The sequence below is a fragment of the Amblyraja radiata genome, chromosome 2 (assembly GCF_010909765.2).
Source record: "Amblyraja radiata isolate CabotCenter1 chromosome 2, sAmbRad1.1.pri, whole genome shotgun sequence".
Classification (NCBI taxonomy): domain Eukaryota; kingdom Metazoa; phylum Chordata; class Chondrichthyes; order Rajiformes; family Rajidae; genus Amblyraja; species Amblyraja radiata.
In genome coordinates this window covers 16,987,309-17,249,607 of record NC_045957.1, presented here as the reverse complement: position 1 = coordinate 17,249,607, position 262,299 = coordinate 16,987,309, and the positions used below count along the sequence as shown (strand labels likewise).

Here is a 262,299-nt window from a genome sequence, read left to right as displayed (position 1 = left end):
ATAACAGGAAACGATTTCATATTATAGCTGATGATAATATTAGTTTTGAATCATTGTAGTGGAAAGAGGTCATTCAGTCCATCGAATTTATGGTGGCACTCAGGACATTCGGAATTCATGTGATAGGAGCAGAATTAAGCCCATCAAGTCTACACCATTCAATCATGGTTGATCTATCCCTCTTAACCCCATTTTCCTGCCTTCTCCCCATAACGTCTGTCACCCCTACTAATCAAGAATTTCTTTAGCTCGCCGACCTTCCTTCAGGTGAAAGTACAGGATTTGTTTAGGGAGACGTGTGTTGGACATGCGGATGACATGGCCAGTCCATCGAAGTTGGTGCTGCATTATTGTGCTGGTCATGTTGGTTTCCTCCAAAATACTGATGTTGGTGTGTTTGTCCTCCCAGCTGATCTTTCGTAAGGATCTTTGATGGTATTGTTCCAGGGCTCTCAGGTGCCTGCTGTAGGTGGTCCATGACTTGGCTCTATACAACAGGATGGAGAGGACAACGGCTCTAGACCAGCAGTTTTGTTTGAGTCTTTAGGTCTTGGTCTTCAAAGACTCTTTTCCTGAGTCTGGCGTAGGCTCTCCTGCACAACTCAGGCGATGGTTGACCTCAGAGTCGATATCAGCTTATGAGGAAAAATATCGTGGCAACCATTACTAACAGAAACAAAACCTAATTGTTATTTGGTATAATTTATTGCATTCATTCCAATTCTGAACGGGACTGATAGATGACATGATATTGTGTTCACTGGTGATCTATAATTGCAAAATGTCTCCATTATTTGGAATTTCCCACATGAATACTTAATTAGCAGTATCAGGGTCTTGTAAAAAAAAACTCAAATATGGTGCTCTTAACTTTTCTGTTTCCGGGCAGTGGTAAAGAGTTGGAGATGTATGACGCATTAAAAATTTTAATACTTGGAAATTCAGATTTATGCATGTTTCAAGAACATTATTGAAAAAGGGGAACAAATGAATAGCATGGATAATTTAGATTGTTTTATTTGTTGCTTATTAGATTTGCTCAGAAGGTACCAAACTCAATTACAAACTCAAATATTTGAGCCTAAGACCAGAATTTTATTATAATGAATATTCACTGTCCAGGCCCAAAAAACTCAATGCTAACCTCAGATTTTTAGAACAGCAGAAAGTTCACGATGCTTAATGTTGACTAAATCTCAAACTAATGCACTTTGCCCATCCCCTTGACATGATCAAAAGAAACAATACTAACCATGATGACTTTAACATTATGCACAGTCTTTTATCCATGGTACGGGAATCAAGAACCAGAGGACACAGGTTTAAGGTGAGAGGGAACCTGAAGGATAGCTTTTTCATTCAAAGGGTGGTGGGTATATGAAATGAGCTGTCAGAGAAAGTAGTTGAGGCAAGTTGTTAGGCGCTTCCCCCTCCTGGTGAATGCTATGTACTTACCTTTCTCTGTTTCTATCCCAAGTACAGGCCTCGTGGCTGTGAGTCTGGAATCGAGGGGTTAAAGGCTCCTGTACCCGATTGGCCCAGCTGCGTCAGGTGACGGGTGACTCATCTGAAGTATAAATACCAGAGCTTCCCAGGATTCATCTCTTCGTCGTAGACTCTGACTGATGAGCAGACTGTTGGTGGGGGCCGAGGCAGCCTGACCACATGGCATAGAACTTTGTGTATTTTCACCATTCCTTGTTAACAGATATTGAATTGGGACGGATAAGGGCTGACCTTAGAGTTTTCGTGTATTTTGGTTTCAGGGTTGTATCTCTTTGGGCAGGTTTTGGAATCTCCGGTTCGACGGCCCATGGCGTGGCTGGCTGGAGCATTGTTAAATTGTTTGTCGGTTTATCCATATCCCTGACTGGGTTGTTTAAATCAGGTTTGAGTTTTGTGTTCCAATGAATAATTAAAACTGTTTTTGAACCTGAACCTGGTTTTTGACTTGTGTTACGTGGCTCTGAAGTACTTGCATTCGGGAGTCGTAACAAAATGGGGGCTCGTCCTAAGTTTTGAGGACCCTAGACGTTTTTACGGGGTTGTTTTTTGGTAGGCTTCTGGACTGAGGAAGTCTGTGTGTTGTGAAGGAATTTTTTCTTCCCTGTTTGTGGTAGCATTAGTGCCCAGGTTTTAGCTGGTGGTTTGGGGCTACCTTAAGAAATGGAATTTAAGGTGAAAGAATTTGTTGAGGCTCCTAGTTGGGAGTCGTTTGATAGATGTACGAAGGAGCATTTGATTTTGCTGGCTGAGAACTATGCCGTGACTATTGACAAGCATTCAAAGAAACACTCCATTAAATCGGAGTTGTGGGCTGCGTTGGTGGAGGCTGGGGTTTTGCCTGGTGGTGCAGACAGTCCCCCATCTTCTGTTCAGCCAGTTCAGAACATGGAGGCCGTCATTAAACTGAAGGAGATGGAGCTTGAGTCACAGATAATTGCCTCTTTGTTAAAAGAGAAAGAGCTCATGCATGTTCTTGAAATGAAACGGCTTGAGGAGGAAACCAAAAGGGCTGAATTTCAGCTGCGGGAAAAAGAAATAGATAATTCCCGGGTTTCTTCTAGGGAACGGGAGTTTGATATGAGCAAGAACATCCGCCTGGTTCCCCCATTTCGTGAGGAGGATGTGGACAAGTATTTCACAGTGTTTGAACGGGTGGCTTTGTCCTTGAAGTGGCCTAGGGACGTGTGGACCTTGCTATTGCAGTGTGTCCTTGTGGGTAAAGCACGGGAGGTGTACTCGTCTTTATCTGTTGAAAGCAGTCTGGACTATGAGTGTGTGAAGTCTACAGTATTAAGGGCTTATGAATTAGTTCCAGAGGCGTACCGGCAGAAGTTCCGGCGCTTTAGGAAGTTTGATAGTCAGACTTATGTGGAGTTTGCTAGGGAGAAGGAGGCACTTTTTGACAGGTGGTGCGCTTCTCAAGGAGTGAAGGATTTTGAGCTACTGCGGGCCTTGATGATTATGGAAGACTTTAAGAACTGTCTCCCTGAGAGGGTTACTACTTACCTTAATGAGCAGAAGGTGAATGAGGTGTCTAAGGCTGCAGTGTTGGCAGATGAGTATGTATTGACTCATAAATCTGATTTTGTTGGGCGATCCTATAGTTTTGGTGCACGGCCGGTTGATCGTGGTGGTGTCGCCGGTGGCAGTGTCAAAGCTGTTTCTGTGCCTGCAAGTGGCAGCACGTTGATACAGGGGGAGGTCCGAGCTGATAAGGTTGACGGAAATGTAAGGACTGATGAAGGTCCTGTGTGCTACTATTGTAGAAGGAGAGGGCACATGTTAAAGCCGTGTCCCGTTCTGAAGCAGAAAAATGCAAAGCCTGTGGCTTTGGTGGGAACACAGAAGGCACCTGTCGTACCTGAGGTGCCTGAGTCTGATGAGTGTAGGAATTATTCTGCGTTCATCATGAATGGTTTTGTTTCTCTAGAGGATGGGGGTGATAGAGTTCCAGTATCCATCTTGCGTGATACTGGTGCTACTCAGTCCTTTATATTGGATGGTGTACTGCCGTTTTCTGGGGAATCATCGGTTGGGTCAAGTGTCCCAGTGGTAGGATTCGGGATGGATGACATGGTAGTGCCTTTGCATACCGTGCGTCTCGAGTCCGAGTTGGTTTTAGGCCAGGTAACTGTTGGGTTACGGCCGTATTTTCCCGTTGGGGGAGTTTCTGTGATTTTGGGGAATGACTTGGCAGGAGGTAGAGTTTTAGTCACTCCTGACGGCTGTTCCGAGGGTGCAGAATCCTGATAGATTGGCTATGCAGCATCCAAAGGTCTTCGCAGCTTGTGCTGTCACGAGGGCTATGGCTAAGAGCCAGGCGAAGTTTGAGGATGTAGTGGACCTGAGTGAGGGCATTTTTGGGGATCAGGATGATAGATCCTGTGTTGTGAAGGGTGTTTCTCCATCTCAAGATGGGATAGTGTCTGGAAATGTGCCGGTGTCACTGTCACGTGACCGGCTGGTTGAGGAGCAAAAGAGTGATCCAGGTTTATCTGATCTGTGCGACTGCGCAGTGCCTGAGGGGGATATGGATTCCACAGCAAAGGGGTTTTTTCTAAGGGATGGCTTACTAATGCGAAAGTGGTCTCCCTTGGATATATCTGGGCATGATGATTGGAGCGTGGTTGATCAGATTGTGATGCCTCGTCGGTATAGGGACGAGATACTCTGTTTGGCTCATGATGGTCCTCTGGGTGGACATTTGGGGGTCAATAAGACGTATGACCGCATCTTACGGAATTTTTTTTGGCCAGGGTTGAAAAAGGACGTGAAACAGCACTGCAGGTGTTGTCACATTTGCCAGGTGGCAGGAAAGCCGAACCAATCGATTGTTCCTGCGCCTTTATATCCAATCCCTGTGGTCAGTGAGCCATTTGAGCGGATTCTAGTTGATTGTGTGGGCCCTCTACCTCGGACAAGGGTGGGCAACAAGATTTTATTAACAATTATGTGTGCGACTACCCGCTTTCCGGAGGTGGTCCCTTTGCGTAGAATTACTGCCCCTGCAATTGTGAAGTCTCTCACTAAGTTTTTTACGTTGTTCGGTTTGCCCAAGGTTGTGCAGAGTGACCAAGGTACCAACTTCATGTCGAAGGTTTTTGGTCAGGTAATGAAGTTGTTAGATATTAAGCATTGTTACTCCAGTGCGTATCATCCTGAGAGCCAGGGAGCTCTCGAGAGGTTTCACCAGACTTTGAAATCTATGTTGAGGACTTACTGCCTGGAGTTTGAAAAAGACTGGGATGAGGGGGTTCATCTAGTTATGTTTGCGGTGCGTGAGGTCGTGCAGGAGTCTTTAGGGTTCAGTCCTGCTGACCTGGTGTTCGCGCATACTGTACGTGGTCCGTTGAGGGTCCTGCAGGAGAAATGGTTGCAGGAGGATACAAAACGTAGTATTTTAGACCACGTCGGTACTTTTCGCTCTAGACTGAGGAGGGCATGCGAACTGGCAATGGGTAATCTTGCCTCTGCTCAGTCTAGGATGAAGGACTGGTTCGACAGGAAGGCTTCTAGTAGGAATTTTTCTCCAGGTGACAAGGTCCTGGTGTTGTTGCCTATTCCTGGTTCCAGTCTGCAGGCTCGGTATAGCGGTCCCTATCAGGTGGTTAAGAAGGTTGGTGAGAGGGATTACGTTATTGGTACCCCTGATCGGAGGCGTAAGACTCAGCTCTGTCATGTTAACATGATGAAACAGTACCATGAGCAGGAGCCTGTGGAGGTTGATGGGTCGGAGCTATGTCCTTCTAAGCCTGTTTTGGCTGCAGTGGTGCTGCCCCCTGACACGGGTGGTGATGTGGGGGAGGCACGGTTGTCTGTGGCAGTAACGCAGGGAAAGCTGAGTAACTCTGAGGCTTTGGAGACGCTTCCCTTGCGGTTGTCTCATTTGACTGGCATATCCGTGGCAAGGATGATGTATTGGTTGATGCATTGTCGCGCCAGTGATGTCTGTGTTACTGAATAGTTGCTGAAATTTGGTGGTGTTTTTTAGTTCATTTTCAGAAACTTATTCAGTATCTTTGGGTGGGGGTGTTAGGCGCTTCCCCCTCCTGGTGAATGCTATGTACTTACCTTTCTCTGTTTCTATCCCAAGTACAGGCCTCGTGGCTGTGAGTCTGGAATCGAGGGGTTAAAGGCTCCTGTACCCGATTGGCCCAGCTGCGTCAGGTGACGGGTGACTCATCTGAAGTATAAATACCAGAGCTTCCCAGGATTCATCTCTTCGTCGTAGACTCTGACTGATGAGCAGACTGTTGGTGGGGGCCGAGGCAGCCTGACCACATGGCATAGAACTTTGTGTATTTTCACCATTCCTTGTTAACAGATATTGAATTGGGACGGATAAGGGCTGACCTTAGAGTTTTCGTGTATTTTGGTTTCAGGGTTGTATCTCTTTGGGCAGGTTTTGGAATCTCCGGTTCGACGGCCCATGGCGTGGCTGGCTGGAGCATTGTTAAATTGTTTGTCGGTTTATCCATATCCCTGACTGGGTTGTTTAAATCAGGTTTGAGTTTTGTGTTCCAATGAATAATTAAAACTGTTTTTGAACCTGAACCTGGTTTTTGACTTGTGTTACGTGGCTCTGAAGTACTTGCATTCGGGAGTCGTAACACAGGTATAATAACAGTATTTAAAATACGCTTGGATAGATACAGGGATAGGAAAGGTTTAAAGGGATGTCGACCAAATGCGGACTAATGGGACTAACTTAGATGAGGCATCTTGGTCGAATAGGCCGAAGGGCCCGTTTCCACGCTCTATGATTCTATGACTCTACAACTTTGATCCTCCTGATTAAGAAAATCAATAGGGTCTATGTTGACATAATTTAAGACTGTGACCTGACTAAGGGAAACAATATTGCCAATGTTGACCTCATTAAGACACATCATTTTTTAAATCTGATAATTGTAGTTATAAAACATCACATGCAGATGATGTCAACCAGAAAAATTGAAAGGGTTGTTAGGAGTTACAGATAATTCACAGAATCCACTCCTCAGCCTTGCTCTAAGAACAAATGTTGTCCCAGAAATGGTGGCAAATGGTGCAGTGGTAGAGTTGTTGCCTTACAGCGCCAGAGACCCAAGTTCGATCCTGACTATGGGTGTTACCTGTATGGAGTTTGTATGTTCTCCCTGTGATTGCATGAGTTTTCTCCAGATGTCCTCTGGCTTTCTCCCACATTTCAAAGGTTTGTAGGTTAATTGGCTTCTGTAAAATGTCCCTAGTTTATAGGATGGAACTAGTGTACGGGTGATTGCTGGTCGGCGTGGTCTCAGTGGGCCGAAGGACCTGTTTCCATGCTGTATCACTAAACTAAACTAAATCTTCTTTCAGTGGCAGGCGACTTGTTTGTCTGCAAATCATTGTTATGTTTTTTTAGTTAGTAAGAATTACATGAAACTAATTTTATGAAGGCCATTTTTGGTTTATATTTATCTACAATCACATCTACTCGCGTTGTTTGTATTGTTTTGCCTCCAGGTACATGGAGTAAAACTCTCTCATGTCTTCATATACCATGGCTCAGGACATTGGTTATCGCATGCTTTTAATATAATCACAAAAACACGATTTGCTGTTTGGATAGCCTCCAGCTGCATATGCTTGATTCAGAATTTAGGCAAACAGTTATATTATTACCAGGTAAATTATGTTACAGGCACTAATGTACATCAAGTGATTTCAATACATATTAGCAAAACTCTTTAGTACATTTTTTAACTTTCTTGAGCAATAACAGTATTTGTAAAACTAAATAAAAACTAATGTATTCTTTTATTAGCCTTTGTTTTTAAATCTGCATCTGAAGCATATTTTACTGTATTGCATGTGTATGTGAGAATACAAGCAATACTGCCACAGTTACATCTGTGGTTAGTCAGCAGTTTCTAATGGACTACATTGCACTTGCTAATTCTTTCAACTCAGCGAAGTAAAAGAGACCCCAGATGTAATTAGGAGCTTCTGTTAATGTAAAGGTTCATTGTTGGCAGGAATGTTTATGAAGCTTCAAGCACCCAAATTGTACCATGTTAAATTGTTCACCTTGTGCAATGAGAGTCTGCTTCAGGCAAACTAAAACATCGATTAAAGAGAATATTATTCTAATTGCGTTCCTGGCCAAATCTTAAGAGTTTTAATTAAGCTTGTCGCCAGCATGTCCCTTACAATTTAAATTGACTGCAAGTCAGCATGCCATAAATTTGCAGTGCTTTTATGCAGATCCTGGGCGGCACGGTGGCACAGCAGTAGAGCTACTGCCTTACAGCGCCAGATACCCTAGTCATGTCAAGTTTATTCGTCACATACACATTTGAGATGTGCAGTGAAATGAAATGTGGCAATGCTCGCGGACTTTGTGCAAGAAACAAACAAACAAACTACAAACAGAATGGAACAGAATCACATATTCGTTTACATTTACATATTGTGGGAGGTAGGAAAAAGGAAAAAAAACAGTAGAATGGTACAGTAAAGTTAGTCCCTGGTGAGGTAGGAGTTTACAGTCCTAATGGCCTCTGGGAAGAAACTCCTTCTCAACCTCTCTGTTCTCACAGCATGGCAACTGAGGCGTTTGCTTGACCATAGCAGCTGGAACTGTCCGTTGCAGGGGTGGAAGGGGTCTTATTGGCTCTGGAGTTGCACCTTCTGATGTATAGTTCCTGCAGAGGGGCGAGTGAAGATCCCATAGTGCGTTCGGCAGAACGCACTGCTCTCCGCAGAGCCTTCTTGTCCTGGGCAGAGTAGTTCCCAAACCAAATCGTGATATTTCCAGACAAGATGCTTTCCACAGCCGCTGAGTAGAAGCACTGGAGGATCTTCAGAGACACTCTGAATTTCCTCAATTGCCTGAGGTGGTAAAGGCGCTGTCTTGCCTTACTCACGAGTGCTGCAGCGTGTGATGTCCATGTCATATCCTCAGAGATGTGGACGCCCAGGTATTTAAAACAGCCCACCCTATCCACAGTATCCCCATTTATCCTCAATGATGTGTACGTCCTCGGATGATGTGCCCTCCTAAAGTCCACGATCAGCTCCTTAGTTTTTTTGATGTTCAAGAGGAGGCTGTTGTCCTGACACCAGTGTGCCAGATCAGCCACCTCCTCCTGGTAGGCCCTCTCATCGTTGTCTGAGATCAGGCCCACCACCACAGTGTCATCAGCAAACTTGATTATCGAGTTGGAGCTGAACCTAGCCACACAGTCATGTGTGTACAGGGAGTACAATAGGGGGCTGAGGACGCAACCCTGGGGGGATCCTGTGCTCAGGGTGAGGGATTTCGATGTATTTCCCCCCATCTTGACTACCTGGGGCCTGGCGGTGAGAAAGTCCAGGACCCAGGCACACAGGGGGGTGTTGAGCCCCAATTCCAGTAGCTTCTCGGCCAGTCTGGTGGAATCTATCGTGTTGAAGGCTGAACTGAATTCTATGAACAGCATCCTCATGTAGCCCCCCTTCTGGCTGTCAAGATGAGAGAGAGAGGTGTGTAGAACCTGGGAGACCGCATCGTCCGTGGATCTGTTCGGACGGTATGCGAACTGTAACGGGTCCATGTTGCGAGGGAGGAATGCGCAGATGTGCTTCTTCACCAGCCTCTCAAAGCATTTCATGACTACCGAGGTGAGGGCCATCGGACGGTAGTCATTCAGACAGGCTGGGGAGGCATTTTTAGGTACCGGTTCAATGAAGGATCTTTTGAAGCAGGCAGGGACCACGGACTTGTCCAGGGAGAGGTTGAATATTGTCGTGAGCACCGGAGCCAGCTGCGTAGCACAGGACTTAAGTACTCGCCCCAAGATGCCATTGGGGCCTGCAACTTTCCTCGTGTTCACCCGTGTCAGAGCCCTCCTCACGTCATGCTCGGACAATGAGAATGTGTGCACATTCCTCCCTTCAGCTTCGATAGCCAGCCCGCTGACGGTATTGTCATTAGTCGGCATCCCTGGGGTGATGTTGCCCGTCTCGAAACGAGCGTAAAAGGAGTTCAGGTCATCAGCTAGGGAGGTGCCGGCACTTGCGGATGAGGGGGGGGGGGGGGGGGGGGGGGGGTGTGCTCCGGTAGTTGGTTACAGTTCGTAACCCCTGCCACAGGCATCTGGTGTCCTGCTGCTCCATTTGTGACTCCATCTCGTCCCTGTACCTCCTTTTTGTGTCCTTCACTGCCCTTCGCAGTCGGCAGGACTCTACCTTGTAGACATCCATGTTTCCGGATGCCAGGCCAGAGTTGTAGGCAGCGGTGCGAGCATTCAAGGCAACTCGAACGGACCTGTCTACCCAGGGTTTTTGATTCGGAAAGGTGCTTACCCTTACTATGGGGACGATGTTGTCGGTTATTGTTGCGAAGAAGTCCGTGACTGCTTCCGTGAACTCACTGACGTCACTGGAACTTGCTTGGAACATATTCCAGTCGACATCGCTCAGTGCATCTTGCAGCATGGCCTCTGTCTGGTCAGACCACCGTTTTACGTCCCTCGTCACTGCCGCTTCCCGAACTATCCTCTGTTTATACTCTGGCAGCAGGAAAATGGCAGCGTGGTCAGATTTTCCTAGGGGAGGGAGTGAAACGGCCTTTTAGCCCTTCCGGAACGGCATATAGCAGTGGTCCAATGTTCTTTCCCCCCTGGTGGCACACGTAATGTGTTGGTAGAAGTTTGGCATGACCTTCTTGAGATTTGATTTATTAAAATCTCCAGCCACCACCATAGCTGCATCCAGATACTTGTTTTGATGTTGACATAGCACATCGTGTAGGGCCGATAGTGCCACGTCGGTGTCCGCCTCAGGTGGAATGTAGACGGCTGTGACGATCACTGAGCCGAACTCCCGGGGAAGGTAGATTGGGTGGCATGAGATCGTCAGATGCTCCAGGTCCGGTGAACAGGAACGGGAAAGCATCTTGATATTTCCAGGGTTGCACCAGTTGTTATTGGTCATGAAGCAGACTCCTCCACCCCTGGATTTCCCAGATGCTTCTGTTCTGTCAGCACGATGGACAGTGAAGGACTCGGTTGGGCAGATTACCTGATCCGGAATCAGTGAGGTCAGCCATGTTTCTGTCAGGCAGACGATGTTGCAGTCCCTTATAGAAACAAAGAAACATAGAAAATAGGTGCAGGAGTAGGCCATTCGGCCCTTCGAGCCTGCACCGCCATTCGATATGATCATGGCTGATCATCCAACTCAGTATCCCGTACCTGCCTTCTCTCCATACCCCCTGATCCCTTTAGCCACAAGGGCCACATCCAACTCCCTCTTAAATATAGCCTCAACTACCTTCCGTGGTGGAGAATTCCAGAGATTCACCACTCTCTGTGTGAAAAACGTTTTCCTCATCTCGGTCCTAAAAGATTTCCCCCTTATCCTTAAACTGTGACCCCTTGTTCTGGTCTTCCCCAACATCAGGAACAATCTTCCTGCATCTAGCATGTCCAACCCCTTAAGAATTTTGTAAGTTTCTATAAGATCCCCCCTCAATCTTCTAAATTCTAGCGAATACAAACCGAGTCTATCCAGTCTTTCTTCATATGAAAGTCCTGACATCCCAGGAATCAGTCTGGTGAACCTTCTCTGTACTCCCTCTATGGCAAGAATGTCCTTCCTCAGATTAGGAGACCAAAACTGTACGCAATACTCCAGGTGTGGTCTCACCAAGACCCTGTACAACTGCAGTAGAACCTCCCTGCTCCTATACTCAAATCCTTTTGCTATGAATGCTAACATACCATTCGCCTTCTTCACTGCCTGCTGCACCTGCATGCCTACTTTTAATGACTGGTGTACCATGACACCCAGGTCTCGTTGCATCTCCCCCTTTCCTAATCGGCCACCATTCAGATAATAGTCTACTTTCCTGTTTTTGCCACCAAAGTGGATAACCTCACATTTATCCACATTAAACTGCATCTGCCATGCATTTGCCCACTCACCCAGCCTATCCAAGTCACCTTGCAGCCTCCTAGCATCCTCCACACAGCTAACACTGCCCCCCAGCTTCGTGTCATCCGCAAACTTGGAGATGTTGCTTTCAATTCCTTCGTCCAAATCATTAATATATATCGTAAATAGCTGGGGTCCCAGCACTGAGCCTTGCGGTACCCCACTAGTCACTGCCTGCCATTGTGAAAAGGACCTGTTTACTCCTACTCTTTGCTTCCTGTCTGCCAACCAGTTCTCTATCCACATTAATACTGAACCCCCAATACCGTGTGCTTTAAGTTTGTCCGCTGGAATCTGACCCTCGCCCTGAGGTCATCCAGCTTGTTTTCCAGGCACTGGACGTTCGCCAGAAGAATGCTGGGCAGAGGAGGATGAAAGGCTTGGGCTCTCAACCTATTCCAAATCCCCCTAGTGTGTGCAAGATAGTGTAAGTATGTGGGGATTGCTGGTCGGTGTGGACTTGATGGGCCGAAGAGCATGTTTCCGCACTGTATCTCTAAAACTAAAAAAACTCTACTACCAGAATAATTTTAGAAAATAAGTAGCTGGTTGTTGTCCACTTGTATCACATGCTGATGAAATCCCCACACAACTGTAGAATACTGTGATTTGGATTGCTTACGTAGGTTGCTGTTATTCAAAGTAATCAAGGTTTCTTATAAGATTACCAATAACGTGGTGTAAATATACAGGAGATAAAGAATTCTCTGATGTTGTAGAAAATAAATATCATCTTATATATTGTACACAAACTCTAATCATTAACCTTTGATTCTACATCTTTCCAACGTTCTCAGAACCAGTTTGATCAACACCTTGACTATATCCAACGGCAGAAAACCCGGGGGGGGCCAGAGGGGACGTGTCCCCTCCATGTTTTGAGAGGTGGGGGATAGTCCCCCTCACGTTACAAGCTTTGTAAGGTTTGTCAGGTTTAATTTTGTTCGTTTAAAGTTGTTCGTTTCGAGTCGAGACGTTCGATTCGAGTCGTTCGTTCTTCACTGCATTCCTCTGACAAAAAAAAACGATGTGCTAACTGTCTTTGTGACTGTTAACTGCTATCGATCCACTAAGGATCCATTCCTGTATCCTTAGTAATTATTATTGTGTCACATTGTTTTCGTGTCAGAGGAATGGAATGGAGTGTTAAATGCTTCGAAGCATCTGAGTTTTAATGACATTGTCTATTGTCCATCTCCCATTAATTTTATTTAAAGGAACGCAAAATACTTGAAGCCAGGTCCGTTCACGAAAACGATGTGTTAACTGTCTGCCATTATTGCATCGAAATCCATTCATTAATCCTCATAATATAATTGTGTGAACTGACCTTGCTTCAAGTATGATGCGTTCCTTTGAATAAAATTAACGGGAGATGCATTTAAAATGTCAGGCGCGGGCACAATTATCATTTGAACTTAGGAGGCTGATTTGTGAACATCGAAATGTCTGACGGTCCAATGCGGAGATGTTTGAAGAGAAGGCATCCAGACAATACTTCATTTCAAAAGGAGAGACAAAGAACACTGCATTCATTTTTCATGCGAGTACCACTTTATAAAGGTATATTTTAAGTGCTGATCAACTACCTATCTTTTCTCATTTCACTTTTTATATTTTGTATGAATATTATTGCATGGAAGAAACTGCAGAAAATCTACCATATTATGTGTGAGCAGCCCGTTTTTATTCAGCGATACCATCCATGAAAGAATGCTACTTAATCGTATAGTTTACCCGGGACTTGCGCTTATATCATTACATTGGCTTGCGACGTTCATCGGCTCTACAGTTTGCAATTAATGATAGGAAACAAACTTCATTCCAATGTACATTTTAGGGTCAAAGTTCCCTTCGGCGTTTTAAGTGCATTAGATAAACTTGTCATGAAAATAACAGAAATCATATTCACTAATTGAAACTTAACTTCTGGCAAATTTTCAATGATTTAACAATTTGAACTTTGTAATGTAACCAGCTTTTAAACACAAACTTTCCAGTTTTAACTTCTAACTGAAATATCGATGTTCTAAAGAAGTCGAGCTATAGCTGAATAAATTTAAAATTGGCGAGAGAGCGCAACTATTATGTTCAGGTTTTCCAATGTATTTTTATTCGCCTCTGTAATAATTTGGGGGAAATAAAAAAGTCGACATGACAATTTAAACACAGACACAATCGTAAACTAACAATTCACACTTGTAAATATTGATGTAAATGCGAGGACAGAACTTATGGGCGGAAAGTTCCAATGTTTTGTGTTTTGATTCTGTCAATGAACCTCGCAGTGTAATGTTATATAAGCAAAGATTCCCATCTGTTAGCCATCCAGCAACAGATGGGGAAAGAGCCATTGGTCAGGCTGGTAAAGTGAAGGCTCCTGCAGGGGTTCCTGCTGTTGCACTGGGGAATTAGTGGGGGAATCTGCTGCTGTTTGGATCTCCGTGAGAACCGGATCGAAATATGGTGGACGTACATTAATTCTGGTATTGGAGTATGATCGTACCGGTTCCGATGGAATCGGTGCCTTCACTAGGATCTTCTCCAGATAGTAAACTCCTGTCCCGGCAGAAAACGACGTGGGAAATGTGGTGGAAATAGCCGTGGAATCATAGTCACGCAGGACGCTAACAGGTCCTTCGGCCCATCTGTGGAATCCTCTGCCACAGAAGGTAGTTGAGGCCAGTTCATTGGCTATATTTAAGAGGGAGTTAGATGTGGCCCTTGTGGCTAAAGGGATCAGGGGGTATGGAGTGAAGGCAGGGATGGGATACTGAGTTGGATGATCAGCCATGATCATATCGAAGGGCCGAATGGCCTACTCCTGCACCTATTTTCTATGTTTATCTCGTCCATGCCGATATAGATGGCCATCCAAGCTGGTCCCATTCGCCCGCGTTTGACTCATATTTCTCCAAACCTCCCCTATCCTATTTACTGCCAGGGGTGGTGATGAAGGCAGAGACGATAATTGTGTTCAATAGGCTTTTAGATAAGTACAGGGCAGTGCGGGAAGATTTATGGGTCGTGTACAGGTAGATGCGATCAGTTTGACGGCATCAAGTTCGGCACAAACAATGTGGGTCGAAGGGCCGGTTCCGTTGCTATACTGTTCTCTATTCGATGTTCTATGTATCCATGTTGCTACTTTTTTTTTTTACGCCTTTTACCTCTACCTGGTTGAGAAAGAATACGGTGACATTAGCAATATTGGATCAAATCTTAGCCCAAAGTGTACATTAGGCTGCGAGGATTAATTTCAAAACCTCAAATTATTTCAAACAGTGTTTTATCCAAACAACATCAAGGAAAGCTCAGTATGAAGTGGTGCTGGAATTATATTATGGGAAATAGTCTTAGGAATTGTATTATCGATCCTAAATTCTCTATTTAAATTATAGGTCGTTTAGTTTGTTATGAAGTGGCGCCGGATTTAACACCTCAGTTTATTAAAATTGAATTATCTCACTGAACGAAAACATGCAATATGTTTCCAGGCAAATATCCAGTGGTTGAGAAATAAAGAGCAGTCATTTTAAACGGGCGGTTGTAGTCAATAATATGGTAACCGAATTATATTTATTCATTGCTAGAGAGGACGATGTAAACATAGTGAGATTAGTGAGCAGCCTCTAACATTAACTGCTCCTCGTACTGTTCTGTTGTCCAACGGAAGGAACTGCAGATGCTGGTTTACCTCGACGATAGACACCAAAAGCTGGAGTAACTCAGATGGTCAGACAGCATCTCTGGAGAGAAGGAATTGGTGACGTTTCGGATCGCGACTTTCCCGGTTGCTACCTGGACCTACTTGATCTCCCGGTTGCCAAACACTTCCCATTCCCACACTCACCTTTCTGTCCGAGGTCTCCTCCAGTCAGAGTGAGGCTAAATCAAATTGGAGGAACAGCATTTCATAGCATTTCATATTTCGCTTACAGCCCAGTGGTATGAATATTGATTTCTCTCACTTCAAGTAACCCCGGCATTCCCTCTCTGTCGAAGGCCCTCCTCTACCCAAGTCGCACAAGCTGCTCATTTTCCCCCAATGAACAGCGAACCAAGGTCTGTTTCCTTTATCATCGTAACTTTTTTGCATTCATTGTTCTTTATCTCTCTACAATACATCATCATCTATATCTTTCGTTTCCCTTACCAGTCTGTTGAAGAGTCTCGACGCGAAACATCACCCATTCCTTCTCTCCAGAGACGCTGTCTTTCCCGCTGAGTTACTCCAGCTTTTTGTGTCTATCGTTGCCCTTCTTCAGACTGTTCCGTTGTATTGACCGAAAACGAACGATGTGACATTACTGGCGACTTAATGAATGAAATGGAGACACGCGGAATTAAATGGACTGGGGCGGTGGGGTTTTATCGAAAAGTGACTACATGAAATCGCTGCAGTTTAAATCACCTTTGTTGTTTACTATCTTGAATGATTGAAATAATGTATGATTTCCATCATGAATCATGAATCATCATACAGAGGGAGGGAATCTCCACCTGTAGATTGAATTGAATTGAATTTCCTTTATTGTTATTCAAACAAGTTTGAACAAAATTTCGTGCATGACAGTTACATAGAAACATAGAAAATAGGTGCAGGAGGAGGCCATTCGGCCCTTCGAGCCAAAGGCAACAAAACACACAATTACAGAGACAAAATGCTTTCTGCAGATTATAAAGCAATTTGATTAACTAATTGACACACTCTATTTGTACATCTGGCAATTGGGGAAAATATGTTTAATACATCCAAGAATACAAAGTTTTAGGTTGCATATAATGCAGGTCATTTATATATTGCTTGATTTTAATAGCTCAGTTTCCATACTACAGCTACAGATTTAAAAAACACTGAACATCATGCTGGACAGTGGACAACATAATATAGGACAGGACAAGCTGCTAGAAAGTGTCCTGTCCTATATTACGTTGTCCAGCATGATGTCCAGTGTTTTTTTTAATCTGTGGTACAGATCTGCACTAATTGACGAATTCTAACGGTAACGGCCTCGAAGTATATTAATGATCTGGATGAGGGAATTGAAGGCAATATCTCCAAGTTTGCGGATGACACTAAGCTGGGGGGCAGTGTTAGCTGTGAGGAGGATGCTAGGAGACTGCAAGGTGACTTGGATAGGCTGGGTGAGTGGGCAAATGTTTGGCAGATGCAGTATAATGTGGATAAATGTGAGGTTATCCATTTTGGTGGCAAAAACAGGAAAGCAGACTATTATCTAAATGGTGGCCGACTAGGAAAAGGGGAGATGCAGCGAGACCTGGGTGTCATGGTACACCAGTCATTGAAAGTAGGCATGCAGGTGCAGCAGGCAGTGAAGAAAGTGAATGGTATGTTAGCTTTCATAGCAAAAGGATTTGAGTATAGGAGCAGGGAGGTTCTACTGCAGTTGTACAGGGTCTTGGTGAGACCACACCTGGAGTATTGCGTACAGTTTTGGTCTCCAAATCTGAGGAAGGACATTATTGCCATAGAGGGAGTGCAGAGAAGGTTCACCAGACTGATTCCTGGGATGTCAGGACTGTCTTATGAAGAAAGACTGGATAGACTTGGTTTATACTCTCTAGAATTTTGGAGATTGAGAAGGGATCTTATAGAAACTTATAAAATTCTTAAGGGGTTGGACAGGCTAGATGCAGGAAGATTGCTCCCGATGTTGGGGAAGTCCAGGACAAGGGGTCACAGCTTAAGGATAAGGGGGAAATCCTTTAAAACCGAGATGAGAAGAACTTTTTTCACACAGAGAGTGGTGAATCTCTGGAACTCTCTGCCACAGAGGGTAGTCGAGGCCAGTTCATTGGCTATATTTAAGAGGGAGTTAGATGTGGCCCTTGTGGCTAAGGGGATCAGAGGGTATGGAGAGAAGGCAGGTACGGGATACTGAGTTGGATGATCAGCCATGATCATATCGAATGGCCTACTCCTGCACCTAATTTCTATGTTTCTATGTTTCTAAGTAGAGGCATCCACGTCGCGGGGCTGGAAACGGGAAGAATCCCGAGCTAATTACCGTTCATAGGGCGCACGGCTGAAGCTTCTGATTCATCGCTTGTGTGTGTGAGTGTGAGCACACGCGCGCGCGGCCGCCAAGAAATTGTGTGCCCCCTGTCCCCTGGACAGGGGGCACACAATTTCCGTCTCTGACTATATCGGATGCCAGGATGAGCTTCATTAAAAACATAAGTAACTCTGCTTAATTCCAAGTCAAATCTTGTCATTTGTACAGGTATAATGATAAGTTTGTTTGCAGCAACATCACAGAGTATTATACATAAATTATACAAAAGAAAAAGAACAGCTGCAGGGAGGGTACATCTCGATCACTGACGCTAGGGAAGTGGTTGGGGGGGTGAGAGCGTCTCCTAGTGGTGAACGTAATGTACCATGACTCTCCGCTCCGGCTGATCAATGATGTATACCTCACCCGTGTGGAGTGAGCGGCTGGCCATCCTCCAGCAGCTACCACTGCTGCTGGCGATGTCCCGGCTGATGAGTCTGGGTCAGAGACTTCAACTGCATCATCAGTGCGGCTGGACGATCCGGCAGTGCCGCCAACAGACTGGACAGCACCTCCAAGCTCCTGGTGGAATCAAGGATGCAAAGCTGTGGGCTACCCTGCTAGTGGATCTCAGCCGTAATTCACCTGGTCGAGACCGGATGGTTTAGCCTGGTCGCGGATAGACTTTGCCTGCACATTGAACGCTGTCATGGTTAGACACACTGATGTCACACTGATGTTCTTCCCCGACTACTGCATCCTTCAGGCTTTCTGTCACCTACAGGAAGACCGGAAAGGCAGGCAGAGGGACGTGGAAGTGAAATGTGAAGCTGCTGACCCCAGAGAACATCGAGGAGCTAAAGAGGGACTATGCAGGTTGGAGAACTGTGAAGCTCTTCTTTGATGCAGAGGAACAACTCCAGGACTGCTTGGAGTCCATAGACTGGGCGATGTTCAAGGACTCGGCAAAGGACCTGAATGAATACGCCACAGTGGTTACAGACTTCATAAGGAAATGTGTGGAGGACTGCGTTCCAACAAAAACCTTCTGAGTGTTTCCTAACCAGAAGCCTTGGATGAACCGAGATCCACATTCTTCTGAAGACCAGATCCCGGGCATTCAGGTCTGGCGATGCAGAGGTCTATAAGATACGACCTTGGTAAGGCCATAAAAAAGGCCAAAAAGGACCAGATCTAAGCTGGAGGATGAGATGAATGTTCGGCAACTGTGGCAGGGCTTGAATGCCATCACCTCCTACAATGCGAAATCAGGAGGCAGCTCAAACGACAGCGAAGCATCACTCCCCGATTAGCTTAATGCATTCTACGGTACTGTTCGATAGAGAAAACACTAATGTGCTTGCCGAGCCCCCATTCGCCCTGACGGTATTACGGTCACAGAGGCCGACGTAAGAAGATCCTTCAGGGGGGGGTGAACCCTCGGAAAGCGCCTGGACCTGATGGTATACCCAGTCGAGTTCTCAAGACTTGTGCAGACTAACTGGCAGGAGTTTTTGCGGACATTTTCAACCTCTCACTTCGGAGGGCTGAGGTTCCAACCTGCTATAAGAAGGCATCAATAATAATGGTGCCCAAGAAGAGTAATGGGGCTTTCTCACGGGGCGACTTGACGCAAGAGGTAACCAGAGTTGAACATCGTGGGAACCTCGTACGATAACCGTACGGCATTCATGGACCACCGTGGCGATAACGGCAGGTACTCGTGTAACTTGTTGACTCGGGAGAAAATTCAAGCAAGCTTGAATTTCTCCAAGAGTGACTTGTACACTTGTGGTTGAACATTGAAACATTATATGGACGTAGTGGCCAGTGCGATATCCGTAATAACTCTTGCGTTTACCGTGGGAACTCCTGCGAACGGTGAACCCGGAATCTGGACAGAGGGGACAGAAGGTGAGTAAAAAAGGTGGTCTCAATATCGCCAATGGAACATGTGTCCATCGAGGACGTCCCTCATCCACATACAGGAAGTTGTAGTTATGATCAACCACTGCCAAGAGTACAATTGAGTGGAATTTCTTGTAATTGAAATAATTTGAGCCACCTCTGGGTGGACAACGAATTGCTACATGCTTGCCATCCAAAGCCCCACATGTGTGAGCAAAGTTCCAACTGTTTTCAAACCCCAGCGCCACTCTCTTCCACGCATCTGGTGTACTGGAGCATTCCATCACTTCAGCTGCATAAAATTTGATGATCGCCTCACAGGTTTCTCGGACAATACCACAGATGGTGTTGGTGGCGACAAGAAAGTTGTAAGATAGACTTTTATAAGAATCGCCTGAGGCCAAGTAGCGGAGGATGATTGCTATGCGCAATCCTGGTTCCAGTGCCTTTCTCATTACAGTGTCAGTCTTCTTCAGCAGAGGTCCTAAATTATTCTTCAGCTCATTAAAGAGCTCGGGTGAAATTCTGACAAAGTTTGTGAATGCACTTTCATCCTCTTCGCACAGCACATTAAGCAGTTTATCATATTGTCCAAATAGAGGTCTCCGTTGAAAGATGGGCTTCACCCAGTGAGACTTCCTCTTAATTCTCTTTTTAATTAATCTCACCCTTCTGCCTTCACGCAAGCGTCCTTGATTCACATAGAGGGCTGCTGCATACAGCGCGTCAATGAAAAACACCACCATCCTGTACTCGAAACTACTTAGTACAGGCATGTCTCCAAATGAGCCAATTCAACCAGGGAGGATATTTATAGTGTGTGAAAAAAAAAGTGACATCATTTGTGCCACGTGATGATTTAACAACACTTCACAGTTCACAATGTTCATTCAAGATTTAACGGGAAAGCTCGGGAGACGGACAAGTCACTTGCACAAATAACAGAAATGCCGAGTACCCGTGGGAACTCTTTATCTACCCCCCGTTATATCGTGTGATATCGTGCTAGACCACGACCACTTCACTCTGGTTACATCTTGCGTCAAGTCGCCCCGTGAGAAAGCCCCATAAGGTGACGTGCCTCAATGACTATCGATCAGTGGCACTAAGGTCTGTGGTGATGAAGTGCTTTGAGAAGTTGGTTATGGTGCACATCAACTCCTACCTCGACAAGAACTTCGACCCACTACAGTTCGCATACCGCCACAACAGGTCAACGGAGGATGCAATTTCATTGGCTCTCCACTCCGCATTGAACCACTTAGACAATAAAAACACTTACATCAGGCTGTTGTTTATAGATTAAATTTAATACCATCGGCATTTAATACCATCATCCCTTCCAAGCTGGCTACCAAGCTCACGGAATTGGGCCTCTGCGCATCCCTCTGCAATTGGATTGTCGACTTCCTCACCCACAGATTCAAGAGATTCAAGATTCAAGAGAGTTTATTGTCATGCGTCCCAGATAGGACAAAGAAATTCTTGCTTTGCTTCAGCACAACAGAATATAGTAGGCATAAATAAATACAGAACAGAACTGATCAGTGTGACCATATACCAATGAATATATATATACACACACATAAATAAACAGATAAAGTGCAATGGGCTATTAATGATCAGAGTTTTGTTTCGAGTTGAGCCTGATGGCTGTGGGGAAGTAGCTATGGATGTTGCAGATTTCAGGCTCCTGTACCTTCTACCTGAAGGCAGTGGGGAGATGAGTGAGTGGCCAGGATGGTGTGGGTCCTTGATGATGCTGGCAGTCTTTTTGAGGCAGTGACTGCGATAGATCACCTCGATGGTAGGGAGGTCAGAGCCGATGATGGACTGGGCAGTGCTTACAACTTTTTGCAGTCTTTTCCGCTCCTGGGCGCTCAAGTTGCCGAACCAAGCCACGATGCAACCGGTCAGCATGCTCTCTACGGTGCACCTGTAGAAGTTCGAGAGAGTCCTCCTCACCCACAGACAACAGTCTGTTCGAATTAGCAGAAACACTTCATCCGCCTCAACTTCTCCACTCTCCTTTCTCACTCTAACCTCTCCCCCACTGAACGTACAGCCCTCCACTCACTCTTCAACAACCCAGATTGGGTGATCATACCTGCCGACAAGGGAGGTGCTGTGGTAGTCTGGCGCGCTGATCTCTACAAGTCTGAGGCCACGCGCCAACTCTCAGACACCTCCTCTTACTTATCCATGGACCATGACCCCACAGACGAGCACCAGGCCACTATCTCTAACACTGTCACTGGCTTCATCACTCTGGCTCCCTGCCCTCCCAAGCTTCCAACCTCATCGTTCCCCAGCCCCGCACGGCCCAATTTTACCTTCTCCCCAAATTCCACAACCCTGACTGTTCTGGCAGACCCATTGTTTCTGCCTCTTCGTGCCCCACTGAACCTATTTCCACATACCTCGACTCCATCCTATCCCTCTTGGTTAAATCCCTCCTTACCTATGTTCAAGACACCTCACACAGTGTGTGGAATTCTCTGCCTCAGAGGGCGGGTTCTCTGGATGCTTTCAAGAGAGAGCTGGATAGGGCTCTTAAAGATAGCGGAGTCAGGGGATATGGTGAAAAGGCAGGAACGGGGTACTGATTGGGGATGATCAGCCATGATCACACTGAATGGCGGTGCTGGCTCGAAGGGCCGAATGGCCTACTCCTGCTCCTATTGTCTATTGTCTATTGTCACACGCTCTTCGTCCCCTCCATGACTTCTTTTTTCTAGGACCCCACTCCCTCAACTTCACCATGGATGTCCAGTCACTCTACACCTCCATCCCCCACCAGGAGGGTCTTAAAGCCCTCCGTTTCTTCCTCGATCACAGAACCAACCAATCCCAGTCTACTGATACTCTCCTCCGCCTAGCGGAGCTGGTCCTGACCCTTAACAACTTTTCGTTTGACTCCACCCATTTCCTCCAAATCCAAGGTGTAGCTAATAGGCACACGCATGGGCCCAAGCTATGCCTGCCTCTTTGTAGGGTACATCGAACAATCCTTGTTCGAGGTGTACCATGGCCCTATCCCCGAACTCTACCTCCACTACATCGACAACTGCATTGGTCCTACCTCCTGCACCCATACAGAACTCACTGACCATCCATTTCACCACTAACTTCCATCCGGCACTCAAATACACCTGGACCATTTCCGACATCTCCCTACCGTTTCTAGACCTCACAATGTCCATCGCAGGTGACAGACTACTGACCAAAATCTACTATAAACCCACTGAGTCCCATTGCTATCTGGACTACACTTCTTCCCACCCGGCTTCCTGTGAGGACTCCATCCCCTACTCCCAATTCCTCTGCCTAGGCCGCATCTGCACCCAGGATGAGGTGTTCCAAACCAGGGCATCGGAGATGTCCTCATTCTTTATGGTACGTGGGTTCCCCTCTTCTACTATAGATGAGGCTCTCACTAGGATCCAACATTTTCGCCACCTCCAACGGGATCCCACCACTGGCCACATCTCCCCATCTCCTCCCCTTTCGGCTTTCCGCAGAGACCGCTACCTCCGTAACTCCCTGGTCAATTCATCCCTTCCCATCCAAACCACCCTCTCTCCTGGCACGTTCCCTTGCAACCGCAGGAAATGCTACACTTGTCGGTTTTCCTCCCCCTTTGACTCCATCCAAGGACCCAAGCATTCTTTCCAGGTGCGACAGAGATTCACCTGCACCTCCTCCAACCTCATCTATTGCATCCACTGCTCTAGGTGTCAGCTGCATTACATTGGTGAGACCAAGCGTAGGCTTGGCGATCGCTTCGCCCAACATCTCCGCTCGGTTCGCAATAACCAACCTGATCTCCCGGTGGCTCAACACTTTAATTCCCCCTCCCTTTCCGAATCCGACCTTTCTATCCTGGGCCTCCATGGCCAGAGTGAGGCCCACCGTAAATTGGAGGAGCAGCACCTCATATTTTCCTTGGGTAGTTTACACCCCAGCGGTATGAACATTGACCTCCAATTTCAGATAGTCCCTGCTTTCTCCTTCTTTCCCCTCCCCTTCCCAGCTCTCCCACAGCCCACTATCTCTGCCTCTTCCTTTCTTCTTCCCGCCCCCCCCCCCCCCCCCCACCCCCACAGTCTGAAGAAAGGTCTCGACCTGAAATGTCACCTATTTCCTTCGCTCCATAGATGCTGCCTCACCTGCTGAGTTTCTCCAGCATTTTTGTCTATCATCCTCAGTGATAATCACTACGGGAGCACCTCAAGGCTGCGTGTTCAGCCCCCTGCTCTACTCACTCTATACTCATGTCTGTGTAGCCGGACATAGTGCAATCTCCATCATCAAGTTCGCCGACGACACCACTGTTGTTGGACGAATCCCCGATGGGGATGAGTCAGAGTATAGAAGTGAGATCGACCGACTGGAGAGGGTCAATAACTTCAAATTCCTTGGCGTGCATATTCCCAAAGATCTATCCTGGACACAGCACACCGATGCAATTATAAAGAAGGCACACAAGCGACTCTACTTCCTGAGAAGATTACGGAGATTTGGTATTTCGAAGAAGATTCTCCTAAACTTCTACAGGTGTACGATAGAGAGCATTCGGACTGGTTGCATCATGGCCTGGTTCGGCAACTAGAACGTCCAGGAGCGAAAAAGACTACAAAAAGTTGTGACCACTGCCCAGTCCATCACCGGCTTTGACCTCCCCACCATCGAAGGGATCTATTGTAGTCGCTGCCTCAAAAAGGCAGCCAAAATCATCAAAGACCTACATCATCCTGGCCACACACTCATTTCACTATTGCCATCAGGAAGAAGGCACAGGAGCCTGGAAACTCAAGCCCGTACAAAGCTTTTCAAAAAGGGGGATGGCATGACAGAATTACAAAAAACGTAATGTGAAATAATGTGCGCGCTGCGCACATCACGAGCGCGAAGCGTGAAGTCCCTCGATGCCAAGCTCAGGGGTTTTAGATGCTCTCTGATCCATTTGAGCCTTATTTTGGAGCATTTTTGAACCAAATTTGTGACCAATATTTCAGAAATTAACAGGAATCTGAGGTAGCTTTTTCACACAAAGGGTGCTGGGTGTATGTAACGAGCTGCCAGAGGAGGTAGTTAAGTCTGGGACTATCCTAATGTTTAAGTCATTTGAACACGTACATGGATAGGACAGATTTAGATGGATATGGGCCAAACGCGTGTGAGTGGGACTAGTTTAGATGGGACATGTCGGTCGGTGTGGTCAAGTTGGGCTGAAGGTCCTGTTTCCACACTGCATCATTCTATGACTAAAAAGTGAAGAAGAAAAATGCATGTTGATAAATAGAGCAGATTTGAAAGAGGAGTGAAATGTAAAGGCAGAGAGAGGTTTATTGGTGGAAAGGAACATCGGAAAGTAGGGGGGAGAGTGGGCTTGGGCATATGGGTGAAGGGAAAATAGTCACAAAGTGCTGGAGTAACTCAGTGGGTCAGGCAGCATCTGCGGAGAATATGAATAGGCGACATTTCACAGAGTGCTGGAGTAACTCAGCGAATCAGGCAGCATCTGTGGAGAACATGGATAGGTGACATGTCACAGAGTGCTGGAGTAACTCAGTGGGTCAGGCAGCATCTGCGGAGAATATGAATAGGCAACGTTTCACAGAGTGCTCCCAGCATGTCCCATCTGCACTAGTCCAACCTGCCCACGTTTGATCCATATCCCTCCGAACCTGTCCTATCCATGTACCTGTCTAACTGTTTCGTAAATGTTGCGATAGTCCCTGCCTCAATTACCTCCTCTGGCAGCTTGTTCCATACACCTACCACCCTTTGTGTGAAAAACATACCCCACAGATTCCTATTAAATCTTTTGCCCTTCACCTTAAACTTATGTCCTCTGCTCCTCGATTCACTTACTCTGGGCAAAAGACTCAACCATATTTATTTAAATCATGATTTTATACACCTCTATTAGATCATCCCATCCTCCTGTGCTCCATGAAATAGTCCCAGCCTACTCAACCTCTTCCTATAGCTCTGGCCCTCTAGTCTTGGCAACATCCTCGTAAATCTTCACTGTACCCTTTCCAGTTTGATGACATCTTTCTATAACATGGTGCCCAGAACTGAACACAATACTCTGAATGCGGCCTCACCAACTTCTTATGCAACTGCAACATGACCTCCCAACTTCTATACTCAGCCTGACCCGCTGAGTTACTCCAGCACTCTGTGAAACGTTACATAACAGGGCAAGATTAGCAAGTTTGCTGATGATACAGAAGTGAGTGGTTTTGCAGATAGTGAAGATGGTTGTGAAAGATTGCAGCAGGATCTGGATCAATTAGCCAGGTGGGCAGAGGAATGGTTGATGGTTGCATGGTTCCTTGAAGGTCGTGTCGCAGGTATATCAGGTGGTCAAAAAGTATTTTGGCACTTTGGCCCTCATCAGTCAGAGTATTGAGTATAGATGTTGGGAGGTCATGTTGCAGTTGTATAAGACGTTGGTGAGACCGCATTTAGAATATTGTGTTCAGTTCTGGGCACCATGTTATAGGAAAGATGTCAAACTGAAAAGAGTACAGAGATCCCCATCCTGGATCAGTCCAATCAGGGTTGTGTCATCCGCAAACTTGAGAAGCTTGACAGAGGTGTCTGTGGAGGTGCAGTCATTGGTGTGGCGAGAGTAGAGGAGAGGGGAGACTACGCATCTTGCGGTGCTCCAATGCTGAGCGTTTGCGGGTCCGAGATATGCTTTCCCGCCTCACATGCTGCTTCCTGTCAGAAAGCTGGTGATCCACCGACAGAGGGGTTCAGGCACAGTCAACTCAGAGAGTTTGGAGCGTAGTAGCTCTGGCACAATGGTGTTGAATGCAGACCTAAAATCAATAAAACAAAATCCTCGCATAAGTCCCCTGCGGTCTAGGTGCTGGAGGATGAAGTGCAGGCCCAGATTGACTGCGTCATCCACATGCAAAATGCAATGGTCCAGCAGAGGGATTGTGATATTTTTCAGCTTGGCCAGCACAGTAACCCTAAGATTTTTGCCTCTATCACAGTGAGGAGGTGCCTGGTGAACTCACTGTGGTGGATGTTAATTTGTGTTTATTGTGTGTTTTGTTCTTTGTTATTACATGTATGGCTGCAGGCAATGACATTTCGTTCAGACCAAAAGGTCTGAATGACAAATAAAGGATCTAAGTCTGTCTAAGTCTAAGCCTTTCAACGGTCTTCATGACTACAGAGGTCAGTGCAACAAGCCTGTAGTCATTCAGACCAGTAATACTTACCTCTTTGGGTACAGGGACAATAGTGGAGACTTTGAAGCAAGCAGGGACAGTACATCTTTGCAGGGACTGGTTAAAATTTAGTAATTGGGTGTGAAGTGGTGATTGGAGTGGGGTGGGTGTAGAAGGGCCCAGTCTTTGCAGACTGAGGTCAGGCTGTGAGTGGGTGTGAAGTGTTGGTTGGGGTGGGAAAGGGTCCACTCTTTTCATACTGGAGTCTTGCCTTAAGCAGGTGTGAAGTGGTGAATGGGAAGGAGAGGGTGCAGGGTCCATTCTTTGCAGACTGGGGTCTGGCTGTGTTTGTTGGGGAAGGGGTACCAGGATTACGTTTCTGATTTTCAAACCTGCAGTAAAACTCATTCAGGTTGTTCGTCAGCTGACGATTGTCCAAAGAGCGGGGGGCATTAGCTGAGAACTTGCTCCTCAACTTCTCAGAGTACCTTTCCTTGGCAGCTCTGATTCCTCTTCTCAGCTCTTTATTGATTAGGCTATCTTTTAGCTCTTTAACGATCAGGCTATCGGCTTGACGATATTTGTCCCCAACCCCCCTCCCCACCCCCCCGAAATGGAAATGTTACATCTGTATATAATGATCCCATTAAAATGTGTATTTATGTCACAAACTATGGAATTCATATTTTTCAGTATTGTTATCGAAAAGAAAGCAGTTCCAATTGTTTGATATTATTTGATATTGTTTAATATTATTCATATGGAGGAGAGAATATAATAGCTCTAAAACTTAACTTAATTTTGCAATCTCACTAAAGATAATCCCCCTTTCCCTATCCCCTCCCCATCTCTCTCTCTCCCCTCCCTTCCCCTCTCTCTCTCTCCCCCTCTCCCCTCTCACATCCCCCCCTTCTCACATCCCCCCCCTTCTTTCTTGCGGGAGGGTGGGGGCGAAGATGAAGGTGGAGCGGGCCCAGCGGGCGGGGGGGATGATGGTGGCGTGGGGGTGGCTGGGGGTCAGTGGGGGTGGCGTGGGCCGAGCAGGGGTGGCGTGGGCCCAGCAGGGGTGGCATGAACCCAGCAGGGGTGGCCTGGGCCCAGCGGGGGTGTTGTAGACCCAGTGGGGGTCAGCGGGGGTGGCGTGGGCCCAGCTGGGGTGGCGTGGGCCCAGCAGGGGTGGCGTGGGCCCAGCAGGGGTGGGGGGAATGAAGGTGGCGTGGGCCCAGTGGGAGTGGCGTGGGCCCAGCAGGGGTCAGTGGGGGTGGCGTGGGCCCAGCGGGGGTGGCGTGTGCCCAGAGGGGGTCAGCAAGGGTGGCGTGGACCCAGCGGGGGTGGCGTGGGCTCAGCGGGGGTCAGCGAGGGTGGCGTGGACCCAGCAGAGGTCAGCGGGGGTGGCGTGGGCCCAGCGGAGGTGGCATGGGCCCAGCGGACGTGGCGTGGGCCCAGCAGGGGTGGCGTGGGCCCAACGGGGGGTGGCATGAGCCCAGCGGGGGTGGCATGGGCCCAGCGGGGGTCAGCGGGGGTGTTGTAGGGGGAAGATGGCTTGGGCCCCGGCGGCAGGGGGGAGGCGAGGGGAGCGGGCTCCGCCGCAGCGGCGTCTGGTGTTGGGGTTACAGCCGTTGGCTTCAGATTCAGCCATTCCCGCCTGGCGACGGGAGAACAGAGAACTGGCCGTTTCCAAAGTGGAAACGTTGATTTTTTTTTTTTGGTGATTTTTTTCTTAGGGGGGAAAAAAGGGGGGTGCGGTCGCACTCAACGCACCCCCCCTTCGGACGGCTATGAAACTGTAACGTCCAGGTTCAGGAACAGATTCTTCTCTACAGCCATCAGGCTATTAAAGACAACAACGAATAAGTTCTGAGCTCTGAACTGCAAAAGTATATTATTATTGCACTATATGTGTTATTTATTGAACTTTTTTTTCCCTTCCCCCGTTATGTACTATGTTTACATATTCACATATTCTGTTGTGCTGCAGCAAGTAAGAATTTCATTGTCCCATCCGGGACAAATAACAATAAAACACTCTTGACTCTTGACTCCCCGACACATTGGTGGGAAGCAACAAAGGAGAACACAAGAGGTTCCTCTTCCTCTAAGGTGTTCAGAGAGCAAGACAGTCAGTGGTAATTGTCCCAACTGCAGCAGATTTTCAGCAACACCTCCTTCTGCAATCAAAGGGGGTGGATGTGAGCGATGAACTTTGAGAGGTGAGGGTGGCTAGCCCAGCTGTTTGCCTCAGTATCCTCCAAGATCATCCGATCCAGAGTCCGCAATGTGGAGCAGGATGAGACATACTCATGCTTCTTCCATAAGGTTCACAGGGGGAGTTCTGTGACCCAATAAGATGGCTTGACAACATCCTCGCAGAGAAACATATTGATGTTCTGCAGATCTTTCTATGCTGGTCAGTAAGACAGAAAGGCCACAAACAGCACAGTCTCCTAGAACTTCTTGCCCTCTTTCGTGGAGGTCTTGGTGGACAGCAAGCGGATGTGTCTGGACCAGCCACTGACCCTGGAGGAGCTGACCAGCACCATCCGTTCCTTTGACTCGAATAAAATTCCGGGAAGCGATAGCTTACTGGCGGTGTTATTACTCGTCTCTGTGGGATTGGGTGAGCCCAGAATTGCTGAAAGTGTACAGTGCTATGTTTCTAGCTGGCAGCATGTCAGACTCTATGAGGTAAGGTAGCATTATCCTAATCTACAAGCAGAAGGCGGAGATGAATGATGTTTGGAATTGGAGATCCATCTCGCTGCTAAATATGGATTCAAGATCCTGTTCAGGGTCATCGCCAACCAGGTCAAGTCTGCTCTAGGACAAGTGATCCACCTTGACCAAACCTGTGCTGTACCTGGCAGAAAATTATCCAGGCAGCCTGATGCTGCTTAGGGATACCATCACCCAAGTGCAGAACAGAGAGGTGGATGACTGCCTGATCAGCTTGGACAAGGGGAAGGCCTTCGACAGGATATTGCAAATGACTATAATGGACATGCTCTCCAAAATGAGATTTGGGGAGGGAATCAGTAACTGGATCCAACCCAACTGCTCTTCACTAATAACTGTTGTGCAGTCCCAATCAACGGGTAGGAATCGGATAGCTTCCCTATTAGGTCTGGACTCGGGCAGGGTTGCCCACTCTCCCCTGTCTTGTTTGTCTGTTGTATAGAATCATTTGCTGAATCCATCAGAAAGGATGAGAGCGTAAGAGGGGTGACATTGCCAAGCGGTGGGAGCACTCAGATCAAAACTGCCTGTACATGGATGATATTGGATTTTGAGTCGGCATCTGGAGCCAGGGTCAACCACAGGAAGAATGAGGCCTTGCTCTTTGGGAACTGGCCTGACTGATCTTCCATTCCCTTCACCATCATGTCTGACTTCTTGAAGGTGCTGTGGATCTATTTCGAGGAGGCCGAAGCGTGTGACAAGATCCGGCTGGAGTGAATCGCCAAGGTGAGGAAAAAATTGTTCGAAGCTCCAATGCCGCCGTAATCATCCAGAGGCATTGGAGCCTTCATGTGTGGCTGCACCAGGCTGTATGTGGAGCCAAAGCACGTGGGCACTAAATGTCACTACCTACTAAGGTTCTACCTGTTCCCGGTTTTGCAAAGGATGGGCCTGGTGCAGATGCTATGCTATGTGCCAGTTAGCTGACAGGGCTGCCAACTCTCACGCATTGAGCGTGAGTCACGCATTTCGCCAAATTCTCACGCTCTCACCCTGATCACAAATTTTTCACGCTCTGTCGTGAGAAATTCTGTAATCAACGAGAATTTCAAAACTCATATCGACTGAATGAGCCGCAGGTGTTGGAGAGCCGGGGCTGAGAGAGGGATGGAAGTAGTGGTGGGGGCAGATGCGGACGGGGTTCCGGGGCTGGTGAGTGTTTGCCAGGCTGGCGAGTGTTTGCCGGGCTGGCGAGTGTTGCCGGGCTGGCGAGTCGCTCGCTGCAGCTCCGGCCATGGAGCAGCCTCAGTGTAAGAGCCCCGAGCCATCTGAGGCGTCGGTATCATTGCGCCGCTGCCGTGAGAGTCTCTGTGCCGAATTCACCCTGGTGACCGGCATAGATCGGACTGCGGCTCGGTACATCCTGGAGGACAACCAGTGGTTGCTGGAGGTAGGTACCAAGCACTGGGTAGAAACGGTGGAAGATAGTGGCCTTCAAATGGGGGTAGTTGGAGAAAGCATCCTGCTTGCCTGCTAGATTTTCACTTACTGTAACTGCAGGAAAAATGTTCCCGATGTTGGGTGAGTTCAGAACCAGGAGTCACAGTTTAAGAATAAAGGGTAGGCCAGTTAGGACTGAGATGAGGACAAACACTTTCTTCACCCAGAGAGTTGTGAGTCTGTGGAATTCTCTGCCACAGAAGGCAGTGGAGGCCAATTCACTGGATGTTTTCAAGAGAGAGTTACATTTAGCTCTTGGTGCGAGCAAAATCAAGGGATATGGGGAAAAAACAGGAAAGAGGTACTGATTTTAGATGAACACCCATGATCATATTAAATGGCAGTGCTGGCTTGAAGGGCCAAATGGCCTATTCCTGCACCTATTTTCTATGTTTCTATGCTTGAGTATATGGCCATAAAACACGACCACTTGATTTTGAAGCATTCATGCATGGTGGAGGTATAATGTAGTCATAGAATGATAGTGTGAAAACAGGCCCTTCGGGGCAACTTGCCCACACCCGCCAACAAGTCCCAGCTGCACTATCTGCTTTTGGTCCATATCCCTCCAAACCTGTCCTATCCATATATCAGTCTAACTGTTTCTTAAATGTTGGGATAGTCCCTGCCTCAACTACCTCCTCTGGCAACTTGTTTCGTGCACCCACCACCCTTTGTGTGGAAAACGTTACCCCTTAAAAAGTTACCTCTTAAAAATACTTCAAACAAAAAAACATTGAAATAATACTTCTACAATGCACTAAAACATGATTTTACAAAGGATACAAAGGATTTTAATACATCAAATTTCAAAAAGTCCCTAACGTGGGAGGGAGGACCCCCCCCCTATCACATCCTCCCCCTCGCCGGGTACCCCCAAGGCCAGTGATCAGTGATTGCTCAGCCCCCCCACTCAAAAACACTACACGGCCCTGGTTCAGTCAGAGAGCACTGCCAGATGTGAGCGGGGAACTGAGGCCAGTTGTCCGTGATGTCTGGATCCGAATGCTCAGCTCTTCATGTTTCGGAGTTGGCTAATGTTATTGATTTGTAATTAGCCTGATTTGTAATTAGTTGACAAAACCTTAATTTATTAATCTGGAATATCCAGGGGGATGGGATAAGTATAATATTAAAATGACATGCAAGGTGTCAGGCTGTCTGTCACAACATACAGTCCCGACCACCCATTATTTCCTTCAGTTAAATATTGGGAAGGTAGCACTATTATCATTTGCCATTCAACTATTATGTTTGTTTACCCCACTGACTATTTCTAACCCCCCCCCCCAAATTCCTTTGACAGGTTAAATAGAAATGTCCCCATTCTCGTTGTTTTATTAATTGAACACGTAGATGAACATCCTCAAGGAGTGTAATCAGATGGAAACTGATTCAGATGCGATGTTTAAGAGCTTGTTCAAAGAAGAGGCATGTTTTAAAGGAGTGACAGAAATGCTTGCAGGGGAATGTGTGAGGAGGTTATTATTTGTCTTTAGTTTTAGCTTGAACCAGGAGATCTGAAGATTTAAAGTTTAATATAGTAATTGTGCTGATACTGATTCCAACCAACCACGCAATGAATACCATCCATTCAGGAGGTATAATTTTTCTCATGCTATTTAAACTTAACTTGGATTTCAATCACTTCAATGTAAAAGTAATTGGGAATGGGGAGCATTGGAACAAAAATTTGCCCTCGGTACATATTAACTCTAATATAATAATGTATGCATGTTGGTAGGTGCAATCAAAACAAAGATCTTTTCATCATAGTTGTGTTCTCCAGTCCTCAAACAACTTCACTGGCTTCCCATCTCCCACCGGATCACCTACAAAATCCTGATCCTCACCTACAAAGCCCTCCACCATCTGGCCCCCCATATCTCACTGACCTCCTCTCCCCCTACCAACCCTCACTGTCCCTCAGATCCACATCAGCCGGTCTCCTCTCCATCCACAAGTCCAACCTCCGCAGTTTTGGGGACAGAGCCTTCTCCAGGGCAGCTCCCAGGCTCTGGAACTCCCTCCCCCAACTGATCCGCAATTCCGTGTCCCTCACCATCTTCCAGTCCCACCTCAAGACCCATCTCTTCACCTCTGCCTATCCTTAGCCCCACGTCCCCCTCCCTTTTCATCTGTGCATTAATTGCCTCATATTGTGTTTTGAATTGTATTCTGTCTTTACTTTGTGTACTAGTCATGTCTCTACTATTTATTTCATTCCCCTTACATGTTTTTCCTCTACCTGCTAAATTTTTGTAAGGTGTCCTTGCGACTCTTGAAAGGCGCCCATAAATAAAATGTATTATTATTATTATTATTATGAATACCACAGAAAATATTATGTACTCTCAAGATCACATTTAATAGAATAATATTGCTTAAATGTATAGTTATTGGACTTTGCATTTCGGAAAAGTCCCAGCAGAGAGGAAGACAGCAAAATACTGAAAATATTGGGGGTGATAATGACTTCAGGACAGTTTGTTAGGGAAAATGAAGGAAATGGTAACAGAATACATACAGCTGAATGAGTATAATTTTATGGATGAGAAATTGTGTTCAACCAATTGATGACTTATTTGACAAAGTAACTAGCATGTTAGATAACAAGGAAGCCAATGGATATAGCAAATATTGTAATGCAAAATTTGGTCCGTGAAGTGCCCCATAAAAGATTACCACACTAGATAAGCACCTGTGGACTTGAACGTAATAGGAAGCCCAGGGGGTCAGATATGGGGCTTTATGTGTGGGCCAGATATATTGTCAGTGCAGAGGGGCTAGGAGCAAGGCCAAGTGTGCATCCAGAGTCAAGGTCTGGAATTGTACTAGGTGTGCAGTCAAAGCTGGGACAATGGGAGTGTTCAGCACTTGGAACCTAAGCAGGTAAGCAGCTATGATCATGGTAGACTAGGGGGGCAGGTGTAAGGCAGGATTGAAAGAAGGTATGCAACTGGAGTTAGGGTCAGGAGTAGTACCAGGTGTGCAGTGAAACCTAGGTTGGTCAACATGGGCCAAGTGTTTGATTATAATCTAATCCATACATGAATATACTAAGATCATTCATGTGATGCACCTGTTGATCAGAACCTGGCTCTACTGTGGAATATAATTAGGAATGTAATTTAGCCTAACCTTGTTCATAGCTAAACCAATTTAAAGCATAAATATTGCATTCGAGTGTAAGTTAAAATACTCGCTACAGATTGCACAATTTCAAACTGAAAAATGCTAAAGCTCCGTACCAATGGGAGGGGGTACACCCCCCTCCCACACCCTCCCCCTCCTCGGTCGCTATGCTTCCTCGGGCTTGGTCTCTCGCAATTTCTGACTCCCAACTCTCACCCAACGTTGGCTGCCCTGCAGTTAGCTGGACATTGGCGCACCATCTGGCCTTCATGGAAAGGTTCTTCCAGACGAACACATTTGACCACAAGTCCACCAGGCAGTGAACAGCATGGAATATCCTTTTGGCACTGCAGGAAAAGGACTCTATGGATCCTATGGTGTAGTTCCCTGAGTGGACTGCCCAGCTTGTCTTGTGAAATATATCATCACCAAAGCTCACCAACAAGCACCAAGACATCACTTGGTGGTGAGGGAAGAAGTCAGATCCTTCCTGCACCATTGGAATCTTACTACCAGTACACGCTGTCCTCGGGATGGCTGCGATGGAGAGGAGGCAGTTGCCCACCTCTTCACAGAATGTGGATTTGCGAAGAGTCTGGAGATTGATGCAAAGGTCCTTTTATCCTGAACATAGATAATACGTGCAGGAGTAAGTCTTTCGGCCCTTCGAGCCAGCACCGCCATTCAATGTAATAATGGCTGATCATCCAAAATCAGAACCACATTCCTGCTCTGTAACAGAGGACTCTCTGATTTACCAACTGTTCCCAGGGATATATTCGGAGATGGCCATCAAGTGGTGCTGGAAGGTTATCTACTCGGTGAAAGACGCTCTTTGGTCTGCGCGATACTTGTTGATCTTCGAGCAGAGCGAGATGTCCTTCAAGGAATGCCGCTGACTGGTCCATTCCAGACTACAGGTGTACATGCTAAGGGACGCACTGAAGCTTGTTACAGTCATGCCAGGGCTCTGTGGGGGAGGACCACTGTCTAGGATCCTTCCGCTGCTGCACATTGCTGGGCATGGTCTGTGGAGACGCCTCTCAAACGAGTGGAGGGATATTACCCCAGGAACCCACATAAAATGGCAAAGGTGCCTGGTATTCTGATAGTTCTGTGGACACCATCACCATACAAGGCAAATTAATATATGTATAGCCGCTGAGAATGCCGGAAGATTTTTTGCATAGTTCTTGTTTTGTGTATATTTTTTATTTTATAAGGTTTTATATTTTATAAAGTTTATTTTTTAGAAGAAAATGTGATTCTTCTATCAGCCGCAGGTTTAAACATCCGACCGGCCTCCCGTGTGAGACGCTGCCTCCATGGCAACGGCCGGCATTGGCTTTGTCACCGTGACCTTGGTGCATCGTTAACAACGGCCACAGCAGCAAAACCGCGGCATCAGGGGTAACAAAAACATTAATTAACCGGGGGGGAAAACAAAATCTTTACCGAGCGTCCCGTGTGTCAACGTGCGGCGGCTTGCCTTTGCAGCAAGTGTGGATTGGTAGGATCTTTGCAATGAATCCCGAGAACAAACGACGAAGCAGTCGGAAGGTTATTGGCGTTGCACCTCGGCAGACAGATCGCACAAGGCAGGCGGCGGAGGGGCCGAAGCGGCGGAACAGCCGTTGTCCGTGTGTGACGGTTGGCTGTGGGTGGCGTGGGGGTGACGGTTGACCAGGGGGTGACGGTGACGGTTGACACATGGCCGGTGTCCACGTGGCCGGTGTCCGCGCGCTGTACAAGCGGCTGCTGCGCCTCCACCGCCGGCTGCCCGGCGACCTGCGCGGCCTGGGCGACCGCTACGTCAAGGACGAGTTCAGAAAGAGCAAGACAGCCGAAGCGTCGGAAACGGCGCGTTTCATGGAGGAGTGGCAGGTACCCAGTTCTCTGACTAGTTTCACTGCCCTGATCAATTTTGCTGATTGTATGCCTGCCTGTAACAAGGGCATAGGTTCAAGGGTCTGACAAGTAGAACAACAAAAAAAGGCGCTGTAGTCTGTTTAGTTGCATCACAATTTTATTGACAAGAGAGGCCAAAAACAATAGAGAGGTTGCATGGCAGTCGAGGTCACGACCCGTGACCTGTACTGTTGCCACGCTACGCCAACTGGAGTACACGCGATGAACTGCAGGTAAGCGCTTACCATTGTTTCCAGCGTAGCGGGCCCGTTAAAAACTGCCGAACCCCTCCCCCCCCTCTCTCTCCCCCCCCCTCTCTCTCCCCCCCTCTCTCACCCCCCCTCTCTCACCCCCCTCTCTCTCCCCCCCTCTCTCACCCCCCCTCTCTCCCCCCCCCTCTCTCTTCCCCCCCTCTCTCTCCCCCCCCCTCTCTCACCCCCCTCTCTCCTCCCCCTCTCTCCTCCCCCTCCGCTGTTTCGTAGTTGCTTCCTGTACAGATCAACTGTGGTCCCCGTCGGGCTGGACAACATGAATTCACAAAGGATATGTGACCTTTAAGTCTCTTGATTCTTTCACCAGTTTCACTCCCACATTGCTGAAGTTTTGTCGGTTGATGGCCAAGGCGATGAGCGGCTGCTGCTTGTTGCGGGGTTGCTTGGCCTGCACCAACGCCATCTCGTTTGCTATTTATTTTTACGAAACATTTTCTATTCTATTTGTCAGATCCTGCCGACTATGCCAATTGTTACAAGGGAACAGGTTCAAGGATCTGACTAGTAGAACAGAAAAAGGCTCACTCGTCTGTTTAGTTGCAAATCAGTTTTATTAGTAAAAGAGGACAAAAACAATACTTGTCTCGTTTTACAGCAGCACACTTCTCTCTCTCTGTCTCCATCCGCGGCGCTGATCGCGACTCAGCCCATCGTTAAACCCCTCTCATACATAAACTTGAACTAACTTCTGGCTTACTGGCGCCTGCCTTTTATACAGGTAAGAAATCAGGTTTTGAAATAGCCGCCGGTAAATCCTGCCTATTGCGCTACGCCCAAATTCAAACTATAACCAATGGCAGGGGACTTCATTCTAACAAGCCCCCCCCCCTCCCTTGGGAACAAGACGCTATCAGCCGCAGACTTGGCGTGTAAAGGTAATACACTGCGCTGCCGGTTTTGCGTGCAAAGGTTTAAGCAGAGCGCTGTTAGCTTAACGCGTGGGAATTTAAACAAAGAGCTGTCGGCTGCAACGCTATGGGTCCTAAATATAGCGCTACCGACGAGCCGCTGCTGCTGGAGTCGTCCTGGTTGGGGAGCGAGTCTGCGGACGGGCTCCTGCCTGCCATGGGCAGGCTGGGCACTCGCTGGAGTTGCTGGTGCTGTCGGTGATGGTGGTGCTGGCGGCAGATAAGATCGAAGCACCTGCAACTAAGTTTGTCCAGAAGAGCCCATTTAATTACGTTTCTTGGTGCCTGACATGATCCCAACGTTTACATAAGAGATGCAGAAAGCCTTGCGCCATAGATTTTAATGAAAAAGAATAGCTGCTTGAGAAAATGGAAGAGACCCAAGTAGCAAATTTTAATGATTAATTTTCACAGATATTTCCTATGACTCATTAATTTTTAAAACGCTTTCTGAGATTGATTTTAATTGCATGAAAATTCACACTTGTTTAAACGAGTTAAAAAAGTAGTACGTTTAAAATACTTATGAATGTTTAAATAAATCTGAGAGTAGGCTCAGGCTGAACTACTAAGAGTTAAAAAAAATTAAAACATTCATAAGTATTTTAAACGTACTACTTTTTTAACTCGTTTAAACAAGTGTGAATTTTCATGCAATTAAAATCAATCTCAGAAAGCGTTTTAAAAATTAATGAGTCAGGAAATATCTGAAAATTAATCATTAAAATTTGCTACTTTGGTCTCTTCCATTTTCTCAAGCAGCTATTCTTTTTCATTAAAATCTATGGCGCAAGGCTTTCTGCATCTCTTATGTAAACGTTGGGATCATGTCAGGCACCAAGAAACATAATTAAATGGGCTCTTCTGGACAAACTTAGTTGCAGGTGCTTCGCTTATCTTTTGCATTTAAAATGCTAAACTACCATGATTGAGGATGTGCATGTTCTTCACACATGTTATTTAATTGTTCACCAAAATTCATGATTTGAAGTAATGGGACAGTAGAATGTTGATCTACCACTTATGGTGTGTCTTAGTTCTGCCCATTGTGTGTTGTTTTTGCTGCTGATGACTCATGATCTAATGGTGATGAATTTTAATTACTTCAAATCTTCTTTGGGAGTGCATGAAAACATCTATTGCACTATGCAGATATTGGCATTACCCAGACTTAGAATTATATTTAATTGAATGCTACTCACAATTTCCCTGTAATACGAGGAAGGTCTTGCTGCAATTTGCAGTTGTATTTTACAGTTTTTCCATAGGATGGCGCTATGACTTCATTTGAAGTCTGATAAGTCTCAAGAAGGCAATGATCTGTAGCTTAGCAATATGCATTCAGTGCCTTTGGAGACAGTGATATTCATATCATCATCTTCCACGATTTTGGAATTGTTCTTATTGATTAGAGGGGAGTAAATGTTACCTCACTACTCAAGAAAGGAGAGAGAGTGGGATAACGGGGAACCACCAATCTGTTTGTCTAATGTCAGTGGCAGGAAATGCTGAAACCGTTTATGAAGGATGTAAAAACAGAACACCGTGAAAAGAATAGTAGGATTGAGCAGTGAGCAGTAGAATACACAGATATTTTGTGAGAAAATTATGGCTGAGTAATCTATCAGAATTCTTTGAGAATGTGATTGATAAAATGGATAAGAATTAATAGGGGTTGCCGTGTGTGTGCAATTCCGAACGGCGTTTGATAAGGTACTATATAAAAAGATGGCTAATAAATTTAGAGCATGTAAAATTGGGGATATTGTAAAGAGATTGATTGGGAAATGATGATTGATCAGAAAGTAAAATCATATCCTCGTGTATTGGTAGTCTGAGTAGAGGATTATGAGAGTCATCAGTGCTTGAGTCTTGGCTGTATACATTATATATCAACAATTTGCCTGATGCAACCAAACATCATCTTTTTAAGTGTTCTGAAGATTGCAGAACTACATGGGACTGTGAGTAAGAAAGAAAGATGTAAAGAAGCTTCAAGTAGATATGGCTTCCTGACAGAGTAGCTAGAACATGGCACGTGATAAACAGTATTACATGGAAAATTGGGGCACTCTGGGACTGTACACTGTGGACAGCTTGGTTGTAATGATGTATAGTAATTTATTTGACTGGATATCACGTTTGGTGATTAGAAGTTGGATAACATTGATGTGCAAAAAAACAATCTGCTGGAGAAACTTGGCAAGTCATGCAGCATCTGTAAAGGGGAATGGACAGACGACGCTTTGGGTCAAGACCTTCCCTCTGATATGAAAGAGTGAGGGAGAAAATGTGGGGGGGGGGGAGGAGTTGGAGCAAGAGCTGGCACACGATTGGTGACTCCAAGGAGAGGGGGGTAAAATGGTGGATAGGGTCAGGTAGGGGAAAGGGGCGGGAATAACAACAGAGAATAAGATGTGATATGTGGAAGTAACCAGGGGCTGTCTCCACAGATGGTGTCTGATCCACTGAGATCTCCCAGCTGATTATTTATTGCTCAGGCTTTCAGCCTTCACAATCCTTTGTGTCTACAGAAGGACCCAGCTGTGCTTGTACACAAATCATTGATAGCTAGCATTCATATACAGCAAATTAATAGGAGTGTAAATAGCATGTTGGCATTTATAATGTGAAGGTTCGATTAGAGGAGATTTACTGTATTTGTGAATGGTTTGGAGGGACCATACCTGAAATATTTTGTACAATTGTATAAACTTGCCATTGAGGAAATCTAACAATGGACTGTTTCAAGAATGAAGGGTTTGCTGTATGAGTTCAAGTTCAAGTGAGTTTATTGTCATGTGTCCCTGTATGAAATTCTTGCTTTGCTTCAGCACACAGAACATAGTAGGCATTTACTACAAAACAGATAAGTGTGTCCATAAACCATGATATAAATATATACACACATGAATAAATAAACTGCCAAATAACAGAAAATGGTTATTAATAATCAGAGTTTTGTCCGAGCCAGGTTTAATAGCCTGATGGCTGTGGGGAAGTAGCTATTCCTGAACCTGGTTGTTGCAGTCTTCAGGCTCCTGTACCTTCTACCTGAAGGTAGCAGGGAGATGAGTGTGTGGCCAGGATGGTGTGGGTCTTTGATGATACTGCCAACCTTTTTGAGGCAGCGACTGCGATAAATCCCCTCGATGGAAGGAAGGTCAGAGCCGGCAGAGAAGGCAGATTGAGTAGACTGGAACTGTATTCTTTGTTAAGAAGGATGAGAGATCTCATGAAACCTCCGCACTTTTTTATAGTACTTGTCTGTGCAAGGAAGATGTTTCCTCGGACTGAGGAGGTTGTAGGACCAGAAGCACATTTTCAGAAAAGGTGAGAAAGGTGAGACATTTCTCCACTCGGAAAACTGTACCAATTAAATTCTTTGTCCTGGACACACATAGGGACCATTCTTTGGAAAGTGAACCAAAATGTCACACATGTGTCCAGATGGCATCACACAAAGCAATACATTAAAAAATTATTGTCAGAGATTAATCTTATTCATTGCTATTTTCCTACCTACAGAACTGTAATGCATGTCTGCTAAAGATATGAACATTCTAGCTTTTTAAAATTCAGAATTTGTAAGATAAAACTGAGTTATGAAAGAAATGCTTCTGTGAGGTCACACACGTGACCAGTCATGTTTGACCTCTGACCCTACACATTGTCAGTGTAACATAAACATTTCACTTGATATGAGTCACTTGAAAAAAAATATGAATCATATATACAGTACTAAACGTGATGCTTTCAGAATTAAATGTATTCCACACTTTTTCATATTTTTGTTCAAACACGTGACTTCATCTTCTTGCGTTTGAGGCAGCAGAGGTTTTGTAACGCCCTCCAGGCGCTTTAGCCAGTTCAATGTGCTGTTGTCGAGGGCCGTGAGGTCTACCCCTCCACCAGGTGGGCGGAGGACAGCGCAGTCGAAAATGACATGCTGCGCTGTTTGCTGGTTTGCTCCACACACGCAGGCTGCTGATGAACGCAGCCCCAGTGATGCATGGTGGCGTTGAACTGGCCGACCCCTGTACGGAGCTGGTTCAGGGCGCCCACTCATTGCGGGGCAGGTCCGAGCCGGGTGGGGCTGTGGTGTTCGGTGCAACAGTGAATTGCGGAGGTCGCAAAGTCTGTTCTCAGCTGGTTCTGCATGCTCCTAGTGTGTTGAAACCGGAGCCACAGAGGGTCGCTGCGTGACGGAAGAAGGGGCGACGAGATGACAGACGTTGAGGTCCCAGTTGCTGTGAGTCTTGGGCGAGGTGGTGCAGAGAATGTTTGGCGTCCGATGGGGCCTTGCACACCAGCCTATGAGTGAAGTACTCTCTGTGAAGCTTGGCAGGTGCGATACCTGCAAGCACCGGCAGAAGTTCCGTTGGAGTAGGGCGTAGGCAGCTGGTGATTAAGGGAGTGCAGCGTAAGCTTACAAGGTTAATTCCCGGGATGGCGGGACTGTCATATGCTGAGAGAATGGAGCAGTGGGCTTGTACACTCTGGAGTTTAGAAGGATGAGAGGAGATCTCATTGAAACATATAAGATTGTTAAGGGCTTGGACACACTAGAGGCAGGAAACATGTTCCCGATGTTGGGGGAGTCCAGAACCAGGGGCCACAGTTTAAGAATAAGGGGTAAGCCATTTAGAATGGAGATGAGGAAACATTTTTTCTCACAGAGAGTGGTGAGTCTGTGGAATTATCTGCCTCAGAGGGCAGTGGAGGCAGGTTCTCTGGATGCTTTCAAGAAAGAGCTAGATAGGGCTCTGGGATATGGGGAACAGGATATGGGGAACAGGCAGGAACCGAGTACTGATTGGGGATGATCAGCCATGATCACATTGAATGGCGGAGCTGGCTCGAAGGGCCAAATGGCCTACTCCTGCACCTAGTGTCTATTGATGATCCGCATGGGGTCATTGAGGACCTCCCCATGGTGAGCCCTGTCAACTGACCTCAGTCAGGCGAACGACAACAGAGACAGCAGCTGAAATAACACAAGTGACTAAGAATGGGCCATAGAAGCTTTGTCATTATGTTCATTCAAAATGGAGATTGACAGATTTCTGAACGTTAAAGAAATCATGGGTAATGGAATACTGCTGGAAAATTGCCTTGAAGTGGATGATCAGTTTTGAAGATTAGTCCTGATCATGATGAACAGTGGAGCAGCTTGAAGGGCCAAATAGCCTTCTCCAATTTACTTTACCACAAGTGCTCTCAATTCCTCTACTGCAAGAAGGATTATCTTTGTAAGGGAAGGCATGGAGGAGGGAATAACAAATGAGGGCTCACAAAATATGTTCCAAGGAAGGAATGACAGAGCTATCAAATTAAGTGACTCCTCAATGTTAAAGAGCACCTGGAAACTATAGAAGGTGCAGGGGTGAAAGTAAATAGGAAATTAGTATATGACATGAAAATAAATTGTAAAGTAAAATCAAGAAAAATGCAAATGTTTTATAAATACCGTAAATACTCATTAATCTGACACAATTATTACTGCATATATTCATGGCATTATCAAATTTTATGACAATATCAAGCAAAAAGAATTAAAAAAAATTGGAACTTGATTAGAGATTAAGGATATTGCTGTGGAACAACATGGAATTTGGTTTTAATAGAAAAGAGAGGAACAATTGGGACAAAGTAGTTGAAGATCAGAGTTTCAGGTTGGATGGGATAAACAGATCAAATTTAGCATCTTTTGAAATTTATAAATTGTCAGGCCTGGATGAATTGTATTCCACACTGTTAGACGAATTTGGGGAGGAAATGCACGTGGGTCTGATCCCACATCCTCAATCTTCTCTGACTTCAAGTATAGTGCCCAAAACCGGATAAGTACTAATGCTGCCCTATTATTTTAAAAAAAATTAGAGCAGACCAAGTAATTACAGTCTAGTTGCCCTAACCTCAATGGAAGGAAACCTACTTGAAAATTCTACAGATTAATAATTGTCTTTGTTTAGAAAGGCACAGATTAATCAAGGAAGGACAATTATAGATTTTTTTTAAAAGGTCATGGCACAACAACTCGATTTACTTTGAATTAACGAAGATATTTGATGTTCAGTGTAACCAACCTGGATTTTAGCAATTTATCAGATTATATAAAAATTGGTGAGTAATGATGAAGCAGGCCTAAAACTGCAGCAAGATATTTGCTCCAGTCAAATAACCATGTGGAAGTCACTTTGGGAAATATAAGCAGAAAATCTGGAAATATTCAGCAGGTCAGGCAGTATCTGTCAAAAGAGTAACATGTTACAGGCTGAAGATCGTTTGTCAGAATTGGATGGGAGAGAAAATAAATTAGTTCAAAGATGTAGAGAAAATAGGGGAAAGATGGGTAAGTCGCGTGAGGCTAGGGTTGCCATGGTTATACACTTGAAACCATCTGGTTGGTAGGTTAATATGGGAAGTTAGAGAAAGAAAACAGAAACAAAGGAACATGTAAAAGCTGCGATGAAGCAATCAACATTAATGGAGAGAGAAAAGCCTAACTGAATATTAAGGCAACCTACAACAGAATTAGCCCATTTTGATAGAAACAGCAGGAGCGTTTTGGCTAAAATAGTCTATTTTGATATTGAGTCCATAAAGGCTGCTAAGTGCCAAGGTGGAAGGTGAGGTGCTGTTTTCAGTCTAGCATTGGGCTTTGTCATAATGATGCATGGACTGATGTCAGAGTAGGAGTTTGATGAAGAATTAAAGTGGAAGTTCAGAGTTGCCTCTTTGGTTTGAACACAGGTGTTCTGCAAAGCAATGCCCAATTAGTGTTTGATTTCTCCAATGGAGATTACATCTTAACCAAACAAATACAGTACACTAAATTAAAAGAAATGGAAGGTAATTGCTGGATGGAGGTTATATCAAAGTTAATGAGTACTTCCTTAAGTGGCGTATTCTATCAATGGCAACATTATTATCAGCCGCTACTTAATTCATCCTCTCATTTCCAGAAATATTAATCAGGACTCATATTGACTATTCACATATTTCATCTCAATCTTTCAGACTGGCTTATGACAAAATGAATATATTGTTGGCTGTTAAAACAAGACACTGGCACCTCCATTGCCGAGGCACTGATCACTGACCGGCTGAAATCTCTGAAGATTTAAGATATTCCACTATTTTAAAAATACAAAATTTCCTGCAATATTGGACTTCTTGGTTATTTTCAAATAGATGTTTTAGTTTCAAAATAAGAAAGATCACTTGCCTCAAATAAAATGGGATGAAGGCAACTGTGTCCATTATTTACATAATTCTCTTAATATCTTGGGTGTATTGTATGAACATGAATCAGTTTCACATTACAGAGTAAATAAATGCAGCAATTAGTCTGCAGGTGGCAGAATTCAACACATACAACTTAGAAAATAACCAATTAAGTTTATTTTGATTGTCTTGGTTGAGGAGCGAATGGCAGGCCAGCAGATGTACATCCTGATGGATGGCCAGTCCAGTTGAGTTCTTCAGTACTGCACTGAAATGCTGGGCTAGTGTTTAGTTTGGTGATACTAATCCTGCACTGAACCAAACCTTTGGAGAACACAAATACGTTTTGTTTGCTTTCCACTTCGATTCAATTTTTACTCTATCTTGCTCAGATATTTCAAATATCTGTTACGGTAACATCATGGTGTGTGTAGATTTGGCATAATGAGAACCTAAGCATCTAAGATGGCAGAAACATTGTGTAGCATTATGCAGTATAACTTCAATGCCTATGTTAAAGGCAGGAGAGGGAAAAATAAATGAAGGACATTTATCCCTCTCTCCTGAAGGACATTTATCCCCTCTTCCCCTCCCCCCTCCCTTCCCCCTCTCCCCCTCTCTCCCTCCCTCCTCTCTCCCCCTTCCCCCCTCTCTCCCCTTCCCCCCTCTCTCCCCCTTCCCCCCTCTCTCCCCCTCCCCCCCTCTCTCCCCCTTCCCCCCTCTCTCCCCCTTCCCCCCTCTCTCCCCCTTCCCCCCTCTCTCCCCCTTTCCCTCTCCACCCCTCTGCCCTCCCTCCACTCTGCCCCACTCCCCCCTCCTCTCTCTCCCCCCCCCTCTCTCCCTCCCCCCCTCTGCCTCCCCTCCCCCTCTCCCCCCTCCACCTCCCTTCCCCCCCTCCCTCCCCCTCTGTGTGTGTGGGGGGTAGTTAGTGTGTGTGACACCGCAGGCCCCCCCCCCACCCCCCGCAACCGCGTGTTGAGGGGAAGGGACCCAATGGCTCCCCCTTGGTCTAGTTATTATTATAGGTTTAAATGTATATTGGTGAAACTAAGGCAGGTTGGATTAGTGTAGATGTGACATGTGGGTCGGCGTTGGCAAGTGGGCTGAAGGGCCTGTTTCCACGTTGTATGACTGACTCTAAGAGCCAACATTAAAGTGTTGGAGTAGGTGCTTGAAGGAGGTCGCGACTGAGCTTGGAGAATGAATGCTTGGAGAATGAATAAGGTGAAGAGATTAGTTCACCAAGGCTAATTAAAAGTTTTCCTACCTTTCTTGGCTCACAAGAAGTACGAAGAGAAATTATCAGTAATTGGCAGAATTTCAAATGTAAAGAAACTCTGGTATTTTCAATATTTATGAACTCTGTCGGGTTATGGAATATATATATATATATAAAAAGAATTAACAGTTTGCATTGTGCAAGTGTAATTCTGTGACAAGCCTCCGCCCCTGTGATTTGTTTTTGTTTTTGATTAATTATGGCTGTAAGTAGTACAAGTCCCCAAGTGACGACAGTGTCCTTTCTCTAACCTCCAGATCAATACGGAATTACAGATGAGCAGTGGGAACCCAGCCAGACTACCTACCACTACTTTTAAAATTAGAAAATACTTGAACTCTTTGAACTGCATATAATATTTTCTGTGCGTAGGATTTAGGTATTTGAGTTCAATTTTTTTAGACTTGATTCAATCTGTAGACTAAATCCTGTCAAGCTCATTTAGCACCACAATATATCTGCTGGAGCTCCATTTTCTATAAATTAAGAACTGAAAAATCTTGAAAAATTAAAATCGTGCTGGATGATGTATTGTTATGTTTCTAAATTGGATAGCTAAGTAACTAGCAGCTTGGTATGAAGGGTTGGTTGTAAATCAGTGATGTGTCATGCCTGAAACCATTCCCTGGATGTTTAATCCATTCTGATCGATTTGACATTGTAGTGACATTTGTTTCTTTTTTTTTTAGGTGGTTGTTAGCTGTAGTGTGAGATGTAGAATGAGTGAACTCCAGTATTTCCTCAGGTAGTCTGAAAGGGAGACATTTAAATTTGCATTTCATAAACTGTCTAAATCACCCCTAATGTCTCAAACGGGTCTTGCTGGCTGTGACCAGCAGCTCTGAACAGAACATCCAGTGATAAGCTGCCCAGGTTGAACTCCAAACTTGGTGCACATGCCAAAAGTCTGGAGCTTAATGACAGATTTGGGGTTGGGAATCTGTCCAAAACTGCAACAAAGCTGGCCAAGTTCATAGCTTCATAGTTCTAGAGCATGGAAAGGGGCATACAGCACAACCTCTCCATGTGTAGGAAAGAACTGCAGATGCTGGTTTAAATCGAAGGTAGACACAAAATGCTGGAGTAACTCAGCGGGACAAGCAGCATCTTTGGCGAGAAGGAATGGGTGACGTTTCAGGTCGAGAACCTTCTTCAGACAACTTTTTCATGCTGACCAAGATGCCTATCTATGTTTATCCCATTTGTCTGTTTTTGGTCCATATCCCTTCAAATCCTTTTTATCTACATACCTGTTCACAGTCATTCCATTTGTGTAAAGCATATTCTGAATTCGCATGCTTTTAACCTCTGTTGTAATCTATTCAGTCACTGACCATTTGGGTCTTCAGCGTGTGTCTGTTGGATTGCCACAAAACCCAATAATATATCAGAAAACTGAGTCATGAACAGTCTGAGGATTGTAGGTTTCAAAATACGTATAATTTCAGCCAGCTTTTCTCCAGTGCTGCAAATATCTGCAATCCATTAATCAAACACGATCAAAATAATCAGTTTCTGCACATTTTTCATCCAAGGAAATCATATTACAGCATAAATTAGGCACTGCTCCATTTGTCAATTCTCCACCTTTGGATGTTTTTACAAATATCTATCCATTTCCTTTCTAAAATCTATTATGAATTTTTGGGACATCATTTAAGTTTAACAACCATCTCTAATTATAACTGAAATTCTAGATCCTCACTTCCCTTTCTTGAAATGGAGTGCCTGCCTTGCGAATCTTGTTTGCTGATTTAATCATTTTGTGGTTTCATATAACATTCTTATTATGTCTAACATCCTCTCTTCTTCGACTGCATTCCATGTGAAATGGTGCCTCACTCAGATTGTATATGATTGTGTAATATTTAATACACATTGTGTTTGGACAATTCGACTGCAGACATCGCTATAGATATAGATATAGATATACACATTTCAACAGAGGCAGGACTCTCACTTAACTTTTTATCCCTGTTGCCAGCCGGGCAACCTAGGCAACTTTTTAGGTTGCCAAATGACAGTTTAGGTGGTCATTTAAGATGGCTTGCATGACGCATGCGATAATGTGCTCGGACGAAGTGCGTAGTTACCAGTCGGAATTATGCCCAATGAAACATTCACATAGTATTTCTGCTTCAAATAAAGTCACAAACATATTCACCAATCAAGACATGACATATACTACAATGACATGCAGCAAAATTATAATACAGTATCTCAACTCTTTTTACACATTGCAATGAATGCAATTTCTATTAGTTCTTTCCACTTCCAAACAAAAATGTGGTCGGATTATTCAGCCTTTGATCAACCTGTGTCAATAAATCCTGGACCATGGTAACATATATGCTTAACCATGCATACTACAGATTGATGCAAGCATTTTTTCTGTGAAGGACCGAAAATTATCATGACATGGCCAAAGCATGGGTCGTTATTGCTTTTGATACAGAAACATCTCGATTCCCACATAATTTATCCACAACAAAATATACAGGTTGCAAGGACATTTCTAAAGGAATTTTATGATAATAGCTGTTTAAACCGACTATAGCCATCTGACAGGTTAAACATAACACTAGCTGACGAGAGATGGCCAAAGGACATAACTGCAGCAAATGTTCTTTTGGTAATGTGTTCAAAGATGTCAAAACGCCACATTCAGATTAGATGTATGTGTTGTGAACAGCAATGAAGATACTCAGTTTGTACGCACTAGATTAAAAAAAAAAAATAATTGATAAACGCTGCTTCCATTATTCCAACTTCAGAATTAACATTAAAAATTTCAACTGAAATATCTCCTGATGAAATTTGTGATGTATATGACCGACTGTAGAAGTAAAACCTGGATAAATCCAACGTATAGTTGTGAAGGTACACAAAATTGCTGGGGAAACTCAGCGGGTGCAGCAGCATCTATGGAGCGAAGGAAATTGGCGACGTTTCGGGCCGAAACCCTTCTTCAGTGAATGTTGCTCATTAAATAACTAATGTAATGATGCTCCATATTAAGAGCATTGATTTGCTGTTAAAATGAATTCTATAATAACCTATCAACGGTAGCAGTGACAATCAAACACTGTGGTTTTAATGTTTCACGTGTTCACAATTTAATTAATCCATCTTTATGGATTAAAACAAATAATAACATTGGGAATGAAAACACATTTGATTGCATTAAGATATCAAACATAGTCAATGTTCACTCTGAAGACATTTCCAGCTCAATTGGGTCGGGGGGAGGGGGGTGAGTGAATCAGTGCGGGATGGATAGAAGGCGGGGGGGGGGGGTTGAGAAGGCTATTGGTGCCGAATGGATGGATTGAGGCAGGGGAATTAGTGTGTGTTGGTTGGAGTAGGTAAAATTGTGAGGGGAGAGCGCGGGGGATGTCAGTGTGGTTGAATGGGGAGATCAGTACGGGATGGACGGGGGGGATCTGTGCAGGATGGATGGGGAAGATCAGTACAGGATGGATGGGGGGGATCAGTACAGGATGAATGGGGCTAGACAAAAATGCTGGAGAAACTCAGTGGGTGAGGCAGCATCTGTGGAGCGAAGGAAATAGGCAATGTTTCGGGTCGAGACCCTTCTTTAGACTGATCACCCCATTCTTAAATGGGGGGGGGTCAGTACAGGATGAATGGGGGGGAGGGTCAGTACAGTGTGGATCGGAGGGTCTGTGCAGGATGAATGGGGGGTCCACTACAGGATGAATGGGAGGATCACTACAGGATGAATGGGGGGGCTCACTACAGGATGAATGGAGATCACTACAAGATGGATGGGGGATCAGTATCGGATGAATGGGGGGGATCGCTACAGGATGGATGGGGATCAGTACAGGATGCATGGGGGGGTCACTACAGGATGGATGGGGGTTCAGTAAAAGATGAATGGCGGGATCAGTACAGGATGAATGAGGGGATCAGTACAGGATGAATGAGGGGATCAGTACAGGATGAATGGGGGTATCAGTAAAAGATGAATGGGGAGTTCACTACAGGATAGATGGGGGGATCGGTGCAGAATAAATGGAGGGGGATCAGTATGGGATGAATGGGGGGGATCAGTACAGGATGGATGGGGGGTGGCAGGAGAATCAATGCGAGGTGGATAGGGAGATCAGTGCAGGATGAATAGATGGGGGGGATACATGGCGAGGGGAGCACAGCGGATGTAAGTGAGGACTGAATAGAGGCGGGAATGGGGATCAGTGCGGCATGGAGAGGAGGGGTCTCAGGATATGGGGGGGGTGGAGGGGGGTCGTACAAGAGAGAGAGAGAGAGAGGGGGGAGGTGGGGAGGAAGGAAGGTCAGCGTTCCTCGGCCCACCACCCTGTCCCTGCGGTCCCTGTCCACCGCCAAGTGCCGCCGCCAAAGGGGGAGGCATTTGGGATCTCAACATGTCTCCCCTCCTCCGCTAGCCAACAGGAAGGTGCGGGGCCGAGCGGTACAGGTGCTTCAGACGGCGGAAGGGAACCCTCCCCCTTCCTTCCTCCCTCCCTCCCGGCCTCGGCGTGCGGGAGGGTTTGTTTTGAAAGCAGTTATCGCTGTTGGCGGAGTGGCAAGCAGCTGCCGCGATCAGGGCGGGCAGGGTGCGGGAGGAGGACGAGGTGAAGCCACTGCCGCTGTGCGGGGCCCATCATTCGCTCCGACCCTCCGTCACCCCGCACCGAGTATCGTTGCCCCGTACGACAGCTGTTATCGCTGCCGACCCGAAACGTCACGTTCCATTTCTCCAGAGATGCTGCCTGACCTGCTGAGTCACTCCAGTTTTTTGTGTCTCACTTTGGTATAAACCAGTATCCACAGTGCCAAGCCGGGCAAAATGACTCGGCATTTAGGTTGCCCGCCGGCACTTTGGGTGTCCATTGGCACCCGGGCAACCACTAATTTTGAGCCCTGAGAGGTCAGCTTGTAGAAACTGGTCTTAATTTTAATTCTGTAATGTAAAGGGGCGACCGTGGCTGACAAAGAAAGTCAGGGACAGTATAAAAATAAATGAGAAGTACAACGTAGCAAAGATGAGCAGGAAGCAAGTGGATTGGGTAATGTTTAAAGAGCAACAGAAGATAACTAAAAAGGCAATACGGAGAGAAAAGATTTGGTACGAAGGTAAGCTAGCCAAGAATATAAAGGAGGATAGTAAAAGCTTCTTAGGTATGTTTTAAAGTCTGTATTTAATGTTTCTTTGTGTGTTTTATGTGGGGGGTGGTGTGGGGGAAACCGCTTCGGTCGCCTCCTCCACGGAGAGGCGAGTTTTTCCAGGTCGCCTCCCCCGTAGCCTAACATCAAGGATCGACGCGGCCTTTCCCGGAGACGCGCCCGGGGCTTCAGCGGCGGGCGCAGCGTGGACTCTCGGCGTGGAGCGGGTGAGCCCTCGCTGGAGGGGAGCGCTCCGTTTCGCTGACCCGGGGCAGCCGGCAGCCTGAAGTCGCAGCCTGAAGCCGCGGTCTGCAGAGCTCCAGCTGGTGCGGCGTCTACAGCCCGGGATCTCACGTTGGGGACCCGGGGGAAGAAGAAACCATCACTGCCGGCCCGCGGCCGACTTCAACCGCGGGTCCGGCATGGACTTACCATCACCCCTGGAGGGGAGCTTCGACCGCCGGCCCTGCAGTCTACGGTGCTTCTGGCTGCGGCGGGGACTTTAAATCTTGACCGCCGGCCTGCGGCCTACAACAACTTAAAGCCGCGGTCTCTGGTGAGGAAGAGCCGATCCTGGACTGACTCTGGACTTTGGTCCTGACCACGGGGGGGAAATGGAGGAGGACTGGCCAAATTTTGTGCCTTCCACCACAGTGATGAATGCTGTGGTGGATGTTTGTGTTACAGTTTTATTGTGGTTGTGTGTTCTTTATTATTGTATCGCTGCAGACAACCCAAATTTCCACCAGCCTGGCTGTGTGGCAATAAATTATATCTAATCTAGTAGAACAGGTACTTTGGATCCGTCTTAAGAGGGCACAAACAATCTTCCTGATATACTAGTGGCCAGAGGATCTGGGGTGACGGAGGAATTGAAGGAAATCCACATTAGGCAGGAAATAGTGTTGGGTAGACTGATGGGACTGAAGGCTGATAAATTCCCACGGCCTGATGGTCTGCATCCCAGGGTGCTTAAGGAAGCGGCTCTAGAAATCGTGGATGCATTGGTGATCATTTTCCAATGTTCTATAGATTCAGGGTCAGTTTCTGTGGATTAGAGGGTAGCTAATGTTATCCCACTTTTTAAGAAAGGTGGGAGATATAGAAAATAGAGAATTATAGACCAGTTAGCCTGACATCGGTGGTGGGGAAGATGCTGGACAATCATAAAAGATGAAATAGCGGCACAATAGCAGTAACAGGATCGATCCGAGTCAGCATGGATTTACGAAGGGGATATCATGCTTGACTAATCTTCCAGAATTGTTTGAGGATGTAACTAGGAAAATAGAAAAGGGAGAGCCAGTGGATGTAGTGTACCTGGACTTTCAGGAACCATTTGATAAGGTCCCACATAGGAGATTAGTGGGCAACATTAGGGCACATTGTATTGGGGGTAGAGTGCTGATACAGATGGAAAATTGGTTGGCAGACAGGAAGCAAAGAGTAGAGATTAACGGGTCCCTTTCAGAATGGCAGGCAGTGACTAGTGGGGTACCGCAAGGCTCGGTGCTGGGACCGCAGCTATTTACAATATACATCAATGATTTAGATGAAGGGATTCAAAGTAACATTAGCAAATTGCAGATGACACAAAGCTGGGTGCCAGTGTGAACTGTGAGGAGGATGCTGTGAGAATGCAGGGTGACTAGGACAGGTTGGGTGCGTGGGCAGATACATGGCAGATGCAGTTTAATGTGGATAAATGTGAGGTTATCCACTTTAGTAGCAAAAACAGGAAGGCAGATTATTATCTAAATGGTGTCAAGTTGGGAAAAGTGGAAGTACAACGGGATCTGGGGGTCCTTGTTCAACAGTCAATGAAAGTAAGCATGCAGGCAATGAAGAAAGCGAATGGCATGTTGGCATTTGTAACAAGACGAATCGAATATAGGAGCAAAGAGGTCCTTCTGCAGTTGTACAGAGCTCTAGTGATACCATACCTGTAGTATTGTGTGTAGTTTTTGTCTCCAAATTTGAGGAAGGACAATCTTGCTATTGAGGGAGTGCAGTGTAGGTTCACAAGGTTAATTCCCGGGATGGTGGGACTGTCATATGCTGAGAGAATGGAGTGGTTGGGCTTGTATACTCTGGAATTTAGAAGGATGAGAGGGCATCTTATTGAAACATATAAGATTATTAAGGGTTTGGACCCGCTAAAGGCAGGAAACATGTTCCCGATGTTGGGGGAGCCGAGAACCAGGGGCCACAGTTTAAGAATAAGGGATAAGCCATTTAAAACGGAGATGAGGAAACACGTTTTCACACAGAGAGATGTGAGTCTGTGGAATTCTCTGCCTCAGAGGGCGGTGGAAGCCGGTTCTCTGGATACTTTCAAGAGAAAGCTAGATAGGGCTCTTAAAGATAGTGGAGTCGGGGGATATGGGGAGAAGGCAGGAACGGGGTACAGGAATTGGGGATGATTAGCCATGATCACATTGAATGGCGCTGCTGGCTCGAAGGGCCGAATGGCCTACCCCTGTACCTATTGTCTATTGAGAAGGAGGGTATTATGTGGAATTGGAGAATTCTATGTTCTATGCCTTTAAGTGATTGGCTACCCAATCAGAATATAAGGTGTAGTTCTTCCACTTTACATTCCTAAACCGGGATGGTCACATGCAAACAGATGAACAACACACATTCCACTTGGATAGCCTACAACCCAACGATATGAACATTGAATTCTACAATTTCAGGTGACTGCTTCCATCTTGTCTATCCTTGTAACTGGAGCCAAAATATATGTGAATATTGAATATTTAACAGGATCTTAACCTGAACTGACTTCTACCAACTTAATTGACATATCTCTTGTAGTCTGGGAATCCGTGGCCCAGTTACAAAGCAAAAGTTGTTCCAGTATTGCTCTGAGCAACTAACACCTGGAAGCTAAGAGGGCGCCTTTCCCAAAGACTGCTCTTTCAGACGTGCTGAAGGCAAATGTGAACTGGAAGCCAGCCACATATTTCCCGTTTTAGCCTTCTACTCAAACCACAATGTTTTTGCTCATTAAGATTCAGCCCAGTGAGCGCAACCCAAAGCTAACTTCGCACAGAGCAGTTCTGGGAATTTCACACCCATAAATAGATGTGTTTGACCCGCTTAAGCAAAAATGTTAAAACAATTAAAAAACTGTTTATTTGACCTGTTGCTATGCTGTAAACTCTGATTCCATAAATCACTGAGTGGAGCCATAACAGCACATTGGGGCCCAAGACTATAGCTCCCTGAGATTGGCAGCACAAGTAGATAGCATGGAAAAGAAGGTGTATGATACGAAAGGACATAAAATGCTGGAGTAACTCAGTGGGTCAGGCAGCATCTCTGGAGAACACGGATAGGTGACGTTTTGGGTCGGGACCCTTCTTCAGACTGATTGTAAGGGCAGGGGACAAGAAAGCTGGGAGAGAGGAGAGACAGGACAAAGCATGGCAGGTAATAGGTGAACACCTATAATATTTGGACACCATGGCGAGCGTTTGGCATGCATGCCCTTATTGGACAATGCATTGTATAAGGGTTAGGAAGTGATGTCACATTTTTATAAACATTGGTTAGGCTGCATTTCATGTATTGTGCGGTTCTGGCTACCCTTTAACTGGAAGAATGTGGAGACTTTGGAGAAGGCTCAGAAGAGGTTTACCAGAATGCTGCATGGATTAGAGGGTATTAGATATAAGAAGAGCTTGGACACACTATGATTGATTTTTTTCTGAAGCGTCAGAGTTTGAGAGAAAACTTGAGGGGACCTAATAGAAATCTATAAAATAATGAGAGGCATAGATAGGATGGACAGTTAGAATCTTTTTCCCAGGGTGGAAATGTCAAAGAGGGCATAGCTTTCACGTGAGAGAGGGAAAATGTAAAACAGATATTTGGGGCAAGTTATTTTTCTACGCAGAGTGGGAAATGCCTGGAGCTCACTGACAGGGATAATGGCAGATATATGGTGGCATTAAAAAGGCTGTTATGATAGGCACATGGATGTGCAGGGAATGGAGGGATATGGATTACAGGCAGGCAAAGGAGATTAACATGACACCATGTTCAGCACCTACATCATGGGTCGAAAGGCTTGTTCCTGTCCCATACTGTTCTGTGAGCCAGCCTAATAATTTGGCTGGCTATAGCCAGGAAATTGATTTAAAAAAATGATAATTGGGTCCTACCATTCAATTTGGCAAGGCCCAAGGGAAATGCCACTTGTTTTTGATCTCATCTTCCTTATCTTGAGCATCAGGTCTCTTGTCTAAAAAATTGAGGAGGTTTAATTTTGGTAAATTCGTTAATACACTACAAAGTGTCTCATCATTGAATTAGTGCAAGTTCGTAGGGAGAAGAAAGATGAATTATAACCAATAAGCTAGTATATTTCTAATTTTCTGGTTATAAATTAAATTTTCTTAATGGATGCTTCTCAGAAGGGGAATGCTTTCTTTGTAATTGTGAGATTTTTGAAGCATGATATACTTGTGTAAATGTCAAAATAAGTCAATCCAGGGTGCCTTGTTAGTGATTCATGAGTCATTTAAATGTTCCAGAAAGAAGGAATGAATATGTAATTCTGCCAGAAATGTATTCTGTATCATACAGGCAAATAAATGGGATATAATACAATGTTCAAAGGGGGATTTTGTCACATTTACAATGAGTAAAATTCAGTAGGCTTTTGAAATAAAAAATACAAACTTTTTATATTAGAGCTAATTAGTTTTTTTTTAATATTTGAAATTTTTGTTCTATTCCCTGTAATGATTCTTCACCTGTGGGAATTTCTTAAAAGGCCTGAAATTTTACACACAGTTCACAGATTCAATTTACACACTATTACAGATTAAATTACATTCATCTGGTGCCATTGTCTGAATAGAATCTTCAAGAATAACTAAATAAAGAAAAAATATTTTCTTTCCATTTTGAATAAGGTTTACTGAAAAAAAATCTGCATTTACATTAAAAGTTATATTTTTGAATGACATTTTAATCAGGATAGAAATAAAGCTGAAAAAAACTCCCCTAATTCATTGCATTTGGACCTGTACTCGTTGCAGTCATTTCAGCTAGTTTTCAGCAACTACGTATGCAACTTTAAACTAAAACTTTCTGTACAGCCAATTAAAGAAACAATTTAAATTAGCTGTGCATGATATAGTTTATTAAAATAGATCAAATTAAAAAATACAGTTTAAGCTAAGAAGGAATATGAACCACATTTCAAATAAATATTTTCCCAATAGGTATCCCTCCTAAAGTATAATAAATTAAATAATTATTTTTTTTTTAATTAATGAGACACTGAGTATAGAAGTTTTGAATGCTACATTGCAGCAATACAAAACATTGGTCAGACAGCCACAAAAAAACGGAGTAACTCAGCGGGTCAGGCAGCATCTCTGGAGAAAAGGAGTGGGTGACATTTTGTGTCGAGACCCTTCTTCTGAGGGAGTCTGAAGAAGGGTCTCAACCCGAAACGTCACCTACCTCTTTTCTCCAGAGATGCCGCTTGATCTGCTGAGACACTCCAGCTCTTTGTGTCTATCTTTGGGGTACACCAGCATCTGTACTTCCTTCCTACACATTAGTCAGGCAGCGCTTGTAGTATTGTGTACAGTTCTGGTTGTCACACTACAGGATGGATGTGGTAGCATTATAAAAAGTGCAGAAGTGGTTCAACAGGATGTTGTCTAGAATTGGGGATTTTACTTATTGTGAGAAATTGGATAAGCTGGGTTTATTCCCATAGCAATGTAGGAAACTGAACGACGACCGTGTTGGGGTCATATAAAATTATGAGAGACACAAGGTCTTTATACTAGGCGGGAACAATCTAAAACTAGAGATAGGTTGAAGGTGATAGGGAAGGACTTCAAATCTGAGGGGCACATTTTTCTCAGGTTATGGTTATATGCTGATTATGTGTCAGAGCAAGTGGTAGAGGTAAATATAATTGCAGCATTTTAGGCTGAGACTTAGATAGGAAAGGAGTAGAGGGATGCAGGCCTAATGGGGAAAATGGGATTAGCGTTGATAACCATCATGGTCAGCATAGAGTCGTTAAATTATGCTGGGCCCGTTTCTGCTGTACATCTGTCGTCATGAATATTAATCTTGTTAGAGGCAATAGTCTTTGTTACGGTTGTAGTCTGGTTAACATCTTTAATCTTATCCTGTTTGCTAAAGCATCATTGATAATGAGGCAAATGAGCACTTTCCAGTTTAATGATCCCTAATCAGCACTCTGATTTTTCTTTGCTCAGGCATATGCAGATGTACTGCAGATACAGATTAAGGAGAGGGAGATAACGCAGAAGGTTCGATATGGAGCCAATCTCACAACAAATGAATTGCAAAGGTTTAATGAAGATCAAATTGGACAACTATATGAACTGATGCAAGAAGCCACAAAACCTGATTACCAGTTAATTACTGAAAATGACCCTCATCGGAAGAAGTAATTTAACAACTGCCACAACAAGAAAAACTGAAGAAACCAGAGAACTGAATCGTTAATTCTTGTTCTGTCATCAGAAACAATGATCTATAAAATTTAAAGCATTTTTAGTTTGAATGTTTAACTATGGTCCCATTTTATTCCAAAAGGTGAATAGAGAAACAGTTTCACTGGATTTAGGAACATTTATTTCAGAAAACTAAAAAATAAATCGGTATTATATAAACAATTCTTGTATAAAACAGGCAAAATCATGACACTTTTGTTGAAGAAATCTTTCCACAGACAATTTTTTGAGGCAATTGAAGCCGTCAATGCTCATGGTATTGAGTACAGGAGTTGGGATGTCGTGTTACATCTGTACAGAATGTTAATAAGGCCACATTTGGGATTCGTCAATCTACTGTAGGAAGAATGTCAATAAACTAGAAAGGGTGGGGAGAAAAGCTTTACAAGGAGGTTACCAGGTCTGGAAGGTTTGAGTTATAATGAGAGGCTGTATCATTTTTTCCCCCAGGTGTGTAGAAGCTGAGGGGTGACTTCATAAACATTTATAAAATCATGAGGGGCACAGATAAGGTGACTACCCATAGTTTTTTTTTCCCAAGGTAGGGGAATCTAAAAGGTCATGGGTTAGGGCTAGGGTTAGGGGGGAAAGATTTAAAAGGAAGCTGAGGGGCAACTTCACACAGAGGGAGAAACAAGCTACTAGTAGTGGCAAGTATATTACAACATTCAAAAGACACTTGGAGAGGTACATGGTTGAGAAAGATTTGGAGGGATATATGCAGGTGCATGCAAATGGGATTAGCTCATTTGGGCAACTTAATCGACATGGATGAGTTGGGCTGAAAGGCCTGCTTCATTATTGAATGACTAATTAGATCTTGTGTATTGGTGGAGCTGGCTAACAGGGCCGGGAGACATATCCCCCCCCCCCCCTCCCCCTTCCCTCTCATCCCCCTCATCTGTATCCATCTAGCACTTGCCAAGCTGCCCCCACCCCTACTCATCCAACTTTCTACTTGCCCCCCCCCATCCCCGCACCACAATCCGTCTGAAGAAGCGTCCGCACCTGATCTGCAGTTCCTTGCATCTAAATTGCTAGAGCCATGGGTTGACAAGTACATGGTTTCTCCTGGAATTTGCTCTAGGATTTTAATAGAAATCACTGGTGAGGTAGACAATGCATTGCTTTTAATTTTCCAGAATTCTGAGAGTTTTGGGGAAAAGAAATTAGCAATGTAATTCCTTTATTGAGTAATAAAAGGGGGAAATAAAGGAGTACAATCTACCCGGGGGAGGGGGGGGGGGGGGCATTGTGACATCACTGGAAGCTGGTGTTTTAAAAGGTGGTTTATAAAATCTTTAATCATGAATAACCCGGGGGAGGGGAGGAGGCGGGGGGTGTGAATAACCCAGGGGGTGGGGGGAGGGAGTGGGGGATGTGAATAACTGGGTAGGGGGCAGGGGGTGTGGCACTCAGCAGCTTGAGAGCCCATTGTGATTGGTGCACTGTAAGTGGCATTGTGACATCATCATTGGAAAGTCCTGGAAAAAGGCTGTGTGTGAGAACCGTTTTTTCCTTTTTTTAAAAACTTGAATCGTCAATAACGTGAAATTATAGGATGAAATCTTAAGTGAACCTGATTACTGTGTGGAGGGGGAAAATGTGAGAATATGTAAAAATTTAAGCGCTACCACGTTGCGTTTTGACGAAGGCAGAAAAACATATGCACATATAGAAATACACACACACACACATATACAAGATGAGACTTTTAATAGTATACTAGACCAAGTGCAGACCCGTTGCGACTGCTCCCCCAACAGGATATTCCACTACTCCCCCAACGCAATATTGCACCACTCATGCATAGCCCCCAACTGCTCCGGCGTGGTTCATTTCTCCTCATCCCTCAGCACTCCCTCCTCCTCTTCAGCCTCCCTCTTCAATCCCCAGAGAGGGAGGGGTGGTAGAGAGGGAGGGCTGGTAGAGAGGGAGTGGGGTAGAGAGAGAGGGAGGGGAGTAGAGAGGGAGGGTAGGGGGAGGAGGAGAGGGGTAGAGCGGGAGGTGGGTAGAGGGCAAGGGAGGGGGTAGAGTGTAGGGCAGGGAGCGTAAAGACGGAGAGGGAGGGAGGTAGAGAGGGTGGGAGTGAGGGTAGATAGAGAGGGGGTCGAGAGGGGAAGGGAGGGTAGAGAGGGAGGGGGCGAGAGAGCAAGTAAGTAAGTTTATTGGCCAAGTATTCACATACAAGGAATTTGCCTTGGTGCTCCGCCCAGGGGGTAGAGAGGGAGGGGGGTAGAGAGGGAGTGTAAACGTGGCAACTACCCTCCTTACCCCCTCCTCACCTCCCCAGGATCTTTCCCATCTCCCCTCCCCCAATCCCTCCTTCACCTATCTTTCCCTCTCCTTTCCCCTACCGCCGCCGCTGCTCCATCTCCGCGTGGCCTCACCGCCGCTGCGTCCCCATCGTCGTGAGGCCACAACGCTGCCTTCTCGGTGTCTCCTTCTCCGCCGTGGTCTCGATGCCTCCTTGATGGCAGCGTAAAACCCCAGCCGGGGCGTCAAGGGTGGAAGCCCGGGTCGGAAAAAGCGGAACGTTAATTTAAATACGGCCCTCTCCCTGATGTCACTAGAAGCTGATGCGCCCCCCTCCCCCTCCCACTTTGTGACATCTCTCGAAGCGGGTTGAAGGACGTTTGCCTGTTTTTAAAAGGTTATAACTTGTGAAATATACCATGAAATGTGAAGTGAAACTGTTTATTTTGTCGAAGGTGTTAATGTGATTAATAATCACATATGCACACATACATACAAGATGAGTTTTATAGGTATACTTGACCAATTTGAGTCTGCTCACCCAACACAATATTCCATCACTCACCTGTTCCCCCAATGCAACCCATTCCCCCATCGCAATATTCCACCACTATCTCTCTCCACTCCCCCCTCTCCTCTCCCCCCCCTCCCCCCCTCCGATCCTCGGTACAGTGAAATAATCCGGGGATCCGTGAATCACCCTGTGTGTGGGTCAGGGGCCGGGGGTCGGGGGGGATGAATCACCCCGTGTGGGGGTGGGGGTCGGAGGGTGAATCACCGTGGTGTGGGGGTCGGGGGGGGGGGGTGAATCACCCCGGTTTTGGGGTCCGGCGCCGGTGCAGTGCAGTCAGTGACTCTGGGTGGGCGGAAGGACCAGACTGTCCCCAACTCTGCTACAGCTGACGGGGACGTTGCCAGGTTTTGTGTCCCAGTGTGTCCGCTGCCCGGAGTCGTGGCCCCGCTCCACCTGGCCCCGTGTGTGGGCGCTGCCGACCCACAGTCCGTCACTGTGCGGCTGTACAGGGGGAGACGGAGCGGAGGGCGGCTGTGGCCAGACAGCGCTGACCCCGGAGAGTGGGGGCTGCCCCGAGGGATCCGCTCCTTCGGCAGCTTACACCGGGGGTCTGAGTGTCCCTTGGTGCTCGGTTTCATAAAGCTCAGTCACCCTCCAGCCCCGTCAGTCACGAAAAACATTTGTCTCTTCTCTCTCCGTGAGCAGCAGTGATGTTGGCTTTTTTTTCCAGGCAAGAATGTACGTGTTGCATGTGTGGTATTGCAGAAGGCTTGAGCGACTCCGTGCGTCACACCCTTTGACCTTATGACCTTCCGTGCATCCTCCCTACTTAAATGCGGCCCTCCCTCTGACATCACTCGAAGCTGTGCCCGCCCAACCCCCCTCCCCCCCCCCCCAAAACCCGGGCGGGGCATTGTGATGTCAACATTTAAAGACTGTTGTAATCGGAAATATAATTGGAAATGCGACGGGAATATGTTTATCGCCAGCACGGGAAAAATGTGAGTAGGATGTGTGAAAATGGGAAGGCTGTGGCTTAGCGTTTGGAAGATGATAGGAAAACCAGATTGCACAGAGACACATCGTGGGCACAAACAAGACGAAGACTGTTAGTTATATAGAGATAGATAGATAGATATTACAGCTGGGCACTTAGAATACTTTACAAATATTAGAGGACATACGACAGGTGCATCATATCATGACTGGTTCAAGCAAGCAGAGGGAAACTTTCCATAAGCAGATGATTCCAGAACCAACGGTGTAGACTTAAGACCTTGTGCAACTGACTAAAGGAGCATTGAGAGGGAAAACATTTCCTGAGACAGTACATGGTCTGGATCTGCAATTACCTACCTAAGTGCAGTGAAAACCAAGTCAATCGGGTTTTTCAAAAGGAAGTTAGATAGGACACAGAAGTGGTCGGGCAAGGAAAGGGATGTTGGTTGGTGGGCCGAGCTGGTCGAGGGAGACTGAGGAGGTTCTGCAGCAGCCTGGGGCTTATCTGGATCGAAGTACATCCAGCATGTCGACCGGACTTTGAACAATTTACAAATTATTTTGTAATACTTCTACAGCTTTTACCTTTCTCCTTTTTAATAATATCTTTTAGTCAGGATACTAAAACTGAACTATTTTTTTCCAGTTTTTGCCTCACCTTTTAAGTGAGACCATTCTTTTGTCTCCTTTCCATTTCTGTGGCATTTATGGAGTAATAATATATGAATTTATTAATATTGCCAATGTAATGGTATAACAAACTGAGAAGTCCTGATCAATGTTGAGCTGATATGTCCTTTGAAATATCTCAAAGATTAGGGGGCAGAGATACTCTTGCAGGTGTTATGTGTTTGCGATCGAAAAGTCCTTATGTACTGTACCTGTTAGCGGAAAGATTGTTAGAATGCAGCACAGCACTGGATGACAAAATATGTTATGCAAATTCACATAGCAAAGATTCCTAAAAAACCCCGCCTCTTCTGTTCTTCTGATTCCTTTAAAAAAACACGTCTTCTGTTCTTCTGATTCCTTTAAAAAAACGCCTCTTCTGTTTTTGCAACTATGTTACTTTTTTGCGAAGATAATCTGATACATATTAAGAAGGTGACAGAGACCTTTAAGGAAAACTAGTGAGAAAGAGTTTTCTAGCATTGACCATAGCTAGAAGAGTGACCATAATATGGCTGAGTTCTTCATTAGGATGGAGAATGACATTGTTAATTCAGAAACACGGGTCCTGAACTTAAAGAAAGGTGACTTTGAGGGTATGAGACGTGAATTGACCAAGATAGACTGGCAAATGATTCTTAAAGGGTTGACGGTGGATATGCAATGGAAGGCATTTAAAAACTGCATGGATGAACTACAACAATTGTTCATCCCAGTTTGGCAAAAGAAAAAAATCAGGGAAGGTAGTGCATCCGTGGATAACAAGGGAAATCAGGGATAGTATCAAAACAAAAGATGAAGCGTACAAATTAGCCAGAAAAAGCAGCCTACCAGAGGACTGGGAGAAATTCAGAGTCCAGCAGAGGAGGACAAAAGGCTTAATTAGGAAAGGGAAAATAGATTATGAAAGAAAACTGGCAGGGAACATAAAAACTGACTGCAAAAGTTTTTATAGATATGTGAAGAGGAAAAGATTAGTTAAAACAAATGTAGGTCCCTTGCAGTCAGAAACAGGCGAATTGATCATGGGAAACAAGGACATGGCAGACCAATTGAATAACTACTTTGGTTCTGTCTTCACTAAGGAAGACATAAATAATCTGCCGGAAATAGCAAGGGACCGGGGGTTAAATGAGATGGAGTAACTGAGTGAAATCCAGGTTAGCCGGGAAGTGATGTTAGGTAAATTGAATGGATTAAAGGCCGATAAATCCCCAGGGCCAGATAAGTTGCATCCCAGAGTACTTAAAGGAAGTAGACGCAGAAATAGTGGATGCATTAGTGATAATTTTTCAAAACTCTTTAGATTCTGGAGTAGTTCCTGAGGACTGGAGGGTAGCTAATGTAACCCCACTTTTTAAAAAGGGAGGGAGAGAGAAAACGGGGAATTACAGACCAGTTAGTCTAACATCGGTGGTGGGGAAAATTCTGGAGTCAGTTATTAAAGATGGGATAGCAGCACATTTGGAAAGTGGTGAATTCATTGGACAAAGTCAGCATGGATTTATGAAAGGTAAATCATGTCTGACGAATCTTATGGAATTTTTCGAGGATGTAACTAGTAGAGTGGATAAGGGAGAACCAGTGGATGTGTTATATCTGGACTTTCAGAAGGCTTTCGACAAGGTCCAACATAAGAGATTAGTATACAAACTTAAAGCACACGGTATTGGGGGTTCAGTATTGCTGTGGATAGAGAACTGGTCGGCAGACAGGAAGCAAAGAGTAGGAGTAAACGGGTCCTGTTCAGAATGGCAGGCAGTGACTAGTGGGGTACAGCAAGGCTCAGTGCTGGGACCTCAGCTATTTACAATATATATTAATGATCTGGATGAGGGAATTGAATGCAACATCTCCAAGTTTGCAGATGACACGAAGCTGGGGGGCAGTGTTAGCTGTGAGGAGGATGCTAGGAGGCTGCAAGGTGACTTGGATAGGTTGGGTGAGTGGGCAAATGCATGGCAGATGCAGTATAATGTGGATAAATGTGAGGTTATCCACTTTGGTGGCAAAAACAGGAAAGTAGACTATTATCTGAATGGTGGCCGATTAGGAAAAGGGGAGATGCAACGAAACCTGGCTGTCATGGTACACCAGTCATTGAAAGTAGGAATGCAGGTGCAGCAGGCAGTGCAGAAAGCGAATGGTATGTTAGCATTCAGAGGAAAAGGATTTGAGTATAAGAGCAGGGAGGTTCTACTGCAGTTGTACAGGGTCTTGGTGAGACCACACCTGGAGTATTGCGTACAGTTTTGGTCTCCTAATCTGAGGAAAGACATTCTTTCCATAGAGGGAGTACAGAGAAGGTTCACCAGACTGATTCCTGGGATGACAGGACTTTCATATGAAGAAAGACTGGATAGACTCGGCTTGTACACGCTAGAATTTAGAAGATTGAGGGGGGATCTTATAGAAACTTACAAAATTCTTAAAGGGGTTGGACAGGCTAGATGCAGGAAGATTATTCCCGATGTTGGGGAAGTCCAGAACTAGGGGTCACAGTTTAAGGATAAGAGGGAAGTCTTTTAGGACCGAGATGAGAAAATCATTTTTTACACAGAGAGTGGTGAATCTGTGGAATTCTCTGCCACAGAAGGTAGTTGAGGCCAGTTCATTGGCTATATCTAAGAGGGAGTTAGATGTGGCCCTTGTGGCTAAAGGGATCAGGGGGTATGGAGAGAAGGCAGGGATGGGATACTGAGTTGGATGATCAGCCATGATCATATCGAATGGCGGTGCAAGCTCGAAGGGCCGAATGGCCTACTCCTGCACCTATTTTCTACGTTTCTATGTTTCTAATACAACGTTTGAACCTGTCATCTCTGAAAGAATAAACAATCCAATTTTTTAATTTCCCTTTCTGGTTACGTTTTTTTGCCCTTTCTTTTACGTTTTTGTTCTCAAAATAATTAAAATTGTAATACTTTTTTTGGGTACAAAAAACAAACCAGCAACATTCATAATCATTATTTTTTCATCACAGATCAAGAATAGGGTTAAAGTGGCGAGGATGTCTTATGCCCCTGTCCCACTTAGGAAACCTGAACGGAAACCTCTGGAGACTTTGCGCCCCACCCAAGGTTTCCGTGCGGTTCCCGGAGGTTCCTGGAGGTTTTTGTCAGTCTCCCTACCTGCTTCCACCACCTGCAACCTCCGGCAACCACCTGCAACCTCCGGGAACCGCACAGAAACCTTGGGTGGGGCGCAAAGTCTCCTGAGGTTTCCATTCAGGTTTCCTAGGTAGGACAGAGGCATAACTGTAAATGGACATGGCCTTGGTAAGACAACATCTTGAGTTTGGAATCTAGTTGTGGTTTCATCTGAGGAAGAAAGCAATACCGCAAAAGTTTACCAGACTGAATCCTGGGATGGCAAGATTTACATATGTGGAGAGATTGGATCTATTGTGCCTATATTCACCTGAGTTTAGAAGAATGTTGAATCACGTAGAAACTTCTGGAATTCGAACAGGAGGAAAGACAGACCAGCAGCTGCAAGGAAGATATTCCTGCTGACTGAAGAGTCCAGAATGAGGGGTCACAACTTCAGGATATAGGTTGAACCAAGGTGAAACTTCTGCCACAAACGACCGCGGAGGCCAAATCATTAAAATATATTCAAGATGGGAATAAACATATTTCTTAATGCTAAAGGGTTCAAGAGATATGGGAGAAGGCTGAAACAGCAATGATCATGTTGAATGGTGGAACAGGCCAGGGATGTGCGGCCAGGGGAGGCAGAGCCTCACCTGTCATACTACCAATGAAAATAGCTGTTAAGAAAAGTAAATAAAAATAAAAATAAAATAAAATAAATATAAAGATTTTTCCACTGATCTGTTATAAATGTGACTTTTATATGAATCTAATCATTTTTTATAGTCAAAATCGCAAATATTTTGCAGCTCAGCTGCAAATATAGGGAGAAATGAGAGGTGAGGCAGCGACGAGCTAAGCCTCCCCTCTGATTGCGTAACCCCTTAGAAACTGCATGGAGAGCGAGCAATAAGCATATGCCTGTTACTATCTCTATGTATGTCACCAAAGTAATGTATGCAAACCCCTTCATTACATGAACTTACCTTCCATAGTCCACGTAACGTATTTCACATATAAAGATATTACATTTGTGCTCGCTGGTCTCATCACAAAACTGCTATGTAAAAGCTCCAGGGGAGGCAGCGATCACGTCTGCCTCACAAGGGGGCATGACTTGAGCCCAGTGTAGGAAGAACGAGCGTCAATTACCTAGGCTCATGTAATTGACGCTGCCTCACTCTCCTTCCACGTTAGCTAGCTTCAGCAGCGGCGGCGCACTTTCCAGCCGCGGGCGGCGCTGACTGGTAGGTTGATTCCAAAGATACTCTAGTATCTTTGGTTGATTCGTTGATTTGTAACGGCCGATTCGGAGGCTCTGGGCCGCTGAGAGCTCCCAATTGGGCCCCACGCTGGAGTAATCTACTCTCGGCACGGGACCCCGGCATCCACTCCCGCCGCCGGCCCTCTCCCTCCCTTCTCTCCTTCCCTTCCCTTCCCCCTTCTCTTCTTCCCTCCCTCCATTCTCTCCTTCCCTCCCTCCATGCTCTCTCTCTTTTCCCTTCACTCCTTCCCACCCTTCTTTCTCTCCTTCCCTCCCTCCCTTCTTTCTCTACTTCCTTCTTTCTCTACTTCCCTCCCTCCCTTCTCTCTTTTCCTCCCAGACACATACATCATGCACAGACAACTAACACACACACATCATGCACAGACAACTAACACACACACACAACTAAGTTAGGATGGGGTAGAAGCCAGTGCCTCCCCAGCCATTGACCTCACCGCACGTCACTAGAACAGGCCCAGTGCTGAAAGGCCTACTCCCACTTCTACTTTCTAAGTTACTATTTAACCATATAACCATATAACAATTACAGCACGGAAACAGGCCATCTCGACCCTTCTAGTCCGTGCCGAACACATAATCTCCCCTAGTCCCATATACCTGCGCTCAGACCATAACCCTCCATTCCTTTCCCATCCATATAACTATCCAATTTATTTTTAAATGATAAAAACGAACCTGCCTCCACCACCTTCACTGGAAGCTCATTCCACACAGCTACCACTCTCTGAGTAAAGAAGTTCCCCCTCATGTTACCCCTAAACTTCAGTCCCTTAATTCTCAAGTCATGTCCCCTTGTTTGAATCTTCCCTACTCTCAGTGGGAAAAGCTTTTCCACGTCAACTCTGTCTATCCCTCTCATCATTTTAAAAACCTCTATCAAGTCCCCCCTTAACCTTCTGCGCTCCAAAGAATAAAGCCCTAACTTGTTCAACCTTTCTCTGTAACTTAGTTGCTGAAACTCAGGCAACATTCTAGTAAATCTCCTCTGTACTCTCTCTTTATTGGGTAGAAATTGTCTTTAAACTTTAATACAAAACTCTAATTCCTAATTCTTTGACATGCAAATGCTTGTAGTATTCAGTTTTTAAACAAGCACCTTGTGGATAATTTTGGCTCCAGTCTTTTGGTGCAATGGACTAGATAATATTACTACTTAGCAGTCCATGCAGCAATTTTTCTGCCTTTGATCAGCTCCTTTAGCTAAATGTAAAGTAGCCAGTACTCTCCCTACATGCAAGTGTATATTTTCCAATCGAATTAATAATTTCCTCAGGCAGCAGCAATTTCAAACCCTATTCAAACAGTTGAAATACACAAAAAGGTTTTGAATGATTTATGTTTCTAAATCCATTTTAAATCGATCATTCCCTGATCTAAATTCCAACGTGTAAAACTGAAAACACCAACTGCGATTTAAGTAATTAATTAGGATTGTTCATATTATAGTGTGTTATTTGAAGCCTTTTCTGCAAGTTGCCTCAAGGAAAAGTGAGTGAATGTTGTGCAATCTGTATCAACATGGCCAATACCAAACGTTAGACCAGATCAAAGAATACTCTCAAATGATTTAATTCCCTGCAGGAATGAAGTCGAACAAAATCTGAACAGAGTTTCTTTCAGATGGTCGCAGACATTTCCAATTTGACCTATAAACACACACTATTTGTATCACAGTTTGTAAAGGAATAACATGATAAGAATTGATTTATTTTTTAATTTGCAAATAATTTTAGAATGTCATTGTTAGTGCATTTAAGCAAGACCAGTGGACAACCTGAAATGATCATGAAAGAAGATTTGATACAACATATTCAAATTCCATTTGGAATCTATTGTTACATTTGTGAAGAATGGATTGATATGCTTGTTATTTAACCATGCCGATTTTGTATGTGAGTAAGTGAACTAGATTTAATGTCTTCAACCCCACAGCATTCTGTAGTGCAAAGATTGTCTGTTCAGTTACTATGTTAAATAAAGCTGAATAGTTATATCAATAATCAGCATGGAGTTTGGGCTTTGCATTCATATGCAATGGCCGACAATGTCCCAACTTCACAAAAGAAATCCAAAAACCTATTTCTTCTTAATAAAGAGGGTTTGACAGTGTGGGCGTGTTCTGCCTTGGAAAATAATTAATCAGGGTGAATTAGACAACCAAAGTGATTACGTTTAAACACACTGCATTATTATCTCCAAGTAGTTACTTTAAATAGAAACATGCAGGATTACATAAGTGTTTCAGGAATTAGATCTAAATAATTTGAATTTAAAATAACACCTCTTCAAACTGACAAATATGATTGAAAGTGTAGAATGCACTTTGAACATAGTACAGTACAGGACAGGAATAGGCCAAATGTTATCTAATCCCTTCTGCCTGCTTGTGATCCCCTTTCCTCCATTTTCATGTGGCTATCCCAATGCCTCTTAAATGCCACTATCGTATCTGCTTCCACCACTGCCCGATAGCATTCCAGGCACTTGCCATTCTCTATTGAAAATAAACTGGCCCCACACATCTCCTTTAAACTTTCTCCTTCTGACTTTAAAACTGCTCTTACTTGATACTGTGATACTTAATATTTCCACCATAGGAAAATGATTCTGACAGTCTACCTTATCTATGCCTCTCATAATATTTGTAACTTCTTTTAGATCTCCCCTCAGTATCCAATTCTTCAGAAAAAAAGTTGAAATTTGTCCAACCTCTCCTAATAGATAATAACTTCCAATCATGGTGAACAAGTTTTACCCCCTCTCTAAAACCGTATCCTATTATGTAATGCAGGGGTCTGCAACCTTGTTCTGCATAGGGTTCCGCATGGGTTACGGGCCGCATTAGGCCCGGGGGCCGTAGGTTGCCGACCCCTGATGTAATGGGATGATTCTTGAACAACACTCTAATTTCTCACTACAATCAGCCGGGCCGTGAATAACTTTGGCTGGCTGCATTGTGACTTTTGGAAACTGTTAAAGGTCATATGTCAAGACATGGTTACGGCTGTTGCCTTTTGAAGTGATTTAGCATGGAATCTTGAAACCATCCTCTTATCAATTTCTGTGCATCCTGACTTAGCCATAGAAAGCAACTAAAATACATTGATGAGGAAAACAATAACCATAAGAGAATTCTTGCCAAACCTTATGAAATATAAAAAAGAAACAAAGAAAAAGTGATGTTGAAGGTCATGGGTTCAAAACCGAATGTAATCCACAGTTTGGATATTGCTCTGATTAAATTAATCTGTTTACAAAGTTAACACCCCTTAATGTGAATTTTATTGCGAAAAAAGGTGTTGCTTTTGTTGCCTTGTTTGATTTCTGCAATAATTTCTGAAAATATTAAAATTGCACTACCTATTCATCAGTGAATACTTTCTGTAAAACCCAAGTGATGTAGTGGCCAAGTGGCTTCACTAGAAGACCAATCTTTCATTGCCTATGTGATAGTGCCTTACACTGGTCGCTGTGGTCTATAAAAATCTCATAGTTTGACCTTGCTGTAAATTTCAGGACTTTTTGGAAGTGATGATATAATTAATACAGAAGTTGCAATGGTTTCTTGAACAGCATGAAGTGGCAGTGTTATTGCTCAGTCTTTTCAGTGCAAGCTGTAACATTTATTTATGTCCTTTACACAATGAACAAGTAAGATTCACATTACCATGTAATACTTTTTTCCACAAATGAGAAAGTTTACAAAAATGAGGAAATCAAATTTGTTTAAAAAAAAGTAATACTGTCATACAATTGAAGAAGTGTATCGCAGCCAGGATTTTAAAATAACTTTAGAAAAGCCTGTTTGAAATAATTCCTGTTGCAGATAGGGTCAATTTTGATTCTGCACTTCAATGTTCTTCCATGAAAACATGAGGCTGAAAATTTCAAATGCTAGGAGAGTGAGGAGAGCCCAATAAAGCTGGAACAAATTATTTTTTATAATGATTGTTAAAGACAGCAAACATCACAGGCAAGCCAACTGAATACAGACAGCAAAATTAGCAGAGATTATTAGCTCAGTAGTAAACTTCCAGTATTTTGTGACAAACTTTCTCAACCGTTGTGAATTTCAAGTCCTGGTTCATAATGAAATACAATTTTAGTTGTAGAATACTAGGTACGAGTGCATTATAATTTCTCCAGGGTTCTGTTTCGGATTTGGATCCTTGCCCTTATACCAGCCAAAATACAAGATGCTGTTTATCCCTTGCATGTTCACCTGGATAAATAAGATCAAAAACAAGTTAGTAATGATTTAATTGAGTGAATATACCTCACACTTCAACCTTCCCAACCAAATTTGCACCCGCTACTGTGATAGACACAAGATTTGTAGATCTTCTACTGTCCCTGGTATTTTGGTTGTGTTTTCAAACAATTCTGCAGAAAAGTTTTGAAGAATTTCCCCAACTATTTGAATACAAGAGGAACATAAGAGCACAGGAATTTACTTTTTTATGACTGAATGCTAAATATCAATTTTATTGACCTGACAATAGAGGTTTCCCATAACCTCAGACAGCAGTTCTTATTGCAACAGCGTGTCAATTCCCACTTAAGCTGTTTGCAGTCTATCGGTGAGACACTATTTATTGCTAAATTACCAACAGTTGTGTTTTGGGAATTTGTGCTAATCAAATTCATTTATCTTAGGTGCAGTTGTTAGAAAGGCAGACTTTCAACTAAGATTGAATGCTTTCATTTTTATTATTTTTATCCCTGAAGGTAGTTATTCATGCAGCTGCGGAGTACTATTTCTATGATTCTTTTTTCCATTTAAACATGCAACACAAAATGGAACATCGTAACTGCAAATATGAGCAGGTTTTGTCCATCACAAAAATATTTAACAGATCTTGCTGGAAACACCCAGCAAGTCAGGCAGCATCTGTGAAAAAACCCGTAATATTTCAGCTCAAAGATTCCTCATCAGTTCCGATATCTCAAAAAACGAAGCACAATTTGCCGATATCTTTAGGAAACTTATGTAAAATGGCCCTTCAGTTTTGTTGAATTACTAATGTACGCCAAGGTCTCTTTTGATTCCCCGCTCCCCCTCATATAGGAGGTAATTTAAGGTAGACAAACTACCAAAGAGATTGGATATCATCTGAAATAAAACTTAGTGAATAATGATATTTCAATATTTTTTCAATATTTCTCTGCGAATGTCATTAATAATTGTTGTTCAACTGATTTATTATCCATATCCTAACCAACTTTCTACATTAATTTAGAGAAATCAGTGTCAAGTTTTCCCAAAATTTGTATCCAGGTTCAGGAATAGCTACTTCCCCTCAGCCATCAGGTTATTAAACCTGGCTCGGACAAAACTCTGATTATTAGCAACCACTTTCTGTTATTTGCACTACCAGTTTATTTATTCATGTGTGTATATATTTATATCATGGTATATGGACACATTTATCTGTTTTGTAGTAAATGCCTACTATTTTCTGTGTGCTTACGCAAAGTAAGAATTTCATTGTCCTATACAGCGACACATGACAATAAACTCACTTAAACTTGAACTTATTACACCAAAGCAAAAGTGGTTTTAATGCAAAGTCATTGACCTGATACATTAACTTCATTCTTCAATATATGCTGCCTGATTTGCTCACCATTTGTTACAGTATCTGTTGTTTTAATTATCTTTAATAAACCATTGTTTGGGATGCTGAAACATGACTTCAAAACATGACAATAATTTAAATTTGTTTCCTCCAATCTGTATTTGGTTCTTATATAATGTTCTCCTCTACACTAGATTTGGATAATAGATTCATACAGCACGGAAACGGCCCCCTCACAATCTACCTAATATATTATGACTGTGATGCTTATCGACACTAATCTCATTTGCCTGCATTAAGCCCAAATCTTTCTACTCCTTTCCGATCAAAATATCATATTATTGTCTGCCTCTTTCACCTTATTTCAGATAACCATCCTCCTCTATTTAAAAGCACACCCCACAAGTAGCCTTTAAATTTCTCCCTCTCCCTTTAAACCTATACCCTCAAGTTCTATACCCCTATCCTGGGGGAAAGGTTCTGACCATTTATCTTATCAATGCCCCTCATCATTTAATAAAATTCTATAAAGTCACTTCTCAGCCCCACTACATTCCAGTGAAAATATACCCAGTTTATCAGATTCAGATTTCAGATTCAAACTTTATTGTCATTGTGCAGTGTACACGTATAGAGACAACGAAATGCAGTTAGCATCTCACCCAGAAGTGCGAACACAGAACACATCCAATCTCTCCTCATAATTACGGCCCTCCTTCCTATGTAACATCCTCGTTAATTTCTTCTGCACTCTCTCTATTGTAATCACATTGTTCCTCTAGTGTGGCAACTGGAACTGGACACAATACTCCAAGTGTAGTTGAACCAATGTTTGTACAGCTGCAACATGATGTTCCAACTGTTGTACTCAATGTCTTGGCTAGGAAGGCAAACATTCCCAATGTGCTATGTTACCACTATAAGCAAATTATGGACATGCACTCCAAGGTCTCTCTTTACATCCTAAGGTCCCTGCCATTTATCCCACATGCCAGAGCAAAAACAAAGTGCTGGAGGAACTCAGCAGGTCAGGCAGCATCTATGGAGGGAAATGCACTAACAATGTTTCAGGTTGGGATTCTTCTCCAGACTGATGCCCTGCTAAGAGCAGTTTCTTCACTTTGTTTTTGCACAAGATTCCAACATCTGCAGCCACTTGCTCCTCTATTCAACATGGCGGATCTGCCTCAATTTATTGATTAAGATTTCCATTATGACCTCCGAAGGTCAGCGTCAATGTAAATCCTTTTGCATATTTTTCTCCTACATGGTGCAATTCAAAACCTTCAGACAGTTGCCCTGGGAACTACCACATCTAACAGCATCTTGTACTCTATCCCAGAAACCATGCTCAGTACCACTAACCATGGAATTCTGATCGTAGTCCCCCCCCACGGGTCTGAAGAAGGGTTTCGGCCCGAAACGTAGCCTATTTCCTTCGCTCCATAGATGCTGCTGCACCCGCTGAGTTTCTCCAGCATTTTTGTGTACCCATTAGTAGCCTGCAGCCTTTAGCAAAGATCTTATAGCAGAGCAAGATGGTTACTCTCACGCAAACGTGTAGTACGCTCATGAGCGGATTCATGGGTGATTATAGGACTCATTTTAGCAACCAGTCCCCGCCATCTTGTTCTGCCATCTTGCTCCGCCATCTTGTTCCGCCATCTTGCTTCCGGCCAAAGATCGGATCTTTGTTTCCGCAGCGGGGAGAGGGAGAGGGAGTGTGCGGCCCGGGGAGAGGGAGAGGGAGTGTGCGGCCCGGGGAGAGGGAGAGGGAGTTTGCGGCCCGGGGAGAGGGAGTGTGCGGCCCGGGGAGAGGGAGTGAGCGGCCCGGGGCAGCGGGGAGAGGGAGTGAGCGGCCCGGGGAGAGGGAGTGAGCGGCCCGGGGAGAGGGAGTGTGCGACCCGGGGCAACGGGGAGAGGGGCATAGGAGGGGGGGAGACATTGTAGTGTGGGGGAAGGCGAGGGAGTGCCGGGGGGGGGGGGGGGGGGGGATAAGGCCTAGTGTGTGTGAAGTTGCGGGGAGGTTTACAATGTTTCTTATTTAATGTCCCTTGTCTAGTCTGAAATAAAGTTCATCATTGGATCAGAAGAAATATAATTGTGTGTGTTATATGATTATATACATTTATATTACATTCATGTATGTGTGTTTATAAACATTTTATTCTTTAACAAGAATTAACAGAATTATGAACTAACAGAATTATGAATCTAACCCTATATCACGCACAAAAACGTCCCCCGCAATGTCAATTACCCTGTGAGTCGGGTCGGGTCGGGTCGGTTCCGGTTACTACAAAATCAACTCAAACACTGCTTGTGAGCCATTTAAAAAGAAATGATTTAAAAAACATTAAAAAAGACAATTACCAGAGTCAAATTTTATTCTTGACAAGAAGTATGAACTGACAGAATTATGAATCTAACCCTATAATCACACACACAAACTGTTGCCCCGCAACATTGATTACACTGCGAGTCGGGTCGGGCCGGGTAGGCTCCGGTTACTAAAATGGGCGTGGAAAAATGCCCAGGATACCCTCCGTAGCGTACTACACGTCAGCCCATTGTAATTCGCAGGAGTAGCCCATCTTGCTCTGCTCTAAGATCTTTGGCCTTTAGTCTGAAAACTGACATTAGTACCTTCAAGCATACCACCCCTCCCACTTGTATTGCCATATATTTTTTTCATTCTCATTTATATTTTCCCTCTTTGCTTATAATTAGTTTGTTCTTGTCCAACAGAAGTGAATTTATGGTACTGGTAAAAAAGGTGCAGGTTGACGGTCCTAAGGCACAGGCTCACATATCAGCATTTATGGGGCAAGTATAAATTTTGGAACAAGGTTTCCCTCTTTAACCTGCAATACACACGAAGGCAGTATAAGATATTGAAAGGCTGCATTTTCCCATTGAAGTGCAAACTAGGTGGTGATGACAGAAAGGTCAACTAATTATTTAGGATGATACAATGCGATCTGAGCAACACAAATACTTTGATGGTGAACAACAGGAAGCTTTTGTTGCAGGATGTTGGTAAATGTGGCCCCTTTTTTCAGTACACCTTTCCCAGCATGACCTCAAAGTCTTCAACATCAAAAGCTGCAATGATCACACATTGGCTCATATTGGTAGGTAAGAGCATAAGCTGTTCAGAAAACCTGAGTAAATGACTAATCCTTTGTCTGCGCTGTCTGCAAAAGCTGTCAAGACCTCTCAATGTTGGTATTAGTGAGGGTTTATTATTGTCAGATTTACCGAGACACAATAAAAATCTTTTTGTGTTCAATTCAAAACTATACACGAGTTCAACAGGAAAAGCTAAATGAAACAGAGTGCAGCATATAGTTTTGCAGCTACAGAGAATGCTCAGATTTAAAAAAAACTCAAGAGCTGCAACATGGTAGATTGAGAAATTAGTAACATCCTTAGCATATGAGAGGTCTGATCAAGTCTGATAACAGCAGGGAAGAAGCTGGCCCAGAATGTGGTGGTACATGTTATCAAGCTTTTGTATCTCCTGCCCAACAGGCGAAGGAGGAAAGAATGATCGGGGGTAAGTGGTCCTGAATTATGTTGGCTGTTTTCCCAAAGCAGCGTGAGTGGAGATGTGAGATAATTAAAATACAAAAATTAAAATGTTAAATCAGTTCAAACCTATTCACAGCAAGTCCCTAAATTGGGCAAGGTTTCTTCCTGAGTGTCCATAAACGTAACTGTTCTTAAGCAGGAGAGGGAACAAAAACAGGGAGAGGATTACAAAAACAGCTGTGAGGGAAGAGCGAGCAGTGCCAGGAAGAGTGGCTGCCAGCCAGTCTCACCAACTCAGTGAGTGGCCGAGCGAGTGTGCTCAGCGCTCCCAGCTATGCTCATCTTGACCCAGCTCCTAATTTTCGCAGCCTCGGGAATGTTGTGGGGAGCAGTGGGATGAAAAAGCATGTGGCAATGTCCTATTCCCACCCGGCATTGGTGCCTGCATCCCTGTAGTAGCCGGTAAATCCATTCTGTCGCTCTCCCAAATGTTCAATCATAAGTCAGGCCTTCATTGCCCAAGGAGAACTTGTATAAATATTATTGTAACAAAAAATAATTTAAAGATGTATTTTCATGTCTTTCTCACAACTGTAAAAACCGAATTGAGATGAATGGGCTTGTGGTTCCTGTGGCAGATTCAATCAAGTTCTGGATCCGAGAGTACATTCCTAGCATATGTGCAGAGGAAATCCTGCAAGCTCTTGACCCCCTCCTACTTTGTAGAGAAGTTTTGAACTCAGCAGCACCGTTGCGGATAAAAGCCATAGTTCACCTAGAACTTTGACAAAAGATCCTCGCAAAACATAGACCACAAATTTGATTGTCATTGCATTGCTTTTGCAAGAGTCTGCTGTTGCCTCTCTTTTGAGTTCCTCAGGTTTGAGGATGATTTGCTTCCATTCCAGCAGCTGGGTCATCAAGCTGTGGCCATACCTCGGCTCGCACGCCATGGATCCTGGAAAACCACACGGAGAGGGAAGCCGCTGAGCCTGGCCACTGCTTATCGCCCATGACCGGAGAGGAGGGTGGAGGGAGTTGATAACGGCGGACACAAGCACAAAGGGCCAGTAAGAAGAACTGGGGTCTTGCCTTCCACGCCCTCGAGGATAGGCTGCGGGAGGTATCCCTGGAGGACAAAGACTGAATAGTGGCCGGGCGAGGAGATGGACGATGGTTCATTGCACAAACCTTTATGGCCAGCGGCAGCTTAAACTTTGAAAATGGCATCAAACCCTAGCAACTCTTGCATATGGTCTCAGTGGGCTATTTCTATACACTTAATCTGGGATTGTATTTATGTTTGGTAATAATTTACTGAACTGTATGCAAATAAAAATGTAACTGTACCTTTGTGCACATGATAATAAAGAAGAGAGTGGTGCGACGAAGGGTCTCAGGGTTTTTAGTGGTATCACAGGTGCTTCTTTTCTATTTTGATCAGCCACAGGCCAGCTCACAAGTCAGTGAAGATGATACATTTATTTCAGGAAATTTACAGAACATCTCTGAAGTGTTTCTCCACTGCTTTTCTGGTCATTCTTGCCAACATGCGACTCAGAGTTGCTTATTTAAGTGTTCAAGAAGGAACTGCAGATGCTGGAAGATCGAAGGTACACAAAAATGCTGGAGAAACTCAGTGGGTGCAGCAGCATCTATGGAGCGAAGGAAATAGGCGACGTTTCGGGCCAAAACCCTTCTTCAGGCTGATGGGGGGTGGGGGGGAGAAGGAAGGAAAAAGGGAGGAGGAGGAGCCCGAGGGCGGGGGGATGGGAGGAGACAGCTCGAGGGTTAAGGAAGGGGAGGAGACATCAAGGGCTAGCAAAATTGGGAGAATTCAATGTTCATGCCATCCGGACGCAAGCAACCCAGGCGGAATATGAGGTGCTGTTCCTCCAATTTCCGGTGTTGCTCACTCTGGCAATGGAGGAGACCCAGGACAGAGAGGTCAGATTGGGAATAGGAGGGGGAGTTGAAGTGCTGAGCCACCGGGAGTTCAGGTAGGTTATTGCGGACTGAGCGGAGGTGTTCGGCGAAACGATCGCCCAACCTCCGCTTAGTCTCCCCGATGTAAATCAGCTGACATCTAGAGCAGCGGATGCAGTAGATGAGGTTGGAGGAGATACAGGTGAACCTTTGTCGCACCTGGAACGACTGCTTATTTAAGTACTTGCTGTACCACAACAGAGATGACACTTCAAAGTACTTAATTGGTTGTTAAGCACTCTGCATTATCCTGAAGAGATTTAAAATGCATTACACACATGCAAGCCTTTCTTTTTGTTTCTTGTAACAAAAAAAAGGCACAATTCCCCTCATCTGTGAATTCTATAGTACTGAAAGCTGCTGGTTTGCTAGAGACTGTCCTCTCTTGTCTTCTATCCTGTCCTGCTTCATGTCCGCATCAAACTCTTCAATGCATTGAAACACAAATCCCCCGAGGGAAGTCCATTAACTGATTTAACGTAGCACCCTTTAAACTCTCATCAATTAAATCAGTTAATGGAGATCCCTCTGAGGATTTGTGTTTCAATGCATTGAAGAGATTGACGAGGATATGAAGAGCTTGATGAGTACCTGAAGAGATTGAGACAATGACTGCTGGTTGTCATGGAATCATATAGGGCCTTTGGCCCAACTCATCCAATCAACCAAGATGCCTTATCTAAATTAGTCCCCTTTCTCATGTGTAGGAAGGAACTACAAATGCTGGTTTAAACCAAAAATAGACACAAAAAGCTGGAGTAACTCAGCGGGTCAGACAGCATCTCTGGAGAAATGGAATAGGTCATGTTTCGGGTAATTTTCCCCAGAGATGCTGTCTGACCCACTGAGTTACTCCAGCTTTTTGTGTCTGTCTCCCATTTTCCCATTTTTGGCCTTATACTTATCTCTGCTTTTTAAGTACTATTATTGTACATGCCTCAACCACATCCTCTGACAGTTTGTTCCATGTACACACCTCCTTCTGTGTGAAAAAATTGACACTCAGGTTCCTATTAATTCTTTCCCCTCTCATCTTAAACCTATGTCCCCTAGTTCTTGACTCCCTAATCTTGTGGAAAAGACACTGTGCATTCACCCTATCTTTGAACCTCATGATTTTATACACTTCTATAAGCTCACTCCTCAGTCTCGTATGCTCCATGGAATAATGTCTTAGCCTGCCCAATCTCTCCCCATAAATCAGTCCCTCAAGTCCTGACAGCATCCTCATAAATCTCGGCTGCACTATATCCAACTTAATGGCATCTTTCCAATAGTAAGGTGACTAAAATTGAACACAGTACGCTAAGTGTGGCCTTGCCAATGTCATGTACAACTGTAACATAATGTCCCAAATTCTATACCCATTGCTCTGACCAATGAAGGACAGTGAGTCAAACGCCACTGTGTACTTGTACCACTAGGTTCCTTTGTTCTACAAACACCCCCCTACCATTCACTGCAAAAGTCCCACCCATGTTTGACTCCCCGAAATGTAACACCTCACACATATCTGATTTAAACTCCATTTGCTATTTCTCAGCCCACTTAACTAGCTGACTAAGATCCTGCTGTAATTCTTGATAACAGTATCACCTAGCTTAGTGTCATCTGCAAATTTACTAATCATGCCTTTGACATTCTCACTCCAAATTATTAATATGATGACAAACAAGATTTGGGCTCAGCACCCAGCATACCACTAGTCACGGGCCTCCAATCTGAAAAGCAGGAACGTGTACTGATTTTAGATGATCAGCCATGATCATATTGAATGGCAGCGCTGGATCGAAGGGTCGAATGGCCTACTCCTGCACCTATTTTTCTATGTTTCTAACATCAATCTCTGCTTCCTGCCATGAAGACAATTCTGTATCCAATCATCATTTTATTTCCGACACTTCCCTACCATTCCTTGACCTCACTATCTCCATTGTAGGTGATAGACTTCTGACCGACATCCACTATAAACCTACTGACTCCCATGGCTATCTGGACTACACTTCTTCCCACCCTGCTTCCTGTAAGGACTCCATCCCCTACTCCCAATTCCTCCGTCTACGCCGCATCTGGTCCCAGGATGAGGAGTTCCACACCAGGGCATCTGAAATGTCCTAATTCTTCAGGAAACGGGGGTTCCCCTCCTCCACCATAGATGAGGCTCGCACCAGGGTCTCTTCCATACCCCGCAACACTGCTCTCTCTCCCCATCCCCCCACTCGCAACAAGGGCAGAGTCCCCCTAGTCCTCACCTTTCACCCCACCAGCCGTCACATACAAGTAATCCTCCGTCAGTTTTGCCACCTCCAACGTGACCCCACCACTCGCCACATCTTCCCATCTCCCCCCATGTCTGCCTTCCGCAAAGACCGCTCCCTCTGTAACTCCCTTGTCAATTCTTCCCTTCCCTCCCGTACCACCCCCTCCCTGGGCACTTTCCCTTGCAATCACAAGAAATGCAACACTTGTCCCTTTACCTCCCCCCTCAACTCCATTCAAGGACCCAAGCAGTCGTTCCAGGTGCGACAGAGGTTTACCTGCATCTCCTCCAACCTCATCTATTGCATCCGCTGCTCTAGATGTCAGCAGATCCATATCGGTGAGACCAAGCGGAGGCTGGGCGATCGTTTCGCCGAACACCTCCGCTCGGTCCGCAATAACCAACCTGACCTCCCAGTGGCTCAGCACTTCAACTCCCCCTCCCACTCTGTATCCGACTTCTCTGTCTTGGGTCTCCTCCATGGCCAGAGCGAGCAACACCGGAAATTGTAGGAACAACACCTCATATTGGGGAGTCTGCATCCTGGGGGCATGAACATTGAATTCTCCCAATTTTGTTAGTCCTTGCTGTCTCCTCCCCTTCCTCAGCCCTCCTGTTGTCTCCTCCCATCCCTCAGCCTTCGGGCTCCTCCTCCTTTTTCCGTTCTTCTCCCCACCCCCCCACCCCCCATCAGTCTGAAGAAGGGTTTCGGCCCGAAACGTTGCCTATTTCCTTCGCTCCATAGATGCTGCCGCACCCGCTGAGTTTCTCCAGCTTTTTTGTGTACCTTCGATTTTCCAGCATCTGCAGTTCCTTCTTAAACACTCTGTATCCAATCAGCTGGCTCTCTCTGGATGCCATGCAGTCTAACCGTCCACAACAGCCTACCATGCAGAACCTTACGAAAGGCCTTGCTGAAGTCCATAGAGGCTGTGTCTACTGTCCTCATTGATCTTCTTGGTTACTTCTTCAAAAGACTCAATCAAATTTATGAGCCACGATCTCCCATGCACAAAGCTGTGCTGACTATGCCTCATCAACCATTGTTTTTCCAAATGCATGTAAATTTTATTTCTCAGAATCCTCTCCAGTAACTTACCTTCCATGGATGTCAGGCTTACTGATCTATGCATAAATGTCGTCACTCAAGAATTTATATTTTTCCATTCTGCTTTATCAGCTGTTATTTGTGGGAACTTCCCATGAAGTGCAGAGACTCAATGAAGTCCCAAGGAACACTAGGACAAGCCGCCTCTTTGATCTTCATGCGCACATGACGTCTGGGTTGTAGGCAGGTGTCTTTTGAGTTACGATTGCACTGAGGGCCTTCTTTCACCAGTTTGCTTGCCAGATACCAAGCACGTTGTTGTTATGGTTTAGGTTTGTTGATTTGGTTGGGCTCAAAAGGACACCATCCAATCTACAGAGTCGGTGTCAGCTCGGGTATAACAATCATCTCAGTTAGCATACAGAAAAACTACAAATACACTGATCAGGGCCCATTGCATGGTGCCATGGGCTAGTGCAATGTAATCTAATCATTTGACATGACCACAAAAGCTTGCACCATGAAAGTTGTCAAAATCTTTGTCATCTCAATTGCGGGTGGTTTTAGAATTTTCATGATATTCAGAACTAATAACAATAAAGTAAACAAAACAATAATTGTTTAACTTCTTACTTTTCATTGTTATAATTGCAAAATCTCTGCTCCAATGAATGAACATGGGAATCTTAGTCTGGAGCAGAATGGATGAGCTGATTCCCTTCAATTGTGAAGGAATCTCAGCAGGTTTGTGCTTCACTGCTGAATTGTCTGCCAACGCCAGCAGTGGAGGAAATTATCTGGTTCATCTGCAGAAATCTGTCAAATTTTCAACTTCTGCATCTAGATACCTGCACATCCAAGTACCAATTGCTTGCATTTCCAGTACTGCTGGATGTTGTCCTGGAGCTATCAGCACTTACCCTCAAGATTCAGTCCAATATATTTCAAGCATCACAGAACAGAAATAAATTAATTGTTACATCAAATAAATTACAATACATGGCTAGTATGTTTAAATCAATTCAAGGCTATTCTTAATCTATCACAATACAAAGATATTTTACATCGATTTTAATAACTGTGTTCCTGATTTAATTTTAACTCACAATAGCCATGATCATTTCAAATCTGAACAATACTAACAGTCTTCATAACTTGAGCATATGTAGCCAAATCCTTTTGTTCATTTCTCTATATTTCTATTCATTGTATCCTTAACTACTACCAAGAGTGATTTAAATTCCATCTTTTCCCTGTGGAAAGCTAACATGTGACACCATAAGCCAGCAACCATTACAGGATAGTTACTCTAATGCACGTAGTAGGAACTTAAATTGAAATCCCTGCATTACAAGAATGCTTTCAAGTACTTGACATCACTTTGACCCTCAATACATATCCAGCTATTTCTCCTTATTACAGAGTAGCTAATCAATTTATAAACATCTAACAAGATCCAATGCTGTGCCCTAACACCATACATAATGCACATATGCACTAACAGAATTGATTCCAGCAGGGATTTTAAAATACAATTTATCAATCAACCAATACAAGATACATTTTTTTTTCTAAATTGCACTGAGATTCTAATATTACAATGGCATATTTTACTAATAGCTTTTGATAAAAATAAAATTGATAATGCAATGCAAACCTAAAGAGCTGTTGAATAAAATCTTTATTAACTTTTAAACCGAGCAGGAAGATAACAGAATATTTATTCTATGCTTTTAGATACGTGTACTGCAGTTGGAACAAGATTTAACATAGTGCAAGTTCCTTCGTTCTCTTAAATGCAGACTTCATATTGTGTGAGGTGTACATAGATAGTTTGATTTTCAAAACTGTTACATTTCCATTCAAAGGACACTAAGATCCATACTTGATCTAGTACTTGGCAGATGGTCAAAGAACAGTGAAAAAAAAAGTTGTGAAGAACCACAGAAACATTGATTAAGATATTACATATTTATATAATATGAATGGGATTAGGGAACAAAATCATTCCTTTTCCCCCACTTAAAGGGCAATCTGATTTTAAAACAATGAAAAGATCCAGTTAAATCTCAAAGTTGATACAAAATTATAAGGTTAATGTGGAGGAAACATTTGTATCCTGCAATGCAGGGGTATTCAATGCATGGATAACACGATCTCTACAACATTAACCACTGTAGATCGTGTGTTTGTAAGGTATGCTTCACAAGCATTCACATAATATAGGAAAATATATTTCACCTGCATATTTCTAACTCACTAACTACAATCCAATTTTTTTTGCTGAGGCTGCTTCTACATCTCCCACAACCTCAACCAAAGAAATACAAAGGCAACAGGCACAAGGGATTTCTATCAACTGCAAGTCTCCGAATTGCACACCATCCTAATTTGGAAATATGTCACCCTCATTCATCGTTGCTGGTTCTAAATGCCTGAAACTCTACGCAACAGCACAGAGCAAGTTTCTCTCTTCATCAGAGGACTGTGGCAGTCTATGAAGGCAGGCCGCCATGCCTTCTCCAGGGTAATAATAGCTAGTCTTGCCAATATGCCAAGATCCAGAAAAATAAATACATAAATTAGTGAGAAGCCTCACTTCTGATGATGACTCCCATTGATGAAGTACTTGAAGATGGTTGAACCTAAAATTCTGGCCTGAGCAGTTCCCCCTTTGATGCCTTGAGGCTGGGCTGATTGACTTCCGACAAGCACAACCATCTTTCTCTCTGCAAGGTAGACTCTAAACATTGGAATATTTACTCCTTGATGCCCTTTGACGTTAGCTTTACCAGAGATCTTTGATGTTAGTGTTCATCAATCTAAGATGTTAACTCTCTGTCTCCAAAAATTCTGCATGATGTGCTGAATGTTTTCACTATGTACAACTATATATTGCAGAACTGCAAAGCTTTGATCACATCTGTTAGCTGTGCTCTTTATATTGGAGATGTTTCTGTTTATTATATTTATGGTGGTGAGGTGTAGCTTTACTAGGTTGAAACCTCACTTTCCATGCTACTCTCTGCATGTCCCTTTGCACTGCTCCTTGAGCAATTAATGGGACATGGGAGCAGAATGTATTGAACATGACCACAGATGTGAAATCGTTCTTCCCCGCAGCATTGCATCCAGGCCATCGAGGCCTGATTCCTACTTTTCTTTTCAGTTTCTGGCTGCTCCAACTGCTACACAATATGTCCAGTTGTTACTCTGGTTCTCAATGGATGGACTTCATTTTTTCTCTCTGCCTTAACCACCAATGTCTCCCAAGTCAAATAACAAAAATAAGGCTATATGCTCTGTCTATTGCCCAAGCATGCCCTCGGCAAGCTGATTCCAGTAGGGCTTCCATTTCTGTTCAGAAATTGTCTCTTCTTGATGAATTGTCAGCCGATTTTAGTTGACATAAGCACCGACATTAGCACTGACAGCTGGCCACAGGAACCAAGATAATACATTTTGTGCACATACTACATACTGCATCAAACGGGGGCACATTAAACACATCATGATTTCATCAGCTATTGACATACAGTGTATTGTACTCTCAGAATAACATTAGGAATATTTAGTGCTTTAAGCAAATTTATGAACTATAGCTTTCAGGAGCACATATTAATAATTTGGCCACTGAATCCAGAAACAATTTCCATCTAATAAAATTCACAAAATGCGTCTGTTATGAATTTGTTCACTCTATTGTCCCCTCTTTAATATGTTGCCTTTATCTCTACCAGATAGCACAACATTTGCTGAGTGCCTGTGAGTGTTGAACATAAAAATAGTTTTGTAATGTACTACAATCCAGTGGGAATGGACTAAAACACGCAAGACTCCAAGGAACACATCCTGAAACCATCACTTTGATTGAAATACAAATTGCAAACAATTACATGGCTTTGGGATACAACCATTAAAGTATAAATAAATGTCTGTCTCTCTCACAGCCACAAGAAGTCAGAGAAATGTGCTATTTTTTTGTTTTAGAAATAATGATGTGCTCCTACTAGGACCAAGGGAGTGAGGACGAAATGGGATCTATACTTTGCAGACATATATGTACTGAGGAAACTTGAGTCATAAAAGTAGACCATTTTAAATCTTGAGGGAACTATAACATAACATCTTTTAAGTTTGTATGTTTGGTGAAAACTTGTCAAATTTATATTTTATTGCAATTGTTCTACGATGTTGCTGGAAGGCAAATGAACAATAAGGGGATTTTTCTAACAAATCATTACATTGTTTCAGGACAGGAACAAGTGATAAATATTTCTAGAAATATTGGATAAAACATGTTTTTTATTACCAAAGTGAGTATAAAGAAATTGGATTATGTAGCCCCTTGCCTTTGTGCACCCTGATCCAACATCACAAAAATCAGTGTGTTCTTGTGACTCGCAGTTGACGATTTTTAATCTCGAGCTGGAGAGCTGAGTGCTGGCCATTACAGAAGCAGAAAGTCGTCAGTGGCTGTGTGCAGCAGATTTAAAATGACACTATGCTCTTACCTAGTCCTTTGAGGATTAGACAAAGGCATATATAAGATAGGATAATTTATACATCTTAATATATGAAATAGGAGCAGGGGTTGGTCATTGGGCCCTTAAGGCCTTGCCACCATCTAGTAAGACCATGGCTGTTCTGATTGTAACCCCAGTCACGCCCTCTTATCAAGAAACTATCTGCCTTCAATTAAAAATATTTGATGACTGATTCTATAAATTCTAAGGAAGAGAGTTTCTTGGAGAAAATTGGAGGAACAGCTCCTTATACTCCACTTGGGCAGTTTACAACCCAGCCATATGAACGTTAATTTAACCTGTATTCCTTCCCCCCAAATCCCCCCCCCCCCCCACTACCCTACCCTAGTCATCCTATTAGTTCCACTGTTCGTATCCTTGTATCCCTGTCACTAGCACATCTTCCCCAGCCAACAATGGGCCATTATGGACCCGCCCTACTTGAGGTCATCTGTTGCTGGCCCTGTTTTGTTCTGGCCATTTCTCGCCTCCAACTCTTCTCCCCCCCCCCTATCATTCAGACTTATGAAGGGATCTGACTCAAAACATAATTTATTCCTTTTCTCCAGAGATACTGCCTGACCCGCTGAGTTACTCCAGGATTTTGCATCTATCTTCGGTATAAACCAGCATTTGCAGTTCCTTCCTACACATCATTACTTATGGGACTGAACAAACATCATATTTATATTTCCCTCCACAGATGCTGCTTGACGATGTACCTTATAATTTGCTGAAGATTCCAGCATCTGGAGTCTCTCGTGTCTTCATCACTACTTTGTTCTTCTGCCAATTAGATAATGTGTTTCCCTTTCATTTTTCCCATCAAAATGGCTATTTTCACATTATATTCTATTTGCATATTCAATTAAGCTCTCTTTTTGAATCTTCCTTCTGTACCCTTCATAATTGATATCTCACAAACCAGAAAAAGACCCATCACTCTCTGCAGCCTGTTAACCAGCTAGTCTTCTATTCACACCAATATGATGTGCAATTTAATTTTATGTTCTGCAATAACCTTGCAAATCTATGTATAGCACATCCACTATTTCTCCTTTAGCTACAATCTTGTGGTTTACTGTCATCGTCTGTATTTGTGCTGAAGCAGTTACCGAAATTATCAGTAACAGTGTCATACATGCCTTTGGTCCAACATGTCCATGCTGACCAAGCTGGCATTCTAGGCTAGTTCCATTTGTCTACATTTGGCACATATACTTCACAACTCTTCCTAGCCATATATCTGTCCAAATGAAAGTCGCAATTGGATCCACTTTAAGTGAAAAAAATTGCACCCGAGGTCCTTTTAAATCTCTCCCTCACATCGTAAGCCCATGCCCTCTAGTTTTAGTGTAGAAACCAGGAACTGCCGATGTTGGTTAATACACAAAAGGATGCAAAGTGCTGAGTGCAGGTCAATCAGCATCTCCGGAGAACATGGACAACTGACGTTTTGGATCGAGACCCTTCTTCAGGTCTGCCTGACCTGTTGAGTTACTCCTGCACTTTGTGTCCCACTCGTTTTAGAATCTTCAAACATGGGAAAAAGACCGTGAGCATTCACTTTATCCATGCCCTTCACCATTTTGTGTACTCCAATAAGGTCACTCGTCAGCCTCTTATACTCCAAAAAAAAAGTATCAGCCTATCCAGCATCTCCTTAAAACTCAAGCCCGCAAGTTCCGGCAGCATCCTGATGAAAAATAATCCATCACAGCCCCTTTCTATGTATTCAAGAGAGAGGTAGATATAGCTGTTAGGGCTAACAAAATTAAGGGATATGGGGAGAAAGCAGGAACAGGATACTGATTTTGGATGATCAGCCATGATCATATTGAATGGCGGTGTTGGCTGGAAGGGGCGAATGGCCTACTCCTGCACCTATATGTTTCTCAATTTTTCTATGTTTCTCCTCGCCAATTTTGAATCCGATTGGCTAGCTCACCTTAGATTCCATTCGAACTAACCTTCCAAGTTCCCTTCACATTCCCGAGTTGCAGACAAGTCCTAACCCTGCATTATTTATAGTTGCTAGAGTGTAAAACAAGAAAATACAAATCCGGGGGCACAATCTGCAGTATACAGCAAAGGCCCTTCAGAAGAGTGCAGTCACTGGAGGTATTGCTTCAGTATTGATGATTTGTTTAATTCAGTATGGGCTAGCAACATGGCTCTCATTCTTCTCCAGTGTTTATGCTTTGGAGTAGAATCATGCTGGTTCAGAAATGGATGGTAATGCACACTGTTGCAAGATGAAAGGACCTACTGCTGCTCCTAAGGTGTTGAGCATTGACTGCGATAATCAGCCTATGGCCACATCTCCATTGGACATCAACAGAGTTAAGTCATTTGTATTTTTATTCACCGAGAAATCCTCATGCGGCTCCTTAAATGGAACATGGAGGTATCTGATAGTTATGCCAGCATGAAGCCTGCAGTCCCGGTGAGTTCACATTTGTGCACTGACTTCTCTCCTGAAAGGCAAACTTCATAAACTTGACAATGTAGAAATGTGTTCCAGATTGGGAGATGTTGTTAACATTGGTCGCACAGCCTAGATAGACATGGAGCTGTAAGAATTTATATCCATCACCACCACCAAAGTGGTTTGGGGCCTGCTCTTCTGCTGCATGTGTAGCTACAGGGGATGGCATACTTCCATTAGCATCATTTGGTGATTTTCCTTTTAACTGCTCTGACATGTGAGTTATCGACAAGCAATAAAAGTAAAACATATCCTGGAACATAAGTGGAGTGTGATTGAGTGGAGGAAAATTCATGATCTACACGGCTATTTTCTTAGAGGGAAAATGTGTAAAATGTCTTGAATTTATAGAATAAAAAACAAACTACTGGATGAATTCAGCAGGTCAAGGAGCTACTGTGGAGGGAATTGGACAGTATGTTTTGGGTTGAAGAAAAGTCCCGATCCAAAATGGTATCTGTCTATTTCCCTCCATAGATGCTGCCTGACCCACTGAGTTCTTCCAGCAGTTTGTTTTTTTATTCTAGATTCTAGCATCAGCAGTCTCTTGTGTCTCTGTCTTAATTCATAGTGATAATTCTGTCCTTATTAAGGTCGAAGTGAAGTAGTTTCCTTGTATGTATCGTAGAAGCCAGTATGTGGATCACGATATCGTCCATAATTTTATTATCGCGAGCCTATTACTATTTTTAATCCCCAAGTTAAATCTCAATGTGCTTTGCTCAATGATAGGCTGCATCCCAAAGTACTTAAGGAAGTAGCCCCAGAAATAGTGGATGCATTACTGATAATTTTTCAAAACTCTTTAGATTCTGGAGTAGTTCCTGAGGATTGGAGGGTAGCTAATGTAACCCCACTTTTTAAAAAGGGAGGGAGAGAGAAAACGGGGAATTACAGACCAATTAGTCTAACATCGGTAGTGGGGAAACTGCTAGAGTCAGTTATTAAACATGGGATAGCGGCACATTTGGAAAGTGGTGAAATCATTGGACAAAGTCAGCATGGATTTATGAAAGGTAAATCATGTCTGACGAATCTTATAGAATTTTTCGAGGATGTAACTAGTCGAGTGGATAAGGGAGAACCAGTGGATGTGTTATATTTGGACTTTCAGAAGGCTTTCGACAAGGTCCCACATAAGAGATTAGTATACAAACTTAAAGCACATGGTATTGGGGGTTCAGTATTGATGTGGATAGAGAACTGGCTGGCAGACAGGAAGCAAAGAGTAGGAGTAAACGGGTCCTTTTCACAATGGCAGGCAGTGACTAGTGGGGTACCGCAAGGCTCAGTGCTGGGACCCCAGCTATTTACAATATATATTAATGATTTGGACGAGGGAATTGAATGCAACATCTCCAAGTTTGCGGATGACACGAAGCTGGGGGGCAGTGTTAGCTGTGAGGAGGATGCTAGGAGGCTGCAAGGTGACTTGGGTAGGCTGGGTGAGTGGGCAAATGCATGGCAGATGCAGTATAATGTGGATAAATGTGAGGTTATCCACGTTGGTGGCAAAAACAGGAAAGTAGACTATTATCTGAATGGTGGCCGATTAGGAAAAGGGGAGATGCAACGAGACCTGGGTGTCATGGTACACGAGTCATTGAAAGTAAGCATGCAGGTGCAGCAGGCAGTGAAGAAAGCGAATGGTATGTTGGCATTAATAGCAAAAGATTTGAGTATAGGAGCAGGGAAATTCTACTGCAGTTGTACAGGGTCTTGGTGAGACCACACCTGGAGTATTGTGTACAGTTTCGGTCTCCTAATCTGAGGAAAGACAATCTTGCCATAGAGGGAGTACAGAGAAGGTTCACCAGACTGATTCCTGGGATGTCAGGACTTTCATATGAAGAAAGACTGGATAGACTCGGCTTGTGCTTGTTAGAATTTAGAAGATTGAGGGGGGATCTTATAGAAACTTACAAAATTCTTAAGGGGTAGGACAGGCTAGATGCAGGAAGATTGTTCCCGATGTTGGGGAAGTCCAGAACAAGGGGTCACAGTTTAAGGATAAGGGGGAAATCTTTTCGGACCGAGATGAGAAAAACATTTTTCACACAGAGAGTGGTGAATCTCTAGAATTATCTGCCACAGAAGGTAGTTGGGGCCAGTTCATTAGCTATATTTAAGAGGGAGTTAGATGTGGCCCTTGTGGCTAAAGGGATCAGGGGGTATGGAGAGAAGGCAGGTATGGGATACTGAGTTGGATGATCAGCCATGATCATATTGAATGGCGGTGCAGGCTCGAAGGGCTGAATGGCCTACTCCTGCACCTATTTTCTATGTTTCTATGAAGACAAATCATTTATTTTCTGCTTAAAATTCAGAATCTTTTCGCTTACAATATTGAATATGAGCTGGAAAATTGTAACTGGCACACAAGTTTCTTAATAACTGCAAAAAAGAATTCCATCCCATTATATAAACAGGAAATAAATAGGCAAAGGAACTTCAGGAATAACTTTCAATTGAAGAAGTGCTGCAACAATCACCTGTAACTAATTTTAATCCATGAAGGCATAATATGTATTTAATTCCAATATAACCATTTCTTTTGAATATTTGCAATTATGTTCATTTTTTCCAACCCAAATCTGTCCCACATAGAACATACTCTTGGACTGAAAAATGATCAGTTATTTTTTACCTGCTTGGTGACATCTCTTGTCCATGGTGCCACACCTTGTCCATCACACCAGCCATTTCTGCCATAGAGCCAAGTGCCATGTTCATTTGGGACCACACCCTCTGAAACCCTGTCAGCGCAACCCAAAGAAGTGCCTAGGTAGAATAAAATTAACGTTTAGTTTATGTTAATTGCGTGAAAAATATCCTTTATAAATGACATTTGTTACATGTGGTGTGTATTTCATCACGAGTGTCTGTAGGGGAGCTCTAATACATATTTTCAATGTCGGTCATAAGGAGTAGAATTAGGCCATTCGGTTCATCAAGTCTACTCCACCATTAAATCATGGCCTCCACAGCCGTCTGTGGCAAATAATTCAACAGATTCACCACCATGACTAAATAACTTTCTCCTCATCTCTTTCCGAACAGAACACCCTTTAATTCGGATCTATGACCTCTAATCCTATGACCTCTCCCACTAGTGAAGACATCCTCTCCACATATATATCCAAGCCTTTCACTATTCTGTTTGTTTCAATGAGGTCCCCCCTCATTCTTCAAAACTCTAGTGAGTATAGTTGCTGACAAACACTCATCATAGGTTAACTTACTCATTCATGGGAAGGAGGCAAACTATAATGTACAAATATGGAAGATTGAACTCAGATTATCTCACTTAGGTTTTTTTAATTCAAAACTAATCATGCCAACATCAATGACACATCCATGACAGAAAGTTTAATATGAACAAGACAGGTTGCATTTTTCATCAATGTAATTTTGCCTTTTAAAATACATTGAATTTTGAAATCAAATTAAGTCTCCACACAAGTCTCCGTAACAAAAGGCAAGAGAAAGTAAAAATACATTTGCATTTTCTCAAAATCTTTTTAGATCCCAGAACATCAATAAAAATTGTACCACTGTAAAACAGCCCTTTGTTGTTTAGTTGATGCACGACATCGACCTCAGAGATGAAGCTTAATTTTTTGGAACCAAAAGACGCAAACAGCTAAAAATTATTTAGCTTGCTCAACTGCTCCTTCAATTATTAAACAAAACCTTTCCAGAATCTTTTGAGATAAATATGTTTTACCAAGAGGATGTGTCGTCGCATATCATCCACGTTATCTCAACAGTACCTACCTTCCCAGAAACTCTGACAATTACAAAGAACAAGAGCAGCAATGTCATAGGAATGCTGGGATTTTCTCCAGATTACAACATTGTGACATGGATATAATCTGTCTCTCATTCATCATCATTAGTCAAAATCATAAAATCCTGATATTTCATTGTACAAGTATCTTAAGAAATAACACTGTTGCCAACTTTTGGAGTTACTAATGTGCCTTTTCCATATGAACGAACAAGAGATTTTGTGTGTTATTGCCAGCACATACCGTGCTGAGGCTTTTTAAGGCACTGGTCAGACTGCATTTGGAGTATTGTGAGTAATATTGTGCTACATATCCGAGGATGCTCTGGCGTTGGATAGGGTCCTGTGTGGGTTTATAAAAATAATCCCAGGGTTGATTGGGTTACTGTTTGATGAGTGTTTTACAGCTCTGGGCTTGTAGTTACTGTAGTTTAGAGGGATGAGGGGGGTCTGATTGAAACTTACCGAATAATGAAAGGACTGGATAGAGTGGATGTGGAGAGGATGTTTCCACGACTGGGAGAGTCTAGGACCAGAGAGCACAGCCTCAGAATTAAAGGACTTACCTTTGCAAAGGAAAACAGACACAAAATGCTGGAGTAACACAATGGGACAGGCAGCATCTCTAGAGGGAAGGAATGAGTGTTACTAAACACTTTAACTCCCCCTCTGATTCCAGACCTTTCTGACCTGGGCCTCCTCCACTGTCGTGTGAGGCCAAATGCAAATTGGAGGACAGCACCTCACATTTCACTTGGGCAGCTTACATCCCTGTGATATGAATATTGTTTTATCTAACTTCATGTAACCATTGCTTTCCCTCTCTCTCCGTCCCTCTCCCACCCTAGTTCTTCGACTAGTATCACTGCCATTAATTTTACTGTTTGTATGCCTCATTGTCACATTCCCTTGTACATTTCCTTGTACATCGTCTGCTTTGATCTGTCCATTTCACACCTTACATTCTCTTTGTACCCTTCCATACTCTAGTTTCCCTCTCCCTTGAATCTCAGTCTGAAGAAAGGACTCGACCCAAAACATCACCCATTCCTTCTCTCTAGAGATGCTGCCTGTCCCGCCGAGTTAATCCAGCATTTTGTGTCTATCTTCAGTGCCAACCAGTATCAGCAGTTCCTTATGATACCTTTAGAAAGGAGATAAGGAAGAATTTATTTAGCCAGAGGGTGGTGAATCTGTGTAATTCATTGTCAGTCTAAAGTGAAAGCCAAGTCTTTGGTTATTTTTAAAATGGAGATTGGCAAGATTAGTAAGGGTGTCAAAGGTTATGGGGAGGTGGCAGGAGAAGAGGTTTGAGAGGAAAAGATAGATCAACTATGTTTGAATGGTGGAATACATTCAATGGGCTGAAAGGCCTAATTCTGCTCCTATGGCATATGAACTTACTTCCTAGTGCCTGAAGGATGGAATTTTTAATTCAAAGCTTTGTCATGCTTTCCTTGAGTCATTATATGTACAATTTGCTCTACATAACAGAATATTATCGATAGACACAAGATGCTGGAGTAACTCAGTGGGTCAGGCAGTATCTCTGGAGAAAATGGATAGGTGACGTTTTGGGTCGGGACTCTTCCTCAGACTGATTGTAGAAGGCAGAGTGGGGGGAAAAAACGGAAGCAAAGAAAAAAGAATACTGTTGATGTTGATTATATTTGCATGTATTAAATTCTTACAATTCTTTACCTTTGTAGTTATGCAGTTGCAAGTCTTTGAATGTTTTAAATTGTGGAATGTAGAAACTATTGCTTTGTGAGGAAATAAAACAGCTGTTTAAAATGTCATAAGCAGTTATGAGACACATCTCTGTTATTAGTAACCCTAGTTCAAACAGTAAATTGAGGGACCTCCATACGTAAAGACTCGACAGTGGCTACAATAGCCAAGTGAACAAGTCTTAGTTTAACAACAAAAGGCTAGAACTTTTCAAATCAGATCTACTTCGTTTATTGCCATATAAAAAAGGGTACAATGAAATTCCTAGTTCACATGAAGATCATCCAGTAAACAATAAACATAATAAATACAATGACTAATGCAAAAAGAGCAGAAGTGTGCAAAGGTTTCAGTGCGACTGCATACAAGAATAATAGAATAACTGAAAGTCACCTATCCATGTTCTCCAGAGATGTTGCCTGACCCACTGAATTACTCCAGCACGTTGTGTCTTTTTGTGTAAACCATCATCTGCAGTTCCCCGTTTGTACGAGGTAAAGTTAATAATAATAGTACATGGCCGCATGTCTGGAAAGATCGTGTGAAAGAGATGATTGCTTCATGAGTCTGATAGCCATGAGAAAGAAGCTGTTCTTAAATGTGGATGTCGGGTTTTAAGCTCCTGCATCTTCTCCGATAAGGTAGAAGAGAAAAAAGGGAATGGCAGGGTGTCAAGATGAACTGGATGGAAAGATGTAACAAGCCTGCGATGGACTGGGTAGTATTCACTACCCTCTGCAGGTTCAGGTGAACAAGAGCAGAGCAGTTACATATGAAATGGATCCTGTCAAAATACGCTCTAGAATTTCATTGTCCTATACAGGGACACATGACAATAAACTAACTTGAACTTGAACTTGAACTTGAACTTGAATTCTGTAGAAATTCAAAGGAATCTATGTGGATATGCTGAATCTCCTCAGTCACCGAAGAAAGTAAATACACTTATGCGCTTTCTTAATCACCACAGGAGTGTGAAGGGACCAGGATAGATTGCTGGTGATATAGTTGCCAATAAATTGAAGCTGTTGACAATCTTTACAGCAGCACCATTGACGAGGACAGGGTTGTGTTCACTCCTCCTGCTTCCTTAGGCCAACAGATAATTCTTTCACCTGGTGATGCTGAGGCCACGGTTGTTGTCCTGACACCTTGACACAAAGTTCATGATCTCTTTCCGACACTCATTGTTGCTGTTGATCTAGCTGGTAACAGCAGTCCATTCATTTTGAGCGGTCCATATGATAAATGGAGAAACCTCAGGTTGTATGGCAGGTAGATAAAAAATGCTGGAGAAACTCAGCGGGTGAGGCAGCATCTATGGAGCGAAGGAATAGGTGACGTTTCGGGTCGAGACCCTTCTTCAGACTGAAGAAAGGTCTCGACCCGAAACGTGCATGAACGAACTACAAGTAATGTAAGTACTCAGTTAAAATGACATTAAAGTAAATACTGAATACTGAATTGTTCATCCCAGTTTGGCTAAAGAATAAATCAGGGAAGGTAGTGCATCCATGGATAACAAGGGAAATCAGGGATAGTATCAAAACAAAAGATGAAGCATACAAATTAGCCAGAAAAAGCAGCCTACCAGGGGACTGGGAGAAATTCAGAGTCCAGCAGAGGAGGACAAAGGGCTAAATTAGGAAAGGGAAAATAGATTATGAAAGAAAACTGGCAGGGAACATAAAAACTAACTGCAAAAGTTTTTATGGATATGTGAAGAGAAAAAGGTTAGTTAAAACAAATGTAGGTCCCTTGCAGTCAGAAACAGGCGAATTGATCATGGGGAACAAGGACATGGCAGACCAATTGAATAACTACTTTGGTTCTGTCTTCACTAAGGAAGACATAAATAACCTGCCGGAAATAGCAAGGGACCGGGGGTCAAATGAGATGGAGGATCTGAGTGAAATCCAGGTTAGCCGGGAAGTGGTGTTAGGTAAATTGAATGGATTAAAGGCCGATAAATCCCCAGGGCCAGATAAGTTGCATCCCAGAGTACTTAAAGAAGTAGCCCCAGAAATAGTGGATGCATTAGTGATAATTTTTCAAAACTCTTTAGATTCTGGAGTAGTTCCTGAGGATTAAAGGGTAGCTAATGTAACCCCACTTTTTAAAAAGGGAGGGAGAGAGAAAACGGGGAATTACAGACCAGTTAGTCTAACATCGGTAGTGGGGAAAATGCTGGAGTCAGTTAGTAAAGATGGGATAGATGGGATAGCAGCACATTTGGAAAGTGGTGAATTCATTGGACAAAGTCAGCATGGATTTATGAAAGGTAAATCATGTCTGACGAATCTTATAGAATTTTTCGAGGATGTAACTAGTAGAGTGGATAAGGGAGAACCAGTGGATGTGTTATATCTGGACTTTCAGAAGGCTTTTGACAAGGTCCCACATAAGAGATTAGTATGCAAACTTAAAGCACATGGTATTGGGGGTTCAGTATTGATGTGGATAGAGAACTGGCTGGCAGACAGGAAGCAAAGAGTAGGAGTAAACGGGTCCTTTTCAGAATGGCAGGCAGTGACTAGTGGGGTACCGCAAGGCTCAGTGCTGGGACCCCAGCTATTTACAATATATATTAATGATCTGGATGAGGGAATTGAATGCAACATCTCCAAGTTTGCGGATGACACGAAGCTGGGGGGCAGTGTTAGCTGTGAGGAGGATGCAAAAACAGGAAAGTAGGCTATTATCTGAATGGTGGCCGATTAGGAAAAGGGGAGATGTAACGAGACCTGGGTGTCATGGTACACCAGTCATTGAAAGTAGGCGTGCAGGTGGAGCAGGCAGTGAAGAAAGCGAATGGTATGTTAGCATTCATAGCAAAAGGATTTGAGTATAAGAGCAGGGAGGTTCTACTGCAGTTGTACAGGGTCTTGGTGAGACCACACCTGGAGTATTGCGTACAGTTTTGGTCTCCTAATCTGAGGAAAGACATTCTTGCCATAGAGGGAGTACAGAGAAGGTTCACCAGACTGATTCCTGGAATGGCAGGACTTTCATATGAAGAAAGACTGGATAGACTTGGCTTGTACTCGCTAGAATTTAGAAGATTGAGGGGGGATCTTATAGAAACTTACAAAATTCTTAAGGGGTTGGACAGGCTAGATGCAGGAAGATTATTCCCGATGTTGGGGAAGTCCAGAACAAGGGGTCACAGTTTAAGGATACGAGGGAAGTCTTTTAGGACCGAGATGAGAAAATCATTTTTTACACAGAGAGTGATGAATCTGTGGAATTCTCTGCCGCAGAAGGTAGTTGAGGCCAGTTCATTGGCCATATTTAAGACAACAACAACAACAACAATCAGTTTTATTCGTCACATTGCACATAAAGTGCAAGTGAAATGAATTTGTCAGCAGCGGTACAATAATAAAGAACACAAAATACACAATAAACATTTAACACAAACATCCACCACAGCATTCATCACTGTGGTGGAAGGCACAAAATTTGACCAGTCCTCCTCCATTTCCCCCCGTGGTCGGGACCAGAGTCCAGAGTCAGTCCAGGATCGGCTCTTCCCCACCGGAGACCGCGGCTTTAGGTTAGTGTAGGCCGCAGGCCGGCGGTCGAAGATTTAAAGTCCCTGCCGCAGCCAGAAGCACCGCAGACTGCAGGGCCGGCGGTCGAAGCTCCCCTCCAGGGGTGATGATAAGTCCATGCCGGGCCCACGGTAGAAGTTGGCCGCGGGCCGGCCGTGGAAGCTTCTTCTTCTCCCGAGTCCCCAACGAGGGATCCCGGGCTGTAGACGCTGCGCCAGCTGGAACTCTGCAGACCGCGGCTTCAGGCTGCCGGCTGCCGCGGGCCAGCGAAACGGAGCACTCCCCTCCAGCGAGCCCCAGCGAGGGCTCGCCCGCTCCACGCCGAGAGTCCACGCTGCGCCCGCCGCTGAAGCCCCGTGCGCGTCTCAGGGAAAGGCCGCCCGATCCTCGTTGTTAGGCCATGGGGGAGGCGACCTGGAAAAAGTCGCCTCTCCATGGAGGAGGCGACCGAGACGGTTTCCCCCTCACCCACCCCCCACACAAGACACACAAAGAAACACAAAAAACATACTTTAAAACATAATAAAAAAACTAAAAAAGTTGGAAAAAAACGGACACGCTGCTGACAGGGCGCCAGCTTGCAGCGCCCCCACCGACAAGAGGGAGTTAGATGTGGCCCTTGTGGCTAAAGGGATCAGGGGGTATGGAGAGAAGGCAGATATGGGATACTGAGTTGGATGACCAGCCATGAATCATACTCTCAAAAAGATTTTTTGCCATACAAAATATCCAATTATTTTTAGGATCCTTTTTATATCTTCCAAATAGGGATTTTTGTAACTGAAATGTTCCATATAAAAAATCACATTAATTGCAAATGTATCACCATAAGTGTTTATAATTCCCCATATAAAATAATAGATTCTGGAGCCTAATTAATGATTATGATATAGTGTAAAGTAATGTTATCAGAATCTCTAATATTTCATGAAGCCATTATAATACATGAACTGACTACTGATGTTTCCAAACAAAAAAGAACATGATTTGTGCAAACTCTTAAGTATATTGTGAAAATAAATGATTCCAAATTTCAGATACATTGACGAGTGCTTTGGTGCTGGTTCCAGCACACGTCCTGCATACATCAATTTTATCACCATCACCACTTTCATCCAAGCTGGTCTCAAATTCTTCTGAACCATATCTGACACTTCCATTCCTTCTCCCATCTGAGATGGATATCTGTATGTCTCCATCTCAGAAGACAAACTATCCACTAACATTTACAATAAACCCTCCCACAGCTACCTAGACTACTCCTCTTTCTAACCTGGGAAGGATTCCACCCATTTCTCCCAGTTTCTTTCTCCGCCACATCTGCTCTCAAGATGAGACCTTCCACTTGCTACCCACCCTTTCCTGACCCCTGGCACTATCCCCTGCAACCCCAGGGATGCAACACTTGTCTTGTGGCTTCCCCCTCGCCAACATTCATGGACCGAAACAGCTCTTCCAAGTGAGGCAATGATTCACATGCACATCCTTCAACCTCGTTTTTTGCAGTTGATGCAGAGTACCTGCGCTCTTTCCACATTGGCCATCTTGAACTCCCACTGGCATGCCATTTCAATTCCTCTTCCCACTCCCACAATGAATTGTCCACCCTCAGCCTTCTCCACTGCTAAGGTGAGACCCAATGCAAACTAAAAATAACACCTCATATTCCGCTTGGATAGTCAACAACCCAATGGCATGAACATAAAATTTTCCAACTTTAGGTAATGCTCCCCCTTGCTGCAATCCCATCCCTCTTCTCCCAATGCTCCTCCAGTCCTATTTTTGTCCCTTTTCCTACCCTTCTCCAACCCCTCATCTCCCATTTTTGTCCCCCTACTGCTTCTGCATCCATGGACTCCCCTCACCCCCATCAGCTTCTGGTTCCATCTGCCATTCACCTCTCCCCCAGTTATCACCCTCACTCAACCATGGCGTCACGTGGCAGATCTTGGCAGACTGGGGTGCCATGCCTGCCCGCTATGAGCAGGCCTGGCTCGCCCACCGCAGAGCTGAAAAACCCTCCTCCAAGAGGCAGGCTGCTGAGCCCCGCCCTGCTCTTCCCTTGGGCCGGAGAGGAGGTGATGAGAGTCAAGATGGTGGCAGCAGATGCATGGAACAAAGAGCCAGTAAGTGGACCGGCTGTGGGAGACAGAGCAGTGCATTTCAACGGTGGAGGCCCTGCAGCAGCCTGAGGCTCGGCTGGATAGGGCGCCGCTCCAAGAGATTGAGCATGCAGATCTGCAGTGGCACAGAGCAGTGGAGCACAACAACGGCTACGCTTGGCCAGACTGACCCGGCAACGCAGCCAGGACAATGGGCATTTATGCCCAGGTTAAGAACTCTACACTTATGACATCTTGGACTTGAAAATGTCGCCAAATCTAGCACCACTTGTATTCTGTCTCAGTGTACTATTCTTAGATGTGTACTGAATCTATGATGTGCTTATGTATAGTTATAATTTCACTGAACTGTATGCAAAAAATAATTTCTCCGTACTTGTCACCATGTGACAATAACGTACTATTGAATCAATGAACCTATCAGACTCTAGCACCTGGTATACTTTATATTCCTGCTTGTCACCTTGCAACAGCTATCTCTACCTTCACCAACCCCTCTCCTAGTACCGGAAGGAGATGGACAACAAGAAAGAGATAGACATCTTAGTAACGGTGTTAGGGGAGTAACCTTCCCCTCAATGTCTGCAAGATGAAGAAGCTGGTTTTGACTATAGCAAGCATGGTAGAGTATATGCCCCAATCAACATCAATGGTGCCAAAGTGGAAATGGTGGATAGCTACAGGTTTCCTGATGTTAATATTACCAACGATCTGTTGCGGACCAGCCACGTTGGCTATATTTAAGAGGGAGTTAGATGTGGCCCTTGTGGCTAAAGGGATCAGGGGGTATGGAGAGAAGGCAGGTACAGGATACTGAGTTGGATGATCAGCCATGATCATATTGAATGGCGGTGCAGGCTCGAAGGGCCGAATGGCCTACTCCTGCACCTATTTTCTATGTTTCTATGTTTCTATGTAAGAGCCAAGGCGCTACACCAGCGCATCTATTTCCTGAGGAGACTGAAGAAATTTGGCATGACTCGAATGACTCTTACAAACTTATTCAAAAGCACCAAAGAAAGCATACTGTTGTGTTCAAGAAGGAACTGCAGATGCTGGAAGATCGAAGGTACACAAAAATGCAGGAGAAACTCAGCGGGTGCAGCAGCATCTATGGAGTGAAGGAAATAGGCGACGTTTCGGGCCGAAACCCTTCTTCAGACTGAAAGAAAGCATACTGTCAGGTTGCATCACAGATTGATTTGGGAATAGCTCTGCCCCAGACTGCAAGAAATTGTAGAAAGTTGTAGATGTAGCCCAGTTCATCACAAAAAACAGCTTTCCCACCATTGACTTCATCTACACTTCACACTGCCTCAGAAAAACAGCCAACATAATCGAAGACTTGCCCCATCCCAGTCATTCCTGCTTCTTCCTGCTCCCATTTGGCTTGAAAGCTTGAAAGAATGTGATACATGGCTCAGGAACAATTTCTTTCCTATGTTGTCAGGCTTCTGAAGATTCATCCATAGCTGTTCGAAACACTGTTCAAAGCTGCTCCAAGTATTGTTCCAATCACCTTGACCGCATTGTGAACATTGACGTTGTCAATGGAACTGGTGTGCTACAATGCTGAGAACTATATTCTGAATTCTGTACCTTCCCCTTTGCGCAATCAATTGAATTCAAGTTTGATTTGATTGTATTTATGTATAGTATATCTGATCTGTCTGGCTAGCATGCAAAACAATTTTTTTAACTGTACCTCTGTATATGTTACAATAATAAACCTAAATTTAAATCTAACTCTAAGTTATGTGTGTTATGATTGTGTTTATAGTTTGTTTGGTTGTTTGGTTGTTTGTCTTTTTGCACAAAGTCCGCGAGCATTGTCACTTTCACTTCACTGCACATCTCGTATGTGTATGTGACAAATAAACTTGACTTGACTTGACTTAACTGGATCGCACTGCCTGACATCCTTCTCCACCAATCACCTCTAGCTCAGACCTCATCACTCCTCCTCACCTATTTATATTGACCATCACCGCTCTCAGTACTGATACAAGGTTTTGACCTGAAACGTTTCCATTCCTCCACCTCCCACACCCTTCACAGATGCTGCTCAGTCCACTCAGTTCCTCCAGCAGATTGTTTATTGCTTCAGATATTATTCTGGTTTCAAAGTCTAACTCTGCTGGCAGAACATCAATTTCTAGTCCTCACCCAATAGAAAGAGATTGATGCTGTATCCTTTCTTGTAATTTTCAAACATGATGCATTAACTACTTGCAAACCGTATAGTTTCAGACCATATGTTAAGAAAAATGAATATTGCAAACATTTCCAAGTTCCTTACCAGCTTTATCAAATATCCTTGAATTATTAAATATGCCATTAATTACAAAATGATGAGAAGTGACACAGAACTCTCCACAGCCATTCTCATCACTTCCATGGCCTGTAATCACAGCATAGAGTTCAACCTGAAACAAAATAAAATGTATGTCAGAAACACCCTCAAAATTAAATTATATACATTTCAGTGAAGTCTGATGATCTCATTATTGCACAGTGAGACTTATTAGTAATGTCTAATCATTTATTTCGTTAAAATGACAGGGTATGTTAATTTCTAAAATATGTTCCAGTGTAGATTGTAAAACTAAGGGTAAATATGTATTTCATTCCAGAATCCGAATGCATCAACATAATTTAATATGAAGACACAAGGAACTGCAGATGCTAAAACCTTGATCAAGATACAAAGTGCTGGAGGAACTCAGTGGCTAAGGCAGCATTTATGGAGGAGATGGATACGTGACATTTCATGTCAGGACACTTCTTCAGACTCATATTTAATATGATATTCTTAGTTTAGTATTTTCATTTGATAATTTTCGAGGGTAATTATCTGTTTGGAAAGAAACTGACAAATGAATCATTTGGCCATCTTATCAGAATTTGCAAATGACATTAAAAAGAAGGCTCAACATTGCATGGAATGCATTCTCCATCAAATTACTTCCCAGGTGTTACATTGAAAACTGTATAGCACACATGCAATTGTGCAGTAAGCCAGGCACCCCATTGTGACCGGGTGACACTAGTCAAGTAATTATTTTTGAAAGGAAGGTCTGGAATTCCTGTCGAGAATCTGAGAGTTGTTTATCACAATGTGCTTTTGCTTCACAATCAAGGGTAATTTGGGCCACAAATACGCCTGTTTTCATTGATGGATCTGTATGGAGCGAGCAGCTTCAAATTCCTGGACATTTAACATCTTGCATGACCTATTCTGAGCCCAGCACACAGATATAATCATGAAGACGGTGCAGCAGCGCCTCTACTTTTGTAGCAGCTTAAAGAGATTTGGCATTTCACCGAATATTCTTACGGACTTCCACAGATGCCCTGTAGAAAGTATCCTGACTGGTTGCATCATGGCCTGGTACTGCAATTACAATGTATAGGTACACAAGTGGCTGTAGAAATGGTGGACTCATCATCGTCCATCACAGGCACAGCCCTCGCCACCACTGAAACCATCTACATGAGACACTATCTCAAGAAGGCGGTATCTATTATCAAGAATCCCCAGCATTTGGGCCATGCCTTCTTCTCACTGCTACTATCGACCCAGCTCAGAAACAGCTACTTTCCTACAACTATCAGGTTCTTGAACCAATCTGCAGACCCTTAATCTTACCTCGACAATGGAACACTACGGAAAACCACTCGCACTACCATGGACGTTTTCTCTAATCGTGTTGTTGCACTAATGCCTTGAAATGTTTTATGTTAACTTATGTATAATTTGTGTAATTGATGATTTTATATGCTCATCTGAGTCTACATGCCTGTGATGCTGCTGCAAGCAAGATTTTCATTGCACATGTATACACACACCATACTTGTGCATAGTACAAAAAACTTGACTTTCCTGCTGTGAGTGTCTCAAGTCTGTACTCGTACCTCAGGCACAGATACTTGTCTCCCACTGGCAGAATAAAAGGAAGCACCTTTAGAAAGGAGATAAGGAGGAATTTATTTAACGGGAGGATGGCGAATATGTGAAATTCATTGCCACAGACGGTTGTGGAAGCCAAGTCATTGGGTATATTTGCATCGGAGATTGCCAGGCTCTTGATTAGTATGGGTGTCAAAGGTCACGAGAAGGTAGGAGAATGGGGTTGAGAGGGAAAGATAGATCAGCCACGATTGAATGGCAGAGTAGATTCGATGGGCCGAATGATCTAATTATGCTCCTATGACATGATACCTGGATGTTTATGTGTAATTTATGTTTTAGTGCATTGTCTTAGTCTGTGTGTCTGTGATACAGCTGCAAGGGAGATTTTCATTGTACATGTACCTCACGGTGCTTGTGCGTATGACAATAAATTGAGGGCCTGAAATAGCTTGTGTTGCCACAAGAAAAGGGAGAAAAATACCTATTGTGTGTAGGAGGAGAAAAAAACACTAAACTCTGATCTTTAAGGCCTGTTAGCTGGATGAACTTGCAATGTGGGTTAATAATAATCATCGCATTTTCAACAACACAATATTTTGATGCACTTTGCATTGCAGCAGTACTGATGTCATCTTTAAAGATGTCACCTGTAATTGAAGTAGCACATCGACTACCCAGATTTAAACCAAGATCACAAGGAGACCAAGCCTATCCACGACAGATCATAATCAAACTTCGGGATATCTCAACAGTGGAAGAGCTGATGAAAAAAATTAAACATGGAGAGAAGATGATGTACAGAAATGATTCTATCAAACTCCTACGGGACTACCCTTACGAGATTGTGCAAAAGAGAAGAATGTTCTCACAGACAAGAGAAGCTCTTTACGGTGTCAAGGAAGTCATATGCGGAGTGTATTATCCGGCCAGGATGCATATTACTTACAAGGGAGTTTCAAAAACATTTACTAATTCGGTAGCATCTCTTAAATATGCTCAAGAAATCGTGGCAGAACTCACAGCGTAGGAAAAGGGACGTTATGAACAAACTAACTTGCTTATTCCCTCAAAGAGAATATTAGAAGAAAAGAGAAATAACACCAATCTTGAAAAATTATTAAATGCAACAGCTTTTCCACGAGAAGTGTCTAGACATTATTATCTCCCCTTGGACATTGTGGAATTCAACTCAAGGACACTTTGTGTTCAAACGGGGAAAGACTGATAAACATGGGAGTGACGATCGGCTGAGCTGAATGGGGAAAACATTACAAGGACAAGTGTCGCTTTACGATCTTACATAGTTTCACAAAATATAGAGAATTAATAATAATTAATAACTAACAATACTAATATAGAAATAGTAATGGAAACTAACTTGAGGTATATAATGGTAAAAATTGTAAAAATGCGTTGCCTGCTATATAATGCTGACAACACTAATCTTATGTGTTTCGCAGCTTGAGTGGGGAGGGGAGGAGACTCAGGCACCTGGCATAATTCCAGGAGCCTGACTCTGGTTAACCCTTTCAGCGAACAGCTCACTATTAACAAAGCTAAAACCGATTATAAATAGTTAATAGATAAAGAGTGAGGAATATAGGTAATTGAATATATGATTAGATTTGATAAGTCGGAATGAAACATATATATATAGTGTAACTGGGTGAAATAGAACTAATTTGGAAATGGTATCGACCCCCTAGGTTTAGGGTAATAAAGGCAGCGGGGCTAACTTCATAACATCTACACCGGAAGCGGTATGTCGAATCCCACAGACGAGTGGGACACTCACTACAGTGTCGAATACTCAGACACTGTAAATTTACTTGTTCTATTTTTTTTTTTTATCACAATAGGTCACATCTATGTGGTTTTTTTTCAAGGAAAATCGCGGAAGGGAGCTACCAAAGAAGTCTATAATATAAACGCCCCCCAAATAACCAGAGTCCTGAGGTATGGACGCACCGCAATAAATAAGGTCATTAAAATTGGTAAAAATGTATGACGACAATCAAAAGAAAATGGGAGGAATCACACTATTTAGTTGGAATATAAGGGGTATTAATGAACCTATTAAAAGGGGTAAGATACTAGCTCAGTTGAAATCATACAACACGGACATTTCGTTTCTACAAGAAACGCATCTTAAACACCAAGATCAGACGAGACTGAGGGCGAACTGGATAGGCCAAACATTTCACTCTTCATTCACTTCCAAATCTAGAGACACTGCAATCATTATTCGTAAAGGAATACCATTTAAATCAAAGAATATTATATCAGATAAGGAAGGGAGATACCTTATAGTAACAGGAGACATCAATACTACGCCAATTACGCTGGTAAACATTTATGCGCCCAATTTTGATAATCCTCAATTTTTTAATAACATTTTGAATATAATTGCAGAATTTAATTATCAAAATGTTATAATTGGAGGAGACTTCAATTGTGTTTTAGACCCTTATCTAGATAAATCGATGCAAAAACAAAGAGGTAACATGAAATCTAAAACCAGTGAACTCTTACATACATATATAAAAAACACAAATATAGCAGACGTTTGGAGGATTGCAAACCCGACGGGAAGGGATTATTCGTTTTATTCAACGGTACACAAAACATACTCACGTATAGACTATTTTCTAGTGGATACAAAATTAATTCCGTATACTATGAACCCTAAATACCACATCAATGCGATCTCAGACCACTCTCCATTAACTTTTGTTTTAAAATTAGAAGGAATGTTTATGAATAAATCGTTCTGGAGGTTTAACTCGCAAATTTTAAAAGACCCACAAGGGAGTATATATCTAAAAAAACAGATGGATCTATTTTTTGAGATAAATGATACACCAGATATATCCCCCACGCTATTATGGGAATCCTTCAAAGCATTTATTAGAGGAGTCATTATTTCATTTCAAGCTTTTCAAAATAAAAAGAATAAGAATGAACAAAGACATTTAGAAGAACAAATAAAACAATTAGATACAGATAATGCTAAAGATCCAACTATAAACATAATAAAATTCTACTATTGAAATTCAAGCTAAACAAATTGTTGTCAGAGAAAGTTATAACACTATTTCAAATTACTAAACAAGAACATTTTGAATTCGGGGACAAACCCCACAAACTTCTAGCACGCCAATTGAAAAAACGGGAAAAAGAGAATGCAATACTAAAGATTAAATCAGATAGAGGGGAATTATTAACACTACCCAAGGATATCAATAAAAGATTTGCTCAATTTTACCAGAATCCATATACATCTAAAACGTCAATAGACAATAATAAAGTCTCAGAATTTCTGGATAATTGTAATCTCCCTCAATTAGAACTGAGGGAACAAGAGGAACTGGGAGCACAAATTACGTCTAAGGAGATAGAAGACACAATATACACACTTAAGAACGGAAAAACACCAGGACCAGAAGGATTCAGTAACAAATTCTATAAATCCTGTTATGACATAGTTACTCCACGCCTACAGAAAATGTATACATATGCTTTTAAAGAGCAAAGATTACCTGAAACATTAGCAGAATCAACGATCACATTAATACTTAAAAAAGATAAAAATATAGAAGAACCAGGATCATATAGAGCTATTGCTCTGTTAAATACGAATCAAAAAATAATAGCGAAAACACTAGCCAGAAGACTAAGCAGGTATGTTAGTAGATTAATAAATGAGGATCAAACAGGATTTATACCTAAGAGACACTCATTCAATAATTTGAGACGCTTGCTTAACATAATGCATTCACATAAATCTCATGACCAAGAGTTATCTATCATTTCACTGGACGCAGAAAAAGCGTTTGATCAAGTAGTATGGGATTATATGATTAAAGTATTGCAAAAATTCCAAATGGGAGAGAACTTCATCGCATGGATAAAATTATTATATAACAAACCCACGGCTAGAATACTAACTAATAATATACTATCCACGAAATTTGAATGATCAAGGGGTAATAGACAAGGATGTTCATTATCACCGCTGTTAGTTGCTTTGATAATTGAACCCCTTGCTGAATAAATAAGAACACACCCGGATATTTATGGTTATAATACAAAACACTCAAATAACATAATATCTTTATACGCCGATGATGTACTATTGTACATCACAAAACCACAAATTAGTATACCAAACATATTAAATTTAATTGAGGACTTTGGATCCTTCTCAGGATATAGAATAAACTGGAACAAAAGTGAAATTATGTCGATAAAACCAAAAGACTCAACACACCTCCGGAAATTCCCCTTTAAAATAGCCACAGAAAAATTCAAATATTTGGGAATTGAAATTACTAGAAACTACCATGATATGTTTAAAGCCAATTATAATCCCTTACTTAAGAAACTAAATAATTTGATTAAATTCTGGAAAACACTTCCGATGTCCCTAATAGGCAGAATAAACGCTATAAAAATGATCTTTCTACCACAAATCCTATACCTATTTCAATCAATACCTATATATCTCCCAAAAAAGTTTTTCAAAAAATTGGACTCAGACATTACAAATTTTACATGGGATTATAAATCCCATAGAATACAAAGAGCACACCTTAATAAACGAAAAGAGTTGGGTGGTCTAGCGCTCCCCAACTTTATGTATTATAATTGGGCAGTAAATATTAAAAATATGATTCACCTGCTGGACAATTCTGCCCAGCAGGTGGACTGGATTGTAATGGAAAGAGAGGACTGCTCTCTGTATAATATAGGAGCGACTCTCCTCTCACCATTACATCTGAATAACAAAAATTATAATAAAAATCCAATTATACATAGTACAATTAGAACATGGAAACAAATAAAACAGAACCTAAAATTAAGAAACCTATCTCTTTTAATACCAATAGTTAATAATCCATCGTTTAAACCATCAATTATAGACAAATCATTTATACAATGGGAAAGAATGGGAATCAAAACGCTCGGAGATCTGTATGAATTGGGAAAATTACTATCATTTCAACAACTACAACTGAAATATAATTTGAAAAATAATCAATATTTTAAATATCTTCAAATTCGTGATTATCTGAAAAAATACACAAAAGACTATCATAATATGCCTACAGACTTACTGGATGAAGCAATGAAGACAAAGGCGGAATCAGCGAATCTAATATCGTACTTATATAACATCATCTTAAACATAGAAATACCCACAACTGATGGAATTAGAAGAGACTGGGAACAAGAATTAGCTATAAAAATTTCAAAAGAGAGCTGGGATAATCACTTACTCCAGGTGCATAAATGTTCGATCAACGTACGACATACTCTCATCCAATTCAAAACATTACATAGACTATATTAATCAAAAACTAAAATAAATAAACTCTTCCTTAATGTCTCACCCATCTGTGATAAATGTCTGTGTCAAGAAGCTACCATAGCGCATTCTTTCGTTTTTTGTACAAAAATACAAAAATTCTGGAATGAAATATTTGACATCTTTACAAAATTAATTAAAATAAAACTGGTACCAAAACCAGAATGGATTATTTTTGGAATATCGGAAGGTAACCCTGAACTAAACGTGTTTCAGAAGAATTTACTCAATTACGGGCTAATAATGGGAAAAAAGCTCATACTTAAATTCTGGAAAAATGCGCCTACACCAACAATAAAAATGTGGATATCAAATATGTTTGAAACACTACATCTGGAAGAGATGAGATTCCTCTTAGCAGGCAAAGCAGACCATTTCCAAAAGACGTGGTCTACGTTTTTGGAACTATCATAAGCATAAGGTGCAATAGTAATTAAAAATAAATAAATAAATAAATAAATAAAAGGTGCCAGGATCTGGTAACGGGGTGTAAAAAAACAACAACAAAAAAAACAACAAAATAACAAAAACAGGCTTGGTTGGTAGTCCCCTTTCTGCGGAGTTTAATGTTATAATAGAGCGATTGTTTCTCCTTTCTTTTTCCTTCTTTGCTAGGATCTTCTTTCTTTCTTTAATTCATTCTCTAACTTCTTTTCTAAGGGGCTTTCTTTTCTCAACACTCTCTTGCACCTTCACGACTCTTGCGCACTTTCTTTACTTTCTTTACTTCTATCTTTTTCTTAAAGCTCAAAAAATGAAGCGGTACAAAAAATGTATTAAGACATATGTGTTGTGTAGTATTGTAATTTACCGTACTTCTAATAAAATTTTTATTAAAAATTTAAAAAAAAAAAAAAATCTTTAAAGAGGTCTACAGCAAGGATGGCGTACATTAACGCAGAGCATAGTCATATTGTTTAAAAATATCACCAGATTGTAAATGTTGCCATTTGAAGAAAAGTATTTCAGTAGTTTGTCGGAATTAAAGGATTAAATGAATAAGTTGTTGGTGGAGTTAGGATAAAGACAATATGGTACTTATTTTTCTCACTGCTTTGTTGTACATATATTTATTTGCAGCGAAGAAGAAAAATCAGCTGTAATCAAATTCAGATGCATGTCAGTAACAGAAAATATGAATAGATCTCTCAGTTTAAGTTTATTTTATAGTTATTATATTTTTAAATTTCTAAAGGCTACATTGTTAATACAAAAGCCTTTAATTATCTATCTATCTATCTATCTATCTATCTATCTATCTATCTATCTATCTATCTATCTATCTACCTCACGCCTTGTTTCTATCTATCTATCTATCTATCTATCTATCTATCTATCTATCTATCTATCTATCTATCTATCTCTAAAATTCACGTCTTGTATCTATCTATCTATCTATCTATCTATCTATCTATCTATCTATCTATCTATCTATCTATCTATCTATCTATCTATCTATCTATCTATCTATCTATCTATCTATCTATCTATCTATCTATCTATCTATCTATCTATCTATCTATCTATCTGATTTCATGTGATCTTGAAATTACACCGAAATGATACAGAATAGCGCTAAATTTGCACCATCTTACTCAACATTGTCCTGTGGTGGTCTGTGCCAAGTTTCGTTCAGATTGATGTTATATTTCATAAGTTATTCATAATTTTAAACTTTAGAATTTCAAGTTTAAGACAAATTTAGCAGCTCAACTCTTTGCTGGCCCAGCGTGCAACAAAGTTGCAATCGAGGAACACTCAGTCCTTCCAGCAAGATTTTAGCTGAACAGGAGGGGGAGGGAGGCAAATGCATTATTTTTTAAAGTTCTTGAAGCAAGAGAAGGGGGAGGTAGTGTTGGAGGATACGCCCCTGCAGTTGGGGGCTATAGGCGAGTGCTGGAATATGGGGGAATGGGTGAGTGGTGGAATATTGCATTGGGGAACAGGTTGCGTTGGGGGAATGAGGCCTCCCATGTGACAGGGACCCAACGGGTCCCAGTTGCTCTAGTATCTATATATAACTAAAAGTTTCATCTTGACCACCTCCTGTCTGTGCTGTATATTGATTTTAGAAAAAACACTACCATATATCGCTATAATTTTTGGCCATCTTGCTCACAATCCTCCTGAGGCAGCCCTGAGGATTTTTCCGATCGATGAAACATAAAAAAGTTATGAATGTTTAATAAATCTTGAGATCAGCTGATTGGTCCTCTTGCCTGTCAATCACCATGATGAAGGTAACGCCCCTTCCAGGGAGGCAGGACTATAAAACCCGGATGCCTGGACGTGAGTCAGTCACTCTGGAAGATAACTAGGAGAGGCCACATCTCTGATTCTGCTGTGAATCTACTGAACTGTGAGTCTACAGAACTGTGCTTCTACTCTTTATGTGCTTTATGTAGTTTATGTGGTTATGTGGTTATGTGTATATGTGCTTTATGTGGTTTACCCTTCATGTGCTTGCAATAAATGATTTGTTAGTCAGTAATGTCAGTTCATTGGCTATATTTAAGACGGAGTTAGATGTGGCCCTTGTGGCTAAAGGGATCAGGGGGTATGGAGAGAAGGCAGGTACAGGATACTGAGTTGGATGATCAGCCATGATCATATTGAATGGCGGTGCAGACTCGAAGGGCCGAATGGCCTACTCCTGCACCTAATTTCTAAAAAAAAAAAAATGTCTATGTAATGTGCTTGCAATTAATGATTTGTTAACCCTTAATATGCTAGCAATAAATGATTTGTTAGCCAGTAATGTGCTTGCAATGAATGATCATTTGTTAACCCTTAATGTGCTTGCAATAAATTATTTGTTAGCCAGCAATGTGCTTGCAATGAATGATGATTTGTTAACCTTTCATGTGATTTCAATAAATGATTTGTTAGCCCTTAATGAAATGAAATGAGTTGTTTGGCCTGCCCTGTGCTTGAAATGGAAATGGAAATGGAAATGAAATTAGTTATTTGGCCTGCCCTGTGCTTTTGTTTTGCCTTTGCTTTGCTTGTCCTCACCTGAAATGAAAGCAAATGGATTGTATTGTTGGCTGATCCCGCCTGCCCTGTGCTTGACTTGACTGGACTTGATTTGAAATGGATTGACTTGACAGGAAATGGATTGTTGGCCCTGCACTCACTGTGCTTAACTTGACTTGACCCACAACACTCATGCTAGCACTCCAGAACCCCCCCCCCCCCCCCCCACACACACACACACACACACACACACTGGCCACCAATAGTGGAATTGGTGGAGAGGTGGAATATTGCATTGGGGGACCAGCCCTCCCATGTGAACCTGGGACCCAACTGGTCCCACTTGGTCTAGTAAATTACTAAAACTCTCATCTTGTTTGTTTGTTTGTATCTATCTGTCTATCTGTCTGTGTGATCCCATGTGATCCTGGAACTACGCCAAAACGGTACACGATAACGTTAAAATATTTGCACCACCTTTCTCACCATTGTCCTGTGGTTGTTTATGTAGTGTGCCAAAATTTTTGTTTTAGTGTCTCTCGGTGTGTCTTGTGTGAGGGGTGGCGGGGGGGAAAAGAGGGAAACCCTACTTGAGTCACTTCCTCGATGGAGAGCCGATTTTTTCATGTCACCTCTCCACCTCCCTCGCGGGACTAACAGCTTGGATTGGAGCGGCCTTTCCCAGAGCTTCAGCAGCATGGATTTTTCCATCACGGAGCGGGGGCGAACCCTTCCCGGGGGTCACCAGAAAGGAATGCTCCGATCACTGACCTGGTGACTTTGGCATCGGGGGCTGTGGTCTGCGGAGCTTCTGGCCACGGGCGTGGAGTAGACTTGCCATCCGGAGTCTGGGATCCCCTACCGGGGATAGTCGGAGAAGAGCTCCGACCGCCAGCCTGCAGCCAATCTCCGGCAGGGAAGTGGCCGTTTTGGGCAATCCAAGCTGCGGAGTGTGTTCGACTGTTTCGACGTCGGAGTTTTGATCTTCCCGACGAGAGGACCTCGTTTACAAAACCCCACTTTGAGAAGGATTTCTTCAAAGTTACCAGCTATGATGTCACAATGCCCTACCGGCTACAATGTTACTATCCCAGAACACAGAGTCTTTCACAGCAAATGTCCTTCAGGGAAATAATCTGCCAGCCTAACCTAGCACAGCAAAGTTTAATGATTAGATTTGGATAACAAAAGGTGGCCTTGTTGGTGGCACCTGCATCACATTAAATCTTAGTGCAATTGCATTTTAAAAAAAGTTTAAAATGTGGGAGGGTGAAAAAATGAGCAGTTGGGGGCTTCGGGTGAGTGGTGGAATATTGCATTGGGGGAACGGGTTGCATGGGGGGAACGGGTGAGTGTTGGAATCTTACGTTGGGGAACGGGTTGCGTTGGGGGACCAAGCCTCCCGTGGGGGCTATGGTTGTGTCGCCGACCTGCACAGTTGTGGGCTATGGGTGAGAGGTGGAATATTACATTGGGGGAACAGGTTGCGTTTGGGGAATGAGTGAGTGGTGGAATCTTACGTTGGGGAGCGGGGTTGCGTTGGGGGACTAGGCCTCCCATGTGACAAGGACCCAACATGTCCCACTTGGTCTAGTATATATTACTAAAACTCTCATCTTGTTTGTTTGTTTGTCTGTGATGAGTGTGATCCTGAAATTACACCAAAACGGTACATGATAGTGCTACAATGTTTGGCGCACCTTACTCACCATTGTCCTGTGGTGCACTGTATGAAGTTTTGTTCAGATTAATGGTATTTTTACAAGTTATTGACATTTTAAACATTACAAAATTCACTTTTCAAAGGACTTTTCCACGCCCTGCCCATTACAATGTTAACTAATGACAGGACTACCCAGCGCAATGAGACATTTGCTACATTGTTGTAAGGAGAGGAAGGGAGTGGGGAACGGGAGGGTTAGAGGGCGAGGATTATTGTTTAACGTTATTTAAACATTGTGTTTAGTGGGGGAGTAGTATAGGGGGGAGTTGAGGAGTAGGGAGATAGAGGGAGAGGAGGGGGGTAGGGAGGGGAGAGGGATTATGGAGGGAGGGAGTGACTGAGGGTAGGGGAAAGAAGAGGTGGGGGAGGGAGTGGGGGAGGGGAGGAGGAGAGGGGAAGGAAGGGGAGGGTGTGCTGGGGGAAACGAGCTGTGCCTGTGCAGTGGGGGCTATGGGTGAGTGGTGGAATATTGCTTTGGGGGACTAGCCCTCCCATGTGACACTTGGTCTAGTTTCTTATCTATTAATATATAAAACTCTCGCCCAAAATTCCGAAACGGAACTCCGTCCGGCTGTCACATTTCTTCCATTGATTCCCTGCAACTCCGAAACTGGACGCAGAATCGCCGACATCTTTTCCATTTCGGTAGAGATTTCACTTTTCTTTCTAAGTATCCGCTCCTCATTACATTCCGTCGTGTTTAAGTACACGTTTTTAATCAAATCCTTCCCCCCCCCCCCCCAATATTTCAAAACTAAACTGGCTTCACACCCACAGAACCTTCACCAGCCCCAGCCCCTGCTGAACGTTCCATCGTGTGATGTCACAATGCCCAATCTTCACATATGTCCAATCGGAATGGATCCATTTACATATGCCTATGCAGGAGCCCAAGCCAATGGTGAACGTTCCATCGTGTGATGTCACAATGCCCAATGCTCAAAGACATCGTTGCCATAGAGAGGGAGTACAGAGAAGGTTCACCAGGCTGATTCCTGTTATGTCAGAACTTTCATATGAAGAAAGACTGGATAGACTCGCCTTGTAATCGCTAGATTTTAGAAGATTGAGGGGGTATCTTATAGAGACGTTTAAAATTCTTAAGGGGTTGGACAGGCTAGATGCAGGAAGATTGTTCCGGATGTTGGGGAAGACCAGAACAAGGGGTCAAAGTTTAAGGATAAGGGGGAACGCTGAATCGCCGACATCTTTTCCATTTTGGTAGAGATTTCTCTTTTCTTTCTAAGTATCCGTTCCTCATTACATTTCGACGTGTTTAAGTGTACGTTTTTAATCAAATCCTAACCCCCCCCCCCCCCCAATATTTCAAAACTAAACTGGCTTCACACCCACAGAACCTTCACCAGCACCAGCCCCTGCTGAACGTTCCATCGTGTGATGTCACAATGCCCAATCTTCACATACGTCCAATCGGAATGGATTCATTTACATATGCCTATGCAGGAGCCCCAGCCAATGGTGAACGTTCCATCGTGTGATGTCACAATGCCCAGTGCTCATAGACATCGTTGCCATAGTGACAGTACAGAGAGTCAGATGTGGGCCGAGGAGCCTTCAAGACAACATGAGATGTTCCCATATTGTGTGAAAATATTTACGTCATTCACCCCTGAACCTCGATAAGAACACCACCTGCACATCTTAATTAAATTAGAGAAAAACGGAAAAGAGGTCGGGCATTTACACTTTTAAGGCTCTGTGTGTGTCGAAGCTTCGTGTGTGTGATGCCGCACCGCTAACCCCCCCACCACCCCCCCCACGCGTTGCCGAGACGGACCCGACTTCGACGACTTCAAGATACGATATTTTAAGACGGCAGGGACCCGACTTCGACGACCAAATCTCCCCTGGGGGCTACAGGTAGGGAACGGTCTTTATGCACTTTTCCAACTCTGTGTGTGGGGGTGGTTAGTGTGTGTGAGGCGCCCGCCCCCCACCCCCCCCCCCAGTGGGGGCTACGGGTAGGGAACGGCTGCGTTGGGGGATCAGACCCAACGGGTTTGCCATTGGTCGTCGTGTTTAAGTGCACGTTTTTAATCAAATCCTAACCCACCCCCCCCCCCCCCAATATTTCACAACTAAACTGGCTTCTCACCCATAGAAGCAGCACCAGCCCCAGCCCCTGGTGAACGTTCCATCGTGTGATGTCACAATGCCCAATGTTCAAATACATCGTTGCCATAGAGGGAGTACAGAGAAGGTTCACCAGACTGATTCCTGGGATGTCAGGACTTTCATATGACGAAAGACTGGATAGACTCGGCTTGTACATGCTAGAATTTAAAAGATTGAGGGGGTATCTTATAGAAACTTACAAAATTCTTAAGGGGTTGGACAGGCTAGATGCAGGAAGATTGTTCCAGATGTTGGGGAAGTCCAGAACAAGGGGTCACAGTTTAAGGATAAGGGGTAAATCTTTTAGGACCGAGATGAGAAAAACATTTTTAACACAGAGAGTGGTGAATCTCTGGAATTCACTGGCACAGAAGGTAGTTGAGGCCTGTTCATTGGCTGTATTTAAGAGGGAGTTAGATGTGGTCCTTGTGGCTAAAGGGATCAGGGGGTATGGAGAGAAGGCAGGTACAGGATACTGAGTTGGATGATCAGCCACGATCATATTGAATGGTGGTGCAGGCTCGAAGGGCCGAATGGCCTACTCCTGCACTTAATTTCAATCGTTCTATGTTTCCCTCTCCGAAACCCCTCTCCCACCCATCCCTCTCTCCCCCCCCCCCCTTCCCTCTCTACGCCACCCCCTTCCTCCTACCCCTCTGTCCCTCTTCCATCACTCCCCCTACCCCTCTCCACCTCCCTCTCCACTCTTTCCCCTCTCTCCCCCACCCCTCTCCCCCTCCCTCCCTCCTTCCCTACCTCCCCATCCTCCCCCTCCACCACATCTATCTCCCCATCCCCCTCTCTCACCCCCTACCCCGCTCTCCTTTCCCTCCCAAATCTGTCCCATTTCCTCCACCTCCTCTCCCCTCCCTCCCCTCTTCACATCCCCCCTCCCTCCACCCACCTGTGTGTTTGGGGGTTGGTTAATATGAGTTTGCTGCCGCCGCCCCCCCTCCCCCCCCCCCCCTGCAAAACGCCGTTGGGGAAACAGACCCAACGGGTCTGCACTTGGTCTAGTAACTATTAAAACTCTCTTCGTTAGTTTGTTTGTTTTCACGTCAGTCATATCTCCTCCAAAACCTGACGCGGTAACAGAGACATTTTTACATATTCCGGTAGAGATTTCCCTCATGAATTCAAAAATCTCCTCATCTGAAAATTTGGTTTCCCGAGTTTTTAATTAAAATTAATCACCAATCTGACAATTTTTTCAAATCAAACCGCTGCTGACGTCACAATGTCTTTGCTCATGGTATAGCCCCGCCCCCCCTGCCTCTGGATTAAAGCAGACAATAAACTAAACTGAAACTGAATATAACATCAGTTTCTTGTGACTATGTGTTAACATCAGATTTCAATGTTGCTTTAAGTGAGTGGTCATTGACAAAGAGCAGCAACAAATGAACTTACTGACATAAACAGCCTTAATGTAAAATAGCTCTTATGCACTTTTGATGCAGGGGTGTTTAAAACATTGTTCTTCAAACAAAGTGGCACTGAACTAACAAAAGCAATGAAGTTATGGTACAAGTTGAACACCAATTTTCCAGCACCCTCGATTTCACAGCCTTTCTGGATTATCCGTTTTTCCAGACCATCAGAGGTCACCTGATAATGAAATGACAATACACCCCTGGCCCGCTAATGACACCCATCCAGTGTCTCTAAAGCACCATGGAGCACCACGGAGGGACACGACCAGAGAGAGCGCTCGCCACTTGCAATGCCATATGTGGCTGCTCAGGGAATTTCAACTGAGCTCTCATAATTTTGTTGGCTTGAAGGGCCGTATGGCCTACTCCTGCACCTATTGTCCATTGTCCAGATTGTAGGGGTGGGCGGATCATCAGTTGCTGGAACATCGGTGGTTCAACCTGTACAATTAATGCTGTGGTCTCTCTGCATCATCAATCTATAACAGGAAAAGTGAGCTCACTTACATAAAACAGTGAAAATATGGTCGTTTGGCGGATTATCAAAAAAGTGGCTTTGTTGTTGGTCACTGTAATAGTTTTGCTCCTTAGACGGAAATCTACCTGGCCAAAGCAGGATGATTTTATTCCAAGATGCACATTTATCAGTCCTACTGCAGGGGTCATGAAATTTAGGCTGATTCTTCTTGAGGTTGAAAAAGGTTTTCTTGGAAAAAAAGAGCAGCAGCAGAAAAGATTGGGTTGAAGTAGCAAAATGAGTCAGTGCTGTCTCACTGTGTACAGCGTAAATTAATTATTTCCTGACCTTTGAATAATTGTGCCATTCATTGTACTGGTGTATTATAATTCACTTTCTTAATACTACGATTTCAGAATTATAACAAAAAGAAAGATATGCAACCAAATAATGGCACAATGATTTTTGGTCAAGAACATGATGTATAGTGTAGCAAGATGATAGTAATCAATATAAAGTCTATACAGTATTGTCCTTCAGTTAAGCACCATTTACTCTGGCTTTGGAAGAAAGCATGCTGAATGAGATACTGTAGCAAGCTATGCTTTCATATGAAGAAAGACTGGATAGACTCGGCTTGTACTCGCTAGAATTTAGCAGATTGAGGGGGGATCTTATAGAAACTTACAAAATTCTTAAGGGGTTGGACAGGCTAGATGCAGGAAGATTGTTCCCGATGTTGGGGAAGTCCAGAACAAGGGGTCACAGTTTAAGGATAAGGGGGAAATCTTTTAGGACCGAGATGAGGAAAACATTTTTCACACAGAGAGTGGTGAATCTCTGGAATTCTTTGCCACATAAGGTAGTTGAGGCCAGTTCATTGGCTATATTTAAGGGAATTAGATGTGGCCCTTGTGGCTAAAGGGATCAGGGGGTATGGAGAGAAGGCAGGTACAGGATACTGAGTTGGATGATCAGCCATGATCATATTGAATGGCGGTGCAGGCTCGAAAGGCCGAATGGCCTACTCCTGCACCTATTTTCTATGTTTCCATGTTTCTATGTTTCAACTGGAAGTAGGATCCAACAAGGTGTTACTGCATGTTGTAATCTGAGAGGTCTGAAGCAAGGTATTAATTCAATGAATGCGAAAGCAAGCGTGGAGGAGAAGGATTAAAATGGTATGAGGAACTACAGTTTCATATCAGGAGGGTAGTTTTTGCTTGAATGGCAGAACACTTCATTAATGTATTTTTGTCAAGTTCCCTTATTTGACAGTTGCTCTACACATTTACAAGAACTGAAGACAATAATTGCAGTGCTAATTGCAGTACTAATTGCAAATTCTATCTTCATATTTTCATGAACGGTGATCATCCTGCTCTAACCGCAAACCTCTGAAATATTTAAAGCATCTCCATCGATCTGGGCCTTCAGCCTCCTGGAGCAAGTTTTGCTATCTGACAAGGAGAAAAAAAATTGTGAGGTCCTGCTTTAAAGTTGTCAGTATCTCTGCTACCCTGGGCTTCACAAATGTTCTCCACTTCCTGCATTCTCCCTCTATCCCCATAGATATGCCATTGTAATTCTCTTCAGATTTAGCTCCTTGGTATGTCAAGAGATGGTGAGCTTGAGTTACAGTTGATTGCATCAGCTGCTTAATAGGCAGTTGCTGAGGAAACATAATTCCTATGGCTGCGTAAGCAATGACCTAATGCAAATTATCTGATTTCCTTTTGTTCCACAATGGCTGAAACCCTAAACCTTAAATGTGAGTGGGTCCTTTTTCACCATTTAAGATGTAAAAGCTTTGGTTTTACAGTCTGCCACCATGCACCTCATTCTGCTTCAGAGAGAAGGGGATAACCAGTAGGTGCTCTGTGGGATCTACACGTCCAGTTCACACTGGCACACAACCAGGACATGATGTTGCAATTGTACAAAACACTGGTTAGGCCACACTTGAAATACTGTGTACCGTTCTGGACACCAGTCTACAGCAAGGATGGGATTGTGTTGGAGAGAACTCTGAAGAGATTTACCAGAGTGTTACCTGGATTAAAGGACTTTAATTATGGGGAGAGATGAGTTCAGTTAATTTTTTTACAGATACAGCATGGAAACGGGACCTTTGGCCCACCTTGTCCACGCTGTTCAGTCCCCATTCTCCTGTCTAGTTCTGTTCTACACACTAGGGACAAATTACAGAAGCCAATTAGCCTACAAACCTGCTTGTCTATAGAATGTGGGAGGAAACCGAAGTACCCGGAGAAAACCCACGCAGTTACAGGGAGAACATACAAACTCCGTACCCAGTGCCTGTATTCAGGATCGAACCTGGGTGTCTGGTACTGTAAGGCAGCAACACTACTGCTGCACCACTGTACATAAGTTGTAGGAGCAAAATTAGGCCATTTGGCCCATCAACTCCACTGCGCCATTCACTCACGACTGATCCATCTTTCCATCTCAATCCCATTCTCCTGCCTTCTCCCTATAACCCCTGGCACTCATACTAATCAAGAATTTATCAATCTCCACCTTAAAAATATCCATTGATGGCCCTCACAGCCTGCTGTGGCAATGAATTTCACAGATACATCACCCACTGACTAAATAAATTTCTCCTCACCTCTTTTCTCAAGGTACGCCCTTTTATTCTGAGGTTATGGCCTCTGGTCCTAGACTCTCCCACTAGTGGAATCATCCTCTCCACATCTATATATCCACGCATTTTATAATGCAAACCAATTTTCCCCGCAGAGAGGCATGTTGAGGAGTGACACGATAGAGACATACAAGATTATGGGCAGCATTGATAGGTGATATCAACGCATGGAGTCAAGCATCAAATCCAAGTGGATGCTGAAGGACAATTTTATATTGAGAAATCTTGTTTATAAATACAAAATATATTTTATCAAATTTATGAGCCTGGGACATGCCTGGGACTGGTAACTTTAATATTTAATTTTAAAAAACTCTTTCCACCATTTCCAAATGTCTCCATATGCTGCAGGTACGATAGTCAGATTTGAAAGGTTTTTAGATAGGCACGTGGATATGCAGGGAATAGAGGGTCATGGATCACATGCGAGCAGAGGAGATTATCTTAACCTGCCCTAATGCTCGGCATGGATTCTGCTGTACTGTTCTATTTTCTATATTCAAATAATATCAGAAGGCCACCAAGATTATCTCCAAGGGCCTCAGTTTGCACTGCTTGGGGTCTACTTGCTGTCCGCTTGCTGTCCGCTTGCTGTGTCTTGTGAAACCACATGTCTTGTGAATGAAGGCCTCAAAGAGAGCTGTACATCTGCTAAAGATATGTGTGAATGGATGGGTCCCTGGAGAAGCAGTTGCAACACATTGACCGGGTTAAGGGTATTCAGGCCACTATGTCTGATCCTCAAGTATGTACATCCCTGGGTTCAATGTGGATGTGTACAGGAATGGGCGAACAATACATTCTGAGCTGCAATAACTGTTGATCTTAAATTCCACAAAATGTCACATTCTGACAGAGAAGCAATTGGTTTAAAAATGGTTTAAAATACTTTTTTTGATATTAAAAGTGGCTAGAGTGGAGAAATAGACAGATAATTTTAAGAAACAAAAAATACAAAGGATACCTTTAAAAAAAGTTTCTAAAACTCAGATGATCCACAGGTTAACTTTTTAGTAATTGTGAACTACAGATCTGAAATCTATATCATCAAGAAACATTAATCTTTAGATCTCAACCCATCGCACAAAATGCTGATTATCTTTTACTGCCCATTATCTTTTATTGCTAGTGACAACTTTGTGTGGGAGTTTAACAATCAGCCTCTGACTGCAACAACATCACTCATGTATCAAAATGAAATAAAATCGCATGTACAATATAACATTTCTCTCAGCTGCACAAGTTATTTATATTATACTAATCAAACTGAGGATTGAAAATTAATAAGAAAAATGTTAAACAGTAGGCGAGGTAAAACTAGCAGTGGGGGATGAGCTATTAGTCTGCTTGCTGATTTTCCTCAGATGGACTGTACCAAACCTTTATCACCAATTATATACTACAGCAAAGCTGAGAATTACCCCCAACTATGAGAAAGAGCTACATAATTAATTATGCACTTATTTCAAAAACAATTTAAACTAATTTTGAAACCATGTATCTTAGTTGCTGCTAAACAAATTATTTACTTCCTCACTGTCTTCATCGTGCTACAGTCTTGCCTGATGAAATTCTGTAGACTTACAAAATGGCTTTTACCACTTCAGTATTGGTACATATTTTGGAATGGAACAAAGGAAAGAAAAAGGTTTTCTACTTGGTTTAATTCTTCTGAAATTTCCATTCTGAATGAGAAGGATTATCTTTTTGTAATTGTAATTGTAACTAATTACTTTATTAGCCAAGTATGTAATAACATTTTCAGTGGCTCATGCAAGCAAAAAGGATAAATGGTGTTAGCCAATGGAATTACCTAATTTCTGCCATAATTAAATAAAATGTCCATTGATATAGAGAAGATGTAGCAACACGAGAGCAAAGGCAGGCCATACAGGCCATCTCTCTCTTTCAGTGAAATAATGTCTTGTCCATTTCCAAACTCATCTACCTCCCTCGGCTATGTATCTTTTGGTATTATGAAGCTACCAAAAATGTATCACTCTTGTCCCTGATATAAAATTAATAATTTAGTTAGAATTGTGGTGGAAAGATTTCCATATTTCACTTTTGTGTGAAGAATTACTTTTGTGAATGTGATACAGTGCCCAGAATTGTACACTGTGTACCAGAATATGGGCAATAACGTCACAAGTAGATCTGCCTCATGCAAGTGATTCACTTCAAAGAGTTTATTGATTCGCAATGTTACTCTAAAGTCAAAGTCAATATGACGAATACAAGATCACTAAATTGCGGTTAAAAAAAGCTACTGTGCTCTGCAGCAGTTCTGAGATAATTGCATGAGTGAGGGTGATGTGTTTTTGATGAACAATCAATCTGACGGCTCCCCCCCACCCCTCCTTCTCAAATCAATGCAAAAGGTCCTGTGGCACTATTTCATAAAAATACAGGAGGTGCAAATATTCATTCCTCAACCAACCAAACCAATAGATTATCAGATCATTCACTCATTACAGTTCCCGCCTCATGTTATGAAAGGTGCTACACAAATGAAAAGTTTTTTTTTCATTAATCTGGGTACAGAAAAAACAATGAAGGACATAGGGCTGTATAAGACTGGAGGACATCTACCGGACCCGCTGCATCCGGAGGGTCAAGGGCATCATTAGAGACAGCACACACCCTGGACACTGCCTCTTCACCCCCCTGCCCTCAGGAAGACGATACAGGACACTGAGCGCACGCACGACAAGACTAAAAAACAGCTTCTACCATAGAGCTGTGACACTACTGAACTCTATCCCCCTCCCACACTGATTTCCCCCCCCTCTCTCTCACACACCCGCCCACACTCCTATATGTTTATAGTCTAATTTTTTAATAGTTCTTTTTTCAACGTATTTTTATACTCATATTCCTATGCAGCTGGAGGACTGCTCCAACAAAATTTCGTTGTCTTGTACAATGACAAGATTATTATTATTATTATAATAATAATAATAATAATTAATATTATTATTATTATTATTATTATATGTCATATGCATATCTCATAATTAGTAAGATTGCAGCAAAATTAAAAAAAGCATTAATAAATGTAGAGTGGGCATGCAATGGGGAATGATTTTTTGTAAGATTGGAAGGATGTGGACCACATGCTCCTTGCAAAATGAGCGTTTAAATTAGTTGGATGATTTATGGACATTCTTGCCATAGAGGAAGTACAGAGAAGTTTCACCAGACTGATTCCTGGGATGTCAGGACTTTCATATGAAGAAAGACTGGATAGACTCGGCTTGTACTCGTTAGAATTTAGGACATTGAGGGGGGATCTTATAGAAACTTACAAAATTCTTAAGGGGTTGGACAGGCTAGATGCAGGAAGATTGTTCCCGATGTTGGGGAAGTCCAGGACAAGGGGTCACAGTTTGAGGATGGAGGGGAAATCCTTTAGGACCGGATGAGAAAAACATTTTTCACACAGAGAGTGGTGAATCTCTGGAACTCTCTGCCACAGAAGGTAGTTGAGGCCAGTTCATTGGCTGTATTTAAGAGGGAGTTAGATGTGGCCCTTGTGGCTAAAGGGATCAGGGGGTATGGAGAGAAGGCAGGTACAGGATACGGAGTTGGATGGTCAGCCATGATCATATTGAATGGCGGTGCAGGCTCGAAGGGCCGAATGGCCTACTCCTGCACCTATTTTCCATGTTTCTATGTTTCTATTAAAGAGATCTAGTAGAACAAATGCACAATACAATCAACATGGAGGCAAAATTTAATAAGACTATGAAGGTAGTTTGTAAAGAGTTTCTGGACTAGTTTCAAGGAGTATAGCATAGAAGAGCAGAGAAGCAAGACTTGCATAGATGCTGGGAGGTTACACAGGTATTCTGCAAAGTTCTCGTCTCCATATTATTGAAACAATACAAATGCACGGTAGATTCACATAAGATTTTAAATAGACAATTATGAGAAGTTATGTCTAACACTAATAAAACCAGTAGGGAATTAAGAAAATAAATGTTATTTACACAAGTGATTAAAAGATGGGAGTTGCTACTATAAGGGACAATTGATTTTAATGGCTTTGGTGGAGAAGCCAGATAATTTCACAAGGGAGATAAATTAGAAGAATCTGCTGATCAGGTTAAGTGAAATAAATTGGGATGAGGATGCGAAACATAATCACAACACACAACCTAATAAACTGAATGGGTTCATTTTAATTCAGAGCTTCTTTAAAAGTGCAATCACCAAGAAAAAAAAACAAAAATAAAGTATACTTAATAACTGTAGAAATATGTTATTTTTCTTTCTTCATTACAATGATAAAGAACCAGAAGAAAAGCGAAAAGCTGCAGATGTTGGAAAAGACAAAGTAGGTCAGGCGGAATTTTAGAATTTTAGAAAAGAACATGTGCTGCCTGACAAGCTCAATATTGTCTGTTTACACTGGGATGATGGTTTCTACTTATCAGACCAACTGAGACCAAACCAATTTAGGTTTGTAGCAGAAAAAAGGTTAATCCCTCCATTAGGGAAGCACAAGGTGTTGCACCAATATTGACGTTCGTTATTGCCTAGAATGGATATGGTTTGCTCATTATTGCTTAGTTCACAGGTACACCAATGTTTTGATTAACAACCACATGTAATAGCCACATCTGGTTTGTCTGAACCTATCTGGATCATCTCCTTTGGGTGTGCAAAGTCCAAATGGGAGAAACATATTTGTGTAACAATGAGAATGCTCAAGACTGTTGAATACCACACAGAGTCCACAGCTAATTCTGGGAGAGGCAGGGGCGGAATTCCCGGGGCAGGAGGGACACGCCCTCCATCCTGTTTTGAGAGGTGGGGGACGATCCCCCCCCCCCCCCCATTTTTTGTAATCCGGATTTTAAAACTAGGTGAAATCTCCGCTTTCCGCGAGACAGTGGCGGTGGGACTGATGATCGAGGGCGCTGATTAGACGAGCGAGACGTCGGTCAGCAGGCAATGGGGGGGGGTGGGACTGAGGATAGAGCGTGGTGATTGGAGGAGGGAGACATGCCAAAACACTCTCGGCAGCCCTGGACCCAGACCTGTGCCTCATCCGCATCCAGGATCGGCCCCGGTTTCTGGCGCTGCAATCGCTGCCGAACCGCCACTGGACCATCCACGTCCCCACCCGAGTGCCCCCCCATGCCCGGGGGTGGCCAGAGACGTCGGGTGTCAGACGGGAGCTGTGCCCCCAGGCCCACAGCCAGCGCAGAGAAGCAGCGCTAAACCCAGCTCAACTCTGCCTGTCCCGCCAGGTTAACCTACAGCCCTGCCTGAACTTATGGGAAATATGGCCCAGGGTTACCGCCAGTGAGGAGAAGCAGCGCTAGCTCCATGACTCCAGGCTGGTGTCCCATCAGTCCAGGCAGGGCTGAAGGTTAACCCGGGGAGACAGGCAGAGTTGAGCTGCATTTAACCATATAACAATTACAGCACGGAAACAGGCCATCTCGGCCCTTCTAGTCCGTGCCGAACACTTACTCTCACCTAGTCCCATCTACCTGCACTCAGACCATAACCCTCCATTCCTTTCCCATCCATATACCTATCCAATTTATTTTTAAATGATAAAGTCGAACTTGCCTCCACCACTTCCACTGGAAGCTCATTCCACACAGCTACCACTCTCTGAGTAAAGAAGTTCCCCCTCCTATTACCTCTAAACTTGTGTCCCTTAATTCTCAAATCATGTCCTCTTGTTTGAATCTTCCCTACTCTCAATGGATAAAGCTTATCCACGTCAACTCTGTCTATCCCTCTCATAATTTTAAAGACCTCCATCGTCCCCCCTTAACCTTCTGCGCTCCAAAGAATAAAGACCTATGTTCAAGAAGGAACTGCAGATGCTGGAAAATCGAAGGTACACAAAAATGCTGGAGAAACTCAGCGGGTGCAGCAGCATCCATGGAGCGAAGGAAATAGGTAACGTTTCGGGCCGAAACCCTTCTTCACCCTTCTAAAGACCTATCTTGTTCAAGCTTTCTCTGTAACTTAGGTGCTGAAACCCAGGCAACATTCTAGTAAATCTCCTCTGTACTCTCTCTATTTTGTTGACATCTTTCCTTTAATTTGGCGATCAAAATTGTACACCATATTCCAGAATTGGCCTCACCAATGCCTTGTACAATTTTAACATTACATCCCAACTTCTATACTCAATGCTCTGATTTATAAAGGCTAGCACACCAAAAGCTTTCTTTACCACCCTATCTACATGAGATTCCACCTTCAGGGAACTATGCGCAGTTATTCCTAGATCCCTCTGTTCTACTGCATTCCTCAATTCGCTACCATTTACCATACACGTCCTATTTTTATTTGTCCTACCAAGATGTAGCACCTCACACTTATCAGCATTAAACTCCATCTGCCATCTTTCAGCCCACTCTCCCAAATGGCCTAAATCTCTCTGTAGACTTTGAAAATCAATTTCATTATCCACAACACCACCTATCTTAGTATCATCTGCATACTTACTAATCCAATTTACCACACCATCATCCAGATCATTGATGTATATGGCAAACAACAGTGGACCCAACACAGATCTCTGAGGCACCCCACTAGTCACCGGCCTCCAACCTGACAAACAGTTATCCACCATTACTCTCTATTATCTCCCATTCAGCCACTGTTGAATCCATCTTGCTACTCCACTATTAATACCCAACAATTGAACCTTCTTAACCAACCTTCCATGTGGAATCTTGTCAAAGGCCTTACTGAAGTCCATATAGACAACATCCACCGCTTTACCCTCATCAATTTCTCTAGTAAACTCTTCAAAAAATTCAAGAAGATTAGTCAAACATGACCTTCCAGGCACAAATCCATGTTGACTGTTCCTAATCAGACCCTGTTTATCCAGATTATTATATATATTATCTCTAAGTATTCTTTCCATTAATTTGCCCACCACTGACGTCAAACTAACAGGTCTATAATTGCTAGGTTTACTCTTAGAACCCCTTTTAAACAATGGAACAACATGCACAGTTCCCCAATCCTCCGGCACCATTCCCATCTCTAATCACATTTGAAATATTTCTGTCATAGCCCCTGCTATTTCTACACTAACTTCCCTCAATGTCCTAGGGAATATCCTGTCAGGATCTGGAGACTTATCCACTTTTATATTTTTCAAAAGTGTCGGTACTTCCTCTTCTTTGATCTTCATAGTTTCCATAGCTACCCTACTTATTTCCCTTACCTCACATAATTCAATATCCTTCTCCTTGGTGAATACCGAAGAAAAGAAATTGTCCAATATCTCCCCCATCTCTTTTGGCTCTGCACATAGCTGTTCACTCTGACTCTCTAATGGACCAATTCTATCCCTCGTTATCCTTTTGCTATTCATATAGCTGTAGAAACCCTTTGGATTTACTTTCACCTTACTTGCCAAAGCAGCCACATATCTTCTTTTAGCTTTTCTAATTTATTTCTTAAGATTCTTTTTACATTCTTTATACTCAAGTCCCTCATTTACTCCATACTGCCTATATTTATTATAGATCTCTCTCTTTTTCCGAACCAAGTGTCCAATTTCCCTTGAAAACCATGGCTCTTTCCAATTATTACTCTTTCCTTTCAACCGAACAGGGACATAAAGATTATGTACTCTTAAAATTTCACCTTTAAATGTTCTCCATTTCTCTACTACATCCTACCCATAAAACAAAATGTCCCAATTCACTCCTTTTAAATCCTTTCTCTTCTCCTCAAAGTTAGCCTTTCTCCAATCAAAAATCTCAACCCTTGGTCCAGTTCTGACCTTCTCCATAATTATATTGAAACTAATGGCATTGTGATCACTGGACCCGAAGTGCTCCCCAACACATACCTCCATCACCTGACCTGTCTCATTTCCTAACAGGAGGTCCAGCACTGCCCCTTCTCTAGTTGGTACCCCTATGTATTGCTGCAAAAAACTATCCTGCACACATTTTACAAACTCCAAACCATCCAGCCGTTTTACAGAATGTGTTTCCCAGTCTATGTGTGGAAAATTGAAATCTCCCACAATCACTACCTTGTGGTTACTACTAATATCTGCAATCTCCTTACATATTTGCTCTTCCAATTCTCGCTCCCCACTAGGCGGTCTATAATACACCCCTATAAGTGTTGCTACACCTTTCCCATTTCTCAGTTCCACCCAAATAGCCTCCCTAGATGAGCCCTCTAATCTATCCTGCCAAAGCACTGCTGTAATATCTTCCCTGACAAGCAATGCAACACCTCTACCTCTTGCCCCTCCAATTCTATCACACCTGAAGCAATGAAATCCTGGAATATTTAGTTTCCAATCACAGCCATCCTGCAACCATGTTTCACTAATCGCCACAACATTATACTTCCAGGTGTCAATCCAGGCTCTAAGCTCATCCACCTTTCTTACAATGCTCCTAGCATTAAAATATACACATTTAAGAAACCCACCACTTCTTATTCTCTGTTTATTATATTTTCCTTCTTTCTCCCCCACATGTTGGGTCTGAGTGCTTCCCTTCTCTGCCTCCTGCCTCACACACTGTCTGCTAGCTTTCTCTATTTGAGTCCCTCCCCCCAACCATTCTAGTTTAAAGTCTCTCCAGTAGCCTTTGCAAATCTCCCCGCCAGGATATTGGTTCCCCTCGGGTTCAAGTGCAACCCGTCCTTTTTGTACAGGTCACACCTTCCCCAAATTTGTACAGGTCACACCTTCCCCACCAGTCCTTCAGCCACGCATTTATCCTCCACCTCACTCCATTCCTACTCTCACTGTCGCGTGGCACAGGCAGTAATCCTGAGATTGTTACTTTAGCGGTCCTTCTCCTTAACTCTCTTCCTAACTCCCTAAATTTTCCTTTCAGGACTTCTTCTCCTTTTTCTACCTATGTCATTGGTACCTATATGTACCACGACCTCTGGCTCCTCTCCCTCCCATTTCAGGATATCTTGGACACGTTCAGACACATCCCAGACCCTGGCACCAGGGAGGCAAACTACCATCCGGGTCTCCTGACTGCGTCCACAGAATTGCCTATCTGACCTCCTAACTATAGAGTCCCCTATTACTATTGCCCTCCTCTTCCTTTCCCTACCCTTCTGAGCAACAGGGCCGGTCTCTGTGCCGGAGGCCCGGCCGCTGTCGCTACCCCCAGGTAGGCTGTCCCCCCCCAACAGTACTCAAACAGGAGTACTTATTGCCAAGGTGTACAGCCACCGGGGTACTCTCTAGTCCCTGCCTCATCCCCTTGCCCCTCCTAACCGTGACCCACTTGTCTGCCTCCCGCGGTCTTGGAGTGACCACCTCTCTATAACTCCTCTCCCTGACCAGACAGAGGTCATCGAGCTGCTGCTCCAGGTTCCTAATACGGTCCCTTAGGAGCCCCATCTCGACGCACCTGGCGCAGATGTGGACGTCTGGAAGGCTATCAGACTCCATGACTTCCCACATCTGACATCCAGAACAATAAACTGCCCTGGCACTCATACTCCCCCCTTACCTTAATTAAGGGGGGAGTGCAGGGAGTGCAAAAAGGAACTGCAGATGCTGAACCCCGGAACAAAATACAAAGCGCTGGAAGAAATCAGCAGGGCAGGCAGCATCTGTGGAGGGAATTGACATGTAATGTTTGAGGTTGGGGCCTTTACTTCGACTGGCCCAGGAGCGGCTGGTGCAGCGTCCGGGCGGTAAGTTTAAAAACAGAGCGCGGGGCTTTGTTCCACGGAGGCCCAGGAGCGGTTGGAGCGACTGGTGCAGTGGTTGTGGCTGGAATGTGATAAACAGCAATAAAAGTTTCCAAAGGTGATGGAAAGACTGGAGGAAAGAGGCTGAGAGCTCTTATACCTGCATTAAGGAGGCATTTGAACACAACTGAATTGAACAAAGCGCTGGATTGAGCCTCCAAAGCGCGCGCGCGGTCGCCAAAAAATTCTGTCCCCCCCCATATTTTGATAGCGATTTCCGTGCCTGGAGAGGCATGCTGAGACCAGGGCTTTACTATTCTACTTGTTGCTATAGATTGTTAAACATTCATGTCGGCCTTCATCTCTCTCGACTGCTCTGTGATCTTCCAGTGCAATGAGGAAAATATGAGAAATATTTATATATTCTAAGTGATTTAAAACCTATGTTCATATATTGATGGACAGCATGTATTGAGAATGAGTGAGGAGAGGGAAGCCAGAGCATAACAATGATGGTGACTGTGCATTCTGCTCTCCCTCTTTGCAACTGCAGGGCTCGAAATTAACTGTTGCCCGGGTGCCGATGGCCACCTAAAGTCGCGCCGGGCAACCTAAAAGTCATGTCATTTTACCCGGCTTGGCAAGCACCCAGGACACCTGCCATTCAACTCTGAGTGGGCCCCCCTCTCTATCACTCTCCGTTTCCGCCGGGTCTCCGCTCTCCGGCTACTCCTCACCCGCCGGCACGGCCGGCCGCCCTGCACATGCGCACTGCCACGGCCTGCACATCTTCCCCCTGCACATGCACACAACCACGGCCAGCACATCATCGGCCGCCCTGCACATGCGCACTGCCACGGCAACTGGTCGGCGCCGGGCACTTTCTCCCTCCCTTTGCATTGTGGGAGATCCGGCCGCCATTGCTGTCCGATCGCTGCCTCGCCGTGACCGCTGAAGACCAACACAGAATCACTCCCTGGAGCTGAAGTAATTCCCTGGAGTAACTCTTGCTTCTTGGTTTCCTGGTCCTCCAAAAATATTCCAAATGGAATTTAAACTGGAGGTGGTGGAGGGTCCACCACCAAACTCTGAACAATAACAGCCTATTGCACTTTATCTGTTTGTTTATTGTGTATATATATATGACCTATGGTATATAAACACACTGAACTTTTATCTCCAGTTGTGTATTATGTTTACATATTCTGTTGTGCTGCAGCAAGCAAGAATTGCATTGTCCTATCTGGGACACATGACAATAAAACTCTATTGACTCTTGACACTTGGACTTAAGCAAAAAAGGGTTCTTGGGGAAAAAAGAGCTGCCTTAAATTTAGTTGTCTGGTTGGGTAAGTATGGTAGGGTGAAGATTATTCCATGTTTTAATTGTGCTGGGGAACTCCATGGAATAGCCAGCATCTCTGGATAGAAGTAATATGGTGGCGTTTCGGGTAGAGATCCTTCTTTAGACTCCCTCTAGTTTTAGTGTTTTTAGTTTAATTTAAAGATACAGCGTGGAAACAGGCCCTTCGGCCCACCGAGTCCACGCCGACCTGGGATCACCCGTGCACTAGCTCTATCCCACACATTAGCGACGTAAGTCAAGAGTGTTTTATTCTCTCACGTCCCAGCTATAACAATGAAATCCTTACTTGCAGCAGCACAACAGAATATGTAAACATAGTACTCTGTAAACAATGTTATAAACGAGAAAACAAAACAGTGTATATTTATATATGAATATATAACTATATAAATAAATATGTATGTGTGTGTATAATATATATACACTCACACAATTTCTCAACTGGGATTAATAAAGTTCTATCGTATAGTATCGTGTGTGTAGGAAGGAACTGCAGATGCTGGTTTAAACAGCCCTGCCTGGACGTAAGGGAAATATGGCCCAGGCTTACAGCCAGCACGGAGAAGTGGCACTAGCTCCACGGTTCCGGATGGTATTCCATCAGTCCAGGCAGGGTTGTAGGTTAACCCGGCGAGGCAGGCAGAGTTGAGCTGCATTTAGCGCTGCATTGAGCTGAAATTACCGTTCACAGGGCCCACAGAAGCCTCCGAAACCTCGCGCGTGTGTGAGTGAGCGCTTGCGCGCGCTGCCGCCAAGAAATTGTGTCCCCCCCGTCCCCCGGTCCCCTCCATATTTTGATAGCGATTTCCGTCACTGCTGTATTGAATTTGCATATTCTCCCTGCAAGCGTGTGGGTTTCCTCCCACATCCCAAAGACGCATTGGCTTTGTGGGTTAACTTGTCTGTAAAATTGCCCCTATTGTGTAGGGAGTGGGTGAGGAAAGTGGGATAACAGAACGTGTGAATGGGTAGACAAAAATGCTGGAGAAACTGAGCGTTTGAGGCAGCATCTATGGAGCGAAGGAAATAGACGACGTTTCGGGTTGAGACCCTTCTTCAGACTGATGTGAGGGTGGGGGGGGGGGGGGGGGGGGGGGGAGAAGAAAGGAAGAGGCGGAGACAGTGGGATGAGGGAGAGCTGGGAAGGGGAGGAGAAAGCAGGGACTTTCTGAAATTGGAAAAGTCAATGTTCATACCACTGCCCAAGCAAAATATGAGGTGCTTCTCCTCCAATTTACGGTGGGCCTCACTCTGGCCATGGAGGAGGCCCACGATATATGAGGTGCTGTTCCTCCAATTTACGGTGGGCCTCTAGCCATGGAAGAGGCCCAGGACAGAAAGGTTGGATTCTGAATGGGAGGGGGAGTTGAAGTGCTGAGACACCGAGAAATCAGGTTGGTTATTGCGAACTGAGTGGAGGTGTTGTGCCAAGCGATCGCCAAGCCTGCGCTTGGTCTCACCGAGGTTGGTCATACGCTGAATAATCCAACCACATTATTGTTTGGAAGTGGAAATAAATAAAAGAGATTGTATTTATTGCAACGTGTAAAAAGAGTTGAGATACTGTATTATAATTTTGCTGCAAGTCATTGTGGTATATATCATGTCTTGATTGGTGTATATGTTTAGTTTGTGACTTTATTTGAAGCAGAAATAATATGTGAATGCTTCACTGAGCATAATTCCGACTGGTAACTACGCACTTCGTCTGAGCACATTATCGCACGCGTCATGCAAGCCGTCTTAAATGACCACCTAAACTGTCATTTGGCAACCTAAAAAGCTGCCAAGGTTGCCCAGCTGGAAACAGAGAAAAAAAGTTAAGTGAGAGCCCTGAACTGTGTAATTTTGAATGTATGCAGTGTGCAAGAAATGCATCTTTATTCTCATTGATGCTTATAGGTTGAGGACCCTGGATATTACGTTAATGCAGTGGTCACTTAAAAAAATACACTGACAGACATATTTCACTCGTGTTTGGGTTACCCATGAGCTAATGGGTTACTGGACATCCCATCCCTTTCATAACAAAATTGTAAACTTAAGGGCCTATCCCACTTGGGCGTCATTTGTGCGTCACGCAGGTTCGCGCGCGAAGATCTTGTGAATCCCAAAATCCTGGGGCGCCGCGCGCGACGGCGCGTCACTGCCTACACCACCACGTCTCACCACGCGCCATGCGCGCTTAATGCATGCCATGTGCGACGCACGCGTGACACGTAAATGATGTCGCGTCGTGCGGCGTAAATGATGTCGTGGAAATGATGCTCAAATAACACCCAAGTGGGACAGGGCCTTTACTTTTCAGTATTTAGAATTGCACAACAGACCTGAAATGATCCATCACTGAGCAATGTAATATTACAGTACCCATCTGTACCACTTCCTATGGTTCCAATATTCCAAACATTTGAGTTAATGTACATAGTTCTGCCACATATCATCACAGTTAAGTACAAATGTTCTAATTTTCTTTACCTTCTTGGTAGAGGGTGGCACAATGAATTTAAAAGGCTGATACTTCTTGTTGTAATTAATGTTAAAAATGCCACCGGTGAAAAGCCGCAATAGGTGAAAGGGATGCAGTATTGAATTGTAGCCTAGAAAACAAAAAATATATACATTGTGTCAAAGTATATAGAATTTCAGTTATTTATAGCTAGAATAAATAATGTAATATTGCTAAGAAGATTTACTAATAATTTATTGTATTTATAACTGCATGTCTGATTAAAATTTGTATTTCCCTTCGAGCAATTCCCTGACTTGAATATATTTATTTAGCAGTATATCAGGGGTCTCACGTATCCATTAGTTATTGTGACGAAAACAGCCGTTTATATTATTTTTGCAGATTTTAATTACTAATGCAGATTTTTGATTTTCCTCAACAGCACAATTTTAACACTGGCCATATTAGCAGTGAATATGTTTGAGGTATTTCATTCAGCAACATCATAAGGAGCCAAAACACAACTGTTAAATATGGGCAATCAAAAAGGGGTATTTTAACTTGATGAATAATGATCATCAAATACAAACTTCCATTTCACCATATTTTATAATCAGCATTAATAATGACATTACATTTTTTGAGATACAGAGATTTCATGTGTAACATGGACAACAATGTCCTCATAGTTTATCTAGAATGGTAGACAAAATGTACAAAAGTGGATGTGATTAATAGTTGAAATACAGCAGGAATATATGCATCTTGTGCCTATTAAATTAACTTTAATTGAACCAACTGTCAGGCGTTAAGTATAATGGATAGCCAATACTCATGAACATAATCACCTTTAATGGTCAAAAGACAAAGCTTTTTACCTTTAAAGTATTATAAATAATTAATGAGATCATTTGGGAAATAAAAACTTAAAATACAGAAAATTCATTATGAATTCTAAAAACAGGTGAATAGATTACCTGTCTTTCCATTACTCATATAGAACATAGAACAGTACAGCATCGGAACAGGCCCTATGACCTACAACGCCGAGGCTGAACACGAAGGCTTAAACTAATCTCCTCTGCCTGCAAGTGATTCATATCTCAAATTATTTCCATTGATTTCAAGTAGTTAAAATGCAAATCAGCAATGGCAGACTAAATAAAGCTCTTACTGTCAAGATTTAATCCATGTTTTTCACTTAGCGTTGGTTAATAACAACAGGGCCATACATAGTATTACACACCCAACAACGAGTGAAGCAAGTGAAACTAGAGGAAGGGAGGGCAGAAAAAGAGCAAAACCACAGTTCGGTCTTGATTTGACACGTGAAAATGTATCCTTTTTTTTATTAGCAATTATTTCAATCCAGAAAATGGTATGAATAATTTTCATGTTTTCAAGTATAAAGTTGTTGCTTCTTTGTTGTTCATTTACAGGACGATGGACTTGCAAACCTTGGCTGCGTGTATAGTTCATTAACTTCTAGTGGTAATGGCGGGGAGATGACTTATTGAATAGCTGCTACATTGTGGTGGAGTTTCTTTCACAATGCTGTCCGGTTAAGAGTTCAAACATTTGACCCAACAATGATATTTTCCCAAGTCTGAATGGAGTGTAATTTGGTTTGTGTTTGCTGCCAGTGGAGCTCCCTCTCATTTGTTTCTAGGTGGGGAAGCTTTTTGGGTGAGAAGAAAAATCAAAAACCCCAGAGGTACTGGAAATCTGCAAACAAAATCGAAAATGCTAGAAGCACTCAGTAATACCTGTGGAAAGATAAACAGAATTAATATTTCAGGTCAAAGATCCTTGTTTTCTTTCCACAGATCCTACCTAAATTTCTGAGGGCTTTCAGCATGTTCTTTATGACCAGTTTAGCAGGTGCTGGCAAAAACTTGACGAGTTGTTGCAGTGCATTTTGTAGACAGTGCACCCAGCTGGTGAAGGTAAGCTGGTAATAGATGGCATGAAAGCTCAGTGCTAGGGTCTCAGTGGAGGGCTGATTTATTTTGCATAGTGTTTGACTTCTAGAATGTTCCTGCAGCTGCATTTGTTCTTGCGGGTGGATGTACTCCATCATACTTAAGACATGACTTGTCGATAGTGAGAAAGAACACTTTCAGGAGGTGAGTAACTGAACACCTACTGTAATTCCCAACTTGCTCTTATAGGGATACCATGGCTGATCCTATTATCAATTCTGGATGATGACGGTAGCCATGGGGAGGAGAGACTCAATGACGTCAATGCCATTGAATACCAATGAAAGGTCAGACTCTCTTGTTTAAGCTGCTCGTTGGGTGGCAACATATTACAGGCCGTGTCTAAATATTGGTGCAACATGCAAGAAAGTTCAGCTTACTTAACTGAGAAGCTGAGAATGGAAATCAATATTATAATATCTCCATGCCTTTCCTTGTGATGAAATGACAGCTATTGATGAATATGCTTAGATGACGGTGTTAAAACATAGTGACCCACTGTGGTTGAGAAGATTGACCAATGGGAACCACACCCAACATTGTCACTGGGTTTGACCTAAACTATTTCCCCAATTTTCACTGATTTCAGGTTTACCATGGCTCATTAGTGCCACATTTTGGTGCTCGACATCAAAGATTAGCAATCTCACCTTAATTTAGTTATTTTGTTTGTATTCAATACAAATCTGTGATAAAGTCCTATTAACGTATGATGAGCGTTTGATTGCTCTGGGCCTGGACTCGATGGTGTTTAGATGACTGGGGACCTCATTGAAACTTTCTGAATAGTCAATGCCTTGGATAGAGTGGATGTGGAAAGGTGTTTCCACTAGTGGAAGAGTCTAGGACCAGAGGGTACAGCATCAGAATCAAAGAATGTATCTTTAGAAAGGAGATGAGGAAGAATTTCTTTAGAGCGTGGTGAATCTGTGGAATTCCTTGCCACAGACTGCTGTGGAGGCATAGTGTTTGGATATTTTTAAAGCGGAGATTCATAGGTTCTTGATTAATAAAGGTGTCAAAGGTTATAGGGAGAAGGCAGGAGGAGGGTTGAGAGAGAAAGATAAATCAGACATAATTGAATGGCAGAGTAGACTCAATGGGCCGAATGGCCGAATGCTGCTCATATAACCTCCAATCCATTGTGCTATAATTTTGTTTCATAACCTCTAAACTCTTTTCAAAGTCATTGCTTACCCATTCCAAAATTCCTACCTTATTTTCTAGGCTTGACTTGACTGTGTCAGTAAATGTTGCCATTTTTATTGATATTGCAATGCAAGAAGTATTATCTATGCTAAGTACTTTTAAAAGGCAGTACGTGTATGTATTTAAGTAAGAGTAACTGGAAATGCTTGCCAGACAAGGCGACAAAACAATCTGTTTTCCATAGACAAAGATAATGGGTTCCTATTTTGTTATAAAAATCTTTAAGAAAAATTATGGTGTTGCAGTGACAGCAATGAATGTGTTTCATTTCAACGTTCATGAGGAATATATTACCATCCCTGTCTTTTTATATATTCATTATTTTATTGCCTAAGATATTGCAAATATCAAGAGACTGCAAACTGTGCTCAATCAGAGGAAACTCACCATTCTGTCTGCCTAGAGTCATACAGGGCCAAAATGGTCCTTTGTCTCACCATGGCCACACCGACCATCAGATACTTCTTTATATTCATCGAATTTATCAACAGTTGGTTCATAGCCTATTATGTCTTGGCAATTCAAGTGCTTGTTCAGATACTTCTTATATGTTGTGCAAGTACCTGCCTCCACCGTCTTCTCAGGCGTAAGACAAGCTCAATATGTTTTACGCACGCTTTGATAGGGAGAACACTGATATGCCTTCCCGAGCCCCCATTCGCTGTGATGGTATTTCAGTCACAATAACAGGGGCCGACGTCAGAAGATCCTTCAGGGGGGGGGGGGGGGTGAACCCTCGGAAAGCACCTGGCCTGATGGTATACCTGGCCGTGTTCTAAAAACCTCTGTGGACCAACTGGCTGGAGGTTTTACGGATATTTTCAACCTCTCACTTCTGAGGTCTGAGGTTCCCACCTGCTTTAAAAGGGCATCAATAATACCGGTGCCCAAGAGAGTAAGGTGACGTGCCTCAATGACTATCGACCTGTGGCACTAACGTCTGTGGTGATGAAGTGCTTTGAGAGGTTGATCATGGAGCAAATCAACTCCTACCTCGTCAAGAACCTGGACCCACTGCAGTTCGCTTATCGCCACAACAGATCAACGGTGGATGCGATCTCACTGGCTCCCCACTCCGCTCTGGACCACTTGGACAACAGGAACTCATATGTCAGGCTGTTATTCATTGACTACAGCTCAGCATTTAACACCATAATCCCCTCCAAGCAGGTTACCAAACTCTCAGATCTGGGTCTCTGCGAATCCCTCTGCAATTGGATCCTCGACTTCCTCATCCACAGACCACAGTCTGTCTGTATTGATGGAAATGTGTCATCCTTGATAACAATCAGCACGGGAGCACCTCAAGGGTGCTGTACTCACTCTATACTCATGACTGTGTAGCTGGACATAGTGCGAACTCCATCATCAAGTTCGCCGATGACACCACTGTTGTGAGACAAATAGAAACATAGAAATTAGGTGCAGGAGTAGGCCATTCGGCCCTTGGAGCCTGCACCGCCATTCAATATGATCATGGCTGCCTTCTCTCCATAGCCTCTGATCCCCTTAGCCACAAGGGCCACATCTAACTCCCTCTTAAATATAGCCAATGAACTGGCCTCAACTACCCTCTGTGGCAGAGAGTTCCAGAGATTCACCATTCTGTGTGAAAAAAGTTTTTCTCATCTCGGTTTTAAAGGATTTCCCCCTTATCCTTAAGCTGTGACCCCTTGTCCTGGACTTCCCCAACATCGGGAACAATCTTCCTGCATCTAGCCTGTCCAACCCCTTAACAATTTTGTAAGTTTCTATAAGATCCCCTCTCAATCTCCTAAATTCTAGAGAGTATAAACCAAGTCTATCCAGTCTTTCTTCATAAGACAGTCCTGACATCCCAGGAATCAGTCTGGTGAACCTTCTCTGCACTCCCTCTATGGCAATAATGTCCTTCCTCAGATTTGGAGACCAAAACTGTACGCAATACTCCAGGTGTGGTCTCACCAAGACCCTGTACAACTGCAGTAGAACCTCCCTGCTCCTATACTCAAATCCTTTTGCTATGAAAGCTAACATACCATTCGCTTTCTTCACTGCCTGCTGCACCTGCATGCCTACTTTCAATGACTGGTGTACCATGACACCCAGGTCTCGCTGCATCTCCCCTTTTCCTAATCGGCCACCATTTAGATAATAGTCTGCTTTCCTGTTTTTGCCACCAAAATGGAAAACCTCACATTTATCCACATTATACTGCATCTGCCAAACATTTGCCCACTCACCCAGCCTATCCAAGTCACCTTGCAGTCTCCTCACAGCTAACACTGCCCCCAGCTTAGTATCATCCGCAAACTTGGAGATATTGCCTTCAATTCCCTCATCCAGATCATTAATATATATTGTAAATAGCTGGGGTCCCAGCACTGAGCCTTGCGGTACCCCACTAGTCACTGCCCGCCATTGTGAAAAGGACCCGTTTACTCCTACTCTTTGCTTCCTGTTTGCCAGTCAGTCCTCTATCCACATCAATACTGAACCCCCAATGCCGCGTGCTTTAAGTTTGTATACTAATCTCTTATGTGGGACCTTGTCGAAAGCCTTCTGGAAGTCTAGATACACCACATCCACTGGTTCTCCCCTATCCACGCTACTAGTTACATCCTCGAAAAATTCTATAAGATTCGTCAGACATGATTTACCTTTCGTAAATCCATGCTGACTTTGTCCAATGATTTCACCACTTTCCAAATGTGCTGCTACCCATCTTTAATAACTGACTCTAGCAGTTTCCCCACTACCGATGTTAGACTAAATGGTCTGTAATTCCCTGTTTTCTCTCTCCCTCCCTTCTTAAAAAGTGGGGTTACGTTTGCTACCCGCCAATCCTCAGGAACTACTCCAGAATCTAAAGAGTTTTGAAAGATTATTACTAATGCATCCACTATTTCTGGAGTATTCCTTAAGTACTCTGGGATTCAGCCTATCTGGCCCTGGGGATTTATCGGCCTTTAATCCATTCAATTTACCCAACACCACTTCCCGACTAACCTGGATTTCACTCAATTCCTCCAACTCCTGAAGACGGAACCAAAGTCCGCCATATCCTTGTTCCCCATGATCAACTCACCTGTTTCTGACTACAAGGGACCTTCATTTGTTTTAACTAATCTCTTTCTTTTCACATATCTATAAAAACGTTTGCAGTCAGTTTTTATGTTCCCTGCCAGTTTTCTTTCATAATCTATTTTTCCTTTCCTAATTAAGCCCTTTGTCCTCCTCTGCTGGTCTCTGAATTTCTCTCAGTCCTCTGGTATGCTGCTTTTTCTGGCTAATTTGTACGCATCATCCTTCGCTTTGATACTATCCCTGATTTCCCTTGTTATCCACGGATGCACTACCTTCCCCGATTTATTATTTTGCCAAACTGGGATGAACAATTTTTGTAGTTCATCCATGCAGTCTTTAAATGTCTTCCATTGCATATCCACCGTCAGCCCTTTTAGAATTAATTGCCAGTCAATCTTGGCCAATTCACGTCTCATACCCTCAAAGTTACCTTTCTTTAAGTTCAGAACCATTGTTTCTGAATTAACATTGTCACTCTCCATCCTAATGAAGAACTCAACCATATTATGGTCACTCTTGCCCAAGGGGGCACGTACAACAAGACTGCTAACTAACCCTTCCTCATTACTCAATACCCAGTCTAAAATAGCCTGCTCTCTCGTTGGTTCCTCTACATGTTGATTTAGATAACTATCCCGCATACATTCCAAGAAATCCACTTCCTCAGCACCCCTGCCAATTTGATTCACCCAATCTATATGTAGATTGAAGTCTACTCGAAAGAGGGAGCACATTACGCCAATTTTGGCCTCCCTTCACTGGCTCCCAGTGCACTTTCGAGTTCATTTTAAAATTATTTTATTTGTTTTCAAATCGTTGAATGGGCTCGCCCCGCCTTACCTCCCTGAGCTGCTCCACCTATATGCTCCTGCCCGGTGCCTCAGGTCAGCTGATCAGCTGCTCCTTGAGGTACCAAGGTCTAAGCGGAAGCTCAGAGGGGATAGAGCCTTTTCTGTTGCTGCTCCGGCACTCTGGAACACCTTGCCGTTGCACATCAGACAGGCCCCCTCACTGTCCATCTTCAAATCCTCCCTAAAAACTCATTTTTATTCTCTGGCTTTCGACACTGGCTGAGACATTGCTCCTGTTCTTAGTGCTTTTAATGTCTTTTAATTTTTACTGTTTTTTAGTCCTTCGTTTTACGGTTTTTAATGGTTTGTAATAACTTTTTGTCCATGAGTTCTCATGTACAGCACTTTGTGGCAACTGCGGTTGTTTAAAGTGCTTCATAAATAAAGTTATTATTATTATTATTATTATAAGTCACCCATTATAACTGTTTTGCCTTTGTTGCACGCATTTCTAATTTCCTGTTTGATACCATCTCCAACTTCACTACTACTGTTAGGTGGCCTGTACACAACACCCACCCGCGTTTTCTGCCCCTTAGTGTTTCGCAGCTCTACCCATACCGATTGCACATCCTCCAAACTAATGTCCTTCCTTTCCATTGCGTTAATCTCCTCTCTAACCAGCAACGCTACCCCACCTCCTTTTCCTTTCTCTCTATCCCTCCTGAATATTGAATATCCCTGGATGTTCAGCTCCCAGCCTTGGTCACCCTGGAGCCATGTCTCCGTGATCCCAACTATATTATAATCATTAATGGCTATCTGCACGTTCAACTCATCCACCTTATTACGAATACTCCTTGCATTGAGTCACAAAGCCTTCAGGCTTGTTTTTACAACGCTCTTACCCCTTATACAATTATGTTGAAAAGTGGCCCTTTTTGATTTTTGCCCTGGTTTTGTCTGCCTGCCACTTTTACTTTTCACCTTGCTACCTATTGCTTCTACCCTCATTTTACACCCCCCTGCCTCTCTGCTCTTGTACCCATCCCCCTGCCACATTAGTTTAAATCCTCCCTGACAGCTCTCCCCCAAGGACATTGGTTCCATTCCAGCCTAGGTTTCTGATGGTGACCGTCAGAATATAGAAGTGAGATCAATCGATTGACCAAATGGTGCCAGCACAATAACCTGGCTCTCAACTCCAGCAAAACCAAGGAACTGATTGTGGACTTTGGAAGGGGTAGGATAGGAACCCACAATCCCGTTTATATCCTGTTTATGGAAAGGATCAAGAACTTCAAATTCCTGGGCGTGCATATTTCCGAAGATCCTTCCTAGTCCCAGCACACTGATGCAATTATAAAGAAAGCACATCAGTGCCTCTACTTCCCGAGAAGATTACGGAGAGTCGGTATGTCAAAGAGGACTCGAACTTTTACAGGTGCACAGTAGAGAGCATGCTGACTGGTTACATCGTGGGTTGGTCCAGCACTTGAGCGTCCAGGAGCGGAAAAGAATGCAGAAAGTTGTGACCACTGCCCAGTCCATCATCGGCTCTGACCTCTCCACCATCGAAGGGATCTATTGCAATCGCTGCCTCAAAAAGGCAGGCAACAAGGACCCACACCATCCTGGCCACACACTCTTCTTTCCGCTGCCATCAGGTAGGAGGTACAGGAGCCTGAAATCTGGCACATCCAGGTTCAGGAACAGCTTCTTCCCCACAGCCATCAGGCTATTAAACTCACCATCAAACAAACTCTGAACTATAATCAGCCTATGTCGGCCAGGATGCGAAGCCGCTGAGAAAGCCACTAGGTGGCTTTGGATTAAGAGGGCTGATCTGTGGGCAGTTGCTGCTGGGACGCAAGTCGGGGCCTGACCAACCCCGGCTGGTCGCCTGGGCGAGGGTGTTTGATGTTGTGAGACCTAAAACACCCAATGACCCCAGGTCACATCACTGAGGATGCGTCCCAGCGCATCTAGAAGATGTATCTTTCACACAGCCTATTGCACTTTATCTGTTTATTTATGTGTATATATATGGTCTATGCTATATAGACACACTGAACTGTTGTGTATTTATGCTTACAATACTCGGTTGTGCTGCAGCAAGCAAGAATGTCATTGTCCTATCTGGGCAATCATGACAATAAACTCTTGACTTGACTTAATTATTCCAGATTACACCCACTCTCTGGGTGATGAGGTTATAACCATATAACAATTACAGCACGGAAACAGGCCATCTCCGCCCTTCATGTCCGTGCCGAACACTTACTCTCACCTAGTCCCATCTACCTGCACTCAGACCATAACCCTCCATTCCTTTCCCGTCCATATACCTATCCAATTTATTTTGAAATGATAAAATCGAACCTGCCTCCACCACTTCCACTGGAAGTTCATTCCACACAGCTACCACTGTCTGAGTAAAGAAGTTCCCCCTCATGTTACCCCTAAACTTGTGTCCCTTAATTCTCAAATCATGTCCTCTTGTTTGAACCTTCCCTACTCTCAATGGAAAAAGCTTATCCACGTCAACTCTGTCTATCCCTCTCATAATTTTAAAGACCTCTATCAAGTCCCCCTTAACCTTCTGCGCTCCAAAGAATAAAGACCTATCTTGTTCAACCTTTCTCTGTAACTTAGGTGCTGAAACCCAGGCAACTTTCTAGTAAATCTCCTCTGTACTCTCTCTATTTTGTTGACATCTTTCCTATAATTTGGCAACCAAAATTGTACACCATACTCCAGAATTGGCCTCACAAATGCCTTGTACAATTTTAACATTACATCCCAACTTCTATACTCAATGCTCTGATTTATGAAGGCCAGCACACCAAAAGCTTTCTTTACCATCCTATCTACATGAGATTCCACCTTCAGGGAACTATGCACAGTTATTCCTAGATCCCTCTGTTCAACTGCATTCCTCAATTCGCTACCATTTACCATGTACGTCTATTTTGATTTGTCCTGCCAAGATGTAGTACCTCACACTTATCAGCATTAAACTCCATCTGCCATCTTTCAGCCCACTCTTCCAACTGGCCTAAATCTCTCTGTAGACTTTGAAAATCTACTTCATTATCCACAACACCGCCTATTTTAGTATCATCTGCATACTTACTAATCCAATTTACCACACCATCATCCAGATCATTGATGTATATGGCAAACAACAGTGGACCCAACACAGATCCCTGAGGCACCCCACTAGTCACCGGCCTCCAACCTGACAAACAGCCATCCACCATTACTCCCTGATATCTCAGCCACTGTTGAATTCATCTTGCTACTCCACCATTAATACCCAACAATTGAACCTTCCTAACCAACCTTCCATGTGGAACATTGTCAAAGGCCTTACTGAAGTCCATATAGACAACATCTACCGCTTTACCCTCATCAATTTTCCTAGTAACCTCTTCAAAAAATTCAAGAAGATTAGTCAAACATGACCTTCCAGGCACAAATCCATGTTGACTGTTCCTAATCAGACCCTGTTTATCCAGAAGATTATATATATTATCTCTAAGTATCCTTTCCATTAATCTACCCACCACTGAAGTCAAGCTAACAGGTCTCTAATTGCTAGGTTTACTCTTAGAATCCTTTCTAAACAATGGAACAACATGCGCAGTACGGCAATCCTCCGGCACCATTCCCGTTTCTAATGATATTTGAAATATTTCTGTCATAGCCCCTGCTATTTCTACACTAACTTCCCTCAATGTCCTAGGGAATATCCAGTTCTGACCTTCTCCAGATCTCCTGAAAACCTCTTACTCTGCATTTAAAATGCCCTCTGTTCGTGAACACCACTGTCATGAGGACTCTACACTATGCCTCTTATAATTTATGTGTTTGCGCTTATGTGAAATGGCAATAAAAGATATTATTATTATTATTTTGGGCATCTCTAATAGGCATCCCAACAGTGTCCTCTGCTCCAAAGAAACCAACCCCAGCCTGTCCAGTCCCTCCTCTTGACTGAAATCTTCCAGTTAACATCTCCTCTGAACTCTCTCCATTGCAATCATATTGTGGCAACTAAAACTACACCCAGTCTTCTAGCTGTGACCTAAGCAATGTTCTACACTATTGTATCAACACCTGTTTCTCTGATATCCTATTCCCTGGCTTATGAAGGCAAACATCCCATATGCCTTCTTCAGCACCCTATCTACATGTGCTGCCATTTTCAGGGGTCTTTGCAAGGGTACACCAATTGGTATTTAAACATCCTACCAAATGTTTTTGTTGCATTGTCAATTTAAAATGTCCCCTTCTAAATTCACTTCCATAGCGTGAACTGAATTCGCAGACAAGCAGCTTACTATTTCTGTACTGCATCACCTTTCTGCATGCAGTCACTTTCAAGCCCATATCTGACCTTAAAACTACTCCCCATTCTTATTTTGCTCATTCTTCCTATCATGATGTACTATATGTCAGGCTGCAGCAGACCACAAAATCAATCTAATAGGATATACATCAATCTATACCTGCATATGGATGGTGGATATTTTGAATGAGCTGCCAGGGGAACTGGTAGAGGCAATTATAACATGTGAAAGACATTTGGATGGAGCTATGGATAGGATCAGTTTAGATGGATATGGAAACACAGGCAAATGGGAGTAGCTCAGATAAGCAACTTAGTCAGTATGGCAAGTTGGGCCGAAGGGCTGGTTCCTATACTGCTCAAGGTACTGATATCTATAGTTTGATCCAATTTCTTGACCTTTTGTGAGATCAAGGCCATTTACCAGTAACAAAATACATTTTGCTTGTTGTTTCCTTGACATAGTTGAAAGCACTTCCATTATCAGCAAGCAGTGCCATATGTTCATATTAATGAATAAAAAATCAGTAGGATTTGGACAAAATTTCAAAATACAGATTCTTAATAATTGACATGTGCCAGTCGCATACAAGTAAAACAGAGTGACATTGCATTACAAAGCAATCATTTGTTACAATTACCAATGAATTTAAAACCAAATGGACAAAAATGCTGGAGAAACTCATTTTTGTCTACCTTCGATTTTTCCAGCATCTGCAGTTCTTTCTTAAACAAGCTACATGGATAATGTCACTTTAAATTTGCCTGATTGAAATTTCTAATATACTATTTCAATTGGCCATTTTTCTCTCTTTCCTATTCTCACAGTATGGTGACCAAGCATGACCAATGCATTATTTTGGCTTCCAACACATTATTCGATCTTTCAATACATGAGATGCCTCCTGTTAAATACTTCATTCTTTCCTACATATGCTGATTCCTTTACAAAGTATAATAAAATAAGAATGAACATTTTTGGTATTATTTGCTTTATCCCGAGTAACAAATACATTAAACATAAATGAAATGCAGTTGTTTCCTACCTGCTATTATCTGGCCTGCTATAGTGAAACGAAGGTTTAGTGATGGCTTCCAGGGCATGGCCCATGGCACGGTCTTCATTGTGAATGTGCACTTTCTAGCATTAAGCATGGGTAGAAGTGGTGAGACATCTGTTAACCAATGGCCAATTCGTCTGTAATTATAAGGTTGAAGATGAGTGTAACCTTTATGGCAAAGGGAAAATAAGTGGGCGAAAAAATAAGAAATAGCTACTCACCTTTATATAAGGATTGAAGATGTCAATATATAACTCTCTGACCCACACTTGGTGAAATTATGGATGAATGAGAATAAATCTGAGAAACGTCTAAAATAATTCCCAGCATGTATTTGCAGCATATTATCAGATGGATAATTTACAACTTGAATATTCTAGATGTGGCTTTCTAATCTAACAACCCCTCCGTCACCAACCTCTCCCTCCAACTCCATCTTTCACCCAACTTGCTAACTGATCAATACCTATAAACCAGGAATATTCACTTCAGAGTCATTATTACCATCACCAATGTTTGTATCATCTACAAACTCTATTCATATCTGTGTTATTAATGCACATGTCTAACAGCAAAGTTATTTGCCCATAAATTGGGACAAAGCTAATTTTGATGGCATTGAAAAGAACTTGCAAAGGTTGGTTGGGAGAGGCTGTTTGCAGGAAAGGGATATCTGGCAAGAGGGAGGATTTTACAAGTGAGATGGAGTGAGTTCTGGACCAGTACGTTCCTGTGCAAGTGAAGGGCAAGGTTAAGGGAATCCTGGATGACAACAGATGTTGAAGTTCTGGTCATAAAAATGGCATAAGCATATGTCAGGTAGAGGATGCCAGGATCAAGCTAATTCCTTGCAAAGTACAAGGCAAGCAATGAGGGAAATCATGAGGGCAAAAAGAGGACATGAGATAGGTTTGGCAGATCATTGCACTCCCCCATCTTTTCTGTCATTTTGACCAGCTTCTCAGTTCTGACAAAGGCTCTATAACTTGAAACAAGAACCAATTTCTCTTTCCACAGAAGCTGCTTGAATGGTTGAGTTCTTCCAGCATTTCCATCTATGTACTGTATAGAATGTTTGTCAATACTTCAAAGTTTCAAATGTAATAAAAACAGATAGCGCTGGTCCTATCCAATGTTTATAGATAAAAATGGAATTGGTGGAACAAGCTCTACTTTAAATGAATACATCTGGGTAGCACTGTTGTGCAGTGATAGAGTTGTTGGCTTACAGCGCTTACAGCCGGGTTCGATCCAGACTACAGGTGCTGGACGGAGTTTGTACGTTCTCCCCGTGACCTGCGTGGGTTTTCTCCAAGATCTTCGGTTTCCTCCCACACTCCAAAGACGTTCAGGTTTGTTGGTTAATTGGCTTGGTAAATGTAAAAATTGTCCCTAGTGTGTGGTGGATCGTGTTACTGTGCGGGGATCGCAGGTCGGCGCAGAACTAAAACTAAAACTAAAACTAAAAACAGAAGGAAGCAACATTGCAGATTTCCCTCCTCTCAATCAACAACCCTTCACCTGGATTCACCTATGGCTTATAGACACGAAATGCTGGAGTAAATCAGCAGGTCAGGCAGCACTTCTGGATAGAAGGAATGTGACGTTTCTGGTCAAGACCCTTCTTCACCTATCATAGATACATAGATACATAGAAAATAGGTGCAGGAGTAGGCCATTCGGCCCTTCGAGCCTGCACCGCCATTCAATATGATCATGGCTGATCATCCAACTCAGTATCCCGTACCTGCCTTCTCTCCATACCCCCTGATCCCTTTAGCTACAAGGGCCACATCTAACTCCCTCTTAAATATAGCCAATGAACTGGCCTCTATCGCTTGCCAGCTCTTGCTCCACCCCTCCCCTGCACCACTTTAGGTTTAGTTTTATTATTATCACATGTATCGAGGTACAGTAAAAAGCTTTTGTTTGCATGCTATCCAATTAAGTCAGATAATACTCCAATCAAGCCAAACACAATTACAAAAAGTAGAGTGAGGAGAAAGATTCCAGAGTGCAGAATATAGTTTTACGTTAGACTTTAGAGATAGTGTGGAAACAGGCCCTTTGGCCCTCCGAGTCCGCGCCAACCAGAAATCACCCCACACACCTGCATTATCCTACACACAAAATTTACAATTTACAGAAGCCAATTAACCTACAAACCTATACGCATTTGGAATATGGGAGGGAACCGCAGCACCTGGAGAAAACCCACACGTCACAGAGAGAACATTCAACTTCCATACAGACAGCATCTGTGGTCAGGATTGAACCTGGGTCTGTGGCACTGTGGGGCAGCAACTCAACCGCTGCTCCCACTGTGCCGCCCACAACATTGTAGTGTAATTGTTCCAGTGAAAAAGCCAATGGGGCGCTGATCTGTGCGCGGCTGCCCTGTGCGCGGCTGCCCAGCCAGCAGCTGTCCGTCTTTTCATCTTTTAAAAACATTTTTAGTTAGTTAAAGTGTTTTTGTTTCTGGAGTTCTAGACTTTTTTATGTGGGGGGTGGGGGGGGGGGGGGGGGGGGGGGGGGGGGAGGGGGAAACTACCTTTCAGGGTCCCTACCTGGTCGGAGAGGCAGCTTTTCTCCGGGCTGCAGTTTCGACCCGTCCTCGCGGCCTACCAGCGGGCCTGGAGCGGCGTTTCCTGTCGGGGACCGCCCAGAACCACGGCTTCGGCAGCGGCACAGCGCTGGAGCGCTATCGTGGAGCGTGCGATGCCTTGTCCGGGTCGCCAAGCTGGAGCTCCGGTGAGCTGAGACTGCCGGGAACAACATCGCGGAGCTGCGGGTCTGAGGAGCGGCCAGCTGCGGGCGGCGGCGCCGAACTGTACACCGGGAGCCTGGGATCTCGCGACGAGATCGCCAGTAGTGGAGCTCCAACCGGCGCGGCCTTGTTGGCTTTGGAAGCCGCGGCCTCCAGTACGGAAGCGGCCGTTCCAGGTGTCCCAAGCCGCTGTGAGGATTCTCCCGACGCCGGAGCACCATCACCCGGCGAGAACGGCCAGGAACATCGGGCCTCCGTAGAGGCAACTATGGAGGCCTCAATTGGCTCGACTATGGGTGAACAGGGGTTGGGGACTGGACTTTGTGCCTTCCCTCATGGTGGGAGCCATTGTGGGGGGATGTTCTTTATGTTTAAATCTCTTATTAATGTTATGTCTGTATTCTTTCTTTATGTGCTGCATTGGCAAGAAGCATTTCACTACACCTAGGTGTATGTGACCAATAAATAACCTTTGAACCTTTGAACCTTTGAAGTAGGTTGGAAATTTGGGACCGTACCATGTCCAATGAAAGGACCGTCTGAAATCTGATAATAGAGGGAAAGAAGCTGTTTGCTCTTTCAAGCTTCTATACCTTTTGCCTGACGGGAGCAGAAAGAAGCACTGACCCGAGTGGGAACCATCCCTGATTATATCGACTGCTTTCCCGAGACAGCATGGAGTGTAGATGGAACCATTAATGGGGAGTCTGGTTTGTGTGATGGATCCGGCTACATCCACAAATCTGCAATTTCTTGCAGCCTTGATCAAAGCTATTCCCAACCAAGTTGTGACGCAATCCAACAATATGCTTACCACAGTGCATCTGTAGATGTGTACGAGTCGTGGAGAAAAACTAAACTTCCTCACTCTCCTGAGGAAGATGTTGGTGTGTTTTATTGGCTGTCGCTTCAATGCGTTTGATCCACGACAGAAAAACGATGTGTGGGTAACATTTACACCAAGAAACTTGAAGCTTTATATTGGCCATCACCCCTGTACCTTATCAGTCTACGTGAAGGGTTTCAATCCAAAATGTCAACTGTCCTTTTCCCTCCAGCAATGCTACCAAATTCACCGAGTTCCTGCAGCAGCTTATTTTTGGCTCCAGATTTCAGCATCTGCAGATTCTTGTGTCCCCTCCTCTCTATACTTTAAATTTATTGATTAATTACTTCCCTATTTGGAACCTCCCTGTTAGTTCAATTTGTCCTTCTTGCTTCAGGAATAAATTATCCTTCCATCTAAATATACAAAAAGCCCATTTGTAATCCCAAAGAGCCCTGCAATGGTTTCATGAAAAAATAATTGATAGATTCATTCTGTTTCAGACATCTTCAAAACTGTCAGATTTTAAATGTCATATTCCAAAAACTCAGTTTCCTTGGAAACAAATTGCATTAAATTTGCTAATCTGCTTTTATTTTGGCTTGCAAAGTAATACGTTTTGGTCAGCCTGCTATAGGAAGGATGTTGTTAAGCCTCCAGCAATTTCTTTTTGGCAAAGTTATCGATTTGGATATGATAACATTTTTGTTCAAATAAATTAAGTTTAGTTTAGTTTTTTAGTTTAGAGATGCAGCGCGGAAACAGGCCCTTTCACCGGGTCCACGCCGACTAGCGATCCCTGCACATTAACACTATTCTATACCCACTAGGGACGATTTTTACATTTACCAAGCCAATTAACCTACAAACCTGTGTATCTTTGGAGTGTGGGAGGAAACCGAACATCTTGGAGAAAACCCACGCAGATCACAGGGAGAACGTACAAACTCCATACAGACAGCATCCCTAGTCAGGATCGAACTTGGGTCTCTGGCACTGCATTTGCTGTAAGGCAGCAACTCTACCGTTGCGCCACCGTGCTGCCCTGGTATCAAAGTCATGTACTTGTGCAAACACTGTAGGAGAGTTTTGATCATTCATTATAGTAAAAATAATATAAATGAAAAGTGTATGGTGACAATTCACTAAAATTCTAATCAGGAATGCTAAAAAGTATTAAAAAAGGGCAGATTTTCTCCCCAGTATTAAATGTTTGAAAATCAATTCCCCTTCCCCATCAGGAGAAACATGATAATAAACATTTCTGAATCTTTTTGCACAATTCTGGAAATTTAAGTCATACAGCGTGGAAACAGGCCCTTTGCCCACACCAACCAACATGCCCCATCTACACTACTCTCAATATTTGACAGCTATCTTCACTATTTACAATACCACCCACTTTAGTGTGATCTACAAACTTGCTAATGAATGAATGAATGAATGAATACGTTTATTGGCCAAGTATTCACATGCAAGGAATTTGCCTTGGTGCTCCACCCGCAAGTGACAACGTCATACAGTGACGCCATGTACGACATACAATCACGCCATGTACGTACGTTCTCATCCAAATCACGAATACAGAGGACAAAGAACAATGGGCTCAGTACTAAGCCCCAAGGCACAGGCCTCCATTCCGAAAGACAACCTCCACCTACTTCCTTCCATGAAGCCAAATTTCTATCCAATCAGCTATCTCTCCTTGGACCCCATGCGCTCCAACCTTCTGGAGCAGCCTACCAAGTGGAATCTTGTTGAATGCCTTGCTGAAATCCATTTATATCCAATGTCTACAGCTCTGTCCTCTTCAACCTTTTTGTTCACATCTTCAAAAAACTCAATCAGATTCATTAGACACGACCTCCCATGTACAAAACCATGCTGAATATCCCTAATCAGCCCTTGTCCATCTAAATGCATGTATATTTTATCCCTCAGAATACGCTCAAGTACCTTTCCAACCATAGATGTTAGGCTCACTGGCCTGTAGTTCCCAAGCTTTTCCATGAAGCCCTTCTTGAATAGGGGCATAACATTTACTACTCTCGAGTCTTCTGACACCTCTCCTGTATTTAATGAGAATTCCTAAATTTCAGCCAGGGCACCTGAAATTTCCTCTCTAGCTTCCCACAGTGTCCTCAGAATTATCTGCTCAGACCTGGGAGATTTGTCTACCTTCATATGCTTCAGGATCTACAAAACCTCCTTGACTGTAATACTGACTGCTCCAAAGACATTTCCACTGAATGCCCCAAGTTCCCCAGTTATGTATTTTTCCACAGTAAAAACAGATTCTTGTTGAGGAGATTGCCCATCTCCTGTGGCTCTTCACAGAATTGACTGTTTTGAATCTTGAGGGATTTTCCTTCTTTCTTTTCTATCTTCATTATCTCACTGGTTACCCTTTTTCCCTTTATGCAGCTTTGGCATGACTTGTTCATATAGCTACAATGATTTCTACATCAGTCACAAAATATGACTACATCACTCCCTGGATAAAGCTCCCTTTGGAGCCTTGCGTGGGAAATTAGACCAAATTATATCTGGAGCACTAGTTGTTTGGCACTCCAGGGATACCTATGTCTTCAAAATGCAGCATTGGAAACAACCCTGTAAATTAATTCCCAAGCATCCTTTGTTTGGAACCTTGTGCCCTCACATGCACTATTCCCCAATTTCCTGATCTCACTCCTATTCTAACCCATTTTACCAACTCATAAGGCCAGGGTGCAACCCTCCAAAGTTATTCCCCGCCTCCTTCTCTCCAACTCTGAGCTTGCTCCTGACCAACCAAGGTTCAGTCCCAAGCCCACAGAAGAGGCATAAACCTTTCCCCTCAATCTTGTCATTTGCCTGATTTCTACCCCTCGCTATCTAATTTCTATCTTTTGCCATTTAATTGAGGAGGAAGTATCAATTTAGATAGAGTGTGAGCAAGGGATCCTTGTGTGCCAAATGCTCATTCTATAATTGCCTATTATCTTGATTTATTATCTTAGATTCTCATATTAAGTATTGGTTTACCTGCGGAATGGTGTAATCCATCTGCCCAGTTCAGCGTTACATAATGAACTGTTTTCTTTACAACAGACGTAAAGTTCAATTCTGTGATCCCAATGTGCACACGTTTCATCTGTTGTTCCAGGACATGACAATGAAACATCAAGTTCTAGATGGTTAAATGAAAATATATCTGTGAAAGGCAGAAGGAGATGTTTCAATTTTATTTACCATTTAGATATTTGCAGTACCCACCTCATCAAATGTCATGCAAGATAACTATTCTGGCCTCTTACTATCAATTATCCTTAATTGTATCATGCAATTGCAACCTTTCAGAAGTGGCCACAAGGCTTCTCCTCTTTCTTAATTTTCTATTGTGATTTTGTCAAGTATTCATGTTTATAGCCTTTCCTTTAATGGAGCAGCACATTTCTGAAAAAAACTTCTTGGGTAGGGGAGGAATTTCTGATAGGATGCTGAATCTCCAACTCTACAATTCCATCTACAATTGAGGATGGCAAGGGTATGAACTGTATAATTTGCTATTCTGCTCTACCAGTACTATATTAGAAAATATGATTAGGACAATCCAGTATGAAACAAAGAGCATACTAAAAGTTCTTGTATTCCATCTAGAAAATGTATCCATAATTTGGTCACACTTCCCTGTATTTTTCAGCACCCTGTGTAAAAAAAAAACTGATGTTTATGAACCAGAGCATGATTGGAGACACGAGATTGCTGGAATCTTGAGCAAAACGCAAAAAGTGCTGGGGTAACTCAGTGGGACCGGCAGCATCTGTGGAATTAATGGATCAACAACGATTCGGGTCAGGTGTGAAGTTGCCCTTCTGGCTCCTACTGCCCTTCTGGCTCCTATTAAATCTTTCCCCTCGCACCTTAATCCTATCTGCTCTGTTTTTTTAAATTACCCTAATCTGGGAAAAAGACCCTATCTTTTCTTCTCACGATCTTATAGAACTAACCCCTCATCCTCCTGCGCTTCAAGGAATAAAGTCCCAGCCTGCACACTCTCTTCCTATCGCTCAGTCCCTCAAATGCTGGCAACATCCTTGCAAGTCTTCTCTGCAATCTTTCCATCTTAACAACATCCTTCCTATGGCAGGGTGACCAAATCTGAACATACTGCAAATGCAACGTCACCAACATCTTGTACAACTGTAATATGAGATCCTGACATCTATATTCTATACAGTCTGACAAAGGCCAATGTCATACCTGCCAACATTTGAAAATGAAAAATCTTAGTCTGAGTGCGCAGGTTGATGGAGCGCGAGCGCCGAAGTTTACGGGTGGGGTCCAGGGGCCCGCCTTAGCTCCTGGATGTTAAGGTTTTTTTTTAGTAGTTTGCCGATATCGCGATATATTCAGAGCTGCCAAGTTTTGTCAGAGGATTTCAGTATTCTAGTGCCTGAAAATCAGTATTTTGCTGAGGAAATCAGTATTTTTACGCGGTGCCATTTTGCTGAATTTTGTTTTGTTTTTATGTGCGGTCATACCCATATAAGAGTACAAGAATGCATAACTTGTTTATTGTGTATTTGCAATACAGTTTATTGTGTATTATGTCATAACTGCTTTCTTGCATTTATCCAGATGTTTATCATTGAAAGTCATTTGGTAGCAACGTTTCCCCATGGCCTCGGGAAACATTAATTGTCTGGATGGAAGGAAGGAAGGAATCTCTCTCTCGCTACCCCCCCCCCCCCCTCTCGCTTCTCCCTTCACTCTCTCTCCCCCCCACCTCTCCCTCTCCCCCCTCTCTCTCTCCCCCTCCCTCGTCCTCTCTCTCTCCCCCTCTTTCTCTCCCCTCCTCTCGCTCTCTCTGTCCCTCCCTCTCTCTCCCCTCTCTATCTCTCCCTCCCTCTCTCTCCTCTATCTCTCTCCCCCCTTTCCCTCTGCCCCCTCCCCCCATCTCTCTCTCCCCTCCCTCTCCCCTATCCCTCCTCCCCTCCCTCTCTTCCCCCTATCCCTCCCCCTCCTCCCCTCCCTCTCTTCCCCCTATCCCTCCTCCCCTCCCCCCTCTCCCTCTCCCTTCCCCCTCACACCCTACCCCTTCCCCCTCTCTCTCTCTCCCTTTCCCCTCTCTCTCTCTCCCTCACCCCTCTCTCCCTCGACACACACACACACACACATACACCTGCACCTGAAATGTCTCTTTGCCTGTGTGCGAACAGCAGAGACAAAGTGTTGGGGGCAGCCATCTTCTGCTTCAGTAAGGGAAGCTGGTCAGTGATTGGCCGCAATGAGGGATTTATTGGGATGGCCAATGGGGGATGGCCACAGGACTTACCATCGCCCGCCGGGGGCTTTAACATATCGTGAGCCCCCGTTCGCCTCGACGCTGCCGTTGGACTGCTGGACCGCAGGAGAAGAACAAAGGAAAGAGATAAGACTTTGCCTTCCATCACAGTGAGGAGGTGTTGGAGTTTACTGTGATGGATGTTTATGTAAACTGTGTTAAGTGTGGGTCTTGGGTTTTTTTGTAATGTAATGCCCCTGTCCCACTTAGGAAACCTGAACGGAAACCTCTGGTGACCTTGCGGCCCACCCAAGGTTTCCATGAGGTTCCGGGAGGTTTTGGTCACTCTCCCTAATGGTCAAAAGTGATTTCCTTGTGGTCGTTTACCTTCCTCTTCATCGCGCAGACAGCGCTCCTCCGCTGTCCCTGGCCCCCACCTTCGCGATGTGTGTGTGTGTGTGTGTGTGTGTGTGTGTGTGCGCGTGTGTGTGCGTGTGTGTGCGTGTGTGTGCGTGCGTGTGCGTGTGCGTGTGCGTGCGGTCGGTAGCAAAGATCCTGTAGGATCTTTGGTCGGTAGATGCAGCTCACGCTTCGGTCAAGGCTTTCCAGGCGAGTGACCAAAACCTCTGGCGACTCATGGAAACCTTGGGTGGGGCGCAAGGTCACCAGAGATTTCCGTTCGGGTTTCCTAAGTGGGACGGGGCAGAAGACTGTAGAAAATGCAATTTTGTTCAAACCAAGCTGTTTGAATGACAATAAAAGGCATTCTATTCTATTAAATTCTAATCAAGTCCTGTCTATCCATATGCATACATATTTTATCCCTCAGAATCCTCTGCAGTAACGAGCCTACCACAGATGTTGGGATCACTGGTCTATAGTTCCCCGGTTTTTTTTAAGCCCTTCTCAAAAAGAGGCACAACAATAGCCACCCTCCAGTCTTCTAGCTCCTTGTCTAATGATGATTCATATATCTTCGCCAAGTCACCTGCAATTTATTTTCTATCTTCCCACAGTATCCTTCAATATATCTGAACAAGATGGGAGATATATCTACTTTATCAAATCTAATCTGGAATTAAACAGTAAGCACTAATGAACGTAATCTTGCTTCACTAACATTCCTGCATACGTGTGATTCCACACCCAAAGCAATGTGGTTTGCTGTTAACTAGCCAAGAAAGTCACTGTGCAAAGAATGTTGGGCATTATTTTCTGGTCTTGAGAGCAATTCTCACATCTTCTTGATTGAGTAATAAAATTAGGATAAGGACAGCAGTGTTTTGAACGTTCTCAAATTGACAGAGAGTAGCAAAAGGAAGTCCTCAAAGAATGTGTTGAACAAGTCAATTCAAAGGTTATAAAAGCTTCACTGAAGTTTCAAACAGCAGGAGTGATGTCAAGTGATTGGACACAGGTGATGACTCTGTCAGGTGGGCTGAAACTTGGCTTTGGGTCAAATATTGTGAAAGGCTTTGTAAGACTTCATAGAATTGCCAAAAGGATTTCATCAATGCATTTCAAAGAATAAAACGATTGTGGTGTCTATTTATGATGATTTAAAGAGAAAGGGATCAGTATACTGTATATATTGTGTTGATCAAGACTTAAGACATCAGTGTCTCTCCCAGGACAACATCCTTGAGGCCCTATTTACTCTCACCCAGCTTGGAAGACCATGACATTTGCAAGCCTGGCACAAGGCTCTCGAAGCAGATATTTAATTCTGAGCTCTGACTATGAGGAGATTCCCATGTGGACAGAGATAAAGATTCAAGGATGTGTTCAAAGCTACTTGAAGAAGTGCAATATCTCCACTGACTCTGGCCCGTGACCTCTTAAAATGGAGAAGGAGCATTCGATTGGTATCGGGAATCTTATGACAATGCATTGGGAGTATTTGGAAGCCTGTGTATAAGTGTGGAAGAAGCGTAACACCTCATAGCACACCCACCTGCCTGCCCCAGTAGTCGCCCGTTGCCCCATCTATTGAAGAAGCTGCCATTCCCAAATAGCTCTCATTAGCCGTCTCAGAATTCACAAAATCAATATGAAACTTTATGTGAGTAGTGCCTTTAAAAACAACTTTATTCACCCGATGTTGTTACATATAGCAAATACAGTTAATAGCTTAAGTGGTAGTCTGCCAGATAAAACTATTAATTTTAAAATAACATTTGGATCAAATACTAACACTGCAGAAGACCAGAGAGATATCAATTATGGCAGAATGTTTGAAAATGTAATTATCAGGAAGTTGTTATGATGTGGCATCTCGCCAGAAACACAATGTCCAATTAGTGATATTAGAAATGACAGCTTTTACATTGCGTAAAAGACTGCAAAATGTCAATATTAAATGATCCAAGGGAATTACTCATAGGCTGGTTTTGCTCATCTATAATAAGAATATTATCTGCAAAGCCAATTTATATTTTAATTACCTTGCAAATGACAACTACAATTATTTGAATGAAAACTATTATTTTCCCAGAACAATGTCCTCACCAAAACATAGAGGGAAAAGATAGCAGTAATTTAAAATCTGTTCTAAATCTCCTGCATTTAAATATGTATTTATGCTTTCCAGCAATTATCCTTTAACAATTAAGAAAACTCTGGTTGTCTACCATTGTTTTATAATCTCAAACACTTTTAATGTATTACCTGTAATCAAAGTAAATCTTACAAAAGAGATTAAATTTGCAAATCTTATTAGGCATAAATGCCTCCTATCTGGACATAGTTGTAAATGGATGACATGGATAAGGTGGCAGCAAGGTTACAGAAGCATATTCTGTAATATTGCCATTTGTAATCTCTGCGATCCCATTCATGTTATTGCTTTCACAATTATTTATTAATTAATAATGCTGCTAAATGTCATTTTAAATTAGGCATTACATAATATAATGGTCTCTAACTCACTTAGCTTCTGAGAGAAAATTGTAAATAATTAATTTGATTTTTGTTTGAAAGTAAATAACTGATCCATAATTAACTAGAAAGACATAAGGTACTTCAGACGTTAGAACCCGGAGTCAAAATCAAACTGCTGGTGGAACAATGAGTCATAGAGTTATACAACATAAAAACATCCCTTCAGTCCAAATTGTCCATGCTAACCAAGATGCACTAAGCTAGTCCCATATGCCCACATTTAGACCATATACCGCTAAACCCTTCCAATCCACATGCCTGTCCAAGTGTCCTTTAAATGTTGTCATAGTTTCTGCCTCAACTACCTCTTCGGCAGCTTGTTCCATATAACCACAACTCTGAATGAAGATGTCACCCCTCAGTTTGTATTAAATCATTTCCCTCTCACCGTAAAACCTATGTCCTCTGGTTCTTAATTTCGCTGCCATGAGTAAAAAAAAACCTGTGCATTCACCCTATCTATTCCCCTCATGATTTTTTACACCCCTATAAGATAACCACATGCGCTCCACGGGATAAACCCTTATCCTACCCAGCCCTATCCAAGGGATAAACCCATAGACTACCCAACCAGCTCATCCCCTCAAGTTCTGAGTTAACTGGTATCTGTCTGTGAATGTGTGTGAGGGATTGGTGGTGGTCGGAGGGGCCGTAGGCGCAGAATGGCAGCCACGCTTCCGTCAGTCTGCCCCAGGGCAGCTGTGGCTACAGAAGTAGCTTACCACCACCGAGTGAATGAATAATGCGATGTAAAGCGCCTTGAGTATTAGAAAGGCGCTATATAAATCCCATCCATTATTATTATTATTATCTGTCGAGGGAAAGGAAGTAGTGACATTTTGGATCAAGATCCTTCATCCTCGTTCAATCCCCAGACTAATAGATTATTTATTTGATCAGTTCCTCATTAGTATCGTGGCTAGTATCCCCACCTACCATGCAGGATACTGGTGTTAAATTCCCCAACTGACAGATAGCATAACTAATTACTTTTGTAAGGATGCTACTCAACATATTCATTCCTCTGATGAAGAGAATCTGTCCGATAATCTGTTTTTTGAGCTAAGATCAATTTTGAATAAATATCCTCTTGTTTCACACATCAAGTTAAATCTGTTGCCTTAATTTATATAAATAGTGATTCTCAGTACTTCAAAGATTTGACTGATATTCCAACATTTAAAGGGATGAAAGACAAGTCCTAGAAATTGTAAACAAGTTAGCAAAACATATGTGTTGGGAAAGATGTTGGAATCTTTACTCAAAATTATTATAGAAAATGTTATTATAGAAAAATATACAGAAACATAAAGCATAATAAAGACTAGTTAGAATATATTTCAAAAATGAAGTCGGACTTTGCCAACCTTGCTGAAATAACAAGAGCAAAAAAGGGTAATACGGAGATTGCAACATATTTGGATTTTCAAATGGTCATTGATATACCACACATACAGTATAGTAGACATGATCAGCATTCAAGCATGTGTAAGGTGCTAGGCTGCAGAGTATATTTAGCTATAAAAAAATAAAGAGAGTAGGATTTAAGGATAGCTCAGTTTGAATAATATCGGAAATAGTGCTGCATAGAGTTTCATGCTGGAACCTATATGAATGTTTTGGAATCGGGAACAACAGGTTAAATTGCTAAATCTATGATAGAATCAAACCAGAAAGTGTGGATCCCAAAAAGAACGAATGAAAAAACGCAAGGAGACTACAATAAACTTGCAGAATTAAAATTGTATAATTACCAAATCAATTTAAATCCAGTTAGGATTATGTATTTTGTTATGAAAATAAGGATTGCCTAATTCCTTTGTCTCTAATTTGAATACATTATAAGCAATAATCACAGCTTAATTGAAGCCTGAATAAATTCCTGTTACTGAAGCAGAGAAATCATTTTTAAATTGAAGAGAACCTTGGTTATTCCATTCCATTTTATTAAAAGATTTAAGTGTCTGGAGAAAATGAAAAGAGGTTATGAGCTCAGAGCTCAGAGAATTGCTAAGGACAAACTGCACCCCCTCCACATACACCTGGATCTCCTGCCATCAGGCAAGAGATATCGAAGCATCAAAGCCCGGACTACAAGACTGCTAAACAGCTTCCTACCACAGACTGTGAGGCTGCTAAACAGTCACTCTGTACTCACAGTCACTTGATTCTGCAGCTGGCACGGACACTTTAATAACTGGCACGGGCCACTTTAATAACTGGCACTGGCCACTCAAATCAGCTGCCCCGGACATTTTTATGATTGGTTTATTGTATTTTAACGTTGTGTTTTACCTGCTTTTAACTATATATACTGTTCCATCAGGGACTGGATTGTTTTTAGTGTTATTATGTGTGAAATGTTTTAAATTTCATGTGTGATGCTCCGCTATTCCCTGGGAAACGTCTTTTAATTTTGCACTGTACAACTGTTGCTTGCAAGATGACAATAAAGGTTGATTGATTGATTGATTGATTGAGAATAGTAGCAGAACCGAGAGGCTGTTAGTGCACGAACAGTTGAAAAGGCTTTAGAGAAGTAAAGACGGAGGAGGAAAGGCAGAAGTGATCATAGTGAAGAATGGATTTGAAAGTGGTGAAATAGTTTGTGAGTATAATAGCAAAACAAATGAGTAAGTGAATATCAAGGGAATTCAAAGCTAAACTGCATCCATTTTAACACAAGGAGTGTAACAAGTAAAGTAAATCCACTCAAAGATATAATTAACACCTGAATCCACAATATTGTTGCCATCAGTGAGACATGGTGAGCAGGGATCGCAACTGAATATCACGGGCTATTGAATTTTTAGCTGAAACAAAAAGCAGTTAAAAAGGAGATATTGCACTGCTGGCCAAAGGTTGTATTACTTGAGTATTGAGGGAGGATATCCCAGAAGGGACCTCAGATGAGGCCATATGGGTTAAGATTAGAAACAAAACAGATGTTGTTCCTTTGCTGGGCACAGAGACAACAACTTTAAAGGCCTCCCAACAGTCAACATGAAAAAGCAGAATAATTATGTGGGAAGATATCAAAAAGATGTAATGAAAATTGGGTTATTGTACTTCAGAATTATAATTTCCAAAATATCAACTGATTGCCTTAGTATTAAAAGCTCAGAGATGTATCCAGGAGATTTTTTTGATGGTGAATGTAGATAGACCAATGGGGGAATAAACATTCCTGGACCTTATCTTGGTGAATGAAGCTGGTTAAATGGCAGGAGTCCTAATGGCAGATCATTTTGGAGATGGTTAGTTTATGAAAGAACTGCAGACGCTGAAAAAATCAAAGGTAGACAAAAATGCTCGAGAAACTCAGCGGGTGAGGCAGCATCTATGGAACAAAGGAATAGGCGATCTTTTGGGTCGAGACCCTTCATTATGTGGGCAGATATTGAAAAGATGTGATGAAAATTGAGTTATTATACTTCAGAATTTTAATTTCCAAAATATCAACTGATTGCCTTAGTATTAAAACTCAAAGATTTTGAGCAGGGTGTCAGATAGGGTGGGGCACAGTGGTATTGTTGCTGCCATATAACATCAGAGACAGGTTTGATGCTCTATGGGTGCTGTCTTTACGCAGTTTGCATGTTTTCCCTGTGACTATGGGCTTTCTCCAGGTGCTGTAAATTGTTCCTAGTGTCTAGGATCGAACCACTGTTCAGGTGATTGTTGGTCGGCATGGAGTCGGTGGGCCAAAGGATCTGTTTCCATGTTGTATCTCTAAAATAAACACATCTAAACTAAACTAATAAGGAAAGAAGAGGAGTGAAAAGTAAAGACAGAGGGAGGGATATGGGTGGGAGGGGACAGGGGGAGATAAAAGGGAAATATGGAACTGGGACGGGAGATGAGCATTCAGAGGTGAAAATTTCTCAGAGTAACTGAGGTGGATGGAGATGGTTGGAGAATTGTGTGCATTATGGGGTGGAGAGGCAGGAAATTATATACTTGAAATACTTAAAATGAGAGAAATCATCATTTATTCTGTTGGGTTGATGGCCAAGTGGAATTCCAAGTGGAATAGCAGGTGCTGTTCTTCCATTTTTGAGTATGGCCTCACTCTGGCAATGGATGAGGCCAAGGACAGAAAGGTTGGTATAAGAATAGGAAGGGGAGTTAAATTGTTCAGTAATCAGGAATTCCAGCAGCCCTTGGGAGACAGAGGATCTCTGTCTCACCAGGAAGGGCTACTGGGATCCCCGATAAAAATGAGAGAGGTGGTGTAGGGATGGTGGTTCATTTCCTGTGTTTGCATGGCAAAGTACCTGAGGAAGGGGTGGGTTGGGTGGAAGGAATGTGTGAACCAAGAACTTGCGGAGAGAGTATTCTCGATGGAACGCAAAAGAGGTGAGGACGAGAAGAATTGACTCGTGGCGGGATCACGCTGAAGGTCGCAGAAATGTTGGAGAATGATATGTTGGATGCGGAGGCCAGTGGGAAAGGTGAGGACCGGGGGAACTAGATGGAGGGAGCGGAAGAAAGAGCAGAATGGCAGAACACAGAAGAGATATGGGTGAAGACTCTATCCACAACAGGTTTACTGAAGAAAGAGGACATTTAAGAGTAATATATTGTGGCCTTGCAAGAGACAGGGTGAGAGGAGCTGTAACACAAGGTAGCTATGGGAGTGATTGAGTTTGTAGTAGGCATCAGTCTGTCTCCTGTAATGGAGACAGAGAGATGGAGAAAGAGGAGATGGGTGTCACAGACAGAACTTGAAGGAAAGCTGGAAATTAGTAGTAAAGTGTAATCAGTGAGTTCTGCACGGGTGCAGGAGGCAGCCCCAATGCAGTCACCGATGTAATGGAGAAAAATGGGTTGGTGCCGGGATATTTGTGGAAGGAGTGTTTAATGAAACCAACAGAAAGACAAGCATAGCTGGGACCAATGTTAGTGCTCATGGCTACACTTTTGAAGGAGTGAAAAGGGGTTGTGAAGGTTAAAGGGGCTGTCCCACTGTGGCAACCTAATTAGCGAGTTTAGAAGAGTTTAGGAGAGCTTGAAAAAGTGTCATGTTGAAGACCTCCTTCGACTATGTATAAGACCTCCTTTGACTTTGTTGAAGACTAGCTTCGACTAGCTTCGGGAAAATTGGACACCGAATAGTGGAAAGCGAAGACGACCTCCTTCGATCTCCTTCGACCTCCTTTTGACTATGTTGGAGACTATCTATGACTACCTTCGACTACCTTTGATTACCTTTGACTACCCTCGATTACCTACGAATAACATGCCAACCTACTACGACCTACTTCGACTAAACCTACGATTTTTTCTCATGGTGACCTTTTTTTACTCGCGGGCATTTTTCAGCATGTTGAAAAACACGCCGCGACCTAGCAGAGGCCTCGAGTATGCGGGGACTACTCGTGAGCATGAAGGAGAGTTACAAAGATCTCCTAGGACCTCGTGTCGACCATGCTGCAAATATGAGTCGAGGGCAAAGTCTTCTAAACTCGCCAATTAGGTCGCCGCAGTGGGATGGCCCATTAAGGACAAGTTCCAGCAGATGGAGATAAGTGTTGGTTGAGGGGAAATGATTGGTTTCTGTTTGAGGAACAACAGGAGAATTGTAAAGGTAGGAGGAAAATAGCAGATGTAGTTTAAAACAAACAAATGGATTTTGGGATCCTCAATGCGACTCAGACCTACACCAAGAATGATAATTTCTTAGGGAGCATTAAGGAACAGTAGGATCTTGGAATACAAGTCCATAGATCCTTGAAGGTAGGAACGCAAATAGATAATGTGGTTTGTAAGGCATATGGGGTACTGGCTTTCATTGGTCGGGACATTGACTACAAAAGTACAGAGATTACACTCCTAACTATAAAAGGGGAAGACTGTAGGAATTGTTTCTAGATACCAGAGGTAGATAATATTAGAGGACACAGATTTAGCATAAGAGGAAGAGATTTGGAGGGGACATGAGGGGCCTACTTCACCCAGAGTTGAAGCCGAGTCACTGACACTAATAAAACAGTGCCTAAGCATAGAAGTGCTCGATGATAGGATTCTTATGGAAGGGTGCCCACTTGTTGATGTGGACGAGTTGGGTTGAATGGCCTGCATCCATGCTGCATGATTCTACGATAATGAAAACATTTCCATTTACAGGGATGAGCATATCTGAGGGCCACAAATATAAGACACATTAGTGAATCTGGCAAGGCATTGAGGAGAATCTTAGCCAGAGTGTGTGGAATTATCTTCCATTGGGAGTAATGGAGGAGAGAACATAGATACATTCAAGAGGAAGTCATGCAGACTCATTAGTTGGAAAGGAATAACAAGATCTACTGATAAGGGATAGGAGGCAGATCAAGTAAATAGATTGGTTGGATCAGTGTTTCAGGGCTGCAGCATCAATGCAGTTTGATACACATTCTAAACAAATAAGCCCAATAACAAAATTGAATTGATCCCAAACAGCACAATTCACCCAATTAATCTTCTCCAACATACTAATATTCTTCTAAAATCAGGGCGCTTAAAATTACTGCTAATATTCTAAATATAATATCACAGAGAATTTATACAATTAAAATAATTTATTTCAATTTAGTCAAATGCCTTTCGGATATCATGTGCATGATTATTTTTAAAACTCAGACATGTAGAAAATAGGAGCAGGTAGAAACCATCCTGACCTTCAGACGTGATTCCGTACAAGCATAGCTAATCTTCTATCTCAATATCTCACTTGAGCTCTCTTCCCAAATTCTTATATTTTATTTAATGTTAACTATAAACACTCAGTCTTTACACAAATAGTTTCGCTGTTCCATTTATATTAAGGAGTCTCATCTTTGTCTAAAAAGTCACATGAAAGTCACATGAAAGTCACCTCCAGTTTAAATTCCATTTGGAATATTTTGGAGGACCAAGAAACCAAGAACCAAGAAAATATAAATAAAAGTTGAATGGTATCCTGCTAGTCATCCTTGGTGCGTGCCCAATTTAATCAAGCATGCACTCTGAGGAAGGAGCACAATTGCTTGTTATCTGTCTTTGTTAATAAATTAATAACGTAAAACCCCAAGAAGCTCATAATCTCCAACACACAGACAATACAGTATCTCCCAATAGAAGTGCAATTAACCTTGTTTTTTTCTGTGGGGCTCAAATTTATAAATAAAGTATTACCTTTTGATGTTTATGGTAGTAATTGATTACCATGGCATCATCTTAGACTGTGGCCACAATTTAAATGCCAACATAAATGATGGATGAATGTAGCTTTATAATACATCTCACTGCTGTACAAGTTAAATCTCACTGCTGTACAAGTGAGAAAGTTGTACAGTGATTCATCCAAGGATAGAGTTTATAGTGGGATCATAATGAAGTTATCTGTCTTTCCGGTGCATCACTCAACAATCATCCAGGACCGGAAGGTTAAATGACTCAAGATGCTTGCTTTGAGTAAATATAAATTCAAAATAATTATTTGAAAGAATATGGGGAATGCTTTCACTGGAAAATGGAATAAGCAATTTGAAATGTTGTGATTTGGCAGCTGGTTTAAAATATGAAGCTTAAAGAGAGTTAATAGAAATGCAATTTCCAATTCTTGAGGCGTCTGTTTATGGAAAGCACTGTTTTCCGAGAATTAATTAGAATGTTCCTGCTAAATGTGGAAAGTCAGAAAATTAATCCTTACATTTTGTTGCTACTGTAAATTACAGGAAAGAATAATTCAAAATTAGAGATATGTCAGTTAGTAAAAGTACTGCTATAATTGGTATGATAGGAAAATGGTTGTGGAAAATATCAATTACATTACCTTCAGGAAGATCAATAGTTGCAACAACTCCCGTGTCACCTTGCATTCGAGTGTCATTGAACACATGCATTACAAAAGCTGGCCTCCGAAGCTTTGCTTCCAAATTTTTAATATAAGTGAACCTAGCAGAAAAATCCAACGATTAGCACATTATGCAAGTGTATTTTTTTCAATTTTGCATTCTTTATACAATAATATATTGCTGTGTAAAGTTACCACAATTCTGCAAATTTAATTTCATGTGCACAGTGCAACTTTTATCACAGTATAATTAAGAGTCTTATCTACCTAATTTGTGCAAATTAAATTTCTATAAATGTAATCCATGTCTTCCATAAACGTACAAATTTGAGACTGCTGGGAATAGTAGTGGCATCAAATGGATTGTAATATATATTTTACTTCGGAGATACGTGATTGACTATGTGGGGACGCATCACGCATTGCGAAACGACAGGCGGGGTGGAGCGTTCCCCCGCAGCGGTAAGTTTAAAACCGAGACCTGCAGGTAAGTGCATTACTCTGCGGTCGTTTTGTTCTTCCTGTGCTGTATTACAGGAAGAACCATGGACAAAACGAAGAAGTCCACAAGGGCTGCGACTAAGCTGGCTGGGGAGGACCGCGGAGTTGCGGACAGCCAGCAGCGGCCGACTGCACCAGAATCGCCTATAGTGCGATCAGCAGTGCCCGACTTGGCACCTGCACCGGCCAGATCAACACCACGGCCGGGCAGGAAGGCCAAACAAAAAACCGACAGGCCCGTTGACTCGGACGAGTCGGGCTGTGAGGAAACGCCGCGGGCGGCTAGCAATCGTGATCGCTTAGGCCGCATGGAGCGGCTTATGGAGCAGATGTTCCACCGTGACAGACTCCGGGAGATGGAGTCTAGTCACCATGGGTCATATAATATACCCATGGCAGCACCTTATCCAGGGCTGCATAGTGCATCTCCCTCGACAGAGGGGAGCACTCGGAGCCATTTCTGGGCTGGCTCTGAAGAGGGGTTAGCTGAAGACTCAACAAGTGTGCTGGGGGTGCAAGAACAGGAAAACCTGCTGGATATGGTGTTCAAATTTGCATTACCAGAGCAGACTGGACAGCCATTGCAACACAAACTAGCAGCAAGTATAGACTACCTCTCATTTAATCAGCTGCAAGAGCAGGCTGTGATGGACACAACTGCCAAATATATGGCACCAGTAAATTGTGACTCCCTCAACGTTCCCGTGGTGAACAGTTCCATCTGGGGGTACATTGAGGCGGGAGTCAGAAGCCAGGAGGTCAAGTTTCAAAAAATCCTAAAGCTATTGACTTCAGGAATCACAGCATTTGCCCGGTCAATGGATGGTAAGGAGATGTCAGAATCACAGCAAGACGATCTGGCATTATTCTGTAATACGCAGTTCGAGATTAATAGTCTCAGGAAGAACGCCATCTGCCCAGCCTTAAACCCCAAGTTTGCAGGGCTGTGCAAACCTGGTGGTAAAAAAACACCAATATTACTATTTAGGGGCAACCTGTCTAAACAGGTTAAAGAGCTTGATGAGGAGGCTAAAGCCGTCGGGCTCATAAAGGCGGCATCGGGCAGGACCTCCTACATACGGCGACAGCACCCCTATGCACCCACCAGCAGAGCAAGATACACAGAAGCTGGTGAAAGCTCAAAGGCCGGGCAAACAGGACAGAGGTCTTTTTTAGGTCATGGCCCAGACTGACCTTCATGGAAGATGCGCAAACCCCAAACTCCGGCGCCTCGACCTCTACGGCGACAGAAGAAGAAATAAACACTCCACTGGTAACCATGGAGGTAGGTGGGTCTGGTTCCTTCCAAAAAACAGGAAGTGTAATTAATACACAAATTGGTGGTCGGTTACACTTCTTTTGGGAGGCATGGAGTGCTATAACTACTGACACTTATATCCTGCACAGTATTCAGGGATATACAATCGAATTTGTGCACAAAACCATCCTCCGGTTCAGCATGTACCGAACCGAACATTCGTGCTTTCACGACAAGAAAAACTGGAAGCACATGCTGAGCTGGAGAGGCCATATGCCCAACACGACTCTCTGGAATTCGTGTCAAATATCTTTACAAAAAATAAAAAAGATGGTGGTTGCCGCATCATTATAGATTTGACCAAACTGAATACATTTGTGCAGTATATTCATTTCAAAATGGAAACCTTTGTTACTGCCAAACAATCGATTTCCAAAGGCTACTTCATGGCTTGCATCGATTTAAAGGATGCATACTATTCGGTGCCTATATGGAAGGATCAAAGGCGATATTTAAAGTTTAATTGGATGGGGCAGCACTGGCAGTATAGAGCACTGCCTAATGGTTTAACATCTGCCCCCAGACTATTTACCAACATTTTGAAACCAGCCCTAGTGTTTCTTCGGAAACAGAAACATATGGTCATGGCTTACCTAGATGACATATTAATTGTGGGGAAAACTTTGGATTTAGCAAAATCAGCTGTATCAGCCACCAAACAATTGTTTGAAAAACTGGGGTTCATCATCCATCCAGTTAAATCTAAGCTAACGCCTTCCACTACTATGGATTACTTAGGGTTCACCATTGATTCAGTTCACATGTCGGTGACTTTACCTAAGGACCAGGCAGCAGACTTAACTGAGGCCTGCAACAACCTCATTGACATCAGTGAACCATCTATTCGACTGGTAGCAAGGGTAATTGGCAAAATTGTGGCTGCCTTTCCAGCCACACAGTTTGGACCTTTGCATTACCAAAATTTACAAAGGGCAAAGGTGCAAGCACTCAAAGTCAATACTGGTCATTTCGATAGGCCAATGAAGCTACCAACCAAAGCAATTTTGGAATTACAATGGTGGAGGGAAAACATTCGGCATTGTTCCAGCCCTATCATTGTCAGCAACCCTTCAGTGGTGCTACAAACTGATGCCAGTGCTCATGGTTGGGGTGCTACTAATTCCATCTCCAGTTGTGGAGGTAGATGGGATGCACATGAGGCATTTTTACTTCAGACACTTGGCATAAACTACTTGGAAATGTTATGTGCGTTCTATGGGCTAAAGGCATACTGTTCAGAAATGCATCACCTGCATGTCCGGCTACAGATTGATAACACCACCATGGTGGCATATATTAACTATATGGGTGGAATCAAATCGATATCATGTGATGATCTGGCTAACACAATCTGGCAATGGTGTATTCATAAAAATATTTGGATATCAGCTAGTTACCTACCAGGTAAACTGAATACAGTGGCAGACACCAGGTCACGAAAATTCAATGACAACATCGAATGCATGTTGGACCGCAAAGTGTTTGCTGATATTGTAGCACGATATAGAACACCAGATATCGATCTATTTGCATCTTGGCTTAATCACCAGTTGCCAAATTATGTTTCTTGGGAACCAGACCCTGGGGCAGCAGCGATGGATGATTTCTCGCTGTACTGGGGGAAATTGTTTTTCTATGCATTTCCTCCTTTCTGCCTCATCAGTCGGGTCTTACGCAAAATACAACAAGACTCGGCGTCTGATATTTTGGTAGTGCCCGATTGGCCTACTCAACCATGGTTCCCTGTGATACTCGACATGGTCTGAGAGCCATGTATCTCCGTTCCGAAACGGCCAGATTTGTTGATTCATCCTGTAACGGGGGAAAGCCACCCATGCCATAACAGGACAAATCTGTTGATTTGAAGAATCTAAAGAAACCACTTCTGGGCTGACGGACCGAACTATGAATATAATCACAGCGGCTCACAGGCAGTCCACCAAACAACAATATCTGGTTTACATCAGGAAGTGGGAGAAATATTGTTCTAGGAACAACATCACGTACTGTACGGCAAACATAATATCTGTTCTGGAATTCCTGGCTAGCCTTCACTATGATGAAGGGCTCAGTTATAGTGCCATAATCTGCGCCAGAAGTGCCCTTTCAGCATATTTGTGGCAAGGATCAGAGCGTCATTCTGTCGGGACTCACCCCCTGGTAACCAAACTAATGAGGGGAATATTTAATACCAATCCCCCTAGGACCTGGTATTCCCATATCTGGGATGTGAGTGTAGTCCTTACGCTACTGAGGAATTGGTCACCAGCAACAGCTCTGTCCCTGCAAAGACTAACTCAAAAAATATTCATGCTGATGGCATTGGTCTCGGCACAAAGAGTCCAGTCGTTACATAAATTAAGGCTGGACACTATGGCCATTTCAACGAGCAAAATAACATTTTTCATCTACGAATTGGTAAAACAGAACCTCAAATTGGAGTTCAGAGCTTACCCAATAGATGATCGTCTATGCGTTATGATGCATTTATTACTGTACATGGAGATTACTAAACAGCTCAGAGTCAATGAGATGGCATTACTGCTCAGCCATAAACAGCCCCATAAAAGGGTATCTGTACAAACTATTTCCAGATGGCTTAGACAGGTTTTGACGGCTGCCGGGGTGGATACTAACATATTTAAATCTCATTCCACCAGGGCTGCGGCTACATCGGCAGCTAGGGGATTGGAGGTACCCAAGGACCACAAGGGACAGCGGGATGGTCCAAAGAAAAAACCTTTCAACTATATTATAATAAACCGGTGGTCAAACCTGTGACATTTGCAGAATCTATTTTACGTTCTGTACTATGATTTACCCCATATAAAAGGGGCTATCATTTTGTTTGTTAATAAATTCATCATAATTTTTTCAATGTCTGATTCATGTTTGAATACGTTAACACAATTCCTCCCTTAGTCAACTAAGGCAGACTGTGCAGCATGGACTCGTTCCACGGCATGAAATCACAGAGCTTTAAAATCTTCACGTAGTCACTCACGTGACTCCGAAGTAAAATAATAAGATTAAACGAGAACTTACCAGTTTGAAGTTTGATCTTTATTTTATGAGGAGTAACGTTGAGGGATTACGTGCCCTCCACGCCCACCCTCGATCATAAAGTTCAACTGGTATCCTATTTCTCTAATCTTACTATGTTCAGTTCACTTACTGTTATCTGTGATTTCACACCGCTGCTTTGAAGATTGACACGCATGCGTCCTGGCGGGTTGTTCGCGTAATCCCTCAACATTACACCTCATAAAACTTACTATTTTTCTGTATACCTTGCAAAAACTCGAATGCACACACAAGCTTGTTTGCAGAATTCGCATGTCCAGAGGAAGGGTCTCAATCTGAAACGTTGACTGTCCATTTTCCTCCAAAGATGCTAGCTGATCGGCTGAGTTCTTCCAGCAGTTTTTTTGTTCTGCTAACAGTGCAAGCCACTCACTCAGGCCTTCAATGGGGAGTCAATACCTACTTAAGCTTTAGTTTATAGGAGCCTGAGCTTAACTCATTATTAAATTATGGAATTTAACCATGAGAATATGTTTAATATTTGATCATATGTTTTAATACGTTTTATGTCTACAGAAAGTACATGGATACAACAGGTTTGGAGGGACGAGCATATCTGAGGGCAACAAATATAAGACATTAGTGAATCTGGCAAGGCATTGAGGAGAATCATGTTTATCTGGGTATCTAAATCTAAATTCTATTAATTTAAGTTATGACATAGGATGGAAACTGCATTCCAAATCTCGTTGCATATATGTGCAATGACAATAAAATATATTATTATTATTATTATTATTATTATTATTAAACATCCTCCTGATTACAACATTTAAAGAGTAGCTTTATTCTGGATGCCTGAGCAAGAGATTGTTGATGAGTTTCCTGCATCACGAAGATAATGGTTCTTTGCCAATAAAGATCCAAACAGATTAAATGTGCCATGTGGTACCAGGAGATGCATATTGTTTCTTCAAATTATAAAAGGAATGCTTTGGTCTCTGCTTTCCCATGTAAAACTAATGTCCATCCTCACAAGTCACCTACAATATATATCTCTTTGAAGTGGGAAAATATCAAGTAAATTAACGTTTTGTTAGAATATAACATACTTCTGATGGGGATTTCATCTGGGTTCCCTCCCACACCCCCAAAGTCAAGCTCATTGAGAGTGGTTGGGCGAATGGGCAGATGCATGGCAAATGCAGTTTAATGTGGATAAATGTGAGGTTATCCACTTTGGTGGCAAAAACAGGAAGGCAAATTATTATCTAAATGGTGTCAAGTTGGGAAAAGGGGAAGTACAACGGGATCTGGGGTCCTTGTTCATCAGTCACTGAAAGTAAGCATGCAGGTACAGCAGGCAGTGAAGAAAGCGAATGGCATGTTGGCCTTTATAACAAGAGGAGTTGAGTATAGGAGCAAAGAAGTCCTTCTGCTGTTGTACAAGGACCTAGTGAGACCACACCTGGAGTAGTTTGTGCAGTTTTGGTCTCCAAACTTGAAGGACATTCTTGCTATTGAGGTAGTGCAGCGTAAGTTCACGAGGTTAATTCCCGGAATGGCAGGACTGTCATATGTTGGAATTCTGGAATTGGTGTGGAATTCTCTGCCTCAGAGGGCGGTGGGGGCTGGCTCTCTGGATGCTTTCAAGAGAGAGTTAGATGGAGCTCTTAGGGATAGCGGAGTTAGGGGATATGAAGAGAAGGCAGGAACGGGTGACTGATTGTGGATGATCAGCCATGATCACATTGAATGGCGGTGCTGGCTCGAAGGGCTGAATGGCCTACTCCTGCACCTATTGTCTATTAGCTATTGTAATTCATCTCTTGGTGTAGGCAAAAAGAACAAAATAGCAATTGATGGGTGTAAGAGAATAATAAGAACTACTGGAATTGCTTCCCTTATATTGAATGGCCGATTTGCTTTGAAATAAAAAGTACAGAGTAAAAATGTAAACTTAAACCCAAGAAAATGACATTGAAAATTATTTCTTGTAAAACCACAACATTTCCTTTGATTTTCCCAACCCAAATGATGACAAGGGTCCTGTTTCATGTTTTGTGGTTTCTTACCATTCAGCTTGCCAGATAATAAAATTAAATGACGGATAGAGGAACCAACCCAATTCCGCCAATTTTCTTTCCATGTTAATTCCAAAGAAAAACATAGGCGAGGGCGTGTGTTGGAAGTTCACATTCACTTTAATGTGGTTTCTGCATAATAAAACAGTTAAACAGGTTAAACATAACAATTATGTAATACTTCGATTATTAATATTCCTCCTGTATCAACGCCTTTGGGGCAGAATTTCCGCTGGTTCCTCAAACTCTGACGGTAACTTTATGCTATTAAGTTATTGATGCATTTTCTGTGAGTTTTCCTGATTTTCACCTGAAAATCCTCTGACTTGGAGTAACCGAGGCTACTGAACATACCAGCAATGTCAGCATGAAGATAAACTACAAAATTGCAAAATAATACCACGCATCCAAATGACAAACCTCTCAAAGGGATAGACATAGAAACCATAAGATCTGGCAAATCATTACACATTAATCTGATGATTTATAAACTTCCTTTCTTGCCCTTGGGGTATCTAAGATGCTTCAATCCAATATGACCATTTCATCCCCTTATATTCGAGGGGGAATATAGGGTCAAATAATAAGTGACATATTGATAAAGTAAAACCACTTAGGAGTGGTCTCAACAGATCACTAACCCTTTTCAATTAAAAATGCTGGAGACTAAATTAGATTGTGCTCAAAAAGAGTGTTGGCATCTCGATGTAACAATACCTCTTTCGTAGTTGACCTTGGTGTGCAGAAAATGTGTGCTTCCGCTTCAGTGTTACCACTTCAGCATCAAGGTAGCCTTGATGGTGCTGTTTATTGTCTTGATGTTTATTCACATGGTGTTAATATGCTTTAAGCCTGGTTCCTGTCCATTGAAGGAAGTTAAGAATAGATTTTTGATGTACTATTTTTTCTTTATTTACACTATTTTTATTCACATGTGATATATCGCCATCCCTGGCAGATCTGCAATCTGAAGGACCTATTTTCTATGTTCTATGTTTCTATGTTTCGAGAAAATAAACACAAGGAATATATATATATATATATATATTCACTTTGGACAGCAAGGGATCTTATCTGCCGAAATTAGAGCCAATTTGCGGCATATCACCTCATATTTTTGTTAAAGTACAGAATTTTGCTCCATGACTAATATTTCTGGGATTTGCTTTGCAATCATGCAGTAAGCCATTTGCCAATGACATTTTGGAAGAAGTATGCAAGCTCTGTGTGGGGTAATCATCAACACAACAATGCTCATAAAATTTTATGAATAATACACAAATTTGCCAGTTGCAATTATGTAATTAGGAACTGAACTTCAGATCTAGCGTTATAACCATGAAAGACGTGTTTATGTAACATTTGTCATGTTGTCGGCATCTCTAAACTTCCTTAAGAGCCAATCAATATTTTTTTAATACAATAATATTTGACAATTCCTTGCAAGGTAGAAAAGCCAGTTTACATTGAGAAAGTTATCTCAAAGAGCAATGTTATGTTTGAAAGATAATCTATCTATATCTATCTATCTATCTATATTACTAAAAGTCTGTTCTTGACCAGTTTTGGCCATCTGTGCTGCGATTTCCGAGAGAACGCCGCCACCTACGGCCGTCATTTTTTGGCCACCTTGCTCAGAGCCCCCCTCTGCCGCATGTGTGCCGAGGATTTTTCCCGTCGATTAAAAATGACAGAGATGTTAATGTTTTTACAAAATTACCCATTCTCTCTGCTGCCCCCGCTGGCGGCAGGGGGGAGGGACTATAAAACCAGGAAGTGGTGTGCCTCACTCACTCTTCAAGATGGAGGAAGGCAGAGCGTCACGTTTCTCTGAGCTGTGAATAACACTGAACACATGTCTACTCAAATGTAAGTGCCCTTAGTGGTTCTAAAATGCTTGCAGAATGTGTCTATTGGTTCTAAAGCTTGCAAAAAAAAGTGTCTATTGGTTCTAAAGCTTGCAAAAAATGTTTATTGGTTCTAAAGCTTGCAAAAAATGTCTATTGGTTCTAAAGCTAGCAAAAAGTGTCTCTATTGGTTCTAAAGCTTGCAAAAAGTGGCTCTATTGGTTCTAAAGCTTGCAAAAAATGTGTCTATTGGTTCTAAAGCTTGCAAAAAATGTCTATTGGTCCGAAAGCTTACATAAAATGTGTCTATTGGTTCTAAATCTTGCAAAAAAAATGTCTATTGGTTCTAAAGCTTGCAAAAAGTGTCTCTATTGGTTCTAAAGCTTGCAAAAAGTGTCTATTGGTTCTAAAGCTTGCAGAAAAAGTGTCTATTGGTTCTAAAGCTTGCAAAACAATGTCTATTGGTTCTAAAGCTTGCAAAAATATGTCTATTGGTTCTAAAGCTTGCAAAAATATGTCTATTGGTTCTAAAGCTGGCAAAAAATGTCTATTGGTTCTAAAGCTTGCAAATAAAATGTCTATTGGTTCTAAAGCTTGCAAAAAAATGTCTATTGGTTCTAAAGCTTGCAAAAAGCGTCTCTATTGGTTCTAAAGCTTTCAAAAAAATAACTATTGGTTCTAAAGCTTGCAAAAAAATGACTAATGGTTCTAAAGCTTGCAAAAAAATGACTATTGGTTCTAAAGCTTGCAAAAAAAAGACTATTGGTTCTAAAGCTTGCAAAAAAAAGACTATTGGTTTAAAATGCTTGCAAAAAAATGTCTATTGGTTCTAAAGCTTGCAACAAATGGCTATTGGTTTAAAATGCTTGTAAAAAAATGTCTATTGGTTCTAAAGCTTGCAAAACATGTCTATTGGTTCTAAAGCTTACAAAAAAATGACTAGGTTCTAAAGCTTGAAATTGAAAGACACTACTTACTGCAAATGGTGGCATGAAGTTGAAAGGCACTACTTACTGCAAATGGTGGCTTGGGAGCTTTGAATTGAAAGGCACTACTTACTGAAAATGATGGCTTGGGTGTGGCTTGAAGTTGAAAGACACCACTTACTGCAAATGATGGCGGGTGTGGCTTGAAGTTGAAAGACACCACTTACTGCAAATGGTGGCATGAATTTGAAAGGCACTACTTACTGCAAATGGAGGCTTGAGAGCTTTGGCTTGAAGTTGAAAGGCACTATTACTGCGAATGGTGGCTTGGTTGCTTTGGCTTGAAGTTGAAAGGCACTATTACTGCAAATGGTGGCTTGGGTGTGGCTTGAAGTTGAAAGGCACTACTTACTGCAGATGGTGGCTTGGGTGCAATGGCTTGAAGATAAATGCATTACTTACTGCAAATGGGGGCGTGGGTGCATTGGCTTGAAGTTGAAAGGCACTACTTACTGCAAATTGTGGCTTGAAGTTGAAATGCATTACTTACTGCAAGTGGTGGCTTGGGAGCTGCGGTTTGAAGTTGAAAGGCACTACTTACTGCAAATGGTGGCTTGGGAGCTTTGGCTTGAAGTAGAAAAGGCACTATTACTGCAAATTGTGGCTTGAAGGTGAAAGACACTACTTACTGCAAATGGTGGCTTGGGTGCTTTGGCTTGAAGTTGAAAGGCACTATTTACTGCAAATGGTGGTATGAGGTTGACAGGCACTACTTACTGCAAATGGTGGCTTGGGTGCATTGGCTTGATGTTGAAAGGCACTATTTACTGCTAATGGTAGCATGAAGTTGAAAGGCATTACTTACTGCAAATGGTGGCATGAAGTTGAAATGCACTACTTACTGCAAATGGCGGCTTGGGAGCTTTGAAGTTGAAAGGCATTACTTCCTGCAAATGATGGCTTGGGTGTGGCATGAAGTTGAAAGCCACTACTTACTGCAAATGGTGGCTTGGATGCAATGGCTTGAAGTTGAAAGGCATTACTTCCTGCAAATAATGGCTTGGGTGTGGCTTGAAGTTGAAAGACACCACTTACTGCAAATGGTGGCATGAAGTTGAAACCCACTACTTACTGCAAATGGTGGCGTGGGTGCATTGGCTTGAAGTTGAAAGGCACCACTTACTGCAAATGGTGGCATGAAGTTGAAATGCATTACTTACTGCAAATGGTGGCTTGGGTGCTTTGGCTTGAAGTTAAAAGGCACTACTGTAAATGCACTTACTTCCTGTTTGCACTGTATATTGATTTTAGATAAAACGCTACCACATATGGCTGTGATTTTTGGCCATCTTACTCAGTCCCCCTCCGTTGAGCAGGTGCAGAGAATTCTTCCCATCAATGAAAAATAACAGTGTTATTAGTTTTTTTAAAAATGTTGAGAATCTCTCTCCTGTCAATCACTCCACGAAAGCCACACCTTTTCCGGTGGGGAGGGGTTATAAAACCCGGAAATGTGGGTGTGGCTCAGTCTCTGCAAGATGGAGGAAGGAGAGGTTACGACTCGCTGTCTTTAGGGGCTTTGCACCCTACTTCAAATGGTATGAAACTGCACTTGAATTTGGTGGCCTTGCACCCTGCTAGAAGTGGTAAGAAACTGCACTTGAATTTGGTGGCCTTATACCCTGCTTGAAATAGAATTTCAAGGATTAGCAGTGAGTCAACTACCAGCCCACCAGCCGTGAGTTAGTGAGTTGCCAACACAACAGGCTTAATTGACTGAGACGCCAGCCCAAGAATCCATTTGGCACACAATTTGCATACTAGCCCTCTGGAAACCAGTCCCTTCAGCCCATAACACCCATACTAGCGCTCCAGAAAGCTCCCCCCCCCCCCCCCAACTGGCCACCAATATTAGAATTGGTGGAGAGGTGGAATATTGCGTTGGATGACCAGCCCTCCTGTGTGATGCTGGGACCCAACGGGTCCCACTTAGTCTACTATATTACTAAAACCCTCATCTTGTTTGTTTGTTTGTAGGTTTTGTGTTTTCCTTCTATTTGCGCAAAAACCGTACATGATAGCGCTACAATTTGTGGCCCACTTTACTCACCATTGTCCTGTGGTGTAAATGGTGTAAGTTTTGTTCCGATTGATGGTATATTTTAAAAGTTATTAACATTTAAAACTTAAATTAACAAAATAGCACCCCCACCCACGCATGTGCAGTTGGGGGAGGGTTCCCGTGTGCGTCTTTAAGGGCACCCAACGGCGTCACAAAGGGCACCCAATGGGTCCTCAGCCGCGCCTGCGTAGTTGGTGCCTTTCCAGAATTCAGATCAACATCTTTTTTTACAACGGCGACACGGGTAAGATTACTTCCATTTTACTGATGCTCCGGGCCCGCGGGGATCTGCCGCCTTGGCGCTGGGGCTGCATTTGCATCTGCGGCGGCCAGCTCTAGCGGCGGGGAGAGGCCGTGCCGACGATCCGCGGCCTGGGCGCTGAGGCTGGCTCTGAGGCCGACGGCTGCTGCTGCTGCTCCGGGCCCATGCGGCGGGCTCCGGGGGCGGTGAGAGGCCGTACTGAGGATCCGAGGCCTGGACACTGAGGCTGGCTCTGAGGCCGATGGCTGCTGGTGCTGTTGCAGGTCTGCACGGCAGCCCGAGGCCGTGCAGAGGATCCGAGGCCTGGGTGCTGAGCCTGGCTTTGAGGGCGGTGGCGATGCTGCTCCAGGCATGCAAGGAGGGAAAGGAGCGGCACCCTCAAGATCCTAGGGAGGTGAGGAGAGAGATTGTGGGGATTGAGGCAGAGGAGGGGGTAGGGAGGGAGAGAGGGGAAAGTGGGGGAAGTGAGGAGAGTGGGGGAATAGAAGACGAGGAGGGAGGGAGGAGGGAAGTAGGTAGTGGGGAATAGAGGGAGAGGAGGGCAGTGGGGGAGGTGAGGGGAGATAGTGGGGTGGGATAGGGGAGGCGAGTAGTGGGGGAGGTGAGGAATAAAGGGATAGGAGGGGGGATAGGGAGGGCAGAGGAGTTATGGAGTGAGGGTGGGTAGGGGAAAGGAGAGGGAGGGAGAGGTGAGGGAGCGATTGGGGAGGGGAGGGGGAGAGGGGAAAGACGAGGGAAGGTGAAGAGGAGGGGAGGGAGTGCTGGGGATGAGTGGAAATGATCACGTCTGCACAGTTGGGGTTATGGGTGAGTGGTGGAATATTGCGTTGGGGGAACGGGTTGCGTTGGAGGAACGGGTGCGTGGTGGAATATTGCGTTGGGGGACCAGGCCTCCCATGTGACAGGGACCCAACGGGTCCCACTTAGTCTCGTTGGCTTTAATCCTATTATTTGTGTGAAATATTGGTTAATTGCTGAAGGATAACCTTCACGCTTGTTTTCAAGATTGTACATGTAATTTATTATGTTTACTACAAAGGGAAGACCTACCATGCTCATCTTAATATCTTATCTGCAAAGTCATTGCTCATGGTCCACCATATCTCATTACAACAATGGAGAATCAGCCTAGGTCTTATGCACAACACTGAAAGCCAAGCAATAATCTGTACTGGAAACGTTTTAGATTCAGTATCCAGGTTCTAATTAATTTTTTACAATTTGTGTGCATAACTTCATTACTAGATGTATTTCAGCTAATTTCAAGAAAGCAAAAGAGCTTTGCAATTCATGATGTTTCAAAAACTGCTAAAATTAATAATAGTCCATAGGACTCCAATAACTTTTAAAATGCATTTTAGATTTTGTCAAAAGATACTATCTATCGGCAAGAGAAAGATAATTGTAAGGATTCTTCAAAATACTCTCTGGATAGCCTAAACAAAATTGTGATTCTTTTGGTAAATTAATCTAGTCTTCTCATTCCAAGGTTAATGATAAAAACATTGTACTGTAGTTTGAAGCAATTAAAAATCATAGCTAATCATTGTCAAAAAACAAAATGGAATGTGTTGATGAAGTCCATTTCAAATAGATGATAAGGTAATTGAAGGAATAAAAGAGACCTGTGTGTCTACAGTGCAGGAATGACTGAAGGAAATGAGCATTCATTAAGAACTTTTTTGGAGAAATTAATGGGAATTAAGGGCAGTGAATTCACAGGACATGATGACATAATAGTATGGAGCTAACTCTGAAGATAGCAAATGTTTGGTTTTTAACTTCCAAATTCTTTAAACTGTAGAATATAAACTTACTCAAATCAGAAAGAAGTGATTATAACATCACTCTTTCAAAAAATAAGATAACAGTGATGTTTGAGGTCCATATGATGTAATTAATCTGAAACATGAACTGTTCCATTCTCCACAAATGCTGCCTGACTTGCTAAATGCTTCCAGTATGTTCTTTCAGATTTGTATCATTTACAGTTAAACAAAATCATTAACTTATGGACCTCTTTAAACATACCAGAAAATATTATGGAAATAACAGTTTTCAATATGTCCCATTAAATTGTGCATGCACTGTCAACCCGGAATTCAGTTATAAGATGATTCACAGCAAGGGATGTTAAAAATACCTGCTGATATCCTGCTTGGGGACAAGGCATCTTTCTTGACCAGTTCATGGAAAAAAGCATTTCTTTATTGCAATTCATAAATTACTAAATAAAAATGTGTCAAGTTGACATCTCAATTAAACAAAAAATCAATAATTCACCATCCCTCACAAGAGCAAAAGCAGCATGGTCTAATCAATTTGCAAGACAGTTTACCAAATACAATGCCGCTTTTTGCAAATATATTTTGCGTGAAAAAAATTCACCCTTTAAAAGTATACATTATTATAATGTATGTGTGTAATTGAGAGAAAATATCGTCATCATCTGGTAAAAGTTAGTAAATGTCTATTCAAATCAGAGAACATTTACATTTTCTTCATTTCATAGAGTACACATATTTGTATTATTAAACTCTGGCTGCACCATTAACCCAAAGCAATCCAAACCTCATCAAAGCACAGATATTCACTTTGCCCTATCCATTCCTTCTCTGTCTTCCCAGAAACTTATTACTTACATGTTTTGTCTCTTTCCCAGTTCTGATGAAGAATCTTTGATTTGAAATGTTAATTCTGTTTCTCTTTCCAGAGATACTGCCTGATCTGCTGACTGTTTTCAACATTTTCTGTCTTTCTTTCAGATTTCCAGCCTCTGCATTTTTTATTGCTTTCAAACAGTAATATTTATGTCTTAGTTTTGTGTCTAAGTACCCTATGTCAGTAGCTCAAAGGAAGAGCCCATTTTAAAGGCCTGAAAATAAACGAAGAATAAATATTTAACAAGAACAAGAGAAAGATTGTCACGGACTGATGCTCATACAATTATTTTTTATTTAGGTTAGATTTCTTAAATTATGCCAGCTACAAATAAACCAGTTTGTGATGCTATGGATATGGAATTTAAACCTTGTCTCACAGAAAAGCTTAGAGCAGTTTTGGGCAGTACGTCGCACTGCAAGATAGCCATGCATGTTCTTCCTTCTAATTTACTTGCTCCTTACTGCTGGATAAACTTCTCTATTGACTTTCCCTTACTGTTATTTGTGAATATGATCGATAAAAGCAGAAATACCAGAAACATAAAAATTTCAAAAAGCATTTAGTAAAATCTGTTTGCAGTTTTTAAGGAATAAAATGTTATTACATTTCTATTTTCAAATACACATTTTCAGATACAAACCATTATGTATTTCCAGAAGCTCATGTATTAATTTAAGTTCTGTTAGAGTTTGCAAATTATCATAAACAGGGTCTGATAATAAAAATGTTCAGTACAGAATTTAAATGGCAAGCCTTTAGATTAATGCATTAATTGGTATGAATTGTTTGAAGCATTGCCTTACCTACATGTATTTTGAGTATATGGCCTATTTTTCAGTGGCAACTTTTATATTACAAATGATGAACAATAAACACACGAACTTACACACTTTCTAAGCAAAATATTGCATAATAAATATACCCACTGGGTATATAAAAATGTTAGGGTTTTTTTGCTGGAAATATTCCCATCATATTTTTATATAATCAGTTGTATATCATGATAGAAATAATTAATTAATGGGAAAGAACAGCTCAAATACACAAATAATCTTTGAAGATCCCCAAGCCTGTGTACTAAACAATGAAATAAAAGTTATAAATATCTAACACTAAATATCAATAAAGTTCTGGATTCAACGGCCTGATGAATAATAATCAAAGATAGACACAAAAAGCTGGAGTAACTCAGCGGGGACAGGCAGCATCTCTGGAGAGAAGGAATGGGTGACATTTTTAGTTTGACTCTTCTTCAAACTAGTTAGGGATAAGGGAAACGAGAGATATAGATGATGATGTAGAGAGCTAAAACACAATGAATGAGAGATATGTAAAAAAGTAACGATGATAAAGGAAACAGGCCAATGTTAGCTGTTTGTTGGGTGAAAACAAGAAGCTAATGCGACTTGGGTGGGGGAGGGATAGAGAGAGAGGGAATGCCGGGATTAGAGAAATCTAAATTCATACCAAGCAAAATATGAGATGTTGTTCCTCTAATTTGCGTTTAGCCTCACTCTGACAATGGACAGAAAGGTCTGTATGGAAATGAGAAGTAGAATTAAAGTGTTTAGCAACCAGGTGATCAGGTAGGTTCAGGCAGACTGAGCGAAGGTGTTCAGCGAAATGATCGCCCAGTCTACATTTGGTCTCACTGACATATAAGAGCCCCCATCTTGAACAATGGATGCAGTAGATGAGGTAGAAGGAGGTGTAAGTGAACCTCGGCTTAACCTGAAAGGATTGGCGGGGTCCCTGAACAGAGTCGAGGGAGAAGGTATAGGGACATGATCATATTGAATGGCGGTGCAGGCTCGAAGGGCCGAATGGCCTACTCCTGCACCTAATTTCTATGTTTCTATGTTTCTATGACACGCATTGCATCTTCTGCAATTGCAGGGGAAGGTACCTGGCGAGAGGGTGGTTTGGGAAGGAAGGGAGGAGTTAACCAGAGAGTTGCAGAGGGAATGGTCTCTGTGGAAGGCGGAAAGGGGTGGAGATGGGAATATGTGAGGTGATAAATAATAATCAATGTATTCTTGGAAGCTTGGAAGACAAATGACATTCTGTCATCAAATAATGTGCCAATATTCATATCATGAGTAATAATATTGGCATCAAATGGTAAACTTACCAAGTTGGTCTATTTACCCGAGTCACAGGCGGATGGTTGAATGAATGGTATTAGCATAAATTTATAAAATAGCTTCACAGGTATTGCACAACAAAAGTTAATATGAAACACAATGCAAGATTTATGGCAAAATTTGGCAATCTGTCCCAAAACATATATGTGGTATTTATGATTTGTTTTGTGATATTTAGACCTGAACATTTAGAATGGGTATTAAGCCCTGTGGCACATCATATTAAATTAATAGTTTATTGATTTCTGAATTACATTATCCATCTCTTTTCTTGATTATTTACATACACGTTAAAAATTTCAGAACAATAGCGCTATCATTAGATTTAGGATCAAGATCATATTTAAAGTTTAAACCTTAAATTTTATGGAGAGTCCGTGAAGTCTGCAACAGCCGACTCTGAGGAGGAGTAACTACAGTATTTCCATATTTAATTGCACATGTGCAGGTGCTAATATTGTCAGAACAGTAGAAACAATGAATGCCATAGTTTCATCATCACTGCAAGTATTTGTTTATTATAAACACAATATTCTCATTCTTATTCTGTGGAAAAATCTAATCTAAATGTAGTAATCTAATGTGTCCTTCTGGTATTTAGTTCATGATATATTGTTTCTTTTGATGTCAACTATTGTATGGGTTTCTTACGGATTTCCCAACCATTGTAATTTAGTTTGTTTAGTTTAGTTTAGAGATACAGCGCGGAAACAGGCCCTTTGACCCACCAGGTCCGCGCCGACCAGCGACCCCCCGCATATTAACATTATCCTACACACACTAGGGACAATTTTTACATTTAACAAGCCAATTAACCTACATACATGTGTTCAAAAGGGAACTGCAGATGCTGGAATATCGAGGGTACACAAAATTGCTGGGGGAACTCAGCGGGTGCAGCAGCATCTATGGAGCGAAGGAAATAGGCGACGTTTCGGGCTGAAGAAGGGTTTCGGCCCGAAACGTCGCCTATTTCCTTCGCTCCATAGATGCTGCTGCACCCGCTGAGTTCCCCCAGCAATTTTGTGTACCCCCTAACCTACATACATGTACGTCTTTGGAGTGTGGGAGGAAACTGAAGATCTCGGAGAAAACCCACATAGATCACAGGGAGAACATACAAATTGCGTACAGACAGCATCCATAGTCAGGACTGAACCCGGGTGTCCTGCATTCGTTGTAAGGCAGCAACTCTACTGCTGCACCACCGTGCTGCCATAGAGGCCATAAATGGAAATATGTTCCATGAGGCAATTGGTCAGAACGGGTAATTTAATGTTTCATTGCACTCACATCGTATTGAAAATCTTGGCGGCCTACAAAATATTAATGAGTTTCGCATTTATCTTTGAAGATCAATAAAAGTAGTATTAAATAATCTGCCAGAGGAACTAATCAGGTCAATCAACATCTGTGGAAGGAAATGGACAGTCAATGTTTCAGGTCTAGCCCCTTCCTCTGGACATCCAGAGGAAGGGTCTCGACCCAAACATAATGGTCTATTTCCTTCCACAGATGCTACTTTACATGCATAGTTCCTCCAGGAGATTGTTTTATGTTCAAGATTCTAGCATCTGCACTCTTGTGTTTGGATGAAACTAGTAAAATGGTTTCCCCTCCCCTACTACAGATGAGGCTCTCACCAGGGTCTCTTCCATACCCCGTAACACTGCGCTCTCTCCCAATCCTCCCCACTTGTCCCCCTAGTCCTCACCTTTCACCCCACTAGCCGTCACATACAACAAATAGTCCTCCGTCAGTTTCGCCACCTCCAACGTGACCCCACCACTCGCAACAATTTCCCATCTCCCCCCCTTCTGTTTTCTGCAAAGACCGCTCCCTCCATAACTCTCTGGTCAATTCTTCCCTTCCCTCCCGCACCACCCCCTCCCCGGGCACTTTCCCATGCAACCGCAAGAGATGCTACACTTGTCCCTTTACCTCCCCCTCGACTCCAATCAAGGACCCAAGCAATCATTCCAGGTGCAACAGAGGTGCACCTGCATCTCCTCCAACCACATCTATTGCATCCGTTGCTCTAGACGTCAGCTGATCTACATTGGTGAGACCAAGCGTAGGCTTGGCGATTGTTTCGCCGAACACCTCCGCTCGGTCCGCTGTAACCAACCTGATCTCCCGGTGGCTCAGCACTTCAACTCCCCCTCCTATTCCGAATCCAACCTTTCTGTCCTGGGCCTCCTCCATGGCCAGAGTGAGCACCACCGTCAATTGGAGGAGCAGCACCTCATATTCCACTTGGGCAGTTTGCACCCTAGCGGCATAAACATTGACTTCTCCAATTTCCGGTAGCCCTTGCTCTCTCCTCCCCTTCTCAGCTCTCCCTGCTGCACCCGCTGAGTTTCTCCAGCACTTTTGTCTACCTTCGATTTTCCAGCAGTTTCTTCGTAAACAAAATGGTTTAAATGTTAGCTTTGAAAGTCTCTGTTTTCAATACAACACTTCTCTTTCTCTGGAATAATTCTCTCTGAAACTGTTCGATGGAATATGGCAGGCACTATGTTACTGTCAGCTAAGGCACATAATTTTGTCAAACAACACCATGTTATTTTATTATTAGCTAGGCCTATTATTAGCTCGACCTTAAGAGAACAACGATGGCGGATGACTGTGACAAATATGGCCAATCATTTTTGAGCGTCTCACTATATTAAACTTCTGCACTCACCTTCTTCACCTATTTTTTCTTGCTCACTTTAAACAAAATTACAAAGACACGAGTACTTGATCATCTTTGAAGTGCCTTTTTAAAAAAAAAAGTGATGGAATAATACACTTGTGAAACTTTGTCTAAAGTCACTGACTTGATTTTGTTGGCAGTGACCACAATTAGCATGATATCCGGTTTTGATGATTAATACCACTCTGTTGTCTAACATTTTTATCTAAAGTTCTAGCACAGATTTAAAAAAGTGCTGTTACCCCTGACTTCCCTTTTTAACGTTTTACACAATTCATCCAATACACAATAATGTTGCTTTTTAAAAAAATATTTTAGCTAATCATTCAGCAAAAGATGCCAGTAAAAACAATTTTGTGCTCACTTACCTATGTAATTAAGATGTAAACTGTTCAAGCTTAAAAGGTCTCCCACGTAGATATTGTTGTATATCCATTCATGTTAGCATTTGTTCAATTTTGAGCATGCATACAGTAAATATGATTCTACACTTTCCTTCATTGTTGACTCCACTGCCTACTTCAAAAAACTGTCATTTTAATACATCTGCATCTTTCAAATTTTACATTTTTAATTGTGCAATAGTTAATTTTCAAATTTAATTTTAGGATCAACTGTTTCATTGTGGAAGCGAATGTCCTTAAAATATCCTTGACAAATTTGCCTATATAATCTGAGCAAACAGAAAGTCTTTCAACAACCTCCTGCCATTCTGAAACCAGTTCCATCCTCAACAGCAATATCAAGTCCCATATTCCATAAGATGGAAAATATGAGGAGAGAGATGTGAATGGATGTAAAGTGAACAACTAATGGATGGATCAAATAGGATAATACAGTTAAGTACCCTTGTGTGAGAATGCACAAGAGCCTGTTGTATTTGACAATGGATTGCTTTTTGCATCCTCTTGAGATTTTAGTTGCATCCCTTCCAGCCAATTGTTCTTCTGGGCATTTGTGAGGATTATTTGTAAGGAAATGTTCCACACCATTAAGTAATCATTATATTGGAGACGATGATAAGGCTATTTTACATGGCACCACTAGATTTGTACAGGCCTGCTTAAATCTTATTGGGTAGCCTACAACCCAACAGTATGGACATTGAATTCTCCAATTTTAAGTAAGACCCCCACTTCCCCCTCTCTGTTTCCCATGCCCCCTCCTCCATCCCACTGTACACTCATTTCTACCACTATTTTGCCTCCCTTCCCCCACCCACCATCCCCCACCACCTATATACCTTCCTCTGGCTTTACATTTAACTCCTCTTCTACCATTAATTGACACGCTTTTGTCTCTTTTTCATCTTGTGCCTCTGTCACTTACTCCACCCATTTGCCAATCAAAGCCTCGTCACCTGTATGCAAACGGCGGGCAAACTTTGTCCCATCCCCATCTTTTTTCGCCTTTGTCCCCTCTCCTACAGTCTGCAGAAGGCTCACCTATCCATTCTCTCCACAGATGCTGCCTGACCCACTGAGTTACCCCAGCTGTACTTTGCTCAAGATTCCAGCATCTGTGGTTCCTTGTGTCTCTAAATCTTATTATGATGTATAAATGGACCTCATTACCACGTTCCATGAAAATATTCAGGTAAATCTCGCATTTAATAATGTTCACATTGCAGAATACGAGCTCCTAGTAGTAACAATACCTAGAAAACAAGGGAGTACCACCTCACTAGAGAAATAGCTAGCTCATTTCTGTGCTAGCTATAACATATACATAGCGTAGTTCACTTAGGAAGTGTCACAAAGGATAATACCTACAGGTTAAGTACTAAAGCAAGATCAGTTCTTATTGAGGAAATGTTAAAAACAGTATTAAAGGGTGCAGTGCGAGACCCAAGCGGGTGGAAATGACAGGAAGAGAAAATAATTTAGAAGCCACATAAAACAAGACAGAAAGAATAAAGCCTAACTTTTTCTAAAATATGTAAAATGTTTTGGCAAAGATGGAGAGGGTGGGTTTGGAGGGTAGCACTGATAGACGAGGTTGAATATGTGACAGTTAGCATGGTCCAGCTGCAATGCTCCTTCAAAAATAACATTGTTGTCTGCAACAGAACCAAATAATAGAACAGAAACAATCTCCTTATAAATCAAAAATAATAGAAAGGCATGAGTAGTACTGAGATAGCAATACAGAATCATTTGAAAGACAGCTGGCAGAGAGGGATAGGAAGAAACAGTTTTTTCTTGCCTAAGTAAGGTCACAAAGGAGAAGACATTCAGCAGTCAGGTAAAAATGATGATTCCCAGAGATCTTCAAAAAGATGCCGTAGCACGAATGTTTAAAATATTTCAATACCAATTTGCATTAATGCAGGGTCTTCAGTGGTGAAAATATCCCAAGACACTTTGCAAAAATTAGTGTTGTACCAAATGAGCAACTCACTTCAAGGTGCAACCAAACACTTGTTAGAGGTTGGATGTTAAGAAAGAGGACAAAGGAGAAAGCAAAAAAAGTGGGGAAAAGAGCAGATTAAAGCTGGTTGCAGAAATGTGAGGGCCAGAGCAGAATGAAATTGTGAAACTGCTTTTGAAGTTATATTTATATTTCATTTTATATTTTATATCTCTTTATATTTTAAAGACACTGACATCCGTACAACACTCTGTTTCACGTTCAAAGTCACTTCTTATGATTACAGACCCACAAAAAAAAAATGCAGGGCCAGCATAACTGAAATCAATTCTTATATTGCATTGACTGCAAATTAAAAAAGGGAGCATTTTCATACTACGGATTTAAAAAATCGTTTCTGAAATGAATTGCCAATCAGAATCCCTCATTAGATTTAAAAAGTACTTGTATGTGTATTTGAAGTGCCATGACCTTCAAATCAAGGGATCTTCAGCAAGATTGTGGGATTACACTGGGTTGTTATTTTCAGACGGCCACAGACTGATGGGCTGACTGGCTCCCATGGCATAAAGATCCTATGATTCTATGAAAAATATCACGCCACTCCTATAGGTATTCCAGTAGCATCATATAAAATCAGTACATCTCTAATGAGAAAAGGGCGAGAGGAAGTAGAATTTACCTGAGTAAATTAATCACATCTTGTTGAAAGTGTATCATTGAAGCTGGTATGTTTATGGTAGTGTGGCATTCCACTCCTTCACAGTTCATATCCTGAAGTGGCCTGCCAAGACTGACATAAACAAGGACACCCGACGCTTCAGAATCTGCCATGTTTTTGATCTGGAAAGAAACAAGAAAATATCTGAATGAAAAAAATACCTCGAATACAGAACAGATGATGAGTGACACAATCAAAATAGTGCAGATGCTGGAAATCTGAAATCTAAACAGAAAATGTTAGAACTACTCAGATGGTCAGACGGCGAAAGCAGAGACACAAACAATTACGTAGACCTGAAATCAAAAGTAGAACGGTTACCAAAGTAACAACATTTAACCAACCAGAGGAGTAGGGAAAGAGCTGGGAAGAAGAATGATGGGAAATTGATTATGGAGTGCTGGGATGGGATACTGGGGTTGTGGGGCAGTGCAGAGTTGGCTGCAGTGCTGAAAAAACAAATACCTTCATGAAAGAATGGAAGATAGGATTGATTAGCAACAGATACATTATAAGAATCCACTATTGAAACATAAATGCCTTGGTACTGTTCTGCAATTGAACTTATTGTCGGATCCTGAAGATTACATACTGCTTTGGTGAATGCTGTGATGGTACTCCTTTAAGTTGAGTTTATTGGAACAGCATAGAGGAACAAGACAAGAAAGAATGAAATAAAGACCTGTCCCTATACATCCTTCGCCTCCATCCAGGAACCCCAGCAGTACTTACAGGTGTCAGAGATTCACGTTCAACTCTTCCTGCACCACAATCAGTCTGAAGAAAGGTCCAGACTCAAAACGTTGCCTATTTTGTTCTCCAGAGAGGCTGTCTGATCCGTTGAGTTACTGCAGCAATTTGTGTCTTTTTTCATAAACCAGCAATTTACAGTTCCTTGTTTCTTGTTCCTTGTTAATATAAGGTTCACTTGAGCTGATTCAGTGTTTTCATATAGAAACAAAGAACTGCAGATGCTGTTTAGCACAAAAAAAAGACACAAATAGTAACTCAGCAGGTCAGGCAGCATCCCTGGAGAACATGGAAAGGTGACATTTTGGGTCAAAATTGTTCTTCAGACTTGCGATAGGTGATGTTCAGACTGAAGAAGGGTCTCGATCCAAAACGTAACCTATCCAGTACAAGGACGCCCAGGTCTCGCTGCACCTCCCCCTTACCTAACCTAACCCCATTGAGATAATAATCTGCCCCCTTGTTTTTGCCGCCAAAGTGGATCACCTCACATTTATCTATATTATACCGCATCTTCCCACTCACTCAACCTGTCCAGGTCACCCTGCAACTATAGAAGAACACTTAATTAAAACATTAGAAGAACACTTAATTAAAACATTTATTATAGACTTAATTAAAACATTTATCATAGCCATCAGATGTCAGCTATTTTATGTAATCAGACATCAACTTAGACTCACGTGCTTGTTAGTTAATTAGCAGCACTTAATTAAATCATTTATCTAGTAATCAAGGCACTAAACAAGTCACTTCTTATTTTTACTTTTGCACCTTTTGTATCTTAACATTATAAACCAATATGTATGGTGTGTGTGTAACCTTGGCCGACATAGCTGAGAGATTAAAGTTCCTCTTCACAGTTCACACTGCCACCCAGCTTTGTGTCATCCCATGCACATTAATGATCTTTTACAGTTGTTCGTTTTTCTCCAATAGAAACAATGAGCATGGAAAGAGGCCCACCAAGCCCAAGGCAGTCCTCAACTGAGATAAAAACAACAACTGACAGGATCCAATTAAATGTTCATTTTACATTCCATTATTTCCCATGAAGGATGAAATAATTCACTACTATCTGTTTTAAACAGAACTAAAGGTTTATGGCCTGGAATAAACAACACTTTGAACCAAAGATCTTATAGCAGAGCAAAATAGGCCACTCCTGCGAAATGCAATGGGCTGACGTGTAGTATGCCACGGAGGGGATCCTGGGCATTTTTCCCCGCCCATTTTAGTAACCAGAACCTACCCGACCCGACTCGCAGTGTAATCAACGTTGCGGGGAAACAGTTTGTGTGTGTGATATAGGGTTAGATTCATAATTCTGTCAGTTCATACTTTTGTTAATTCTTGTCAAGAATAAAATTTGACTGGTAATTGTCTTTTTTAATGTTTTTTAAATCATTTATTTTTAAATGGCTCATAAGCTGCGTTTGAGTTGATTTTGTAGTAACCGGAACCTACCCGACCCGACCCGACTCGCAGTGTAATCAACGTTGCGGGGGACGTTTTTGTGCGTGATATAGGGTTAGATTCATAATTCTGTTAATTCTTGTTAAAGAAGAAAATGTTTATAAACACACATACATGAATGTGATATAGATGTATATAATAATATAACACACACAATTATATTTCTTCTGATTTTTATATCCAACTAAACTAAGTGGGACCCGTTGGGTCCCAGCATCACACAGGAGGGCTGGTCATCCAACGCAATATTCCACCTCTCCACCAATTCTAATATTGGTGGCCAGTTGGGGGAAGGGGGGGGGGGCTTTCTGGAGCGCTAGTATGGGTGTTATGGGCTGAAGGGACTGGTTTCCAGAGGGCTAGTATGCAAATTGTGTGCCAAATGGATTCTTGGGCTGGCATCTCAGTCAATCAAGCCTGTTGTGTTGGCAACTCGCTCACTCACGGCTGGTGGGCTGGTAGTTGACTCACGGCTAATCCTTGAAATTCTATTTCAAGCAGGGTATAAGGCCACCAAATTCAAGTGCAGTTTCTTACCACTTCTAGCAGGGTGCAAGGCCACCAAATTCAAGTGCAGTTTCATACCATTTGAAGTAGGGTGGAAAGCCACTAAAAACAGCGAGTCGTGACCTCTCCCTCCTCCATCTTGCAGAGACTGAGCCACACCCACATTTCCGGGTTTTATAACCCCTCCCCCCCTCCCCACCGGAAAAGGTGTGGCTTTCATGGAGTTATTGACAGGAGAGAGATTATCAACATTTTTAATAAAACTAATAACACTTTTATTTTTCATTGATGGGAAGAATTCTCTGCACCTGCTCAACGGAGGGGGACTGAGTAAGATGGCCAAAAATCACAGCCGTATGTGGTAGCGTTTTATCTAAAATCAATATACAGTGCAAACAGGAAGTAAGTGCATTTACAGTAGTGCCTTTTAACTTCAAGCCAAAGCACCCAAGCCACCATTTGCAGTAAGTAATGCATTTCAACTTCATGCCACCATTTGCAGTAAGTGGTGCCTTTCAACTTCAAGCCAATGCACCCACGCCACCATTTGCAGTAAGTAGTGGCTTTCAACTTCATGCCACCATTTGCAGTAAGTGGTGTCTTTCAACTTCAAGCCACAGGGTATAAGGCCACCAAATTCAAGTGCAGTTTCTTAGCACTTCTAGCAGGGTGCAAGGCCACCAAATTCAAGTGCAGTTTCTTACCACTTCTAGCAGGGTGCAAGGCCACCAAATTCAAGTGCAGTTTCATACCATTTGAAGTAGGGTGCAAAGCCACTAAAAACAGCGAGTCGTGACCTCTCCCTCCTCCATCTTGCAGAGACTGAGCCACACCCACATTTCCGGGTTTTATAACCCCTCCCCCCCTCCCCACCGGAAAAGGTGTGGCTTTCATGGAGTTATTGACAGGAGAGAGATTATCAACATTTTTAATAAAACTAATAACACTTTTATTTTTCATTGATGGGAAGAATTCTCTGCACCTGCTCAAGGGAGGGGGACTGAGTAAGATGGCCAAAAATCACAGCCGTATGTGGTAGCGTTTTATCTAAAATCAATATACAGTGCAAACAGGAAGTAAGTGCATTTACAGTAGTGCCTTTTAACTTCAAGCCAAAGCACCCAAGCCACCATTTGCAGTAAGTAATGCATTTCAACTTCATGCCACCATTTGCAGTAAGTGGTGCCTTTCAACTTCAAGTCAATGCACCCACGCCACAATTTGCAGTAAGTAGTGGCTTTCAACTTCATGCCACCATTTGCAGTAAGTGGTGTCTTTCAACTTCAAGCCACACCCAAGCCATCATTTGCAGGAAGTAGTGCCTTTCAACTTCAAAGCTCCCAAGCCACCATTTGCAGTAAGTAGTGGCTTTCAACTTCATGCCACACCCAAGCCACACCCAAGCCATCATTTGCAGGTAGTGCCTTTCAACTTCAAAGCTCTCAAGCCGCTATTTGCAGTAAGTAGTGCTTCAACTTCATGCCACCATTTGCAGTAAGTAATGCCTTTCAACTTCATGCTACCATTAGCAGTAAATAGTGCCTTTCAACTTCAAGCCAATGCACCCAAGCCACCATTTGCAGTAAGTAGTGCCTGTCAACCTCATACCACCATTTGCAGTAATAGTGCCTTTCTACTTCAAGCCAAAGCTCCCAAGCCACCATTTGCAGTAAGTAGTGCCTTTCAACTTCAAGCCAATGCACCCACGCCCCCATTTGCAGTAAGTAATGCATTTTAACTTCAAGCCATTGCACCCAAGCCACCATCTGCAGTAAGTAGTGTCTTTCAACTTCATGCCACCATTTGCAGTAAGTGGTGTCTTTCAACTTCAAGCCACACCTAAGCCATCATTTGCAGTAAGTAGTGCCTTTCAACTTCAAAGCTCCCAAGGCACCATTTGCAGTAAGTGGTGTCTTTCAACTTCAAGCCACACCCAAGCCATCATTTGCAGTAAGTAGTGCCTTTCAACTTCAAGCCACACCCAAGCCATCATTTGCAGGAAGTAGTGCCTTTCAACTTCAAAGCTCCCAAGCCACCATTTGCAGTAAGTATGGCTTTCAACTTCATGCCACACCCAAGCCATCATTTGCAGGAAGTAGTGCCTTTCAACTTCAAAGCTCCCAAGCCGCCATTTGCAGTAAGTAGTGCATTTCAACTTCATGCCACCATTTGCAGTAAGTAATGCCTTTCAACTTCATGCTACCATTAGCAGTAAATAGTGCTTTTCAACTTCAAGCCAATGCACCCAAGCCACCATTTGCAGTAAGTAGTGCCTGTCAACCTCATACCACCATTTGCAGTAATAGTGCCTTTCTACTTCAAGCCAAAGCTCCCAAGCCACCATTTGCAGTAAGTAGTGCCTTTCAAGTTCAAGCCACAATTTGCAGTAAGTAGTGCCTTTCAACTTCAAGCCAATGCACCCACACCCCCATTTGCAGTAAGTGATGCATTTTAACTTCAAGCTATTGCACCCAAGCCACCATCTGCAGTAAGTAGTCTTTCAACTTCATGCCACCATTTGCAGTAAGTGGTGTCTTTCAACTTCAAGCCACACCCAAGCCATCATTTGCAGTAAGTGGTGTCTTTCAACTTCAAGCCACACCCAAGCCATCATTTGCAGTAAGTAGTGCCTTTCAACTTCAAAGCTCCCAAGGCACCATTTGCAGTAAGTGGTGTCTTTCAACTTCAAGCCACACCCGCCACCATTTGCAGTAAGTAGCGCCTTTCAACTTCAAGCCAAAGCAACCAAGCCACCATTTGCGGTAAGTAGTGCCTTTCAACTTCAAGCCAAAGCTCCCAAGCCACCATTTGCAGTAAGTAGTGCCTTTCAACTTCATGCCACCATTTGCAGTAAGTAGTGCCTTTCAATTTCAAGACACACCCAAGCCAACCGGGGGGAGGGGGCTTTCTGGAGCGCTAGTATGAACCATTTTAGAACCAATAGACATTTTTTTTGCAAGCTTTAGAACCAATAGACATTTTTTTGCAAGCATTTTAGAACCAATAGAGACACTTTTTGCTAGCTTTAGAACCAATAAACATTTTTTGCAAGCTTTAGAACCAATAAACATTTTTTGCAAGCTTTAGAACCAATAGACATTTTTTTGCAAGCTTTAGAACCAATAGACACTTTTTTTTCCAGCTTTAGAACCAATAGACACTTTTTTTTGCAAGCTTTCGAACCAATAGACACATTCTGCAAGCATTTTAGAACCACTAAGGGCACTTACATTTGAGTTGACATGTGTTCAGTGTTATTCACAGCTCAGAGAAACGTGACCCTCTGCCTTCCTCCATCTTGAAGAGTGAGTGAGGCGCACCACTTCCTGGTTTTATAGTCCCTCCCCCCTGCCGCCAGCATTTTGTAAAAACATTAATATCTCTGTCATTTTTAATCGACGGGAAAAATCCTCGGCACACATGCGGCAGAGGGGGGCTCTGAGCAAGGTGGCCAAAAAATGACGGCCGTAGGTGGCGGCGTTCTCTCAGAAATCGCAGCACAGATGGCCAAAACTGGTCAAGAACAGACTTTTAGTAATATAGATAGATGATGAACTTTATTTCAGACTAGACAAGGGACATTAAATAACAAACATTGTAAACCTCCCCGCAACTTCACACACACACTAGGCCCTATCCCACCCCTGAACTCTTCCCCCCCCCCCAGGCACTCCCTCGCCTCCCCCCACACTACAATGTCTCCCCCCCTCCTATGCTGTAGTCCCTTAATCCACCAGCCCCCAACCCCACATCTCTCCTCATGCTCTCTGCACCCCGGCCCCTACCCCACCTCTCTCTCCCAAAGATCCTATAGCGGAGCTCCGCTATAAGATCTTTGCTCTCTCCCTCCCCCGGCCCTACCCAACCCTCCTGCGCCACCACTACCCCACTTGCACTACTCCCCTCCTCTCTCCCCGCTGCCCCGGGCCGCGCACCGCCCTCTCCCCTAGGCCCCAGGCCTCCCCGCTACCCAGGGCCGCGCACCCCCCTCTCCCCGCCTAGGCCCCAGGCCTCCCCGGGCCGCGCACCCCCTCTCCCCGCCTAGGCCCCAGGCCTCCCCGGGCCACGCACCCCCTCTCCCCGCCCAAGTCAAAGACCAAAGCAAAGATACGGGAGCGGAGGTCTTTGGCCGGAAGCAAAGATCCGATCTTTGGCCGGAAGCAAAGATCCGATCTTTGGCCGGAAGCAAGATGGCAGAACAAGATGGCGGAGGCTGGTTGCTAACATGGTTCCTATAATCACCCATGAATCTGCCCAGGACCGTACTACGTGTTTTGCGTAGGAGTAGGCCATCTTGCTCCGCTATAGGATCTTTGCTTAGAACTGAAGAAGGGTCTCGACCCGAAACATCACCCATTCCTTCTCTCCAGAAATGTTGCCTGTCCCGCTGAGTTACTCCAGCTTTTTCTGTCTATCTTCGGTTTAAACCAGCATCTGCAGTTCCTTTCTACATACTTAGAACTGAAAGTTAGTGGAGTCCTGATTAATATTCATACCTCAACTAACATCATATGTTCCAGTTATTATCAACCTCTTTCTTGCGTGAGATTCTTGTCTACAAAGTGACATTTGTGTTCCTTTATACAATAGTGACCACACTTAAAATATGGTTTGTGATCTTACAAGCATTTAAAAGTGCTCAGCATTTCATTTATTGCAAAACAAGACTTTGGAGATGGTGCAAACCATGACAGCACCTGCTGATTTCAATGTGCAGCTGCACTTGTGAGAAATAAAGCACCATTGAATCATTGATACATAAAGATGGACATGTTGAATTAAAATTTGCATGGCCACGTTTGATAATTATACTCTATTGATATTGTCGAGTCATATTTGTTATAGTTGTGCAATAAAATGTAAACGACTTCTCATAAAAAAGGCAGTGTTTGCTCATGATACTGTTAAAACATTTTTTTATAAGCTTCTTCATCAAGCCAGCTTTTAAATTCTATACAATAAAAACCTTTCTTCGGCCCTTAAATCCAACTCCACTATAAAAAAGGATAGATTTAAGAGAGGGTAGATTCAGATTTAAGAGAGAGCTTTTGTTGCAGAAGCCTAACAATTCAACAGAAATGGATTACATTGATTCTATTCCAGGATTAAATTCAAATACATGTTCAAAATTTATAACTATTCATCAAATATGAATTGAAATTTCGAATCTTTTTAAGAATACTATATATTTTTGATATTACCGCACAAGCAAATGGAATCAACTTGAAAATAATCAAAGGACAAAGGACAAAGGACATTTATTTGTCACGTACATCAATTGGTGCAGTGAAATTGGTCTTGCCATGCAGCACACAGATAAAGATAAGCACAACATTAAAGAATTGAACAATAAACATAAAAAACATCCCCCCACAATGGTTCCCATTAGGAGGGAAGGCACACAGTCCAGTCCCCATCCCCTTGTCCACCCATTGTCGGGCCTATTGAGGCCTCCGCCTCAATGATAATCAATGATGCCTCAATAATGATAATGATAATCAAAGCCATTACTAAGAAATACTTGTCTTATATGTCATGCACCAAACTATTTTAGTGTTGAAAAGTTTATACTCAGTTTGCTAAATTCAGTTGAGAAGTATAAAGGCTTTAAATTCAACAACTTGTATTTATATTCAGTAAAGTTCCAAGAATTGCATCTGTGGGATTTTGGTGGTGTCATTTTGGCAGATTTCCAGGATAATTGGATATTACTCTTGTTAATACACCACAGCACGTTTAATTTACATATTTTGAACCTTCGTTGTTACTTCTTCAAATACTCAATCGGATTCGTAAGACACGATCTCCCACGTACAAAACCATGCTGAATATCCCTAAACAGCCCTGTCTATCCAAATGCATATACTGTATATCTGTCAATCCTGGCTAAATTGGAGCAGTCATGGCATTAAAATTGAGTGAGGGTTTATGTGCTGCTAGGCCATTTTGGTCATGCTAAATGTGCCTGCAGAACCGAGACAAGCTGCTGAATGGTGCCAGCATGTCCGTGGCCCAGATAAATGCTGCAGAGAAAGAATGGGACATCTGCAGAAGTCTTACAATGAAGTGTGAAATGCAAGTGTGATCTAATTGGATCAATGCAAACCAAGTATACATATTGTAAATGATGTTTCGAAGCCTTACTTTGTTAGTTGTTGATTGGTTGAAATTTTAAGCCTTGTCCGTGTTGTCTGAATCTCAAGGCACATGTTGCATTATTCATCAATGTTAGCTTCCTTCTCGAAGCCTTACCAGATATAATGTATTAGTTATGCCCCTGTCCCACTTAGGAAACCTGAACGGAAACCTCTGGAGGCTTTGCGCCCCACCCAAGGTTTCCGTGCGGTTCCCGGAGGTTTTTGTCAGTCTCCCTAATGGTCGAAAGTGGTTGCCACTTCTTCTATGTTCCGGCGATTATTTAAAAAAATTAAAAACCGGCCGCAACTAAAAATAGGTTGCCGTTTTAAAAATCGTTAATTTTTTAGTCGAAGCCGGTTGCGATGCTGGTTGAAGGTTGCAGGTAGTGGAAGGTAAGACCTTTTTTTCACCCAGTTTTATTCCACCAGGGAGGTCTTACCTTCCACTACCTGCAACCTCCGGCAACCACCTTCAACTAGCATCGCAACCGGCTTAGACTAAAAAATTACCGATTTTTAAAACGGCATCCTATTTTAAGTCGCGGCCAGTTTTGAATTTTTTGAAATAATCGCCGGAACATAGAAGAAGCTGAAACCACTTTCGACCATTAGGGAGACTGACAAAAACCTCCGGGAACCGCATGGAAACCTTGGGTGGGGCGCAAAGTCTCCAGAGGTTTCCGTTCAGGTTTCCTAAGTGGGACAGGGGCATTACTATGTTATTGGGTTGGGGAACTGTCCATCATGTACTATTGTATTCGATATGTGTTATTGAACTGTACAGAAACCTCCCCCATGTGGTTCGGCCCCTCAAGGTTCAGGGACATATAAAAGGCAGCCCCCACAAGGTCCTTTGTCGATCTTTTGGAAGAGCGCTTGGGATTGTTTGACCTTTTGGAGTGTCTCTGCTTGCACGAGGCTAGAAGAGCTTGGCCAAGCAGATACAAGGATCGAACCCGTTAGGTGCTTAGGTATTGTATAGGGGAATTTGTGTTGTGTTATCCAAAATAAAGTTTAGTTGCTCAAATGCTTGATTCAGTATTTTATTGACTGAAACTAGACTGGGGGGAACTTAGAACAAGCTATTTACATATCTTATCCCTCAGATCCTTCTCCAGTAACTTGCCTCCCACAGGTGTTATGCTCACTGGTCTATAGTTCCCAGGTATAATGGTAATGATACACAGAAAAATCCAGTCCACACTTTCATTGTTAGCTATTAACAAATTATGAAATTGGGACACTCAAGTATCTTAATTCTCCAGTAATTGTGATAATTTTATGAATAATGCATCTATTCTTTTTCAAATGCTCCCAAAGATCTATCCTCTGTAACCATCTAATCCATAAATTCACCCTTTGCAAGCAGAAGTTAACATCCACCTTAATTTAAATAACCTCGTAACTATGTCTGCTTGATTAATGAAAATATCTCAACATACAAGCTATCATGCCCCTAAGGATCTTATTTATTTCAATAAACTCCAAAGTATTTAGATCTAATTTCTTTAGCCACTCCTGATGGGGAACCATTTCATCCCAGGAATTAATTAGTGAACGGCTTCTGGACTTTTTCCAATCCCAGCATATTCTTTCTTAAATAATGAGATCCAAGCTGTGCACAGTGTTCCCTGTAGCCACACCCATACCCTGTACCACTGTAACAATATCTTCTTATTTCTAAACTTCTATCCTCTTGCAATAAAGACCAGTTTATTTGCCTTTGTAGCTATTTGCTGCAACAACGTGACTTCTGTGATCTGTGCACCATAACACATGCATTCCTCTATCCTTTGGCCAGCAGCAATATTTCTCTATTTGGACAATAATCAGTTCTTAGATTTCGCTCAGCGAAGTGCATAGCCCATATTTTCCCCATGTCTACTCACATATACCCCATGCAGCAGCTCAAATGAATGCCATGGGAATGGAGGACATGATCTCCTATGTGCCAGGGGATCCCCATACGATGATCTTTCAGTCCTGTACTGCGAGTGGACACACATCATACCAAAGTGCTGGTTGCTCAATGGATTAGTGATCACAGCATCCAACTCAGATATAATTTGTAAAGACTATAGACTATGAACAGACCTTCACTAGTGCAGATACCATTATTTTAACCTTGAAAACTGAGACCGGAAGTGTGTAAGGTATTACAGTACAAACTCAATTAAATTAAATTAAATTAAAATCTCAGATCAAGTCGAGTTTAGTAAAAGGGACATAATGAAAAAAGGGTACAATGAAGGAATGAGGTAAGCAAGCCATAGATGTGTAATGCGACTCAATGTATTAAACGGAACTTAGAAACATAGAAAATAGGTGCAGGTGGAGGCCATTCGGCCCTTCGAGCCTGCACCGCCATTCAATATGATCATGGCTGATCATCCAACTCAGTATCCTGTACCTGCCTTCTCTCCATACCCCCTGATCCCTTTAGCCACAAGGGCCACATCTAACTCCCTCTTAAATATAGCCAATGAACTGGCCTCAATTACCTTCTGCGGGAGAGAATTCCAGAGATTCACCACTCTCTGTGTGAAAAATGTTTTCCTCATCTCGGTCCTAAAAGATTTCCCCCTTATCCTTAAACTGTGACCCCTTGTTCTCGACTTCCCCAACATCGGGAACAATCTTCCTGCATCTAGCCTGTCCAACCCCCTAAGAATTTTGTAAGTTTCTATAAGATCCCCCCTCAATCTTCTAAATTCTAGCGAATACAAACCGAGTCTATCCAGTCTTTATTCATATGAAAGTCCTGACATCCCAGGAATCCGTCTGGTGAACCTTCTCTGCACTCCCTCTATGGCAAGACTGTCTTTCCTCAGAATAGGAGACCAAAACTGTACGCAATACTCCAGGTGTGGTCTCACCAAGACCCTGTACAACTGCAGTAGAACCTCCCTGCTCCTATACTCAAATCCTTTTGCTATGAATGCTAACATACCATTCGCCTTCTTCACTGCCTGCTGCACCTGCATGCCTACTTTTAATGACTGGTGCACCATGACACCCAGGTCTCGTTGCATCTCCCCCTTTCCTAATCGGCCACCATTCAGATAATAGTCTGCTTACCTGTTTTTGCCACCAAAGTGGATAACCTCACATTTATCCACATTATACTGCATCTGCCATGCCCACTCACCCAGCCTATCCAAGTCAGCTTGCAGCCTCCTAGCATCCTCCACACAGCTAACACTGCCCCCCAGCTTCGTGTCATCCGCAAACTTGGAGATGTTGCATTCAATTCCCTCGTCCAAATCATTAATATATATTGTAAATAGCTGGGGTCCCAGCACTGAACCTTGCGGTACCCCACTAGTCACTGCCTGCCATTATGAAAATAACCCGTTTACTGCTACTCTTTGCTTCCTGTCTGCTAGCCAGTTCTCTATCCACATCAATACTGAACCCCCAATACCATGTGCTTTGTTTGTATACTAATCTCTTATTTGGGACCTTGTCGAAAGCCTTCTGAAAGTCCAGATATAACACATCCACTGGTTCTCCCTTATCCACTCTACTAGTTACATCCTCGAAAAATTCTATAAGATTCGTCAGACATGATTTACCTTTCATAAATCCATGCTGACTTTGTCCAATGATTTCACCACTTTCAAAATGTGCTGCTATCCCATCTTTAATAACTGATTCTAGCAGTTTCCCCAATACCGACGTTAGACTAACTGGTCTGTAATTCCCCGTTTTCTCTCTCCCTCCCTTTTTAAAAAGTGGGGTTACATTAGCTACCCTCCAATCCTCAGGAACTACTCCAGAATCTAAAGAGTTTTGAAAAATTATCACTAATGCATCCACTATTTCTGGGGCTACTTCCTTAAGTACTCTGGGATGCAGCCTATCTGGCCCTGGGGATTTATCGGCCTTTAATCTATTCAATTTACCTAACACCACTTCCCGGCCAACCTGGATTTCACTCAGTTCCTCCATCTCATTTGACCCCCGGTCCCCTGCTATTTCCGGCAGATTATTTATGTCTTCCTTAGTGAAGACAGAACCAAAGTAGTTATTCAATTGGTCTGCCATGTCCTTGTTCCCCATGATCAATTCACCTGTTTCTGACTGCAAGGGACCTACATTTGTTTTAACTAATCTTTTTCTCTTCACATATCTATAAAAACGTTTGCAGTCAGTTTTTATGTTCCCTGCCAGTTTTCTTTCATAATCTATTTTCCCTTTCCTAATTAAGCCCTTTGTCCTCCTCTGCTGGACTCCCAGTCCTCTGGTAGGCTGCTTTTTCTGGCTAATTTGTACGCTTCATCTTTTGTTTTGATACTATCCCTGATTTCCCTTGTTATCCACGGATGCCCTACCTTCCCTGATTTATTTTTTTCCCAAACTGGGATGAACAATTGTTGTAGTTCATCCATGCAGTCTTTATATGCCTTCCATTGCATATCCACCGTCAACCCATTAAGAATCAATTGCCAGTCTATCTTGGCCAATTCACGTCTCATACCCTCAAAGTTACCTTTCTTTAAGTTCAGGACCCTTGTTTCTGAATTAACAATGTCACTCTCCATCCTAATGAAGAACTCAACCATATTATGGTCACTCTTGCCCAAGGGGCCACGCACAACAAGACTGCTAATTAACCCTTCCTCATTACTCAATACCCAATCTAGAATAGCCTGCTCTCTCGTTGGTTCCTCTACATGTTGGTTTAGAAAATTATCCCGCATACATTCCAAGAAATCCTCTTCCTCAGCACCCTTGCCAATTTGATTCACCCAATCTATATGTAGATTGAAGTCACCCATTATAACTGTTTTACCTTTGTTGCACGCATTTCTAATTTCCTGTTTGATGCCATCCCCAACTCCGCTACTACTGTTAGGTGGCCTGTACACAACTCCCACTAGCGTTTTCTGCCCCTTAGTGTTTCGCAGCTCTACCCATATCGATTCCACATCCTCCAAGCTAATGTCCTTCCTTTCTATTGCGTTAATCTGCTCACTAACCAGCAATGCTACCCCGCCTCCTTTCCCTTTCTGTCTATCCCTCCTGAATATTGAATATCCCTGGATGTTCAGCTCCCAGCCTTGGTCACCCTGGAGCCATGTCTCCGTGATCCCAACTATATCATAGTCATTAATAGCTATCTGCACATTCAACTCATCCACCTTATTACGAATGCTCCTTCCATTGAGACACAAAGCCTTCAGGCTTGTTTTTTCAACACTCTTACCCCTTATACAATTATGTTGAAAAGTGGCCCTTTTTGACTTTTGTCCTGGATTTGTCTGCCTGCCACTTTTACTTTTCACCTTGCTACCTATTGCTTCCACCCTCATTTTACACCCCTCTGTCTATACGCTCACACATTTAAGAAACCCTTTCCCTTTAACTCCATCCTCAACGATCCCTTTCGACACCCCACCCCCCTTATTCAGTTTAAAACCGCCCGTGTAGCAGTGGCAAACCTGCCTGCCAGAATGCTGGTCCCCCACCTGTTAAGATGCAATCTGTCCCTTTTGTACAGTTCCTCCTTACTCCAAAACAGATCCCAGTGATCTAAGAATCTAAATCCCTGCCCCGTGCACCAGTTCCTCAGCCACACATTCAGGTCCCGTATCTCCCTGTTCCTGCTCTCGGCAGCACGAGGAACTGGAACCAAACCGGAGATAACAACCCTGGAGGTCCTGCTTTTCAGCATTTTTTCCAAGCTCTCTAAAGTCACGCTGCAGAATATTCATCCCCTTCTTTCTCACATTGTTTGTGCCGACATGCACTACCACTTCCGGCTGTTCACCTTCGCCCTTGAGGATTTTCTGCACTCTGTCCGTGACATCCTGGATCCTGGCACCAGGAAGGCAGCACACCATCCTCGAATCCCGTCTGTTGCCGTAGAAACCTCTGTCCGTACCTCTCACAATGGAGTCTCCCACTACAATGGCGTTGCCTGACTTTGGCCTTTTTGGTTTTGGCTCAACAGCCCTATTCGCAATGCAAGCCAGTCCGCCGCTCAGTGTAAAAACGTCTTCTGTCCCGACAGCTTCTAAGTGGGTGAACCTGTTCACAAGAGGTACAACATCCGGGGACGTTTGCATTCCATGCTTCCCTCCCTTTCTCACTGTTTTGCCTCTCATTTTCAACTGTTTTCACCACTGACTCACTTCTCTCCTCCCACTTGGGCTAGAGCCAATCAGTGTTTTCTCTTGCTTAGCTTCTCCAGCTGTTGCTTCCAAATTTACAGCAGCTCTGAGTAAAGTCTGCCTGTGTTTTGCCTCTCCTTTTCAACTGTTTTCACCCCTCTGACTCACTTCTCTCCTCCCACTTGGGCTAGAGCCAATCAGTGTTTTCTCTTGCTTACCTTCTCCTGCTGTTGCTTCCAAATCTACAGCAGGACAAATAAATCAGTGAAAACAAATAGTTACATTTAAAAGTTTGATTTAAGAATTAACAAAAGATAAGTGTAAATTGGTAGATACATAACAAGTACTTTGCTTCGAAGTTTACAAAATATGTTGAGTGAATTGGTTAAAAAGGTGAGTAATATATCATAAAAGGATGTCATATGAGATGGCAATTAAGTTAAAGCACAATTGCTAGAATTTAATGAGGGAAGTAGTGTAAGAAGTAAAGAAAGATCAAGAAACTATATTTCAGGGTTCAGTGGGATAAGATATTTCCCGAGGATAGTAGCATGTCCAATGTGACAATTATCTTCAAGCAGAGAATGCTAACCTGGGGAATAAGAGGTCTGTTACTATGCTCGTGAGAACGTGGAACTGCAATTAAAGGTAGGAAGAAAATAATTAAAAGAGTGAACATGGAAAGAGAAAATGCCCTTGAAGCTAATGGTACATTTTTGAGATGACAGGTTTGATGGATGGGGAAACTGCAGTGAACATGCTGTGCATAATAGAATTGAAGAAAACATGCAAGTTATCTAAGGGGTTATTAGAAGGCTATGAGAAGCTAGCAAAATGGATTGAAATTCCATTGGCTGGGACAAAACAGAGTGAAAGTTGAGTATGTTTGTGAACGGTTGAAGTAATTAATAGTCTATAATACTAAAAGTCTGATCTTGACCACTTCCTGTTGTTCTGTATATTGACTTTAGAAAAAACGCTGCCACTTATGACTGTGATTTTTGGCCATCTTACTCAGAGTTCCCCTCCGCTGCGCAGGCCAAGAGGATTTTTCACATCGATGAAAAATAAAAGAGTTATTAGTGTTTAAAAAATGTTGAGATTCTCTCTCCTGAAGGCCACGCCCCTTCCGGAGGGACTATAAATCCCAGAAGTGTTGAGTGCCTCAGTCAGTCTCTGCAAGATGGGGGATCGAGAGGGGCACGTCTCTCAGTCTGAGCTGTGAATAACACTGAACACATGTCTACTAAACTGTGAGTGGTTTTACTGACCTGTCAGTGCCCCTAATGTGGTTTGAAAATATAGTTTGGAAATGCTAAAGCTGTGTTGCCTTTGGTTTGGAAATGCTAAAGCTGTGTTGCCTTTGGTTTGGAAATGCTAAAGCTGTGTTGCCTTTGGTTTGGAAATGCTAAAGTTGTGTTGCCTTTGGTTTAGAAATGCTAAAGCTTTGTTGCCTTTGTTTTGGAAATGCTAAAGCTGTGTTGCCTTTGGTTTGGAAATGCTAAAGCTGTGTTGCCTTTGGTTTGGAAATGCTAAAGCTGTGTTGCCTTTGGTTTGGAAATGCTAAAGCTGTGTTGCCTAATTAAAGTTGCCTTGCCCTTATATATAATTAAAAGTCTAATCTTGACCACTTCCTGTTTACGCTTTATATTGATTAAAAAAAAACGCTACCATGTACTGCTATGATTTTTGTCCATCTTACTTGGTCCCCCTCCGCTCATCAGGTGCCGAGGATTTTTCCCATCGATGAAAAATAAAAGAGTTATTGGTGTTTTAAAAATGTTGAGATTCTCTCTCCTGTCAATCATGCCATGAAGGCCATGCCCCTTCTGGTGAGAAGGGGGGAGGGACTATAAATACCCAGAAGTGTGGGCGTGGCTCAGTCTCTGCAAGATGGAGGAGGGAGAGGTCATGACTCGTTGTCTTTAGTGGCCTTGCACCCTGCTCGAAATGGAATTTCAAGGAATAGCCGTGAGTCTACTGCCAGCCCACCAGCCGTGAGTGAGTGAGCTGCCAGCACCACAGGCTTGAGTGACTGAGCCGCCAGCCCAAGAATCCATTTGGCCCACAATGTCCACACTAGCCCACTGGAAACCAGTCCCCACACCACCCAACTCCAGAAAGCCCCCCCCCCCCACTGGCCACCAATATTGGAATTGGTGGAGAGGTGGAATATTGCGTTGGGTGACCAGCCCTCCCATGTGATGCTGGGACCCAACGGGTCCCACTTAGTCTAGTATTCCATTCTGTTCAGGAACTGCACTTTTACATTGAACATGATTGATCTGAGTAGAGGATTTGTGAGCATTGTCTCCAAATCTTAAAATAAGATCATAAAAAACAATTATGACAATAAAAAGAAGAAATTGATAGTGGAATGGGCAGAAAAAAGTACAAAGGAAATCTGAATTGGAACATTTATGCAAAAGTAAATTTTACAAAGGAAATGGTTTGATTTTGTGGAAGGGCAATGGGATTTGAGGCATTCAGATTATAATCAGCGACTGAAGTGATAATATGACAAGGAAAGTTATGGAAATAGTCTAGATATTTGATTGAATAGGAAAGAAAATCCATGCACACACACACACACACAGAGCACACCATAATGTTTGGGACAAAGAATCATCCTTTATTTATTTGCCTCTGTACTCCACAATTTGAGATTTGCAACAGAAAAAAAATCACGTCATTAAAGTGCACATTGTCAGATTTTAATAAAGACCATGTTTATACATTTTTGTTTCATCATGTAGAAATTACAGCTGTGTTTATACATAGTCCCCCCATTTCAGGGCACCATAATGTTTGGGACACATGGCTTCACAGGTGTTTGTAATTGCTCAGGTGTGTTTAATTGCCACCTTAATGCAGGTATAAGAGAGCTCTCAGCACCTAGTCTTTCCTCCAGTCTTTCCATTACCGTTGGAAACTGTTATTGCTGTTTATCAACATGAGGACCAAAGTTATGCCAATGAAAATCAAATAAATCATTATGAGGTTGAAGTCCGCCCCTTCTTGCGCCATCGCGTCTTTACCCCCGCCCACGCACCCCCTCCCCCCACAGAGTATCCCTATCAAGAGCCCTGGACATGGGTCACCCAATATTTCTGTAAAGTGCTTGGAGAAGCTTTGTTACTCATCTTAACCCAGAAATAACTAAAACAAAAATGTTAAAAACATACCTTACAGGGTATCACTTGTTTCCTGTTCGACCTGCTTTGTACCTACCACATAACTCGGATGAGAAAACAAAAAATAGTTTGGCCATGGAAATTAGTGTCTACTGGAAGGGGAAGTGACAAAGACTAGTGGATAGAATGGTGGATTATCAGGATTTAAGCAGCAAGGAGGGAATTGAGGGGAAAAAAGCATTTGCTGTTTGACAGCAGCTTACTTGCTTTTAACATGGTATTGGAAGGAGAAGTCTTGCTGTCTTGTATGTACATTCAAGCAAATATGAGGTCTGAAGAAGGGCCCGGACCCGAAACATCGTCTGAAGAAGGTTACCAAAATGTTACCTATCCTTGTTCTCCAGGGATGCTGCTTGATCTGCTAACTTGCTCCAGCACTTTGTTCCTATTTTTGATAGCTAGCATCTGCAGTTCATTGTGTCTACATTTTTTTAATTCACTTTGTTGGTTTTGACTTATTAGAGGGTTGGGCGGCTCATAATTACAAACAGGATCTTACAAACTGCAAAATAATATTGTGTAGTAGACTATATAATACTATAATAAGCAAGTAGTGCATTTCTTGATCTATCATTAATCTTAGAGAATGACACAAAACACAATTTTCCTCTTTAATCATGATTGCTAGGAAGTGGAGAACAAAAGAACTCCACGGGACTTCTAATGATATTTATCTGTCCGGCTCCTTGTTAGCAGATACACTGGGCCCAAAGCTGTTTCAGGAATTGACTTTATATACCCATTCCTCTGGGTTTTAGCTCCATGATAGGAAGTCTATCTCAATAAGAACATATCCTTTCTGCCAATAACAATGACAACTCCGGGTCCAAGAAGCCAGTCCTTCATTTCAAAGCAACAAAACAGAATACTCCTAATTCAAGGAATTTGAAATATATATTTCTATGTAAATACATATTATTGTAATTTTTAAAATTATTTTATTCACTTGTTAATTTCTTTTTTCAAGGCTTGGATCACATTTTGATCTAAAACAAGATGTCTCAGCTTTAAACCCCTGTCTCACGGTGAGAGTTGACACACGAGGTACCCCGAGTTAAAACACGTGGCAATAACGTACGATTAACGTAGCTGTAACGTCGGAACTCGTGGACGCAACTTAGAGACTCGTGGCGCTAACCGCAAATACCCGTGAAACTTGTCAACACTTGAAAAAAAATCAAACATGTTTAAAGTTTTCCACGAGTCAAATTTACTCTTGTGGTTAAGAATTGAAACATTTTAACTCGTTGTAAGAACGTAGTGGCCCGTGCGTTTACCTTAGTGTATCGTGAGTCTACCGTGGGAACTCTTTAACTCAGCAGGCAGGCAGCAGCAGATTGTCGCTCCCTTAAGTTTCCCAGGGGGTCGGGATGGGACTGGAGTTGGGAGGGAAAGGTGGGGGTGGGGGGGGGGGGGGGGGGTGGAGAGTGGAGAGAGAGGAGGGGGAGACAGATGGGGGTGTCTTCATTCACTGGCGGCGGAAACAGGCAGGTGAGATTTCACATCCACCTTGTGTGTGTGTGTGTGTGTGTCTCTCTCTCTCCCTCCCTCCCTCACACAGGCTGAGAGACTCTGTCTCTGTGAGTGTGCCTCTCGCTCTCTCTCTGTCTCTCTCCCCCTCTCTCCTTCCCACAGTCAGAGGTCCACACTGTCTCGGTCTCTCTCTCCCCTACACACACACACAGACAGAGGTACACACTGCCCGTTGTGTGTGTGTGTTAGTGTGTGTGTTAGTGTGTGTGTGTGTGTGTGTGTATGTGTGTGTGTGTATCTCTCTCTCTGTCCCACCCCCCACACCCACACACAGACAGTCAGTCAGTCAGAGGAACTCCACACTGTGTGTGTGTGTGTGTGTGTGCGCGCGCCTCTGTCTCTCTCACAGTCAGAGTGAGGTACTCCCCCCGCAGTCTCTCCGCGGCCACTCCACAGGCAGGGTGCATCTGCCACCCTCATGCAGTCATACACGACTGCGGTGGCGGGCTCCATGCACAGCTGTTTAACCTGCCCCCCCCCCCAAGTTGATTGTCGCTCCCTTCAGTTTCCCAGGGGGTCGGGATGGGACTGGAGTTGGGAGGAAAAGGTGGGGGGGGGGGGGGGGGGGATGGGTGGGGATGGGTGGGTTCGGTGAGCAGAAGAGTGGGGTTGTTTGCAGTTGCAGAGGGAGGGGGCAAGGGCGGTAGAGTTCCCAGTCTCAGCTCCTGTTCTACCGAGCGTGTGGACGTGGACGGGTGGCTTGGTTGGCGGCGGCCCATGGTGTCACACACATGGCCGGGGAAGCAGAGGGGTGGGGGTGGCGACAGACAAGTCCAACAATGAGTGGAGAAAGACAGAAACACCAACGTGCAAAGGAGACCTACAACAGTGCATGATCTCTCTCGCGTTATGCCGGGTGATTGTCGCCTGCCCGCTGTTTCTGACACTAAAGCCTTGGGATCGTTGCCCTTCGTGTTGGCGTGGAGGGGGAGGGGGGTATTGTGCTGTTTGATCGCCCCCTGCTATCCCATGGACAGGGAGACACAGCGGCTTTTGAGACTGGTGGGCAATCACTACCAAGTGTCTGCCCACACAGTCAGTACACCTCTCCTACACTTGTCTCCCGCACTAAGATCATCCCGCAGAGAATGATCCCAGCCTAACCCAAGAGCCATGTCACCCCAGACAGATTAATTACGCAGGCGCATACCCCCCCCCCCACTCCCCCCCAACCTCTCTCCACCTCAACTCACGCCTGGGCACCAAAGCAGCACAGGAGGCGAACCCTGAGCTCCGTCTCCCAACAATCTGATGTGTACATCCGTCCATATTCAAAGATTTAATCTCCTGTCTCCCCGCAGTGTGTAGACATGGCAGTAAATTCAATGAAAATATATCAAACCTGTGTGTTTCAAACAAATCATAAATCTAACTGCTCTGGCAATGGACGGTGCGCATTTTCCCTTTGTAGGTCACATCAATAGATGCGGCCGCGCTGAATTCTATCTTTAAATCAAAGCCGCAGGATGGAGATGTCTTCTTTAACACTGTTGTTTATTAAAACAGACCTTCAATCAGGATTGGCTCAAGGGTAACTCGGGAGACGAACTTGGAACATCGCAGAAATGACAAGTAAACAGCAAACTTGTCATACCCGTGGGAACTCGGTTAAACTCTTGATCATACACTTGGGATTTCGTACACAACCACGAGTCTTTCACTCGGGGTACCTCGTGGGTCAGATCCTACCGTGAGACAGGGCTTTTAGGGAACCTAAACAATCCAGTTGCTATTTGCGATCTGCAAACAGTTGCATTGCTAAAACCTTTTGGAAATTGAAAGATGCTCCAAGATTTGGAAAGTTTGGACTGTTGCATGCTCATGATTTAAAATACAAAACACCCTACACAAAAGGAGTTAAAAACTCAGCAGAAATTGGTGAAAATTCATCCATGCTGGTTCTTTCTTTGCTCATGTTAGTGGTAGCCGGAACATTCTGTATACCAAACCATGGTTTGGTAAACCTTTTATTATAATCTGCAATTAAAATTGGAGCGCAGCAATGCAAATTCCTGACTGCACAGATGCATTGCCACAGGCTGCCTTTTGCTAGTAATTAATATATCAGTTGCCAGGTCTTCCTAAATCCTGTGGACATTTATCAGAAGTTGCATAGGTAAATAGATAATGTAATCAAGTAACAATTAACTGTGATTTTATTAAAAAGAGCATTTAGTAATAAAAAGTATTGTCCAGGCATATAGTTGTTGGCATATACCCAATAAAGCAGTGGTTCGCAACCATTTTGAGTGAAAACACAACTGGTTCATACTCAAAAAATATGGATACCCCATCCCACAAACACCTGCTGATATCATAAGCTTCTCTTTATGAGCTAGGGCTGTCCTGGGAGGTCCCAAAAAAATTTCACCAAGGCAAGTTGCCTTGTTATGTATGTGTTAACCAGGTATATGTTAATTTTCTAAAACAATGGCCTTATTATTATTAAAATATCACTGAGCCTCTGTTATCCAGAAGATCATGAATCCCATGTTGAGAACCGCTGCATAAAGAATCTTACTGAAGGAAATAATTTTAAGTAGTACCTTTGTGAAGTATGAGCAGTTCCCTTCATCAGAGACCAAAGCCACGGCACCTCGTACATCAGAGGTAATATTGCAACCATCACTGCCATCCACGAGAATATATGGCACAGATTTCCAGCTTTTCGTTAACCAGTCGTACCTCGCATCCAAACGTTTGCCGATAATCGTCAATTTCAAATCTGAAATTAAAACGTTATGAAACCGAATGTCACAGGTTGATACAGACTGCTTGTTTTTCTTATCAGTTCAATGAATATGTAAAAATATTGTCACGACTGGAATCATCCATTATCTAACAAAGCGGTAAGGTAATAAAAGGTTCCAAAATATAAACCAACTCCAAGTTAGATGAGGATAGAAAAAAAAGACATGAAAAGTCACAGGGTCAATGAGATCAGTTAGCTGAGTACGTGGCCCAAATATTGGTGCAAGAGAATTATATGTTTCTATTCAAGGACGTATAGATGGGAAAGAGAGAGAAAAAGAGCTCTTTAATTGGGTATGGCTTCACTTGAATCAGGTTAAGACATGTGTCATAGCTGAATGAAAAATTAGAGCAGTAGACCAATCTTTAAACTGAATAGTGCTGCAGAATGCTCAGCCGAGGGAAAAATTGGAGAACTAAAGAGAAAAGACAAGGGGCTAGAGTAGAGAAACAAAAGTGCAAAATGATAAACAGAGGCTACAAAAATAATGTGCCTCCAACTGGAGAATTAGAAGAAATGGTACAAAGACCGAATTCAAGGCTCGCTGAAAACATGTAGTTGGTAGTTTTTTACAAAAAAATGTGCAACGTGTTGGAGTAACTCAGCTGCTCAGGCAGCATGGAAGAAGAACGCGGATCGGTGACCTTTCGGGTCGTGACTCTTTTTCAGACTGATTGCGGGTAGCTGGGGGAGGGGGAAAATCTGGAAGAGAGGATGGGCAGGACAAAGCCTGGTGAGTGATTGGTGGATAGGCAGAAAAAGCTGGAGTAACTCAGCGGGACAGGCAGCATTTAACAAAGCGGTAAGGTAATAAAAGGTTCCAAAATATAAACCAACTCCAAGTTAGATGAGGATAGAAAAAAATTTGGTGGGCGGCGCGACTCTCGTCAGCAGCGGCCTCTGCAGTCCGTCTGTCTTTTTATTATTTTTGTCTCGTTTCTATGTAGTTTTTATTTTTATTTTTTTTGTCGGGGTATGTGTGTGGGGGGGTGGGGGTGGGGGGGGGGAAACTTTAAAATCTTTCCCCTGCACGGGAGACCCGACCTTTTCTCTGTTGGGCCTCCATTGTCGTTGGGGCTGGGCAACGTGGAGCGGCCTCCAGCAGGAACGACCTGGGGCTCCAGTTGCGGAGCTGCGGACTACTCACCGTCACGGGGCTGGCTGAGTCTGGAGCGAGTGGAGCTGTGGTGGAGCGCTGCAGCGACCCGACCCCCGGAGATTCGGAGGCTGCAACTGCGGGTCTGGCGGACGTGAACACCGGAAGCCCGCAGGTCCCTGGTGGGAGACCGCTTTTCGGGGCTTCCGCAGCGGCGACTTCTCCCGCCCGAGTTGCGGGGTTGAAGAGCACCTGGAGCGGGTACTTACCATCGCCCCGCGCGGCTTGGAATGGCCGCGGGACTTTGCGAGTGCCTGCCGGGGGCTCTAACACCAAGACCCGGTGCGCGACCTTGCATCACCTGGCGTGGCTTTAATGGCCGCGGGACAATCGCCATCGCCAGCCGGGGGCTTTGACTTTGACTCTGACATCGGGGGGGGGGGGGGGAGTGCAGTGGAGAGATAAGTTTTTTTGGCCTTCCATCACAGCGATGTGATGGATGTATGTGTAAATTGTGTTGTGTCTCGGGTCTTTTTCGTTTTGTAATGTATGGCTGCAGAAACGACATTTTGTTTGGACCTCAACGGGGTCCAAATGACAAATAAATTGTATTGTATTGTATTGTATCTCTGGAGAGAAGGAATGGGTGACATTTTGGGTCGAGACCCTTCTTCAGATCGGTGGATATAGGTGAGGGAGGAGTTTGGTTGGGCAGATGGGTTGGACCAGGGGCAGAGATGAAAAGACAAATGGTGTGACGTAAGGAGAGAAGAGGGACAAAATGTGAGGCCATAGGAAGGAGAAGGGGGAGAGGAGAAATAAGTGCAAATCCAGGCGAGGGCATACGGAAGAGAGGGGGAAAAAAAGGCAGCAAGGTTCTTTGTGGGTTAGTTGCCTAAAATTGAAGAATTCAATGCTCATCCTGTTTGGTTGTAAACTACCCAAGCAGAATGTGAGGCGCTGTTCCTCCAGTTTGTGTATGGCTTCAGTCTGGCAATGGAGGAGCTCAGGACAAAGGTCAGTATGGGAAAGGGATGGGGTTAAAATGGTTAGCAATCAGGAGATCCAGGAGGTCTAAGCAGAATGAGCGCGTGTAAAGGATGTCACCAAATGCAGTAGATAAGGTTAGAGGAGGTGCACTTGAACCTCATATTTAAGGACCGCTAGGTTTCCTGTTTGATTGTGAAGGAGGAGGTATAGGGACAGGTGTTGCATCTCCAGCAGTTGCAGAGAAAAATACCTGGGGAGGGGGTGGTGTGGGTGGGAAAGGACGAATGAACGGAGGAGTTGCGGAGGGAGTGGTCTCTGGAATGCCACAAGGAGAGGCGATGGGAAGATGTAACTGGTGATGGAATCATATTGAAGGTGGCAGAAATGTTAGAGAATGGTGTATTGGATGCAGAAGCTGGTGGGATGAATGGCAAGGACCAGGAAAATCTCTATCGTTGTTCCGCCTGGGAGGGATGGGGAGCGAGATCAGAAGTACAGGACACAGAGGAGACATGGATGAGGGATCTATCTATGACTGAACATGAAAGAGGACATCTAAGGTTGTAAAAAGGAAAGCCTCATTTTGGGAGCAGATGCGGCAGAGATGGAGAAATAGGGGATAATATCTTTGCAGAGGCAGGGTGGGAGGAGGTGTAGTCCAGATAACTGTTCGAGTCGGTGGTTTTATAGTAAACATCAGGTGATAGTCTGTCTCCTGTGATGGAGACAAAGAAATCACAAAAACGGAAAGAGGTGTCAAAAATAGTCCAAGTGAATTTGAGTGCAGGGTGGTAGTTAGTGGTAAAGTTAATGAAATTAATGAATTCTGCACGGATTCAGGAGGCAGCCCCAATCCAATCATCGATGTAGCAGAGAAACAGTTGCAGGATGGTGCCAGTGTACGTTTGGAACAAGCTCGATTGGACTTAACCAACAAAAAGACAGGCATGCAAGTGCCCACAGCACACCCTTAACTTGGAGAAAATGAGAGGAATCAAAAGAGAATTTGTTGAGTGAGAGGACAAGTTCCGCCAGGTGGAGGAATTTTGGTTGGGTCTCTGTTTGAGGAAGAGACAGAGGACTTTGAAACCTTCCAGGTGTAGGTGTAGAAGGACTGGATTATGCTATTGGTGACTTGAAAATGAAAGTTATTGAAGAGTTGAAGGGCATGTGAGGTGTCTTGGATGCAAGTCGGAAGCGACTGGACAAGGGAGGATAGAGTAGAATCAAGGTATTTGGAGATGAATTCTGTGGGGCAGGAGCAGCACAAACAATGGATGTGCAAAAGCAGTCCTACCCTGTGGTAGATTTAGGGCAGGATAGAGAAGCAGACAGTGCAGAGCTGGGGAATTATAAAGTTGGAGGCTGTGGAGGGGAAATCACGAGAGATGTTGAGAGCAGTAACTGCCTAGGAGATAATGGCCAGTATTTATCTGTGGGGTCATGGTCAAGGGGTAAGAAAGAGGGGGTGTCCGAGAGCTGACTATAATTAGGCCCCGACCCAAAACATTGCCTGTCAATTCCCTCTACAGATGCTGCCGGACCTGCACAGTTACTCCAGCACTTTACCTATTATCCCGAGCAATAATCCCTACTTTGTGATGTTCCCATGAGGAAACATTCTCTTCACATCCAATCTGCTAAGACAACTTAGGTTCATTCAGAATTAAAATTAGGCCATCAGCCCATTGAGTCCACTCTGCCATTCAATCATGGCTGATCTCTGCTTCCGAATCCCATTTTCCTGCCTTCTCCCCATAACCCTTGATACCAGTTCTAATCAAGAATTTGTCTATCTCTGCCTTAAACGTATCCATTGACTTGGCCTCCACAGAAATGAGTTCCACAGATTAACTACCCTCTGATTAAAGAAGTTCCTCCTCACCTCCTTTCTAAAAGAGTGCCCTTTAATTCTGAGGCTATGACCTCTGGTCCTAGACTATCCCACCAGTGGAAACATCCTTTCCACGTCCACTCTATCTATGCCTTTCATTATTCTGTAAGTTTCAATGAGGTCCCCCCTCAACCTTCTAAACTCCAGCGATTGGAAGCCCAGTGCTGTCAAACGCTCATCATATGCTAGCTAACCCATTCATTCCTGGAATCATTCTTGTAATCCTCCTCTGGACCCTCTCCAGTCAGCACATCCTTCCTCAAATATGGGGCCAAATCTGCTCACAGTACTCCAAATGCGGCCTGACCAGCGCCTTATAGAGCCTCAGCATTACATCTCTGTTTGTTTCTTACATGTTTCAATCAAAGTTGCCTGATTCTTCTAAACCTGCTGATAAAAGCTGAGTGTCCAAACTTTCCCCATAAGATGACCTGCTGTTTCAGTTATTGGTCAAATCAACCCTCTCTGAACTGTTTCCAACTCATTGGCAGCCTTCCACAAACTTACACAGTATTCCAGACATCACTTTCCAATGACCAATCTAACTGAAGTATAATTTCCTCACATTTATATTTAATTCCCCTCACAGTAAATGATAACATCAAGTTTTACTGTAACTGCCTACTAATGCTTTGCAAATCATGCAAACGGATGCCCTAATCCCTTTGCATCAGAGCTCCTCAATCTATCACCATTTAAGTAATGTGCTCCTTTCAGAGACCACAAACGTACACAGTTTTACAGACATGACTTACCATTGTCCGAAATAATTTCCAGAATCATTTCCCTTAATTTATATTTAATTCCTCTCACAGTAAATTATAACGTCAAGTTTTACTGTAACTGCCTACTAACCCTTTTCAAATGATGCATAAGGATATGCTGGTCCCTGTGTATTACAGCTCTGCAATCTTTCACCATTAAATAATGTGCTTTATTTTATTTTTCCTGCAAAAATAGAATAATTTCAAATTTTACCCCGTTATACTTGATTTGACAGATATTTTGCACTATCTTAATCCATCCACATCCCTTTCTCGTCTCTTTATGCCTTTTTCACAACTTACTTTCCAATTGTTGATTTCGTTAACTATACTACCAACTTCCATCCCACCCTTAAATTCATTTGGACTATCTCTGACACCTTTCTCCTCTTTCTTGATATCTCTATCTCCCTCACAGCGGACAGAGTATCGACTGACATCTACTTCAAACCCACTGATTCCCAGAGGTATCCGGACTGCACCACCTCTCACCCTGCCTCACTATCTCCTACTCTCAATTTCTCTGTTTCCGCCGCATTTGTTCCCAAGATGTGGCGTTACATTCTAGGACATGTGAGATGGCCTCTTTCTTTAGTAAATGTGGGTTCCTCCCCCCCCCCCGTTGTCATAGATGGACCCCTCACCCGCGTCTCCTCTGTCACTAAGTTCTGGTCTCACTTCCCCTCCAACTAGCCAGAAAAAGGTTAGTGTTGACCTGGTCCTTGCCTTTCATCCCATCAGCCTCCACATCCACCACATCATTCTCCAACATTCCTGCCACCTTCAACGTGATCCCATCACCAGTCATATCTTCTCATCACCATCACTTTCCGCCTTTTGCAGTTTGCTGCCTCCATACTCATTCCTTCGCACCCAAACCAAACCCTGCCAGGTACTTTCCCCTATAAGTGCATGCTATATAACACCTGTCCCTGTACCTCCTCCCTCACATTCATTGGGACCCCAGCAGTCCTTCCAGGTGAGACTGAGGTTCATGTGCACCTCCTCTAACTTCATCTTCTGCGTCCAGTGTTCCCAATGTGGCCTCCTTTAAATCAGCGAGACCAAGTATAGACTTGGCGACCCTTTCGCTGAACAGTTGCGCTTGGTCCGCCAGGTCCTAATAGATCTCCTGGATGCTAACTCCCCTTCCCATTCCCATACTGACCTTCCTGTACACAGTGCCACCTCCATTGTCACAGTGAGGCCACACACAAACTGGTGGAACACCTCATATTCTGCTTGGGTAGCTTACAATCTAACAATATGAACATTGAATTCTCTAATTTTAAGGGAACTAATCTATAACCATCCCCCCTTCACCCTTCCCCTTCCCACCTTGTGCCAAAGCTGGACTTGCACTCATTTTCCTCTGCCCCTCCCCTTCCTCTGGATTCACAATTCGCACTTCTATCCTTATCTCACACCTTTTGTCTTTTCATCTCTGGCCTTCGTCAACCCATCTGCCAATCAACCCTCTCTCCCCTCATCTGTATCTATCTATCATTCACCAGGCCTTCTCTTGCCCTGCCTCTTTCAGCTTTCTCCCTCTCCTCCTCCACAGGGGTCACAGTTTAAGGATAAGGGGGAAATCTTTTAGGACCGAGATGAGGAAAACATTTTTCACACAGAGAGTGGTGAATCTCTGGAATTCTCTGCCACAGAAGGTAGTTGAGGCCAGTTCATTGGCTATATTTAAGAGGGAGTCAGATGTGGCCCTTGTGGCTAAAGGGATCAGGGGGTATGGAGAGAAGGCAGGTACAGGATACTGAGTTGGATGATCAGCCATGATCATATTGAATGGCGGTGCAGGCTCGAAGGGCCGAATGGCCTACTCCTGCACCTATTTTCTATGTTTCTATGTTTCCACCACAATCAGTCTGAAGAAGGGTCCAGACTTGAATAGTCACCTATCCATGTTCTCCAGATATGCTGCCTGACCTGCACAGTTACTCCAGTCTTGTTTTACTTTTTACTTTCTATCTATGTATGTGTCATCAGCAAACTCTGCAACATTCCTTTTGTGCCTTCATCCAAATTATACGAAGTTGAGGTCCCAGTACCGATCCTTGAAGCGTCGCATACGTTTCCTCTTACCAACTTCTGATAGACTGGAGTATAGGCTCCCTAACAGTGTCTAATAAAGCTTTTCACTGTACCTCGGTACACGTGACAATAAACTAAACTGAAATAATTACCTTAGCATCTGCCTGCTTTATGCAACAAGCTCTTCTTCAACTTTTAGCCTATCTAGAATAAACTGCATTTTTCTTTGCTGATACTCCAGCAAATTATTCTTCCGTGGTTAAGATAGATGTAAAGTATTTGTTTAATACCTCTGTCTGTTCTCTGTCTCCTTTACCCACCTCTCCTATCTACCTTATCAATATGAAAGGAAAAAAAGTACCCTAAGTTAATGGTGGAACCTTGCAGAAACAAGAGAAATTATATTAAGAAATTAGCAAAAAATATAATAAAATATCTTGTATTTTCATGGGGAAAAAACAGAACTACATTTCTAGACTAAATGAGTAGCTCGATGAATTAGCACCTGTAAGTACTAATAATGGAGAAAGTAACAGGACTGAAAGATGCTAGATCTTGCTATGAGAGATGTTGGTGCACTGAAAATTCGGGGGATTCTTGAACTATTCCAATGGATTGAAAGGTAAAAAATGTGATTACACCGTTTTTAGAAAAGGAACGAGAGAGAATACAGGGAGACTAATTAGCCTGAAATTCATATCAAGGAAAATGGTGGAATCTACTATTAAATAGGTGGTAACAGATCACTGATTGGATTAGGCACAGTCAACATAAATTTATGAAAAGGAAATTATGTTTGACCAATCTGTTAAAGGTTTATTTTGAGGTTGGAGTCAGAAGAATAGATAGGCATTAGCACTTTCAGAAGGTATCTGATCAAGTGTTACAAGGGAGAATTGTCATTGACTTAGATTGAATGGGAAATACGAGGGCTAATGGAGTATTGGAATAAATGGGTCATTTTGGGTTAGGACTCTAATATGAGAAGATGATGCAGGTTTTTCAGTGCTGATGTTCCAGCTATTCACAATCATTCACAATGATTTGGATAAGAGATCAAGTTTGACATCTAAGTTTTCTGATGATACAAATTTCAGTGTCAGTGTGTTGTGAGGAAACCATAGAGAGGCATCATGGCATATAGATAGATGAACTAAATAGGTAAGGACACCCAGTCTGAAGAAGGGTCTCAACCCGAAACATCATCTATTCCTTCTCCCCAGAGATGCTGCCTGTCCTGCTGAGTTACTCCTGCATTTTGTGTCTATCTTCGATTTAAACCAGTATCTGCAGTTCTTTCCCGCTAAGGTAAGGACATAGTATGTTTATTGTCCATTTTAGTTGACTAAAAAGAGAAAGGTGGATTAATATTTAAATAGCGGATGATTGAAAATTATGGAGTCTAAAGTAAACTAATGTCCTTTCATGTGAATCATTGAAAATAAATATTCAGATACAGCGGGTATAGGAAGCGTTTAGGAGGAGAAATATTATATTGGTCTTGACTAAAAGAGGCTCTGTGTACAAGAATAGAGATTTAATCTTACAGACCCCTATTCAATTCTCCCATAAGGGTCTAGTCCAATCTACCTCATTGGGAACCTGCAACTGTAACGCTATAATGCTATAACATTGTATTCTGCTTTCTGGTATTCTCTTGTTCTGCACTACCTGTTGCTACTTGTGCAGAGCTTGATTGTACTCATGTATAGTATGATTTAACTGGATTGCACATGAACAAAGTTTTTCATTGTACAGGGGACAATAATTGATTCATGATCCAGAATACTTGATACAAGTCTGCCTGTCCAGTAAAATGCCTTTTTTGCCGCAAGGCCCTGGGCCCTATGAACTTCCTAGCAATGAGCTCAAGAACATAACATTAATTGGCATGCCATTTACCAACTACATATGCCTTCAACATCATAATTCCAGCACTCCCTCTGCAACTGCATCCTTGCCTTCCTGAGCCACAACACTGCCAACAGTAAGGAATGATGACAAAACATCCTCCATGATAATTAGCACAGGTACCCATAAAAATCCATCGGGTGGCGCCAGCAATGGTTGCCTCGCCAACAGTCTGTCTGTCCCTTCATTCTTTGTGTTTTAATAGTATGTGTTAAATGTATGTTTTTTGTGTTCTTTAGCTTGTTTTACGTGGGGAGTGGGGGGGGGGGGGTGGGGGAAACTTTTTCTAATCTCTTACCTCGACGGAGATGCGATTCTTTTCCATATCGTATCTCCATCCGCACTGCGGCCCAACCGAGTAGTTGGCGGCCTTTGCTGGAGACTGACTTATGAGAACTTTAACATCATGGAGCCCGCGGTCGTAGACTGACTTCGGGAACCAAGCCGCAGAAGCTTCAATCCCCCCGACGCGGGAGCTCCGATCGCCGACAGCGGGAGCTTCGATCGCCCCGATGGATGGTACAACTGCCCCGACCGCGGGAGAATAAAAGGAAGAAGATTCGAGTTTGTTATCTTCCATCACTGTGAGGAATGTGGGGAATCTACTGTGGTGGATGTATATGTTAACTTTTATGTAGTTGTGTGTCTTGTTGCCTTATTTTCGTATGGCTGTATGGTAATTAGCATATCACTGTACCTTAATTGGTACATATGACAATAAAAGACCTTTGAAACTATGTAGACAAATGCTGGAGAAACTCAGCGGGTGAGTCAGCATCTATGGAGCGACGGAATAGGTGACGTTTTGGGTCGAGACCCTTCTTCAGAAACTATGTTCTCAGCCCCTTCATTATACTCCTACTCTCACGACTGTGTAGCCAATTTCTGCTCTAACTTCATTTACATGTTTTCAGATGACACCTTTGGGCTGGATACAAACAATGATGAGACAGGGTACAGAAAGGAAATGGAAAGCATAGTAATATGTTTAAGCCAACACCCTCTCCCTCAATGTCAGCACGATAAAGGAGATAATTATTGGTTTGGGGAAATGTGGTGGTATATATAGCCCAGTCAGCAATGGTGCCAAAGTAGATATGGTCAAGTTTCAAGTTTCTAGGCGTAAATTGAAGCTAGAGCCAAGAAGATGGGCAGCGGTAGAGTTGCTGCCTTGCAGCGCCGGAGACCGGGTTCGATCCTGACTATGGATGTTGTCTGTACGAATTTTGTATGTTCTCCCCATGACATGTGGGTTTTCTCCGGCTTTCATCAGTTTCCTCCCACACTCCAAAGATGTACAGGTTTGTAGGTTTATTGGCTTGGCATCATTGTAAATTGTCCCTAATGCTGGGATCGCTGGTCGGTGCGGACTCAGTGGTCCAAAGGGCCGGTTCCCACCGTGTATTTCTAAACTAAACTAAAGTGCATCAGTGCCTCCATTTTCTCAGAAGTCTATAGGGCCTGTCCCACGTTCACGAGTTATTCACAAATTCTTCTGAGTTTTCCCCTTGATTCAAACTCGCAGAATGTTCGTAACGAGTTCATAGGAAGTCGTAGGAGTTCGTAGATATATCGTAGCGGCTCGTTATGCCAGCCGTAGGTACTCGTGGCATCCGGTAAGTTGGGACGTTTTTTCCAGCCCGATAAAAAATGTCCATGAGTAGAAAAATGGTCGGGATGATAGAAAGTGCAACTTTTTACTCGTAAGGAGGGCATCGAAATAGTCGTGGGAATTCGTAGACATACCCGTAGGAGTTCGTAGGAGTTCGTGAACATAGTGGTGGAAGGTCGTAGGAGTTCGTAGATTACCACGATCTTGATTTTTTTAACAGATATTTTAAACTCGGCAGAGGTTTTGAATTAAGTTGTGAAAGTGGGACAGGCCCTTAAGGAAGTTTAGAATATCCCTAACAGCTCTTTGCAACTTCTACAATGCACAGTAGAAAGCATGCATCTGGCTGCATCAAGTTTAATTAGGCAACAACTCTGATCAAGAAATTATAGAGAATTTTTGATGTAGCCCAATCCATCAGACAAACCACCCTACCATCGGAAAGCAGCTAATGTAATCAAAGACCTTTTTTCAACCCTTCAAGAAGTCATTCACTCTTCTTCCCTCGCCCACCAGGCAGAAAATACAAAAGCTTGGATGCCCATAACACCAGATTCTGGAACAGCTTCATCCCTACTGTTATCAGACTACTAAACAATCCTCCCATTAACTAGGGTGAAGTCCAGTTTAGCTCATTGTGGACCATGCATGTTTTCTCTGTAACTGTAACACTTTAAAGCTACACCATTGTATTCTGCTTTCTGATAATTTTATGCTCTGCACTACCTGTTACCACATGTGCATGGCTTGATTGTACTCATTAATGTTGTGATTGGACTAGATTGCACGTAAACTAAGTTTTTCATTGTACATGTGTCAATAATAAACCAATACCAATGCCAATAATACCAACAATAAACTGGAAGATTTCATGGTGGAAATAAACTTCCTTTTGTAGAGTGCTGAAAGAAAAATCACAGAATAATACGTTTAGTTGAAACAAGGAAATAAACTTCAAATTGAAGCGTGATGAAAGAAAAGGTACAGAATAATACAAACTTAGTTTGAAACAAGGAAAATAGCAAAAATGAACAGCTGATAATTAAGCCTCAAACCTACAGAACAAAAATGAGCTCCTTTCCCTTGGAAGCAAATAAATCGATGCACAAGAAGTCACGATAAGTCTCAAGGTGGTTAAACCAATTTTGGTAGCAGACAAAATGCCAATCACACAAAATGTAATGGTGAAAGGTCAATCAAGGGATTGGTTGGGCAAGAAATGAAAAAAAAAGATGGGAACAGAAATCTTAAAAGTAGAAGCAAGGAAATTGTGATGCAGCTTGTGAAGCGGCTGTGATGCAATGGATCTTGAGTTCCAGAACCAGGGAGGTTATCAAGGGAGATTGAAAATATTTTGACTAGAGATGGAATGAAGCTGCAAATTCAAGTACAATTTTAACTACATGTGAACTGAGAAAAGAAAATTGCATTAACACATGAAACATGAGCAAAATATATCTGAAAAATAAAATACTTTTCTATGATTTAATATTTAATATTTACAAATATTTACCATCCTAACTACAATTGGTTTTGCAAAAAAATGTGTTTATTATTTCAGTTAACTTTACTTCAACAATTTTAATATCTTAGAATGGTTATTAACTCGGGCTGTTGAGTTTCCTAAAGTTAACATGAGCTTTTATAATGCTCTCAATTATAATGCTTTTTATTCGAGGTCCATCCAATAATAACACAATGAATACATTTCTGTCAATTATTTCAGTACCACAGCATTTTGTATATTCAATGCAAGGACTAGGACTAAAATATTTCCGTTTTAAAAGTATTAGTTATACCTGGTGAAGAGAAAACAACTTGAGAGAATCCACAGTTGTGCCCCTGACATCTCCAGGAATAGAAGACAGCAGCAATCCAGTTACCCAGAGCAAATACTGGAGTTGGTACAAAATGCAGTCGAGAAAGCAAGTTCTTAATTCTCTGAATGTCCTTCACCCTGTGGTTAACATAACAATACCAAAATGTAATCTTGATGTATTCGTAATGTTATCAAACGCAAAGTTTTGGTATTGCATTGAGTGACTATCTGTTTAAACTGTTAAACATACAAATAAGACAAAGAAAAACAATGTAGGGTTGTCTTGTACATTTCTATGATAATATGCAGGGTGCTAAGCGGCAAATTTAAGCACATACTTTTAACAATGATTCTTGAATACGGATCATATTAACAAAGAAAGGACAAAGAAAAACAAAATAATACCTTGACTGGAGAATGATGACGAACATAAACCACAAAAGCTGCACAAAAAATATACAACATCCATCTTAAAGAGAAATTAGCTGGAGGTGAAATTGCCTCATATCCATCATCTTGCCAAGAAACATTTCGTGAAAATGTATAAAAGGAGTGGGAGAATAAGTAAAACAGAATTGTCCATCAATCTCAATTTTACTCTTGAAGTTTTATTCCCTTGTACCAGTTTTTTTTTCATTATCCATCCACCAAGCAAGTACAGCAAATCCTTGTTTTAACAACCCCCTTACAACGGATTTTGGTAACAGCAAACTGACCTGTCGATCCCAGGCTCCCACCAATCTCAATTTACAGAAGCTACCGCTTTTTTTCTGCTGGCCATGGCTTTGCACACTTGGCCTTTATCCCCGCCCCTCCCCCATCTGGTACTTTTCCCTTCACTTTGTCCACTCCGCTGCTATCTCCTCCACCACCATCTCCTTCTCCCAACCCTCTGTCCACTCGTCACTATTCCCCACTCCACCTGGGAAGATGTCAGCAACTCTGGGGGAGGAAGAGGAGGCAGCGGGGGAGCGGACAAAGCGATGTATTAGAGAAGAGAGAGCCCACGGTGACCGAGCATGTCCTTTTGGCAGTGGCAACCTGTCGGGGCTACAATGTGTGCCGCAACAACAACTGCGTTAACCGGTGAAGAAGAGCTCGCTAGTGCAGACCAGCGGCATCGGCGCCTAGTTTTAAGGTGAAACGACACAAACTGCTGGAGTAACTCAGTAGACTGAATCAGTCTAAACAAGGGACCTGACATCACCTATTCATGTTCTCCAGCGATGCTACCTGACCCAGAGTTACTCCAACACATTGTGTTGGAGGGGGGGGGGGGGGGGGGACACACACTTTCTGGAGCGCTAGTATGGGTGTTGTGAGCTGAAGGGACTGGTTTCCAGTGGGCTAGTATGCACATTGTGGGCCGAATGGATTCTTGGGCTGGCGGCTCTGTCACTCAAGCCCGTTGTGCTGGCAGCTCACTCACTCACGGCTGGTGGGCTGGCAGTTGACTCAAGGCTATTCCTTGAAATTCCATTTCAAGCAGGGTGCAAGGCCACCAAATTCAAGTGCAGTTTCTTACCACCTCAAGCAGGGTGCAAGGCCACCAAATACAAGTGCAGTTTCATACCATTTCAAGCAGGGTGCAAGGCCACTAAAGACAGCGAGTCATGACCTCTCCCTCCTCCATCTTGCAGAGACTGAGCCACGCCCACACTTCTGGGTTTTATAGTCCCTCCCCCATTGCCACCAGAAGGGGTATGGCCTTCATGGCATGATTGACAGGACAGAGAATCTCAACATTTATTAAACGCTAATAACTTTTATTTTTCATCGATGGGAAAAATCCTCGGCACCTGATGAGCAGATGGGGACTCTGAGTAAGATGGCAAAAAAAACACAGCCATACGTGGTGCCGTTTTTTCTAAAATCAATATAAAGTGCAAACAGGAAGAGGTCAAGATTAGACTTTTAATTATATAGAAGGGAAGGCAACTTTAATTAGGCAAAGCAACTTTAATTAGGCAAGGCAACTTTAATTAGGCAAGGCAACTTTAATTAGGCAAGGCAACTTTAACATTTCCAAACCAAAGGCAACACAGCTTTAGCATTTCCAAACCAAAGGCAACACAGCTTTAGCATTTCCAAACCAAAGGCAACACAGCTTTAGCATTTCCAAAACAAAGGCAACAAAGCTTTAGCATTTCTAAACCAAAGGCAACACAACTTTAGCATTTCCAAACCAAAGGCAACACAGCTTTAGCATTTCCAAACCAAAGGCAACACAGCTTTAGCATTTCCAAACCAAAGGCAACACAGCTTTAGCATTTCCAAACTATATTTTCAAACCACATTAGGGGCACTGACAGGTCAGTAAAACCACTCACAGTTTAGTAGACATGTGTTCAGTGTTATTCACAGCTCAGACTGAGAGACGTGCCCCTCTCGATCCCCCATCTTGCAGAGACTGACTGAGGCACTCAACACTTCTGGGATTTATAGTCCCTCCGGAAGGGGCGTGGCCTTCAGGAGAGAGAATCTCAACATTTTTTAAACACTAATAACTCTTTTTTTTTTCATCGCTGGGAAAAATCCTCGTCCTGCGCAGCGGAGGGGGACTCTGAGTAAGATGCCCAAAAATCACAGCCGTAAGTGGCAGCGTTTTTTCTAAAATCAATATGCAGAACAGAAAGTAGTCAAGATCAGATTTTTAGTAATATAGATTGGTCAGACCTCAGCTGAAGTACTGCGTGCAGTCAGTGGCGTAGGGTGGGTTTTGAGCGCCCGGGGCAGTTTAAAATATTGCGCCTCCTCATTAGCGGCTAGCCATGGCCCATGAGCTGTTATAAATTCAAGTTTTGTATTTATTATCTCAACCTAACAAAAAGATGGCGGCACTGCCTTAGCAGCTGCAGCTCGCCTGTAGTCTGTCTGTTTTTTTCTTCTTTTTTTGTGTTGTTCTTTTGTCCTGTTTATTTGATTTTTGGTTTATTATGTTGTGTATGTGGGGGGGGGAACACGTTTTTGGTCTCTTCCTTCGGGGGATGCAACTTATTTTGTCGTATCCCCCCGTCTCCGCCTGCGCCGAGGCCTAATGGCGGAGCTGGCAGCCTCGGAGCTGGGGCAGCGGCAGCGGCGACTGGGACAGCTGCAGCGGCAGCGGCGACCAGAACTCAGAGCTGGGCAGCGGCAGTGGCGGCTGGGACAGCGGCAGCGGCAGCGGCGACCAGAACTCGGAGCTGGGCAGCGGCGGCTTTGACAGCGGCAGCGGCGGCCTGGCCTCGGAGCTGGGACAGCGGCAGCGGCCGCCCGGCACCGGAGTTGGGACGGCGGCGGCAGCGGCTGGGACAGCGGCAGCGGCAGCGACAGCGGCGGCCTGTCCTCGGAGCGGGGGCAGCGGCAGCGGCCACACGGCATCGGAGCTGGAGCAGCGGCAGCGGCGACCTGACCTCGAAGCTGGGACAGCGGCGACCAGAACTCGGAGTTGGGGCACGTTCCGGCGGCGGCGGCCACTCGACCCGACCGCGGGCCCAGTGGACGACAGCGGTGGCTGGGACAGCGGCAGCGGCCTCGGCGCAGAGATCGCTGGTTGGTTAAAATCGTTGGATACATTTTTAGGGGCGCAAAAAAATTGTTGGATAAAAAAAATTGATAAAATGGCAAGAAATTTTACATTTTATTACAATAATTCAGGGGAAGGCTGCCAAAGATGTGCAGCGTGCCTTTAGAACAAAATATTTTGCCATTTTATAAAATAAAATTATCCAACAATTTTTTTGCGCCCCTAAAAATTTAGCGCCCGGGGCAACCGCCCCTCTGGCCCCCGCCACGCTACGCCACTGCGTGCAGTTCTTATTACATTGTTACAGCAAGGTTACAATAGCAGTGGAGAGTGCACAGAGGAGATTCACCAGGACGTTGCCAGTGTGCTGTATATCCACCATGGAGAGAGGCTAGCTCTATTTCTCTCGGATGGAGGAGGCTAAGAGAGAACATGATGATGATATTTAAAATTATGAGCAGTTTAGAGAGGTTGGTAAACTTTTCCCCATTATCAGTGGGAGATAAAACTAGAGGACATAGATTGAGAATGAATGGTGAGAGATTTAGAGGGCAACTAAGGGGATCTTTTCATTCAAATGGTGGTGAGTACTGGAACACACTGCCTAAGTGAGTGGTGGAAACAGAATTGCTGACAAACACTTTAATTGCCAAGACATCGGAAGCTATGGTCTAAGTGCCTGAAAATGTGGTTAATATGTATGCGTGACCACTGGTTTAATATATGTTAAACTATAAGATAGAAGCAGATTTAAGGCCATTAAGCCCATTAAGTCTGCTCTGCCATTTGATCATAGCTGATCTATATTTCCCTCTCAACCCTTTTATCCTGCTTTCTTTCCATAACCGATGCCCTTACTAATCAAGTAGCTATCAATGTCTACTTTAAAAACACCCAGTGACTTGGCCTCCACAGCCATCAGTGGCAAAGAATTTCACAGATTCACTACCCTCTAGCTAAATAAATTCTTCCTCATCTCCATTCTAAAAGGTACGTCCTTTAAGTCTGCGGCTGTGCCCTCTGGTCCTAAACATCCAGTTGTCTAGTTTGCTTCCATGCTGGATGCCATTATGACCCGATAATTCCATGATGTTGCAAAATTCCAACAAACTGCATAGGGCTTTGAAACTGGGGATAATGGACTTATACAAGGTCAAGACCTTTGTGACAGGTCTTTTTACGAGGGATATTGATTTAGTAGCAGTGAAAAGTGGTCCTGAGTACCAGGAAAGTGATATAGTGCACCAGTACTGGGGGAAAAAAATTCTAGTAGAGAAGAAAGTTTAGGGATACTGGACAGTGCCTGAGAACAAGCGCCATTGGCTCTGCCACAGAAAGACACAAAGAGCTGCAGTAACTCACCGGGACAGCAATCTCTGGAGAGAAGGAATGGGTGACGTTTCGGGTCGAGACCCTTCTTCAGGCTATGCCACCTTTGCTTTTCGAAGCACTGAGAAAAGGCTTTGGTGCCATGGAATTAGGATTGGAAAATCTTTAACTCCATCAGAATTAGAAAACCTTCTAAGATTGAAAAGAATAAATGGAAGGATATTCCCACTTTATTGGAAGGAATTGAGTTGGAGTCTTGGAACATAAAAAGCGGAGGAGAGGAGGATTTGATAACTATCATCTGGAAAACCGTCTTCATCCCATCACATTCCTACCAATCAGTTTACCAACGGGTCATTTTATTCTGCATTTATTGTTGTCTCTTTGCTTTCCTCATAGGTAACAGTTGCTATCCATGCCTGAAAGCAATTAATGATCGGTTTGTTGATCCCTAAAAGTTAATGCAAACAAGAAAACTTGGTGAATTTCCAAAAGTGTGAATTCATAGGGAGTGAAATACTAAATGCAGAATCAAGAAAACCTGGAGAACCAAAGAAACATGATAGTGACCATGAAGCAAAAGAGGAATCTGCATTAGGAATCTCAGTCTGGAGCTGTAAAGCAGTGATCTTGCTACATCCAGACACCCGGGAGCAGTCATCGGTGTTGTCAGCATGTTATTTCTCAGAAACAGTACAGAACAAGAATCAGCCTATCAACCCACAATGTCTGTGCCGAACATGATGCCAAGACCAACTCATATCTGCCTGCACATATCTGTACCCTTCCATTCGCTGCATATCCATAGGCCCAACCGTAAGTCTCTTATGCCATTATCATATATGCCTCAACCACCACTTTGGCAGTTTGTCACCACCCTCTGTGTAAATAATGTGCCCCACACAACCCATTTAAATTTTGCCCCTCTCACCTTAAAATTATTTGTTTCTTACATACACTAATCCCATTATGTATAGGTACTATTACATTAATCTGTATGTTTCTGCACCTTGCCTATTCAAGTTCGTAAATAAATGTTTTTTAAATGTAATAATTGTCTGCGATCCCCTTTAATACTCCATCCCCTCACCTTGAATCTATGCCCTCTTCTTTTTGATAGCCCTACCGTCGGGGAAAAATTCTATCTACCCTGTCTATGCCTCTTATAACTCTATGACCTTCGTCACCCATCAGTCATTTCCGCTTCAGGGAAAATAAGGCCAGTAGAACCAGTCTCTCTCCATAATGAAAGACCTCTAAATTTGGGCTACATTTGTCTACCCTTTCTATGCCTTTTATAACTTCATAAACTTCGATCAAGTCTCCCCTCAGCTTCTAACATTCCAGAGAAAACAATCCAAGTTTGTCCAACATCTCCTTATAGCTAATATTCTGTAATCCAGGCAGCATCAATGGAAAACCTCTTTTAAAACCTCTCCAAAGCTTTAACATACTTCCCAAAGCGACCAGAACTGCACACAATACTCCGACTTATTTCCCAGACAAACAGTGCACCAGCTTTACCACTCTGTCCATTTGAGTTGCTACTTTCAGGAAGCTATGAGTTTGGACCCCAAGATCGCTTTGTATATCAATATTGTTAAAGATTCTGCCGCTAACTGTATACATTCGCCTTACATTTGACCTCCCACTTTCCTGTATCTTCCATTTCTCCACTCATTTCCGTAACTGATCTATCCTACTGAGTGTTAATACTTGATTTTCAGTAATGAGCTAGATTGGTGCAATGAGAGTACCAACAAATATTAGCTTGGCCTACAGATCAGAGTGCATCTGTTGTAACCAATGGAAATTTCACTCTCTCTGCTATTGTTGATTTCAATATCTGGATGTTAATTGACAATAAATAGTTACAGCCACGACTCTAAAACTCTAGGGCCCAGCCCAGAAAGGTAGCAGGCTGCAATACTACATCAGCATCTCTATCAAGTTCTCTTCAGGCTGTGGAACTATACTACTGATGCTATTTCACTGTCACTGCGCTAAGCATCTGCATTTAATAAAAAGTCACAGAAGAATACTATAACTATTATAGGACTCTGTAAGTCAGCTTTATTGTAAATACGTTTTATTTTCAGTCAGGGTACAACAGTTAGAAAGAATAATTAGATGCTTTGGAAACCATCATTCCTTATTTAAGTCCAAATACAAAGGAGAAGCAACTGTTACAGAGATCTCTCCAATTCAGTTGCAGATTTTAATCAAAATGTATGCAAAAAGTATGCAACCCATATCCCCTGACTCCACTATCTTTAAGAGCCCTATCTAGCTCTCACTTGAAAGTATCCAGAGAACCTGCCTTCCCCGCCCTCTGAGGCAGAGAATTCCCCAGACTCACAACTCTTTGTGAGAAAAAGTGTTTTCTCGTCTCCGTTCTAAATGGCTTACCCCTTATTCTCCGGAAGCGGCGGAGCCGCGCGACAGTGGCCTCTGCAGTCCGTCAGTCTTTTTTTTTCTTTTTGTACTGTTAAGTGCATGTTTCGGTTGTAATTTATATATTATTTTAGCTGTGTATATGTGGGGGGGGGGGGGGGAAACTTTTAAATTTCTTCCCTGTATGGGGGACCTGACCTTTCCCTGTCGGTCCTCCATTGTCGTTGAGGCCTAGCACCGTAGAACGGCCTCCAACCAGAACGACCTGGGGGCTCGTCACGGAGCCTGCGGACTCACCATCGTGGGGGTGGCCGGCTTCGGAGCGTGGAGAGCTGTGGTGGCGCGCAGCTGCGCCCCGACTTTGGAGCTTCGTAGGCTCCAGCCGCAGGCCCGGTGGACGGTGGCATCGGGAGCTCGCGGGTCCCTGGTGGGAGACTGCTTTTCAAAGCTCCCGCAACGGCAACTTCTCCCGCCCGAATTGCGGGGTCGAAAACGACCTGGAGCGGGGCCGTACATCGCCCGGCGCGGCTTTAACAGGCGCGTGACTTGCCATCGCCCGCCGGGGGCTCCAACATTAAGACCCGGAGCAGGACCTTACATCGCCCGGCGCTGCTTTAACGCCCGCGTGACTTGCCATCGCCCTTCGAGGGCTTTAACATTGGGAGAAGAATAAAGAACAGGGGAGAGACAAGACTTTGCCTTCCATCACAGTGAGGAGGTGTTTGGAGGTTTCCTGTGATGGATGTTTATGTAAATTGTGTTAATTGTGTGCCTTGGGTTTTTTTTTCTTGTTTGTATGACTGCAGAAACGTAATTTTGTTTGAACTTAGATTCAAATGACAATAAACGTTATTCTATTCTATTCTATTCTATATTCTATTCTTAAACTGTGTCCCCTGGTTCTGGAGTCCCCCAACATCAGGAACATGTTTCCTGCCTCTAGTGTGTCCAAACCCTTAACAATCTTATATGTTCCAATAAGATTCCCTCTCATCCTTCTAAATTCCAGAGTGTACAAGCCAAGCCACTCCATTCTCTCAGCATATGACAGTCCCGCCATCCCGGAATTAACCTTGTAAACCTACGCTGCACTCCCTCAATAGCAAGAATGTCCTTCCTCAAATTAGGGGACCAAAACTGCACACAATACTCCAGGTGTGATCACACTAGGGCCCTGTACAACTGCAGAAGGACCTCTATGCTCCTATACTTAGGTCAGATTGTACTAATGGGGAGAAAGAAAACTGAGCTAATATTACAATTGCATGACTCAGCAAAACTAGCTAGTTTTAGTACAAGCAATTTATCTCATGTTGAAAGCAATTTACAGACTTCAAGCCATTCATCTAAAATTGTTGATATTGATATTGATTCTAACAGATTAAGCTGTAATCCTCACACGAACATTGGGCCTCATTATAACAGTGCAGGAGTGGGAGAAAGGTCAGAGCAAGAGGGGGATGGGAAACTCAAGTTGCAATCAATTGGCAACCCCAAATCCCGATGATTAGAGATATTCGCTGCCACTCACCCCCTCCTCCACCCCACCCACTCTTTAGAGAAACAGCGCGGGAACATGCACTTCGGCACATTGAGTCCATGCTGACTAGCGATCACCAACAGCGTCCTGTACACTAGGGACAATTTTACAAATTTTTTTAATGGTCAATTAACCTACAATACTGTATGTCTTTAGAATTTGGGAGGAAACCAGAGCACCTGGAGAAAACTCACAGAGAGAACATACAAACTCCGTACAGACAGCACTCAAAGTCAGGATCAAACCCAGGTCTCTGGTGTTGTAAGGCAGCAATTCTACCACTGTGCCACTGTGCTGCCCCCACTATGCAACACATGCAATTTAAAACTAATTTGTGTTCTCTCTTTCTCAGTTCTGAAGCATATTTTTCAATCTGAAATGTCAACTCTCTTTCAAGACCTGCTGCATGTCTCCAGCATTTTCTGTTTTAATCTTTATCTATGGCAGGATAAGGGGACAAAGTTGGTAGTTGGAAATAAGATACAGAAAATGCTGTAAGTAGTGAAACAGGTTCACAGGGCTACTCCTGGTGAAATCAAGGATTATGGCAGGGCTGGCAACATTGGGTGAGAGTTGGGAATGAGAAATTGCGAGACCAAGCTTGAGGGAGCGTAGCGACTGAGTGGGGTGGGGGGGGAGGGTGTGGGGGGGTGCGAAGGTGTGGGGGGGGGGGGGTGGGAGGAAGGGGGAGGGTGTGGGAGGGGGGAGGGTGTGGGAGGGGAGTGTCCTCCCATTGGTACGGAGATTTTGCATTTTTCAGCTTGAAATTGTGCAATCTGGTGCATACTGTAGCGAGTCTTTTAACTTACACTTGAATGCAATATTTATGCTTTAAATTGGATTAGCTATGAATAAGGTTAGGCTAAATTATATTCCTAATTACATTCCACAGTAGAGCCAGGCTCTGATCAACAGGTGCAGCACATGAATGATCTTAGTGAATTCATGTATGGAAATCAGATTATAATCAAGCACTTGGCCCATGTTGACCAACCTGGGTCTCACTGAACACCTGATACTACTCCTGACCTCGACTCCAGTTGCATACCTTCTCTCATTGCTGACCCCGAGTCCAGGTTTACACCTGGTCCCCTATTCTACCCTGATCATAGCTGCTTACCTGCTCAGGTTCACAGTGCTCAACACTCCCATTATCCAAGCTTTGACTGCACACCTAGTACTATTCCAGACCTTGACACTGGATGCACACATGGCCTTGCTCCTAGCCTCATTGCACTGAAAATATATATGGCCCACACATAAAGCCCCATATCTGACATGCTTATCTAATGCGGTAATCTTTTATGGGGCACTACACGGAACAAATTTTGTATAACAAAATTTGCTACATCCATTGGCTTTCTTGTTATCTAACATGCTAGTTACTTTGTCAAAGAAGTCATCAATTGGTTGAACACAATTTCTTATCCATAAAATTATACTCCCTCAGCTGTATAAGTATTCTGTTACCATTTCCTTCATTTTACTAACAAACTGTCCTGAAGTCATTTTCACCAATATTTTCAGTATTTTACTGCCTTCCTCTCAGCTGGGACTTTTCCAAAATGCAAAGTCCAATAACTATATATTTAAGCAATAATATTCTATTTAATGTGATCTTGAGAGTACATAATATTTTCTGTGGTATTCATAACACAACAATGATAAAAAAGATCTTTGTTTTGATTGCACCTACCAACATGCATACATTATTATATTACAGTTAATATGTGCCGAGGGCAAATTTTTGTTCCAATGCTCCCCATTCCCAATTACTTTTACATTGAAATGATTGAATTCCGAGAAGTTCAAATGGCATCAGAAAAATAAAACCTCCGGAATGGATGATATTCATTACATGGTTGGTTGGAGTCAGTATCAGCACAATTATTATATTAAACTTTGAATCTTCAATGTCCTGGTTCAAGCTAAACTAAAGACAAATAATAACCTCCTCACACATTCCCCAGCAAGTATCTCTGTCACTCCATTAAAATATGCCCCTTCTTTGAACAAGCTCTTGAAGATTGCATCTGAATCTAAACAAACATAATAGTTGAGTGACAAATGACAATAGTGCTACCTTCCCAATATTTAACTGAAGGAAATAATGGGCTATCGGGGCTGTCTGTTGTGACATACAGCCGGACACCTTGCTTGTCATTTTAATATCACACTTATCCCATCCCCCTGGATATTCTGGATTAATAAATTAAGGTTTTGTCAACTAATTACAAATCAGGCTAATTACAAATCAATAACATTAGCTAACTCCGCAACACGAACGCTGAGCATTGGGATCCAGACATCACGGACAACTAACCTCAGTTCCCCGCTCACATCTGGCAGTGCTCTCCGTCTGAACCAGGGGCCGTGGAGCGTATTTGAAAGTGGGGGGGGGGGGGGGCTGAGCGATCACTGATCACTGGCCTTAGGGGTACCCGGCGAGGGAGTGGAGCAACCAAGTGGGGGGAGGGTGGGAGGGGGGTGCCCCCCTCCCACGGTTGAGACTTTTTGAAATTGATGTATTAAAATCATGTTTAAGTAAAAATTAAGAGAACTGAATGAAATTTTCAGTTATCATAGATTGAAGCATTCTGAAACAAATATAAAATAATCTTACTTGGATGACCTGAAATTAAAGCATATAATTAGTTAGGTTACCTAATTGTAGCTAATTTCAGACTTCAATTACTAGATCTAAACATCTATCCATTTCTTAATAAATGATTAACATTTTTAAATAGCCTAAATGTCCAAATAATATTCACAAATATTCACAATAAAACATGATTTTTAAATCTCATTTACATTAATTTATAGGCCAAATGGAAGGAATTCAGTGTTCAATTGCTGTAAATAAATGCCCATTTAAATCAGCTTTCCAGTGGGTTCCTGTGGAACGCGCTGGTTTAGAACGTTCACATTGCGGTAGATTTGTGCCCTCAAATGCCCAGAAAAAAATACTGCGCGATATAATGGGCCCAAAATGAGCTACTCGCAATATTAAACTTTGTATAACGGGATCTTTAGAAGCCCTTTTTAATGTGCATAGTAGGTATGATTTCAATGTTTTTTGTTTGAAGTATTTTTTTAAGAGGTAACTTTTTAAGGGGTAACGTTTTCCACACAGGGTGGTGGGTGTATGGAACAAGGTGCCAGAGGAGGTAGTTGAGGCAGGGACTATCACAACATTTAAGAAACAGTTAGACTGATACATGGATAGGACAGGTTTGGAGGGATATGGACCAAATGCAGGTAGTGTAGATGGGACATGTTGGCGGGTGTGAGCAAGTTGGGCCGAAGGGCCTGTTTTCACACTGTATCACTCTATGACTACATTATACCTCCACCATGGATGAATGCTTCAAAATCAAGTAGTTGAGTTTTATTGCCATATACTCAAGCATAGAAACATAGAAAATAGGTGCAGGAATAGGTGATTCGACCCTTCAAGCCAGTACTGCCATTCAATATGATCATGTCCGTTCATCTAAAATCAGTACCTCTTTCCTGTTTTTTTTCCCATATCCCTTGATTTCGCAAGCCCCAAGAGCTAAATGTAACTCTCTCTTGAAAACATCTAGTGAATTGGCCTCCACTGCCTTCTGTGGTAGAGAATTCCAGATTCACAACTCTCTGGATGAAGAAAGTTTGTCCTCATCTCAGTCCTAACTGGCCTATCCCTTATTCTTAAACTGTGACTCCCTAGTTCTGAACTCCTCCAACATTGGGAACATTTTTCCTGCAGTTACAGTAAGTGAAAATCTAGCAGGCAAGGAGGATGCCTTCTCCAACCACCCAAATTTGAAGGCCACTATCTTCCACCACTTCTACCCAGTGCTTGATACCTACTTCCATCAGCCACTGGTTGTCCTCCAGGATGCAACGAGCCGCAGCCTGGTCTATGCTGGTCACCAGGGCGAATTGGGCACAGAGACTCTCACGGCAACGGCGCAATGCTTCCAACACCTCCGACAACCCGGGACTCTTGCACCGAGGCTGCTCCATGGCCGGAGCTGCAGCGAGCGACTCGCCAGCCTGGCAAACAATCGCCAGCCCTGGCTCCCCATCCGCATCTGCCTCCGCCGCTGTTTTTTTTTTTTTTTTTTTTTTGATGTTTTTATTTGTTGTGGATTTGTTTCTGCTTCGATCCCTCCCTCCCTCCGCCCCGGCTCTCCAACACCCGCGGCCCATGCAGTTGATATTAGTTTTGAAATTCTTGTTGATCAGAGCGTGAGAAATTTTGTGATCACCGTTAGAGCGTGAGAATTGTGCGAAATTCGGGAGTCTCACTCTCAATGCGTGAGAGTTGGCAGCTCTGAATTATGGTAATTGGGCAGGAATGGAATGGAGATGCCAGAGGTCAAGGCTGTCATGATTTTATTGAATGACAGAGCAGGCTGTGAGGCCTGCCCCTGCTGCTTATATCCGTACGTACTAATACTTGTAGATAATTTATCTCTATGTACTTTGAATTCAGTTTGTATTGTTCTGCAGTTTATATTTATAGGGTCATAGTGACAAAATAAGCTCCTCACAGAAATCGGTAGACAGCACAGAAGGAAGAACAATTCATTCTCAATCAGCAAAAGCTACAATTGAACAATTACAGCATTCTTGGGACATATAAAAAGTTGTAACTGCCTGCTATAGAGCCAATGTACACCATGACGCTTCTGTTTCCTTGTGCATGAATCATATTACTCCAATTTCACTGTGTGTGAATTCAAGCAACGTAGCATCTTTTTGAAATTAGTAGCCAAATAGGAAGGGAAAGAATTGATTAAAGTGAAAACAAGTTCATAAGAAAGTGGAGCATGAGTGGACCACTTGGATACTCAAAACTGCCCCACTATTCAATAAGATCTTGTTCTAGTCTGCAATCAATGACATACTAGAGAAAAGATAACAAGGTATAGAATTCCAAAGATTCCCCATTTTTGGTGTAGAGCAGATATCTCAGTCCCAATGGCCTATCCCATATTTTGAGCCTGTGACCCACCCTCCCCCTCTTCCTCTCCCCCCTTCCTCTCCCCCCTTCCCTTCCCTTCCCCCCCTCCCCATCTTCTCTAACAAATTCTAGGCCTCAATAGGGTGAACATACATCCTAAATAATCCTTTAAGAATTCTGCCTTTTTCAATGGTCAATTTCCATTTTGGCCTAGCATACAGAATTATTTTCTCATAAAGCAGATATGCCACCTCAGAAATATATGCAGCACTCTACCCACAGCAAGTACATTTTCTTCATAATTAAGGAGACTCAAACTGCATACAATACTCCAACTGCAATGCTAAAAGCTATGTGCCCCCGGTCACATTCAGATTCAGTGCTAAAGTTGTGCCTGTGGACACGACTCACCAATGACCATTAATTCCATGAAATCCACAACATTAGTCTCTGTTGGACAAAATGGAAAGATGCCCTTGAATGTCTTGTCTGCAGGAATCAGGATAAATACAATACAATCAATTATTACCCCATCTGTTACTAAGCAACAGAATATTTTTCCCAGGGATGTCCTTTTCACGAAAAGAACACATCTAATCTAGTTCAGTACCAGTCTACTTTCAACTAACAACAAAATTATGCAAATTGTCATATCCACAGTGCAATTGAAGAGCACTTATACTCCAATAACCATTACTCAGTTTGGATTTTGCCAGAACAATTCAACTCCAGACTTCGACAGAGCCTTGCCTTAAGTAGGAACTATGGAGCTCAATTCTACAAGTGAAGTGAGAATAACTAGCCTTGATATCAAGGTAGCTTTTGACCAAGGACAATTATTCAATGGCCTCCACTATCTACATTCATATCTTGCATATAGCAAGATGTTTATAGTTGTTGAAAGTCAGTTATCACTGTCCAAGGATATCACTGCAATATTTTCTCAATGACCTTCCTTCCATCATAATATTGGTTGTTTCCATTTACATCCCCTCAGCAAGTCTTAGCTAACATTCAGACATGGGCTGATAAATGAGAAGTAACTTCTCTGCCACAGTCACTATCTTCAAAAACTGTTCAATGTCACTATCCTTGCTGAGTTCATCACAATCAACAACCAGTTAGTCACCAGTGATCAGAAATGCAACTGGACCAGCCATATTAATAGCATTATTGCAAGAACAGTTCAAAGGCTGGGTAATCTGCTGCGAGTGACTCACTTCCATACCTAAAGCCCTTCCACCATCAACAAGCACGGCAGAAGTATGATGAAATACTCTCCATTTGTCTGGATGAGTGCAGCTTCAAAATACTCATGTGCCTTTATCCCAGTCAAGACAAAGCCACTCACCCACCAATCTAATTGTTAACCCTCTCCGTCACCAATTCACAACACTTTAGAAGGGAACAGGCACAGGGACATCACAATCTTTAGGTTCCACTCCAACTGGCACTATAATCTGATTGGAAATAAATTGCTGTTCCCTCATCAATGCTGTATCTAATTTCTGAAACTCCCAACCCACAGTATAACGGGAGTATCTTCATAAGCAAGACTGCAGCAGATGCAGAAGACAGATCCCCAAAACTTTCTTGTGTAGTTATGAATCTACAATAAATAGAACAGGTATATTTAGATCATAACATAAATGAATAGATAAAATGGTACCATCCACTGTGCAATCAAATGTTGCAAACCTGTTAAAGTCCCTATAACTGATGCTCAGCTTGGGTACCAACAAGCTCATCTGACTCCAGGCCTCAATACAATCTTTTCCGAAACAGATATTGAATTCCAGAGGTAGCAAACATTATTTCCCTTGATTTCGAGGCAACATTTCTCTGAAAATGACACATATGTAAAAAGCTGATTCAACTGACACCCATTCCACCATCATAAAAATTCATTCCATGTAGGTGACATTTACTGCATTCCTTTCACCAAGCTTCAATTAAGTAATTAATTTAGTTTCGTAAATCATGCTCTGCTTTTACCAAGTCAGTGTTAGCTGTGCTTTCTCCAGATTCTTATTAAATATTGTTTCTAAGAGCTTTCTCACAACACAGGACAAATTGACTTGCTTGTAGTTGCATGGCTTGGCCTCACACTTTCTTTTTGAACTTGGTCATGATACATGCCATTTTTTAGTTCTTTGTTATCTTTTTGAATGGACAATAACTGCTACCATGCTGGCAATGCTCACATGCCATGAATTAATTTAAAAAAGTGGACTTATTTGTACCCACTGATCTCTATGTGTATAATAAAATTTCCTATATGAAATAGCAGAGTAAAATATCCTAGAAGATATTTCAATTTTCCAACATTATCTTTGAATTATTTTTAAAGGGGCAACGTACTATGGCAACATTTTGCAAACAGCATAACAGGACGAGATCAAATATAACAGTAATGAACTTCTATGGATAAAAGGAACAGCACAAATTAGTGCTGTAGCTGACAAGTTGCTGGTCCATTTAAATGGATTATCACTGTTGCAACCTCTCAACAGCAATGGAGTTACCGACTTTAAGGGAATGCCCATCAGCACAGGGGATCCCTGACCTCGTGGAGGATCACATTTACAGTGAATATACAGTGCCAGGAAACACCGGGAGACCTCTATTGTGCCCAGAAACCTGGATGACAGGGCAGCTTGCAAGTAAGTGAAGCACCTGAGTCTACAACCACCATCCCTCCCCTCCCCCACTATGCATTGGGCCACTTGTACAATAAAACCACATATGTCAGATTATTATTCAGACTACAGCTCGGCATCAACACCATCATGCCCTCCAAATTTGTTACCAAACTCAGGGAACATCCCTTTGCAACTGGATCCTCAACTTCTTCATCAACAGATCACATTCAGTATGAGTTGGCAACAACATTTCCTCCTCAATAACTATCAGCACAGGAATAACTCAAGGCTGTGTGCTCAGTCTCCTGCTCTCCTCAAGTATCCGGCTGCACAGACTTGGGTGTAGAGCGACTGTGTGCAGCCGGATACTGTTCCAATTCCATTGTGGTTGGTGGCGGCGCATAACGGCAGCGGCTCGACTACAGTCATCCGTCTTTTTTTATTTTTGTCTTGTTAAATGTATGTTTTCAGCTTAGTTGTTATTATTTTTTAGCTGTATATATGTGGGGGCGTGGAGGGGGGTGGGGGGTGATGGGGGAAACCGTTTAATCTCTTCCCTGTACGGGGACCCGACTTTTTCCTTGTCAGGTCTCCGGTGTCGTTGGGCCTAACACTGAGGTGCCGTCGGCGGACTCCGGCCGGGACCAACCTGAGGGCTCCAGTCGCGGAGCCTGCGGACCTGACAACGCAAAGCTGGCCGTCTTCAGAGCGGGGAGAGCTGTGGTGGCGCGCGGCTGCGACCCAACTTCAGAGCTTCGGAAGCTCCAGCTGCAGGCCCGGTGGACAGGAACATCGGGAGCTCCAGGTCCCTGGGGGGAGACGGCTTTTCGGAGCTCCCGCAATGGCAACTTCTCCCGCTGGAATCGCGGGGTTGAAAGGACACGGAGCGAGGCCTAACATCGCCCGGTGCGGGTTAGTGACCACGGGGACTTACCATCGTCACCGGGGGCTCTAACATCGGAGCCCCAGTTCGCCTAGACGCTGCAGTTGGACTGCTGGACCGCTGGTTGGTCCGCTTGATCCACGGGGTTTAAAGGACACGGAGCTGGGGCCTAACATCACCCGGCGTGGCTAAATGGCGACAGGACTTACCATCCTACCAAGCGGGGGGCTTTAACATCGGAGCCCCAGTTCGCCTCAACGCTGCAGTTGGACCGCGGGTGAAGAATAAAGGGAAAAGATAAGACTTTGCCTTCCATCACAGTGAGGAGGTGTTGGAGACTCAATGTGATGGATGTTTATGTAAACTGTGTTAAGTGTGGGTCTTGGGTTTTTTTGTAATGTAAAAAACTGTAGTAAATGTAATTTCGTTCAAACCTAGGTTTGAATGACAATAAATAGCATTCCATTCCATAAATTCACAGACGACACCATTGTTGTTGGATGAATTACAAATAATGACGAATCAGAAAAGGGAGATCTTATCATGGGGGTCTGGTTCAGCAGCATGCACGTCCAGGAATGTAGGAGATCACAAAAGGTGGTGGATAACACCCAGTCCATCGCGGGGACTGACCCATCCCACCGTCGAAGGGATGTATAGGTGTTGCCACAAAAAGGCAGCTAGCATCATCAGGGACCCGCACCACCCTGGCCACACTCATTTCACTCCTGACATATTTGGTCTCCTAATCTGAGGAAAGACATTCTTGCCATAGAGGGAGTACAGAGAAGATTCACCAGGCTGATTCCTGAGATGTCAGGACTTTCATATGAAGAAAGACTGGATAGACTCGGCTTGTACTCGCTAGAATTTAGAAGATTGAGGGGGGATCTTATAGAAACTTACAAAATTCTTAAGGGGTTGGACAGGCTAGATGCAGGAAGATTGTTCCCGATGTTGGGGAAGTCCAGAACAAGGGGTCACAGTTTAAGGATAAGGGGGAAATCTTTTAGGACCGAGATGAGAAAAACATTTTTCACACAGAGAGTGGTGAATCTCTGGAATTCTCTGCCACAGAAGGTAGTTGAGGCCAGTTCATTGGCTATATTTAAGAGGGAGTTATATGTGGCCCTTGTGGCTAAAGGGATGGTGAGAAGGCAGGTACAGGATACTGAGTTGGATGATCAGCCATGATCATATTGAATGGCGGTGCAGGCTCGAAGGGCCGAATGGCCTACTCCTGCACCTATTTTCTATGTTTCTATGCTCTCAGGAAGAAGGTATAGGAACCCGAAACCGGTGACCTCTAGATTCATGAACAGCTTCTTCCCACCAACAATTAGGCTATTGAACATGACAATACCAACTAAACTACAAACTGCGAACTGTCTTGGTTGCACTAGGGTTTGGGGACTTTTGTCTTGCTTTAATATTAGTTTTATTTTATTTATTGAACTTTATTTTATTTATTGTGTTGTGAGTACTGTGTTTACAGATCTTTTATGCTGCTGCAAGTAAGAATGTTGTTGTTCCATTTTTGGTACATATGACAATTAAACACTCTTGCTTCCTGACTCATTTGGGCCTTCCTGACTGCTCTATTGAAATATCTATTGCAGCAGTAACTTGATACTGACAAATTGTCAAGCGCTTCACTATGTTCTCACCAAAAAAACATGCACTTTAACCCAGCACAAGCCAAATATTGACAAAATCTTCGAATGCCTTAGAGCACCAAAGTTTAAAATTGTCAAAGAAAGAACTTGCATTTTAAAGGTACCTGTACCTCATTGTACACTTCAGAAATTCAAAAATACTTTGAAAACAATTATTTATTTTTAACATGTGGTCACTGTAGCTAATGAACATTCAGTATGGGTCCACAGGTAAAGAAAAGATAAATAACAAAATTAGGGTGATTTAGGTATTATAGGGAATAAATATTTACAAAGAAACTGAGAATTCTTTGTTCAATTGGTGCCATGAAATGAATAATCATCTTTTTTTCCAAAATGTTATGTCCATCTCAACAACCAAGCAAGGCTTCAACATTACACATCTAATTGTGATGCGATTGCACTGGAGATACACATAAATGTGGCCGGGGACAGTGTTTCAGCTTGTTTTCCTTGGAGTGGAGAAAGCCAAGAAGATACTTAATTGAGGTATACAAAATTGTGGGGGAAATAGATAGAATAGAAAGTAAGACACTTTTCCTTACAGAGGTACCAATAACCAGAGAGCACAGATCTAAGGTAAAAGGTAGGAGATTTAGAGGGAGCATAAGGGAGATTTTTTCCCCCCAGATGTTAATTGAAATTGGAATGCACTAGTGAATTGGTGGAGGAATATAAACATTTATGTATTGACACATGCATGACTTGAAGTGCCATGGCATGGAAGAACATTGAAGACCATGAGCTAAATGCTGTAAAATGCATCAATAAATGGTTGATAGCTGGCATGGATATGGTGATGTGAAGGTCTTGCTTCCATGGTGTATAACACATTGGTTGTAGCTCAATTATGCTTCATTGCTCTACAAGCCTAGATTATCTACCTGCCTGTAATAACAGTTTGCATTTGAGGCCTTTGGATTTGAAACAATTGTGTTTAGTGTCTATTGCAGAGTGGTAACATGTTAGTTGCAGGTTTATCAACTCAGGAGGGAGCCATAATGTCAAATAAATTCAATAAATAATTTTGCTACTGTTAACATGAAAACTATATTTTTTCAGATATGTAAATTGATAACGAGGTTGCAGGTAAACACTGAGAAAACACTGAGAAAATCTCTGAATCCCCGGTTGCAATAAGATTCATATTCTGGATTAGGCAAACATTTGGCTAAGCAAGGGAAGAAAGCAAGATTGAACATGAAACAAATTACCTAGATTCTGTAATAATACCTAGAAGTATTTAGTTCTTACATTATATAAGATATCCTACTAAGCCCCAAAAGCTTCATGTTTTAACCGTGAGGCTAAACTAGAAAGAGTTATGGAATTGAATTTTATGAAATATTATATTAATAATAAATAATATTAAAACTTTGATAAATTTAATACCAAGAAATATCTAATTTATAATCATTCAGCTGCATTACATTTGTGATTTAAAATATATATTCATAGTTACAATGTACCAATTCAACTTAACTAAAGCATTGTGTAAGACACCATTCATGAACAAATGTAATGTTTATGAATAAGATAACTAAAGGAATAGTCAAAATATGTACACTAGTATCAACAAACAACATTTTTATAATATTGTTACCATATTGATACTGAATTTTGTGAAGGTTATTAAAATAAATCCTATAATTCTGTGAAACAAATTAGTTATTTTCAAAAATGAATATGCAAAACAGAGCATTGCACCTTTCTTTTTAAAAAGGTCTGTCCATTACAATCCAGCCCTGACAAATGGTCTTCCTATTATCCATCACCTGAAATGGTAGTTGAATCGACCCAGGTGGAGGGCGAACAAACACAAAAGCTTGAACGCATCTGCCACCACACCCATGAACAACATCTTCCCCTCTGTAATCAGACTTTTGTAAAGTCCTTGCATAAATTGGTTAGTCCTGATCTTCCAACCAAACTCACTGCAGACATTTTTCTCTGGAACTGTTACACGACTATATTCTACACTCTGGTATATTTCTCTTCACTCTACCATTTGCACTTGTGTATGGCATGGTTGCATTCATGTGACATTATCTGATTTGATTAGACTGCATGCAAATAAAAGCTTTTCACGGTTTCTCCGTTGCACACGTGACAATAATAAATCACTCTAGGCTTGCTGGAGAGCGGCGCTGTCCAGCCCTGCCAGTACAGGGTGGCGCTTCGATGACATTTTCACACCTTACATTCCCTGTGTACCCTTCCATATCTCCAGTTCCCTCTCCCCTGACTCTCAGTCTGAAGAAGGGTCTCGACCAGAAACGTCACCAATTCCTTCTCTACAGAAATGTTCCCTGTCCCGCTGAAACTCCAGCATTATGTGTCCACCTTCTGCCAGTACCGGGGCTGCTTTAACTCAGTGGTTGTTCCACAGAGGGAGGGATGGATGGGGTTGTCCTGCAGTCATGCCAAGTCCCACTCGGCCCTGGGATCCCTGTGTGCACAGCGGGGGGTAGAAGCAGCCGAGCAAGACTGTGTGCTGGGCCTGGGCCCCCGACCCTCACCCTCACCTTTGCTCCAGCACCCGACCCCCACCCCCACACTCACCTCTGCTCCAGCACCCGGCCCCCACCCTCACCTCTGGTCCAGCACCCGGCCTCGACCCCCACCCTCACCTCTGGTCCAGCACCCGGCCCCCACCCTCACCTCTGCTCCGGCCCCCGGCCCCCACCCTCACCTCTGCTCCGGCCCCCACCCCCACCCTCACCCTCACCTCTGCTCCGGCCCCCACCCCCACCCTCACCCTCACCCTCACCTCTGTTCCAGCACCCGGCCCCCACCCCCACCCTCACCTCTGCTCCAGCACCCGGCCCCCACCTCACCCTCACCTCTGCTCCAGCACCTGGACGACCCGCTGCTTCATCCACCTGACGTCCTGCGGTGCGTGCTCGTCGAAGGACAGGAAGACCAGGTGGGTGTGGTGGGGCAGCGAGGTGGCGGCCAGCGGGGCCAGCGCCGTGTCCGAGGCCCACATGGCCTCCAGGAAGCCCGACTTGTTGGTGAAGGCGTGCAGGATGAACGAGGCCGGGCCCTGCTGCCCGCTCAGTGGGAAACTCAGCGGCCCGTCCAGCGTGTGGAGCGTGAAAGGCGGCGCGTTCATGCCGGGCTCCAGCTGCGAGCCGCTCCACAGGCCGAGGCCGGCGACCGGGTCGTCGCCCGAGCCCGTGTCCGAGTCCAGGCCCATCATGTCGGCCCCGGGTAGGTGTAGGTCGTAGTTCCAGCCCCGCACCGCCCGCTCCTTCACCTTCCACAGGTTGTCGCAGCCGACCCCACTGGGTCTCCATTTACCTCCTGTGAGGCCGAGGCAAAGGCCATGGAACAGAGCCCAGGCCCAGCCATAGGCACCGAGTCGCTGGCGCATCGCTCCCCCTCTACCAGCGGCTTGTGCCCGCTGCAACCGAAGCTCTCCTGCACCCAGCTGCCGCTGGCCAGAGGGATCTGACCTCGGACAGCAAATCTGCAAATTTCTGTATTCCGTTAGTGAGCGAGAGTTCAGCAGTGTTTGTTGCAACTTATCTTTTGTAGCCTTCAAGTCCCTAAATTGTTGTACAATTCTCAATGTTCAAATGTTATGTTTCCACTGCTGCCAAGGTCGAGTAAACATGAGTCGGCGTCTACAACCAAGCCAGCTCCAGTTCAGGCATCTAAACTGGAGTGTTTTGTGAGTCGGATATAGTGGCCTCTGAATGTTTGACATATATAGGCAGGTTTATTATTGTCAAGTGTAACCAGGTACAAGGAAAATCTTTATTTTGCATGCTTTCCAATCAAATCAAATAATACTATACAAGCAAAAGAAAAAAAATAGAGTGCTGAATATAGTTTACACTATTGTACAATAGTTCGTGACAAAGTTGAATGTTCACAATGAAGTGGAGAAGAATTTGACTATCTTTTGGAAGGACCGTTCAGAAGCCTGATAACAGAGAAGAAGAATCTGTTTCTGAGTCTGCCGGTGCGTGCTTTCAAGCTCTGTATCTGAGGAGGAGGAGAAGAAGAAATGACCTGGGAGGGAAAGGTGTTTGATTATGTTGGCTGTTTTCCCAAGAAAACATAGTACTAGACTAAGTGGGACCTGTTGGGTCCCAGCATCACACAGGAGGACTGGTCATCCAACGCAATATTCCACCTCTCCACCAATTCTAATATTGGTGGCCAGTTGGGGGGGGGGGGGGCTTTCTGGAGCGCTAGTATGGGTGTTATGGGCTGAAGGGACTGGTTTCCAGAGGGCTAGTATGCAAATTGTGTGCCAAATGGATTCTTGGGCTGGCGTCTCAGTCAATCAAGCCTGTTGAGTTGGCAACTCACTCACGGCTGGTGGGCTGATAGTTGACTCACGGCTAATCCTTGAAATTCTATTTCAAGCAGGGTATAAGTAGTTGCACCCTGCTACTTCTAGCAGGGTGCAAAGCCACTAAAGACAGCGAGTCGTGACCTCTCCCTCCTCCATCTTGCAGAGACTGAGCCACACCCACATTTCCGGGTTTTATAACACCTCCCCACCAGAAAAGGTGTGGCTTTCATGGAGTGATTGACAGGAGCGATTCTCAACATTTAAAAAAAAAACTAATAACACTTTTATTTTTCATTGATGGGAAGAATTCTCTGCACCTGCTCAATGGAGGGGGACTGAGTAAGATGGCCAAAAATCACAGCCGTATGTGGTAGCGTTTTATCTAAAATCAATATACAGTGCAAACAGGAAGTAAGTGCATTTACAGTAGTGCCTTTTAACTTCAAGCCAAAGCACCCAAGCCACCATTTGCAGTAAGTAATGCATTTCAACTCATGCCACCATTTGCAGTAAGTGGTGCCTTTCAACTTCAAGCCACAACCAAGCCATCATTTGCAGGAAGTAGTGCCTTTCAACTTCAAAGCTCCCAAGCCACCATTTGCAGTAAGTAGTGCCTTTCAACTTCATGTCACCATTTGCAGTAAGTAATGCCTTTCAACTTCAAGCCATTGCATCCAAGCCACCATTTGCAGTAAGTAGTGGCTTTCAACTTCATGCCACACCCAAGCCATCATTTGCAGGAAGTAGTGCTTTCAACTTCAAAGCTCCCAAGCCACCATTTGCAGTAAGTAGTGCATTTCAACTTCATGACACCATTTGCAGTAAGTAGTGCATTTCAACTTCATGCCACCATTTGCAGTAAATAGTGCCTTTCAACTTCAAGCCAATGCACCCAAGCCACCATTTGCAGTAAGTAGTGCCTGTCAACCTCATACCACCATTTGCAGTAAGTAGTGCCTTTTCTACTTCAAGCCAAAGCTCCCAAGCCACCATTTGCAGTAAGTAGTGCCTTTCAACTTCAAACCAAAGCTCCCAAGCCACCACTTGCAGTAAGTAATGCCTTTCAACTTCAAGCCACAATTTGCAGTAAGTAATGCATTTTAACTTCAAGCCATTGCACCCAAGCCACCATCTGCAGTAAGTAGTGCCTTTCAACTTCAAGCCACACCCAAGCCACCATTTGTAGTAATAGTGCCTTTCAACTTCAAGCCAAAGCAACCAAGCCACCATTCGCAGTAATAGTGCCTTTCAACTTCAAGCCAAAGCTCCCAAGCCTCCATTTGCAGTAAGTAGTGCCTTTCAACTTCATGCCACCATTTGCAGTAAGTGGTGTCTTTCAACTTCAAGCCATACCCAAGCCATCATTTGCAGTAAGTGGTGTCTTTCAACTTCAAGCCACACCCAAGCCATCATTTGCAGTAAGTCGTGCCTTTCAACTTCAAAGATCCCAAGCCACCATTTGCAGTAAGTGGTGTCTTTCAACTTCAAGCCACACCCAAGCCATCATTTGCAGTAAGTAGTGCCTTTCAACTTCAAGCTGCACCCAAGCCACCATTTGCAGTAAGTAGTGCCTTTCAACTTCAAGCCACACCCTAGCCACCATTTGCAGTAAGTAGTGCCTTTCAACTTCATGCCACCATTTGCAGTAAGTAGTGCCTTTCAACTTCAAGCCAAAGCAACCAAGCCACCATTTGCAGTAAGTAGTGCCTTTCAACTTCAAGCCAAAGCAACCAAGGCACCATTTGCAGTAATAGTGCCTTTCAACTTCAAGCCAAAGCTCCCAGGCCACCATTTGCAGTAAGTAGTGCCTTTCAACTTCATGCCACCATTTGCAGTAAGTAGTGCCTTTCAATTTCAAGACACACCCAAGCCAAGCCAACCGGGGGGGGGGGGCTTTAGAACCAATAGAGACACTTTTTGCTAGCTTTAGAACCAATAGACATTTTTTGCAAGCTTTAGAACCAATTAACATTTTTTGCAAGCTTTAGAACCAATAGAGACACTTTTTGCAAGCTTTAGAACCAATAGACATGTTATTTGCAAGCTTTAGAACCGATACATTTTTTTTGCAAGCTTTAGAACCTATAGACATTGTTTTGCAAGCTTTAGAACCAATAGACACGTTTTTTGCAAGCTTTAGAACCAATAGAGCCACTTTTTTGCAAGCTTTAGAACCAATAGAGCCACTTTTTGCTAGCTTTAGAACCAATAGACATTTTTTGCAAGCTTTAGAACCAATTAACATTTTTTGCAAACTTTAGAACCAATAGACATATTTTTGCAAACTTTAGAACCAATAGACATTGTTTTGCAAGCTTTAGAACCAATATAGACACTTTTTGCAAGCTTTAGAACCAATAGACATTTTATTTGTAAGCTTTAGAACCGATAGACATTTTTTTGCAAGCTTTAGAACCTATAGACATATTTGTGAAAGCTTAGAACCAATAGAGACATATTTTTGCCAGCTTTAGAACCAATAGAGACATATTTTTGCCAGCTTTAGAACCAATAGACATTTTTTGCCAGCTTTAGAACCAATAGACATATTTTTGCAAGCTTTAGAACCAATAGACATATTTTTGCAAGCTTTAGAACCAATAGACATATTTTTGCAAGCTTTAGAACCAATAGACATATTTTTGCAAGCTTTAGAACCAATAGACAATTGTTTTGCAAGCTTTAGAACCAATAGACACTTTTTTTGCAAGCTTTAGAACCAATAGAGCCACTTTTTGCAAGCTTTAGAACCAATAGAGACACTTTTTGCTAGCTTTAGAACCAATATACATTTTTTGCAAGTTTTAGAACCAATAAACATTTTTTGCAAGCTTTAGAACCAATAGACATTTTTTTGCAAGCTTTAGAACCAATAGACATATTTTTGCAAGCTTTAGAACCAATAGACATTGTTTTGCAAGCTTTAGAACCAATAGAGACACTTTTTGCAAGCTTTAGAACCAATAGACACATTCTGCCAGCATTTTAGAACCACTAAGGGCACTTACATTTGAGTAGATATGTGTTCAGTGTTATTCACAACTCAGAGAAACGTGACCCTCTGCCTTCCTCCATCTTGAAGAGTGTGAGGCACACCACTTCCTGGTTTTATAGTCCCTCCCCCCTGTCGCCAGGGGGGCAGCAGAGAGAATGGGAATTTTGTAAATACATTAATATCTCTGTCATTTTTAATCGACGGGAAAAATCCTCGGCACACATGTGGCAGAGGGGGGCTCTGAGCAAGGTGGCCAAAAAATGACGGCCGTAGGTGGCGGCGTTCTCTCGGAAATCGCAGCACAGATGGCCAAAACTGGTCAAGAACAGACTTTTAGTAATATAGATAAATGAAGTAATTGGTGGAGAGTCTGATCTAGTTTTAGAGATACAGCACGGAAACAGGCCCTTTGGCCCACCGAATCCGCACTGACCAGTGATTCCCGCACATTAACACTATCCTACACTAAGTAAGTAAGTCCCACACACACGAGGGACAATTTACATTCATACCAAGCTAATTAGCCTACAAACCTGTAAGTCTTTGGAGAGTGGGAGGAAACCGAAGAACTAGGAGAAAATCCACGTGGTCACAGGGAGAACGTACAAACTCTTGGCAGACAGCACACATATTTGGGATCGAACTGGTGCTGTACGGCAACTCTATAGCTGCGATACCGTGCCGCCTGTGTAATGGACTGAGCTATATCAATAAGTCTCTGCAATTTCTTGTGGTCTTGAACAGAACTATTCCCAAACCAAACTGTGATGCAATAGTATCCATTCCATGGTGCATCTGTAAAGGTTTGTACGATTCATTGGAGACATGCCAAGTTATTTCAGTCTCCTGAGCAAATAGAAGTTTTGATGCACCTTCTTGGCTGTTCAATATGGTTGGTCCACGACAGATCGTTGGTAATATATATGCCAAGAAGCTTGAAGCTCTCAACCATTTCCACTTGGCCACTATTGATGCTGTTGGGGATGTACTGGACCTCTCAACAGTATTATAACTCCGGAAAGTATAAATGAGATCACAGCTGATGAAACTCTGGAAAAGCAGAATATGTCAATCCAGGGAAATAATTATGTCGGGAGAAAGCTGTTTAGAACTTTTTTATTTATTCTTGAAAGAGGAGGAAAGGCTGCTGGAAAGGCCAACATTTCATTGTCGCCTTGAATTGCAAATGGGTCATTTGGAGGGGAATTTAGATATTCCTATACACTTACTGCATTTGTCCGTGGTAATTGAGAAGCTTGAGATTTTATAATAAAAGCCTTGCTGGTGTAGTGAGGTGCATCATTTAGATGCTGTGCTTTGCTGCCTTTGTAAATCAATGATGTAGGGATTGGATGTTCAGGTTAATGTCTGAACATATTTATCAGGTACAGTGTTGACTTTTCAATTACTGCATCTACCCATGCAGATAAAGTGGTTGTTAATTCCATTATACTCCTGGTAAACACGTTTGCAGTGCCAATCATAAAACTGATGATGCAAAAGGAGGCCATTGTCCATTAGTTATTTCCCAATTGAAAATAAGCTTTCTGACCCAATTCCATTTTTCTTTGGTTACAGCATGTTAAATGCTCAACCAAGGATACATTGTGGATGGAGCTTAGTCCATCATACAAGCCAGACTCCCCACCATTGATACAAAACACATTGAGCATTGTCATAGAGCCATATAGCATTGAAAGAGGCCCTCAGCCCAACATGTCCATGCTGACCGACCAACATACCCAGTCTAAGCTAGACCCATTTGCCTGCATATGGCAAATGTCCCTTTAAGCCTTTCCTATCCACAAACCTGTCCAAATGTCTTTCAAGTGTAGTTTTTGTACCCGCCTCAATACTTCGTCTGGCAGCTCATTCTGTATGCCTACCATGTTCTGTGAAAAGGTTGCCCCTCCGATTGTTATTTAATTTTTCCCCTCTCACATATTGATGCCCTCTAGTTTTCGATTCCCTCACCTTAGCAAAAAGACTGCATTAACCTTATCTGCTTCCCTCATAATTTTATGCACTTCTATAAGATCACCCCTCAGCCTCTTGCGCTCGCATGTGCAGCCTCACCAATATCTTTTACAACTGCAACCAAATGTCCTAATTTCTATACTAATTTCTCTGACTGCTGAAGGTCAGCATGCCAAAAGCTTTACTCACCACCCTATCTGCGATGCAAATTTCAGGGACCATGTCATGGACCTTGCAACTGGGAAACTGGCCTCTAGGCCCATCTCGTCCATGAAGACCAAGAATTTTCATCACAGCTTGTTACATTTGCTGGTGCTTTGCCTCTAATCCTTTCCTATCTATGTACCTGTCCAAGAGTCTTTTAAGTGCTATCATTATATCTGCCTAAACTACCTCCTCATGTACTGATTACCCTCTGAATTAAAAAAAACCCCCTCAGATTCCTATTAATTCCTTCCCCTCTCACCTTAAACCCACGTCCTCAGTTTCTTGATACCCCTCTCCTAGGAAAATTACTGTTCACCCTATCTATTCCCCACATGATTTTAAACACCTCTATAAGATCGCCCCTCAGCCTCCTGCACTCCAAGGAATAAAAGTCCTAGCATGCCCAACCTTTACCTGTAGCTCAGGCCCTCAAGTCCTGGCAGCATCCTCGTATAACTTCTCTCTGCTCTTTCCAGGTTAGTAACCTCCTTATAATGTGTACTTGTACTCCTGAATTTTCCTCTACTCCACAACCCCAGGTAAGAATAGAAGTTAGTGAGATGCTCACAATGTCAAGTTTTCATTCATCAAGCTTAGTTTAAGAAAAGCAATGTAAATTACATATCTAATTTCCCAAGTGGTTGCACTGAAAACATGTTTTTTATTTCAACCTAAATTTCAATATTCCACAGCCAAATTATTAAAGATGAGGCTAAAGGACAATAAAATATTAAAATTAAATAATACATATATATTTTTGTCACATATATATATGTGCAATGAAATTTGAACACTTGATCATGATTTGTTTGTGGAGCGAATCGCAATGTTTCAGAAGGGCCATAAAATCATTCCAAGCCTCTGAACAGCGCCACTTTGCGGCAAGAGATGAAACCAAATGAAGAAAATTAGGTGTGGGGTGTTGACTTTTGGTTCAGCTGCAATATAGGCATGTATGTTCTCGTTTTGAAAAGTTTTTTGCTCAAGATTACATTCAAACATTTTTGCACTTATCTAAAGTTAAATCTGCCATGAATAAATGTAGCCAGGGACCTTAGAGAAAAACATCTTTATCGAACGTGTGACAAAAATATGATACTTGCTACAACAGGAATATGTTGAATTGGATTGCATTGTGCATTTAAAGATGGGTAGATGAACACATTACAGAGGGGAAAAAATAGAGGGTAACACAGAAAGATTTCAATAAATGATGGGAGGAGGCTTGAATGTATGGGAGGAGGCCTAAGTAGAACAAGACTATAACATAGAGCAGCAAATCTCTTGTGCTTTGGAATTATTCCCATGCCCAGGCATACTACAATAAACCTAATTCCTTATTTTATTTGCTTTGAATTTTCTAGGTGTCATTTTATTCAATGAATTGTGAATTTGTTGAGAATTATGAAAGAAAACAGACAATTATTATCTATTCTATTTATTAATTTATGGTCATCTCTGAGATTACAGAAACAAAGACATGGATTCTCCAATGCAAGTTACATTTTGTAATAAAACTATTAAATATTGAAGGGAAAGGGAAAATAAATTCACTTATTTTCTGTTACTGCGTGTTGTTGCTTGATTCTAAAATATTGCACAGTCTTGTGGACAAAATGCCTTTGTTCAATTAACCTGTACATTCTTTAATTTACTGTGAATGCTTTGGAGTTTTCAAAGTATATTATAGTAGCAGGCCCCCCTCGGTCATGACTGACCATGGGTGATGCAAGCCTGGGCGATGTCATATGGAGGACAGGCTGTTGCCCATGCAGCATGTCCCCCCCTCTCCATGTCACTGATCGATCCAAAGGGCCGTTACAGTTTGGCACCAGTGCCGTCGCAGGAGCTGCCAGAGCGAGGTTGTAGACAACGACGAACTGCCTTCGGGACTCCGACTCAAGATTTTCTTGAGGTTTACTCCTGGAGCCTTTTCCATGACTGGATATGGCCACAAGGCAGTGGAGGTTTTAAATCAGAGTTTTCCCTCTCCTAGATGGACCGCCTTCCCAGGCTGGCGAGCCCCATCTGCCCCATCTTCACAATGGTATATTATGAAGTATCAAAATAAACCTAAACACCAGTCAAATTATATAGTTATATGTTATATAACAATAAATTATATAATAGTTGCAACAAAACAATTAAGACTATAATTAATCGGATTTATTTTCAACATTGCTTATCTACAGGAATACTGAGAACTTTTTAAAATATGGTTTAAAATGGCAATTACTTAGCAACAACCTGTTCAGAAGCTCAATTGGGTTCTGCCGAAATCAATAATTCCTGACATCATAACTTTAGAAGAAAGATGGACAAAAACGCTGAACTTCAGAGGTGAAGTGAGAGTAAGCCCAATCCACCAATATCGTCCACCAATATCGTGGGAGGGGTGGGAGATTGCAACCTTCACATGGTCCACCCTGTTTCGACTAATGCAATCAACCCGACGTGCACAAACAAAAGAGCAAATAGAACCAGTTGACTTACAACTTTAGGCTGTGCATGCCATACGCACGTAGAAAAAGTATCGTGGGAGTCATCTGTATGGCACCAAGGAGCATTGGCTAAACAGGAATCAATGGGAATCGGGGAAGAAACCCGCTTCAGGAATCATACCAAATATGGAAGGTGGTTGGAGGTCAATCATCTCACATTCTCAGCTATAGGTCATCTCTTCAGGAGTAACTCAGGGTAATGTCCTCGGCCTAATCAACATCAGCTGCATTATCAATGCCTTTCCATCAATGATAAAATCATAAGTAAGGGTGTTTGCTGATGATTAGAGAATGTTTAGCACTATTTGTGACTGCTCGTATAATAAAGCAGTCTACAACCAAAAGCAGCAAGAGCTGAACAGCATCCAAACTTGGGCTAAAAGGTAGCAAATAACATTTATGCCATACAAGGGCCAGGCAACAAAGGAATCCAGCTATCACCACCCAACATCATCATTAAATCCCCCGACTTAAGAATAAGGGGTAGGCGGTGTTGGTCGGTGGGGCGCTGCGAGTTGGCTGCCCTGCAGCAGCGTGTTTGTTATTTCTAATTTTTTGTGGGGGTTTTTTGGTGTGTCTAAATATTAGTGTTGGTGTCTCTTGGTGTGTCTTGTGTGGTGGGGTTGGGGGAGGGTGGGCGAAAGGGGGGAACCGCTTTCGGTCGCCTCCTCGACAAAGGTAACTTTTTCCATGTCGCCTCCCTCTCGGCAAGACAGCATAGATTGGAGCGGCCTTTCCCGGAGTCGGGCCCAGAGCTTCAGCAGTGGGCGCAGCGTGAACATTTCCATTGTGGAGCACGCGAACCCTTGCCGGGGGTCGCCAGAAATGAGTGCTCCGATCGCTGGCCTGGGATTTTGACATCATGGAGCCGTGGTCTGGGTAGTTTCTAGCCGCGGGCGTGGTGTGGCCTTACCAACCGGAGTCTGGGATCACCGGAGAAGATCTCCGACTGCCGGCCTGCGGCCTATAACTTCCTGAAGCCGCGGTCTCCGGTAGGAAAGTGACGATTCGGGCACTCCAAGCGAGTGTGTTTGACTGTCCCGACAAGAGGGCCTGTACATCGGATCATAGTGGCGACTACGGAGGGTTTATGGCCCAGACCACAGATGAACTACAAAGGAGGACTGACTGAACTTTGTTGCCTTCCACCACTGTGAGGAATGCTGTGGTGGATGCCTCGTCACTCTATCAATCTATGATTGGTCAGAATTATCTGTTGCAGATAAAATAATACAATTTGGTTCTTAATTCTGATGATGACTTCTGCTGCTGGAAACGTTTCATATGCAACACCAAATTAAGGCTGTTTTTAATTTATGAAGCCCCAGTAGCTTAGTAATGAGTAGTTTAGATAAGTTATGAAGTGATCACAGTGAATGTGGTGCAGTTCCTGCAGCTAGTGTCAGATTGAACTGGAGTATGAAATGGTTATTTACTTGTAGAAACAAACAACTGCAGATGCTGGTTAATACACAAAAGGAGACAGAGTGCTGGAGTAACTCAACATCTCTGGAGAACCATCTCTAGAGAAATGTATCATATTCATCTAATCCTGAGATCCTGCCTGACCTGCTGAGTTACTTCAGAACTTTGTGCCCTGCATATGCACTTGCAATTTTAACTCAACCTTTACTCCAAAAGAAACATTGTTGTTTATATGGAGTAATGCTTTAAGTAGAGCAAAGGGGAAGATACCGAGTGCAGAATACGGTTCTCAGCATTGTAGAGAACTTGCACATAATTATATCTAAAATATTAATTCATGATTTCTCTGTCCAGATTACTAAACATTTTCCCTTTTAAGAAAATACCCACATTTTGTTTTCAGATAATTACACTGGACACACTTTGTGTCCATTATTCAATTTCTTTATTCCTCCATTAATCGAGATGGTGAATTTATATATCATAGAGTCATACAGCACGGAAACATGCTCTTCGGCCAAACCCGACCATGCCAGTCAAGATGTCTCATCCAAGCTACTCTAATTTGTTATTGGGCGGCACAGAGTGGTAGAGTTGCTGCTTCACAGCACCAGAGACAGAGGATCGAACCTCACTACGAATGCTGTCTACACAGAGCCTTCACACTCTCCCTGCGACTATGGGGTTCCCTCTGGATGCTCTGGTCTCCCCCTATACCCCAAAGATATACAGGCTTGCAGGTCAATAGGCCCCTGCAAATTGAAGATGAAATACCAGTAATCCTGCACGGAAATCTGATAATATCTGAAAAGGCACCCAATCATGCACCGAGGTATTTGGATTATCATAGAATGTGAAAAACCATTCAAATATGAGTATTTCCACTGGAAAAAAACGTTGTAAATATTCAGCTGGTAGGAACAGTTTGAATATTTTGTCCCTATATCTGATGCAAGCCGATAATAATTAATGATAAAATGTAAAAAAATACACACGGAATAAAATATCTGGTAGTAAAGGTACTTCATTGTGGATTTTTTTTCAAATATAGATTCTGCAAATTGCATCAATGGTGTAGCCAGCTTGTATGTATTTTAAACATTTGATCATTGCTTTGTGTTATACATCCCATCGTGGGATGTATAACACAAGCATTTCGCACCGTGAGTACCTATCATTGTTGCATAGTCACCAGAATCTGTAAATTTATGTTTTTCATTTTGTAGTTTGTTAATACAATGTTCAATTTATTATCTTGACACAAGAAACTGCAGATGCTGGTTTATAAAAATAGACACAAAGTACTGGAGTAACTCATCGGATCAAGAGTCATCTCTGGAGAACATGGATAGGTGAAGTTTCTGGTCAGGACTCTTCTTCAGACTGATTTTAGTAGAGGGAAAAAAGCTGGAAGGAAGGTGAGGGTGGGACAAAGCCTGGCAAGTCATAGGTGCGTGCAGGCCCTGTCTGTCCTGGACCTCATATTCTGCTTGGGTAGTTTCCAACCCAATTATATGAATATTGAATTCTCCAATTTCAAGTAATATCCCCCTCTATTTTCACATCTCTAGAGGACATGAATAGGTGATGTTTGGGTCCCTTGTTCTCCAGAGATGCTGCCTAACTCTCTGAATTACTCCAGCAATTTTTTTCCCGTAAACCGGCATCTGCAGTTCCTTGTTTCTGTAATTTGTGGCTTTAATTGTAGAGTTATGAGTGGATACATGCGTGTGCACAATATGATAAAGGGGTCATGAATGCTAAACCATCATTATTTTGGCTTTATTTAGGCAAGGCTATGCAAGATGGGTTTGAATACAAAAATAAATATTTAATCAAATCAATTATGGTTTTATTGAACGATAAAGCAAGCCTGATGGACTGAACAGCTTACTCCTGCTCTTAATTTGTAGGTTCATATGCATTGAATAATCAAATGATGTGCCATTCTTCAGTTAGATTGAACTCCGTTAGACAGCGCAGGAAATCAAGGAAGAGAATGGGGGTAAGGTAGAAAATTGAAATGACAGGTATCTGCTAGGGTCAATTGCAACGTCAGAGACCACAAGAAGGTTAAGTTAAGCAGCTGCTTCAATCTGGAAGTGGCACTACAATGCTAGAACTTCATGAGTAGACCACTCGTATGGATCCTCCTGGTGTTCGATCAAGCTCAGATTTCAAAGTTTTACTCAGTTTTGCGTTGCTGAATAAATTTCAGGATAACCTTTTCCTCCTTCGGGTGCATGGCAATCAGGAACGGGAGAATCCTCTCATGACCCATGTCAATAGAATTATTCTATGACCTTGGCTTGCATGCCTTTTTAACACAACTTCCTGCTGGAATTCCAGAATGGCAAAATGAATCCTTATTGAACCTTACCATCACCTCACTACGTTCAGATCACGTGGATACTTATAAACTGAATTAATTTAAATGTTTGCAAATAACTAAAGTAACTCTGGTGTCAAGGGAAAAAATACAAAGTGTTGGAGTGACTCAGCAGGTCAGGTAACATCTCTGGAATGAATGGATAGGTGACATTTTGGATTGGGACCTTCAGAATAATTGTAGTAGGGAGAGAAAGCTGGAAAAGATGTGAGGTCAGAGCAAAGCCTGGCAAATGATAGGGTGTGTAGGAAAGAACTGCAGATATTGGTTTAAATCGAAGGTAGACACAAAATGCTGGAGCAACTCAGCGGGACAGGCAGCATCTCTGGAGAGAAGGAATGGGTGATGTTTTGGGTCGAAACCCTTCTTCAATCTTCACGGGGGGCATTGATTGGCAAATTAGTGGATAATGGCCAGAGGTGAGAAGAAGACAAAATGGTGTAAGATAAGGAAAGTCGAAGAATGAAACGTGAAGCCAGAGACAAGGTTCTATAGCCTCTTTCTTCTTTTCATCTCCGTGTCTTCCAGTGATGCTTATAGGGTTACTCCAGCACTTGTTTTTTGTTGTTGTAAATCAGCATCTCCAGTTCCTTGTGTCTACGTTGGTGTCAAGGGATTGAGTGGTGTTTGCTAGTAACCATGTTTGTGTAGATATTCCCACAAATGGATGTTCCCTGTGTACAGCTGGGATGATGGAAGGAATCGGACTAGTAGTATCAGTTGGAAACATGTTTCTCCACATATGCTGCCTGACCTGCTGAACATTTCCAACATTTTCTGCTTTTACATTTCTTTTTCAGATTTTCAGCATTTGGATTTCAATTAAGTTAAATGTGGCATCTAACCACTCATGCCTTTGTATTCATAATGCAAGGCTGCATACATACAGTGATTACTTAATTAAATAATGCTTTGAAATCTTCTGGATCAGCTTTGTTCTGAAACCTGAAAGCATTTCTAATTCCGTTCCTCGGATTTAATGTCTATTAGCTTCGAGTTAAGCAAAATATGAATTTTTTAATTATTATTCCTGTATTCAAATCTCTCTCCAGCTTCAACACCCTACAACGATCTTCACCATCTGTGCCATGCCCCTCGTCTTCTAGCTTCCCATTTCTGAAGTCAATGATTAGTTCCTTGGTTTTGTTGACCTTGAGTGAGGGGTTGTTGTTAAAAGAAAGTCTCAACTAGGTGTTCTATCTCTCTCCTGTGCATTGATTCATCACCAGCTGTGATTAGGCTATCAGCAGTGATGACATTGGCAAATTTGTAAATAGAGCAGTGAGTTAAACATGCAGCTTTGAGGTGCACCTCTGTTGACGATCAGTGTTTAGGAGATCCACACGGATTGAGATCTACCAATGAGGAAATCCAGCATCCAGTTACAAAGGAAGATACCGAGGCCCAGGTCTTGGAAGTTAGTAATGAGTTTAGAGTGGATGATTGAGCTGTAGTCAATGAATAGCAACCTGAAGTATGTATTCTCGTTACCCAGATAGTCCAGAGCAGAGTTGAAAGCCAGTGAGACAGCATCTGTTTTCGAGCTGTTATCCGAACAGAACGATAGGCCAAGTGAAGTAGATCCAGGTCATTTTTGAGTCTGAAACAAACTATCCCGCTGAAACATATATGTTTTTTTAAAAAGCCAAACATTGGGAAGAGTGGCAAAACTCACGGGAAGACAGAGGGATATGGAGTGTACGCCAGAGCCTGGATGATTGTTTAAGAAAATTAAGCCATAAATTATAACAATAGTTGGAGGAATTCCCAGCACCAGATCAAGTGCCCCGCTGGTTTTACAAATTCATACTTTTACGTTTTAACGGAAAAGTAATGGAAAGATAGTTTTCTTTTCATGAATTTCACGTTAGGAGGCCTACTTATTCTTTGTTTGCTTTTAATACTTAAATTATTTTGCCAATGTTAACTATATTGCAAAAGTAACGTTTAAAATCGGGAATCTTCTGTGCGTGACTTTTAGCTAATGTCTTCCTTTATTATTGACCACTACAAGAAAATTAATAAAGAGAGATTCATTTAATTAACTCAGAAATGTACATATAAATGATTATTTGCCATAAACGCAAGGAAAGAGAACATTTCATCCTCAGACCAAATCTTGTCGTTTGTACTTTTCTAATATTGCCAGTAACTGCAAAGAGAGTGCCTCCGTGATGGATTCTTAGAGCAGCTTGTACTGGAACCTACCAGAGAGAAGGCAATTCTGGATTTAGTGTTGTCTAATGAATCAGATTTAATAAGGGAATTCAAGGTAAAGGAACCGCTAGGAGGTAATGACCATAATATGATTAGTTTTAATCTGCAATTTGAGAGGGAGAATTTTAAATCAGAAGTGTCAGTGTTGCAATGGAACAAAGGGGACTATGAAGGCATGGGAGAGGAGCTAGCCAAGGTCGACTGGAAAAGGATCCTAGCAGGAATGACGGTGGAACAGCAATGGCAGGAATTTCTGGGCATAATCCAGAAGATGCAGGATCATTTTGTTCCAAAGAGGAAGAAAGATTCCAAAGGGTGTAAGAGGCAACATTGGCTGACAAGGGAAGTTAAGGATGAAATAAAACTAAAAGAAAAGGTGTATAACATAGCAAATAGTAGTTGGAAGCCAGAGGATTAGGAAACTTTCAAAGGACAACAGAAGGTAACAAAAAGGGCAATACGGGGTGATAAGATGAAATATGAGGGTAAACTGGCTAAGAATATAAAGAAGGATAGTAAAAGCTTTAGGTATGTGAAGAGAAAATGATTAGTAAAGACAAATGTGGGCACCATGAAAGCAGAAACAGGTGAAATTATTTTGGGGAACAAGGAAATGGCAGAAGAATTGAACAGGTACTTTGGTCCTGTCTACACTAAGGAAGACACAAACAATCTCCCAGATGTACTAGAGGACACAGGATCTAGGGAAACATTAGCAACCCTCAAATCCACAGGAACTGATCCTGAATCTATAGAACATTGGAAAATGATCGCCAATGCGTCCACGATTCTTGAGGCACTTCCTTAAGTACCCTGGGGTGCAGACCATCAGACCCTGGGGATTTATCAGCCTTCAGTCCCATCAGTCTACCCAACACCATTTCCTGCCTGATGTGAATTTCCTTCAGTTCCTCCGTCAACTTAGATTCTCTGGCCACTAATACATCAGGGAAATTGTTTGTGTCTTCCTTAGTGAAGACAGATCCAAAGTACCTGTTCAACTCGTCTGCCATTTCCTTGTTCCCCATAATAAATGCATCTGTTTCAGTCTTCAAGGGTCCAACTTTAGTCATAACTATTTTTTTCCTCTTCACATACCTAAAAAAGCTTTTACTATCCTCCTTTATATTCTTACCTTCGTACCTCATCTTTTCTCCCCGTATTGCCTTTTTAGTTATCTTCAGCCTTGGCCTGGATAGAGAATTGGCTGGCAGACAGGAAACTTCTTCTTCTTTCGTGTGGCGTGCACAGCCTAAAGTTGTAGGACAACATGTTCTATTTGATCTTCTGTTTGTGCACGTCGAGTTGATTGCATTAGTCGAAACAGGGCGGACCACATGAAGGTTGCAATCTTCCACCCCGCAGACAGGAAACAAAGAGTAGGAATAAACTGGTCCCTGTCAGAATGGCAGGCAGTGGCGAGTGGAGTGCCGCAAGGCTCAACTATTTACCATATATATTAATGATTTAGATGATGGGATTAAAAGAAACACTAGCAAATTTGCAGATGACACAATGCTGGGTGGCAGTGAACTTCGAAGAGGATGCTAGGAGGTTGCAGGGTGACTTGGATAGGTTGAGTGAGTGGGCAGATGCATGGCAAATATAGTGTAATGTAGATAAATGTGAGGTTATCCACTTTGGCGGCAAGAACAAGGAGGCAGATTATTATCTCAATGGTGTCAGATTAGGAAAAAGGAAAGTGCAACAAGACCTGGGTGTCCTTGTACACCAGTCACTGAAAGTAAACATGCAGGTACAGCAGGCAGTGAAGAAAGCTGATGGCATGTTGGCCTTCATAACAAGAGGATTTGAGAATAGGAGTAAATAGGTCCTTCTGCAGTTGTACAGGGCCCTGGTGAGCACATCTGGAGCATTGTGTGCAGTGTTGGTCTCTTAATTTGAGGAAGGACGTCCTTGCTATTGAGGCAGTGCAGCGTAGGTTCACGAGGTTAATCCCCAGGATGGCGGGACTGTCATATGAGGAAAGATTGGAAATACTGGGTTTTTATTCACTGGAATTTAGAAGGGAATCTTATATAAACTTACAAAATTCTTAAGGGGTTGGACAGGCTAGATGCAGTAAGATTGTTCCCGATATTGGGGAAGTCCAGGACAAGAGGTCACAGTTTAAGGATAAAGGGGAAATCCTTTAGGACCGAGATGAGAAAAACATTTTTCACACAGAGAGTGGTAAATCTCTGGAACGCTCTGCCACAGAAGGTAGTTGAGGCCAGTTCATTGGCTATATTTAAGAGGGAGTTAGATGTGGCTAAAGGGATCAGGGGGTATGGGGAGAAGGCAGGTACAGGATACTGAGTTGGATGATCAGCCATGATCATATTGAATGGCGGTGCAGGCTCGAAGGGCCGAATGGCCTACTCCTGCCTATTTTCTATGTTTCTATGATCTTATAGAAACGTATAAAATTATAAAAGGACTGGACAAGCTAGAGTTCCCAATGTTGGGGGAGTCCAGAGCCAGGGGCCACAGTCTAAGAATATAGGAGAGGCCATTTAAAACTGATACGAGAAAAACCTTTTTCACCCGGAGAGTTGTGAATTTGTGGAATTCTCTGCCACAGAAGTAGAGGCCAATTCACTGGATGGATTTAAAAGAGGGTTAGATAGAGCTCTAGGGACGAGCGGAATCAAGGGATATGGGGAGAAGGCAGGCACGGGTTGCTGATTGTGGATGATCAGCCATGATCACAATGAATGGCGGTGCGGGCTCGAAGGGCCAAATGGCCTCCTCCTGCACCTATTTTCTATGTTTCCATGAATATCCACACTCATTAGCTGCAGTTAATCTGATGTATTAAATACGTTTTTGCGTTGAGGTTTTTTATTTTGTACATCCTCAAGAATTTAACCTCGGTAATTGACATACAATAATATTCTGTCAAGGGTATTGGCACACGTAATGCATGAATCCGAAGTATCATGTTGTGAATGGAGTTAAGAACCGTTTTAAGTATAGCGTTTCTCAAGTATAAAATAACTACTGAAAAATATGAACTCCCACGACAAATTCATGCAATAAATTGAACGTTGTCTCAGGAAATTAACAGTAAATGCAAATCATTGTGCAAATTCGTGAATATGGTAATAACACGATGTGTGTGTTATTCGGTACTGTAGTTATTCAAACATTTAATTTATAAGACGCATATGTCGAGATTGCAGTTCAATTGCAGTTTATTTCCTTAATTCAGCGACTTTCATACACA

The 262,299-nt window shown here is 43.0% G+C and overlaps 2 protein-coding genes and 1 long non-coding RNA gene across 4 annotated transcripts; 2 read left to right on the top strand and 1 right to left on the bottom strand.

The window, feature by feature from the left end:
• The first annotated feature begins 35,421 nt into the window (after positions 1 to 35,421).
• sdhaf3 (succinate dehydrogenase complex assembly factor 3) lies at positions 35,422 to 57,317 on the top strand. Of its 2 annotated transcripts, none has more exons than XM_033042252.1 (3): positions 35,422 to 35,546; positions 35,582 to 35,770; positions 56,895 to 57,317. In XM_033042252.1, exons 2-3 carry the CDS (start codon positions 35,597 to 35,599, stop codon positions 57,090 to 57,092), a joined length of 372 nt encoding a protein of 123 aa, XP_032898143.1. In that variant the 5' UTR covers positions 35,422 to 35,546; positions 35,582 to 35,596; the 3' UTR covers positions 57,093 to 57,317. The 2 variants fall into 2 exon arrangements, with proteins under 2 accessions (XP_032898143.1, XP_032898149.1); XM_033042258.1 differs by having other exon boundaries at positions 35,434 to 35,543; positions 35,574 to 35,770.
• Positions 57,318 to 69,577: 12,260 nt separating this feature from the next.
• On the bottom strand, positions 69,578 to 244,698 carry LOC116986660. Its single transcript, XM_033042236.1, has 12 exons — positions 243,894 to 244,698; positions 222,108 to 222,265; positions 209,790 to 209,968; positions 187,492 to 187,652; positions 171,768 to 171,908; positions 164,829 to 164,950; positions 151,849 to 152,017; positions 145,214 to 145,365; positions 132,792 to 132,913; positions 100,895 to 101,021; positions 90,045 to 90,178; positions 69,578 to 70,198 (listed from the first exon to the last, which is right to left on the bottom strand). Exons 1-12 carry the CDS (start codon positions 244,424 to 244,426, stop codon positions 70,079 to 70,081), a joined length of 2,118 nt encoding a protein of 705 aa, XP_032898127.1. The 5' UTR covers positions 244,427 to 244,698; the 3' UTR covers positions 69,578 to 70,078.
• LOC116986672 lies at positions 225,793 to 243,323 on the top strand. Its single transcript, XR_004415542.1, has 3 exons — positions 225,793 to 225,913; positions 237,796 to 237,805; positions 243,303 to 243,323. It is a non-coding gene; the product is annotated as an uncharacterized LOC116986672 (long non-coding RNA).
• Positions 244,699 to 262,299: the final 17,601 nt, after the last annotated feature.

Bases quoted from the DNA above. Each gene is read 5' to 3' on its own strand.
- sdhaf3 (XM_033042252.1), top strand. From the start codon at position 35,597: ATGGCCGGTGTCCACGTGGCCGGTGTCCGCGCGCTGTACAAGCGGCTG. The intron at 35,771-56,894 runs GTACCCAGTTCT...TTCTTTGCTCAG, and splicing joins GTTTCATGGAGGAGTGGCAG to GCATATGCAGATGTACTGCA.
- LOC116986660 (XM_033042236.1), bottom strand. From the start codon at position 244,426: ATGCGCCAGCGACTCGGTGCCTATGGCTGGGCCTGGGCTCTGTTCCAT. The intron at 187,653-209,789 runs GTACTACTTAAA...GTTTCTTTCCAG, and splicing joins ACTGCTCATACTTCACAAAG to ATCAAAAACATGGCAGATTC. The intron at 70,199-90,044 runs GTAAAAAATAAC...TTATTTATCCAG, and splicing joins CAAGAGATGTCACCAAGCAG to GTGAACATGCAAGGGATAAA.